Source organism: Schistocerca nitens, chromosome 5, assembly GCF_023898315.1.
Source record: "Schistocerca nitens isolate TAMUIC-IGC-003100 chromosome 5, iqSchNite1.1, whole genome shotgun sequence".
Taxonomy (NCBI): Eukaryota; Metazoa; Arthropoda; class Insecta; order Orthoptera; family Acrididae; genus Schistocerca; species Schistocerca nitens.
The window spans coordinates 302,817,301-303,105,658 of NC_064618.1; the positions used below are offsets into that span (position 1 = coordinate 302,817,301).

The window sequence follows — 288,358 nt, forward strand, 5'->3', positions numbered from 1 at the left end:
ATAGATTAAATACAGTTTGTGGTGGACTATTTATTGCTGTCAGAAGTAGTTTACCTTGTACTGAAATTGAATTAGATAGTTCCTACGAATTAGTATGAGTAGAGGTTATACTTGACAATCGGACTGAACTATTAATTGGATCGTTTTACCGACACACCGACTCACAATATATAATTGCTGAACAGTTCACAGAAAACGTGACTCTCATTTCATGTAGGTACCCCCTCATAGAATCTACCCTCGATATGCTGGAAAAATTATATTTTTAAAGCCGTCGGTAGGCATGAAACGCCATCAGAAATTGTACTGAAAGCTTTACCAGAAAATTATTTTGAACAACTGGTTCATGATCCCTCTCGAAGCGTGAATGGCTGCGAAAGCATATTTGACCTCTTAGCAACAAATAATTCTGGACAAATGGTTCAAATGGCTCTGAGCACTATGGGACTTAACTTCTGAGGTCATCAGTCCCCTAGAACTTAGCACTACTAAAACCTAACTAAACTAAGGACATCACACACATCCATGCCCGAGGCAGGACTCGAACCTGCGACCGTAGCGGTCGTGCGGTTCCAGACTATAGCGCCTAGAACCTCTCGGCCACTCCGGCCGGCTAATTCTGGACAAATAGTGAGGATTGTGAGGGATACAGGGATTAGCGACCACGAGGGAGCTGCTGCTAGACTGAGTACCGTAACACGTACAACTATAAAAAAAAACGCAACGTTTATCTATTTTAAAAAAGCCGATAAAAATGTTCTTAACGCCGTTTTAAGAGACAGTCTCCACTCTTTCAGATCTCATCATGTAGAAAAGTTGTGGAATGATTTGCGGACGGCAAAGAGAGCATTCAGTGCCCTCTGGGCATAAATTCTGCACAAGATCCTCCAATACTGCAGTCTCAGGTAGCACCTGATGAATGCAACGAGTTTCGTGGCCGAAATATTGTGCCAGAGCGACACAAACATCCAGCAGTGGAGCCGAATATACCACATGTCATCATTCATGTTATTTACCTATATTAAGTATGGATATAAAATGATGATAAAAATGCCGAGTGTAGCAGTAAACATTTTATATCGACAAGAAAATATATTTTTTAAAGAATATAATTTGTTTTTCCATTTTCTTGGTGAACATTTTCTTTATTATATAGTATATATATTGTTTGAACTGTTTTTGAATTGAAATTAAATAATTTCAACAGTGGAATAGCATAATTCATTACGGGATTTAAGTTTTTCCCTGAAATAAAAGTTTCGTGTGTATTACAAGCAAATGAACAAGTGATAGTTCTGTTAATGGTATGAACGATTTGTTCAAATTTTTTCACTGCGTCACCGAGCCTTAGGTACAGAGGTTGTACAAATATGGAAACACCACGAATTATACGTGCTTGAACATAAATGTAGATATTAGTCAAGCCTGCAGATTGTGCTGTTGTATTCGATTACGAACGCCACCTGTGCAATGTTCTCAGTATGTAGCAATGGTCAGTCGCTGTCAAAACAGCGTTCTGTGTAGCTGTGAGTACATTATGTCAGAGATAAGTCAATTCGAACGTGGGCAAATTGGTTGGTGGTCTGTAACCAAGGAAACCAAAGTGTTTTGTGTGTTTCAAGAGACACCGTGTCACAATGCGGGCGAAAATGTGTACTGAGTGATCGTGATAGACAGACATCGAACAGGATTGTGACGAAAAATAAGAGGAGGACGGCTGTAAAAGTCACTGCAGAACGAAATGTCGCACTCGCGAAACGAACCAGCACCAAAACAACACTAAGCGAGCTGTACAAGCGGAGAATTACAGGGCGAGCTGGAATTTCAAAACCACTTGTCAAGGATGCCACTGTCTGTAACAAGGAAACGTAGTACTGAACCCATAAAACCTGGACTATGGAGCAATAGAAAAATGTCATTTGTTTGCACGAGTCTTGTTATGTACTGTTTCCATCTTCTGGCTGAGTTTATGTTCGAAGGGTGGAACCTGGCCGGGGTTGGGGGTGATTTGGGCAGCCATGCCGCCGTATTCCGCGAGCTCCATGATTACTGTGCGAAGTTGCATTACTGCCAAGGATTAAGGGACCATTTTGGCTGATCGGGTCCATTCTATTCTGCAGTGTTTGTTCCCAATAGTGAAGCAGTGTTTCCAAACAGCAGGACCCCTGTTCCCACCGCTCGCATCGTCAAGGCTTTGCACGAGGATGAACTGTTGCATCTCCCCTGGCCGTCCCAGTTATTGAGCCTTTGTGGTTTGCTTTGGGAAGAAGGGTGCCCGACCTCTGTCCACGTGAATCGCCGTTACCCAAACTCGACATTATTTTGCAGGAAGAGTGGTAAAGGATTCCCTTGAAAAACATATAGGTCCTGTATTTATGCATTCCGAGACGACTGGAAGTTACACTCATGCTCATAAATTAAGGATAATTGCAGAATGTGGTGCGACGCAACGTGGCACTACACAAAACTGGCGCTAATAGCATAGGCATGTAGGGAACACACACATCTGTAAGTCCACAGTATTGGTACAAGTTGAGAAAATCGTCCCGAAACACATGTGCTACAAAACGCCACTGTTTCCATTGCATGTACCCTGACATCAATATGGGATATGATCACCATTCACACGGACACAGGCCGCACAACGGGTTGAACGGGTTGCCATACTCTGGATCAGGTGGTCGAGCAGCTGCCTCCCATTCTTGCACCAATGCCTGTCGGAGCTCCTGAAGTGTGGTAGGGGTTTGAAGACGTCCAGCGATACGTCGACCGAGAGCATATGGAGTTTAGGTCTGGAGAACAGGCAGGCCACCCCATTCGCCTGATATCTTCTGTTTCAAGGTACTCCTCCACGATGGCAGCTCGGTGGGGCCGTTCGTTATCACATCAGGAGGAAGGTGGGACCCACTGCACCCCTGAAAAGGCGGACATGGTGCAAAATGACGTCCCGATACACCTGACCTGTTACAGTTCCTCTGTCAAAGACATGCAGGGGTGTACGTGCACTAATCATAATCCCAAGCCAACCACGACCTCCATAGAGGTCCCTTACAAGGAGATTAAGGGGTTGGTATCTGGTTCCCGGTTCACGCCAGATGAAAATCAGGCGAGAATCACTGTTCAGACTATACCTGGGCTCGTCCGTGAACATAACCTGTGGCCACTGTTGCAATGACCATGTACTGTGTTCCTGACACCAGGCTTTACGGGCGGTCCTGTGGCCAGGGGTCAGTGGGTGCACCTTGCAGGTCTCCGGGCGAATAAACCATGTCTGTTCAGTCGTCTGTAGACTGTGTGTCCGGAGACAACTGTTCCAGTGGCTGCGGTAAGTTCCCGAGCAAGGCTACCCGCAGTACTCCGTGGCCGTCTGCGGGCACTGATGCTGAGATATCGGTCTTCTTGTGGTGTTGTACACTGTGGACGTCCCGTACTGTAGCGCCTGGACACGTTTCCTGTCTGCTGGAATCGTTGCCATTTGAGATAACACTTTGTGGCAAACGGAGGGCCCGTGCTACGACCTGCTGTGTTTGACCAGCCTCCAGTCGCCTCAGTATTCAACCCCTCATAACGTCATCAATATGTGTTTTTGAGCCATTTTCAACACACAGTCACCATTACCACGTCTTAAAACGTGTACACACTTACTCGCTGCACCGTACTCTGACATGCACCAACCTCTGCGTATGTGGACCGCTGCCAGCACGACCGTGCGACGACCGCAGGTCAAATGCACCGCATGGTCATACCCTGAGGTGATTTAAACCCGCAAACCGCCCACCAGAGCGTTGTTTCACCATGTATCAGCATTATCCTTAATTTATGAGCATGAGTGTATTTTGACCGCCAATGATTTTGCTCCACCTTATTAGGAATGGTCTTGATACTTTTGTCCACACGCTATAGTTGGTGCATTTAAATACTCTTCACTTTCTCTCCGGGGGTAGTATTCGGGAATCCCTCGTCAGTGCATGTGTTACAACCGGCGTTACGGAGGCTGCTGTAGGGAGGAGTCACCGCAACGCAGACGCGGGTGCCGAGATGGGGCTGCGAGCAACAGCCTGCCTTGGGCTGTTTCTGTTTTTTTGCGCCGGCAGCGCAAGTCCACATGTTTGCTCCCGCGCCGCCCGCCCGACATATGGCGCGCAGCCTTTAATCTCGCCGCTGATGACGCCGGGCGAGTCTGCACCGCCACACGTCACGTTGGCGCAGTAATTAAGGTGGCTCGGCCTGCCCTGCCCTCCCTCGCCGCCTAGAGGGCGCCTGTTTGCGGCCTGCGCAATTGTTTGCTGCCGGTGTTAGCGGCACGGCGCCCCTAATGCAGTAATTGTAGCGCAGCGACGGTGCCTTTAAAGGCGCTCCTCTCCCCCCTCACCCCACTGCCGTCCCGCTCTCTGAGGCAGCGAGAGGCCTGTGGAAGTCTTCCTTACTGAGGTCGAGTCTGTTGCTTCTAACCGCAAGCCCAGAGCAAACAATTTTGCGTTAACAGGTTTACGGGGGCCACCTCGGAAGGCAACTCGCGTGTCAACGCAGGTTTCCTTATTTGTGTGCCCACGTGTCCAAAAGGGACGCCTCTAGCATGCCATCGCCCCTCCCCCCCCCCCACAAAAAAAAGGGAAAAGCAATTTACAGTAGTGTGCGACAATTAGCAACGAAAGTAACTTTTCCTTTTATCCACGAATCGGCACGGTTTCAGAAAGCATCGATCCTGTGAAACTCAGCTTGCTGTTTTTCACACGATATACTGCGAAATATTGATGAAGGGCAACAAGAACATTCCATATTTGAAGATTACAGAAATTACTGGTCGTCTGGCAGGGAAATCACCCCGATGCAGTCGTGCTAGCGTGGAGAGCGAGACTGCGTGACGGGCAGTTCAGTTGAATTTGGCTGCAATTGCACCCGCTGTTCTGCGTGGGTCCATTCTTGGCGCTCATGCTGCCCTCACTACATGTGCCGTCCGAGTTTCTCTGCACGACTGGGAGACCTTTGGCAACATGTTCTCGCACTTTAATTCATTTCCACCAGACAGTTAATAAGTTATGTTACTTTATCTAATTCCATCCTTAAGTTTTGCAGAGCAGTGTAATAATATTATTTATACACTCAGGTTTCTCTTCAATACGAATAAATCTTGCGCATTTTACTAACGTAGTATATACATTTTTATCTGTATCACTTTCAAAATTGCACAGCTACCTTCCGCAGAAGAAAGTAGCATCAAAGCTAGGAGTCTTGAAAACGGTAGGAAAATCTGGAAGTTATAATCTAGTTCCCCTCTGTAGCTAAGTGGACAGCGTCTCTGCCTGCTTTGTGGGTTCAGTTCCCGGTATTGCCAGGAATTTTTCCTCGGTGGGAGGAATAGAATGTGGAGCACTCAGCCTCGTGATGACAACTGAGGAGCTGTTGATGCTGTGGTCTTAACACTAGTTTGACTGCTGATACCAATACTCCGCAATCTACCTTGCAGTTTGTGACGGAGGATACTTTCTGTACCACTGTCACTGGTGGTTTCTGCGATGCCAGCACTGAAGGAAAGAGGAAAGCGACCCACAGTTGTTCACAGATGTGTTTCCAGTAGAGGTTTATCTGGACCCCAACAAACAAAAAATCCCATATCTATACAACTGAGCGAAAGAAAATTTCCGCAGTCCACCGACAAAAGCAAGGATTGAAAATAGTGGTCGCTGACATCATCTTCCTCTTTCTCTTCCCTAAGGAGAAACTTAACTGCGTGTAGCTCATCCAGAAAGGATCGTCAGTGGTGATTGTTAACGGCAAATGATCGTTTGTGTCTGTGCTCAAGCAGAACAGAATAGTCTTTTCTCAAATTAAGAGATCATGCAGTGCTTATGCGAGATGGAGCAATAGCTCACACAGTCAAACAGACAAGGTACATCTAAAAGAACAGTCCCTGTTGTTTGGGGGTGACTGGTCTGGAAACAGTCCTGACATAAATCCTGTAGACACCTATGGGCCAGGCTACAGGATCCAGGGAACTTTTTCCACGCAACACAGGCTAGCTTGTTGCACGTTTTCAGGAGGAATGGAACTCAATAGGCTCTGAATACACAGCAGTGCTCACGGAAAGTCTTCATAAACAGGGACTGAAAAAGTGGACAGATGACTGACCAAATCATTCATTCAAATGTAGAAATGAGCTGCTTTTGTTAAAAAAAGAAAGGTCTCTGTAATAAATACTCTAGTGCAACATGTGGGAGAATTTTTTCATCCTTCCTGTATTATTATATGCCTGTCTCATTGCATAGCACTTTTTAGTAATACCTGACAGTCCCGCTGATCTCATCTGATAAACCGTACTGTGAAGCTAATCTGTAATTAACTGTGGCTTACAATATCAAAGCAAGTATCTGAAAGTGTACGTCACTGGTGGAAAGGAACACGCAGCAAAAACAGCAGCTGAGCGGACAGTGACATACCATGCATCGAAAAGAGAAAATGTTAGCCATTATGCAAGTTCATATGAAACTTAAACATGAAATACACAATAAATCTTCAGGCTCTATTCATTACGCAATAAAAACTCCACGAGTAACAACAACGCATTCTCAGCAACGACTCTTCACTGGCGTCACGGTATTTAGGTTCAGCTTTGTACAATGTAACATGTATTCTGAATCGTCACGTGACGATGATCTGATATTCTAAATGCGTGGTAATAATAAAAAACACATGGCATGTAGTAATGCTTGCTTTGTGTTCGTTGTAAAAACTTAACTTTCATTTAGGATCTCTTCTATTCCTCAACAATGTACATTATTTTGGTTTGGGGATAGTCCGTTCAGATTAGACAAACACAAATTCGTATTACTGTATAACTCTTACCAGTCGAGCTTTCAAATGGATGGAAATTGCCTGGAACGAAATGATTTTCATTCTTGATTCGCGTGTCGTTTACTTACAGAGTTTACTGTGAATGGTGGAGTAATTAAGTACGAAGGCACTGGCGACATTTCCCGAAGCTGAGTGATATTTCACTTTACTTGTCGCGTAACCTTGAGGAGGCTTGTAGATACTTCAGAACTTAAAAGAATATTAAAGCTACAAGGATGTAAAAGATCCGTGGAGTAAGTGACCATGAAGTCTTATGTGACGCATCCATCGTATGAAATACTGCAAGTATTCTCGTCAGCCAATTACATAAGTCGCGAGACCGCGCATATTGGACCAATGTTTGGCATGAACGCAGTTCAAATCCCGATTCCGTCTTTTAAACTTAGGTTTTTATGTGGTTTCTCCAGATATTATGAGGCAACAGGAAGGATTTCTTTCTGAAGGACAGGGCTGAATTTCTTTCCAAACTTTATCCCGTCGGAGCTTTTGTTCCGTCGCTAATGACCGTATCGCCGACCCGCTTTTGAATCTTGATCGTCCTTCCTTATTTTTGTCGCAGTAATAATATCCAATAATCTATTTTATTCCTGAATAGGGAAACGCGATATGTTCTCAAAATGGTAATCTTAAAAGAAGGCACTGTGTGAAAATGTTCCTAAAGTCATCACTTCCTCTACCGCTTTATCCACATACAATGACAAGAAATGCCAACTCAGTAAGATGAGTTACCATGCTGTCGCGTAAAGCTGCGAGAAACGAAGATTTGTAATTTCCAGATTGTTCTACTCTTATCTTGACGGATCGGCACATTGAGAATATTCAGTAATAAACCTTATAGAATCAGAATATTCCCTTGGTTCATCTGGATAACGATGTTTAACATGTTTAAGTGGAGATAAGAATTGTCCTTCTGGTGGTATGCGGTTATCAGCTATCTTACACAGATAAAGCAGAACTCGTAAACACATTTCCACTGGTGAGAACCAGCTTTGGAGTTTAATTGTGCTGATAAATCTTCCATTTACAAGTTCTTAGTCTGAAGGTGTGATACGAGATGTCATAGAGCCAGAGAAATTCTCCGTTACCACGATGGCCATCTGAACTAAATATCCCTTGTTAGCAATGGTGGTGTTCTCGCTTCCCATGCCCGGGTTCCCGGGTTCGATTCCCGGCGGGGTCAGGGATTTTCTCTGCCTCGTGATGACTGGGTGTTGTGTGATGTCCTTAGGTTAGTTAGGTTTAAGTAGTTCTAAGTTCTAGGGGACTGATGACCATAGATGTTAAGTCCCATAGTGCTCAGAGCCATTTGAACCATTTTGAGCAATGGTGGTGGTCTTAACATTCACATTCGTAAAAAGTGTTCTGAGAGTAAAATGCCTTTTTTATTAAAAATTGTTCGTACAAATAATTTGTTTCTTGCATCATCTATCTTAGACGTTTTCATCCGTTTGTATGAGTGACTGTTACACAGTTTCTCTAACATAATCGGGAAAGTGATTTGATGTATTAATTAACGTCCTTTCTTCTTTTACAGGTTGGTTGGCATGGGCTTTAGTGCAACTAGAAATCTTTCGCCATCAAATAAATATCATTAGCGGCCGTGGAGGTCACAGGATCCGGCATGGAAGAAATAACAAAGTAAGTTACTGCAGGAATCGTAAAAGCCTTACAGATCTTTCTTACGTCGTTCTTCCTTCAGACTGATTGTTTATCATGTTGTATTCCAAATACATGCAGTATTTTCAGTCATGTATGAATATGCAACAAGCCAGAGAGAGAGAGAGAGGGGCGCGGCGGAGGAGAGAAGGAGAGAGAGAGAGAGAGAGTGGTAGGAACTGAATACAAATGTTACAGAGAGAGATTATTATATTGCTTTTGTTTTCAAGCTATACAATGGCGATTAACATTATGTTAGTGAACCTACGCCTGAAGTTGATCATAAGACTCAGAACATGCAGTTCAAATTAATATTGGGGTAAATGTGACACCAATTTTGTGATGATTGCCTGCCTAGCCCGCAATTCATGTAAACCATGATCACTGTCTTTCTATCACCGTCTTCGTTAACATCCTCATATTCTGTTCTACAAAAAGAATTTTCCAGCTGTATCCGTCGATAACTTCCTTCCGCTCAGTGAAGGCAATGAATGAAATAAATCCTGGTACCGATAGTGTCTTTTTTTGCGAACAATGACATCACCAGCTGAGTCACTCAGACACGGCCTAAGATCCCACCTCAGAGTTTATAAAGCAGAAGAGTTACCGGAATACAGTGCCATGTTTCTTTGCGTGAGTGATTTCTACATACCGCAGCTGACAGTAGACGAAAGACAAGTGTGGGAATTTCGGATCCGATCCGGCACAAAGTTTCACTGTGTGAGCGAGTTTCGTAACAGCGCAGACTCCTCTGAAGAGAGAAAGATTTTTCAGAAAAAGTAGATGTTACTTAAGTAAACATGTGAAAATGTAGTTATGTAACGAATTTTAATGCGGCATGTTAGTCCAACGGAATACGCAAATCATCGACATTGAAACAGCGGTCGCAGTTAGTAGTTATAGCTCTTCAGCTTATTTGTATATGTCCATGACGCACTCAGTGTTATATGGATAAAAAAAGCACGAGGAAATTCAGCAACATGTCCGCCAGAGAAGAAAAGGTTTGACCGATATTGAGGAGAAGAAATGGAATCATTTAAAACGCTTCCTTCATTCAGCAGCAGCTTTCCCTGGTTGATCTAGGAGGCTATCGCGACATTTGACACCATGAAGACGTAAGAAACTGTGTAAACTGAACAAACAAAAAACAGCATATTTGAAAGCCATAAATAATAAAACGTTTGAGCATTTTGCAACCTTGTCAAAGAAGTTAGTTGGAGGATATCAATGTCAGAATGGGAGTTCTCCACCGCGGAACACCTACTCGTCAAAAAACTACTTGTACCCAATTTGCTACAATTAACTTTTTTATCAGCACCAAAAGAAACAAGGGGAAATCTTTGCATTAAAATACAACACAAAAATGCACCCAATGGCATGGAGTGACTATATCATGTTGCAAATAAAAAGTGGAGGATGAAGTACGTGTGAAGCACTGGATAGTGGAAAAACGCGTGGGTAAGCTATAATCAACAGCAGTGAAGGCCGAAAGCAAAGAGAAAACAACGAACAATGTGTCCTGACAGCACAGTTTTAATTTACGCGCACGAAAGGAATCAGCGCAAATGATTCGAGGTTTTTTGGGTCGCAGAGTTACAGCCTGCCCGGAGGGCGCTGTGTGGGAACACTTTCAGTTTTTATGCCTCGCGCTTCCGCGAGAACGGGTATGCTAATGTGGGCTGGAAGGCGCGTTTTTATCTTCTGCGAGAGCTCGAACTCCGACCTTTACCATTTGTTTATCAGCGATACTCAAGGTTAGCAGCTCGCGCTCACTTCTAACGCCGCGGGGGCCATGTGGTGTAGGAGCTGTCGTGAATACTTAATTTACCACAAATTAAGCTGTCCAAAAGAAGTGGAAAGGTTTCGGCGTTGGCGTCAACATGAAAGCGACAAAATGTTTCACCCAATTTCTTCTGAGAGGGAACAGATAATTACAGGAAACGTAAAGTGTGGCTTCTTGTCAGAACGACAAGGCACGTCAGTTCCTTACAACCAGACTTAAAAAATATATCTGACGTCATATAGTGGAACGCGTTATATACGTACTCACTTAACATTAATTTCGTTCGCGGTCTTAGGTCAGATTGTCATGCGACCTTTGTTGGAACAGCGAAAGTATCGCTTATGGTGTGTGGGTCGATCTCTTCCATCTTCAATGGCTTGCTACGATATTCTCTGTCCTCGTGATACTATCATCACGGATTGAAATCTGATGTACACTCAGGCACGTTCAGTCAATACGGAAATTTTTATTCGTAGTTGACAGTAATCAGGTAACAACAAATACATTATTTCAGTTACGAAGAAGGGATTGTATGTTAGTGACTATTAGGGTCATGAGTAGAATGAAATAGTGACCTTTTTTGGTTGGGAGAAGAAGCCTTTCTCGAGAAAGTTTTCATATATGATAGTGGATACAGTCTTCTTACAACCTTGGTCAAAAGTTATGGATTGTAATATGGTCCACAGCACGAACACTTTTTCTGTGTGAAGGGTTAGAGAAAGCGAAGCATGTGGTTGTTGAGAACCACATAGTTCCAGTTGTTCCCGGTCACTGGAACAAAGGAAGCATTCTTTTCTTCCACACCGGAGGAATGAGCTACAATGTCTCAATAATCATTTTGTATGGTCTGCATTCCAGTGAGCAATTGTTTTTGATCCGATATACGTTACCTGTGATTTCTTATCAGGATTAAGTTTAACGCCGGAGTGGTTTCCCTTAAAAAGACAGAGGCCATTTTCGTTCTTCATCTTCGTGTTACCTGAGTTTGCCCTCTCTTTCTATTGACCTTGCTGGCAACGGGGCATTGAACCCTTGAATCATTTCTGTCTTCCTCCCACACCGCCGGCATAGGTAGCATCCATGCATTTATAAAGACGCAAGACTTCATGTGCTTTCAAGTCATTCATATCCTGCCATAGGTGTGTACTAAGTTCACCATCACTCACCGACCCAGACGACTATTTCCACGCAGTGAAACTCGAATCGTATTCGGATTGGAGCTACGATGTATTTTCCCTCCCCCCTCACCCTCGCCCCTTCCCCCACCCAGACTTATCAGATTTATGTTTCCCCCTAAATTCCCTAAATCGATTCAATCGAATACCTTATGATTCTTTCGAAAAGGACACAGGCCAATTCCTTCACAACTCGAAACCCTAAAAACTTGGTAGTTGATGGTTGGAGACACTACATCATTGTTATAACCTACGGAAACCAGTTCATAGATGTTGGCCTCTGATGGAATCGTGTATACGATTTTAGTTAAACCCCTCAGCATCAGTTAAAACTTGAAGGTGGTGCACTGAATCACTAAAACTGGTAGCCATATAATAAATAACATCGAAAGGATGGCTGTAGATGTTTCATTTTATTACACAAGTGACCGGCCGAAGTCCCTCAAATCTGCAGTCAGATGGATGGACATACAAAATCTAAAAACTTGTGTCAACCAAAATGCTGTAGCCAGCACGTTATTTTGTTTGGTACGATAATTGCAGAGAAATTGCCTTACAGGCTGTCACATATAAAATTATATTGATTTGTCAATTAAACAGGCTGATCCCAATTACTGAAAAACTGATTAGTGATTACCAGCGCTGTTTCTGCAAAAATACATTCACATTAGATGACAAATAACTGAAAGGCGTGGGAATTTAGTGTAGATGTCCACATATTATTTATAATGGGGATTATAGAAATATTATTTATAATGACCCTCAAAGTTAATCAGAGATAACCGGATATAGATAATATGTGATTCTACGTGCAATACCTTCTGAAGAAGACAGTTTTAAAATAGTCGAAAACATGGTCAACGTTTAGTAAACCTGTCTTTTCCAACTGTCTGGCTGTTATTTCCAGTCCATTGAAGTTCGTAATACGATTAGTTAAAATATGATAGAAAAACTTAACGTCGTATAAAGACACCGGCAGGACAAACTGAAAATTTTAAGCTGTACAATCGACTAAGACAAGGGGACGCCGTTTCACACATTTTAGTTAATCTCATCTTAGGGAAGATCGATACAGAATTCTTTAAAACTAATCCAAAGGCATCCTACCGCAGGAGGCGCGTGAACATTACTAGACTTACTGACGCAGATGATGAAGCATTAATAAGTAATTCCAAATCAGTATTAATTAGTATGATGAAAAATTGTTAACAAGAAACGCTGAGAAAACAAAAGTGATGGACCTTGGGCTGTAGATGAATTCACTTTCTAGTTCGTTCATCGCTCCAAATTCTTTGGAAGTTTTTTTAGTAAAAGAAACAGAACGAATATAAAAATGGATGCCAATCTAGCAAGAGCGAAAAAAAAAACACTTCTTAAATACATCAAGATTTTTTCAAAAAGGTGGCTTAGCAATAACTGCAAATACGCTTGTATCAATCGATTATTATACCTTAAACATTATACGAATGTGAAGCATTAGTATTTAGTAATAAAAATGAAGAAAAACTGTTATTATTCGAAAGAAAAATACTGAGGAAAATTTTTGGACCCATGTATGATGACTATAACATGGAATGGTAGATAAGGAAAAAAAACGAAGTATTAAGAACACCGTACAAATATCATAACATCGTCGAAGGGCTAAAGAAGAGAAGATTGCACAGAGCGTCCATATAGTAAGAATGGTAGAGAACAGACTACCTAGAACAGCTTTCTGCAGAACAACAGACGGAAAAAAGGTAGACGAAGAGCCAGTAAACAATCAGGTGTATGTTCGGTAAGGTCCTTTCCACAAGTAAAGTATAGGTAAATTATAATTTTTTAATGCGCATTCGAATGTTATCGAAATCAAAAGTACAGCGAATGTTGACGTTGAAACTGTTCGCAAAAGTGTGCGAGAAATGTGGTAAAGTTGAAAGGCAAGGCGGATGGGATCAGCTATCGTGGTGCAAAGTCCGCCATTTAGGGCTCTCATGCCAGGCTCGGTGGTCATATGACTAAGAAAATAGATAGATCTACGGTACAGAGATGAAATCATTTCGAGGTGAGGTACGGATATAGCGGTCGGCCTGTGCACCGCCCAGTATGGATCGACACTTTTCAGAAAACTGAAAGCAATAGCTTGTAGTTGTCTCGAAGAAATCAGTGGCAAATTGATTCTCGAGTCCTAGATGTAAAGCAGTTAATGGAACGGCATCATAAAGTGTGCACAAGAGCCACAAAATCTGGAAAACTCACAAAGGAAACCTGTCATCAGTTTTTGGATAAGGTTTTGAAACCTTATGTAAAAATGGAGTCTTTTCTTTGCATTATTGCTCCGTAAGGTGAGTAAAAGCGTCCCGATTGGACTGTTTGTCAATGACATCGCAACACTAACACGTTCATTAAAAATAATTCCGTCAGAGTGAATGCCGTTATGTCGACCCACACGACATATTCCTTTACCGACAGGTGAATAATTGTATTCGCCGATTATAGAAGTGCCCAATTCTGCTCGGACAGCAAAGGGGAAAACACAAGGATAAGCACCGCAATTGAAATACACAATTTATTCCGTAATCAGTTGCAGACTCTAGCTTTCGAGGAAATGGTTCGATTTGTGTGATTGCTGGGAAATTGCCGCCAAGTTATGAGGTATTTAGGAACATTAACGAGGTTGCTTTAGCTATTGATATTCACGTTAAAAAAGTGATTCTGGCATATGTGATACAGTACGATGCTCATGGTGCTCTGAATTTTTATGCACTGAATGTTTCTTATGATAGATATCACCCTGAGGAATGAACTGGTTCTCTTGAAGTATAAATACAAAAATCAAAGCAGCTAGCGGTTGCGGGTCACGCTTTGATGTCGCTCAGTCTGGTTAAATGGAAAAGAAGCCAAAGAGAATGCCCACGTTTCTAATATTTATGGAAATTGGATATAAGTCCTAATCTCCTTCTCTCCCCTGTCCCTGTCCTTTTCCTACTCCTACTTTCTTTGTCCATTTCCTCCTCCTTCCCCCCTTCCACCACCTCCAACCCTCTTTCTCTGACCATCTTCCGTCCCTCCTCTCTCCCCAGCTCCTCCTGCTCCCTCTCTATTCCCCTCTGTCTGTCCATCACCTCCTCCTCACTTTCTATATCAATCTTTTCCTCCTCTTCTCTCTCCACCTCCTCCTGTTGCCTCTGTCCATCTGCTGCTTTCCACTGTCTATCTCCATTTCACCCATCCCTCTGTCCATCTCTTCTTTTTCCCTCTCCCTGAAATTCGGCCTTGTTTATTTTTATTGCTATTCTGTAGTAGTATTCTAATCACAAGCCGATAAGCCAAAAATACAACTTTCCTGTTTGCTAGCAACGTTTCACAATTATAGACTATGGCCTTCCGAACGCTCATTACAGTATTGTGTGAATATTTAAAGCAAGTCGGTCAAGAAATTTTTGAGACGTTTAGTAATAACGTTTCCCCTTTTGTTATTGTTGTAGTCTTCAGTCCTGAGACTGGTTTGATGCAGCTCTCCACGCTACTCTATCCTGTGCAAGCTTCTTCATCTCCTAGTACGTACTGCAGCCTACATCCTTCTGAATCTGCTTAGTGTATTCATCTCTTGGTCTCCCTCTACGGTTTTTACCTTCCACGCTGCTCTCCAATACTAAATTGGCGATCCCTTGATGCCTGAGAACATGTTCTACCAACCGATCCCTTCTTCTAGTCAAGTTGTGCCACAATCTCCTCTTCTTCCTAATTCTATTCAGTGCCTCCTCATTAGTTATGTGATCTATCCATCTAATCTTCAGCATTCTTCTGTAGCACCACATTTCGAAAGCTTCTATTCTCTTCTTGTCCAAATTATTTACCGCCCATGTTTCACTTCCATACATGGCTACACTCCATACAAATACTTTCAGAAACGACTTCCTGACACTTAAATCTATAGTTGAAGTTAACAAATTTCTCTTCTTCAGAAACGCTTTCCTTGCCATTGCCAGTCTACATTTTATATCGTCTCTACTTCGACCATCAGCAGTTATTTTGCTCCCCAAATAGCAAAACTCCTTTACTACTGTAAGTGTCTCATTTACTAATCTAATTCCTTCACCAACACCCGACTTAATTCGACTACATTCCATTATCCTCGTTTTTCTTTTGTTGATGTTCATTTTATATCCTCCTTTCAAGGCACTGTCCATTCCGTTCAACTGTTCTTCCAAGTCCTTTGTTGTCTCTGACAGAATTACAATGTCATCGGCGAACCTTAAAGTTTTTATTTCTTTTCCGTGGATTTTAACACCTACTCCGAATTTTTCTTTTGTTTCATTTACTGCTTGCTCAATATACAGATTGAACAACATCGGGGAGAGGCTACAACCCTGTCTCACTCCCTTCCCAACCACTGCTTATCTTTCACGTCCCTCGACTCTTATAACCGCCATCTGCTTTCTGTACAAATTGTAAATAGCATTTCGCTCCCTATATTTTACACCTGCCACTTTCAGAATGTGAAAGAGAGTATTCCAGTCAACATTGCCAAAAGCTTTCTCTAAGTCTACAAATGCTAGAAACGTAGGTTTGCCTTTTCTTAATCTAGCTTCTAAAATAAGTCGTAGGGTCAGTATTGCCTCACGTGTTCCCATATTTCTACGGAATCCAAACTGATCTTCCCCGAGGTCGGCTTCTACCAGTTTTTCCATTCGTCCGTAAAGAATTCGCGTTAGTATTTTGCAGCCGTGAGTTATTAAACTGATAGTTCGGTAATTTTCACATCTGTCAACGCCTACTTTCTTTGGGATTGGAATTATTATATTCTTCGTGAAGTCTGAGGGTATTTCTCCTGTCTCATACATTTTGCTCACCAGATAGTAGAGTTTTCTCAGGACTGGCTCTCCTAAGGCTGTCAGTAGTTCTAATGGAATGTTGCCTACTCCCGGGGCCTTGTTTCGACTTAGGTCTTTCAGTGCTCTATCAAACTCTTCACGCAGTATGATATCTCCCATTTCATCTTCATCTACATCCTCTTCCATTTCTATAATATTGCCCTCAAGTACATCACCCTTGTATAGACCCTCTATATACTCCTTCCACCTTTCTGCTTTCCCTTCTTTCCTTAGAACTGGGTTTCCATCTGAGCTCTTGATATTCATACAAGTGGTTCTCTTTTCTCCAAAGGTCTCTTTAATTTTCCTGTAGGCAGTATCTATTTTACCCCTAGTGAGATAAGCCTCTACATCCTTACATTTGTCCTCTAGCCATGCCTGCTTAGCCATTTTGCACTTCCTGTCGATCTCATTTTTGAGACGTTTGTATTCCTTTTTGCCTGCTTCATTGACTGCATTTTTATATTTTCTCCTTTCGTCAATTAAATTCAATATTTCTTCTGTCACCCAAGGATTTCTATTAGCCCTCGTCTTTTTACCTACTTGATCCTCTGCTACCTTCACTACTTCATCCCTCAAAGCTACCCATTCTTCTTCTACTGTATTTCTTTCCCCCATTCTTGTCAATTGTTACCTTATGCTCTCCCTGAAACTCTGTAAACCTCTGGTTTAGTCAGTTTATCCAGGTCCCATCTCGTTAGATTCCCACCTTTTTGCAGTTTCTTCAGTTTTAATCTACAGTTCATAACCAAGAGATTGTGGTCAGAGTCCACATCTGCCCCTGGAAATGTCTTACAATTTAAAACCTGGTTCCTAAATCTCTGTCTTACCATTATATAATCTGAAACCTGTCAGTATCTCCAGGCTTCTTCCATGTATACAACCCTCTTTTATGATTCTTGAACCAAGTGTTAGCTATGATTAAGTTATGCTCTGTGCAAAATTCCACCAGGCTGCTTCCTCTTTCATTTCTTAACCCCAATCCATATTCACCTACTATGTTTCCTTCTCTTCCTTTTCCTACTATCGAATTCTAGTCACCCATGACTATTAAATTTTCGTCTCCCTTCACTATCTGAATAATTTCTTTTATTTCATCATACATTTCTTCAATTTCTTCGTCACCTGCAGCGCTAGTAGGCATATAGACCTGTATTACTGTCGTAGGCGTGGGCTTCGTGTCTATCTTGGCCACAAGAATGCGTTCGCTGTGCTGTTTGTAGTAGCTTACCCGCACTCCTATTTTTTTATTCATTATTAAAACTACTCCTGCATTACCCCTATTTGATTTTGTATTTATAACCCTGTAATCACCTGACCAAAAGTCTTGTTCCTCCTGCCACCGAACTTCACTAATTCCCACTATATCTAACTTTAACCTATCCATTTCCCTTTTTAAATTTTCTAACCTACCTGCCCGATTAAGGGATCTGACGTTCCACGCTCCGATCCGTAGAACGCCAGTTTTCTTTCTCCTGATAACGACGTCCTCCTGAGTAGTCCCCACCCGGAGATACGAATGGGGGACTATTTTACCTACGGAATATTTTACCCAAGAGGACGCCATCATCATTTATCCATACAGTAAAGCTGCATGCTTTACTACGGCCGTAATTTCTCCTTGCTATCAGCTGTTCGCAGTACCAGCACAGAAAGGCCGTTTTGGTTAGCCAGATCAGTCAATCATCCAGACTGTTGCCCCCGCAACTACTGAAAAGGCTGCTGCCCCTCTTCAGGAACCATACGTTTGTCTGGCCTCTCAACAGATACCCCTCCGTTGTGGTTGCACCTACGGTACGGCTATCTGTATCGCTGAGGCACGCAAGCCTCCCCACCAACGGCAAGGTCTATGGTTCACGGGGGGGGGGGGGGGTTCCCCTTTATACATCACATATTTATTGTATATATTAAGAACAGGTATACAAAAACTCTTGCCTTTTCGAATGGAACTTAATGTCAAAATTTTAAAGCATTCGGTGAAGAATTTTCAGAGATTTACGTTTTTTTACAAACGAACCTTTACATTTTTATTAACGTCTACTATGATTATTTCATATGTTTGTTTAGTAAATAAAACCACTCTTTCTTGCTGCAAGTCGGCTGGAGTGGCCGAGCGGTTCTAGGCGCTAGTCTGGAACCTCGCGACCGCTTTGGTCGCAGGTTCGAATCCTGCCTCAGGCATGGATGTGTGTGATGTCCTTAGGTTAGTTAGGTTTAAGTAGTTCTAAGTTCTAGGGGACTGATGACCTCAGAAGTTAAGTCCCATAGTGCTCAGAGCCATTTGAACCACTTTTTCTTGCTGCAACTGTAATTTATTTTTCCCAGACGCGTTTCGCCTTTTTCTTACTCCGAGGCATCGTCAATGGAGTCTAGTTTGTTATTCTGAGATTATCAAACAGTTCACGTCACTTTTTTTATGTAAATAAGTAATTATTTACAGTTTTTTGGCATCTGCGTTTCCTCTCATCTTGCCTGGAGGTGGCATTACCACTTCATTTCCGAAACAAGCACAATTTTATATTCCGAACCTTTTATTTCATAATGTTCACCATGTTTATCCTTCTTCTTTGTGGTGCACTCTTACAGTTTTGCCAATAGTTACAGCTATTTGTTCGAAAAATGCACTTTTAAGGACGTAGACATTGTGAGTACATTGTGTGTTTCCTCCTATTTGGTTTGTTTACCTACAGGTTGCCAACCTAGCGAAGTATGTGTTCAAAACTAAGGTCTATTCATGATGTTTATATCTGTGTGTGTGTGTGTGTGTGTGTGTGTGTGTGTGTGTGTGTGTGTGTGAGCTGAAGTGATTTGTTTTAATTTTTGTAATTAGATGAGCCACAAACAAAAATCGAAACTGCCTACTGACATCAACAAGATACATAAAAATATAAAATTCACAACAGAAAAAGAACAGAATAACCCAAGTAACTTTCTGGATACAACAAATAAAGATACAATACAATAAGCATATGTTTGAAATTTACCGTAATCCCACAGCAACGGACATTATCATTCCCCAATCCTCGATCCACCCACACTCACAAAAGCACGCAGCACTTCGATACATGCTCCATAGACTCAACACAGTGCCACTCGGCAAAAGTACTTGACATAACAATGAAGATAGCACAAAACAATGGTTACGATAGCAACGTAGGCACAAAGCGAAACAACAAAATTAAAAGTAAAATAAAGCAGAAAGCACCAAACTACAGACAACAACACAACAGAACCAAACACAAACACTCAGTACCAAAACAGCTACACAGGATAATCAGAAAAATATGAAAGAAAACACAAGGTGGTACACAATGACATACAAATACAAACTCACAAGTAAAATCACCAACATTTTCTGAAGACAGGGAATAAACAAAAATACACAACATACACTTCTACACAAAAATAAACCCTAAAACTGACAATAAACAGAGAAGTATACCAGAAAGTAGGTATATATCAACTACAGTGTAACACTTGTGATGGAAGATACATAGACAAACAAGCAGAACATTTGATGTCAGATACAAAGAACACATGTGAGCCTGGAAATATGGGGAAAATCACTCCACATTTGTAGAACATCTAAGAGAACATAGCCACAAACCAACCACTAGAGCAGAAGACATGAAAAAATTAGAATCAGCAATAAAAAACACCTCCTAAACTTGCTAGAAAATTACCACACACAGAAAACCAAAGCAGAAAAGAAAATTTGCTGAATGATCGAGTACACATGCCAAATAATTCATTGTTTACACCAATAGATAAAATAATAGAATAACACTCCAAAATAGGATAATAACAATAGTACCACCCAACACTTTTTCACTCACTTGTCCATTAACCCCTCCACGGAACATTTAAACCAAAACTCAAATCAGCTGATCACCAAAGTTTTCAACCGTCCTCTCTCAGCTATTAAATTCACATTCAACACTCTACAACTCAAACCACCATACCCACGTCCCCCCCCCCCACATAAAAAAGGCATGTACACAGTCTTGAGCCCTCTCTCCCTCTCTCATACACACACAAACACACACAGACGCACACACGCACACACATACTGATATAAACACGCACACAGACAGATATAAGTATCATGAACAGATGCTAGTTTTCAATATATACTTCGTTAGGTTGGTAACAAGTAGGTTAATAAACCAAATGCGAGGAAACACACAATTAACTCACAATATTTACGTCTTTAAAAGCACAGTTTTGAAACAAATAACTGTAACTAGTGGCAAAAGGATAAGAGTGGACCGCAAAGAAGAAAGAGAAACATGGTGAACAGTGTGACATAAAAAGTTCTGCATATAAAATTGTGCTTATGTTTCGAAAATGAAGTGATGGTGCGACCTCAAGACCAGATGAGGGGAAACACAGATGACAACAAACTGTAAGTAATTACTTATTTACATAAAAAACGGGACGTGAACTGTTTGATAATCTAAAAATAACAAAACTGTATCGTTCTAGATCCCACTGAAGATGCCTTAGAGTAAGAAAAAGAAAAAAAACACGTCTGGGAAAAACAGATTACAGTTGCAGCAAGAAAAGGGGGTTTCATTTACGAAATAAATATTTCTGTACTTGCTGCGGAGGACAGCCACGCAAATAAACTTGTTATTACATATGTATTTATATATTATATTTGACGCCCTAGTACGTCTATAAAAACACGCATATACTCGGATGCAACATAGTGTCAAAATTTCAAAGCAGCCGGTGAAGAATTTTCGGAGATATGAGATTTTGAACCAACAAACATGAGCTCTTTGCTAACAATGTAACCCATTATGTATACGCACCATATGGCGCCCCTGTAGGTACATAAAAACGCACTCGTATTCGAGTGCAATACTGTGTTAAAATTTCAAAGCAGTGGGTAAAGAACATTCAGAAACGAAATGAAATGTCGGGTGACGAGGGCCTCCCGTCGGGTAGACCGTTCGCCTGGTGCAAGTCTTTCGATTTGACGCCACTTCGGCGACTTGCGCGTCGATGGGGATGAAATAATGATGATTAGGACAACACAACACCCAGTCCCTGAGCAGCGAAAATCTCCGACCCAGCCGGGAATCGAACCCGGGCCGTTTGGATTGACAGGCTGTCGCGCTGACCACTCAGCTACCGGGGGTGGACAGAACATTCAGAGACATATGATTTCAAACAAACGAACAATTAAATTTTCATTTTTTATATATTAGTTTTAGTTAAATAAGTATGTGTAAGATAAGCAATGATACTTTTAATGCGATTTGAAATGGTTATTTATTTTGTCAATAACTGCGTTTTACTTCGCGATGTCACAAAAGATATGGCTGTTACATACTTCCGCGATAACAAAAGAAAAAAAAAAGCCGTAGGTTTGGTTTGGAACTCGCGGCGGAAAAATTGGAAGGTGTGCTCGTAGCCTGTGCGCTATAGACTCATTTAGTTTTATGTCACGTGAGGTGACTGATGAAGTCGCATTGAAACGTTAACCTTCATTTTACTGGAAACCACTGTGTCGACATCTAACAAGCCATAATAGGCGTCCTTTTATTTTCACCCTTCTTTAATACTGTGGGGTTTCGGCGGTGTCAGAGTGACCTATGGTGGGTTGCGCCTGCAATTGAACAGCGTTTGTGGAAACAATCATCTGTCGAAAGGCTTGACGTACCGGCGTAGTCTGACATGAGAACGCCATTTGGCGCTGTTTATACCGCAGTGGCTTTCAATTTAAGCGCGTTTATCGACTTTCTTTTGCAAAAAGGTTCAACGCCAACATTAATAGGCCTTACATCGCTGTACTCGTGTTCTGAAGAGCTTTCAAATCCCTTTAAATATGCGTTCTATTAAAAAAAAAAGTATGTGTTTCAACATCTGGGTTGATACAAGAGTTAAGAGTAGTATCTATTAAAAATATATGTATATATATGTATGCGGAGCCCATATGCCTGGCGCCAATTGAAAAAATTTCATTTCGATATCCTGACCTGCTGACTAAGTAAAAAGAGTCCATATTTTAGATGATTCTCCCGGCACATGGTGCCTTAAATTCTACATAGGTCCAAAGCAAGACCTTTACAGTTGAATCTGTATGTACGTGTCTTGTACAGAATACTTGTAATGACCGCACCTGTAGTGAAGCAGCTTTTTACTTCGGCTTCGTGGAAGACTTGTTGTGAACCTGAGGCAGTTATCTTACAATCAGCCAGTTGTGACGGACGAGAGTATTCCTGGCACGGCTTGGAGTTGAGGGCATTTACCGAAGGTGGACGACCCGCTGGGAGCTGCCCAAAATAGAGCGAACGCTTTGCGCCCAGCGAGAAAGTGGCACGTGCTAAGTAAACTCGCACGCTCTCCGTCCGTACGGTACAGCTCCCAGTAATGCGGAATCCTCTGGCCACACGTGCTGGCAATTGAGGAAGTCGCCAACGTCATCATACTGCCTTGGGTGGACGTTACTTGCGTTTTCCCGTTTTAGGAAACCAGATTTTACTGTCACCTTCGCCGACTGCCTCAGAAACTTGTGCGAACCAATGTCTCCTTTAGTTACTAAACTAAGAAGTGTGTGTTGAAGTGTTGGAACAAGCTGTAGACTGTGCTGCTGTCCATAATAGACATTCTTTGCTGACCCCATTTGCGAGAGTCTGTTCTATACTGTGTGCGGATGTAGCACCAAACGGATCATAAGCGGGTGTGTCACAGGAAAACGTTCTTTATGGCTCTGCAAAGTTTTAAGCTGTAAACCACGAGACAGAAAAGCAGAGCTATCCATGCACGATTCCCCACATGCTCTCACAACTTCGCATCCTCTAGTACCTCTCTCGTACCTTTCAATCAGCACGGAAGTTCTGCTGCATATCTTACTAGACCGGTACTCCTGGAAGAAAGCGTAACTCAATCGGCAGACCAATTGCCCACCAAAGGAAAAGGTTCTGGGTTCGAGCCCCGATCCAGCCCACAGTTTGACTCTGCCAGGATGTTTTAGATCAGCGCACACTCCGCTAGAGAGTGAAAACTGATTCTCGGTGTTGTCGAAGACTATTACGTTTTCGTCACGGTAGTAATGATGGTCGCCGGCTGGTGTGGCCGAGTGGTTCTAGGCGCTACAGACTGGAACCGCGCGGCCTCTACGGTCGCAGGTTCGAATCCTGCCTCGGGCATTGATGTGTGTGATGTCCTTAGGTTAGTTAGGTTTAAGTAATTCTAAGTCCTAGGGGAATGATGAACTCAGACGTTAAGTCCCATAGTGCTCAAAGCCATTTGAACCATAATGATGGTGATGATACTGTAGTATTTTATTTTCATTTTACCTGCAAAGCTTCAAAAATGGTTCAAATGGCTCTAAGCACTATGGGACTTAACATCTGAGTTTATCACTCACCTAGACTTAGAACTACTTAAATGTAACTAACCTAAGGACGTCACACACATCCATGCCCGAGGCAGGATTCGAATCTGCAACCGTTGCAGCAGTGTGGTTCCAGAGTGAAGCCCCTAGAACCGCTCGGCTACAGCGGCTGCCCCTCCAAGTCTTCAAAGGAGGATATAAGATGAACACCAACGAAAGCGAAAAGAGGATAATGAAAATTAGTCGAATTAAGTCACGTGCTGCTGATGGAATTAGATTAGGAAGTGAGGCACATAAAGTAGGAGATGAGATTTGTTATATGGGCTGCAAAATAACTGATGATGGTTCAAGTAGAAAGGGTATAAAATGTAGGCTGACAACGGCAAGAAAGGCGTTTCTGAAGAAGAGAAATTTGTTAACATCGAGTATAGATTTAAATCTAAAGAAATTTTTTCTGAAAGTATTTGAATGGTGTGTAGCCATGTACGGAAGTGAAACAGGGACGATAAACAGTTTAGACAAGAAGATAGTATAAAATTGTTCAGATGACTCTGAGCACTATGGGATTTAACATCTGAGGTCATCAGTGCCCTAGACTTAGAACTACTTTACCGAGCGAGGTGGCGCTGTAGTTAGCACACTGGACTCGCATTCGGGAGGACGACGGTTCAATCCCGTCTCCGGCCATCCTGCTTTAGGTTTTCCGTGCTTTCCCTAAACCCTTTGAGGCAAATGCCGGGATGGTTCCTTTGAAAGGGCACGGCCGATTTCCTTCCCCGTCCTTCCCTAACGCGAACTTGCGCTCCGTCTCAAATGACCTCGTTGTCGATCGGACGTTAAACACTAATCTCCTCCTCGTTAGAACTAATTAAACCTAACTAACCTAAGGTCATCACACACATCCATGCCCGAGGCAGGATTCGAATCTGCAACCGTTGCAGCACGTATCTAATGAGCAGGTGCTGAATAGAACTGTGAAGAAAAGAAATTTGTGGCACAACCTGAATAGAAGAAGAGATCAAAGGATCTGTTGGTAGGATACATTCTGAAACATCAAGTGATCACCAGTTTAGTACTGGAGGTAATCGTGGGAAGGGGGGGGGGGGCGTAAAAATCGTAGAGGGAGACCAGATCCAGAAGCATAGAGCGTCTGTCCATATGAAGGTTTTTGCTTCAAATGATCATTCCTGTCACATCCTGAATACCGATCATAGCTCCTAGGAGTCAGCTGCTCGTGGTCTCGCGGTACCGTTCTCTCTTCCCGTGTTCGGGGTCCCGGGTTCGATTCCCGGCGGGGTCAGGGATTTTCCCTGCATCGAGATGATTGGGTGTTGTTGTGTCGTGTTCATCATTCATCCCCATTACGGTCGGAGGAAGGCAATGGCAAACAACCACCACTAGGACCTTGCCTAGTACGGCGGTGCGGATCTCCCGCATGGTCCTCTACGCTCTGTCACGGGGTATGGGACTTCATCATCATCAGCTCCAAGGAAACCCTGTAAGGAGAACAAGAGCGCTCCTATCACACTTGGCCGAACCACTGCTGACGAGACGTGTGTGGTACTTTGAGTTTTACGGTTGAGGAAGGCAGCGGCGGGTTGTGTGACGCAGGACGCCCGCCTGCCGCCGCGGCGCCTCCTGATTTAGCCTGGCGTGCGCCGTGGGCCACGTGACTCACCAGCCGCGGCGTCACGCACCGCCGACCTCAAATGGCGCGCCGCGTCCTCTGCCAGACTCATCTCACTTCACCTCACCTGCTCTGAGGTGACAAAAGTCGTGGAACAGTTATATTCACACACACAAATGGCGGTAGCATAGCCTACACAAGGTATAAAAGGGCGGCGCGTTGGCGTTGCTGTCATTTGTACACAGGTGATTCATGCGAAAAGGTTTTCTACGTGATTTGACCGCACGACGGCAATTGACAGACATTGAACGCGGTATGGTAGTTGGAGCTAGACGCATGGGACATTATACTTCGGAATTCGTTAGAGAATTCAGTATGCCGAGATCCACAGTGTAAGAGCGTGTCGAGAATGCCAAATTTCAGGCGCTACCTCTTACCACGGACAATGGAGTGGCAGAGGGCCTTCACTTAACGACCGAGAGCAGAAGTGTTTGCTAATAGACAAGCTAGACTGCCTGAAATAACCCCAGAAATTAGTGTGGGACATACGACGAACCTATACTTTCGACTGTACTGCGAAATTTGGTGTTTATGGGTTATGGCACCAGAGAAGCGACGGGAGTGCCTTTGCTAATAGCACGAAATCACCAGTAGTGCCTCTCTTGGGCTCATGACCATATCGGATGGACGCTAGACGAGTGGAAACACGTTTACTGGTCAGATGAGTCCCGATTTCAGTTGGTAAGAGCTGACGATAGGACCCGAGTGTGGCGCAGACGGCCGGACGGTGTGGCCGTGCGGTTCTAGGCGCTTCAGTCTGGAACCACGTGACCGCTACGGTCGCAGGTTCGAATCCTGCCTCGGGCATGGATGTGTGTGATGTCCTTAGGTTAGTTAGGTTTAAGTAGTTCTAAGTTCTAGGGGACTGATGACCACAGATGTTAAGTCCCATAGTGCTCAGAGCCATTTGATCCTTTTTTTTTTTTTTTTTTTTTTTGTGGCGCAGACGCCACGAAGCCCTAGAGCCAAGTTGTCAACAATGTACTGTGCAAGCTGGTGGTGGCTCTGTAATGGTGTGGGCCGTGTTTACCTGGAATGACTGCGTCCTCTGGTCCGGCTAAACCAACTGAGACCATTTTGTAGCCTTTCATGGACTTCATCTTTCCAAACAACCTCGGAATTTTTATGGATGGCTATGCCCCACGTCATTTGATAAATATTCTGGACAGTTCGAGCGAATCATTTGATCACTCGGATCGCTCGACATAAATCCCATCGCACACTTATGGGACTTATCTAGATATGTATACGAAGATCGTATCTGTTCTTTCGGACATGTACGAAAGAACAGATACCATCTTCATATATATACATAGTTGGGGCTCACCGGCCATTTGACCATCTTCTTCTGTGCGTATGCACAATCAGTGCCCGAACTCTTACGGGAATCGGCAAAAAGCCGCGAGTAATGAGTATAATGGGCAGGGGTACTATGAATATAGTGCGGGACAATAAGTTGGGAATGTGGGTGTCACGGGAGGCGTGCCAGTGATAAGTCCCTGCAGTCGCACTATACACTGCGACCTCGGTGGCTCAGATGGATAGAGCGTCTGCCATGCAAGCAGGAGATCCCGGGTTCGAGGCCCGGTCAGAGCACACATTCTGCACTATCCCCGTTGACTTTTATCAACGCTAGGGGTATTCATTTCATTGTAGTTACATAATCTAGAGGTCAGTCCGTGCACAAAAATCCTCCACTGCCATTACTTTCGCACTGGTGTGTGGCTAGAGACGCAATATGGCTCATTAATTCCGCAGGGGGCTTCCAACGACTTATTGAACCCAAGCCACGTCGAGCTGCTGCACTACGCCGGGCAAAAGGAGGTCAACCATGATATTAGGAGGGATTCCATGACTTCTGTCACCACAGTATACATGCGCACTTGTTCTACTGTGTCTACCTGTCAAAGGTCTCCAAGGTATCACAAGGTATGAGCTGAGTAATGTCGTCCCAAGTGTCAGTGTGCGGCAATAATTCGTACTTCATTAGAGCAGTAGTACGAGTCGCCATCACCATGTACTAGAAGTAAATACACTGACCAACCGAAACACGCTGACCAGCTGTTTCATAGCATGTTGGTCCAACTTTGGAAATCAATATAGCAGCGACTGGCGTGGAATGGATTCGACAAGTCCTTGGTAGGAGGGTCGATCAATAAGTAATGCAACACGTTTTTTTCTCGGCCAGCTTCTGTAGAAAAAATGTGGAATTTATTGAGGTATATCATGGAATATTCCCGCTTCAGGACCTACATTTCCATGAAGTTCCGATAGTTGTCGAAGCTATACGTAGCCTTCAAAATGGCGTCTGTAACGGAGCGTTCCAAGCAGAGAGCTGTAATTTATTTTACTTTGGCGGAAAGCCAGAACACCGCAGGTATTCAAAGGCGCTTGCGGAATGTCTACGGAGACCTGGCAGTGAACAAAAGCGCCGTGACTCGTTGGTCGAGACGTCTCTCATTATCTCAGTCTATTATTAATCAAATTGCGTACATATGGAGTATTGTCTCAGTTGTGTGACTGGATTCGTGATTTCCTCTCAGAGAGGTCACAGTTCGTAGTCATCGAGTAGAACAGAAGTGATATCTGCCGTTCCGCAAGGTAGTGTCATAGGCCCTCTGCTGTTCCTGATTTACATAAATGATCTAAGTGATAATCTGAGCAGCCCCCTTAGATTGTTTGCAGATGGCGCTGTAATTTACCGTCTAGTAAAATCATCAGACGATCAATTCCAATTACAATATGATCTAAAGAGAATTTCTGTATGGTGCGAAAAGTGGCAAGTGGCACTATACAAAGAAACGTGCGAGGTCATCTACATGGATACCAAAAGAAATCCGGTAAATTTTGGGTATACGGTAAATCGCACAAATCTAAAGGCTGTCAATTCGACTAAATACCTAGGAATTACAATTACGAGCAACTTAAATTGGAAAGACGACATAGATAATATTGTGGGGAAGGCGAAACAAAGACTGCGCTTTGTTGGCAGAACACATAGAAGATGCGACAAACCCACTAAAGAGACAGCCAACATTACACTTGTCCGTCCTCTGCTGGAATATTGCTGCGCGGTGTGGGATCCTTACCAGGTAGGATTGACGGAGGACATCGAAAAAGTGAAAAGAAGGGCAGCTCGTTTCGTATTACCGCGCAATAGGGGTGAGAGTGTCAGTGATATGATACGCGAGTTGGGGTGAGAGTCACTGAAACAAAGGCGGTTTTCTTTGCGGCGAGATCTATTTACGAAATTTCAATCGCCAACTTTCTCTTCCGAATGCGAAAATATTTTGTTGACACCCACCTAGGTAGGGAGATAAGATCATCATAATAAAACAAGAGAAATCATAGCTCAAACGGAAAGATTTGGGTGTTCCATTTTCACATACGCCATTCGAGAGTGGAATGGTAGAGAAGTAGTATGAAAATGGTTCGATGAACCCTATGGCAGGCACTTAAGTGTAAATTGCGGAGTAACCATGTAGGTGTAGATGTAGATCACAACAAGGTCGCGCAGACCAAACCGATCTCCCCCGTGCTGGCCGGCCGCACTGTTGGAACATGCGGGCACTCTCATTCGAGGTGGCTGACTCTTCACAATGAATAATGCTGACACATTCGTCTGACATTTCCGGTTCTAAAAGGTGTGCGTCCACTGTGTCCCTCGCCACCTGACAGAAGACCATAAAGAGCAACGAAGAACCAGTTTTTATGCGACCATCTATGGGTTCATCATTTCGAACATCGGTGAAATACGGGTTCATCACTTTGAACCGGAAACAAAACGGCAATCCAAGAAGTGGCGCCACATCACCTCTCGTCCCAGGAAAAATCTCAAAGCCGTACCATGAGCCGGCAAAGTCGTGGCGACGGTGTTCTGGGACTGTGAAGTAGTGGAACGATCAACTCTGAATTTTATTTTGCTACCCTCAGAACAATTAAGAAACTTCAGCGTTTTCGTCACCACAAAAATGCAAACGAACTTCTCTGTCACAGCACAAGGCGGCACAAGTTTGTGTAGCCGAGAGGAGCTCAGAACAGTTCATCGTTCTTCCTCATTTACCGTACAGCCCGGATCTGGCAACTTCCATCTGTTTGGCTCAATGAAGAATGCGCCGCTTGGAAAGCAGCACTTGAATGATGGGGAGGTTGTTGATGCAGCAAGACTTTGGCACCGACGGCGACCAGTAGAGTGGTACCATGTGGGCATACAGGTGGCGTAAGGCCGTCGCATTAAAGGGAGATCATGTTGGAAAATAGGCTTTTATAGCCAAGCGAGAGGGGAATAATATGGTGTATTGGAATCCTGAAAACCAACCTGCTTTCAGTGAATAATGTGTTGCATTACATGTTGAACCCCCCCCCCCCCCTCACACGAATACGGAGGTATAAGGACCTGATGTCTACTCACAGCTCAAGAAATTCCCGTAAATTACTGCCTGGTGGTGAGTGGACGCGGAGCCTGCATCGGATGCCATCCCAGATATATTCCATCGGACTCAGATCAGGCGGTTTTAGTGGTCACGCAACAGCGTGAGTTTACTGTTACGCTCCTGAAACTACTATAGTACGATTCTGACCTTGTGCCGCGGGCAGTTACCCGCTGCAAAGGCCATCGTCATAGGGGAATACATCCAATCATGGTCGTAAGCAGGTGTTTCACAGTAATGTCCACATAATCATGGCGTCTGCGATTACTACCACAGGTCCCATGGGAGCCAGTTGAATATCCCTACAGCGTAATACTGCCTTCACCAGTCTGCTCCCTTTTCGAGCAGCCGTTCACCTGGATTACAGCATATCTGGACGCGGCAGCCTCGGATTGATGTCGTCCTCAGCTCTTGGTCTCGCGGTCGCGTTCTCGCTTCCCGAGCACGGGGTTCGATTCCCGGCGGGGTCAGGGATTTTCACCTGCCTCCAGATGACTGGGTGTTTACGTTTCCATCATCATTTCATTATCATTCATAAAAGTGGCGAGTCTGGACTGAGCAAAAATTGGGAATTTGTACGGGCGCCGATAACCGCGCAGTTGAGCGCCCCACAAACCGAACATCATCACCATCATTGACCTGATGTAACAAGAAACGTGAATCATCCGACCAGCAACACATTTTGATGATGCCACGGTGCCCACTGCAAGCGTAATTGACGATGTCGTTGGGTCAACATCGGTTCACGTATGGATCTTCTGCAGCGGAGGCCCATATTCAACAACGTGCGCTGAACGGTTTCCTCAGAATTACTTGTGGCTGCATCAGCATTGCACTATGCTGCCAGATCGGCCACAGGTCGCCGCCTATCCTGCTTCTACTAAGCCCTCTACATTCTGTGGTGGTTCAACATCTCCAACATCTTGTCATCTGCTCACCACGCTTCAACCACATACCACAGATGCTCATGGAAGCAGCGTACTCGATGCCAGCCGACAGGCCATAACAATATGCACTGTGACACAACCACTCCTGTCAGCGGATTTTTTCGTTTGCAACACGTATCGCCGCTAGAACGATTCTTCATTCGTCTCTGCTCCGCTTATACACGCCCCTTAGGGCGTCAATTGCCTGCAACGCCACCAGCTGCATTCAGTCTGGTAATGGGCAGTAGTCATAATGTTTACGCTCGTCAGCGTAAGAAGCATTGCTGTGATCTGGAGAACATTGTTGGTTTAAACCAGACCGAGATTCACAATAGCTGCGGTACTTACCGTGTTGTCACGTGGTGCCATTAAAAGACCTTTCACATCATTAACGTTTCCGAGGTGTTGTGTCCGTATCTAAAGAAATGTTTTGTAATGTTGTGCGGAGGAGGTTTCGTGTCAACATATCCCTCTCGAGACACGTTTAGTATTATCAGACATTACATTATTACTGAGGTTTAACGACCTTTCTGTTGAGTCTCGTTAATTCCTTCAACACCTACGCAGAGAGGTCGGACATACATTACTGGAAATCAAAATTGCTATACCAAGAAGAAATGCACATGATAAACGGGTATTCATTGGATAAATATATTATACTAGAACTGAAATGTGATTACATTTTCACGCAATTTGGGTGCATAGATCCTGAGAAATCAGTAGCCAGAACAACCACCTCTGGCCGTAATAACGGCCTTGATACGCCTGGGCATTGAATCAAACAGAGCTTGGATGGCATGTACAGGTACAGCTGCCCATGCAGCTTCAACACGATACCTCAGTTCATCAAGAGTAGTGACTGGCGTATTGTGACCAGCCAGTTGCTCGCCCACCATTGACCAGACGTTTTCAATTGGTGAGAGATGTGGAGAATGTGCTGGCCAGGGCAGCAGTCGAACATTTTCTGCATCCAGAAAGGCACGTACAGGACCTGCAACATGCGGTCGTGCATTATCCTGCTGAAATGTAGGGTTTAGCAGAGATCGAATGAAGGGTAGAGCCACGGGTCATAACACCTCTGAAATGTGACTTTCACTGTTCAAAGTTCCGTCAATGCGAACAAGAGGTGACCGAGACGTGTAACCAATGGCACCCCATACCATCACACCGGGTGATACGCCAGAATGGCGATGACGAATACACGCTTCCAATGTTCATTCACCGCGATGTCGCCAAACACGGATGCGACCATCATGTTGCTGTAAACAGAACCTGGATGCATCCAAAAAAATGACTTTTAGCCATTCGTGCACCCAGGTTCGTCGTTGAGTATCCCATCGCAGGCGCTCCTGTCTGTGATGCAGCGTCAAGGCTAACCGCAGCCGTGGTCTCCGAGCTGATAGTCCATGCTGCTGCAAACGTCGTCGATCTGTTCGTGCAGATGGTTGTCGACTTGCAAACGTCCCCATCTGTTGACTCAGTGATCGAGACGTGGCTGCACGATCCGTTACAGCCATGCGGATAAGATGCCTGTCATCTCGACTGCTAGTGATACGAGGCCGTTGGGATCCAGCACGGCGTTCCGTATTACCCTCCTGAACCCATTGATTCCATATTCTGCTAACAGTCATTGGATCTCGACCAACGCGAGCAGCAATGTCGCGATACGATAAACCGTAATCGCGATAGGCTGCAATCCGACCTTTATCAAAGTCGGAAACGTGATGGTACGCATTTCCTCTCCTTAATCGAGGCATCACAACAACGTTTCACCAGGCAACGCTGGTCAACTGCTGCTTGTGTAAGAGAAATCGGTTGGATACTTTCCTCATGTCAGCACGTTGTAGGTGTCGCCACCGGTGCCAACCTTGTGTGAATGCTCTGCAAAGCTAATCATTTGCATATCACAGCATCTTCTTCCTGTCGGTTAAATTTCGCGTCTGTAGCACGTCAACTTCGTGGTGTAGCAATTTTAATGGCCAGTAGTGTATGTTAAGATTCACACTCGTGTGGAAGGTGTGTTCAAGAAAATGTTCAAATGTGTGTAAAATCTTATGGGACTTAACTGCTAAGGCCATCAGCCCCTAAGCTTACACACTACTTAACCTAAATTATCCTAAGGACAAACACGCACACCCATGCCCAAGGGAGGACTCGAACCTCCGTCGGGACCAGCCGCACAGTCGATGACTGCAGCGCCTTAGACCGCTGGGCTAATCACGCGCGGCTGGAAGGTGTGCTTCGAAACTGAAACCCTTTAGTTACCATGAAAATACTTCACAAGCCACGAACCCATAGTTGTTTAAATAGGTAGCGTCTTTCTTCGCTGTCCTTTCTTAGGCTATATATGCTCCGCCAACAGTAACGTGATGCTAAACCCCTATTTTCTTCCTTCTACCCCTGCGTGCATGTGATGAACAAGTACCTTCCTAGTTCTTGATTCATGTAGTAGTAATTTATTTTTCAAAACAGTCAGCAACTAATTCCACTTCTTATTATTTTTCGTCATCAGTGTGCTGGGTATCAGTAAAATAAAGGCCAACAACCCTTAAGGAGAAAGTAAGATTGAACATATTCTTTTACTTTATTCAGGATCGCACAGATCACAGCACATTGAAGATTTGTGGGACAACAAGAATGAACATAAAGGAACGAAGACTGTGTTTAACTCGGGAGGTAGGAACAATTCATTATGACGTGTTCAGAATACGGCCTGAAGTGATTTAAGTTAACCGCTGAAGCCTTAAGTCAGAGACCATCCAATGTGTGAGACCAGTTCCCTAGGCAGGAGCGTACCTGGACCCAGGTTACTACAGTTTTTGTTTATAGCTCGAAGCGAGGTTAAATGTGGAAGGAAGGCTGGACAGCACGATTGCTTGAGCAAGGGCAGACGTAAAGAAACTAAAAAACTGTACTTTCCCCAGAACACATATTTATCAACACGTAGCCTGATTCACCGGTTCTTGAAAGTTCCACTTGTTAGTGACTCGTTCACCTTGCTCTGAACCAGTTCGGGCTCATCCAACCATTGCCGAGCCGTGTTTTTAGAGCTTGCGAAGCACTAGACATGTGTATGAGGAGCAGAGGTCTTCTACTGTTTCTATCAGTATTTTTCGGCGAAAGGCCGTATGTCTTCTTCACTAAGGACACAGTCGTTTCCTGCTTCCATCCTTGACTAATGCAGCTCGCCCCGTCTCAATCGACCTTGTGTGAATGAGACTATCATGTGAGAGCCACGAATGGTTAAACACTCACCTAAAGTCTGTAATGTTATTCCAAAATGGTATTGCAATGAAACATATCAGTTAGTTAATTACATCATAGTAAACAATATTCTACTTGCGAATAGTTTACACTGGATGTCCTCCGCAGCTGATTGTCATGTGGAGGATCCTGATTCAATTCCCAATTCTGCCAGAGATATTTCCTTGGTGACAAGACTGGAACTGGGAGCGCTTAGCCAACTGAAATTTTTTAATGAACTACTTGATCGAAGGAGCGGCCCATGGCCTGAAAAACTTGACACACCGAGAGAGCATTGTGTGGACCCCATGACCCACCATACCGCGTCTAAAGGACTCCCATATGATGTAGGACGACGTGACGGCCAATATGCATCGAGTGATCCTGTGAGCTTGATCACAGAGCTAATTTTTTATATTTTTCATCATCATGATCAGCTCCCTGGTAACCCCCTTAACAACGGAGAAAACAGGTGCAAAGTATCCAACGAAAGCCTACTTACGGAGTTTCAAGAACTTGCATTTAGTGAGGAATCAAAGAACATATTACAGACTCCCACGTTTCGGTCCCTTAGGGAACGCGAAAATAAGACTGGACTTCTTACAGAACGCACAGATGAATTAACCAGTTATTCTTCTCACTTTTCAATATGTATGATACGACGGAAAGTGCCCTGTGTCATTTACTTCCCAATCATTTGCAGAGTATACATGCAGATGTGGATATCGGTGCACATACTAGTAAGTTTACATTGTTACACTGTATATCAAATAATTAGTTTACGTTCTTGTTCGCAGTATATTGTAATAACAGAAATGTAAAAAAAAAAAAAAAATGGTTCAAATGGCTCTGAGCACTATGGGACTTAACATCTATGGTCATCAGTCCCCTAGAACTTAGAACTACTTAAACCTAACTAACCTAAGGACAGCACACAACACCCAGCCATCACGAGGCAGAGAAAATCCCTGACGCCGCCGGGAATCGAACCCGGGAACCCGGGCGTGTGAAGCGAGAACGCTACCGCACGACCACGAGATGCGGGCTAACAGAAATGTACTTTAGATCCTGCGATAAGAGTAATTCTTTCCAACATTGCAAACCTGTGAAGCCATTTGAAAGTTTAGTATTATTACAGGCCGCGTCAAGGTGTACTTCTTTGCGCTTCGTGATAATTAATACAGATGGGGGTAAAAACTGTAGAGGGAGGCCAAGTCAAAATATAATAAGCAGCTTCAAATGGATATAGGTTACAAAATTTTTGCAGAGATGAGAGGTCTTACCGGCAATGGACTAACATAAGAGTTGTATCAAACATGCCTTTAGACTGAAGACCACAACAACAATACAAATGGCAAATGTATTCTTCTAATATCATAAGAACTAAGATATTGATGTGTATGAAACATTGGTCGTTGGTTGTACGAGCCTGTTTTAAATGTCATCTAGGTACTTCATATACATAACTGTAAACAGAATCATTGCTTGAGTACCTGTCGCTAGAAGCTTTTCGCATACAGCTTATTTAATCTTTGCGATGGCCTAATAAACGGAAATCAACTGTTTGTTTCTTCAAAATGTAGAGTGGGGTTGCGAAATCAAAGTAATGGTGGCGGTACATCAGTGTATGCAATAAGAGATTATGATAGCAGGTAGTACTGTACAAATGTTTCATCATCACATTCACTGTGAGCGTGAATCAAAACATTATATTCTCATTATATCTGTAGTATGTACCACATTTGCAGTAAGGTATGTGATGTATAATGGATTCAAACTGTTTAAGTTTCGTAACTGACTTCGATGATGACATTTTATCCAAAAATTTGTATGTCACATTTGCACAGTGGTATCTTGTGTAAGTACGTAAATGTCATCTCGTTATGCTTTCAGCCGGGTAATCGATGGTACCTTATGCATTTGTGTGTAGTTATAGTCGATGAGTCAGCTGTCCCTAGCGATTCGTTTTATGCAACCTGCACTATATCTGTATCAGGAACGATATCCATACAGACGACCGTTGTGTAATCTATACTAAGTTCCCTCTCAAAGGTTTGGGCGACAGTTAAGTGTAAAAGATACAAGTGAGGGTTGGCCATGAGCTGCACGGTACTTTTCAACCAAGATATACCATACTTCTGCCATAGTTATCCAAGTATCTCCAATATTTCGTTGTGTAATCAGGGGTGAACTTATACAAGTTTTGGATGCCTGTGTAAGTTTACTCAGTGTATAGTACTTAATGTTTTCCAAATGGTTCAGAAATATTGCCTGATAGAGCGTGTTTCACGATTGGAGACAACTAAAATAACAGGAGATATCAAAATAGGAAGTGCGAATGTAACAACTTTCTGGTGCATAACCTCTGAAGCTTTTCATAGGGATTAGGTACTATAACCGGAATAGACTTACTGTCACACACAAAAGCTGTGTGACTACAGTGCTAATATGCCGGCCGCGGTGGTCTCGCGGTTCTAGGCGCGCAGTCCGGAACCGTGCGGCTGCTACGGTCGCAGGTTCGAATCCTGCCTCGGGCATGGATGTGTGTGATGTCCTTAGGTTAGTTAGGTTTAAGTAGTTCTAAGTTTTAGGGGACTAATGACCACAGCAGTTGAGTCCCATAGTGCTCAGAGCCATTTTTTTTACAGTGCTAATAACGCAAAGAAAGATTGGGAACACGTCAATAAGTATGGCAGAAGTAAGGTGTATATTGGTCCAAAAATACCGTGTAACTCATGGCCAATCGTCATTTGTATTATTTACAGTATGAAACCCTTTGCTACCAATTCCCAAAGCTCTGACACGGAACTTAATCGCTTATATGGCTGTCACGTGTCTGGCTACTATTCCTGATACAGAAATAGTGCAGGTTGCATAAAACGAATCGGTAGGGGCAGCTGAATCACCCTGTATAGTTTATCAGGAAGAGGTCATGTAGTTTTAAATTATTAGCAGATCAAGTGTGATTGCTCCTTTATCAACATTCTTAGTAGATTTTGTAAAGCTTTGACAGTTTTTATAATCATTTATGGAAATGATTATGCAATAGTGACACAAAAATAGTTACAGAACTGAAAATTCCTGACAGATTAAAACTGTCTGCCGGATCGAGACTCGAACTCGGGACCTTTGCCTTTCGCGGGCAAGTGCTCTACCAACTGAGCTACCCAAGCGCGACTCACGGCCCCTCCTCACAGCTTCAATTCTGCCAGTACCTCGTCTCCTACCCTCCAAACTTCACCGAAGCTATTCTGTTGGTGGAGCACTTGCCCGCGAAAGGCAAAGGTCCCGAGTTCGACTCTCGGTCCGGCACACAGTTTTAATCTGTCAGGAAGTTTGATATCAGCGCACACTCCGCTGCAGAGTGAAAATCTCATTCTGGAAACATCCCCTAGGCTGTGGCTAAGCCATGTCTCCGCAATATCCTTTCTTTAAGGAGTGCTAGTTCTGCAGGTTCGCAGGAGAGCTTCTGTAAAGTCTGGAAGGAGACGAGGTACTGGCAGAATTGAACCTGTGAGGACAGGTCGTGAGTCGTGCTTGGGTAGCTCAGTTGAGCACTTGCCCGCGAAAGGCAAAGGTCCCGAGTTGGAGTCTCGGTCCGGCACACAGTTTTAATCTGTCAGGAAGTTTCATATCTGCGCACACTCCACTGCAGAGTAAAAATCCCATACTGGAGTTACAGAACTGATTTTCATTGTACTTGTGACTTGAACTGCATATGTATTTAGAGTGAGATGGTTCCAAGATGTACTTCATGCGTCATGTTAATGTAAACATTGGCATAAAAGTTCACTTTTACTATATATTGGGACTCTAAGAACTGACAAGCATCAAAGGAGTGTACATATTCAGACGTGCCATGTTCCACTAGGTGAACTTAAGCTGTGCATGTTTTTACTTCTGACAAACCTGTCTGTAATATAATTTTTGACAAACCTGCGTGGAACGTGCAATATGCTCGCCACTAAAGTGTTAACGAACGCACAATGGGAACACGAAGTACAACCAACAAACGTTTTTGAAGATCTGAAGGTGTCAGTCTTACCTGTCGACACAGGCCAATAACAACAGTTTTGAACGCGCTGTTGGCTACAGAAGATTTATTTAATGTATTTGCGGAGATCAAAGAATAATCTCGTAATCTACATAGGAAATCACAATGATGTGACCATTTGCTGCATACAATGACAGCTGAAGTTCTGTTAGAGTTTGCGTCGATCCAATCATATGAATAACGTCAGTTTCGAGTTTAAAGGCAACGAGGAGTAGTGAATCCACAAAGGAGGTAAGCGAGGCCAGCTCGTGCCGCAGTTGCGCCTGGAATCGTATGTATCTCTCCGCCGCATCGCCGCACTGGGCGCTACAAGCTACTCGCGGCAGACCGGGCCGCAAATCGTCGCCGTGTCGCTGCCACTCCCCTCCTCGCAGATAAACCGGAAAAATTTACAGCCGTGTCTGGCGTGGCGTCGGCCTTGGATAGCAGATGTCGCGACGCTGGCCGTGAACTTCGCTCGCGGGGCCACTAAACGGCACCTTGCGAAGCGTCTGCCCCCCCTCACCCTTCCCCCGTTCACCACTCCCCCCCCCCCCCCACTCCAGAAGGTCTTGTCTAGGAGCCCGTGACCGTCATCAAGGCCGCCGCTTTCGAGTCAAGGCCGAGGTCGGACGGGGCACAAACCCTGTGCCACAGCTTAACGGTTTGCGCGGCTGTAGTTCCACTGTCTCCTATTCCGATACTTCGCTGCGCGTTTATGGCTCATGTCATTTATGGTACTCACTATTTTCACATTTCTAGGTTTACTGTTAATCCACAATGTGTGGTCGTTCGACTCCATTCCATTGAATAGGTCCTGTAATTACTCCTCAGCAGTCTTCAGCTAATCTTATCGATGATATCCTTTCATCCCGAATTTTAATCCCATTCTTGAACCTTCCTTCTATTTTCATCATTGCTTATTCAATGTACACATTGAACAGTAGGGACGATATACTATATTTCTGTCCTACACCCTTTCAGATCCGATGACTTCATTCTTGGTCTTCTATTCTTATTTTCCCTTTCACTTCTGTTCCATAATGTTTAGTACCCCTCCTTTCCTATACATTATCCCTCTTTTCCTGAGAATTTCGAACGCCTTAAACCATTTTATAGGGCAACGGCCTTGCCGCAGTGGATACAACGGTTCCCGTCAGATCACCGAAGTTAAGCGCTGTTGGGCGTGGCCTGCACTTGGATGTGTGACCATCCGGCCGCCACGCGCTGTTGCCATTTTTCGGTGTGCACTCAGCCTCGTGATGCCAACTGAAGGGCTGCTCGACCGAATAATAGCGGCTTCGGTCAAGAATACCATCATAACGACCGGGAGAGCGGTGTGCTGACCCCACGTCCCTCCTATCCGCATATTCCTCGGAGGATGACACGGCGGTCGGATGGTTCCCGTAGGCCACTCGTGGCCTGACGACGGAGTGCTTTTTTTTCATACCATTTTATACTATTTCTTTTCTAGATCGACAGGTCCTATGATGGTGTTTCGATTCCTCTTGACTCTTGCTTCCATTATCAATCTCTAGGTCAGAATTGCGTCTCTGATGTCTTTCCGTTTCCTAATTCCAAAGTGATCGTCATCTGGCACATACTTTTATTTTCGTTCTGTGTAAACATCCCATAAAAATACTCCACCACTTGCATCTTGTTGGCAAGCGGAATGCATCACGTCATGGGATTTCGACGTACTGATATCCTAAGAGCGGCGAGTACCAACTTACACCGTTGCTCATCAATAATGGCGACCTTTTCCCATGTTTCATGTACCCAGTGGTGGAGACTTTGAATCGCAGCTGACCCCTCCGCCGATCATGCGTGGTGACTGATGCAACACGTGTGGTTCTGGATGGTATGAGTACTCACCATTTATTGTTCTCCAGTCAATTGGCGAGGGGTTTACCACAGTTACCCTCTTCCCAAATCCTAGTACAGGGAAGGTTCACTAATCTGGGCTTACCAATGCGGTATTCGCGATAATTTGGGCATGTTTGTCGCAAGGCGGAACACAGCCCTGCAGTATCTACCACACAGTAGTGAATAACTGATTCAACGGTTACCGATTTGAAGCCGTCATTGCCTGGGCGAATATGAATGGCTCAAATGGCTCTGAGCACTATGGGACTTAACTTCTGAGGTCATCAGTCCCCTAGAACTTAGAACTACTTAAACCTAACTAACCTAAGGACATCACACACATCCATGCCAGAGGCAGGATTCGAACCTGCGACCGTAGCGGTCGCGCGGTTCCAGACTGTAGCGCCTAGAACCGCACGGCCACTCCGGCCGGCAGTGGATAACTGATTCAACAGTTACCGATTTGAAGCCGTCATTGCATGGGCGAATATGAATGGCTCAAATGGCTCTGAGCACTATGGGACTTAACTTCTGAGGTCATCAGTCCCATAGAACTTAGAACTACTTAAACCTAATTAACCTAAGGACATCACATACATCCATGCCAGAGGCAGGATTCTAACCTGCGACCGTAGCGGTCGCCGGTTCCAGACTGTAGCGCCTAGAACCGCTCGGCCACTCCGGCCGGCTCGAATATGAATGCGCGCCTTGTGATTTGAAGGATATAAGAGACAACGAAAGGAACCGAGAGCAAAATAAAATGATGTTTACTTCACAGCTCGTGCTGAGTAATCAATTTACGTCATTGTGCGTACACAACTGGTGAAAAGACTTCTCTGCATAGTGATTGTTGTTCAAACTGCCAATGGAGTCGACATCGCAAGTTGCATCCAAAGGCGCATCCCTTGCGACACATGAGTTTGAAATTTACCTCAAAGGTGCCTACAACTTTCATGTATAATGGTGGACAAGCTTGGTGCCCTGTGCCATCACCCTGGGGCTCGGCGGCGCTTCAAAGAGCAATGTGTCGACACATACGGAAAAAAAAGCCATGTCATCTGTAAGGTGGGTTAGTTGTGTCACTTTGGCATCTGGTTTCATCCAGATTCTGCCCAACGCCACTGTGGATATGTCACACGATGAGATGGTCGTCCGCCTCTCTTACCCCTATTTCACCCTTCTTTTGACGCCTCTGTGATGAACGTCAGAAGCGCAACACCTAGCGTTGAAATCACCTTGTTTTCTTGTGGGTGGACGAGGAGAACCTTTCAGACACACCGCCGATCAGAATGGATACGAAAAGGCTTCAAGGGATGGCGTAGAGTGCGTCAATGAAACCACCCCTCTCCCTGGGGCGTTGACTGCCAGGATTTCGTGGTTGAAAAGGACAGTTCGTAATGCGATGAGCAACAGGAAGTTGTTCTTGATAACCTTTGACAATGCTGACACTCTCGGACGTTTCAACCGCTTTCTACGGAATACTGGGGCTGCATCCCCATTTAAAAGTTATCACGCCCCCTTCGGAGTGCAACGCGACGGCTGTTTTTGCTCTCGAGTACAGTTTGGAACTACTAGGGACCGTTCAAAACCATTCCTCAAAATCTGAACTTGATACGAAACATCAGAGGATACTTATGCTTCTCAATCCTCCTGGTTCCTACCCTCTTGTGTTGTGATTACGCTGGATGGTATCATTAATACGCGCTTGAATGAAACGATGTAGGGTCCCTCTTAAAACCTCCAGTTCGGCAACACCCTCAGTGCCACCCACAGAACCATGTTGAGCACGGTAGCCGTTAGAAACATCGACACAAAGTCATCGAGGAGCCTGCTCTAGCGCCTAAATGTAGGCAAACCGCAGGAAAGTGTTGTCGAAGTGGTTGCGTAACCTTTGAGCCCCAATGGGTGGCGACTACTAGGTTTGAGAAAGGGAATCTTTAATTCTGTTGCGCAGTATATTAGTAAAGTCCTATGACGTGGTAGGCTGGGAGACCAAGATTGGCACGTTCAGCCCCCTAATTGAAATTTTTCCTATCCTTGGTGTACTGTGACATTTTCTCAGCTGTGGCCGAACGATTCTAGGCGCTTTAGTCCGGAACCGCGCTGCTGCTACGGTCGCAGGTTCGAATCCAGCCTCGGGCATGGATGTGTGTGATGTCCTCAGATTAGTTAGGTTTAAGTACTTCTGAGTCTCGGGGACTGATAACCTCAGATGTTAAGTCCCATAGCGCTTAGAGCCTTTGAACCATTTTGAAAATTTTCTCCTTCACTGGGAACGAGATTTGTATGACCTAGTGTATCTACTAAGTCTAGGTGCCCGAAATCGGTGCATGTAGTGTGGTGTCATGTTTGTATTGATGGAGAGAACGGCACAAGGAGGCAGCGGGGCTTATCGTCCCTATCTGACAGACGGATCATCAGAAACAGTGTTACATAACTTCATGACACACTGCGGAGAGTTAATATATGTACTGTATATGTGGTGTCTGTTCTGTCGGACATGTCACGGTAATTTCAGTGCGGAGGCACACTGAGTCCGAACGCTTGCCGCTCTCAGCGAAAAGCTGCAAGCAAGGGTGTTCATGGACAGTAGAAGCTACTAGAGTGTGACAGGTTGAGAATTTGGGTCGGATAGGAAGCGTGTCTGAATGGCTGAGGCTGTCAAGGCGACCGCTCGTGTGAAGCTTGATATCCGGGAGCGAGTCTCAATTGGGCACAAATTTTCACTTGCCACCGTTAAATTTATTTGAGTGCCTGATTGCGGCGTATTTCTTCGTTTCTCTTAAAGCATTGCAGAAAGGTTTAGAATTTAATTCAGGACGTCGGCGCAAGGATTGGTGATCAAGAACTTGACGTCGCCACCATTCCTCCCCTTTGTCGTAAAGACAAAGGGCAGGCAGCCAACAGCACGGGCGGTTACCCATCCAAGTACTGACCACGCTTGGCGTTGCTTAACTTCGGTGATCGGACGAGAACTGGTGTATTCAACGAGGCAAAGCCGTTGGCATTTGCTAGATATGCTAGACAACTGTGCTAACCGCCAGATAACGTCACCACCGTACTGTAACACTGTTGAACGAGTTACACTAATAATACACTTTGCTATCCAGCATGTCAACACTGCAGTTCACGAGCTGATTGTTGTATGAGGCGTTTACGATTTCTAGACAATGGATACTGATACAATGACTTGTATGTCACCAGTACAGCCATCAGCGGGCGGCTCAAAAAATGGTTCAAATGGCTCTAAGCGCTGTGGGACTTAACGTCTGAGGTCATCAGTCCCCTAGACATAGAACTGCTTAAACGTAACTAACCTAAGGCCATCACACACATCCATGCCCGAGGCAGGATTCGAACCCGCGACCGTAGCAGCAGCGCGGTTCCAGACTGAAGCGCCTAGAACCGCTCGGTCACAGCGGCTGGCGCAGCAGACGGCGCCGAACAGTCAACGTAGTCAGGTGCAGACCCACTGCAGTACTCTTTCTGCGTCTTTCAGTTTTAAAATACGTTACTATACACCCACCATATGTAATTGCTGCTGCACATACTGAATGAATGAAACGTAATGCGAAATTTACAACGAAACCGAGGCCATTTCAAAACAGCTAATACACTCGCACACAAACTCACTCATTAGACGCGTACACTGTGCAGTGTTGCATCGAATATGGTCCATGAATTGGAGCACGACAATAACGGACAGCATAATTCTATGAATACCTTACGGAGGACAGCATTTCAGGTTTTTCGCATGTTGTACACTAGTCTGATTAGTGTAGAATTTAAGGGGTAATGTGATTATGTGTATGTTTTCGCTCTTGGCCTAGCTGATTTCAAGATATTTTGGGAACTAGCGCTCATGTCTGTAAATAAGCACCTTTAGCGGTGACGCCACGATATTGAAACAATCGCAACAATCAATGTTAAGTAAAAAGTGAACCTTTCATTCACAAACTGTGTGGTGCTATCTTCAGGTTGTCAGACGTATTACAGCGATGGAAAATACACTCGTTGTTAGAGTATGGTCTATCTGTGTGGAGAAGAGACTGTACTTCACTATTAAAATTAATCGTCTTCGCTAATGGACGTGTAGAAATGCGTTATAAGCTGTATCGTTCTGCTGGAGAACACAGTTGCTTCCACCTGGATGCAGCCTTTCACTTTACGAACGTTTATTGCGATTTAACAGCGCCCGGATTCACGACTGTAGCACGTCCGTTAAGTTTCTCGTTATTGAGTGGTTGCCGTCAGCTTGTATAGAGATAGCAGTCCATTCGCTGAGACTGCGAAGCTTGATATAACTTACGGGTTTACGACTCTCATCTCTTTTGTCATTAAATTACTGTAATGCGACACGCTCTGCCCTGAAAGAAGCCTTTTGACTCTAAAGCTTGAATGAATCATCTTAGTTATTATTATTTTTTTTAATTATTGAGTAGTGAACTGCTTAGCGGTGAACTGGGTTAACTTCTGAACATGCCCGTAGCGTGTTGCGCAGTGAGACAAGATGCCGTTGATAGAGCCACATCCGCTGGTTATGATGCTCACCTGTAGGTGTTCTTGGTGCATTGACAGAGGAGGTTACTATGGTCAGACGTCAGATATTAGGCCTTGCACCCGTAACACTGGAAACTGTACTTGCCAAACAACACCTGTAAGTCTGTAAATGCAGGGTGTCCCAGTAATGTTGCGACAAACTTCAAGGGGTTGTGGAGGGTGTCTCGAGAAAGAAATCGAATATAGCAACCTGGTCCAGAACCTTCATCCAATGACGCTACAGAGCGTCGAAGTTATAGGCGTCCGCCGCTAGAAAATGGTTCTGAGCACTATGGGACTCAACTGCTGTGGTCATCAGTCCCCTAGCACTTAGAACTACTTAAACCGAACTAACCTAAGGACATCACACACATCCATGCCCGAGGCAGGATTCGAACCTGCGACCGTAGCAATCGCACGTCCGCCGCTAGATCCCCCTTCAGTTGCAAACGTGACTTTGTAAGCTGACGGTCCATACGCGCAATGTCTCATAATGTTATCTGTTACTCAGTGATTGCGAGTGATTTCCACAGCCAACAGTGAAAAGGACGAAACTAGCTGCAGCGTAGCAAGGTCTTGTCTCGTAGGAATGCGATGCTCTGTTGCCTATGTGGATGTTGGTTTCGGATACTGGTTTCCATCCACAGTTTATTTTTCACCTTGAACCCTCTAAAATCTCCAACGTTTTTCGGTGTACAGGAGAAAAACACACTACATAAGGAAACCTGTGTCCAAAACCATCGTCCACTGAGGCAATACGGTATCATAATCACAGGTAACAAGGAGTTTCTACGCAGCAGCCAGCTCCATCTTCTTCACTGGCGATCGTAGCAATTAGTCGTGATCACTGAATAGACAAACATCATTGTGAGACATTCCGGCTACAGTTCGTCGGCGTACAAAGTCACGTTTCCTGCCGAAGGTTTGGTCTAGCGGCGGGCGCCAACGGCTATAACTTCGACTCTTTGTGGTGTCGTTAGATGACGTTTCACTACATGGGTTCCTCCTATCCTCGATCTGTTCCTCAAGACACCCTCTACAACCCCTCGAAGTTTGTCGCAACATTTCTGGGTCACCCTGTATATGGTAGTTATTTTTGTTGCTTTTAAATTGTCCAGTATCATTACAAAAAGTGATCTAAGTATGAAGAAAACTGAAACTTCCTGGCAGATTAAAACTGTGTGCCCGACCGAGACTCGAACTCGGGACCTTTGCCTTTCGCGGGCAGGTGCTCTACCACTGAGCTACCGAAGCACGACTCACGCCCGGTCCTCACAGCTTTACTTCTGCCAGTATCTCGTCTCCTACCTGCCCGCGAAAGGCAAAGGTCCCGAGTTCGAGTCTCGGTCGGGCACACAGTTTTAATCTGCCAGGAAGTTTCATATCAGCGCACACTCCGCTGCAGAGTGAAAATCTCATTCTGGATGAAGAAAACTACTACTACTGTTAATCATCTTCAGGTTGCAGCTCTTTTTCCCCGTGTTTGCTTTAACAATACATATGTTTTTGGATAGGGTCCTCCTTTAGCAAAAAACAATTTTGTTTTTTGACACAAACATGTTTCACTGCAGTTGCAGCATCTTCAGTGGATTTTATTTTATGGCTTTTTACTATGTTTCTACAGTGACTGTTTTGTTTCACAGTTAGTCGTCTGCAACCACTTACACTTTTCCTTTTTCCTCATCTTCCTCACATATTGAGCTGTCACTTTGAAACACGACAGTGACAGCTTAGTATATAATATTTCACAGTGAAGAAGATGGGGAAAAAGGAAGCGTTTAAGTGGTTGCAGATGACAAACTGAAACAAAACAGTCACTGTAGAAACATAGTACTTCAGGAAAACCACACCATGTGGTAAAAAGCCATAAAATAAAATCCACTGAAGATGCGGCAACTGCAATGAAACATATTTGGGTTAAAAAACAAAATTATGTTTTGTGAAAGGCGGATCCCTTCCCAAAACATATGTATTCCTACTACTGTTACTACTTCACAAGTTCTTAGCACCTGTCAGTCCAGGTTACAGACACATACACTTAGAGATGAGGGATGAAAACATTGTGAACCGTGTCAAACCACGAATCCAAAAGTCCTTGGCTCAATACTCTGACGGTAATACAGCTGTTTCTGTCACTTATCCCTTCTTTGCACCTCTGACACCGATTAATTAACGTAAAAAATTCCTAGTCGCACCGTGTACATTAAACGGCGGGTTCCCCTATAAATGGCTTGGTTCAGGGGTTTGAGGAAGGAAAGGATTTATCACCTCCAGTACAACCATACCTAATGAATCAAAAATGGCTCTGAGCACTATGGGACTCAACTGCTAAGGTCATTAGTCCCCTAGAACTTAGAACTAGTTAAACCTAACTAACCTAAGGACATCACAAACATCCATGCCCGAGGCAGGATTCGAACCTGCGACCGTAGCGGTCTTGCGGTTCCAGACTGCAGCGCCTTTAACCGCACGGCCACTTCGGCCGGCCTTAATGAATCACTGATATATTAAAAAGTGGCTTGAGGACAGCTTTACTTTACGCGTAAAATATTCAACCTATATACGTAATAAAAAGATAGGTATAGCAATATGCACATCTCACCATTCGGTTCTCAGTACATGATTAACTTTCTCAAGAATAAAGTGGCCTAGGTAGAAGAGTGTATGGTTTTTATCCTTTGCAAAATTGGTGCAGAACACAACAGAAAGAAAATACTTAAACTTTTTATGTTTCCGAAAACTCACATGTCTTCGAACTCGATAGAGAAGATGAAGAAATTACTGTTCAGTAGATATTGTGCATTTGCAGAAGCTTACGTTGAAACATTGGCGCCGCCCGGAGTGGCCGAGCGGTTCTAGGCGCTACAGTCTGGAACCGCGAGACCACTACGGTCGCAGGTTCGAATCCTGCCTCGGGCATGGATGTGTGTGATGTCCTTAGATTAGTTAGGTTTAAGTAATTCTAAGTCTAGGGGACTGATGACCTCCGATGCTAAGTTCCATAGTGCTCAGAGCCATTTTGCTTTTATAAATCCGCTTTCACCTCATGTACTTAGTATTCATCCCGCGGAATGAGATAGTCTCTTGTTTTTTTTTTTTTCTTTTTTGTGGCTGTGGGAGAGTATACAAACATTGAAGTGCCAAAAAACTGGTATAGGCATGCGTATTCAAATACAGAGATATGTAAACAGACAGTATACGGGGCTGCGGTCGGCAACGCCTATGTAAGGCAACAAGTGCCTGGCGCAATTGTTAGATCGGTTATTGCTGTTACAATGGCAGGTCATCAGAGTTTAAATGAGTTTTAACCTGGTGTTACAGTCGCCGCAGCAGCGTTGAGACATCTGAGGTCATCAGTCCCCTAGAACTTAGAACTACTTAAACCTAACTAACCTAAGGACATCAGGAGGCAGGATTCGAACCTGCGACCGTAGCGGTCGAGCGGTTCCCGACTGAAGCGCCTAGAACGGCCCGGCAACGGGACACAGCATCTCGTAGGGAACGATGAAGTGGGGATTTTTCCGTACGACCCTTTCACGAGTGTATCCTGAATATCAGGAATATGGTCAAACATCAAATCTCCGACATCGCTGTGGTCGGAAAAAGACCCTACGAGAACGGGACAAACGACAACTGAAGGGAATCGTTCAGCATGACAAAAGTGCAACCTTTCCGCATATTGCTGCAGCTTTCAATGCTGGGCCACCAACAAGTGTCAACGTGCCAACCATTCATCGAAACATCATCGATATGGGATATCGGAGCAGAAGGTCCAGTTGTGTACCCTTCACGACTGCACAACACGAAGCTTTACATCTCGCCTGGGGTTTTCAACACCGATATTGCCCTGTTGACGACTGGAGACATGTTGATTGGTCGGACGAGTCTCGTTTCAAATTGTATCGAGCTGATAGACTTTACGGGTTTGACACAACCTCATGAATCCCTGGATCCTACATTTCAGCAGAGGACTGCTCAAGCTGGCGGAGGCTGTTTAATGGTGTGCGGTGTGTACAGTTGGAATGATATGGACCACTGATGCGTTTAGATACGACTCTGACAGGTGAAACGTACGTAAACATCCTCTATGATCTCCTGCATCCGGCCCGCAGCTCGTGGTCTGCGGTAGCGTTCTCGCTTCCCACGCCCGAGTTCCCGGGTTCGATTCCCGGCGGGGTCAGGGATTTTTCTCTGTCTCGTGATGACTGCGTGTTGTGTGACGTCCTTAGGTTAGGTAGGTTTAAGTAGTTCTAAGTTCTAGGGGACTGATGACCACAGACGTTAAGTCCCTTAGTGCTCAGAGCCATTTTGACCCATCTCCTGCATCCATTCATGTCCATTGTGCATTCCGACGGAGTTGGGCAATTCCAAAAGGACAATGCGACACCCCAAGCGTCCAGAACTGCTACAGAGTGGCTTCAGGAACACTCTTCTGTCCTTAAACACTTCTGCTGGCCACCAAACTCCCCAGATATGAACATGATTAAGCATATCTGGGATGCCTTGCAACGTGCTGTTCAAAAGAGATCTCCACGCCCTCGAACTCTGACGGTTTTATGGACAGCCCTGCAGGATTCATGATGTCAGTTCCCTCCGGCACTGCTTCAGACATTATACACTCCTGGAAATGGAAAAAAGAACACATTGACTCTGGTGTGTCAGACCCACCATACTTGCTCCGGACACTGCGAGAGGGCTGTACAAGCAATGATCACACGCACGGCACAGCGGACACACCAGGAACCGCGGTGTTGGCCGTCGAATGGCGCTAGCTGCGCAGCATTTGTGCACCGCCGCCGTCAGTGTCAGCCAGTTTGCCGTGGCATACGGAGCTCCATCGCAGTCTTTAACACTGGTAGCATGCCGCGACAGCGTGGACGTGAACCGTATGTGCAGTTGACGGACTTTGAGCGAGGGCGTATAGTGGGCATGCGGGAGGCCGGGTGGACGTACCGCCGAATTGCTCAACACGTGGGGCGTGAGGTCTCCACAGTACATCGATGTTGTCGCCAGTGGTCGGCGGAAGGTGCACGTGCCCGTCGACCTGGGACCGGACCGCAGCGACACACGGATGCACGCCAAGACCGTAGGATCCTACGCAGTACCGTAGGGGACCGCACCGCCACTTCCCAGCAAATTAGGGACACTGTTGCTCCTGGGGTATCGGCGAGGACCATTCGCAACCGTCTCCATGAAGCTGGGCTACGGTCCCGCACACCGTTAGGCCTTCTTCCGCTCACGCCCCAACATCGTGCAGCCCGCCTCCAGTGGTGTCGCGACAGGCGTGAATGGAGGGGCGAATGGAGACGTGTCGTCTTCAGCGATGAGAGTCGCTTCTGCCTTGGTGCCAATGATGGTCGTATGCGTGTTTGGCGCCGTGCAGGTGAGCGCCACAATCAGGACTGCATACGACCGAGGCACACAGGGCCAACACCCGGCATCATGGTGTGGGGAGCGATCTCCTACACTGGCCGTACACCACTGGTGATCGTCGAGGGGACACTGAATAGTGCACGGTACATCCAAACCGTCATCGAACCCATCGTTCTACCATTCCTAGACCGGCAAGGGAACTTGCTGTTCCAACAGGACAATGCACGTCCGCATGTATCCCGTGCCACCCAACGTGCTCTAGAAGGTGTAAGTCAACTACCCTGGCCAGCAAGATCTCCGAATCTGTCCCCCATTGAGCATGTTTGGGACTGGATGAAGCGTCGTCTCACGCGGTCTGCACGTCCAGCACGAACGCTGGTCCAACTGAGGCGCCAGGTGGAAATGGCATGGCAAGCCGTTCCACAGGACTACATCCAGCATCTCTACGATCGTCTCCATGGGAGAATAGCAGCCTGCATTGCTGCGAAAGGTGGATATACACTGTACTAGTGCCGACATTGTGCATGCTCTGTTGCCTGTGTCTATGTGCCTGTGGTTCTGTCAGTGTGATCATGTGATGTATCTGACCCCAGGAATGTGTCAATAAAGTTTCCCCTTCCTGGGACAATGAATTCACGGTGTTCTTATTTCAATTTCCAGGAGTGTATATATCGATATAGTACTTACCCTGTTCACCGGACTTATGAGAGGGTGCACCGCCTCAGTCAAGTCCAAGCCACGTCGTGTTGCGGGACTTCCGCGTGCTCGCGGAGGCCCTACGCGATGTTAGGCAGGTGTAACAGTTCCTGTGGATCTTCAATGTTTTGAAAACACGGAAACGACAGAATATTGTGTATTTTAAAAATTGAACGCCTGTGTCCAAAAGAACGTAAGGAAATAATGTAGGATCCAAAAAGCATTAAATAAAAGTAAGTTAAAAGTGATATTGAACACGAAAACTGTTTAAGACGTTTATCGATTTTTAAGGATATACACTACTATTCCCAAAAGAGGGAATAACTCCCATGTTGCAGGTATTTGTTGTTGATTTTTTTTAAAAATGTTGTGCTAGCAGCCTTTGAGGAACACCACTTTAATTCAGTGGATTTTTGTGTTCTGAAGAAAGTATACATCAATGCTACAGGTTCCATTATATTTTCATTGCGATATGAGTAACCTAGAATCGAAAAAGGTACCAGGAAACGCTGTTCCATTCCACGGAAACAATTCCCACGATTCCTAGATGAATACTTCTCTCGGAGAAAAAAAAACTCAGCCAGCAGTTTGCGTTGCGCGCCGGACTCTCAAGCTGTAGGCCTACCGAACTTGTGACAAGCTTTTCCGTTCAAATATGAATAAGTGGAACGGAAGCACTGTTCAACAAACAGCGTGTTCAAAACTCAGCAGCCATGTATATGAAAAAGCAAGTTTGCAATCAGTTTGTATCATAATTTTGATTTGTGACAATGAGACATAGTGTTTCAATGTGAAAACCATTCTAAATATGAGCACTGGTTATCGAGCTATGGAGGAACGGATGATGGAAATTAGTCAGGCAGACAAATTAATAGGACAGTCAGGAAAACCAGCTACGTGATTACTCAGGGGACATACTGGAGTCTAAGAAGTAATTATGTAACGAAAATGAAATTTCAGTGGGCAAGAGCTATAGGCAGGTTTTCTTAATTAATGTCCTGAGGCTGATTTGTCTGGTGCCAGTCTTCGGCGAAATACCCAAGTTATTCAACCGAAGTGGGGAGCGGGGGGGGGGGGGGGGAGTGGGGGGGGAGGCAACCTACAGTTTAATGTGAATCGTGAATTCTGAACCATGAGTTGTTTCTGGGGACTTCTCTGTCGGCATGGCAGGGGATGGTAGATGAACTAACGAATTTCTTGGCTGAAATCCAAAACATACAAAAACAGTGGTCTCGGTAGGAGATTGGTAGATAACACTACACTCTATGACGGGGCAACGTAGATGCGAACAATCCATGGAGAAGTCTGGAGGAGGTCTTCATCCAGCAGTGCGTGTTGAGTGACTAATGATGATGATGCTGATGATGATGATAATGACGACGACAGGTACAACAATGTCGGGTAAATTTGTCAGTAACAGTAAACTGAAGTGAATGTTTCGGTAGATTTCAGCATACGCCGAAAACGAATGGAAACGTGAATTGCTATTGAAAATGATTGTAGAAGTAAAGTACGATGCAAAGAAATTTTCTCCACTGACTTACAGCTATATGTTTGGAATATTGAGGAATACAGCTATTGACGCTCGAGAGCGGTACGTAAATGATCTGTGCTACGAGGAGTCGGAAACGACGAATCGATCAGAGGTTTGCAAGTGGCGCGGTTCAGCCACCTAGTTCTTGGTGATACTCTTCCGACTAAAGTTCGTTTTTACAATGTTTCTTCAAGATCTCGGCTCTTGGACGAAGGTAACAGGCTCCAGACGTCGTGTAGATTGTCAGGAGACGTCCATGAACTCCGAGATGGAAAACCATAGCCTATAAGACGTCAAGTTTAGCGAAATTGTAAACCTGATAACTCAAGTACTCTGAGAGGGCTTTCTGTATGTAGTAATAGTATCAAGCCCTAGACATTACCGTTCGTACTGGCAGTAGGGCTGTTGATAAAATGTCGATGTACACTACTAGCCATTAAAATTGCTACACCACGAAAATGACGTGCTACAGACGCGAAATTTAACCGACAAGAAGAAGAAAAAAATGGTTCAAATGGCTCTGAGCACTATGCGACTTAACTTCTGAGGTCATCAGTCGCCTAGAACTTAGAACTAATTAAACCTAACTAACCTGAGGACATCACACACATCCATGCCCGAGGCAGGATTCGAACCTGCGACCGTAGCGGTCGCTCGGTTCCAGACTGTAGGTCCTAGAACCGCACGGCCACTCCGGTCGGCCAAGAAGAAGATGCTGTGATATGCAAATGATTAGCTTTTCAGAGCATTCACACAAGGTTGGTGCCGGTAGCGACACCTACAACGTGCTGACATGAGGAAAGCTTCCAACCGATTTCTCATACACAAACACCAGTTGACCGGCGTTGCCTGGTGAAACGTTGTTGTGATGTCCCGTGTAAGGAGGATAAATGCGTACCATCACGTTTCCAACATTGATAAAGGTCGGATTGTAGCCTATCGCGATTGCGGTTTATCGTATCGCGACATTGCTGCTCGCGTTGGTCGAGATCCAATGGCTGTTAGCAAAATATGGAATCGGTGGGTTCAGAAGGGTAATACGGAACGCCGTGCTGGATCCCAACGGCCTCGTATCACTAGCAGTCGAGATGATAGGCACCTTATCCGCATGGCTGTAACGGATCGTGTCGCCACGTCTCGATCCCTGAGTCAACAGATGGAGACGTTTGCAAGACAACAGCCATCTGCACGAATAGTTCGACGACGTTTGCAGCACCATGGACTATCAGCTCGGAGACCATGGCTGCGGTTACCCTTGACGCTGCATCACAGACAGGAGCGCCTGCCATGGTGGACTCAACGACGAACCTGGGTGCACGAATGGCAAAACGTCATTTTATTGGATGAATCCAGGTTCCGTTTACAGCATCATGAAGGTCGTATCCGTGTTTGGCAACATCGCGGTGAACGCACATTGGAAGCGTGTGTTCGTCATCTCCATGCTGGCGTATCACCCGGCGTGATGGTAGGGGTGCCATTGGTTACACGTCTCGTCACCTCTTGTTCGCACTGACGGAACTTTGAACACTGGACGTTACATTTCAAATGTGTTACGACCCGTGGCTCCATCCTTCATTCGATTCCTTCGAAACCCTACATTTTAGCAGGATAATGCACGACCGCATGTTGCACGTCCTGTACGGGCCTTTCTGGATACAGAAAATGTTCCACTATTGCCCTGCCAGCACGTTCTCCAGATCTCTCACCAACTGAAAACGTCTGGTCAATGGTGGCCGAGCAACTGACTTGTCACAATACGCCAGTCCCTACTCTTGATGAACTGTGGTATCGTATTGAAGCTGCATGGGCAGCTGTACCTGTACATGCACTGTTTGACTCAATCCCCAGGCGTATCAAGGCCGTTATTACGGCCAGAGGTGGTTGTTGTGGGTACTGATTTCTCAGGATCTATGCACCCAAATTGCGTTAAAATGTTATCACATGTTAGTTCTAGTATAATGTATTTGTCCAATGATTTCCCGTTTATCGTCTGTATTTCTTCTTGGTGTAGAAATTTTAATGGCCAGTAGTGTATATTTCCAACAATATTAATAAATATGTTTTTCACCGATATATAGTTGTCGAAATGGCAGTATCGAGTGGCGATATTTTTATTTTATATTATTTTTTTCGCAATTTTCGGTAAATGTTTGAAACTATTCTTTTGAAATTATAGTAGAATATAATTTTGTTGGCCGGCCGAAGTGACCGTGCGGTTCTAGGCGCTACAGTCTGGAACCTCGTGACCGCTGTGGTCGCAGGTTGGAGTCCTGCCTTGGGCATTGATGTGTCTGATGTCCTTAGGTTAGTTAGGTTTAAGTAGTTCTAAGTTCTAGGGGACTGATGACCTCAGATGTTAAGTCCACTAGTGCGCAGAGCCATTTTTTGTTATAATTTTATTTTCACTGTGTGTAGGAGTCTTACTAATTTTCGAGCTTTCGTCACGTTCAGTTCTTCTCTTTGACTGTATGAAACTAGTATAGACGGCACAAAGAGGAAGTCCAATTGCACTGGGAGGTGCCGATTGAATGGAATAGCAAAATGTCCGATATGAAGAAATAGCACACCACTTGCTTTAAAACTCTGCCAGTGTGCTATTTCTTCACCTCCCCATTCTTCAAAAACAGTTGCCAAAACTAATGAACAGAAATCCAAATGACGAGATTAGTCTTAGCCGTGCGGCGCTCGGTGCTACAAACAGAAACTGCAATGTTGAACTTGATCACGTAATTTTGACACTACCCCTGATAGGTTGCTCGCGTTTGCAGAAATGAAAACTACAGAGAAGTCGAAATGAAGTGTTCCACCCAAATACTATACGTGACGAAACCGAACCACGGACCCATCGGACACCTACTATGGTGTCATTTACACCCAGCTATCATTGTTAGCTCAAAAAATGTTCAAATGTGTGTGAAATCTTATGGGACTTAACTGCTAAGGTCATCAGTCCCTAAGCTTACAAACTACTTAACCTAAATTATCCTAAGGACAAACACACACACCCATGCCCGTGGGAGGACTCGAACCTCCGACGGGACCAGCCGCACAGTCCATGACTGCAGCGCCCTAGACCGCTCGGCTAATCCCGCGCGGCGATTGTTAGCAAAGTGCTTATTGCCAAGCACGAAAGTGCATCGTTTCCTTTCAATTCTTGCTCTAAGGGGTATAAGCAGGCTGCTAGTTTGTTGATGTACAGAGAATCTAATAATAAATCAATACTTAAATATACACTAGGTGATCAAAAGTATCCGGACACCCCCAAAAACATACGTTTTTCATATTAGGTGCATTGTGCTGGCCCCTACTGCCAGATACTCTATATTAGCGACCGCAGTAATCATCTTATATTGTGAGAGAGCAGAATGGGGTGCTCCAAGGAACTTCAAACGTGGTCAGGTGATTGGGTGTCACCTGTGTCATACTTCTGTAAACGAGATTTCCACACTCCTAAACATCCGTAGGTCCACTGTTTCCGATGTGATAGTGAAGTGGAAACGTGACGGGATGCGTACAGCACAAAAGTGTACAGGCTGACCTCGTCTGTTGACTGACAAAGACCGCCGACAGTTGAAGAGCGTCGTAATGTGTAATAGGCAGACATCTATCCAGACCATCTCACATCAATTCCAAACTGCATCAGGATCCACTGCAAGTCGAACGACTGCTCAAAAGCCACACATAACGCCGGTAAATGCCAAACGACATCTCATTTGGTGTAAGGCGTTTAAACATTGGACGATTGAACAGTGGAAAAACGTTGTGTGAAGTGACGAATCACGGTACACAATGTGGCGATCCAATGGCACGGTGTGGGTATGGCGAATGCCCGGTGAACGTCATTTGCCGGCGCGTGTAATGCCAACAGTGAAATTCGGAGGCGGTGGTGTTTCGATGTGGTCGTGTTTTTCATGGAGGTGGCTTGCACCACTTATTGTTTTGCGTGGCACTATCGCAGCACAGGCCTATATTGACGTTTTAAGCACCTTCTTGCTTCCCACTGTTAAAGAGCAATTCGGGGATGGCGATTGCATCTTTCAACGCGACCGAGCACCTGTTCATAATGCACGACCTGTTGCGAAGTGGTTACACAACAATAACATCCCTGTAATGGACTGGCCTGCACAGAGTCCTGATCTGAATCCTGTAGAACACCTTTGGGATGTTTTGGAACGCTGACTACGTGCCAGGCCTCGCCGACCGACATCAATACCTCTCCTCAGTGCAGCACTCCGTGAAGAATGGACTGCCAATCCCCAAGAAACCTTGCAGCACTTGACTGAACGTATGCCTGCGTAAGAGGAAGCCGTAATGAAGGCTATGGGTAGGCCAACACCATATTGAATTCCAGCATTACCGACGGAGCGCACCACGAACTTGTAAGTCAGTTTCATCCGGGTGTCCGAATACTTTTGATGACATAATGTACAGCTCTATATCTGGCAGTATATTTACAATGTGCCGGTATGTCCATATTGCTCCGTCATTATAAATCGATAACTTTTCTCGATATATCGACTAGTTCATGGTGTACTTTTAATATCGATATATCGGATACACGATGTTTTTAAAAAATATCTACAGTCCTGACTGGAAGTGTAGTCAGTGTCTCGTTGACGGGATCTGACAGCTCCCTGAACACTTTCATTCTCGTGCGGTGCCACGCGGCGCAGCTGTGTGCTGTGGGTAGCATGGTGCGCTTTGTGCAGGCGCTAGCTGAGTAGTCGCGGTTTTTGCCCTCCCAAGTAGCGCAGGCTACCCCCAGCTTTTGTTCTGACATCAGTCGGAAATTAACTTCAGCTCGGCGGAAGCACCTATATGGACCTAATAATGCTTTCATTTCCGCGCTATTTCTCACTCGTTCACGGTGAAATGATGTGATATTAAAAACTGGAAAATTATTTTTGCAGAAAGTGATTAACACTTCGTATACGAGTCCAACATACCGTACTGCGCATCAGTATTTTTGTAGAGAATCTTAATTTCTTTAAAACCACATCTTCATGGTCGGAATATATTCTGCGGCGTGTGTATGTTAGACGAATTACCCACAAAACGCAGCTACTGCTTCCTCGAAAAAATCATGAAATGCAGTGATACGACGACGACAGCGAGAACAAGCTTGGACACCGGATGGATGGGGATGGAAATCCGCCGTGTCCTCCTTGTCAAAGGAACCACACCGGCATTAGACCCGACCGATTTAGGGAACCCATGGGAAGTCTAAATGTGTGAGACTCGATGGACTTTTGAACCACCGTCTTACCGCAGTTCTACGTCGCTTGGCGGACATGACCGTCTTTTAATGATAGTTACAGGTAATTACTGTAGGAGCACGACTGAGATTATGTTGTATTTCATTGTTCGATATACAGGGTCGTCAGAAACTGAAAAGCTTGTAAAGGTTTTGCAGGGTAGTTTGTGCTGAGGAATAGTTTTCAAGAGAGAAATTCGATACGTTGCACCGCTTATCGAGTTAATTAGCACTGAAGTTAGCCAATCAGGCCGTACTTCGCGGAGCTTCAAGCTGCGCCAGAGACGGTTTCGCCAAACGCGTTTTTCGTTTGGTTTCCTAAAACCGAACAAGAGAGCTATACAAAAATAGGACATAGGACGGTAGTAAGAACCGAATCTAAGCCAAAGGGTGAGAAATCTGTGCGCTATCATCTACGCTATGAGAACAACTGACTAATTTTATCTAGCGGGTCACTTGAATCTTGGCGCGCAACGGCCTGCTTGGCTAACTTCAATGCTTCTTGGCTCGGATGTGGCGCAAAGTACTGCATTTTTTTCTTAAGAGTTATTTCTCCGCACAACTTATCCCGAAACACCCTTACAAACTTTTCAGGCTGTTTCTGAGCTCACTGTATGTACAATATTTAACTCTGGTCGCACCCAATTATTTTAAAATCGTTTTTCTACACTGGCCTGCAACTAAATGTGCAAGTACAGGATTAAAATTCGACTGAGGTCTTCTGGAGCGAAAACTATAAGGACAGAGCAAAATTTACCTTCCTCCAAAGAGAGTGACGAAGTCATTCGAGGATGCCGCATAATAGTTCATAGATGTTTTACTTCCCGTTTCAAAACATCTAGGAATCCGAGCCTTGCGTCATGCTCCAGGAAGAAATAAGAAAAGAGAGCAGACTGTTTGTGACTGACTTGGAACAGATACGCAACAGCTGAACAAACTGCTAGCTGCTTGACCTATTTACGAGGGTGACTAAATAAATAAATGACAAATTGGGATAGAGACATCAGAGCCGCGTGTACAACCTTGAAATTTATTTTCCTTTTGAACATATTTCCCTTCTAAACATAAACATTTATCCCAATCTTCGACAAGGTACTAAAAGCCTGCAGCATAGAATTCTTGTGGCAGCGTTCGCATCTAACGAATGGCATCTCGGAATATACAATGATAATCCAAAACATTATGACGACTGCCAACCCCGACGTTGGATGCCCGCTGGTGGCGTTGTGTGCATTTGACGTGGTAACGAGAGTATTTAAACGGAGCATACACGAACGTGATATCACTCAAGCGAAGATATGGGCTGCAGATTGGGAAATTCGTTGAGGTAACCAAGTTTGACAAAGAGCAGATTATTAACGCAGAGCCTGTGAACGAGTATCTCGAAAACGGCGAACCTGGTCGAATGTTCACATTCTACTGTTGTGAGCACCTAGAGAAAGAGATAGAAGGACAGTGAGAGCACCACTAGGTGCTAAATGCTTGGACGTCCACGACTCTTCACAGAACGTGGGGTGCGGAGGCTTGTCTGCTCTCTAATCTAGAACAGATGGTGACCTGTAGCATTTCTGCCGAAAGAGCACAACGCTGGTGCACGCACAACCGTTTCGGAACACGCCGTTCATTGTACGTTGTTGAACATGGGGCAACGCAGCAGACCACCAATTCCTATTCGCATGTTGACCCAACGACATCGCTAATTACGATTGCAGTTGGGACGGAACAATCGGGATTCGACCGTCGGTCAATGGAAACGTGTCAAATCTTCGGGTAAATCACATTTCTGCTACACTAGGTCGCTGGATGTCTCCACAAACGCCGTCATAGACATGTCGGGAAGCTCGAAACGTGCAGCGCGCCACGGACTCAGGCTGGTGGTAGGAGTATTATGCTATGGGAGACATTCTCCTGCGCTTTCGTGGGAGCTGTGGTAGTAATCGAAGACACACTGACAGACACACTGACATCTGCGAACCACCTACATCCCTTCATGGTGGGTGCTTCCGCGACGAGGATGTCATCTTTCAGTAGTATAATTGTCCGTGTCTCGGAGCCACAATCATGCAACAGTAATTTAAGGAGCACTGTAGTGAACTCACGTTTATATCTCGGCGACCAAATTCGCGTAATGTAAATCGTATGTAACCCATCTGCGTCGCTATCGCATGCCATCACCGAGTACGCAACTCTGCGACCCGTTATTTACGCGAAATACATGACCTGTGCGTAGACATCTAATGCGACATACCTCCAAAAACCTACTAACAAACTGTCGGATCCCTGATACGTAGAATCAGTGATTTATTTTGTCCCAAAGATGGACAAACAAGTTTTTAAGCAGATGGTCATAGTCTTTCGGCTCATCAATGTAACAAGTTAATTTGGCTCCTTAAATTGCTGCGACCCATAAGATTGATGAGTCCCGGATTAGCGAAGTACCAATAGATGTGGAAACAATGTTCCATTGCTGAATAACCAGGGTGCACAGGATCCTCCCTGTTTGTGACTCTTTCTTGTCTTTTACTGTATTAGACATAAATTTGCATGAAATACGGTTCTAATTATATAAGGGGCGAATTTCTGTACGGACGTGCTTTACTGAAAGTCTCGCGGCTCACAAAAAGCGTGTTCTAGCTTACACGCTGTCACCTTATAGATACATATAGCTGCGAAATTTGAAACGATATACCATATTAGGGCGTTTGCGACTTATTAATTGACTCACCCTACAGATCACGTAGTGGTAATTAATCGATTAAACTCTTCAAATGGTTCAAATGGCTCTAAGCACTATGGGACTCAACACCTGAGGTCATCAGTCCCCTCGACTTAGAACTATTTAAACCTAACTAACCTAAGGACATCACAGACATCCATGCCCGAGGCACGATTCGAGCCTGCGACCATAGCAGCAGCGCGGTTCCGGACTTACGCGCCTAAAACCGCTCGGCCACACGGCCGCCTTGAACTCTTCGTATTACACTTAACCCAACACGACTATTACCAACTGCGAGAGTGGATGCGACCTGGTGGCGAGAATATATATAAGCGGAGCAAAGACGAATAGGGAATCCTTCTAGCGCAGATGTGGAAATCCACTGACATAAACGACTTAAAGAAAGGACAGACGGTTATGGTCCTGCATTCCCGGCGGGGTCATGGATTTTCTCTGCCTCGTGATGACTGGGTGTTGTGTGATGTCCTTAGGTTAGTTAGGTTTAAGTAGTTCGAAGTTCTAGGGGACTGATGACCATAGATGTTAAGTCCCATAGTGCTCAGAGCCATTTGAACCATTTGTTACGGTCCTGCGCCTGCCAACGAGTATCTCGGAAAGAGTGAAGCTGTTGGCAGTTCACGTTCTACTGTTGTGAGCATGCATGGAAACTGGTTGAGGTCGGTGAAACCTGGAGCGGGCGACAAGGTTTTTAATGTCCACGCGTGATCACAGAACGTGGAAGTCTGATACCCTCTGTAAAGCAGGGTAGGCGGCCGTCTGTGAAAAAATGTGACGACAGGATACAACGCCGGTGCAGGCGCCAGCATTTCTGAAATCAGCGTTCAGCGGTCATTACTGAACATATGGCTCCACAGCAGACGACACATACATGTTCCCGCGTTTGATGAAGAACATTGTCAACTACGATTGTAGTGGGTACGGAATCGTCGAGGTTAATGGGTCAACGGAAACGGGTCCCCCGTCAGCGCAAACATTTACACGAACTTCCTTTTCTTCGATCACGGGAATTTTCTTCACGTGTTTCGTTCACACTTTTCTCATGTTAAATTGGTTACATAAAATTTGCCTTACAAAATCTTTGCCAATTCCTATAGCTTCAGCAATCGATCGAATACCAACCGACGATCAGATCAATTCAGACTACGTAGCTTCCGGATATTTTCATCCGTTTGTAATGTTGAAAGGAATCCCGGGTGTGAGTCATCTTCAACGTCTTCTCTGCCATCTTGGAAATATTGGAACCCCTCAGACCACATGATAAACAGTCTTCGCCATACATTTATTTTAGTAAAACATAGGTTACACTCGCAGTTTTTCCAAGTTTCCTATGAAACGTCAAAACAATTAGTTGCTCCGTTATTACATTTATCGTTTTTCCTGCAAAACAAAATACAAACTAAGGCCACTGCCAGCCTAGTTTGTCTACAGGCACCAGATATGCCGCATTCGACTGACAAGGCTTCACGTTTCATAGCTACTGGTCGTTCATCTTTGGCGCATGCGTACTTAAGCCGCCGGCACACGGGGGCGAGTTAGGTAATGTTGACGTGGCGCCCTAAGAGCTTTGTGGTGTCACTTCCTGCTTTTTCACGTTGATGAGCCATTTCGCCTCGTCAAACACAATATCATTCTGCAGTAGTTCGGCGAGGTGTCGCCTAAAGTATAACCAGTAGAAAGCAAGAACGGTCAGAAGCAGAAAGCTTGAATCCCGCAGAAACCAACAAGAAATATTATACCTGTCTTATTCAGTGGAAGCCCATATTCGTTGACTTTAATGTTACGCCTTACACCCCATGAAAATATGCTGTTTCTAAGCACCACCTCATTGAATGTCTCGAGAAAGGACAATCTGTTGTAATAAAACTACTACGGGAAACGTCATATTGGCGGTTAAAGAATTTTCGAATTTAGTTATTATCGCTTTATAATTCGCATGTCATCAGCGTAAACCGTTTTAAGGCAACGGCACATTAAAGATTAATGAAAAACGTGTCGTTCTTGTTAGGATTTGTTACAATTAAAAGTAAATTAATAACATTTCACCGATTGCAGCCTGTAAAAGACTGTAACATTAAATACAAAGTTAGTTATCGCTAGTGTACAGCTTAGAGTAGTGGCTAAAGGCACCGCGTTATAGCGCAGAGGTTAGGTCAGTAGAATGTTCGAGTACTGCTCTATCAAATTTTTTTCCACCTTCGCCTTTTGCAAGAAGCTGTAGGACTTCCTTACAGAATCAGTAGAAATAATCTCTCCAATATTTGCCGTTATTTTAGTATAAACACTTCCACTTTTAGGAGTGAGTTTGTTCGATTTGGTGAACTTTTACAAGCTGGTGTCTTATTACATGTTCACGGGCATTGCAGTTTATATTAATGTATACCTCAGACAGAGCAACATGACTAGCAAATGAACAAGGGACAAAAAGTGTGTTCCAGTAGAGCTAAAATAGGAATTTTACGCCCGTCTATTTTAGTGGACAAACTGTATGGTTTGCGAGCCAAATAAAGCCGACAACTGTCGCCGGAGAGCTCTGAGAGCGCAAAACCACGTTGACCAGATCGTCCCGTGACTCGAGACAGTGGATATACCGTCTGCGTGACAGACACCCGTCGGCTGCCTTATGCTATGTGCCGACAGTTTCAGGGGAAAGTAGGGTAGTGCCGGGTGCCTTAATTCTGAACAGTGACTGTTAAATTTCTAGCGGTATTTAAGAAGTATTGAACACTGTGCTTTGTTATAGAACTACAAATAACATTGCAAAGTATGAATGTTTAAACCTGCTTTTAAATATATTAAATTATGTCTTTTCTGAAACCACACAATTACTCGATTTCACCGCATACATGACGTAAAACTGGACGTAACACTGATATCAATGAAAAATAACACAGTAAAATAGTTGAATGAATTTAATTTTTATTCTGAAATTGAGTAATTACATTATGGTATGAAGTTTCGGTAGAATACCATTAGAAAAACATAATTTTAAATTAGTTACTGTTTACCTCCTTTACAAAAAAATAATAAAATAATGTTAACATCCAACTTTGTTTTCTTGAGAATTTATTCGAGCACTCATTTCGCATGCAGTAGTCACGCACCAAACTATCTTCTTCCTCTGCGCTGGAACATGTTTCACAGGTCCACACTTTGCACTTGCAGCACTGAATCCAGCCTTCCTTCGATGCTGAAAGAGCGTACATCTCGCTGCAGAAAATGCTCTTCCACAGAGGAATAATCTGCAGTGTTATCTATCTTAGGTGTCGAAATCTTCTTGCTTTTGTGTTCTATTGCCCTATTTTTTGTTTTATGCTCTTTGTTTCTTTTTTATCTCCAATTATCCCATTTTCTATTATACTTTTTGCTGATGTAGGACAACATTCTTTTCGCTCCTGTCTGTTCTTTTTCTCTCTTTTTCTATTCTTCTCCTTCCAGGGCTAACTTATACGAAGAGATGGTTAACATTGCGCTTTTCCTCTTCTATGATTCATCTGCTTTTCACTTCGTTCAAATACGTGTGGAGCAGACATCAGTAAATTTGGAGAAACTGCAAAACAAGATTCTTAAGAAGTTGACGCCTGTGGCTGCGTTAGTTGGTTTATCTAACTAGGGCTGTGGGTCTTTTGAACAGTGGACGTTACATTTCAGATTTTTTACGACCCGCGGCTCTACCCTTCATTCGATCCCTGCGAAACCCTACACTTCAGCAGGATAATGCACGACCGCATGTTGCAGGTCGTGTACGGGCCTTTCTGGATAATGAAAATGTTCGACTGCCGCCCTGGCTCGCACATTTCTCCAGATCTCTCACCAATTGAAAACGTCTGGTCAATGGTGGCTGAGAAACTGGCTCGTCACAATACGCCAGTCACTACTCTTGATGAAGTGTGGTATCGTGTTGAAGCTGCATAGGCAGCTGTACCTGTACACGCCACCCAAGCTCTGTTTGACTCAATGCCCAGGTGTATCAAGGCCGTTATTACGGCCAGAGGTGGTTGTTCTGGGTACACTGCGTGAAAATGTAATCACATGTCAGTTCTAGTATAATATATTTGTCCAATGAATAGCCGTTTATCATCTGCATTTTTTCTTGGTGTAGCAATTTTAATGGCCAGTAGTGTAAATCATTTTATGAACGTGCGTCCCTCGGCGGCCATGACACTGCTTCGAACAATGGGCTGTAGAAACAGTCGTAACGCACGGATTAAAAAGACATTCTACACACATATACCTTTCGAAAAATGCAGTAAAGAAATCGAATTTTCGACCATTTTGAATGAAAACCTGGTCTTAATTACCTGACGGTCATTAAGACGAGAAGGATATCCGGCAAAAGTTGAAATGAGAAAAAAGCTTGCCAAGTAATGAAAACAGCAGACTCAGAACGACTGGGTGAACGCTAGGAATAACCGAGCGTAAACACTCATGACTATGCCGGCCAAAGAATGACAGCCGGTCCTGCGTGATTACATATTACACTGCAGCAACAGGAAGAACCGGCGTCGGCAGAGACGAAACCAATTTGACGGACAGCGGGCAGGCGAACCAGCTGTTGTTTACTGTCGGTGGCGCGCGGCTATATTTGGAGCGCGCAACGGGACTCGACGCCAGGACCTGTGCCGTGGCGAGGCCGCTCTGAGCCGTGAGCGGGTGGGCGTCCTTGGCGGAGGCGGCGGCGGCGGTGGCGGTGGCGGCGGCAGCTGTCCGGCTGAGCGTCCAGCGCTGTGGCCTAGGCCGGCATCTGCTCCTACTCGCTGACGCACCAGACCCCAGCCCTCCAAGGGAACCAACTCTGGCCGCTTACGAGGGGAAGCACAGAAGGGTACAATGTCATTAAAGGTCTGCTCATAACCGAAACGCATTCGAGGTGTTGCTATAAAGGGACCAATGCTTTCACAGAGTAGAGGAGAGTTGTCCAAAACCGAGTAGGCGGGTCAAACCGGGTATGCACTTATTTCTGTGACCGCTGCTGCTATCTCGCGAATAAAATCAGAACTCTTAGAGAAGGCCATCTAGTGGTGTACGAGTTGAGTTTGGTGAGCGTAGCAAGTGTAGTTTCGTTGTGATGGTGTTTCGAAGATTTCGGTCTGAATTTCTTTAATTCTATGCTCGACTATGTTGTAAAAATAATCCTGTTGTATTTCAGTTTTTAATTCAGTAAGTATGCGTACTTGTTTAGTGTTATTGACACACACATTTTAATGTTAAAGCGAATCTCTCTCACTGTTTGTATTTGGCTTACAAATACCATCGTTCCTTTTCCTGGCGCCAAGGGACAAAACCGGGCATTGCGAAGAGAGATAAATTCGGGCAATACCCGGTTTTACCATACCATTTAAAATCTTTCTGAGTTAAAACGTCCGCAAACTGCATTTCTGTTGTGCTGTAAACTATGTACACGCGATCTCTGGCTGCATTTAGGTTATTGTAGAAGCTGTAAATACATAATTTCTATATATATTCCCGTATACCGAGGAGCTACCAGAAAAAACTGAAGCGAGTGCGGAATGACGAGTTCGTGTAACTGTAGAGATACTCATGAGCGCATTATGTGAATTTATGTCTTCCATGTATGTTTTCCCGCGGAAAAGAGAGAAACAATTAATTGTGGATGAATCTATTCGTTGTTCTTTTGCTTACTATCGTGAAAGTGTGTGGATCAACAAAGACAGTTTCTTTTATTGGTTCCAGAAGCTTATTGAGTTTTCGGAAACCAAGCCAGTATTTTTCATTTTAGATGGACAAAGGTCCCAAAAAATATTCGAAATTTGTGGTAAGGTCTTACGGGAGCAAACTACTGAGGTCATCGGTCCCTAAGCGTACACACTACTTAAGTAACTTAAACTAACCAACGCTAACGACGAACTCTGACACCCATGCCCCAGGAAGAACTCGAACCTCCGACGGGGGCGACATAGGTCCCACGCCAAAAGATTAAAACTTATCAACTTGGCTCGAGAACTACTCGTATGCTTACCTCCTATCCCGATTCATCGCCTTCAGCCATTGGACGTATCCTTCGTGAGTCCTTTAAGCAAATTTAATGAGAAAGAGGCGATAGGGTGGTTACTAGCACATCCTGGAAGCGGTGTTACAATTTACCAAGTCGGGAAGTTCTTCAGAGATGTATTTACCAGAGCCGGCCGCGGTGGTCTAGCGGTTCTAGGCGCTCAGTCCGGAACCGCGCGACTGCTACGGTCGCAGGTTCAAATCCTGCCTCGGGCATGGATGTGTGTGATGTCCTCAGGTTAGTTAGGTTTAAGTAGTTCTAAGTTCTAGGGGACTGATGACCATAGATGTTTAGTCCCATAGTGCTCAGAGCCATTTTTTTGTATTTACCAGAGCAGCTGTTGTGCAGACAGCCATAAAGGGTTGGAAAAGAGTGAAATCAACCCATTCAACAGGAAAATCTTTGCTGATCACCTTTATGCCCCGTCAGATGCCACCGATAGGCCTATGCCATCTCCTGAAGTTGCACTGAAGTAAATCGACAATCCGTCTCTTAATGAACCAGGTGGTCATAACGTGTTGTGTGAGAAAACGAAAACTCTGCAGTTCCTGAAACATCAAAAGACCCACAGCCCTAGTTAGATAAACCAACTAACGCAGCCACAGGCGTCAACTTCTTAAGAATCTTGTTTTGCAGTTTCTCCAAATTTACTGATGTCTGCTCCACACGTATTTGAACAAGAGGTGACCGAGACGTGTAACCAATGGCACCCCATACCACCAAGCCGGGTGATACGCCAGTATGGCGATGACGAATACACGCTTCCAATGTGCGTTCACCTCGATGTCGCCAAACACGTTTTGCCATCCGTGCACCCAGATTCGTCGCTGAGTACACCACCGCAGGCGCTCCTGTCTGTGATGCAGTGTCAAGGGTAACCGCAGCCATGGTCTCCGAGCTGATAGGCCATGCTGCTGCAAACGTCGTCGAACTGTTCGTGCAGATGGTTGTTGTCTTGCAAACGACCCCATCTGTTGACTCTGGGATCGAGACGTGGCTGCACGATCCGTTACAGTCATGCGGATAAGATGCCTGTCATCTCCACTGCAGTGATACGAGGCCGTTGGAATTCAGCACGGCGTTCCGTATTACCCACCTGAACCCACCGATTCCATATTCTGCTAACAGTCATTGGATCTCGATCAACGCGAGCAGCAGTGTCGCGATACGATAAACCGCAATCGCGATAGGCTACAATCCGACCTTTATCAAAGTCGGAAACTTGATGGTACGCATTTCTCCTCCTTACGCCAGGCATCACAACAACGTTTCACCAGGCAACGCCGGTCGACTGGTGTTTTGTGTATGAGAAATCGGTTGGAAACTTTCCTCATGTCAGCACGTTGTAGGTGTCGCCACCGGCGCCAACCTTGTGTGAATGCTCTGAAAAGCTAATCATTTGCATATCACAGCATGTTCTTCCTGTCGGTTAAATTTCGCGTCTGTAGCACCTCATCTTCGTGGTGTAGCAATTTTAAAGGCCAGTAGTGTATATTGCGGTATGCATGCAAATTTATTCGCCGGAAAAGCTGACGAACGATGTATGCAGGCTGCCAAACGCAGCATATCCAGCTCAGCCAAATCGGCCATTCTCGCCAAGAAGAACGAGGAAATTGCTCTCCAGGAACAATTCGAATTAGAGGAAGGGTTGATATACGGCCTGGAAATGCAGATAAAACGAAAGTAACAACAACAGTTTGTTTTGGTGCAATTTTGGCCGAAATCGGTGCAAAATTATTTTTGGTCCGCCAAATTGCATTAGCCATTTCGAGTTTTGAAAGCTTCAGATTCGTGTTTAGTGGCATCATAAGTTAATAATAACATGTAGTTTTTATGCAAATTGAACTAATAGTACGTTGAGAAGTTTTCGCTTAACTTTAAACAGGCTCTTCAAGGGAAACGATTTTTCAAAATGGTTCAAATGGCTCTGAGCACTATGGGACTTAACAGCTGTGGTCATCAGTCCCCTAGAACTTAGAACTACTTAAACCTAACTAACCTAAGGACATCACACAACACCCAGTCATCACGAGGCAGAGAAAATCCCTGACCCCGCCGGGAATCGAACCCGGGAACCCGGGCGCGGGAAGCGAGAACGCTACCGCACGACCACGAGCTGCGGACAATGATTCTTCAAAACTGCGTTGAGCATAAAATAAAAACAGTTCAACCTACTAACTGCTTTTGACCATAGAAAAGTAAAAACTTATCTTGGGAGCCTATACTTATAATATGGAAATTTGTTAATATTAACTGTTTTTTGTAAAGTCATAAAAAGTGAAAAAAACGAAAACAAAAATCGAACTCGGAGTTCAAGGAAGCACCATATCGTTAATTTTAAGATTATTTCATTGTGCTTGGGTACAAGCTCCCATAAATTTAAAGGTATCGACTGATGTTATCCACTTTTGATTTGAGATAACTCCTGAGGGGCTACACTGCACGCAGTCTGCGTTCTTAAGATACGCAGCCCCTTGATCAAACAATAATTACGAGTCCCATTTAGTTTTTTTTGTTTTTTTCTATTAAAAATCTAAAACAAAATTCAAAGTATGATTAATCATAATCTTCAAACAGGCCTTCGTATGTCTTTTCATTGGCTCAAAAAATTTCCAAACTTTGTCTATTGTTTGCTCATTTGAATGAGAATCTGGCGTTAAGGGAGGGAAGTTGAGTAAACTGTATGTCTGTCAGTCGTGCAAGCTTTTTTATGTGTTATCTTATTTTAACTGTTTGTATTTCTTATACTAGCTTTTTACTTGCCGCTTCGCCCGCATACGCAAACCCCCCAGCCATATGAATGCTAGGGATGTCTTACTGGCACTGTATGTTTTTCCAGAAAGGAAATGATAATGAAAGTTGCTACCTGGAAACTGTGTGCAGTCAAACCTCACGCTAGCATTGTGGGAGCATTCCGATAACAGTGACCGAGCCGTTCTAGATACTTCAGTCTGGAACCGCTACGGTCGCCGGTTCGAATCCTGCCTCTGGCATGGATGTGTGTGATGTCCTTAGGTTAGTTAGGTTTAAGTAGTTCTAAGTTCTAGGAGACTGATGACCTCAGATGTTTCGGTAGGTGGTCATAATGTTCTGGTTGGTCAGTGTATATCTAAATTAACAATGAAATGTTCTTTTTATATCCTGTAAGAATTGTTTGAATAGCTGCGGAGAGTGATTTGAATATTTGTGCGGGTCTATAAGTACCATCTAGACAGAACAGAACAGTATACAGGGTGAGTCACCTAACGTTACCGCTGGATATATTTCGTAAACCACAACAAACACTGACGAACCGATTCCACAGACCGAACGTGAGGAGAGGGGCTAGTGTAATTGGTTAATACAAACCATAAAAAAATGCACGAAAGTATGTTTTTTAACAGGAACCTACGTTTTTTTAAATGGAACCCCGTTAGTTTTGTTAGCACATCTGAACATATAAACAAATACGTAATCAGTGCCGTTTGTTGCATTGTAAAATGTTAATTACATCCGGAGATATTGTAACCTAAAGTTGATCCTTGAGTACCACTCCTCCGCTGTTCGATCGTGTGTATCGGAGAGCACCGAATTACGTAGGGATCCAAAGGGAACGGTGATGGACCTTAGGTACAGAAGAGACTGGAACAGCACATTACGTCCACATGCTGACACCTTTTTATTGGTCTTTTTCACTGACATACATGTACATTACCATGAGGGGTGAGGTACACGTACACACGTCGTTTCCGTTTTCAATTACGGAGTGGAATACAGTGTGTCCAGGCATGTCAGGCCAATAGATGTTCAATGTGGTGGCCATCATTTGCTGCACACAATTGCAATCTCTGGCGTAATGAATGTCTTACACGCCGCAGTACATCTGGTGTAATGTCGCCGCAGGCTGCCACAATACGTTGTTTCATATCCTCTGGGGTTGTAGGCACATCACGGTACACATTCTCCTTTAACGTACCCCACAGAAAGAAGTCCAGAGGTGTAAGATCAGGAGAACGGGCTGGCCAATTTATGCGTCCTCCACATTCTATGAAATGCCCGTCGAACATCCTGTCAAGGGTCAGCCTAGTGTTAATTGCGGAATGTGCAGGTGCACCATCATGCTGATACCACATACGTCGACGCGTTTCCAGTGGGACATTTTCGAGCAACGTTGGCAGATCATTCTGTAGAAACGCGATGTATATTGCAGCTGTCGGAGGTTTCAAGTGTCAACTTTAGGTTACAATATCTCCGGATGTAATTAACATTTTACAATGCAACAAACGGCACTGATTACGTATTTGTTTGTATGTTCAGATGTGCTAACAAAACTAACGGTGTTCCATTTAAAAAACGTAGGTTTGTGTTAAAAAACATACTTCCGTGCATTTTTGTATCGCTTGTATTAAACAATTACACTAGCCCCTCTCCTCACGTTCGGTCTGTGGAATCGGTTCGTCAGTATTTGATGTGGTTTACGAAATATATCCAGCGGTAACGTTAGGTGACTCACCCTGTATAAGAAGCACAGTTGGATATTACAAACCGTACCTATAGAAGGTAGACTAGTATTCAGACACATATGTGTAGAAGGTACATAGTGACATATATTTAGAGGGTGAGCGCTCCATATTCTTGAGAGCCGCACGTGGGGATAGTTAATTGAGCGTTTGTCGTCCCTGGCATTCTAAGTACCAAGATCATTAGATTAGAAACGCAGGGAGCTATATCTTGAAGTTGGGACTGCAGACGAACTGGTACAGTATTTTATATGTTGCTATATTGTTGGATGTTAACAAGGTTTGGAGAATGCTTGAGAACTGATGACCAAAGGCACGAAGATTACTTGCAAGGACGTCGTATTCCGCGGACACTGTAGGTATATGTGATTTGGGTCTTCTTCCTCTCCGCAAGCATGCAGGAGCTGTTTGTTGATGACGTCCAAGTTGCCGTGTTGCTTGATTTCCAGAAGGCGTTTGTCACAATTACGCACTGTTGTTTAATGATAAAATACTAGCATACTAAATATCAGACCAACTGTGAGACTGGAGAGTTTCTAGCAGACAGGACACATCGTGGCATTCGTATCTTCGCAAATTTCGCGAGACTTTTCTCCTAACGGGCGTGTGCTATGTATGTTGTTCGGTATCCTGGACGACATCATCCAAGTGTCCGGACCGTTAGCTGGATAGTTGCGTTATTTAAGGAAGCAGAAAGTGTTCAGCCACATGTGAAACGTCAACCACGACCTGCAACAAATGATGATACCCAAGTAGGTGTTTTAGCTGCTGTCGCGGCTAATCCGCACATCAGTAGCAGACAAATTGCGCGAGAATCGGGAATCTCAAAAACGTCGGTGTTGACAATGCTACATCAACATCGATTGCACCCGTGCCCTATGTCTATTCACCAGGAATTGCATGGCGACGATTTTGAACGTCGTGTACAGTTCTGCCACTGGGCACTAGAGAAATTACGGGACGATGACAGATTTTTTGCACGCGTTCTATTTAGCAACGAAACGTCATTCACCAACAACGGTAACGTAAACCGGCATAATATGCCCTATTGGGCAACGGAAAATCCACGATGGCTGCGACAATTGGAACATCAGCGACCTTGGCAGGTTAATGTATGGTGCGGGAATATGGGAGGAAGAATAATTGCCGGCCGGAGTGGCCGAGCGGTTTTAGGCGCTACAGTCTGGAACCGCGCGACCGCTACGGTCGCAGGTTCGAATCCTGCCTCGGGCATGGATGTGTGTGATGGCCTTAGGTTAGTTAGGTTTAAGTAGTTCTAAGTTCCAGGGGACTGATGACCTCAGAAGTTAAGTCCCATAGTGCTCAGAGCCATTTGAACCATTTGAAGGATAATTGGCCCCCATTTTATCGATGGCAATCTAAATGGTGCAGTGTATGCTGATTTCCTACGAAATATTCTACCGATGTTACTACAAGATGTTTCACTGCTTGAGAGAATGGCGATTTACTTCCAACATGATGGATGTCCGGCACATAGTTCGCGTGCGGTTGAAGCGGTATTGAATAGCATATTTCATGACGGGTGGATTGGTCGTCGAAGCACCATACCAATAGCCTGCACGTTCACCGGATCTGACGTCCCCGGATTTCTTTCTATGGGGAGAGTTGAAGGATATTTGCTATCGTGATCCACCGACAACGCCTGACAACATCCGTCAGCGCATTGTCAATGCATGTGCGAACATTACGGAAGGCGGACTACTCGCTGTTGAGAGGAATGTCGTTACACGTTTTGCTAAATGCATTGAAGTTGACGGACATCATTTTGAGCATTTATTGTATTAATGTGGTATTTACAGATAATCACGCTGTAACAGCATGCGTTCTCAGAAATGATAAGTTCACAAAGGTACATGTACGACATTGGAACAACCGAAATAAAATGTTCAAAAGTACCTACCTACTGTATTTTAATTTAAAAAATCTTCCTGTTACCAACTGTTCGTGTAAAATTGTGAGCCATATGTTTGTGACTATTCAAAAAATGGTTCAAATGGTTCTGAGCACTATGGGACTTAACATCTGCGGTCATCAGTCCCCTAGAACTTAGAACTACTTAAACCTAACTAACCTAAGGACATCACACACATCCATGCCCGAGGCAGGATTCGAACCTGCGACCGTAGCAGTCGCGCGGTTCTGGACTGCGCGCCTAGAACCGCTAGACCACCGCGGCCGGCTTGTGACTATTACAGCGCCACCTATCACAAAGCGAAAAAAGTGGTCCAACTAAAACATTCATATTTCTTTACGTACTACACGAATATGTAATAAAAATGGGGGTTCCTATTTTTAAAAAAACGCAGTTGATATCCGTTTGACCTATGGCAGCGCCATCTAGCGGGCCAACCATAGCGCCATCTGGTTTCCCCCTTTAAGCTAGAGGAGTTTCGTTCTTTGTAGTTTTTTCGTTTGATGCTTATTTCGTGAGATATTTGGCGTGGTCACTATCAATGGACCACCCTGCATACGGAGAAGTCAAATCGCTAGGGAATTATAGCGAAATGCAGAAAGATCTGCAGGGGTTCGAGGCTCGGAGGAGTGAATGGTAGCGCACTCTAAACTTTTTTTAAAAAATGGAGCGTGCTGTGCATAAATAGACAGGGAGACGTATTACTGTATGATTACACTACTTCAGCAAATTCATTGGAAGCAGTCACATCCATTAAATATATCAAACTAATTGCAAATAAGGCAGGTGCCAGCGTGAGGATTCTCTGGAACAACCCTCAGAAGCGTAGTTCATGCACTAAGGAGGTAGCTTACAAAACACAATAAAGAAATATCGCCCAACTCTCTGGGATCTGTATCAGACAGGGTTGATAGCAACAGGGACGACCCAGGGAAGAACGGACGTTTCTTCACACATGCATTTCGCAAGCTGAAAGCGTCGCGGAGCTCCAATTCCAGTGGTAGACGAGAGGCTCAGGGCATCAGGCCGTGGTCTAGTGTTAAAATTCCAGGAGCGTACGTTCCTAAAAGAACATTCTACGTATAAGTCAGAGAGATTCGAGATCACACGGAGGCATACCAACAATACTGTTCTTTCCGCGAGCCATTCGCGACTGGGACGGGGAAAGGGAATAGTGACGGTGGTACACAAAATACTCTCCGTGCGCGGAGTAAAGACGCAAGTCTAGAAGCAGAGGTTACTGTTTATGAAGGCGTGACGGGATGCCTCGCGTAGGAGGAAAAGCGAGAGATAGATGACCGCACTGCAGGAACACTGTGCGACTGATGTACTTGCGCCCATCGTTCTTGTGCTGTTGCTTGCTGGCAATAAATTTCGCCGAGCACTTTGCATTATCGGGTGGACAACGGTCCGGCAGTGTGCCGTGTAATTCGGGCGGCCAGGCGCAGTTAAGTGACCTAATGCCATTATGGCCGCCTCTGGTTTTTCTCCCGTCGCGGCCCAAGGCCAGCCGGATCCAGTTGAGAGTTCTAGTTTCTGCCACTAGGTGACTCTCACGCGGGGCACTCGATTTCTTGTGCGAAAGCGCGACGCGACGCCAACAGCGGAATCTGAGAGCAGTCACGATGTGACATGGGTGTTACGTCGCTTGCTGATTTTATACGCTGACAAGACAAACAATAGACAGATGTCGTGCGCTCTTCGTATTTGCATGTTAGTGTCATTCATTATGACATACATGTGCTGCATGAGTTCTTGCCGTTATCGTAACATTTAGAAAGAGTAATACAGAAATAGCCACAACTTAAATAAACAAAGGCAATTGTTTTTGAAGTGAATGGATACAGAGCTAATTATAAACGTAGGTAAGTTCATGCTGTGGGCTGGAGAAGCAATAATAGTGTGGGGGCCTGTGCAGTAAACAGGAGACCCTGCAACCCTAGGAGGCCTATTGCCCCCCTCCCCCCCCCCCCCCCCCAACCCCAATGTAAAATTACCTTTCTGCAATTTGTCCTACTTAGATTCAGAAAATTTTATAAACTCTCAAGTAGGTTGATTAGAAACAAAGCTCAGCGAAACCGTCTGCCCATTCAGATTTATTACAAGAACTGTGAAACAGATCGTCACTAAACGGAAAGGCTGGATAATAATATTAGCTGAGAAACTATTTTAAGAGCCATAAAATGTGATGTAGATGATAACACAGAAACCCATCCTTAACAAGAGACGGGGAACTAAAATTGTTTGTCATCAGCAATATTATGATGGGTTCAATAATATTAAAAATCTGCTGTAAAATCAGTAAAATAATTTATCTACATTTCTTAGGTTCGCAAAGTCCTTAAGTGGGTGTATCATCTAGGCCTAATAATCAAACAGAAGGTGGCATCGTATTTCTGCAAACATTTCCAGGCTAAACACAATCAACATCCTACAACTACTACGAAGTTATTAAAAATAATTATCTCTTAGAAGTCAACAAAGTCAGTGCCCTCTTCGGACTTTCGATACAAATATAGGTAAGTGTCTCTTGAGAAAAATAATTAACATTTCGCTGGAATCGAAATAATTTCGAGATTTATTTATTAATTAACATTACAGAGTGACCCACCGCCTTAGTAAATATTGCGGGTCGTTTCGTCTTAAAAACTAATAACAAGCAGCAGAGACAGACATTTTACCTTTTTCCACAGCTTCTCTCAGTGCTGTTATTTTTCTCGTCTGTCACATAATTACATTGTCAATCACAAAAACATGTAATACATAAAGTACATTTTGGAAAAGAATAAGAAATTTCACTATATTCTTAAGAAGAAAATAGTAGGCGAAAGAAAAGATTTAGACAACAAAAGAGGTCTCTTTATCTAGCTATTTCAAGTGTGTGTGGGGTGGGGGGGGGGGGGTGGGGGGCTTCGGTAAACACTTGGAGCCTGTCTCATCTGAATTAGCAAACTCTTTTCCACTATGGTTACTACTGCACGATGTCTACCGTGAGGTTATCTCTTCGCGGTTCTTTTGTATGAGGTATGCGGGAGAGGAGCCTCGGAAGGATGACCTCGAACCTCATCTCGCCGAAGTGCACTATTTATCCATGTTGTGCGTCCGTGTTTGTCTGGTTAGGTCTTGTTATACTGCATCTGTACTTTTACGTACGATATTATAAGGTCCACATATTTTACAATTTGCGTTTTACACAAAAAAATGGCTCTCAGCTGAGACCTAACATCTGAGGTCATTGGTCCCTAGAACTTAGAACTACTTAAACCTAACTAACCTAAGGACATCACACACATCCATGCCCGAGGTAGGATTCGAACCTGCGACCGTAGCGGTCGCGTGGTTCCAGACTGAAGCGCGTAGAACCGCTCGGCCACACCGGCCGGTCGTTTTACACAGTTTATGGTACTTGATACACAGTTACGTGTTTGAAAATACCTATCCAAAGAACTAAAGAATTACTTGTTTTATTTTGTGCAAACAAGAAAATTCGTTGTTTGTTTCTAAATACTAAATTATTTTAAAAAATCCATGTATGTATTACTTGCGGTATTGTTTTAGTTGTGTGAGCTGCTACTATATCGTATATGTATCTGGATTTGGTGATTTCGAGGTATAGTTAAAGTGCCAATACTTCAAAAACTTAAGTGCAATTTATGTATGTCATATTTGGCAGAGAGTGTCCTTTCGGGGAGTTCGGCTTTCTGGCGCGAGTCTTTCTTTTTGATGCCACATTCGGCGACTTGGGCGTTGATGATGATGAAATGACGATGACAAGACAACACCCAGTCCCCGTCGGGAATCGAATAGTGACTCTCGCTGAGAACTCTGCTACAGAGGCGGACAAAACTCCACGGCTGGCGGAAAGAAATTTTACGTCCGCAGGTGAAGCACACTTACGTGAGTGTTACGTAATTCTCCCAGGCGACACATGAAAACTTTTCCGGAAGCGACTCGTAATTTATTATGAAGTGCGTTACGGAAGATTTTGCAAGGCTTCTCCCCACCATCAACAACGATGTGATATCAGCGACCTGAGGTTATACGTAGAGAATAAACCAAGCGTCAGTTTTTATAACCGTCGCGCACGTCATCAATGAATTTACTGTCAGCTACTCCCGAAGACTTTCTGAGTACGTGTACACTATGTCACAGAAATAATACGTTTTTTCTTGCGGAACATGCACTGTTAAAGCGCTGGAACAGAGAGACTGAAATCCCCGACTATCGTAATTTCCTTAAATCACGAAATGCAAGTGCTGGCCGGTTCTGTTGAAAAACAAAAAAGCAACTTTGTAAGAGGTGAGCCATTGCTGCCTATTCATTGAACACATTCAAGGATTCAGCATTTACCTTATAGCACGTGTGCAGTTCTCTTTCTCGCAGTTGCGCAAGGAACATTGAGCAGCTTACATACGGCTTGGTTTCATATTTTTCAACACCACAGATCACAAATAAAACCAATTTTCAGTATTATTTCATTATTTTTGTCCCATTGAAGATAATATTTGACCGGTACAAACTATCGTTATACGGACAGCTGCAGGGAATTTCACGGATTTTCGTCCTCCATGTTGCCACGTAATCGTGACTTATTAATTTTATAATCGACAAAAGCCTTTCATTCACATATGTTGATCAAAATGTTGTATCACAAAATCTTCAACTTAACTGCGAAATAACAACTGTGCACATCTGAAGAGACTGAAGTATCAGCCAACCAGTCGCAAACAAAGGTTTATTAGCCCTTGGCCTAGGTTTCAATATTTGTAAAAATATCTTCTTCAGCAGTAGTGCGCCTTGTTACATCACGTGATGGTACATTAGATTAGATGAAGCCGAGCGACTCTTGTCATATACAAAATTGATAAAACAATAATTATCCCAAGCCATGGCTTTAGATAACAACCAGATTACATTTATCATACTTCAGAATGAATGCTCACTAGTAAATTCCACCAGGAAGAGGCTCTTGTCAACATAAATATGTAATATGCGTCACAGAATAAAATATTTGCCTACGTTGCGTTTACATCATGCCAGAGACTCAATATTGTATATGACAAGAGTCGCTCGGCTTCATCTAATGGAATGTACCATCATGTGATGTAACAAGTCCTACTACATCTGAAGAAGATATTTTTACGAGTGGCGAAACCTAGGTCAAGGGCTAGTAAACCTTTGTTTGCAATTGGTTGGCTGATTTTTCGACTTATTCATATTGTATCACGTTTGCAATCTTACTATGGAGACGTGGAAACTAATCAAGAGGAAAACCAAGATGTACTATTGGACTGTTTTTAGCTAAAAGAATTTGTCTTTTAAACGTGAAATACAATGCATATCGATCAGTTCCATCAACGAACAACTTAAATTGGGAGGAACTCGTAGAAAATGTTGTGGGGAAGGCTAATCAAAGACTGCATTTTATTGGCAGGACACTTACAAAATGTAACAGATCTACTAAGGAGACTGCCTACACTACGCTTGTCCGTCCTCTTTTAGAATACTGCTGCGCGGTGTGGGATCCATACCAGATAGGGCTGACGGAATACATCGAAAAAGTTCAAAGAAGGGCAGCACGTTCTATATTATCTCGAAATATGGGAGAGAGTGTCACAGAAATGATACAGGATTTGGGCTGGACATCATTAAAAGAAAGGCGTTTTTCGCTGCGACGGAATCTTCTCACGAAATTCCAGTCTCCAACTTTCTCCTCCGAATGCGAAAATATTTTGTTGAAACCGTCCTACATAGGGAGAAACGATCACCACGATAAAATAAGGGAAATCAGAGCTCGCACGGAAAGTTACAGGTGTTCGTTCTTTCCGCGCGCTATAAGAGATTGGAATAATAGATAATTGTGAAGGTGGTTCGATGAACCCTCTGCCAGGCTCTTAAATGTGATTTGCAGAGTATCCATGTAGATGTAGATGTAGATGCCACGTCGAACCCTGCACTATGTCGGGCAAAAGAAGGTCCGACAGGGTATTAGGAGGTACCCCATGACTTTTGTCTCCTCAGTGTACACGGGTATTATGTAAATACATTCTTCAACAGGACCAGCTAGATATCAACTATGCCAACGGCCTTGCCGCATGGCTAACACCGGCTCCCGTCACATCACCGAAGTTCAGCGCCGTCGGGCTAGGGTAGCACTTCTATGGGTGGACGTTCGGGTCTGCTGAGCACTATTGGCAAGCAAGATGCGCTCAACCTTTTTAAGATAAACTGAATGGCTACTTAACTTAGAAGCAGGGACTTCGACTACGAAAGCTAACGAAGTCCGTTGGGGCAGTGTGCTGACAACATGCCCCTACGTGTCTGCATCCATGTGACGCCTATCGTAAAGGATGACACGGCGGTCGGTCGGCCGGCACAGCTGGGCCTTCCGAGGCCTGTTATACATCAACTATGGCCTCATTCTCCTGGAGTAAACCGTGCAATGAAAGCACATGTAAATGAGCTTTACGGAGTTGATTTAAACGCCACTCCTCATTAGCTGAAGCTGAATTGGTTTCGCCGAGTCACTATACCAGATTATGTGTCAGCCAGTGTCGTAACAGCGACCCAGCGCCTCGGAGTGCTCCGTTGTTTACGGCGCCCCTTTTCAGCCTTGTAAACAGCACAGCAGATAATGACATATAACGGCGCTACCCCTGCGGTATGCACTGAAAAACCACTTCTTGCGTCATTCACGGAGGCACCCATTGAACTGTTTTTTCCCCTGGAGGTTCATTATTTGTTTTTACGTGACGGGCGTCGTCATGAATGGACACCATCAAGACTTCATTAAGCAACTATGTCGCCGACGTGTCTGTCTGGCCCTTTCTTTTCCTCGGCTGTTGAGAAACCGGCCACACGTCGACCAAATGTGGCGCCTTACTAATTAATCGAACCTTGCTTTGTACTTGTACCGTCGGAACAATAGAGAACCGGTTCTGAAGATGCAGAGAGTTCAATAGGCGTTTTTTGTTTCGATTATTACTGGGGACGCTTGATTTGCGCACCGCTGTCGTTTGAGATCCAGTAACGTCTTGGCTCAGGATCATATTTTCATATGAATTAAGGAAAATCCCTAAACGACCTGGAGAATTAACACTGGTTTTAGCTTCACAATAATAGCAGGCTCGAATTACGTATCGGGCAGCGACAACATCTGTTGCTTATCGCCGGCCGGAGTGGCTGAGCGGTTCTGTACATTAAATAACTGTATTTTCAGCAGATATTTTCAAAAGTATTCACCTCGGTGTAACTGATCAATTAAAACAAGTGGTTAACAGCGGGTATTATGATAGGTTAAAACATCCATAAATATCTCTGTTCCGTAATAAAGACATAGTCACAAAATGTTTTATGGAAAGGTGCTGCTCGATGCAAATTACAAATAGTATTTTATTCTGGCGATAAAAGGAAAAAACTTTGAAATCCATTTAAACAAGAAAACAGAGAAACACAGAGGGAGGGGACGGCGTTTACCAGTGAATAATCCTGAGAAATTAGTAGATATTATGAAGGAGAATTTTCCCACTAGTGGATAGAAACTGCAACAAAAATTTAATAAAAGTGATGTGGCAGCTGCGAAAAAAATTAAACCGTACATATAATGATATTACCCGTCACAATCTGAAGACATTAGGACAACAGACAACAAGCATAAATGCAGTGCAAGTCTGTGACCGTTTCAATACTCCGTACTCAGTATAGAAATCTCCTTAACCAGAAAGTGCGTCTTTCAGCTTAGGTAACTTTTCAGAATATCTAAAACACACAAGACTCGCACCTTTCTCAAAGAAGGACAATGGAGAAGAAAATATAAAATATCAAGCCTGCCTGTCGGGTGTCATAAAGCATAATAAAATTCTCAAAAATAATGTAACAGACAGACTAATGAATTATCTGAATAAATGTAATATCACCAGCAAAGTAGACATGGAAAATAGGGGATAGTAGAGTTTACAAAAGCACTATTTCATCTGCTAGACAATGTTGCCTCTACCGCATCTAATTTTGAGAATCATCCAAGGCAACTGGAACTGCTCGCCAGGAAATTATACTAAAGAAACTAGTATCATATACTGAGTTTCCAACGAATTTTTAGTTGTTGTTATTATTGTTGTGGTCTTCAGTTGGGACTTTGGTTTGATGCAACTCTCTACGCTAGTCTATCCTATGCAAGCCTCTTCACCTATGCACAGACGCTGCTACCTATATGTATCCCGCGTCCGACCATCCTGATTTAGGTTTTCCGTGATTTCCCTAAATCAGTCCAGGCAAATGCCGGGATGGTTCCTCTGAAAGGGCGCGGCCGACTTCCTTCCCCATCCTTCCCTAATCCGATGAGACCGATGACCACGCAGTCTGGTCTCCTTCCCCAAACCAACCAACCAACCTATATGTATTTTAAGTGTCATAAATTTCGTTTTTCCGCAGTTCGTCTTAGTGCCTCTTTATTCGATCTACCCGTGTAATCTTCAGCATTTTTCTATAGCACCTCATTTAAAAAATGATCAGTGTGCATCAAATGTAAAGAAAAGAAACAGCATATATTTCGGATGAAAGATAGAAAGTTTCTGTGAAATTAAAGGTAAATGATAATTCCATAGACTGGAATACGATTTTTGGGATTGAATATTACTGTCAGTTGAAGTGGAATGAGGACACGAAAAGTATTATCCAAGAGAATGTCGTCCGTATGTTATGACCTGGGAGTCCTGTCATCGGTGTGTAGGTATAAAAACAGTGTACACGATTTACATGGGTTGGATAAAAAAATAGTGGCAACACTGTTATGATTCATAAGAGACTTTGTTGAGAGATGTTCGCCGCGTTACATGCCCTCAACATTATCGCCCAGCATCTCGATTAGCTTCCCCCACACAGACGGAAGATGTTGTACACCGCTAGCGCACCCACCTCTGTCGATGTCTCGCAAGGACCACGGTTGATGTCTTCTCTTGTGTTGTAGCGCGTGCCACAAAGCGGTGTCTTCATTTTGGAGAACAGGTCTAATCGCACAGACTGGTATCGGGCGAAAACGATGGATGTTTCCGTGTCTCCCAGCCACACTTATGCAGAAACTCCTGCACGTGGTTGGCCATGTGGCATCGTGTATTGTCGTGAAGAATGATGGGATGCAGTGCCAGCAGGAAATATTGTTGTGCATTCCACCACGTGCCACTTCAATATTTATTGACGCACGTTGTTCATGTTTCCTAAACATAATGTTAGGGATCTTGAACTGGCCTCTTGCACATTCAGACAATAAACACTGCAACTGATTCAAACACGCCGTCGCCGCTCACTGTCCTACTTTAACTAACCTTCTGCTATCAGTTACAGACAGTGCGCATACCACTTGACGCACATCCTTCATGTTACGGCAATGTTGCCACTACTTTCTATCCTATCGTTGCATAAAGTCTTGCAAACTACACTCCTGGAAATTGAAATAAGAACACCGTGAATTCATTGTCCCAGGAAGGGGAAACTTTATTGACACATTCCTGGGGTCAGATACATCACATGATCACACTGACAGAACCACAGGCACATAGACACAGGCAACAGAGCATGCACAATGTCGGCACTAGTACAGTGTATATCCACCTTTCGCAGCAATGCAGGCTGCTATTCTCCCATGGAGACGATCGTAGAGATGCTGGATGTAGTCCTGTGGAACGGCTTGCCATGCCATTTCCACCTGGCGCCTCAGTTGGACCAGCGTTCGTGCTGGACGTGCAGACCGCGTGAGACGACGCTTCATCCAGTCCCAAACATGCTCAATGGGGGACAGATCCGGAGATCTTGCTGGCCAGGGTAGTTGACTTACACCTTCTAGAGCACGATGGGTGGCACGGGATACATGCGGACGTGCATTGTCCTGTTGGAACAGCAAGTTCCCTTGCCGGTCTAGGAATGGTAGAACGATGGGTTCGATGACGGTTTGGATGTACCGTGCACTATTCAGTGTCCCCTCGACGATCACCAGTGGTGTACGGCCAGTGTAGGAGATCGCTCCCCACACCATGATGCCGGGTGTTGGCCCTGTGTGTCTCGGTCGTATGCAGTCCTGATTGCGGCGCTCACCTGCACGGCGCCAAACACGCATACGACCATCATTGGCACCAAGGCAGAAGCGACTCTCATCGCTGAAGACGACACGTCTCCATTCGTCCCTCCATTCACGCCTGTCGCGACACCACTGGAGGCGGGCTGCACGATGTTGGGGCGTGAGCGGAAGACGGCCTAACGGTGTGCGGGACCGTAGCCCAGCTTCATGGAGACGGTTGCGAATGGTCCTCGCCGATACCCCAGGAGAAACAGTGTCCCTAATTTGCTGGGAAGTGCCGGTGCGGTCCCCTACGGCACTGCGTAGGATCCTACGGTCTTGGCGTGCATCCGTGCGTCGCTGCGGTCCGGTCCCAGGTCGACGGGCACGTGCACCTTCCGCCGACCACTGGCGACAACATCGATGTACTGTGGAGACCTCACGCCCCACGTGTTGAGCAATTCGGCGGTACGTCGACCCGGCCTCCCGCATGCCCACTATACGCCCTCGCTCAAAGTCCGTCAACTGCACATACGGTTCACGTCCACGCTGTCGCGGCATGCTACCAGTGTTAAAGACTGCGATGGAGCTCCGTATGCCACGGCAAACTGGCTGACACTGACGGCGGCGGTGCACAAATGCTGCGCAGCTAGCGCCATTTGACGGCCAACACCGCGGTTCCTGGTGTGTCCGCTGTGCCGTGCGTGTGATCATTGCTTGTACAGCCCTCTCGCAGTTTCGGGAGCAAGTATGGTGGGTCTGGCACACCGGTGTCAATGTGTTCTTTCTTCCATTTCCAGGAGTGTACATCTGTAAGTAATTAGATGAGAAACTGCCTATTGGCTTCTGTCTCGGGTTCTTCGGCCGACGTTCATCTAATGATTTTTCTGACGTTTCGCCAGCACGAGTGGCTGGCATTGTCAAAGCTTCACCCTCCATTGCCGGTGGTGAACTGGAGCCGAGCTCGCGGGCGCAGACTATATGTACCTGGCGCGCCAACGTCCGAGGGCTTCTCTGCGGTCATTTCCGGTGCGGTTCTCCTCTTGCTACCTGCGACGGTCGTTCGCTGCAGTACGGGAATCATTAGATGAACGTCGGCCGAAGAACCCGAGACAGAAGCCAATAGGCAGTTTGTCAACAAGTGGCCACGAAAGCCTCAACAATTTTGAATTAGATGAGAGTACACCAGTTATGAAGCTATGTAAGATAAGTTACTGGCGTTTGTATGGTGTGATATGGCGAAAAAGTCATACCTATATATCCGAACCACCGGACTACTTTGCATAACGCTTTATCAGTGGAGATGACAAGCTGTTGAGAAATGTGCTTGCGTAAGCTGGAATGATTAATTTGGCGGTGGGAAGAACAGCCAAGTGAAAAAAAATTGGAACACTAGTTTAACTAAAGCAGATAATTCAGAACTGTGTGTAATGGGTGTGTAGAAAAGGGGAAAAAGGGAATCATAGTTGCGAGGTGCTACCCGAAAGTTCCTAAAATTTGAGCCACGGTTACAAACAATAGTACAACCGAACGTCGCTGGAGCAGTGTAATAGACGTTTTGTGCGTCAGCGTGCGTAGCAGCTTCGGTCTAAGTGGGCGTGTTTATCGTTGGCGGCAGTTTCCCATTTTAACGTTTGCTCGTGTTTGCGATTTGTGCAATGACCAACCAGAGAGAACAGCGATACTGTATCAAGTTCTGTTTTAAACTTGGCAAAACAGCCGCAGAAACTCACAAAATTTTAGTGCGAGCATTCAGTAATGACGCTGCGGGCCAGACACAAACATATGACTGTTTTAAATGTTCCAAAAATGACCGGACAACTGCCGATGAAAGTTCGGGACGAACGTCTACGGACTTACACCAGAAAATTTCACCGCTCTTCGTAATGCTACTGTGATAGATGGTAGGCGGGCCAATCACGACGTCTGTGACAGCACTGGATTATTATATCGTACATTTTAGCGAATTTTGTCAGAAGAAGTTAACACGAGGAGGACTGCTGCCATGTTAGTGCCACGACTGCCAAGTGGCGATTAGAAAGAGCATCTCATGAATGATTGTAGGGAACTGAAAGAACTGCTTCGAACTAAGATTTTCTTGATAAGGTCGTTAGAGGTGATGAAAGTTGGGTTTATGGATACGAGTGCGGAACTAAATACAATCATCGCAGTGGGAAAGCCCATTTTTACCTTGGTCAAAGGAAGCCCATCATCCTTATTGATTTGTTTGTTCGATACTGTCCGGCCGCGGTGGTCTCGCGGTTCTAGGCGCGCAGTCCGGAACCGTGGGACTGCTACGGTCGCAGGTTCGAATCCTGCCTCGGGCATGGATGTGTGTGATGTCCTTAGGTTAGTTAGGTTTAAGTAGTTCTAAGTTCTAGGGGACTGATGACCTCAGAAGTTAAGTCCGATAGTGCTCAGAGCCATTTTTTGTTCGATACTGATGGGATTGTCCACAAGGCGTTCGTATTTCGTGGTCAGACGGTTAATGGAGTAATTTACCTTGACCTAATAAGGCGTCTAAGGGAGGACGTGAGAAGGAAACGTCCAGAGAAGTTGTGCGGGAATGACTGGGTCCTTCACCACGACATTTCGAGGGTACGTACAGCTTTAGTCGTGCAACATTTTTCTGGAAAAAAGCAATACCGCCGTTCTTCCTCATCCATCGTATTTGCCCGACATGACTTCGTGGGATTTCTTTCTCTTTCCCGAGTGGAAAATGACGCTGAAGCGACAAATATTTCACACGATACAGGGAATTCGAGCGGAATCGCAAGTAGCGCTGGACACACTGACTAAAAAAGACCTTCAGGTTGCATTCCGTTAGTGATAGAAGGACTGGGACCCGAGTCTTAGCTGCAGAGGGCACTACACTGAAGGTGACGGTGGCGAACAGAAATCTTGTATGACGTAACTGTTGATCCGAGGAACTTTCGGGTAGTAGCTCGTACTAAAACATGCAGCCTCTAACCAGACAGTCAAGAGTTCGAGTCTGTCCGTGGTAATACTTATGGGTTTAAAACTGTACATCGTTTATCTATGTCATGCATGCAAACTCCGACGTTGTCTCTCGACAGGAGCAATGCCTAATGGTGAGTACAAACAATAGTGACGTAGCGACGAGGTGACACAGTGAGCAAGCGAAGTGGCCCAGTGGTAAGAATGTGAACTCGCATTCGGGTCCGACCATCCTATCTTTCTGTGGTTCCTCTGAATTGCTTATAGTGAATTCCGGAACCGTTTCTTCGAAATTGTGCCCCATCTGCAATGATCTCATTGTCTGGGGAACACCAGTTTTCCGTCTGGGTTGTAATAGTTAGATTCGTGTTGGGGCGAAGAGGATTTCACACCCCGTCCAGCCATTCTGATATAGGTTTTGCTCCGTTTTCCTGTCATTAAAGGTGATTGTTGCCACGGTTCCTTCAGATGAATCGTGACCGATTTCCTTGTGCAGCTGAGCAGATGCCTCCACTCTGATGACATCAACATTGATCCAAATTTTCCTTATTTTCCGTATATTTTTTGCCAGTATCCAGTGATGTCATCAGACGTGGCTGAGGACACAAGACACACAAAGTGCGCACGGCCGGGTTCTCTTCCATGCACACCCCTAGGGGAGTACGGTTACATCGTCCAGTGCTCTCTTCTCCTCGAAATATCTCTTCATCGTTTTCATATATGGGCTCGGTACTCTGCGCTTTTCTTAATATGACGGGCAGTAAAAAGAAAACCGAATATCCGCCTCAAAAGGACCACGGAATTCTTCGTTTCAAAAGGAATCACCACACGTGTTAAGACGTGTATTCCACTGGGAGACGAGAAGATCAATTCTTGTTTCGTAGAACGCGGTCGCCCGCTGACGTATCCACAACTGCATCCACTCTTGAGCTTCCTCATCCGACTGAAACCGACGTACCCGATGTCTTTCTTCAGGTCGCCAAAGATACGAAAATCATACGGTGAAAGATCCACGCTCTACGAATGATGTTGCAAAGTTTCCCAACCAATTCCCTGAAGCGTACCCTTCGTCCTGTTGGCAGTGTGAGGGCAGGCGTTATCGTACACCCTGGTGATTCTATCAAGACACATTCAGACAGCCCGAAGGCAAGCGGCAAAGCCAGCGTTGGAAGCATCCCACATTCCCCCCGCCAAAGAAATCCAAAGCTTTTCGCACAAGTTCCGGTAAGGTCATGATGATCTTCTTCTTCCACTGCAGGGGTCCTCTGCTCGTCGAGTTCTTTGAGCGTGCAACCACAGTCAGTGCACAGCGTTATAAAGATACTTTACAGAACCTGCGTCGCGCAATAAAGTCAAAACGCCTAGGAGTGCTGTCGGACGAAATTATCCTTTTGCACGATAATGTCTGCCTCACACTGCCAATCTGACAAAGGCTACGTTTTAGTGATTTGGTTGGGAAGCACTGAATCAGCTTCCGCACAGCCCAGACCTTTTACCGTGTGATTTTTACGTATTTGGCGATCTGAAGAGGACATGCGGAGACGTCGATTTCAGTCGGACGATAAATGCAAGAGTGAGTGCGATACTGGATCCTTCAGCGGCCTACCGCTTTCTACGAAACAAGGAACTTATCGTCTCGTCACCCAGTAGAATCAACTTCCTAACGCGTAAGGTGACAACTTCTGAACGGAACCATCCTTGGTCCCGTTGGGGCGGATATTCGGCTTTCAATTGACTCTACATCTACATGGTTACCCTGCAATTGACACTTAAGTGCCTGGCAGAGGGTTCATCGAACCATTTTCATACTACTTCTCTACCATTCCACTCTCGAATGACGCGTGGGAAAAATGAACACCTAAATCTTTCCGTTCGAACTCTGATTTCTCTTATTTTATTATGATGATCATTTCTCCCTACGTAGGTGGGTGTCAACAAAATATTTTCGCATTCGGAAGAGAAAGTTGGTGATTGAAATTTCGTAAATAGATCTCGCCGCAAACAAAACCGCCTTTGTTTCAGTGACTGCCACTCCAACTCGCGTATCGTATCAGTGACTCATCCCTATTGCGCGATAACACGAAGCGAGCTGCCCTTCTTTGCACTTTTCCGATGTCCTCTGCCAATCCTACCTGGTAAGGAAACCACACCGCGCAGCAATATACCAGCAGAGGACGTACAAGTGTAATGTTGGCTGTCTCTTTAGTGGGTTTGTCGCATCTTCTAAGTGTTCTGCCAACAAAGCGCAGTCTTTGATTCACCTTTCCTACAATGGTCTGCCAATAAGAGTTTTGAAAAACATATGAAATAATCGACCTTGAAGATTTCCAACGGCTCTTAAATACAGAAAAAGTCGAATTATTCATCTGAGCCGTCCGTAGCTCCCTGACTTGCTGTTTCGGTTAGGGGTAGGTGCAACCTTTTCTTTAACTTTAATTTGTCTTCTGTGTTTATTATCAAATCGAAATATTATTGAAAGATATTGAATCATATTTTTCTCATAAAAGTTATATATTTTATTTTTGATTACTAATCGCTTGAAAATGAGAGTAATAATAAATTTATTTAGCATTTTTATACTAAATTTATTGTGAATTTTCGCATTTTCATGATTTTAGTTATTAAAAATGAAAAATGTTATTTTTATCAAAACTGTGATTGTGTATTAGTTAATTATCATTTCAATTTCATGATAAATGTATGAGAGGACTTTAAAAAATAAGTTACTTTTATTGAATGCAGCACTACAGTTCAAAGTGATATTGAGACATACACAATTTTTCAACATACCGTAGTCACCATGTCTGTAACCAACGATCAGAACGTTGTACCAGTCGTTCATTTCGGTGACGGTAGAAATTCACTCCTCGGTCGCAGAGCCATTCGAGAACCGCTTTGTCAATGTACTCATCGTTAGAAAATGTCCTTACCCCTGATGTTCTTTGACTTTGCTGAAAAGATGGAAATCGCATAGTGCAAGATGAGGACTGTACGGCGGACCAGTGTTATTCAGTCTGTGCGTTCGTTGGTCAAGTTACTGGTACCTTTTCCGTACTGCTGGATGTACCATTGCGTTTGGTCCACATACAGCCAGAATTTCACGGTGAAACTGTGTGCAATTTAAACATCTTGCCCGTAAGAATGATACTGTCAACATGCTTCAACTTCGTAACACGCTTCCAGTTGCCTATCCATTTCACTCGTACCCTGTGACGTACGTGATATCAGTATCGTAGCAGAGTTGTATCTGCAGCAAACTCGAACATTTTCTCTTTTCTGACAATGCGCCACTCTTTTTGGCAACGGTCTTAGGGTGGGATGACATGTGTACGTTTCACTCTGACGTAGAATGGAAATAAAACCACTCAAAGGTGCCTCTAGCGAGAATCGAAACTGCATTCATGAGATTACGAGAATAGTTTGCTATGCATGCACCTTCGGATAGAAAAAAAAAAAAACCTGTAATTCCAGGATAAAGAGAAAAAAAAGAGACAAAATTGACAGACTGCAGGTGAAGCAGGCCTGTACAGTTGAAGGGACTTGCTGTACCACCGACTCCCATCACAGAAGCTACTCTTTTTCTGCTCCCCGCCTTTCCCCGTCCGAATCCAGATTGTAACGTTACCAAGAAACGGCCACGTTAGCAGACACGCAATTAGTTAATGGAAGAAACTTTGGATTGCTTCAGGAAGGGTCGTGTGATACTCTGCAGTATTTTTTAGTCTCTAACATGCGAGGAGCAAGCTATTGGGGCATTGGAAACGGCTACATGGCGACAGTATTAGTCCCGCTGCTGTGCCCTGGGGAACTCCGCGCCGGTTCCGGCTGGCGCAGCACAGCAAAGCACGCATCCGGCTCGCCTGCCGCTGTTTGCCTTTGGTGGCGGAATGTCTTTGGTGCCTGCCGCCCTTAATCTCATCCCGGCGCACAACATGTTTTGCTGCCTGCTGTACTGTCGCGCGGCTTACCTCACTAACGCGCTTTTTCTGGTTTTATTTTTCAGGTGAGTCGAGTTACGCAGTCATGCGGCAATGACACTAACAACCTCTTCGGAGAAAGGTAGACATACTATTAACTACATTTATCAGCTAATTTCGCTTCTAAAACGACATTAGACCAGTAATTTCTTCAACGCTCATTAATCTTTAGTTCATTTTTAGTAAGAAGTGGATTCAGTTTCAAGCAGAAGCCGACATTCTCTGGGATCAAATGCCTTTTCCTTCTTTGAAAAATCACAAGAGCCAAGTAAAATGCCATATACTTCTCCTCGTCATCTGTAGTCGTCTACCATCCCAAACCAGCATCTTTTTGTAATTTCCCTTCTCCCATATTCGAATTTTATACACATCCCGCTATCTGGACATCAACGACCCTGTCGTTTCATCCCATGTTGTTAACTCTTGCACTCTGCCTGAATTACACCAATGCATCCTTCTTCCCCCACTCCTACTCCACAACCCCTCACCAAATCTCAAACACCTGAACGGAACTATAACGCGTCTCCCAACCTGACCATGAAAACTGTGCGGAGATCTGCCCGTCCTTCCTGCTTAGGAGGCCAACGGGCTTACCGCAACCGGCTCCCGTCAGATCACCAAAGCTAAGTGTCGTCGGATTGGCTAACACATGGCAGGGTCACCATCCAGGTCTGCCGAGCGCTGTTGGCAAGATGGGTGCACTCGGCCCTTATGAGGCCAACTCAGGAGCTACTTGATCGAAAAGTAGCGACACCGGTCACGAAAACTGACAACGGCCGGGAGAGCGTTGTGCTGAGCACATATCCCTTCGTAGTCGCATCCGGTGATGCCTAACAGCTGAGGATGACACGGGGGCCGGTCGGTACCGTTGGGCCTTCGAGGCCTGTTCGGTGTTTCTCTGTTTGTTCCTGCTTAGAAGAATACTCAATTTCTCCGCTGCGTTAGGTTCAAATGGTTCAAATGGCTCTGAACACTATGGGACTTAACATGTGACGTCATCAGTCCCCTAGAACTTAGAACTACTTAAACCTGACTAACCTAAGGACATCATACACACCCATGCCCGAGGCAGGATTCGAACCTGCGACCGTAGTGGTGGCACGGTTCCAGACTGAAGCGCCTAGAACCGCTCGGCCACAACGGCCGGCACTGCGTTAGGGCTCCCCCTCCCTCTCCCTCCCCCGCGCCCTCGTACTGTTTCCTAAGCCCTTTCCAAATGTTTGGTTCCTGGTCCCCCTCTCACTCTTAACACAACGAAACACTCTTAACGAACAACCTATACTGCTCATTTCTGTAACTTCAGTAAAGTGAAATGGTCTGTTTTTATAAAGACGTCTACGTCTTACTCCACAAACCACCTTATGGTGTGTGACAGAGAGTATTTTCTGCATCACTGTCACTTCCCCCTTTTCCTCTTGCAGTCACGAATGGTCCGCGGGATGAACGGTTGCTGGTAAGCCTCCTTGTGGACTCGAATCTATCTAACTTTGTCTTCATTGCTTTCTCGCGGCATATACGTAGGAAGAAACAACATAACGGTTTACATATTAAGTATCCCAAATTGAGGAACAGTACTCAAGTCGGACGAGTATTTTGTAAGCTACTTCCTTTGCTAATGGACCACATTTCCTGTGGATTTTTCCAGTGTATCTCATCCTGCGTCTGCATCGCCTGCGGTTAGTCTTATATGGTATTTCCACTATAAATCGTTCGTTACGCGTACTCCCAAGTGTCCGTTTTAATTATTCTATATATATACAGTATGGTTGTATATTCTTTACGGACTCGGCTGAGGAGCGGTAAAATACCACACCCTCCCTGATATATGAGTCAATCAAAAATAAAGGTAAAAAAAGCACTGTGGTCTCTCATCACAAACCTTTAGACAACTTCCTCTAATCTACAGACACTGCACCTCTTTTCTCAGGGCGATTGTAATCGAAGAGTATGAGGTAATTTGTGAGATCTGTCCAACTTCCCTACTGTGACCTACCCAAGCCGTTCCATCGGAAATCAAAAGTACAGCCCACCCAACTGCAGTAAGCCTTACCATTTCCTTGTTCCTGAATCACAACTTCCTAGTTCTTGCGATAAACAAGATGATTTTGCTACGTGGAGACAAACTGCAGGAAACTGTCACTGAGTGGATAAGGAGGTACACCCACATGACAGTGGAGATAAAAATTATTGGACAGGTACCCCACTACCAGCGCCAGAAAAGTGGCTACCTGCTTGAGATAAGCTAGAGGACAGTGTGGAGCATTCTCCATGACAACTGCCTCTATATTTTTCACTTATAACCACACGCTGGCCTTGTTATCTACGGACTTGTTTCCGCCGCGACGGTTGTGTCGCTAATTCGTCGCAGAGGTCTCCATGGTGCTGCGATTCCTGTTACCCTTCCTATTCACAAATGAGTCTACCTTTACCTTCAGAACACCCCCTTGTGGGCTGCGAAGAATCCCCATGGTTTCGTGGCAGCGAATCATGAGCACCGGTTCAGGCTCAGTGTATGGGCGGGGATTGTTGGCGACCGCCTCGTTGGACCAGTGATTCTTCTACAACTCCTCCCAGGCGAGGCATCTCTTCTCTTCCCGCCGGTGACCCTGCCTCTCCTGCTGGAAGACGTGACTTTGGTGGTACGAAGAGGGATGTGGCTACTACATGATAGTGCTCCACTTCACTGTCTTCCTGAGTGTGGAGCTGAAACACCAGTACACACAGAACATTCCCACTTACCTGGTGTGTTCTTGTGTGTGCTTAGAATCATTGAAACCTACACTGTCCTCCACCATGAAAAGAAAGGGCGGGAAGGTACTGATCTTCTCAAGTGAAATAAATTCGCAAATGAATAAATTAATTCCTTGCCATACAGTTACCAGAAAGACCCACAGTTACCATAGCCATCACTTAGCAATAAAGCGCACGTTGCCAACATCACGTTACGCTTGTCACCACTGATCTGTCGACATACAATTTATATTTTTATTTGTTTCATTTGTAAAGCAGCCGGTGGCAGTCTGGTCCCAACTGACGAAGCATTCATAACAAATAAATAAATCTAAAAATTGGTATAACCCTTTCTAACAGATATTGCTACTTCAATAGGAGTGCTGCATAATTACTGTATTGGTCATAAAATAAGAAGGCACCAGCTTATAAACCAGTGACTGTATTCGATGCGATTCGGGTAGAACCCATCCTCGAATTGTCATGATAATTTCTTTGTTATATACTGCTTTTATACACTCCTGGAAATTGAAATAAGAACACCGTGAATTCATTGTCCCAGGATGGGGAAACTTTATTGACACATTCCTGGGGTCAGATACATCACATGATCACACTGACAGAACCACAGGCACATAGACACAGGCAACAGAGCATGCACAATGTCGGCACTAGTACAGTGTATATCCACCTTTCGCAGCAATGCAGGCTGCTATTCTCCCATGGAGACGATCGTAGAGATGCTGGATGTAGTCCTGTGGAACGGCTTGCCATGCCATTTCCACCTGGCGCCTCAGTTGGACCAGCGTTCGTGCTGGACGTGCAGATCGCGTGAGACGACGCTTCATCCAGTCCCAAACATGCTCAATGGGGGACAGATCCGGAGATCTTGCTGGCCAGGGTAGTTGACGTACACCTTCTAGAGCACGTTGCGTGGCACGGGATACATGCGGACGTGCGTTGTCCTGTTGGAACAGCAAGTTCCCTTGCCGGTCTAGGAATGACAGAACGATGGGTTCGATGACGGTTTGGATGTACCGTGCACTATTCAGTGTCCCCTCGACGATCATCAGTGGTGTACGGCCAGTGTAGGAGATCGCTCCCCACACCATGATGCCGGGTGTTGGCCCTGTGTGCCTCGGTCGTATGCAGTCCTGATTGTGGCGCTCACCTGCACGGCGCCAAACACGCATACGACCATCATTGGCACCAAGGCAGAAGCGACTCTCATCGCTGAAGACGACACGTCTCCATTCGTCCCTCCATTCACGCCTGTCGCGACACCACTGGAGGCGGGCTGCACGATGTTGGGGCGTGAGCGGAAGACGGCCTAACGGTGTGCGGGACCGTAGCCCAGCTTCATGGAGACGGTTGCGAATGGTCCTCGCCGATACCCCAGGAGCAACAGTGTCCCTAATTTGCTGGGAAGTGGCGGTGCGGTCCCCTACGGTACTGCGTAGGATCCTACGGTCTTGGCGTGCATCCGTGCGTCGCTGCGGTCCGGTCCCAGGTTGACGGCCACGTGCACCTTCCGCCGACCACTGGCGACAACATCGATGTACTGTGGAGACCTCACGCCCCACGTGTTGAGCAATTCGGCGGTACGTCCACCCGGCCTCCCGCATGCCCACTATACGCCCTCGCTCAAAGTCCGTCAACTGCACATACGGTTCACGTCCACGCTGTCGCGGCATGCTACCAGTGTTAAAGACTGCGATGGAGCTCCGTATGCCATGGCAAACTGGCTGACACTGACGGCGGCGGTGCACAAATGCTGCGCAGCTAGCGCCATTCGACGGCCAACACCGCGGTTCCTGGTGTGTCCGCTGTGCCGTGCGTGTGATCATTGCTTGTACAGCCCTCTCGCAGTGTCCGGAGCAAGTATGGTGGGTCTGACACACCGGTGTCAATGTGTTCTTTTTTCCATTTCCAGGAGTGTATATCTACCCACCATGACGGTCATGAAAATCTGAGGATGGGTTCAAATAAAGTCATTGGTTTATCAGCTTGTAGCCTCGTATTTAGTGACCAATACAGCAAATGTGCAGTACCCCTATTGATTTGTGATATGCGTGACTTTGTGTCACAATTACAAGTGATCTTGAGATCCCTGTGCGCTACGTTCCTCATTCATATATCCATTTATGTCTTTTTGTGTAAGTAAGTTTCCTCTCATGTAACCATTGCCTCATATATCTCTCACCACGTAGGTCAGATAGCCTTGCATACTGCTTCCTATTATTTATTTAGCGTATGGCATTACATATCAACTGTTTCCTAATCATGTGCCATTAAACAACAGGTTAAGCGACGAAGGATATCACCTCAGTTATAATATGAAGTGAGGCTGAACTGTGTCTAACTGTATTATTTCAGGAAACTTAGAGGGGAGTCCGGTTTTTGACTTAATGTTTCCTATTTCGAAATCTCTGCCAGTGTTTCTCAGCGAAGAGTACAGCCAATGCCTTGTTCTTCACTATTGAGAGGCTAAAGGAAATGTACTCTATGTATGGTTTTTACCTCAGGCAGTACAGGAGAAAAAGAACTAACGAATATTTTAAACAGTAATTTTCAGTAAAGTTTTTGAGTAGAATGAAAAGATGCAATGTATGGTATTTTCCTCTTGGGGTGTTTGCAGATGTTACACACATAAAGTGATGAAGGACTGTATACGTGAGCGCGCGCGCGCGTGTGTGTGTGTGTGTGTATGTGTATGCGGGAGAGAGAGAGAGAAACTCCATCGTTGTGGGAGTGTTAAATAATGGTGCTTAGCTGACTATACAGAAGCCACGTTGTCATCAAAGGGATTGTGTTTCCATCCGAACGGCTAATCCACACATCATCCGGTTTCAGTAGCTGAGCGTCCGTCTCCTTAATTACAGCCGTAATTACTGTAATTACTGAACGTTGATTGGTTTATGCTGTGATCGGTGCCGCTCGCGAATGCAAAGGGGAGAAAAAAGTAGACAGTGGTAAAACTCTGATTGCAGCACGTACATATTTTCTCTGTTAAGGCCATCAGCATTAGCGAGTGCCGTGTATAAAGAGACTAGGTCTCACGAAGACACAACGGAGAAAATACGGAGAGCATATGTTTGCACCAGAGTGCTTTAATCTGGGGTGTCCAAGGACAAATTGCCTTCTGGCTGTTGTCGCGTAGTGGCTCTCGCGTGTTCAGTGAGCGAGACACCGAAGGCCCAGAAACTGTTCTCGAAGTGGCAAGGGCTCATTATTCGCTCACGATAAACGGCTTCTTAGACAAAGGAGATGGCGTGACAGTTAATAGAATAGACACGAATCTGAGGGGGCTGTAATTCGCCTCTCCATGTAAGATAGGCTAGTCATTTAGATTTTGCAATATCCACACGTCGTGTAAGAAACTTAATATGTCAATTCCCCGGGATGGGTAATGCAAAATTTGATGCCGTACTCGTGTTCAGCCTGAAGAACTAGTTTATTACCGTACAGTTGAAGGGAACTGAACAGTATTTGGGATGACACAAACATCTTGAAACGATAAATCACTTTACAGATTACACTAGCGTGCCAGCCACATTTTCGGTAATGTAGTATAGAAACTTTTGCGAGTCAGGGAACTAGTTACAGAGACCGCTATTAACCGGATCATTTCAACGGTGGGCCGGCCGAAGTGGCCGTGCGGTTAAAGGCGCTGCAGTCTGGAACCGCAGGACCGCTACGGTCGCAGGTTCGAATCCTGCCTCGGGCATGGATGTTTGTTCTGTCCTTAGGTTAGTTAGGTTTAACTAGTTCTAAGTTCTAGGGGACTAATGACCTCAGCAGTTGAGTCCCATAGTGCTCAGAGCCATTTGAACCATTTCAACGGTGGTTGTTCAGACTTACGTATCTGAGTTAACCGATGTTACCTTCATGCCACAAAAAATGTTCAAATGTGTGTGAAATCTTATGGGACTTAACTGCTAAGATCATCAGTCCCTAAGCTTAAACACTACTTAACCTAAATTATCCTAAGGACAAACACACACGCCCATGCCCGAGGGAGGACTCGAACCTCCGCCGGGACCAGCCGCACAGTCCATGACTGCAGCGCCCCAGACCGCTCGGCTAATCCCGCGCTGCGTCCTGCCACAAGATCGAATATTAGAACGCAGGTCACAAGGCCATGACACTTGGATAAAAAACTGTTTCCCCCTTATAAACCATGTTCATTTGGTTTATGTGCATAACACACACTAGCGCTGTTTCCTCTGTAAACGAAAATTAACCTATAGTAGTATTTTGTGAGCAATCACATATAAGCTTGACGAAATTTGCAATAAAAAATTTAAAAAAAAATCTTGCTGTTGAAGCTAGTCAGCAATACATTGTGCTAACCAATGGAGACTTATAGCAAAGTTATAATATGTGGAACCTTTCTTTACCTGAAGTAACCGGTGCAGTTTGTCATAGATAAGACATGGAAAATCTTAATATGATGGTAGCTTACAGAACCTTCGTTCGACCAGTTCTTGAGTCTGCGATCCTTGCTAAGTATGATTAACGTATGGGAGAGAGAGAATTGTTCTGGTACAATATTATTCTCCTTCATGGACCGACAGTTATTTTTGAGGCACAGACGTAGACGAAGCAACAAACTTTCTTAGGGCATTTGCTCTGTTTCGAAGGTTACCGCGATAGATGTTTATAAATGAATATTACCTTTGTCAAATCGCTTTATTTTGTCCTATGACTACATGCGGTACTATTTTTCAACAGATGACAATATACTTTCAGCATTCCGCAACAAGCGCTCAACGAAACACAATCAGTTTTAAATAGTTCAGAGCAAATATTTAAAACAGCCAACCTCAGTAGACAACTCTGTGGAGAACATATTGCGTCGTTTACCGTAGTGTATCGTCCGAACATTCAAATTTAGACTTTCCATGGTTTCACCAAATCAGGTTACGTGGATGCTAAACTGAGTCCTTCGAAAATGATATGGTGGAAATAAGGTCCTATCTTTGTCCAACCTGAGCTTCAACTCATTGTCTGTGTAGCCAAAGACCTCGTCGCGGCGAGACGTTAAAATGTAAACTTACTCCATTTCTACAAAATTTCGTGGCATTAGTGTGCTTCCTAGGTATTACTAACTGTTGTAATACAGGATGATTCAAAAAGAATACCACAACTTTAAAAATATGTATTTAATGAAAGAAACATAATATAACCTTCTGTTATACATCATTACAAAGAGTATTTAAAAAGGTTTTTTTCACTCAAAAACAAGTTCAGATATGTTCAATATGGCCCCATCCAGACACTCGAGCAATATCAACCCGATACTCCAACTCGTTCCACACTCTCTGTAGCATATCAGGCGTAACAGTTTGGATAGCTGCTGTTATTTCTCGTTTCAAATCATCAATGGTGGCTGGGAGAGGTGGCCGAAACACCATATCCTTAACATACCCCAAATGCACGCTGAACAACTGTCGTCGATTCACTTCTGCCGTACTCAATAACACAAAAAGCTTTCTGTTGAGCGGTCGCCATCTTAGCATCAACTGACGCTGACGCCTAGTCAACAGCGCCTCAAGCGAACAAATGTACAACTAAATGAAACTTTATAGCTCCCTTAATTCGCCGACAGATAGTGCTTAGCTCTGCCTTTTGTCGTTGCAGAGTTTTAAATTCCTAAAGTTGTGGTATTCTTTTTGAATCACCCTGTATATGCTAAAAGACATACAGGAAAGCCTGATGAGTCACACGATTGAAACATTATTGCGTATTTATGGGCTGCGTATCCGTATGGAGTCCGCACCAAAGTTTGGTGATGCGGCTTTGCTTCGGGCGTTCTCGCAGCTAGCGCGCTGCTTTGCACGAGGGTTTCTGGGAAGATGGATCACACTTGCCGATACGCTCCCCACAGCTAAAGCTCACTAATCGCCTGGCCTAACGGCTACAAACAGGTCGTTTGCGGCCGATTGGCGTGTCGTTACGAGAATATTGGGAAAACTTTCTCTGCGCCCCGTAATCGCATTCGTTCCGCCCCTCAGCTCTGAGAAGACAGCGAACTCTTTGCGCAGTCTCTGGTGACTTTTTTACGCAACCTCAACAGTCGCGTCCCATTTTGCCTACTTGTTGAAGTTATTACCTAATTTGTGAATTTAAGTAGTTTCTTCGAATGAGTGAACGTGGCAATTGATTGTATGTGGCAATTTGAATCTCTGTCCCGGATCGGGACTCAAACCAGGAGAGTCGCTTTTGGTGGCCATTGTTCTACTCTTTCATGATCATCATCACGATTAACATCAGCTCTAGCAGCATCATCTACGAAAGGGAACGCCTTGTCAATGTAGCCAAACTTCTCGGCCTGTTGCCAACTATACTTTTCGTTTGTATTACGATTCATTTCACTGAAAACTTTTTGATGAGATTTTTCTGGAGCTGTCTCTTAATTTCCTTCCCTAGAGTATCCCATCGAATATGTTCGTTACAAATGGGTTTTACGCAATATTTCTCGTAACTTTCGACGAATTTTAAGCAGCTTCAAGCGTTGTAGCTGGCATCACTCTCATCTGTTTCTAGATCGTTCAATATCCGTTCCGTCCACTTTCCTGTAGCACGAAACGTATTCGTTATCACGCTGTGTCACAAGTAAGTACTCCAACAGAACATGTCTCTCCGCTCAGTTTTGTCTCTGACAAGTTTTCCGGGAGAGGTCGTTGTATTTAGCCCAGTACGCTATTGAGCTTATGTAGTTTACGAGGGACGTTCAATAAGTAATGCAACACTTTTTTTATAAAAACAGTTTGTTTTTATTCAGGACTCCAATACACCATATGATCCCTCCTTTTGGCTACAAATCCCAATTTTTCAACATAATCTACGTTCTGTGTGACGGCCTTACAGCACGTTACTGTACTCTCGCATGGTGTCACTCTACTGGTCGGCGACGGAGCCAATGTCTTGATGCGTCAGTAAACTCCCCATCTTCCACTTACTGCTTCTCGCGGAGTGCGTCGTCCATTGGACCAAACGAATGGAAGTCGGAATGTGCGAGATCCAGGCTTTAGTGTGGATGATGAAGAACAGTCCAATGACGTTTTGTGACGATGTTTGACAAAAAATTGTCACAATTGCTTGACAACGCGCAAGCAGTTCCTCAGATAGTGCTTCTTTGCTCTTTAGGGTCTTCTGTTAGGTGGCAAGGAACACTGTGAGCACACAGCTCTGAGTACCCCAACTGGTGGACGAATGTGTCAGCACTCTCAATAGAGACGTCCAGTGCAGCAGAGAGGTGTTGTTCGGTTGTGATCCGTCGATCAGCTCGAATGAGAGTGTCCGCACGGTCCAACATTGCAGGAGTCACAGCTGCGTGAGGCCGGCCGAGACGCGGGAGATGACGCACGTCTGTGTGATATTGTTGCGATGGTGACAGGCTCTTCTCCTAGCGACGGGAGTTAAGCTAAAGGGAAAGGAGATGAGTGAGGCGTAGGAGAGAAGGAAGGTCTTAGGGAGGAGGTGGTGTTGGTGGAGGTGGTAATGGATTCACTGGGTAAGGATGGATTCCAAGAGCTTGCTGAACAACCAGGTGAGGCATATAGGGCGATAGGAAGAGGCATCAGGTGGAGGCTTGTTAGATTTGGAGAAAATCAGGATACGAGAGGTTTTCCACAGGACGGGGTAGAAGCCAGTGGCAAGGATTGCGTTGTAGAGGGCGGAAAGGACTGCAAGGAAGGAAGGAGGGCAGTGTTTGAGATGGCGGTAGGTAACACGGTCGTGGCAGGGAGCGGTGTTGCATTTAGTGTGGAGTGTGAAGCTGATGTCCTGTGTAGTGATGGAAACTTCAAGTTCAGATGGTGCTGTGTGGCCCAAGTACGAGAAGCTAGGATCAAGGGGAGGAGCAGAGGTATCCGTACGTTCATGATGTCGTGGAAGAGGGAATAATCAAACTGGGGATCATCGGGAATGGAAAAGGCATCGGATAGTTGGGAGGCTAAGTGGTTGGCCTTACTGAGGTTGTCAGGAAAGGGACGGTCATCAAGGAGGAGAGGGTACTGTGGGGTGGGGCGTTTCCCAGTATGACAGTGGAAAGCAGACCAGTACTTGGAAGAGTTTATTGGGAGCGTGGCGTTTAGTTGTGTGCATGCCTGTCGCCAGACACGGCGTTTCTTCACAGTAAGCAGGTTGCGGATGTGTCGTTGTAATTGCCGGTGGCGGGTGAGTGTGTTCCGATCAAGAGTGCAGAGGAAGGATCGGTAGAGGCGACGGGATTCACGAAGGAGGAGGATAGCCTTTGGGGGCAGGGCTGAGCGGTGAGGGTGGATGACTTTGGTACCGATATGGGTGCTATGGCGTCAGGCAAAGTCTGGTGGAGGAAGGCAGCGGTGCGGGAGATGCCATCGAGATATTGGAGGGTAGGGTCGTGGCATACCAGTTGGCGCAGGAGTAGTCGTGGACAAGTTTAGGAGGAATGTCAGGGCGAGGAATGGGGCGGGGATGGCGACCATCAGAGATAGTGAGGAGGACGAGGGCATGGTCACTGCCAGTTAGGTCCAGGACATCTGCGGTGACGCGCCCAAGGAGGTTGGGAGAGACTAGGATCACTTCGGGAGTGGTGTTGGATTCGGATCGGATGTGTTGGTGGAGGGGAACCAGGTCTCCCTGAAGGGTGGTGATAAACCGATGCCACCGCTGGAGTTCGGCAGAAGCACGGCTGTGGATATTGAGGTCTGCGGCAATCACTTTGGTGGAGAAGGTGTGGTCAGTGTGAGCCAGGAAATCGTATGAGATGGAGGTAAGAGGGCGGATGTAGATGGTGGCACATGTGAGGGTAAGGGTGGGAAGAAGAAGCTGAGGTTGAGATGCTTGGCAGGATTGTTGAGGAGAGGTTGGGGCCAAGGAGGGAGGTGCTTGAGGTGGCCCATAGCAAAACCGCCACACGCCAGGGGGTACGGGTTATTGGTGCGGTGGAGGGTGTAAGGAGCTGTGGAGATGGAGATACAGGGTTGAAGGAAGGTTTTATTTAGGATGAAGGGATCCACTCGGTGTCGATGGAGGGCCCGGTTTTACAGAGATAGCATTGAATATCTATGCCTGGACGACTTTCTGGCGTAGGGGCAACAAATTATATGCACAAACCTTCCTCGTGAATCGGTCTACCTATTATTGAAAACCATATCAAAATCATCACAACAGTACCTGAAATTAGCTTGACCCACAGACAGAAAACCGTGCGGTGGACTTCAATTTACAATATGTTTCGAAGATACATACAGATGTATAGATTCTCGTCCGTCATTCTGAAGTTGGTGCGGCTGTTTACTGTTTGTGCCGCCAGATAACGCCACTTCTGTAGCTGACCATCTCATAACTCCAAACATTGCCACGAGATGTCACTCAAGGTAACATATATTACAACTCATCATTGCTATGATTATAAATTATATAGACACAAACCTTGCTCACGAATCAGTCTATCGTTTGTCGGTTAGCGAAAACTGTATTAAAATCCCTACAATAGATCCTGAGATTAGCCGGTCATATAGACAAAAAAAAAATAAAAAAAAATAAAAATAAAAAAAAAACGCGGAGCGGTTCCTTAAATTACACGGGATGTTACTCCTAAGAGTCGGCAGGAGCATTGTCTATGGCGTTTCACAAGGTATTTGCAATTTAGTTCTTGTGTTTTGTATCTGGAGTCAGGTCAAACAAACAGTGGTCGTCACGTCTTTCATGCGACGCTAGTGTCGACAGAAAGTGTCTGTTTGCTTGCTTACAAAAAAAAAAAAGGACTTTTAAAATGGAATTTCACGAACTCATTAAGTAGAGCGGTCCCAGATTAGTCTAGTGCGTTATTTGTTTTTCGATATGTATTGACAGGGACAGTAAGAGACGGAGAATAATGAGTACTCCAGCAGTGACTCAGTAGCGCTGCATGCTTCGCGGTAACAGTCGGCACAGGCCAGGGTAGTTCAAATGGTTCAGATGGCTCTGAGCACTATGGGATTTAACTTCTGAGGTCATTAGTCCCCTAGAATTTACAACTACTTAAACCCATCTAACCTAACGACATCACACACATCCATGCCCGAGGCGGGATTCGAACCTGCGACCGTAGCGGTCACGCGGCTCCAGACTGTAGCGCCTAGAACCGCTCGGCCACTCCGGCCGGCGCCAGGGTAGTGCTGTCGCTATTGGAGTACTGGTTATTCTCCGAGTTTTACTGTCCCTGTTAATGCATATCGACGAAACAAGTATCGTACTACACTAATTTGGGACCGCTATACCGAATGATCGAGTGAAATTCCATTTTAAAAGTAATTTTGTTTGGGCGTAACGTGAAAGACGTAATGAGCACTGTTTGTCTGGCCTGATTGCAGGTACCCAATGTAAAAATGAAATTGCAAATATATGCTGAAAACCAGTGAAAATAGGGGTGACGGCTTGTAGGAGAGATGTCCTGTATACATGTATAGATTGTAACATACCAGTATATAACATTTGGTAGGTATTTCAGACGCTTGAAAATAGCTACACACCCCATATTGTGATGCAGTGCAAAAAAAAGTAGACTTGGAAGAGGACTTAGAAGAGCAGTTGAACGGAATGGACAGTGTCTTGAAAGGAGGATATAAGATGAACATCAACAAAAGCAAAACGAGGATAATGGAATGTAGTCAAATTAAATCGGGTGATGCTGAGGGGATTAGATTAGGAAATGAGACACTTAAAGTAGTAAAGGAGTTTTGCTATTTAGGGAGTAAAATAACTGATGATGGTCGAAGTAGAGAGGATATAAAATGTAGACTGGCAATGGCAAGGAAATCGTTTCTGAAGAAGAGAAATTTGTTAACATCTAGTATAGATTTTAGTGTCAGGAAGTCGTTTCTGAAAGTATTTGTATGGAGTGTAGCCATGTATGGAAGTGAAACATGGACGATAACCAGTTTGGACAAGAAGAGAATAGAAGCTTTCGAAATGTGGTGCTACAGAAGAATGCTGAAGATAAGGTGGGTAGATCACGTAAGTAATGAGGAGGTATTGAATAGGATTGGGGAGAAGAGAAGTTTGTGGCACAACTTGACAAGAAGAAGGGATCGGTTGGTAGGACATGTTTTGAGGCATCAAGGGATCACAAATTTAGCATTGGAGGGCAGCGTGGAGGGTAAAAATCGTAGAGGGAGACCAAGAGACGAATACACTAAGCAGATTCAGAAGGATGTAGGTTGCAGTAGGTACTGGGAGATGAAGAAGCTTGCACAGGATAGAGTAGCATGGAGAGCTGCATCAAACCAGTCTCAGGACTGAGGACCACAAGAACAACAACAACAACAACATTTTAATCCGAGTTAGGCAGCCAATGCCGGAGATCATTGCTATTCAAAAATGTGTTTCGGCTGTAGGCCCCGTTGTAACTAAGACGTTGTTAAAGTGAACGTTTATCGTGTTGTCAGCCAGGCTAATACGACTATAACGGTTTAACTTCAGAGGCTCTATAACATGTGTAGTGACTCACGCTGAACCGTTAGGCCAGGAAAGATCAGTTGGTGACAGTGTGTTGCTTTCTGGTGATATTCCACCAGTCGTCAGGTGAGCGCTCGTTAGCTCCTTGTCTTCACCTTATTTGCTTAGTGGCGGCGACAGCAAATAATTATCACACATTTACTCTGTCCTGTATTTCACTCGTAATTGTGTGGAGGGACACGGATCGAACGAAAAGTATGGATATTTCACAACAAAAAATGTAAGATAGTCATAAAAGTACCGGAAGTAAAGTAAGTATTGTTTCTTACATTTGATGAAAATATAGGTGTAGGTACAATTTATGAGCCCCAGTCTCTCTGTTTTTAAAATCTATCTGTAAGAGAGAGAGATAGTTTATTTTCACAAATACAAGCGTTAAATCAAACAGTTTTTTATTTTCATTTATATTGTATCCAAATATGAGATTACAGAGCAGATTATCAGGAAAACAGCTGAATATTATCCAAAAGTAAATAAATAAAATCATCTCCAAACTTCCCATTCTTTCTCCTTATTGTCACTCTAAAACAATATTTTGTCCAGTCATGTAACAGATAATCTGTTATTAGACTTTCACAACGTATTGCCTGACTCTAAAAATAAACGTTGGAGGGTACTGATATCGTTGGAACTGTCAAGTACCTACTGGCTAGCTCATGCGGCTAAATAACGCTTTCATTTCTTCCTTTTGCTCTAAAACATCATCCCACAGTCGTAACACAAGTGTTGCAAAGTTTCATTACTGACATTCCTTGTTGCTAATGTTGTTGCTGTTATAGTAGTCGTCGTCGTCGCCGTCGTTGTTGTTGTTGTTTTTGTTTGACTTTCCCTCTCGTTCTTGTGTTGTTTCTGATGTGACACTGCAATGTCAGACTCTCAAGACTCATCTCTTAGGGCCCTCATCAGATTGCTGTTTAAGAACACGTGAGTAGTACTCTTTGCATCAAAGCATTCAGCGACGATATAGGACTGCGTCAGTACATCTGTCGGTAGAGTTCGTACATCGCTAGATCAAGACGATGCCGATACTATCAAGATTGCCTTTTTTATTGTCGTTTACAGTACTAATACAAGAGAAAACCGATATCATCTACTCAAAGAATACGACCAGTACGATACTATAAAAAAATAACGTCAGTAAAAATTATCAAGAAACTGTATTAAAGACGTTATACATAATGTCTTCACTGGTCTGTTACACATTTCGTAGTCTTCTATTTTCTCTGCAATATTTCCCTCCGTTTGTCGCTCGAACACAAAACTAATTATTCCAAAACGCATCCAAAACACTATGACACATACGCAATGAAGTTGTCCTTCCTTTTCCATAGACTAACTTTGTCGTCTATTCTGTCAAGCACAACTTCATTCTGTATTTTATCTGTTAACATAATTTTTACCATCACTCAGTGCTACAACATATCAAACGCTTTTATTTCATTTTTGTGCGCTAATCCGCTTCCCACATCTCGCTTTGTTATAGCATTGTGCACCAAACATTAGTTTTCAATTCTGGCACAACATATTACACCAGTAGATTTTTTTCTGTTCTAGAAAGCATTCGGAGGGACAGGCTTGCTCTAGGATAGTTGCTTTCTTCGCTCGTCTTGTACAAGATTGCTCCCTAGGTATCGCAGTACATTCACCTGTACAACTATAAATTATTCATTTTTTTAATTTATACGCGTCGTTGTTCTGCTGGTGCCTACTCTCCCATCAGTTCGGCATATGAACTTAGTACAACTCAAGGGCGATTAGAACGCTGTACAGGATGTGAATGTCGGTAAGCAAACATTTGCGTATGAATTTTATACCAAGTTAGTTCCAATATGTAAGTCACAGGGGAGACATATTGTGGTTCGAAGAGGAATAAACGCAGGATGGTTCAGTACCTGTTAAAGTCTGTTAGCAGCTGCACTAAGAGGCTGGCTGGCTCTGAGCACTATGGGACTCAACTGCTAAGGTCATAAGTCCCCTAGAACTTAGAACTACTTAAACCTAACTAACCTAAGGACAACACACACATCCATGCCCGAGGCAGGATTCGAACCTGCGACCGTAGCGGTCGCGCGGTTCCAGACTGTAGAGCCAGAACCGCTCGGCCACCAGCGGCCGGCTGCACTAAGAGGAACGAATACGTGTTAAGTCTGAAATATTGTGACAATATGATTCATAGGCTTTTGGAGACATTCTCTCTCTCTCTGTCTCTCTCTCTCTTTCTCTCTCTCTCTTCTCTCTGTTTATCTTCTCTCGCTTTCCTCTCTATGTGTGTGTGCGTGTGCCTATGTGTTTTTGAGATGGGATGCTTCTTCGAGCAAACTTAATGTCACATTTCTTTTCACCTAGTCTTTGTAACTGTAGTGGATTAAGTTTGGGGAACCATTTCGTCAATAACTCGAAGCAGTTTTGAGAATTCGCTGCAAAGTTTCCCAAAGAACGAGCAGGTACTACTTGAACAGCCCCTGCAGAGGCCGCAATTTCCCCACTGTACCACCTCGCTGAGTTATATTAACATTTCGGTACATCTACAGTATGCATAAATCTTCCGTGATATTGCTCTTATCAATAACCTTCACACATTCCGTGAAAGACATCAGTGTTTAAAGTGATGTTACTCCTTTCCGCTGAGTATCGGCTTTATCTTACACACTATAGGTAACACGTAAACATAGCGCAGATCCCGCATACTAACGGGAAATGTAGCTCAGAATCCTTTACAGAGGGGCGATGTTCTCACATTTCGCTCTTTGGTTGCCGAGAGAGAATCCCCCTGCACCTTTTGTGTGGAGCGCGAAAGCCCCGGAAGGCAACATAAAAAGGAGCAAGGTCTTGGTTGAAGAGCAAAGGATGCTGCCGGAAGAAGACACTGTGTGCGAGTTACAAGAACAGCTGCTGTACCTTCCCGCAGCTTCTTGCAGTTTTGAGGGGGCAGCGTGCCCTCTGTGGTCACATGCTGTCAAGTCTTTTTATGGCCTATCTCTGTCCAGCGCATCTTGTCCTTGAGTGCTGCAGTTCGTCAAGTAATCTATAGTGGCAGTTTGATGTAAGTGTAGATAAACGCAAGGTACTGTGCGTAACAAGAGGAAAAGAACTCTACTTGCAATTCAGTATAGCTTGGGTGTCATGCTACCTCACTGTCACTGTCAAACTCGAATTATGGAGGGATGGGGAAGAAATCGGCCGTGCCTTTTCCAAGGATCCAATGCTTTAAGCGAATTAGGGATATAGTGGAAAACAAAAGAGGATGAAAGTAGGGATATCTGAACCACTATCCTCTCGAATGCGGGTCCAGCGATTCGCCACGGCACCACTTCTCTCGGTCGTGATTCTGTCTCCACGTTAAGCTGCAGGTCCTTTTATAACTGGGTGGGTTAGTCAGTTCAAAGATCTGCGAAGAGAACTGCATGCCATTTTCTGTAGGATCATGTTCAAACTAGCCTTCGGGGTGACAAGCTTTTCTTAACCACTAACACATGACGCTCGTAAGTGTTTTCATTCTCTCTTTTGTGCCGTATAGAGTGAAACAAAACACCTGAAATTCGCAGCAATGCATGGTCCTCAACGAGGATAAGTTTTGTTTTACTCTACTAAATGTAATTTAAATGTCATTTGTAAAATTTATAGAGTTATTTACTTAATTATTATTCGTTTTAGATCTAAAGCTGACAATTTAATATGGTTCAAAACTGTCAACAGAGACGTCCAGTCGAGCACAGAGATGTTTGATTCTGATTCATTGCATGAGTCACAGCTGTGTGCGGCTGGCCGGCATCCGAGAAATCGGACAGTTTTACGCGACCTTGTTCCTGTGATGAGGAGACACCAAGCCCAAAGACTCACTGTGCTTTTGTTCGGTGCCAGGCCTACTTACAGATTTTGCAAGCGCCTGTGAATATCTGCGATGCTCTGCTTTTCCTCCAAAAGAAACTCAATGACAGCTCTCTGAGTGCACCTCTGTTGAAAACGCTATTTTGAAGGCTGCGTAAAGTGTCACCACCTATCGGAACTTCATGGAACTTATATTATCCTTTCCCTTCTGTGATTATTAATTATTACTATTATTAAGTGAAACACAAGAAAGGGATAATATAAGAAATAATAATATATATTGATTTGTAGGTGGCCAAAGATAAATATCAAATTATGTTTCAAATGAGCGCCAGGCTCCCTACAAAATCTTTCAAATGCCTTCGGCGAAATGTAATGCAGACTAAGTTCACTGACCTAGAATAAATCGTATCTTTGAAAGTATGCATTTTTTAACGTAATAAAATTAGTGAAGCTTTGCACTTTAGTTAATTGAATAACTTGAAATGATTCTTTCTGCTCCGTCTGTGGTGATATGTTACACAAAAAAATGAATTTAATTACGCCGCGTAATGGCGGCCAATTGTTGTCAAAGATCACCGCTGCTCGCTTCGCAGAGACTGAAAAAATGCTAAATAACTTCTTGTAATTATTAATTCAGGAAGAACTCTCTGCATGGGTTCTTCAAGTAACACAATGCACTCACTTTTTTAAAAATATATTCCCTTTAAGCACAGAACACACACTTGAATTATTCGCTACGTACGAGAACAAGTAGAACAAAAGCTACCGCTTTACAACAGCAAGCGTACCTTACATGCAGCAGAAGAAATGATCTGTCTCTAAGTGATTTTAAATATCTTTTTTCTCCTATATATAATGACAAAGATAATAATGTTAGTTACGAGAACGTTATGCACTACGATCTCATCTAATATACATAATGTCTTTTTATTACATTGCAATCGATATAGTCTTTCTTTGAAGCTAATTTAATACATTTTCATAATTAATTTGTCGTTTATGTCCATATAATATTATTCAGAGTTCTTTTATTATTTACTTCAAATATATCAGCTTGAATATTTCTAAAGGGACACTATAAACTATAGGGGCTAAAGCGGGAATATTCCACGACGTCCGACAAAAAATTCCACATTTTTTTCAGCCGAGATTGACCGAATAAAAAATGTTTTGAATTACTTATTGAACGTCCGTTGCACATAGTGGCAAGAGGGACGTTACATTAAAATCGTTGTTCATTGGTTAGATGGAGACGTAAAGGTATTTTGTAGCAAGAAATTAAGAACATAAGTAATTATACCTTATTTTTATAATATAATCAACTGTGAAATAGATACTAAAGCATTAAGGATGGGTCTTAATGAGTAAGCTAGATATTGTTCATGTACTGAGCAAATCATAAACGTTGGAGGGAACTAATAGTGGACAGTGTTGAAATCATATTGTATTTGCATACTTACTCGTTGTTTTCGTATACGTCGGCCTATCTAAAGGAAAAAATGAAAATATGCCGAAGTGACTTCTAAAGCTATTTATTTTTCCGATCATGCCCATTCTGTACATATTTATACGGCTGCATAACTAATTGCGTCGTAAAAAAAAGTACGCCGTACCCACAGTCTTCTTCACGAAAATCCGAAAATCTCGTGATTGTAATTTGCCTTTTGCTGCTATGTACTAGGGGCTTTCAATAATAACAAAACACTTGTTTTTTGTCGGCCAATATCAGTTGAAAAAAAAATGCGGAATGTATTGTGGGACATTGCGGACAGTTTTCAATGTTTGTTAGTCATTAACATTGCGGAGTTTTTTTGAGTTGCTGATGTTCCGAATATAGTCTGCGAACCATAGTTTTTCAGACTGTATCATGCCATCCTCATATTTACCCCGCGAATGCTGCGTGCAGCAATAACCTGGTCGTATAGCGCTCTAGCTTGCGAGATCCTGACGGAATCCACGCGGCGGATTAACGACCGTGGCAGGTGCACTGGTCAGCTTTAGTGTGGTTTGTAGGCGGTTTCCCGCGCTCGGTTAAGCAAATGCTGGGCTGGCCTCCACTTTCCTATTTAAAAATATGATACACAAACAGTTAAAATACATAAAAGAGAACTAGTTTTAGTTTCAGTTCATGGACAGGTGTTGCGCACACCTTCCCTTCTTTAGGTAAGTGACGGCTGCGGCGACTCGAACGGCGTCCTACCCCAAGATAAATAAAATAAATTTGCTTAAACTTGAATGTAGCGGTGCCGGTAAAGAGACAGGACGAAGAAGAAGAAAATGCTATATGCAGCAATGGCTCGAAATTGGTATGTACTTCTGAAAAACAGTAAGTCATCGGTGAATTGCTTTAGTTAAGCCAAAAATATATTTAATTTTGCCGCTTTTTTCCCTAGTTATAAGAAACGTTTAAGGAATAACGTGTTTGCTGATACATAGTACAAACTGCGCAAAGGTGAAATTCTTAACTTGGAAGGAGAAGTCAGCCAGTGCATGTAAAGTGAAGGAACAAGTCGCTGTGCACGTATGTGCGGCATGGCGTACCTCATGATGTCGAAGAGTTGTATTGTTGAAATATTACGCCAACATGACATGAGAACTAAGTGATATACCAGAGAGGACATCCGAATCCACAGAGGTCGAGGATCATGATTTCATAGTGTACTAAAGCGTGTATAGTAGGTGACGTAAATAAGATTTGAAAAGGAAATTTTAGCCACTGGAAGACAGTGCATCGGTTTACCCAGAAGTTATACATGCAATACATTCTTGCCTTATTAACTGACATAAATTCACCTGATGATGTGGATACGCTATACCGCTCGAAACATGAAATGTGAAACCTAATACAGGGAGCGAAAGGCTATTTACAATTTGTACAGAAACCAGATGGCAGTTATAAGAGTCGAGGGACATGAAAGGGAAGCAGTGGTTGGGAAGGGAGTGAGACAGGGTTGTAGCCTGTCCCCGATGTTATTCAATCTGTATATTGAGCAAGCAGTAAAGGAAACAAAAGAAAAATTCGAAGTAGGTATTAAAATTCATGGAGAAGAAGTAAAAACTTTGAGGTTCGCCGATGACATTATAATTCTGTCAGAGACAGCAAAGGACTTGGAAGAGCAGTTGAACGGAATGGACAGTGTCTTGAAGGAAGGATATAAGATGAACATCAACACAAGCAAAACGAGGATAATGGAATGTAGTCGAATTAAATCGCGTGATGCTGAGGGAATTAGATTAGGAAATGAGACGCTTAAAGTAGTAAAGGAGTTTTGCTATGTGGGGAGCAAAATAACTGATGATGGTCGAAGTAGAGACGATATAAAATGTAGACTGGCAATGGCAAGGAAGGCGCTTCTGAAGAAGAGAAATTTGTTAACATCGAGTATAGATTTAAATGTCAGGAAGTCGTTTCTGAAAGTATTTGTGTGGTGTGTAGCCATGTATGGAAGTGAAACATGGGCGGTAAATAGTTTGGACAAGAAGAGAATAGAAGCTTTCGAAATGTGGTGCTACAGAAGAATGCTGAAAATTAGATGGATAGATCACGTAACTAATGAGGAGGTATTGAATAGGATTGGGGAGAAGAGAAGTTTGTGGCACAACTTGACTAGAAGAAGGGATCGGTTGGTAGAACATGTTCTGAGGTATCAAGGGATCACCAACTTAGTATTGGAGGGCAGCGTGGAGGCTAAAAATCGTAGAGGGAGACCAAGAGATGAATACACTAAGCAGATTCAGAAGGATGTAGGTTGCAGTAGGTACTGGGAGATGAAGAGGCTTGCACAGGATAGAGTAGCATGGAGAGCTGCATCAAACCAGTCTCAGGACTGAAGACCACAACAACAACAATATAATGTGAGAGACTTATTACGTCAGTCGTTATTAATAACTGTGACGATTAAGCCTCACTTAAAATGTTCGTATTTAAAGTGTAACGGTATACCTTTCATGTGTGACATGTTGATGAGATTTACGTTCCTCTTGTAACCCTAAGTTGGATTGCTAGTGTTATCAGCTAGACAGGGGCGCTCTAAGGCTTGAAGCAGACAACACGTGTTCTGGGTGGCCAGAGACACTCCAAGTTCGTTTCGAAGGAGAGCCTGTCGCAGCTAGCGTTGTGAACTCAGGTGAAACGTGTTTGTGGATCCGCAAGAGACAAGAGGCTGGTAATTCTGCTTCGCACAGACCACATCTGAATAAGGAGAATTACAAGCACCTGATGAGACACAGACGTTGTTATTGAGGCCACGAGCTAAATATTCGGCAGTATTCCTTGCAACGTAGTTGCGAATTCTGGATTCTTCTATGTAGCGACTACTTCCCCTTAAGACCGGATTCGAAATGTTAACCAATTAAGCTGTTACACCTCGTAGGAGAAGACCGCATGATGAGCAGATAGCATCCACATTTCCTAATTTTTCCACTAAGTATGCTTTTAAGTTTTATTATTATTATCTTTATTACTATTGCAATGCATGGCAGTTATTATCTGTCCATATGAAAAGTGAGGAACTGCTCCGTGGTTCGGAGTCCTCTTGAAATAACAGGCCTGCCTGTAATTGGTTGGGTAGGTCAAATTCTAAGTAGGCTGTTTAGGTTTTTACGTTGGTAACGCCACGCAGTGCTCGTGTATGAAAATCGCTGACTGCTCTGTGTGCAGTCTGTGGCTGGTTGGATTCATTGTTGGAATATTCGGTTGTGTAGTGTTGGGCAGTTGGATGGGAGGGATCTGGACGTGTGTCCATCAGAAAAAGGAAATTTGTTTAATTGGATGTCACAATATATATATATATATATATATATATATATATATATATATATATATATATATATATATATAATGACTTTTGAGCGCTATTAAGGTAAATACATTGTTTGTTCTGTATCAAAATCTTTCATTTGCTAACTATGCCTATCAGTAGTTAGTGCCTTCAGAAGTTAGAATCTTTTATTTGGCTGGCAGTACTGGCGCTCGCTGTGTTGCAGTAGTTAGAGTAACGAAGATTTTTGTGAGGTGAGTGATTCATGAAAGGTATAGGTTATTGTTAGTCAGGACCATTCTTTTGTAGGGATTATTGAAAGTCAGATTGCGCTGCGCAAAAAATATTGCGTGTCAGTTTAGTAATGATCAGAATAAGTAAAGAGAATAATGTCTGAGTACGCTCAGTTTTGCTCAGCTGTTTGAAAATCAAATAACGTAGAAGTTTACCTGCACAGTCATTCTTAATTTTCCGAGGGGGCGTTTCAAAATGTCAGAGGAAGACTACACTCTGCGGTCTTCAAACCAAACTTCACGCTCACGACTGTTTTATTTACTTTTATAATAATAAGACCATCACTTAGGAGAGTACCGAAGGCCACACTTCAGCTGCGTACAATTTAAGCGCTATCGCTTTATTATTTAATTTAAATGTGCTAATTCCTTAGATTTGTTTATAATTTTATCTGATCACTTATCTAAACATGAACATGTTTGCGAAGGCAGTTACTGATGGCGGCAGTGTCTTCTTTGTAATACAGTACAGTGAAGTCCAGGTGAAATTTCGTCCTCTACATCGCTGTCACTGAAGGAAATCTACAGAAGTGAGAAAAGAGATCGTGAAGGAACTGTATGGGGATTGGGAGTTTGAGGGAAAACATCCATACATCACAAATACAAAATGATATGATGTACGCCGAAATCTTTCTACAATGAAACAAGAACAAGTGCACACAATATATATGAAATCAAAACTCACCTGAACTGTGATATTTATAGGAGGTATGAGGTAACATAAAATTCACACAAAGTATTTGATTAGTTATTCTGTCTATTTCTTCTTGCAAAGTGGACAGGGGCAGGCTCTGATTGTCTTGTAGCTACGGAGCATTAAGCTGTGGGAGATTCAAAAATGAGAGAGGTAGATTTTCCAGACGGTTTTGGCTCAAATTTAGTAGACACCGTTTTGACGGACATCCAGTAAAAGAAACTTGTGTGAGGTAGGCCAAAGTCAGTTGAAAACAAGAGAATGCTTTACGTACTTTGTTCTAGTGGTGGCGAAGGAGGTAGCAAATAAGACGCAGACGAAGCAGTTATGAACTTGGTTGATGGGAAGAAGGAGGAAGGTTATTTGCAAGGGATATGCTTCAAAACCATATTACAATAAACAAAGTTTCGTGAAACAATATTGTTAATCAATTAATGGTTGTTCGAGTTGTATTCATATTCTTTATCGTGCGATTGTACGACCCGTACGTAATGAGACTTCGCTGGTCGTGGGACTGACACATTCTTCTGTAGGTGTACGACCTCCTTGAGGCCACGTTGGACTGCATAGGCACGCGAGGATAGGCAAACTCGTCAAGGTTCTGGTCGACCCCTTTTGACCACAACACGGGAGGGTTTCCGTACTGCGCACCAAGCACATCGTAACCCCTTCAAACCTGTGGCTGCCATCCGAGAACAATCAATGGACTGCCTGCAACGTTCTGTGTTATCCTGCACCATTGATCAGAGACCAGCAGCAGCAGCCACACTAGGAGATTACCGCCCCGTGTGTAGGCTGCCGCTAACACCATAACAAAAAAGCACTTTTAGTAGTGCCCTGACCGGGATGCGGGGGCTGCTGATGAATGGCGTCGCATCGTGTTCAGCGATGAATTGGGGTCCTGGAATATCACGTATGATCATCGACGGTGAATACGGCGGCGACTTGAGGAGAGGTTCGAGTCTTCCAAAGTTACGGAGAGGCATAGTGGGTTACTCCTGGTGCCATGGTCAAGTGTGGCATTGCATATGACTTCAGATTATGGCTGGAAGTGAGTAAAGGAACTTTGACAGCACAACGGTACGACACGGACGTCCTCCGTTCTCATGTGTTATCTCTCACGCGAGAGTATCGTGGTGCCATTTTTCAACAGGACAATGCTTCTCGACACATGGCATTGTGCCTCTATGAACTGTCTGCGGGATGTTGATGTACACCTGTAGCCAAAAACATCCCCAGATTTGTCCCCGATAGAACTTGTATGGGACCAGCTTGGACGTCCACTCCGTCCAAGGGCCATTATCCAGAGTACTGAGTACAAGTTATAATATTTCTGACCCAATCTACCTCAGAAGAGCGTACAACGGCTTTGTGAGAACCTTCTCAACCGAAGCAGTGCATGTTTGCATTCATGTGAGAGGGTCACACTGGTAAGCGGCGGCCGGCCTCTGTGGCCGAGCAGTTCTAAGCGCTTCAGTTCGGAACCGCACTGCTGCTACGGTCGCAGGTTCGAATCCTACCTCGGGCATGGATGTGTGTGATGTCCTTAAGTTAGTTAGGTTTAATTAGTTCTAAGTCTAAGGGGCTGATGACTTCAGATGTTAAATCCCATGGTGCTCAGCGACATTTGCACCATTTTTTCTAGGGGACTGATGACATCAGATGTTAAGTCCGATAGTGCTTAGAGCAGTTTGAACCGTTTGGTAAGTGGCCTCTTACTCTCAAGTCTATTGTAAATTCGACTCGATTTTGTACTCACTGAAATAGCATCACATATCCTCTCATAGTGCGAAGCTGCATTTCGCTTCTTTCTTACCTTCTGGGTGCTTCACTATTGTATCATAAAGGGCTTAGGATAACCACGAGGGCTCTTTGGAAAGTGAGGTCCGTTCGATCACAAAGTCGAAATCACAGTGAAGATGTTTTCTTTGTAATAGTTTGCTACACCTTCCAGATACTTCTCTACGTAATCGCCGTTCCAACTGAGACATTTGTCGCAGCATCCTAGGAGTTTTCCAATACCCTCGTGATAGACGGCAGCCGCCTGTGCTTTCTACCAATTCTCAACGCTGATCTGTAATGTGCTGTCTGCGCCAAAATGTTGTCTTCATAACCAGCTTTTCATGTGAGCAGCGATGAAAGGGGGGAGCCAATTACAGGCTGCATTGTGGGTGATCAAACACTTACTACCGGAAACGCTGCAGGAGCATCTTCATTGCTCCTGCAGAGTGTGGCCGAGAATTATTATGAAGAAGGAAACGCTTGACACTTATGTGGGCTGCACATCAGGCGAAATCTCTCTCTCATTTGGCGGTAGACACTGTTTTCTACGCATCTTTACGTGCTCACTGTGTGCTCAGAACTGAAGAGATCGACGTGACGCGACCGACGAGCGTGCCAAAGACACTGTCCAACACACCTATGGAAAGCTTCGTCAGATTTTCAGTGTGATTTCCATTCCGCGATCGATCAGAGCTTTCAAATGTGTCTACCTAGTCAAGTTCAAGTGAAGTGTTGTGGGAACGTAGCTTGATACAATGGCAGAGATGGGCATGATAACCCGACTGGGCGGTGTTCAGAACGCAGTAACCGATTTCGAGTGCTTTGCCTTTCAATCTTAGCAAATTTCAATGACAATTCTACGAAAAAGTTCAGCGCCATCTTTAACAAATTATTTACCATTGCGCTCGTGTTTTCAGGTGCTTTGCAATGCCGTTAAGAGAAGTACATAGCTCTATTAAAAAATCATAATAGCCGGCCGAAGTGGCCGTGCGGTTAAAGGCGCTGCGGTCTGGAACCGCAAGACCGCTACAGTCGCAGGTTCGAATCCTGCCTCGGGCATGGATGTTTGTGATCTCCTTAGGTTGGTAAGGTTTAACTAGTTCTAAGTTCTAGGGCACTAATGACCTCAGCAATTGAGTTCCATAGTGCTCAGAGCCATTTGAACCAAATCATAATAGCTTCAATATCTCAGTTGATAGAAGATTTAATAGAGCACCCAGTGAATAAACTTACACGTCCCTCTGCCTACTATCATTTACCAAAAGCTTCGTTCCGATATCGTTAACAGTTCACGAAAGAAATAGTATGCAAGTTTTGTAGGCGGTTCACCCTACATCCTTTGGAAAATTGGAAGCCATCTCTTATTTTCTGTGATTAACGCCTGCCCACTGTATTATTACCTTCAAAAAACTGAAAAGTATTAAGTTTTCTATGACGTCGCTGCTATGTATTTGATCAAAGTACCACCTTTGTGCCAGTGTAATTGTTGCACACCAGCCTGAACAGAATCCTTGGGTGACGAAGAGCGCCTGTTGGTGGGAGCTGGCCATAACGAGCGAAGCACAACTACCGCGCCTAATGACGCAGCAGAAAAAAATGTGTTTCGACAATCCGGGAAGCAGGAAGGGTTGTCCACGCGTGGAGATTGCGAAAGCGCGCTTGGGAGACGCCTCACGCGGTGACTAAGCGCTCGCCACCGTTTCGAATGCCAACTCCAGCCGCCAGCTATGAGGCGTGCTGTCCGGCGTGGCCCGCGCTTGTCCAGTGGGCCGTGTCTACACCCTAAAAAAAACACTGCATGCATGCGTCTTGTTATCCAGATATGGAGCGATTTTGTAATAGTGTGCAAAAGCTATACAAGAAATGGGTAACACGGCGCAAGTCGTTGTCAGATAATGCTTTGGGTAGAGATGGGAAGATTTTGCTGAAGGACTGGTGTATCGACTTCTCGATAAATCGCGTGAGTGATATCGATGCTGACGATGTATCGAATATAAAATACTGATATTCTCGAGAAATCAGATTTCTGATATTTCGTAACGAATGATTCCCGTTTGGAGCAAGAAGTTGTTACGTTCTAAATAGGAAACTTCTTTCTTATTGCTATGAATCATCTGTCAACCTGAATTTACACACAGGCTTTTTTAAGAAATTTGTTTAATTTTAATGAAACGTATGGTAATATTTCATTACTGTAGAACTTGTTAATTACACCAAAGGAATATTAATATGGATATAATAGGGAGAACAGTTGACATAACTTGGGTAAAACAAAGGATAGATTGGCACGAGACATCCTTAGGCATCAAGAAATACTTAGTTTGCTAACGTAAGGAAATTTGGGGGTAAAATTTACAGGGGGAGACCAAGGCTTAAACACAATAATTAGACTCAAATACATATATTTACCCAGAGATCACGAGACTTTTACAGCGTGAAGAGCAGCAACAAATCAGTTTTCAGACTGAAGAGCAGACCAACGTTATTTGACGAGAGATCTGGCAAACAGTGCTTACTTGATGTAACACCTAGTTGAGCATGTAGAAAACAGACCGGGGATCGACGATATGTCGCGGAAATGCTTCAATAGGGACGATATATCAACAGTAACGTGGATGGTGCGAAACCAGGTTAATTTAGTATGGAATCAAAACTTCTTAACGCCCACGAGGACTGGTCGGCATATTATTATTATCGGATTAGTTTTCATTTCAGTGGAGTCCTTTGATAATTTCTAACTTTTTTGAGTCGCACACAAGAACGATATATATATATATATATATATATATATATATATATATATATATATATATATATATATATCTTCTTGTATGCTAAATGTTAGAAAATATTTCCACCTAAAATAAAACAACAAGAGCTCTAGTCAATATCCCTGACCAATCCGTACTATTGTGCACGCTACGGCACAAACGGCGGTGAATTCAGGCGATTTGACATTGTCATGGATGACTGTATAACATATGTAGGTATAATTCGCTGATCATGAGGAGGGCCAACATGACGTATGAAGCGAATTTTACCCACATATGTTATACAGTCGTCCATGACTATGTCACATCGTTTTGATTTGATCCTTTACCATTGGAGCAATCGGATAAATTATACGACTCGCCTCTGTGATCCTTATCGATTTCTTAGTCATCGGACGCCTCAACATCTATCCTCGCGCTTCAGGTACTAACATAGCCCCAAAACTGAAGTTCTCTACCATCCATTACACCGAGCCTACAATCACCTTCTTTTCTTTTTGCGTCCGTTTAATAACATGCGTCTGACCCGAACAACCTCCATTCAAGATGAGACTAAAGCTCATACTGTTGTCACAGGTTCCCTCTCGGCGTATACTAGCTGTCTTCCACCTGTCCTGCAACAAATCAGATTTGTGCCATTTCCACCATACTCCCAGCTTTCCTGATCCCTATTTCTATCTCTTTTTTCCCTTCATTTCGATTTCCTTTGTTATCTCTTTACCGCACTTTCGGCCGCGCGGGATTAGCCGAACGGTCTCAGGCGCTGCAGTCATGGATTGTGCGGCTAGTCCCGGCGGAGGTTCGAGTCCTCCCTCGGGCATGGGTGTGTGTGTTTGTCCTTAGGATAATTTAGGTTAAGTGGTGTGTAAGCTTAGGGACTGATGACCTTAGCAGTTAAGTCCCATAAGATTTCACACACACACACACACCGCACTTTCCCTGTTCTTTCTTGTTCTTTTCCGGATAAGTTAACTTTTTTCTCCAAATGTGGTCTTTCTTCCAGAATGAGATTTTCACTCTGCAGCGGAGTGTGCGCTGATATGAAACTTCCTGGCAGATTAAAACTGTGTGCCCGACCGAGACTCGAACTCGGGACCTTTGCCTTTCGCGGGCAAGCGCTCTACCAACTGAGCTACCGAAGCACGACTCACGCCCGGTCTCACAGCCTTAGTTCTGCCAGTATCTCGTCTCCTACCTTCCAAACTTTACAGAAGCTCTCCTGCGAACCTTGCAGAACTAGCACTCCTGAAAGAAAGGATATAGCGGAGACATGGCTTAGCCACAGCCTGGGGGATGTTTCCAGAATGAGATTTTCACTCTGCAGCGGAGTGTGCGCTGATATCAGTCGTGAGTCGTGCTTCGGTAGCTCAGTTGGTAGAGCGCTTGCCCGAGAAAGGCAAAGGTACCGAGTTCGAGTCTCGGTCGGGCACACAGTTTTAATCTGCCAGGAAGTTTCGTGGTCTTTCTTATTTGCTGTTCTGTCTTACTGTTACTGTAGCTCCAATGACACGGGAGCATTATATTATTATTGTTGTTGTTATTTTCATTCTTATTCTTGTTATTATTATGTCTGATTCACTTTCTAAGAAAACTGCAACATCAGCTGAAGAGTATTTCTAAGTATTCTTGAAAATGTGTAAAATAGAAGCTAAAGACCCGTAAGGTGCTGTAGTAGAGTCGGCGAAAGAAGACCCTGACAGTTGCAATGAGCTCAGCGCCGCTGTTTCGCACGTCTACTTCAACCAGTCACTTAACACGGTTCTCTTCTTGTGTCTGTGGCACCGTGTTGCCACAGTTCTAGAGACGACTAATTTTTTCGCCTGCCACCCATTTCCGCTTTGCAGTTGAACGCTGGCAACAGCGCTGCCGGATGTCAGGGATCTTCTTTCGCCGGCTGTGATACATGAAATTAATGTGTATTCAACACCACTGATGAAGAAAGCTGTCTAGACCATGCTGTGTCCTCTCGAGTCGCTGTAATTACCTCTACCACTCCAGTCTCTTCTTTGATCCATTTATTTGTTCTTCTAGTTCTTCTAACAATTCTCATCACGCATTTCTCCATTGCTATCTTACACAACAGTTTCTGAACGGTATCCGCAGTTTGTGCGTGGCTCACTCACCAGATTCAAATCTTTCTGTTGGACGCCACTTCGGCGACGTGCGTGTCGTTAATTTAACCTAGTTATACAACCAAGATAAAGATACCCAAAGTTTAACGTGGAACCACGTGTCGTTCCCGGAGACTCATAGCATCGTTGAGAGAAGAAGGCTAGATTGAAGGCGTTCTGGTGTTTGACCTGGATTTGATCATCCCGCGATTTCTCGGTTTGCCACTGACACGCTTTACCGCTGGACCATCATGGCCGACGTTTTCACACTAAAAGCCCATGTCTCACTGATGTCGGTTGAAATTAGTAATACATAATGATTATAAGCGTTTCTTTTCGAATAAGTCGGAAGCTTAGTCTAGGTGTGAGAGTGCAACGTAGAACATTTTACCTTCATCAATGAGATTATTTCTTTCCATAATTTGCGTAAAATCGTTCGGTTTTGATTTTTATCTTTCTTTTGATTTTCTTTTTTAGCTTCTGACCCAATTTTCAGCTTTTTTCTGTAGCAAAACGTAATTATTTTACATTCCCTGTCAAAGATGATGAGGCTCTGGGAAGGAGGTTGGAAGGCAAGGGAGGGGATTAACACGTTTTCTTAAACACTCCCTTCGGAGAGCTGTTAGTCTTCACATTCACTCATTTGTCATATCCTGCGGTTCAAAGATGGCTCAAATGGCTCTGAGCACTACGGGACTTAACATCTGAGGTCATCAGTCCCCTAGAACTTAGAACTACTTAAACCTAACTAACCGAAGGACATCACACACATCTATCCCCGAGGAAGTATTCGAACCTGCGACCATAGCAGCAGCGCGGTTCCGGACTGAACCGCTCGGCCACCGAGACCTGCGGTCTACGATGTACTTTTATTCACAGACTAATCCTTTCTGAGACCAACTATCTGGTATAAAGTAATTTTTCTCAGGTAATCGCGAAGCTGTCAATTTTTTGGAATTCACTTTATACACAGCTCATTTTTTCCCCTATCACATCAGGAGACAACGACATTTAATTCGTAATTCCGTGGCTGTGTGAAAATACTCACGAATTCTTACTTAAAACAAGAATAACAATCAATTACTTATTCTGTTTGTACAAAACAAGTTTTCATTCGATCTCGAAAGCTGAAGTGATAATTTCCGTTTGAGGTACCACAGACCTTGCAGTCAATTTCGCTGATGTTGTTGTTGTGGCCTTCGGTACGAAGACTGATTTGTTGCCGCTCTCCTCGTTACACTATTCTGTGCAAGCCTCTTCATCTCTGCGTAGCTCTGCAACCTACATGATTCTGAATCTGTTTCCTGTATTCATTCATTGGTGTCCCTCTACAATTTTTACCCCGCGTACTTCTCTCCATTACCATACTCATCTTTCCTAGAAGCCTCAGAATGTGTCCTACCAACCGATCGCTTCTTTTAGTCGAGGTCTGCCGTAAACTTCTTTCTTTCCCAATTCGATTTCGCTACTACTACTGAAGTCACTGGGGAAGGACAGTGGTGTTACTAACCGGCAGCCTGTAGTGTTATGAACAAAACATTCGACGTGGGAGGAAAAAGGGTAGTAAACTTTGTGTATGAACTTTTACTTTCCTACTTATACTCCTTCCTTGACAGAGAAACATCAATTTCCTAGATTTTTATGTGAAGTGACGTTACTGATTGCCAAACCTACATGTGACAGGGAAACAGGAAGCTCATGACGATGTTACAGGGTACGAAGACTGAAAATATAACGAACACCTGACCGGATACTAAACTGGTGGTTCAAAACATGCTGCCATTGTTCATCTTAAAGTGAATTTACAGTAGCGAGACAGTGAATGGGACAGCTACGGACACAGATCACAGTTTCAAAATATAAGGTTCGAAGGCCCACTGGCGCCAAGCTGCGTCTCTCATTCTCGTTCAAAGCACGTGCTACTTGAAAACACAGGCAGCTTCTGAAAAGTCGCAGCTCGCAGCTTACAGCTCTGACACAGTCGACCTATGTTTTGCACACACAGCTGACCATCCTCCGCTGCTTGCAAGCCTGTACGTGCCCGTGCGCGGCAAAACATGCCACGGGTCTGGGTACTTCTGTCTGGGTCGGATGTCACAGTTCCACGGACGTGTTATGTATACTCCTGCACCAGCGTGTCTACTTGAGAGTGCGAATGACTCGCACTAAACAGTTTAATGCGCTCAGAAACTATATTTTGCGCTGTACGCTCTTTAGCTTTGTCTAACGAGAATGTGTTGTGTTTCCTGAAAGCTGCACCAGACACTGGTACACATGCTTAATAGCGAGTAGGGCCCCTGCGAGCACGCAGAGGTGCCGTAGCACGACGTGGCTTGTACTCGTCTAAGTCTGAAGTAGTGCTGAAGGGAAGTGACACCTTGAATCCTGCAGGGCTGTCTATAAATCCATAAAAGTACGAGGGGGTGCAGATCTCTTCTGAACAGCACGTTCCAAGGCATCCCAGATATGCTCAATAATGTCTGGGGTGTTTGGTGGCCAGCGGAAGTGTTTAAACTCAGAGTGCTCTTGAAGCAACTCTGTAGCAGTTCTGGACGTATGAGATGTCGCATTGTCCTGTTGGAATTGCACAAGTCCGTCGGATTGCACAGTGGACACGAATGGATTCATTCTCAGTGTCAATAAAATTCACCAACAGCCATGTAACTTAATATATTATTTTATTTTATTGTGAAGGCTACCATTTCATTGTGCCATCATCATGCCCATACACATCCACCCAAATAAACGAACGTGCCCTATAGAGCTATAAATCTTTGGATATCGTGAATTCTGTCGTTACCTTTTGCTTCATTCGAAGACCTGATAGCAATCATGTCAAGTCTTCGAATGAAGCAATAGGTAAGGATTGAATTAACGATATACAGTGATTTATGGCTCTATACGACATGTTCGTTTATTTGGATGGATGCGTATGGTCCTGCAGATAGCATAATGAAATGCTGACACTAGTAGTTCTTACAACAAAATAATACAATATCTTAATTTTCCATGGCTGTTGGCGAATTTTATTGACATTGACAATTACTTAACCAGCCGCTGTCCCCTGTCCATGGTGGATTAATAGAGATTGAGTGGATTCAGATGATCATAGAGGATGGTTACGTACGTGTCACCTGTCAGATTCGTATAGAGACGCAGCAGGGGTCCCATATCACTCCAACTGTACGCGCCCCACATCATTACAGAGCTCCACCAATTTAAGCAAAACCCTGCTGACTTGAATTCATGAGGCTGTTTCCATACCCGTACACGTCCATCCGCTCTACACAATTTGAAACGACATTCGTCCGACCAGGCAACATGTTTCCAGTCATCAACAGTCCACTGTCGGCCTTGACGGGCCCAGGCGAGGCGTAAAGCTTTGTGTTATGCAGTCATCAAGGGTACACGAGTGGGCCTTCGGCTCCGAAAGCCCATACCGATGATGTTTCGTTGAATACTTGGCACGCTGACACTTGTTGATGGCCCAGCAATGAAATCTGCAGCAATTTGCGGAAGTGTTGCACTTCTGTCACCTTGAACGATTCTCTTCAGTCGTGGTTGGTTCCGTTCTTGCAGGATATTTTCCCGGCCGCAGCGATGTCGCAGATTTGATGTTTTACCGGGTTCCTGATATTCACGGTACAGTCGTAGATGGTCGTACGGGAAAATCCACACTTCATCTCTACCTCGAAGGTGCTGTGTCCCATAGCTCGTGCGCCTACTATAACACCACGTTAGAACTCAATTATTGATAACGTGCTCTTGTAGCAGCAATCACCGATCTAGCAACGGCGCCAGACACTTGTTGTCTTATTTAGGCGTTGTCGACCGCTGCGCCGTATTCTGCCTTTTTACATATCTCTGTATTTGAATACGCATGCCTATACCAGTTTCTTTGGCGCTTCAGTGTAGATCCAACACAGTTCACCGCATTTTTCCTTTACCATTTAAATCACGTAGCCTCCCAAGCTCAAGCAGAGCATATCGTGACGTGCAGTTATACAAAGTCCCGAATTTTCATAGGAAAAATTATTTTGATGAGAGAACTACTACAGTGTAATTACAGTAGATGGCCGCGTAAATATACTCTCAGAGAAAATAAAAATAAAAGAAAGCCATGCAGCACGAAGTAATTATCCATATGGAACCGAAATCGGTAGATGTGATGTACAGACAAACAAACGATTACAAGTTACATAAAAAACAGATCATTTATTCAAAAGAAAGAGCTTTACGAACTGAGCAGTTCAATAATGCATTGGCCAGTCCTGGCGAGCAGTTATTCAACTTCGTAATGATTGACACAGTTGTTGGATGTCCTCCTAAGGGATATCGTACAAAATTTTGTCCAACAGGAACGTTAGATCGTCAAAATCCAAAGCTGTTTGGTGGGCCCTGCTCGTAATGTTCAAAATGATATCCTGCGATCTTGCTGGCAAGATAGGGTTGGTAGGCTCAGAGACAATTACTAGAAATTCTCACCGTATGTAGGCGGGCATTATCTTGGTGTAATGTGAAGATCGCGTGTCATGAAGGGCAACAAAACGGGGCGTAGAATAACGTGCGGCGGATGACGAACAAAGGGATCCTGTTGTGATAAAAAATGGTACCCCAGACCATGTTGTCGGCCCGTATGGCGGGCACCACTATGGTTGGTGTCCCAGCGCTGTCCGTGGTGTCTGCAGACACTTCTCCTCTGTTGATCGGGGCTCATTTGGAAGCACGTCTCGTCACTGAAGACAGTTCTATTTCAGGAAATGAGATTCCCGGTCGAAGACGAGTCTGGAGACGGAGGTAAGCTGCATGTCCCAAGCACGAAGTATGTTCTCGCCGTCCACCGAAGGCAGCAATACTTTGGTGTTCTGTCAAGGATGAATTGATGCTCCGCAAGGCTGCCCTTGCGAAAATTCAGATGACTCATGCAGACTATGAAATATGAATGGAACATCGCAGATACATACGGTTCTTACACTCCGCTAAATCGTCTGGCCCGGAGCACTCCATCGACATCGGTCACTCCGTGGTGCATGAAAATACCGAGCCGGCGGTAGTGGCCGAGCAGTTCTAGACGCTTCAGTCCGGAACCACGCGGCTGCTACGGTCGCAGGTTCGAATCCTGCCTTGAGCATGGGTGTGTGTGATGTCCTTTGGTTAGTTAGGTTTAAGTAGTTCTAAGTTTAGAGGACTGATAACCTCAGATTTTAAGTCCCATAGTGCTTAGAGCCATTTGAACCATTTTGAAAATATCGAAACTGTTTACTTCATCTTTTTGGGACTTCGTGGTGAAAGAAGCAGTTGAAATTGGATGGGTGAAAAATATAATAAACATAAGTTAGTGGTTTTAGCTTAGACAAGTGCTTCCTTCAATAAACTTGGAAAGACGTCGCTAAAGACAGTTCGTAATGATACGTCGATATCCCATCATGGATCGACCGCATAATCCCACATTCAATTTATGCATACCTATTCGCCGCCAATAAACGCCTCTGGCGCTTGTCTGTCTGTTGCTGCATGCACAGTGGCGCTTTCAGCGGATTTGAAACGACGGAGCGACTACTGCGCCTTCAGTCTGTCGGGCCACTCTGGAGATAGCCGAAATGAACACGGCCAAAATATTAGAAGAAAGAATAGAATTTATGGGGCAACATGCCCAAGGTAGTAGCGCCGTTTAATAAGTAATGCAACACATTTTTCTCTCGGCCAATTTCGGTTAAAAAAACGTGGAATTCGTTGTGGAATATCGTGGAATATTGCCATTTCAGCCCCTATAGTTTCATGAAGTTCCTATAGATGGCGGCGCTTTACGTAGCCATCAAAAGGCGTTTGAAACGGAGGTGCTGTCGAAGCAGAGAGGTGTCGCTGAGTTTGTATTCGCTGAAAACCAGAGCATCGCAGATATTCATAGACGCTTGTAGAATATCTATGACGACAGCAAACAAAAGCAAGGCGAGTCATTGGGCGAGGGTCTGTCACATCGCAACAAGGTCGCTGAAACCTGTCCGATCTCCCGCGTGTTCGTTACCCTGGCGAAATTTAAGAAGCGACTTCAACGTGTTCGTCGCTACAAAAATGCAAACGAACTTCTGCATGGCAACGCAAAACCTCACACAAGTCTGCGCACCGGAGAGGATTTCACAAATCTTAATTGGACTGTTCTTCCTCATCCATCCTACAGCTTGGACCTCGCCCCATCCGATTTCCATCTGTTCGGCTCGGAGAAAGATTCACTCCGCGGAATGGGGTGGTTATTGATGTAGCAAGACGTTGACCAGTAGTGGTACGATGGGGGCAAACAGGCCCTTCCAGTGAGATGGCGAAAGGCAGTTGCGTTGTAAGGAGATTATTTGGAAAAATAGGCTTTTGTAACCAAGTGAGTGGCGAATAATATGGTGTACTGGAATCGCGAATAAAAGTAACCTGCTTTCAGAGAAAAATGAGTTGCAGTACTTATAAAGCGCCCCTCGTGTAAGGTATCAGCTTATGGTAGTCTGTCTGAAGTTACGTAAATGCTTTGTTTGAATTATTGAATAAAATCAATAGTTGAGTAGTATGTGAGATAGAGCAGTGGCTTTCTTTCTCTTATGATAAAACGGCTCTGAGCACTATGGGACTTAACATCTATGGTCATCAGTCCCCTAGAACTTAGAACTACTTAAACCTAACTAACCTAAGGACAGCACACAACACCCAGTCATCACGAGGCAGAGAAAATCCCTGACCCCGCCGGGAATCGAACCCGGGAACCCGGGCGTGGGAAGCGAGATTCTCTTATGATAATATAAAGAGTAATACAGAAGTATGTACCATAATTATAGTTCGGTTAGGTTACCGCTAGTCATAATTTGTTGTAGTAGACCTATTCTTTAAAAAAGTAGCAGTCACTCGTTATTTCTGCGTGGTACCGTGTAACTTGACACGATTTACATCCCCTTCATGATGCTGTTTACGGAACACTATTTGCGAAGGTATGCGGACTACTACCGTAACATACCTGTAAGTAATTGCGACGACGATAGGTTAACTTCAGATACTACCCGACGACTACATCGTTCGTCAGTGCCAAAACTGTCGAGCCATTCCGTTGACAATTGGTGAGAATGTCGGTTTCAATACAGCGTAGAAACTTTAAAAGTTTGTTTTTAAAATTAACTGTCGTTTATTTCAATTATTTCTGTTACAATGTTTCAAATAAGCACACGTCACGTCCGCACCCGATAGGCGAATTGTATTGTTTTCGTGACGGCAATGTAAGCCACTGGGCTAGCTAGGCACACATGGAAAACGCTGGAATATTTTATTTTATTTTTGACTTGAGCATAGCTACCCGAAATTCTGACTGTTGCTTTTCCGCTATGTTCAAATGGCTCTGAGCACTATGGGACTCAACTGCTGAGGTTATTAGTCCCCTAGAACTTAGAACTAGTTAAACCTAACTAACCTAAGGACATCACAAACATCCATGCCCGTGGCAGGATTCGAACCTGCGACCGTAGCGGTCTTGCGGTTCCAGACTGCAGCGCCTTTAACCGCACGGCCATTTCCGCTATGTAATTTTATTCAAGTAACCTTTGTACGTCGTGACAATTGTCATCCCGGTTAATCTGTTGTTTGGTAGTACTTAATTTCCTATCTATTATTTAGGTACGATAGGCAATAATGTCTCTCGTATTTGCATTCTCGAGACCGTGAATTACATTAATATCTGTGGCACGAATTAAGCCAACCATTGCCCTGGGTTCTGTCAGCATTATTCTCTATACTATAATTTAGAACAGCACCAACAAAAATAGATGAACCAAATAGAAGATTCTGTGGGCGCATGGCTTGGCATTAATCTTATTGCTATCCACAGATTTGTAGATCGTGAATGCAGGACGTCTTTTACTGAATTCTCATTCCGATAAAGATACCCTTAGCAGGTGTCGAAACTTACGTCAGTGTTCCAAACAGTTATTTGCAACCGGTTGGCTGTAACTAGTACAGGGGATAGGCAAAACAATGTGGACAGTAGTAGTAATGAGATGGTTGTCTTTGACTGTCAACAACCCAGGTAAGGTAGGTGTCGCGCTGGACTGTGCGTCTTCAGTACGGACTAGGCGTCACTGCAGGTTGTTTACGAGTAATTCACACTTCGTATTTGCATTCAGAGACCGAGGTCGACGTGCAAGAGTTCCAAAGAGGACAGATTGTGGGGCGGGGAGGGGGGGGGGGGGGGGTAGCTGGAGCATCAGTAACCAAGACAACCAAATTATTGAATTATTGCAACAGTCATGATAGCCTGCACAAAACATGGAAAGACATCATCGTGTAAACGTAATAGTGGGTGCAAATCAAAACTAAATGACAGTAATCGTCGTATACTAACACGAACTGTGACAAAACAACACAAACTACGGCGGCTAAAGTGACTGTAGAGCTCAAAAGCTATCTTCGAGATCCCGTATCTGTCGACTCTGTCTTCTGAGGACTGCATAAAGCGTATATTCATGGACGAGCTGCTGTACCGAAATCATTAGTGCCGACAACCAACGCAAAGAAGCGTAAAACATGGTGTCAGGAGCATAAATACTGGACAGCTGATCAGTGGAAACACGTCATATGGTTCGGCGAGTCAACATTTTCGTTATTTCCAACATTGTGTCAGGTTTGCGTCTGGAGAACACCAAAAGAAGCCTAGAATCCTGATTGCTTGATTTCAACGCTTAAGCATGAAGGTGGAAGTGTGATGGTGAGGGCAGGCATATCATGGTATTCTGCTGGTCCCATCTTTACTCTCAAAGCCCGTGTTACAGACAACGATCATGCGAACATTTTAGGTGATCAGGTGCACCCTGTGATTTAAATGTTGTCCCCCAACAATGACGCCATATTTCAGGACGACAATGCACCCATTCACACAGCCAGGACAGTACAATCGTGGTATGAGAAGCATGCAGGTGAATTGCAGCTTCTTCCCTGGCCAGCACAGTCCCCGGACGCGAACGTTATCGAACTCTTGTGGGCAGTATTGGAGCGCAGACTCCGGAGTAGATTTCCGGCTCCCTCATCACTACAGAAGTTAGAAGAGGCATGACATTCCACTAGAGACTACACAATAATTATATGCCAGTATTCCAAGAACAATCGCAGCTGTTTTACGGGCAAATGGGGGTGCAACCCATTATTAATAAACCATTCCCAAGTAAGTACAGGTGTTAACATTATTTTGCCCATCTCCTGTATATGGTTGCTGAGTAACAGTCATGTGTAAAACTGTGACTTTAAAAGTACTGTTCCGTGACGTGTTATGACATTACGTGTCTTTGCAAAAACAGACATAATGTCTGATGGGATAGCAGCAATCAGTGATTGTATAATGTTACTTATAATCCGTCTTGATTGCAATTTTTTTTTTATTCATACGACCGGCTTCGGTTCATCCAGAACCATCTTCAGATCTGTAACGATAATGATACTAATTTACTATTTCACGAAAGCAAATCTTTTTCATCCTGTCTAATGAACATCAAATGTACCAGAACGTACCAGATATTTCAGTTACAGGAGTAACCCGTCCAACTCCAGCAACTTTCACATGCTGCGTCACATAAAATTCTGCATAGAGCTCATAAGGGACGGTTTCTTAACATTTTGGAAGAAATTGAAATATACACCCACAAAAATAACGATCCGGATTTAACGCTCAACGAGCAAAGCGAGTTCAATCATAACGCCTATTTTAGCATTTATGACGACTTACTAAGATGACAACTGTTGCGCGTGGAGGTCCAGGCCTAGGGATGACAGATGGTGCGTGATGAAGCTGGAAGATGCGTGCAGCGCCTGGCGTCGTTGACGGGGCCCACCTGCGCGGTGCTCTTGCCCACGGCGATGGACCTCGGAAAACTGAGCGGATCGCGGCAGCAACACCGAAATAGCGGGAACCACGGAAGCAGACGGTAGAGGAAAACAAGTCTACACCAGTGCCATAGATATAGAAATCCCCGTATGCTTTTTAGATCGTATGAAAATGATAATTTTACTGTTTTTTTAATTTTGATCTACAGATGTTAATTAAGTATTTTTGGAGATAAAAGTTAATAAAAAAATCTACTGAATACAATATGTGCAAATGGAATGTAACAAATGTACCAGACGCCACCTGTCGGTAATAGTGTTATAATTAATATAAATGACGTGCATTCTGCCAACCAATTTTATGTGACGCAGCATGTGAAAGTTCCTGGATTTGGACGGGTTACTCCTGTAACTGAAATATCAGGTACGTTCTGGTACATTTGATGTTCATTAGACAGGATGAAAAATATTTGCTTTCGTGAAATAGTAAATTAGTAACATTATCGTTACAGATCTGAAGCTGCTTCTGGTTGAACCGAAACCGGTCATATGAATTAAAAAAAAAATTGCAATCAAGACGGATTTTAAGTAACATTATACATTACGTGTCGTCCAGTGGGAATTGGCCATTAACCTGCCCTTTCTTGGCCGGGGCAAATGAATGGACGCTCAATCGAAATACGACGTCAGAGGAAGACAATGCAAGGTCGTTTCCAGGGACTCTCCGGAGACGTCCAGTCAGGCTGTAGGTGACGCCGAGAAACCGCTGTACTCGAACTTGCAGAATTTGCGGACCCCGCGCCGGCAGTGGAGCGTAATCAGGGCCGCGCCCGCACTGCACCGCTTTGCGAGTTGCGCCAAGCCGTTTCATTATTCAGGGCCGGTCGTTGGCTTAGCGCAGCCCGGCGCTCGCGTCGTCTTGCGCCACGCGCCCACCGCCTCGCCTCGCCTCGCCGCGCCTCGCCACGGCTGACATTTCACCGGCCCGCGCCGACGCCGCCGCCGCACCTGCGCCGCGCCGATACAAATGCCAGCCTCGTTAGCTCCTAATTGCTGGCAGCCTCTCTACTGGTCAGCCCGGTGCCGCGTGCCGCACTGGGGTGACAGCTCTCCTCCACACTCACACTTCACTCGCCTCTAACGTAAACTAGTTAGCAGCCTACTTTCTGTACGCTTGCTGCCGCGGCTTTTGCTAGGGACGTAGCTCACCCTTCAAGTACACTACCGGTCATCGAAATTGCTACACCAAGAAGAAATGCAGATGATAAACGAGTATTCATTGGACAAATATATTATACTAGAACTGACATAGGATTACATTTTCACGCAATTTGGGTGCATAGATCCTGAGAAATCAGTACCCAGAACAACCACCTCTGGCCGTAATAACGGCCTTGATACGCTTGCGCATTGAGCCAAACAGAGCTTGGATGGCGTGTACAGGTACAGCTGCCCATGCAGCTTCAACACGATACCACAGTTCATCAAGAGTATTGTGACAAGCCAGTTGCTCGGCCACCATTGACCAGACGTTTTCAATTTGTGAGAGATCTGGAGAATGTGCTGACCAGTGCAGCAGTCGAACATTTTCTGTATCCAGAAAGGCCCGTACAGGACCTGCAACATGCGGTCGTGCATTATCCTCCTGAAATGTAGGGTTTAGCAGGGATCGAGTGAAGGGTAGAGCCACGGGTCGTAACACATCTGAAATGTAACGTTCACTGTTCAAAGTGCCGTCAATGCGAACAAGAGCTGACCGAGACGTGTAACCAATGGCACCCCATACCGTCACGCCGAGTGATACGCCAGTATGGCGATGACGAATACACGCTTCCAATGTGCGATCACCGCGATGTCGCCAAACACGGATCCGACCATCATGATGCTATAAACAGAACCTGGATTCATCCGAAAAAATGACGTCTTGCCATTCGCCATTCGTGCTCCCAGGTTCGTCGTTGAGTACACCACCGCAGGCGCTCCTGTCTGTGATGCAGCGTCAAGGGAAATGCAGGCATGGTCTCCGAGCTGATAGTCCATGCTGCTGCAAACGTCGTGGAACTGTTCGTGCAGACGGTTGTTGTCTTGCAAATGTCCCCATCTGTTGACTTAGGGATCGATTCGTGGCTGCACGATCCGTTACACCCATGGGCATAAGATGCCTGTCATCTCGACTGCTAGTGATACGAGGCCGTTGGGATCCAGCACGGCGTTCCGTATTACCCTCCTGAACACACCGATTCCATATTCTGCTAACAGTCATAGGATCTCGAACAACGCGAGCAGGTATGTGGCGACACGATAAACCGCAATCCGACATTTATCAAAGTCGGAAACGTGATGGTTCGGATTTCTCCTCCTTGCACGAGGCATCACAACAATGTTTCACCAGGCAACGCCGGTCAACTGCTTTTTGTGTATGAGAAATCGGTTGGAAACTTTCCTCATGTCAGCTCGTAGTAGGTGTTGCCACCGGCGCCAACCTTGTGTGAATGCTCTGAAAAGCTAATCATTTGCATATCACATCATATTAGTCCTGTCGGTTAAATTTCTTGTCTGTAGCACGTCATCTTCGTGTTGTAGCAATTCTGATGGCCAATAGTGTAGTTTTTACCAATAGCGTTTCGCCGGCAAACGGAAGGGAAGTACAGTGTGGGGTTTGCTGGTGCTGGCACTGAAAACTAAGGTGATAAAAGTAATGGGGGAGCGATATGCACATATATAGATAGCGGTAGTATCGTATAGAAAAGGTACGAAAGGGCAGTACGTAAGTGGAGCTGTCATTTGTACTGAGATGATTCGTGTGAAGAGGTTTCCAGCGTGATTATGACTGGGTGGTGGGAATCGACAGGTCAAGAGTGTGCGGAGAATACCAAATACAGTGAAGCGCCAAAGTTACTGGTATAGGCATGCGAATCAAATACAGAATATGTAAACAGACAGGACACGTTACTGCGGTCGCAAAGCCTATATAAGACAAGTGTCTGACGCAGTTCTTAGATCGGTTACTGCTGCTTATGATGGCAGGTTTTCAAGATTTAAGTGAGTACGAACGTGGTGTTATAGTCGGCACACGAGCTACGGGACACAGCATCTCCGAGGTAGTGATGAAGTGAGGATTTTCCCGTACGACCATTTCATGTGTGAATATCAGGATTCCGGTAAAACATCAAATCTCCGACATCGCTGCTGCTGGAAAAAAAATCCTGCAACAATGGGACCAACGACGACTGCAGCAGAAGTGCAACCCTTTCGCAAATTGCTGCAGATTTCAGTGCTGGCCCATCAACAGGTGTGAACGTGCGAACGATTCAACGAAACATCATCGATATGGGCTTTCGGAGCTGAAGAACCACTCGCGTACTCTTGGCGACTGCACGAGACAAAGGGTGGCTCCAGGAACACTCTTCAGAGTTTAAAATTTCTGCTGACCGCCAAACGCCACAGATATGAACATTATTGAACATATCTGGGAGGCTCGTAACGTTCTGTTCAGAAAAGATCCCTGCGCAGTCTTTTTTTTTTTTTTGTCATCAGTCTACTGACTGGTTTGATGCGGCCCGCCACGAATTCCTTTCCTGTGCTAACCTCTTCATCTCAGAGTAGCACTTGCAACCTACGTCCTCAATTATTTGCTTGACGTATTCCAATCTCTGTCTTCCTCTACAGTTTTTGCCCTCTACAGCTCCCTCTAGTACCATGGAAGTCATTCCCTCATGTCTTAGCAGATGTTCTATCATCCTGTCCCTTCTCCTTATCAGTGTTTTCCACATATTCCATTCCTCTCCGATTCTGCATAGAACCTCCTCATTCCTTACCTTATCAGTCCACCTAATTTTCAACATTCGTCTATAGCACCACATCTCAAACGCTTCGATTCTCTTCTGTTCCGGTTTTCCCACAGTCCATGTTTCACTACCATACAATGCTGTGCTCCAGACGTACATCATCCGACATTTCTTCCTCAAATTAAGGCCGGTATTTGATATTAGTAGACTTCTCTTGGCCAGAAATGCCTTTTTTGCCATAGCGAGTCTGCTTTTGATGTCCTCCTTGCTCCGTCCGTCATTGGTTATTTTACTGCCTAGGTAGCAGAATTCCTTAACTTCATTGACTTCGTGACCATCAATCCTGATGTTAAGTTTCTCGCTGTTCTCATTTCTACTACTTCTCATTACCTTCGTCTTTCTCCGATTTACTCTCAAACCATACTGTGTACTCGTTAGACTGTTCATTCCGTTCAGCAGATCATTTAATTCTTCTTCACTTTCACTCAGGATAGCAATGTCATCAGCGAATCGTATCATTGATATCCTTTCACCTTGTATTTTAATTCCACTCCTGTACCTTTCTTTTATTTCCATCATTGCTTCCTCGATGTACAGATTGAAGAGTAGGGGCGAAAGGCTACAGCCTTGTCTTACACCCTTCTTAATACGAGCACTTCGTTCTTGATCGTCCACTCTTATTATTCCCTCTTGGTTGTTGTACATATTGTATATGACCCGTCTCTCCCTATAGCTTACCCCTATTTTTTTCAGAATCTCGAACAGCTTGCACCATTTTATATTGTCGAACGCATTTTACAGGTCGACAAATCCTATGAAAGTGTCTTGATTTTTCTTTAGCCCTGCTTCCATTACTAGCCGTAACGTCAGAATTGCCTCTCTCGTCCCTTTACTTTTCGTAAAGCCAAACTGATCGTCACGTAGCGCATTCTCAATTTTCTTTTCCATTCTTCTGTATATTATTCTTGTAAGCAGCTTCGATGCATGAGCTGTTAAGCTGATTGTGCGATAATTCGGGCACTTGTCAGCTCTTGCCGTCTTCGGAATTGTGTGGATGATGCTTTTCCGAAAGTCAGATGGTATGTCGCCAGACTCATATATTCTACACACCAACGTGAATAGTCGTTTTGTTGCCACTTCCCCCAATGATTTTAAAAATTCTGATGGAATGTTATCTATCCCTTCTGCCTTATTTGACCGTAAGTCCTCCAATGCTCTTTTAAATTCCGATTCTAATACTGGATCCCCTATCTCTTCTAAATCGACTCCTGTTTCTTCTTCTATCACATCAGACAAATCTTCGCCCTCATAGAGGCTTTCAGTGTATTCTTTCCACTTATCTGCTCTCTCCTCTGCATTTAACAGTGGAATTCCCGTTGCACTCTTAATGTTACCACCGTTGCTTTTAATGTCACCAAAGGTTGTTTTGACTTTCCTGTATGCTGAGTCTGTTCTTCCGACAATCATATCTTTTCCGATGTCTTCACATTTTTCCTGCAGCCATTTCGTCTTAGCTTCTCTGCACTTCCTATTTATTTCATTCCTCAGCGACTTGTATTTCTGTATTCCTGATTTTCCCGGAACATGTTTGTACTTTCTCCTTTCATCAATCAACTGAAGTATTTCTTCTGTTACCCATGGTTTCTTCACAGCTACCTTCTTTGTACCTATGTTTTCCTTCCCAACTTCTGTGATGGCCCTTTTTAGAGATGTCCATTCCTCTTACCAATTTATGGACAGCCGTGCAAGATTCATGGCGTAAATTCCCTCCAGCACTACTTCAGACATTAGTCGAGTCCATGCCATGTCGTCTGGCGGGGGCCCTACTCGATATTAGGAAGGTGTACCAGTTTCCTTGGCTCTTCAGTGTAACAGGCATTACCTGTCACAACGCGGTGGCCGATGGCCTTCACATAACGAGCAACAGCAGCGGCTTTTGCGTAGAGGTATCAGTTCTAACAGACAAGCAGCACTGTGAGATCACCGCCGAAATCAGTGTGGGACGTACGATGAATGTATCCGTTAGGACAGTGCAGCGAAATCTGGCGTTAATGGGCTCTGCAAGTAAACAACCGACGCGAGTGCCTTGATAACAGCACGACGTCACCTACACCACCTTTCCTGAGCTCGTGATTATATCGGTTGGACCCTAGACGACTGGAAAACCTTGGCCTGGTCAGATAAGTCCCGATTTCATTTAGTAAGAGCTGATGGTAGGCTCGAGTGTGACGCAGACCCCACGAAACCTTGGATCCAAGTTGTCAACAAGGCACTGTGCAAACTGGCGGTGGCTCCATAATGGTGTGGCCCGTGTTTACATGGAACGGACTTGGTCCTCCGGTCCAACTGAACCGACCATTGACTGGAAATGGTTGTGTTCGGCTACTTGCAGCCATTCATGAACTTCATGTTTCCAGACACCGAGGGAATTTTAGTGGGTGACAGCGCGCCTGCGTATGGTATTTTCCCAAGCATTAGGAATAGGGTCAGTATGCACGACATATCCCAAAGATCTACATCGAGTAGGATGTAGGAACACACCAATCTGTGAATGTGGAGAGGAAGATTCGGCTGAATGTGTCGTTTTCAGTTGTCTCCGTTACCAGGTAGAAATAGAATACAGACAATTAGACTGTCATCTGCACTTCACTTCACTTCACGCGATCAGGCCCAGAGGACCGCGCGCCACCACAGTTAGAGCTCTCCATCCGTCTCTGTCTTCTGCTATCTGTCTCCAGTTTTCCGTGACTCCCAGCTGCAACAGGTCTTCTCTCACTCCATCGATCCACCTCTTTCTAGGTCTTCCCACTGGTCTGCTGCCTGACGGGATCCAGTCCATTGTAATTTTGGGCCATCTTGTTGCCTCCATTCTAACAACATGTCCAGCCCATTGCAGTCTTTTGCTTCTCATCACTCGCAAGATGTTAGGCTCCTTGTACAGCTCTTCTAATTCAGTGTTATGGCGTCTTCTCCATTCTCCAGTAGTCTGATCTCTGACTGGTCCAAATATTTTCCTGAGGACTTTCCTTTCAAATGTTAGCAGTCGCTTAAGGTCTTGTTTTTGAGTGCTCCAGGTTTGAGAACCATAAAGTACTACTGGCGTTATTAATGTCTTATACAACCGTAGCTTTAGTTGTTGCGAGACACTTCTACATTTTAATATAGGGTCTAGAGAGTGATAGTATCTGTTTCCCGCCTGCAGTCGTGCTTTTATCTCTGCCTCAGTTGATGTTACTTCTGTAAAAAATGATCCAAGGTATTTGAACTCTTTCACATGTTTATACCTGGTGTTGTTCACAATTAAATCTTGAGAGTTCTGGATCGTTCTTCCTATGGGCATATACTCTGTCTTTTCAGAGCTAATTTGTAGGCCGATCCTAGCTGCCAATAACTCCAAGGTCTGGATACTGTCATCTGCAATCAACTATACATGACCAAAGCGTTGACTACATACATTTAATATGATTGCACATCGAATATCTGAGAAGGAACAGCGCTCCACTATGTGTAAACTCGAGGCTTACCGAGGTGCTCTCATACTGGTGTGGGAAATGTAGGATAGTGTAGTGGGAATACATCAGACGTCAGTACTGCCCTCAGTCGGCAAACTTTCTTGGGACCTTCTGAGGGAGCCAGTAACAGACCTAGCAGTATAAGGTGGAAGTCATTAACTTAGAATTGTAAATGCCCTTTATTTTATGTTGTTTCTGTTTGTCTGTATTACCAATATCCCGTTTTATTCCTACGTTTAATTTTTATAACAGCTGATATGTGTGACAGGTGTAAGTACGGATATTTCTATACGTGACGGAGGACAGACCGAGCGAGGCGGCGCAGTGGTTAGCACACTCGACTCGCATTCGGGTGGACGACGGTTCAATCCCGCGTCCGGCCATCCTGACTTAGGTTTTCCGTGATTTCCCTAAATCGCTCTTGGCCAATGCCGGGATGGTTCCTTTGAAAGGGCACGGCCGACTTCCTTCCCCGTCCTCCCCCAATCCGATGAGACTGATGACCTCGCAGTCTGGTCTCCTCCCTCAAAACAACCCACTGAGGCCAGTGTACTGAATAACATTACATCAGTATTTACGTCTTTCGCTGACTTATAATTATTGCTATTACTAGTAGTAGGTTTTAGGTTGGTTAGTGGCTCGAAGTTCATGTGGCAAGAGCAAGCCTTAATGCTTATATTTCCCTGGGCGCCAGGTCAGGTGTGGAAGTGTGGACACATGGATGCCAAGGGGTAGTCTATACTGACTGGCGTAGTCCACATAATGTTGCAGTTACGATTGTGCAGAAAGCATCAAGTCGTAAAGTTTGTGACCACTTTGTGGGAAGACTGTTCGACACGCAGAAAAAAAAGAAAAAGCAAATCAACAGACTGATATGTGTGTCTCTTAAGGTACCACATTTAAAAATAGCTGCACTTACAGGAATTACACCCTCTCTCTCTTTCGCTATGGATGCTGAATGTGTATGACAGGTTTAGAATTTCAACACAACAGGATAAAATTCATGGCAAGAAATTAAATTGAACTGAGTTCCTAATTATCAGATCAACTGCCAGTGTCCTGTCTAAAACCCCAAACACATCTGTAATCTCTCATGATCTGCAAGGGGAAGTCATAAACCTTTTACTTATCACTTGGAAAACAAAATATCAAGCTTTGACTACTAAGCTTGGTGATAGTATTAATCTGCACTTCATATTCACCTGCCAGTCCAGCACAATCTTCCCAATGATAGATGGCTTAGTGGAGATCTTGGATTTAGAAGTTGGCATGATGAATATTTAGGAAACGCTCCAGCTCCTCGTAATTCTGGAATTACCTGTCACGCAATGCTTTCGTCATCCGAGGCAAGAGGAAGTAGTCGCTGGGTGCCTTGTCAAGAGGCAAAATGTCATAGCCTAATAAAATGACATGTGTGAAAAAGTCCTGTGCAGAATGAACGAGATCATTGCCGTGTAAGAAAACCATCACTTTGGACTGCTTTCCGAGACTCTTCTGCTTATGAGGCTTCCTTAATCTCACCAGGGGACTTCGGTAGGGTTCTCTCCTCACGGTTGGCCCCATATGAGCATAATCTGTTAGTACCACACCGTAACGATCGCAAAAAACACTCGGCATCACCTTGCCCGACGATAGTTGGGTGTTCGCCTTTTTCGACGCTGGTGGATCCACGTGTTTCCACTGATTACCCTTCTCCTTTATGTCTGGATCGTAGCATGCACCCAGCTCTCCTCCATATTACTTTGATGCTCAAGACCTCCGTACTGGTCTGACACAGCCGCAACATTTCCTCTGCTGCCTGGATCGGGGGACGTTTTGATACTGTGTGAGAAGTCGTGGAGCCCAAAACGAGGCGCGGGAGGGGTGGCGGGTGGGAGGCTGTCATGTTCAAAATGTCGCGCAAGTTGTTGTGATTCGTGGGTGATATTTTTCTTCCACTAATGCCTCGATTTTGGTACGCTGTTCTTAGGCCATCTCATCTCTTGTGATTCGCAGTTCTTCTCAAAGCAGTGGTCTACTACTTCGTTCTTCGTCATTCCGACTTGTTTGATCTTATTTGAAGGGGATGCGAGACCTAATCATTGTGGCACATGATGATGTATCGTTCCCGTACACTTCCACGAACTCCCAGTGGACTATTCTAGAGTTGTTCTCCTTCAAATGCGGGAAACGAATTACCGAACGATGTCCCTTTTACCAGTGAGGTACAGCATATTGTTTCGGTTACCCAAAGAGGTGTGCTACAGGACTGTAATCCGGTGATTCAAATGTCTACTTCAAAAATTAATTAGCTTATTTTATTTTTTGGAGTTGGACTACTGAAGATTTTAAAAATATCAGGAATCCGATACATCGATATTTAAAAAGTATCCTTGTACTCCTTCGATATATCGAAGAAAGTATCGGTACATCTACGGAAGAAATATCGGCGTAGCGGCGTTTTAATATCAGCAGCAAATTGTAAACATACAGCCAGTTTTAAAGCTGCATATTTAAATATTGATTTGTTATTAGGTATTATGTACATAAACATGCTAGCAGCCTGCCTACACGCCCTAGAAGCAAGAACTGAAAGGAAAACGATGCACGTTCGCGCTTGGCGATAACCACTTTGCTAACAATGATAACTGCATATATGTGGCACAATAAAAGATGTCCGATGGGTCAGTCGTTCCATTTCGTCGCATACCGGATTCTTCCGTAAGAGTTCATGACGACCTCCCTATTTTATCAATTCCTCCAACGTCAGCGACCAAGCAGCTGTAGTGTCAAAATTATGTGCTGATTACGTCAACATTTCCCCTCAACGTCTCTTGCCACCGCAAAGATCAATCTTATAATTTAGATTTTCATTAATCATTTTCAGCAACTATTTCTAAAGAATGTCGATGTGAAGAAACAGCATTTTTTTAAAATTGTTTTTAGCGCAACGTGTGCGCCATTTCTTCACCATGGAACTTTTGTTGTTCCATTAACCCCCCCCCCCCCCCCCCCACTGTAATCGGACTCCTACTTTTGTGCCTCATATACTTGATTCACACAGTCAAAGAGAGGGGTTGGACGTGATGAAAGCTCAAAAATTAGTAAGACTCCTACACATAGTGAAAGTAAAATTATGTTCAACTACAATTTCAAAAGAACAAGTTCAAACGTGTATACAAAATTGCGAAAAAATAATATAAAATAAAAGTATCGGCACTCGATATTGCCATTTTGATATCGATATATCGCTCAGGAAAATGTCGGCGACATATATCAATATGTTTGGAAAAAATATGGATGTTTTACAAACGTCCCTACTTTGTACTGGTATAAGAACGTTTCTGTCGCATTCCACGCCCTTTATTGACCGAGCAAAAATAGCTTATATGCCTCTGTACGCGCCGCATTCTATCTTTGATTAGCTACAGATCCCTACGCGAGATATACGATGGTGGCCGCGTAATGCTGCTGAATTAGAAGCGGGCAAGTAGAGCTCCGCGTTCTGACTCACATCGGCCATTCGGGACCGATCGCCCGCCGTGTCATCCTCTGCCAATGGCGTCATTTGGACGCTGTATGGAAGGGCACAGGGTCACCACACCGTCCTACCGGATGTTGTCGGCTTTCTAGACTTTGGAGCCACTACTTCTCAATCAAATAGCTCCTCGGTTACCATCACGAGGCTGTTAGCACCCTGTTCTAGTCCTCCCACCAAGGACAAGTCCGTGGCAGTGCTGGGAATCGAATCTGGGCCTTCCGCATAGCAGTCAGACATGGCGGCCACTACATCTACATGACCACATTTCACATATAAGATCGTGGCAGAGAGTTAATGGGTTCCCTTTCATATTATTTCTCTGCCTTTACACTCTCTAAAAAAGGCGCTAAAAAGGCGTGGGAAATACGAACACTTCAAACTTCCCGTATGAGCTGTGATGTTTCTTATTTTATTATGATGCTCGTAGGATGGTGTCTGTAAAATGTATTCACATTCGGAGGAGCAATATGATGATCGAAATTTCGTGCAAACATCTCGCCGCAACGTCTTTAGCGAGCGCAGGAGAACAGTGATTGCGGTTTATCGTATCGTGACATTGCTGCTCGCGTTGGTCGAGATCCAGTGACTGTTAGCAGAATATGGAATCGGTGGGTTCAGGAGGGTATACGGAACGCCGTGCTGGATCCCAACGGCCTCGTATCACTAGCAGTCGAGATGACAGGTATCTTATCGGCATGGCTGTAGCGGATCGTGCAGCCCCGTCTCGATCCCTGAGTCAATTGATGGGGACGTTTCCCAGACAACAACCATCTGCACGAACAGTTCTATGACCTTTGCAGCAGCACGGACTATCATCTCGGAGACCATGGCTGCGGTTACCCTTGACGCTGCATCACAGACAGGAGCGCCTGCGATGGTGTACTCAACGACGAACCTGGGTGCAAGAATGACTAAACGTCATTTTTTCGGATGCATCAAGGTTCTGTTTACAGCATCATGATGGTGACATCCGTGTTTGGTGACATCGCGGTGAACGCACATTGGAAGCGTTTATTCGTCATCGCCATACTGGCGTATCACCCGACGTGATGGTATGGGGTGCCATTGGTTACACGTCTCGGTCACCTCTTGTTCGCATTGACGGCACTTTGAACAGTGGACGTTACATTTCAGATGTCTTACTACCCGTGGCTGTACCCTTCATTAGATCCCTGCGAAACACTACATTTCAGCGGGATAAAGCCCGACTGCATGTTGCAGGTCCTGTACGGGCCTTTCTGGATTCAGAAAAATGTTTGACCGCTGCCCCGGCCAGCATATTCTCCAGATCTCTCACCAATTGAAAACGTCTGGTCAATGGTGGCCTAGCAACTGGCTCGTCACAATACGCAAGTCAGCACTCTTGATGAACTGTGGTATCGTGTTGAAGCTGCTTGGGCAGCTGTACTTGTACACGTCATCCAAGCTCTGTTTGACTCGATTCCCAGGCGTATCAAGGCTGTTATTTCGGCCTGAGATGGTTGTTCTGGGTACTGATTTCTCATGATCTATGCATCCAAATTGCGTGAAAATGTAACCACGTGTCAGTCCCAGTACAATATATTTGTCCAATGAATACTCGTTTATCATCTGCATTTCTTCTTGGTGTAGCAATTTTAATGGCCAGTAGTGTAGTTGCTGAGAACGTCTCCGTTCGTCTGTCTCCAGATAGCGTAATTAAGTTCACTCTACACGCCCGAAGATTATGATTCACGATGTTCTGTGAGGAGCGCGACTGAAAATGAATGAGTGTATTAAGACGATGCGTGGTCTGACCGGCGTGATACGTTATAAACAGGAAAGAGCTGGCCTGGGCGCTCGCCTTGGGTTACCAGCCCAGCGCAGTGCGTCCTCATTACCATGATGTGATTAAACTTACCCCATTTGCATTTAAATTATGTTCCGTCACAGGGTAACTGTTATAAGTCTTAATTAATACATTTCGTTAGCGGTGACTATCAGAAAATTTCCAGGATTTCACCGGCAACGTATATAGATTTCGTCACCTCCCTCAGTACACTGGTCGGAAAGCAGGCTCTTCTCTAGAGAATAGTTACGCTTTTGTCATTTCGTAGACGTTATAATCGTAAGACAGAGTTCATTAAAGAGCAGGAAAGGAATTGACTTCAGTCCCACCTCCTGTAGCGTCAAGCACTATACCATGATGACCTAAACAATAAAATAATACATCACTTACGTTTCTTCGTCCTTAGCACGACAATTTTCAGGAATGTATACCCATTTTCATCTACTACTATTTACATGAGTATGGTACGTGATTTCTCTCTCTGTCTTCTTCAATTCGGAAAATATGAATGTTGGAGTTTTAGATGCTGAGGTGAATCTACATACAGATATTGTGTCTCCTTCATAAATTCACACACAAGCAAACCATCGTTTACGCTGTACACGGTACAAAGATATTGTAACAGTATTGTTTCACAAAGAGTCTGAATATAGCCAGACGTCTTACCAATCAGTTTGATACTGTGTGACTGAATCCAAACTCTTTGGAATCAGTCCAGCTTCAATACCTTTGCGCTATATACAGAGTGGTTGATGACTTGAATGTTTGTGAATCTATGCACAATGAGGGAGGCGGAATATCTCTGAGGTGATGCACAAGAAAGACTGTCCTGGAACATAACTGTCTAAAAAAAATTCCATGATTTATATTCTCCGATTTTTTGCCTGGAATAAAACCCTAAACATATGAATGCAGAGCGAGAGGAGACAGAAGAACACAAATACAGACGTCACATTACCTGCGCCACTGAAATTTCATTCATTGTAATCGATGCTTTTCGAAAGTCTCCAAGTGTGTCATTGATGATTTAAATAATAAAACATTGCAACAGCTATGTTTGTCATGCATTGCACAACACGTTCCGGGAATTTATTTCAATTTTTAAGTGCACAATATTTTAACGTGAACAATTCTCATTACACACAGTATAAAAATATAGCCAGTGTAGTGAAGTGTTGGTGTTTTCAATGAGAATATACAGACCGACACATTTTTCAAACTCTTAAGGAGCTTGCAGAAAGACCGCTCACTCTGCACAGAGTGAGTCAGCTGTCCATACCTATGGGTTTTATGCAGCCTGCAACACCTTCAAATATCACACCTAAGATTGTCATATTCCCTCACTTGGTATGTGCAAACTGTTAGTCCTATAGAAAAAAATCTTTGGGATCTTTTTGTAGGAAATTTAATGGAGTTAAATTTGTACTGGGTTACGTTTTCAATAGAGGCCATAGTTTACGAATAATTGAAGAGAAACATACAGTGACCTTCAAACGCGTTTTTCTTGAATAACCTGGAAATTATGGCTTCCAGCGAAAGCGTACCTTAGTTCAGAATTTAAGTAAAATTTCCCACGAAAAGATCATTTTCATTTTTATCTGTCGAACTGATAGTTTACTTGTAGCGAACGAGGGAATGTGAAAATCTCACATGTAGTTTTTGAAGGAATTGTGGGTTGCCCGTAGGTAGGGGAAGCTGAGTCACCCTGTATAGAGCCGGCCGGAGTGGCCGTGTGGTTCTAGGCGCTACAGTCTGGAACCGAGCGACCGCTACGGTCGCAGGTTCGAATCCTGCCTCGGGCATGGATGTGTGTGATGTGCTTAGGTTAGTTAGGTTTAATTAGTTCTAAGTTCTAGGCGACTGATGACCTCAGAAGTTAAGTCGCATAGTGCTCAGAACCATTTGAACCGTTTGAACCACCCTGTATAGACTTTTACTGATAGGTCGGGCTCATGCACGTATTACGATTACTCGCTCCTTTCGAACCTTGAATACAAAGCATAGTGTAAGAAAACGACAAGGACAGACTTGGAGGGGTTGTGTAGAGTATGGCGAGGAACAAGTTGAGGAGAGCTAGCCCTGTCCACAAACGTAATCCAATGACAGTACGGAGCGTGTAAGTGAAAAGGGTAACAGCTTCAGCTACGCCGTATGTACAGTGTTGTTGTGACTGGGGTGAGCGCGTTCGACATCGTCAAATCGGCTGAATGCTGGCAGGCCAATTGCTAGGACACAAAGGAATTAATGACATTAACTGTGAGTGGCCACTGATTTAAACCAACAGGGAAAGTTGAAAATTTTTGCCCGGCTGGTATTCGAAGCCAAGTCTCCTTTCTTAGTAGGCAGATGCGATGACCACTGCGTCCTCTGGACACACTGGCCATCGCCACTACACGGACTATTCCAGGACGCATCCCGGCAGCCCCATGTTCTCAGCTTCTTCCACACACTACTGATGTAGTGCTCCTTATCCATTAACCTGATTACTTTCAGCATTTCGCCAATTCCTGTAAGAGTTTGAGGATGGTGAGCATCAGCACTGGCGGATAGGGGAAAGCTTCCTAGATATAGGTGGTACTGGGGAAATGAAATACCCAGGGCGGACCAAAAACCAATAAACCCAGTGGTGTCTGTTCAGCATCTGGCGGCCAGTGGTCAGCGTCTGTTCCTCTAGTTGAGGCGGCTGCACAAAATCTTCTCGAACTCAAAAATCGAGTCGTATACCTGTGGTCTCAACAGAGATCACCACAAAAACTAAAATTGAACTTGAACGCATGATGGAAAAGACGACCACAGAGTCACTACCCCAGGCACCAGTCGATAGACTGGATTCACCTGATCATCGGATTCTGGGGATCAGGGACACCATGAGGAGAAGAATCGGAGCTTCTCAAAAACTCGTCACACTCTCAAACCGAAACGTAAAAATTTTATTGGTACAATTAATGTGAACACCCTCACTAAAACAGGCAAATTAAAGCAACTCACCAACGCAATGGGAAAATTTAACCTGAAAATCACTGCACTGCAAGAGACAAGATTTACAGATGAAGGACACTTTAACACAGAGAATTACAGGATCTACAAGGGCAAACCTGCCATAAAAGTAAGAAACAAACTACCACTTTTCGGAACAGGATTCGCCGTACACACTTCCGTACTCGACTCAGTTATTGACTTCACGTCTCCCAATGAAAGAGTCTCCCTGTTATCAGTAAAATCAGCTAATAAAGCATACACTCTGATCAATGTGCACGCCCCCACAAATCACCACAATAAAATCTACCCTGAAACAGTGGACAATTTCTGGGAAACACTAGAAGAAACAACAAATAAAGTACCTAAGCACCATGTGAAAATCTTAGTAGGCGATTTTAATGCACAATTAGAGAAGGAAAAAAAATTCAGGGATACCACTGGACCCCACACCAAACACAAACGTACCAACAAGAATGGTGAAAAACTAATCGACTTCTGCAGAAACTTTGGACTTAAAATAATGAGTACCCAGTTTCAAAAACCTGCACATAAATTAACCACATGGAGATCACCCAGTCTTAGACAGGGTGAATACCAAATAGACCATGTCGCAATTTCCAAAGAAAACATAAAAGAAATTCAAAACATCAGAACCCGCAAAGGTGTCTTTGAATCAGATCATCATCTTCTCCAAATAAAAACAAAATTCCAACCCAACAGAATGCTAAAAAGGCCACCCAAAAGTACCAAACCAGAACAGGAATATCTGCAACTGAACAAAGAAAAAATCATCATGCAAATTAATCGGGAAAAATCAACAGACTGGAAGAAACTAACAGAGAAAATTCAGGAAGCCCTCAAATTAGGACAACCCCCTCGCAACAGGAAACATCGCTGGTGGAATGCAACCTGTGATGAGGCAGTTGACAACCGAATAACTGCATGGAAAAAATTTATCAGTCACAAAACTGAAGAAAACTGGGAGAACTTTCTTAAAACCCAAAAACAGACCTCAAAAATAATTAGGAAAGAAAAACGGGGATATGACAACAACAGACTCTCTGAAATCCAGCAGGATTTCATCAAAAATAATACAAGAAATTTTTATAAGACTTTCAGAAAAAAGTTACAGGGATACCAAGCGCCTAGCTTGTGCTTCAAGAAACCCGATGGGTCTTTGGAAACCAACACGAAAAATAACTGCAAAATCTTAGCCCAATATTTCAGTTCCCTTCTCAACTGCGAACCACCCCAAGAAAAACTTGTCTTCTCTTCTCCAGTATTCACACACACAGACTCACATGCCCCGGATCTTGAAGAAATTATGGAGATAGTCAAGCAGTTGAAAAACAACAAAGCACCAGGAGAAGATGGGATCATTGCTGAGTTCTGGAAACTAAACGATCCTATACTTATGCAGAAATTACACCGTATAATATCAGACATATGGATAACGGAGCAGATACCAGAGGACTGTAAATGCGCTCTAATTCACCCGCTACACAAAAAGGGCGACAAGACAGACATGAACAATGACAGAGGAATTTCCCTGCTCCCAGTCGCTTACAAAATCCTTTCCAAAGCGCTTTTAAACAGGATAGAATCCCAATCAGATACACTAATTGGTGAATACCAGGCCGGATTCAGAAAAGGACGGTCATGTGCGGAACAGATCTGGTGCTTAAAGACAATATTACAAATGAGGAAATGCAGAAACACAGTAGTTACATTCATCGACTTCAGGAAAGCATATGATTCAGTGGACCGTGGTACCCTGTTTAAAATCATGGAAGAATTTGGGATCGACCGAAAGACACGAAAAATCACAGAACAGACACTTACAGGAACAACGGCCAAAGTGAAATTCATGGGCGAAGTATCAGAACCCTTCGAAATCAAATTTGGAGTCCGACAGGGGGACAGACTATCCCCAATCCTTTTCAATATTGTTCTAGAAGAGATAATCAGGGAATGGGAACCTCACGTAAAGGGTATCCAAATTGGTATCAAGAAAGAGAACCGAATTAAAGTCAAGTGCCTTGCTTTCGCTGACGATATTGCAATTATCACCAATAACAGAACAGAAGCGATTCACGCAGTGGAAAAACTACATGAAATCTCACAAAAAACCGGACTACAGATATCTTATGAAAAAACCCAATATATGGAAAGGCAGCCAGAAAATAAATCCCCTTTAATAACAAAATATGGTAAAATTGAACAAGTCTGCCATTTTAAATATCTCAGTGAAACTATACAGTCCTCAGGATTAAACCGAATTGCCAATGAACAAAGAATCACCAAGCTCCAGAAAGCCTACAAGCTAACATGGACGCATTACAACAAGAAGTGCATTTCGACAGACGCAAAATTAAGGCACTATGCAACAGTGATTCTTCCAGAAGCAATCTATGCAGCTGAAACAATGGTGATTGATGGTCATTCTAAAATTAAGGAAATAGAAGAGCAGGAAAGAAAAATTCTCAGGAAGATTTACGGTCCAATCAACAAAAATGGCATTTGGATGAAGAGACCACAAAACGAGCTCTATAGAAATATCAACATAGTAACAGATGAAATCAGAAAGCGCCGAGCCAAATTTTATACACACATCTACAGGATGGAAGACTCCAGAACAGCAAAGAAATTATTCAATATTATAACAAGGAGTAAATGTGGCACGGAATGGCTGAAAGAAGTCCAGAGAGATCTACAGCAGATCAACATAAAAAATAAGATCGCACCGAGTGCCGGCATAAAATCACAAGTGTGCAGTTTGGGGAAAGAACATCGCGTCAGCCTGGTAAAAAATGGACAGAGGAACGGAAGAAGGAGCATTCTGAGAGGATGAGGAGGTTTTGGGAAGCAAAGAAGAAAAACATCCGAAGATGAAATTATGAATTCAAGTTCAATCGCTCTCCTAAAGGGGAACAATCGTTATAATAATATATATATATATATATATATATATATTCTTTTTGAATCACCTTATATATATATATATATATATATATATATATATATATATATATATATATATATATATATATATATAAGGTGATTCAAAAAGAATACCACAACTTTAAAAATGTGTATTTAATGAAAGAAACATAATATAACCTTCTGTTATACATCATTACAAAGAGTATTTAAAAAGGTTTTTTTTCACTCAAAAACAAGTTCAGAGATGTTCAATATGGCCCCCTCTAGACACTCGAGCAATATCAACCCGATACTCCAACTCGTTCCACACTCTCTGTAGCATATCAGGCGTAACAGTTTGGATAGCTGCTGTTATTTCTCGTTTCAAATCATCAATGGTGGCTGGGAGAGGTGGCCGAAACACCATATCCTTAACATACCCCCATAAGAAAAAATCGCGGGGGGTAAGATCAGGGCTTCTTGGAGGCCAGTGATGAAGTGCTCTGTCACAGGCTGCCTGGCGGCCGATCCATCGCCTCGGGTAGTTGACGTTCAGGTAGTTACGGACAGATAAGTGCCAATGTGGTGGCGCTCCATCCTGCTGAAATATGAATTGTTGTGCTTCTTGTTCGAGCTGAGGGAACAGCCAATTCTCTAACATCTCCAGATACTGTAGTTCAGTTACAGTAGCACCTTCGAAGAAAAAGGGACCAAAAACTTTATTGGCTGAAATGGCACTGAAAACGTTCACCTTAGGCGAGTCACGTTCATACTGAGTTGTTTCCCGCGGATTCTCAGTGCCCCATATACAGACATTATGACGGTTGGCTTTCCCGTTAGTGTGGAAAGTTGCTTCATCACTAAACACAATCTTTGAAACGAAAGATTCATCTGTTTTCATTTGAGCAAGGATAAAATCACAGAAATCGATTCTTTTAATCTTATCAGCTGCAGACAGTGCTTGAACCAATTTCAGACGATAAGGTTTCATAACTAACCTTTTTCGTAGGACTCTCCATACAGTTGATTGTGGAATTTGCAGCTCTCTGTTAGCTCTGCGAGTCGATTTTCCTAGGCTGCGAACAAATGCTTGCTGGATGCGTGCTACATTTTCATCACTCGTTCTCGGCCGTCCAGAACTTTTCCCTTTGCACAAACACCCATCCTCTGTAAACTGTTTATGCCAACGTTTAATACACCACCTATCAGGAGGTTTAACACCATACTTCGTTCGAAATGCACGCTGAACAACTGTCGTCGATTCACTTCTGCCGTACTCAATAACACAAAAAGCTTTCTGTTGAGCGGTCGCCATCTTAGCATCAACTGACGCTGACGCCTAGTCAACAGCGCCTCAAGCGAACAAATGTACAACTAAATGAAACTTTATAGCTCCCTTAATTCGCCGACAGATAGTGCTTAGCTCTGCCTTTTGTCGTTGCAGAGTTTTAAATTCCTAAAGTTGTGGTATTCTTTTTGAATCACCCTGTATATATGGTGTGTGTGGTGTCTGTTCTTTTGGACATGCCTGAACTATTGAATTTGTGCACTGCATAATCTTCCTATAACTGAGGATTAGATTTTCATTTTCACAAACTGCGTAGTCTTTTTGTAATTGCATAAATGGAGCTACTATAGTAGTATTAGTGTAACCTGTACCTTATATATTCATGGATGGGCAATAGCAGTGCTCTAAGATGGATAGGTGAGAGGTTTAAAATGTACTTCTGGTTCAGGCGAGATTATTTAGTGTTCTAACTCTTATTTCATATAATGTGGAAATGACTCATCATTCACTCTGCTAAACAAAAGTGGAAAGATGTAGAAATAAACGGACAGCATGACGGACTTAATAAATGGAGTGCCTACACTGGTGGTGTTGTGGTCATGAGACAAGGACGGCACACGGCAAGATACAGACTGCTGCGAACGTGGGTGTAAGTATTGACGAAAGTTATACCAAGGACGAAGCGAACTCGCGCTATCTGCAGTAGGATTAAGCTGAAGATGAGTAGAGAAATTCAGATAACTGTGAGCCTGGTTAACAGCACACAATGAATTAGACTTTACTGAGAAAATGCAATCAGGAGAGATACGCCATTCCAGTCTGCGAAAAATCCTGAGATCCAAGCCTCTGTAATAAAGATTAAAAAGCAAGATTTACTACTTTATAATTCGCCCGACTATAAACACGATTCGGAGACAGCGAAAGTAGGGAAGATGAATAGAAAGAGCATTTTCGTCAGAAAACTGACGAGGAGGATGTTTGACACTGGGAGGAGATGATTGGAGACGACTGGAAAGCAGAGAAAGTCGTGGAAAACACGTCCTCATAATGTACGAAGACTACTTTGGTGGCGTACTTGCTGTGCCATTGCATGTTCTTTAGAGCTAATTCTCTTTGAGTATTGATGATGCCATTGTTACGTCCGTAATTTTGTAATAAATAATTAAATCATATTTAACAAATATAGTAGGTTTCTACATAATTTTTCACAAACCAGTTCTTCCAGCTTGACCGAAGGCAATATTATCCCACTACCGTCGCATTGGTGACGATGTCGTTAGAGACAGAGTCTCACGTACTGGACAACGATTGGAGAATTAAATCGGTCGTGTTCGTTTCAAATGAACCACCCAAGAAATTTCCTGAATCTATTTGGGGAAAACACCGAAAATCTGCCTCCTTCCTGATGCATATCCGATTTCTTTTTATTATACTACTTTGCTCGGTGACTTTGAACAAATAATTACAAAAATGGTTCAAATGGCTCTGAGCACTATGGGACTCAACTGCTGAGGTCATTAGTCCCCTAGAACTTAGAACTAGTTAAACCTAACTAACCTAAGGACATCACAAACATCCATGCCCGAGGCAGGATTCGAACCTGCGACCGTAGCGGTCTTGCGGTTCCAGACTGCAGCGCCTTTAACCGCACGGCCTCTTCGGCCGGCAAATAATTACAGTTCTTTCCAAAGGTAAATCCACACTAAAATTGTAAATGCGAAAGTAACGCTGTCTGTTATTCTTTTTAAGTCCCATAGTGCTCAGAGCCATTTTGTTATTCTTTCACGACTGAAACACTCAACCGATTTTGATGAAATTTGGTATAGAGATATATTGCTCGCTGAAAAAGAACATAGGCTGCTTAAGAAAGTACATACTACAACACATTCATTAATTTGAAGAATATAAAGCAAAATATGCAACAAAAATTGCTTTTAGAATAAAGCTGTATTCTCTTGACTTTTGAACTTTATTATATTTGTGAACATGATATTAATGTTTGATATGATCTATACACACTGAAGCGCCAAAGAAACTGGTATACGCATGCGTATTCAAATAGAGAGATATGTAAACAGCCAGAATACGGCGCTGCCCTCGGCAACGCCTATATAAGATGGCTGGTTCAAATGGCTCTGAGCACTATGGGACTCAACTGCTGAGGTCATAAGTCCCCTAGAACTTAGAACTACTTAAACCTAACTAAGGACAACACATACATCCATGCCCGAGGCAGGATTCGAACCTGCGACCGTAGCGGTCGCGCGGTTCCAGACGGTAGCGCCAGAACCGCTCGGCCACCAGCGGCCGGCGCCTATATAAGACAACAGATGTCTGGCGCAGTTGTTAGATCGGTTACTGCTGTTACAATGGCAAGTTATCAAGATTTAAATGAGTTTTAACGTGGTGTTATAGTCGGCGCACGAGCGACGGGACACAGCATCTCCGACGCTGTGATCAAGTGGGGATTTTCCCGTACGACCATTCCACGAGTGTACCGTGAATATCAGGAATCCGGCAAAACATCAAATCTTCGACATCGTTGCGGCCGGAAAAAGAGCCTGCAAGAACGGGACCAATGAAAACTTAAGAGAATCGTTCAACGTGACATAAGTGCAACTCTTCCGCAGATTGCTGTTGATTTCAATACTGGGCCATCAACAAGTGTCATCGTGCAAACCAATCAACGAAACATCAACGATATGGGCTTTCGGAGACGAAGCCCCACTCTTTTACCCTTGATGACGGCACGACATAAAGCTTTACGCCTCGCCTGGGCCCGTGAACACCGACATTGGACTGTTGGTGACTAGAAACACGTTGCCTGGTCGGACGAGTCTCATTTCAAATTGTATCGAGCAGATGGACGTGTACGCGTATGGAGACAACCTCATTAATCTATGCACCCTGTATGTAAGCAGAGGACTGTGCAAGATGGGAAGGCTCTGTAATGGTGTGGAACGTGTGCAGTTGGTGTGAGGGTCCCTTGATTCGCCTACATATGAATGTGACAGGTGACACGTACGTAATAATCCTGTCTAAACACCTGCATCCATTCATGTCCATTGTGCATTCCGATGAACTTGGGCAATTCCAGCAGGACAATGAGACACCACACACGTTCATAATTGCTACAGAGTGGCTCCAGAAACGCTCTTCTGAGTTTAAACACCTTCGCTGGCCACCAAACTTCCCAGACATGAGCATTATTGAGCATGTCTGAAATGCCTTGCAACGTGCTGTTCAGAAGAGATCTCCACCTCCTCGTACTCTTACGAATTAACAGAAAGCCCTGTAGGATTCGTGATGTCAATTCTCTCCAGTACTACTTCAGTCATTAGTGGGGTCCATGCCTCGTCCTGTTGCGGCACATCTGCGTGCACGCGAAGGCCCCACATGATATTAGGCAGGTGTACCAGTTTCTTTGGCTCTTCGGTGTAGTACAATTCATTGCACTCAATACAATGGTTGTACAATTGTCTACGTGTTTAATCCGCACTTCCATACTAATATCTGCCGCACACCAATTGTATTTTAGCCGCTGAGCGTCACGCGTATCTTACAGCTTATAAGACACGTACTAATCTGCTTGAGAAATTGATGGTCGTGTTGTTAGCGTTTTTGACCTTCTTCCGTTAGGTCCCGGATTCTACTTCCGGCCGGATGGAATTTTCTCCGCTCGCACCTGAGTGTATCTGTCGTCCTCGTCATAATGTTACACATTATCGACGTGCAAGTCGCAGAAGTGGCGTTAATGAAAAAGACTTGCACCAAGTGCCCGATCTTTCCGGACGTGGTCTGCGGCCAATAAAGCCATATACACATTTCATTTCATTTTGCTGATATGCGAGCGCAGACGCTGGTAACAGTTTCGTATAAGAAGCAATTAAGAGCAACAATTTATCTTTACAAACGACTTCAGTACACTGCTTAGAGAAGTGTAAACTAGGACCACGGTGGTTGGTATGTTTTGATTAAATATTTTGAACAGATTTGCCAAGCTCGGACGGAAATATTCTATTTCCAAAAAGGTTGAATCATTGCGAACCTCTGTTTGCAACACACGGCATTCCAGTAACATATGTGCTTCGTAGTTGTTCCTGTTCAGTAAAGGTCATCAGATGTTCGAGGCCTTGCGGCTATGTTCGGTAAAAATATCTTCTAATAGTCCATTATTACCTAGAAGCAATTCACGTAGAATATCATTGTTGCCAAACGTTTACATACAATCTTAAACGTTATTTTTACTGCCTTATGGAGGACTTTTTCTTTACTGTTATGCACTGCAGTTACAGCGATTGCAAACTGCTACAACTATTTAATCCAAATACGATAAGAATTACAGAGAATGTAGAAAAAAACTGAAAACTTTTATTGTTATGCAATCGCAGTGAATCAGATGGCAAATTTAAATATCGTACTACGCCAGTGCTGCGAGCCATGGAAGAAGAAACATCTGCTGTGCGACTCATTTTTAGCGATATGGCAACCTTTCACACAAGCGACAAGTTTAACCGCCACAATATTCGAATATGGGATACACGAAAGCCTTCGCCTGTAAATGATCATCAGAATGACTCACCTATAGTAAATGTGTTCTGTGCGATATCAGTCCACGTATTTCATCAAACATTTACGTGGAGATGCTTGATCACTTGCTGATGCCACAGGGGGTAATACACATTCCACGGATTACATCCGTCGGGAAGGAGGAGCACAGTCAAATTGGTGTATGGAGATTCGCACGTTTTTTGAATCAAGATCATCCAACCGGTTAAATAGACGCTGTATTCTGCTCTTGGCCACCAAGATCACCGGACCTGACTCCAATGGATTTCTTTTCGTGAGGTTCCAATAAAGACCTTTTTTATGTGCCTATTTTACGAAAAACTATTCCAGACTTCGTAGTGCTCATTTCTAATGCGCTTGTGTCGATGACACTGGGTATACTTCTTACAAGATTCGAAGAACATGAGAAGGAAACCGTTGTATCCTATCCCTGGTGATACTTAATCTATAGATTGAATAAGCTTGAAACCAAGGAAAAATTTGGCAAGGAAATTACAGTCCAGGGAGAAGAAAAAAAACTTCATGATTTCCCGATAGTATGTTAATTCTGTCAAACACGGTAAAGTGCTTGGAAGAGTAGTTGAATGGAATAGATTGGGTCGTGAAAAGGGATTGTAAGGTGAGTATCAACAAAAGGAAAACAAGAGTAATAGAATGTAGTGAAGTTAAACCAGGTGTTGCTGAGGGAATCAGATTATGTAATGAAATACTGAGAACAGTGGTTTTGTTGTTTACGCACCAAAATAACAGGTGATGGCTAAAGTAGAGAGTATATGTACCGGAGACTGGCAATAGAAAGAAAAGTACTTCTGAAACAAATTAATTTTTAACGTCTAATAATATCAATGTAACTGTCAGGAAGTCTTTTCTGGAGATGTTTGTCTGTTGTGCAGCCTTTGTGTAAGTGAAACGTGTACGATAAGCAGTTCTTACAAGAAGAGAATACCAGCTTTTGAAACTTCCTGCTGTAGAAGAATGCCCAAAATTCCATGGATAGGTCGAATAACAAGGGAGAAGGTTCTGAATCGAATTCGGATAAAAGATATTTATGGTAGAACTTTACTTTAAAAAGGGACTGATTAACCGGACACGTCCTGAAACATCAAGCAATTGTTAATTTGTTAATTCCTGGAAGTGTAGGTAATAAAAACTGTGGAAAGAGACCAGAGTTCGAATACAACAAACAGGTTCAGAGGGACATAACTTGCGAATTTTAAGCAAAGGTGAAGAGGCTTGCACAGTACAGACTAGCATGGGGTGCTGCATCAGAGTAGTCCTCCGAATGAAGACTGCAACAACAACAATAAGATATGTAAAAAGTGAACTTTCTTTGTAATTCTTATGGTTGTATCGCTAAGGATTAAACAGTGATAGCCGTTTGTAATCACTGTGTTAATTTTGAATTTTCCTGTATATTAAATGACAGTTCGCAACGTTGGCTCGATCCATTTCGGACAGTGCGCGCGACCACGATCCTGTGCAGTTTGCAGCGCTTGGTGTTTCGGCTGGAGGTACCGGCAGAACAACAGGAGCTGGAACAGGGGAAGCTACTCAGACTAACCACACCGGCTACTGCTCCTCCGTCGCTACTGGAGTGCAGCCTTCTGGAAGCGAGAAGCTTCGCTGTTTCTCGTACACTACGTGGAAAATGCGTGTGCTATGCGAGTCTAATGGTGTTGCGGTATACGATATTGAGCTGCGTCAACTTCGCAGCCGCCGCCTTCGGGCAGGTACTTTCAGTCCTACTCGGCTGATCAACGTGCGCTAAGTCTAGCTTTTCTGTGTGAAATGCTCTTCTAGAGCTTCAGTCCGTGCTGTCTTATTATTCTCTAACTTACTGACAGCAATTCCACAGATTTTCATCTACTTCCTTTCCGTACCTTATACGTTCCTCCACTGCCATCTAGGAGATGGCAGTGGAGAGTCATGCTGTAAACTAACAACATTACTGTTATACTATAACCGCCTTGTTAGTCACTGTCCTCAGGGAGACCTCTCATTTGTTGCTTCTTACAAGGGAACCTCGCCATCGCACCCCCCTCAGATTTAGTTATAAGTTGGCACAGTGGATAGGCCTTGAAAAACTGAACACAGATCAATCGAGAAAACAGGAAGAAGTTGTGTGGAACTATGAAAAAATAAGCAAAATATACAAACTGAGTAGTCCATGCGAAAGATAAGCAACAACAAGGACAGAGCAAGCCCAGGGGTGCCGTGGTCCCGTGGTTAGCGTGAGCAGCTACGGAACGAGAGGTCCTTGGTTCAAGCCTTCCCTCGGATGAAAAGTTTAACTTTTTATTTTCAGTTTATGTGACAAACGCTTATGTTTTCATCACTTTCTTGGGAGTGATTATCACATCCACAAGAAAACCTAAATCGGGCAAGGTGGAAGAATCTTTTTACCCATTCGCCCAGTGTACAAGTTAGGTGGGTCGACAACGTATTCCTGTCATGTGACGCACATGCCGTCACCAGTGTCGTATAGAATATATCAGACATGTTTTCGTGTGGAGGAATCGGTTGACCTATGACCTTGCGATCAAATGTTTTCGGTTCCCATTGGAGAGGCAGGTCCTTTCATCTACTAATCGCACGGTTTTGCGGTGCGGTCGCAAAACACAGTGAACAGAGACGTCAATGAACGAACGGATAGATCATAACTTTGCGAAAATAAAAAATTAAAATATTCACTCGAAGGAAGACTTGAACCAAGGACCTTTCGTTCCGCAGCTGCTCACGTTACCACGAGAGCACGGCGCTCCTGCACCCCCACTGTCCTTGATGTTGCCTATCTTGCACATGGACTACTCAGTTTGTATATTTTGCTTATTTTTTTCATAGTTCCACACAACTTCTTCCTGTTTTCTCGACTGATCTGTGTTCAGTTTTTCAAGGCCTATCCACTGTGCCAACTTATAACTAAATCTGAGGGGGATGCGATGGGGAGATTCCCTTGTTAGATCAGGAAAAAGCAGTTAATTATACATTTCTTTTTATTTTAATCACTGCTATATAATATGATAGCAATCACAATTCGATAACGCCACATGTTGGTCATCTCCAAATCTATAAATTATCGGTTGTATTTGGTGAACAACAAATGCTTTGTTTACCAGCACGTAAACTATCCTCCAAACAGCACTTTCTGAACGAGGACTCGAAAAAACATCCTCCATAAGCTGTTTGGAATTACTTGGGGATCTTCAGCAAGCGCCGTATTATCTTCAGCCTTCGGGTTGGTGTACTCAAGTGCCGAGTGTTGTGCACCTATTTGGATGAACAATCATCATACAAGGCTTGTTGACACCCAGCCGAATACTACAGTGCGCATACTATTTGGCGCAATCAGGTCTACTCCATTTCACCGGTTTCCACTACTAATCTATATAATGCCTCCTGATCTATGCAAATATACTGCTCTTATGAGGAAATTCCACAAGATCTCCAAGAATCCTAGTCTACCCATGCATAGTGACCTGCCACTGAAGACTACAATCCCGCCATCCAACCCTGCGTGATGCTGTTGACATGGATGCCGAGGATTTTAAACATCTTGATGAATGAAAAAGTCGGTGGGAAGCAGTAACAGACGTACGCCTGCGTAACACCTTTACAGGTGCTAGACTTCCAAATGTATCCCACCTAACACTCAAGACCTGGACTGCTCTGAACAGAATCAGAAAGGGCCTTGGCCGCTGCAGAGACGCTCTCCACAAATAGAAGAAGCTGCCTAATCCAGACTGTGACTGCGGAGCTAGATTATTCATCATATTGTCAGTGACTGAAAGATTCCATCCCATCACGGTTATGAAGAGAACTTCTACTGGCAACTCCACATGCTGTGCGCTGTACTGAAGGACTGGCTATACAGTTCTGAAGAACAAACATTAGTAAGTTTCTCATATATATGTTGTTGTTGTTGTTGTGCTCTTCAGTCCTGAGACTGGTTTGATGCAGCTCTCCATGCTACTCTATCCTGTGCAAGCTTCTTCATCTCCCAGTACCTACTGCAACCTACATCCTTCTGAATCTGCTTAGTGTATTCATCTCTTGGTCTCCCTCTACGATTTTTACCCTCCAGGCTACCCTCCAATGCTAAATTTGTGATCCCTTGATGCCTCAAAACATGTCCTACCAACCGATCCCTTCTTCTAGTCAAGTTGTGCCACAAACTTCTCTTCTCCCCAATCCTATTCAATACCTCCTCATTAGTTACGTGATCTACCCACCTTATCTTCAGCATTCTTCTGTAGCACCACATTTCGAAAGCTTCTATTCTCTTCTTGTCCAAACTATTTATCGTCCATGTTTCACTTCCATACATGGCCACACTCCATACAAATACTTTCAGAAACGACTTCCTGACACTTAAATCTATACTCGATGTTAACAAATTTCTCTTCTTCAGACACGATTTCCTTGCCATTGCCAGTCTACATTTTATATCCTCTCTACTTCGACCATCATCAGTTATTTTACTCACTAAATAGCAAAACTCCTTTACTACTTTAAGTGTCTCATTTCCTAATCTAATCCCCTCAGCATCACCCGATTTAATTTGACTACATTCCATTATCCTCGTTTTGCTTTTGTTGATGTTCATCTTATATCCTCCTTTCAAGACACTGTCCATTCCGTTCAACTGCTCTTCCAAGTCCTTTGCTGTCTCTAACAGAATTACAATGTCATCGGCGAACCTCAAAGTTTTTACTTCTTCTCCATGAATTTTAATACCTACTCCGAATTTTTCTTTTGTTTCCTTTACTGCTTGCTCAATATACAGATTGAATAACATCGGGGAGAGGCTACAACCCTGTCTCACTCCTTTCCCAACCACTGCTTCCGTTTCATGCCCCTCGACTCTTATAACTGCCATCTGGTTTCTGTACAAATTCATATATATGAGAAACTCGCATTAGCACACACAGAAAAGGTAGACTTAGCGCACGTTGATCAGCCCAGTAGGACTGAAAGTACCTGCCCGAAGGCGGCGGCTGCGAAGTAGACGCAGCTCAATATCGTATACCGCAACACCATTAGACTCGCATTAGCACACGCATATATATATATAATCACTGATATATATATATATATATATATATATATATATATATATATATATATATATATGTACTTGCCATACTCTAAGCATATAACTTGCAAGACAACCTAAGTATGGCCGAATCTGGTGTTGTTTTTTCTCATAATGCTTGAATGTATCTAAAACAAAAAGACATCTGTAATATGTCGGTCAGTCTTCTGCATAGAACGAATGCAATTTTCCCAAAACATCTGTCAAGATGCTGTTCAGAAATGATTGAGCAGCTAGATGAAGAGGTTAGCGCTTCAGAAAAATGCTATAAATGTACTTTCCTCCCGTCAGGTACAAATTTTCGTGTGGAGTTCTTACAGGTCGCTACCACAGTTTGTCCCAATGACATAACTGTGTGGAAGGGCCGGCCGGGGTGGCCGATCGGTTCTAGGCGCTACAGTCTGGAACCGCGCGACCGCAACGTTCGCAGGTTCGAATCCTGGATGTGTGTGATGTCCTTAGGTTAGTGATGTCCTTAGGTTAGTTAGGTTTAAGTAGTTCTAAGTTCTAGGGGACTAAGTCCCACAGTGCTCAGAGCCATTTGAACCATTTTTTTGTGTGGAAGGGTACTGTTTTGATTTTATAGTACTTTTCATTGAAATGCGTTATGGTAATTAGTTTTCCAGATGTAATGAGGGTCATGCCGGTCACAAATTTTCCATTTATGATAAGGTCACAGACTGAAAGTTCGCGGCTTGAAACCCATTTCAGACATCCACCTTTAGTTTTTCAGTGATTTACCAAAATCAGTTCTGGTTCTTTTAGAAGTAACACGGCCAATTCCATGTCCTATCATTGTTTACTGCGAGTTTCTGTTCCATTTGTAATGGTCCCGTCGTGGTGGCACATTAAATCCTAAATTAATGTAACGTATTATTTCATTACTTTGATTTCGCTTTATAATTAACGCAAAAATCGTACCACGCAATGACACTGGACACTAATACCTTGAAAGGAAGCACCTCTGAGACCTGATAACATTTTGTTCAAGTAAACTTCGAGCTCTCGTTATCTGCAGAGCCTTGAATCCTAGACGCTTCCAGAGGAATTTATCGTCGCTATTAGATAGGTATTCTCTGATGTAGGGTCAAAAGGATACATAGCATATCTGGCGTAACAGCCTCGTAAGCGGTTGTTCCCATTGCTCTCACTCGTCTTGCTAACTTTATACATCTGCGATGTCGGCAGTTCTGCGACGCAATATTGCTGCATCACTCATCACGTCACCGAACTCGCGACATGCGTTTATCAGTACACTGCCCAAACGAGATGGCACTCATCCTCTCTTGGCTTCCGACTAGTAGACTGAAGTACAGTCGTCACAGTGCGATGGCAGAGGATTTTTTTTTTCATCATCGGTCTTCTGACTGGTTTGATGCGGCCCACCACGAATGCCTCTCATGTGCCAACCTCTTCATCTCTGAGTAGCACTTGCAATCTACGTCCTCAAATATGTGCTAGACGTATTCCAATCTCTGTCTTCTCCGACAATTTTTGCCCTCTACGGCTCCCTCTAGTATCATGGAAGTCATTCCCTGATGTCTTAATAGATGTCCTATCATCCTGCCTCTTCTTCTGATCACTGTTTTCCACATTTTCCTTTCCTCTCCGATTCTGCGCAGAACCTCTTCCTTCTTATCTTATCAGTCCACCTAATTTTCAGTATCAGCCCGTAGCACCATGTCTCAGACGTTTCATTTCTTTTCTGTTCTTGTTTTTCCACAATCCATGTTTCACTACCATACAATGCTGTGCTCTGAACGTACATTCCCAGAAATGTCTTCCTCTGATTAAGGCCTTTGTTTGATAATGGGCCAGGAATGCTCTTCCGGCCAGTGCTAGTCTACTTTTGACGTCCTTCTTACTCCGTCCGTCATTGGTTATTTTGCTGCCTAGGTAGCAGAATTCCTTAGTTTCATCTAATTCGTGTCCACCAATTCTGATGTTAACTTTCTGGCTGTTCTCGTTTCTGCTACTTCTCGTTACTTTCGCCTTCCTTCGATTTACTCTCAGTCAATACTCATTAGACTGTTCATTCCTTTCAGCAGATCCCGTAGTTCTTCTCTTTCACTGAGGATAACAATGTCATCAGCGAATCTTATCACTGATATCCTTTCACCTTGGATTTTCTGTCCACTCTTGAACCTTTCTTTTTTTTCCATCATTGTTTCTTCGATACGTAGATTGAGCAGTAGAGGCGAAGGATTACATCCCTGCATCACACCCATTTTAATCCGAGCACTTCGTTCTTGGTCTTCCACTCTTGTTACTCCCTCTTTGCTCTTGTTGTACGGTTCTCTTCTTTTCCTACAGATTACTCCTGTTTTTCTCAGAGTTTCGAACATCTTGCGCCATTTGACGTTGTCGAACGCTTTTACCAGGTCAATAAATCCTATGAACGTGTATTGATTTTTGTTTAGTCTTACTTCCATTATCAGCCACAATGTGAGACCTTCCTCTCTGATGCCTTAACTTTTCCTAAAGCCAAACTGATCGTCATTTAACACATCCTCGATTTTCTTTTGTTTCGTATATGGTCGGTCAAAAATCTGCGTATCTATTAAGCTGCTTCCACCATCCAGTTCTTTAACTAAGCTGAGTGGAGCTGAGCCGGCCGCTGTGGCCGAGCGGTTCTAGGTGCTTCAGTCCGGAACCGTGCTGCTGCTACGGTCGCAGGTTTGAATCCTGCCTCGGGCATGGATGTGTGTGATGTCCTTAGGTTAGTTAGGTTTAAGTACATCTAAGTCTAGGGGACTGATTACCTATGATGTTAAGTCCTATAGTGCTTAGAGCCATTTTTGAGTAAAGCTGTTTTGCTTTCTTCGCGATGTAATCATAGCCACTGTCATGAATTTTGCATACATAGAATGCAGTAAGCCGAATATTTGTCGATCTTTAACTGCAGAGTCTTTCAAATTTAATCTAAAGTTACAAGTTTAAATTGAATATCGTTAACGATACACGCTGTATGCGACGCTGTTCAAGTGTAAAGAAGAGCTCGAGGGACTATATTGTCTGTCCGTTATCATATTTAGGGTATGACTTATGTAAATACGTATCCAATTATCGAGTCCCTCTGAGAGTAAAGATAAAGTAAGCAGCGACTCTTCCTTGTTACGAAACCGAAGTAACGTACATGAGACTGAAGTGTGAATAGCCTTCAGGGCCCTGCGGTGTTCTCGTATCTAAGTTGTGGCGATATTTAAGTAGAATTCATACTGCTTTTCAGTAATATGACTGGCTTTTGGACATCTCCCAGTCAGCTAGCGTCAAATCACCTTTTAAAAATTAAATGTGTAACAGGCCGAAACCGGTAAAAATGGTATTAATCTGTTACATTCATTTAGCAGGAAGTTAAGTCCATGATCTAAGAAAATTGCAATACATTCCTTAACACGAAAGGTATGCTGATAACAAAAAAATCAAATGGCTCTGAGCACTATGGGACTCAACTGCTGAGGTCATTAGTCCCCTAGAACTTAGACCTAGTTAAACCTAACTAACCTAAGGACATCACAAACATCCATGCCCGAGGCAGGATTCGAACCTGCGACCGTAGCGGTCTTGCGGTTCCAGACTGCAGCGCCTTTAACCGCACGGCCACTTCGGCCGGCTGCTGATAACAAAAGCATACTTATTTATTTACTATACTATAACGAAAAAAATAAAAATAAAATCCTTTTCCTATATTCTTATTTGTGGTTATGGTACAAAATCGTGTTGGAGTTTATACACTTTTCTTGATACTGATATTTAATTATTAGCTACACTGTAGCGACGCCTTGCGAGTTTATTGAAGAAAATGCCAGGTTCCATGGTTTGTTCAGTTTGAAACCGATGTCTCTGTTAATTTAATTCTCCGCCTGCATGGATCGACGTCGTAACCACAGATTCAATTTATAAATACTGTCTGCCGCCGATCAACGTCTCTGGCACTTGTGTATCTGTCGCTTTAGTCTATTGGCTTACGCTGAAGATGGTCGAGAGCTATATGGTCGGTATACTACAAGCAGGAGAAAAAAATGGTTCAGATGGCTCTGAACACTATGGGACTTAATTTCTGAGGTCATCAGTCCCCTAGAACTTAGAACTACTTAAACCTAACTAACCTAAGGACATCACACACAAATCCCTGCCCGAGGCAGAATTCGAACCTGCGACCGTAGCGGTCGCGCAGTTCCAGACTGTAGCGCCTAGAGCCGCTCGGCCACTCCGGCCGGCCAAGAAGGAGAAAGAGAGTTTATATGCTGCACTCCAGAAATTTAATGTATCAGCTACTGCACCGCGAAAACATGAAGATGCACAAGAATTTCAGTGTTTCTTTACTGTAAAATGAAGTGCACTTAAATACGAAGTGTGTGTGTGTGTGTGTGTGTGTGTGTGTGTGTGTGTGTGTCACGCATACCAAGATGCAATTTAATCACCACTAACCTACTGTCTAGCAACACATGGTCCCGAAAATAACATTCCTGTAATACCTCCATCCTACGACGAGTCTACAGTAGCTGTAAAAGTAGCAGACTTACGACGAGCTCGCCACTGTTTTATCAAAGCGGCTCCTGATTTCTGAGACAGTGAGACGTAACTTCTCGAACACAGAGTCAGCAAGGTGAACACGTGCGTGCGTACCGACAGGCCGACTTGTGAGTCCTTTATCTTGCCTTTGTGTGCCGGCACCTGGCAACTAGGTGGCGCGACGTGACGCAGGCGCCTGATAGCACAGCTGCAGGCATTGGCTGCCGACGTCTCGAACGCCGTCTGAGAGCTGCGATCATGCGAGGCGCGCCCGGGCGTGCGCCATCGGGGCAGCCAATCAGCGGCACGGGTGTCCTACCTCGCACGCTCTCCTGTTGCTACCTGTTGCCCCATGACAGCGGACTACCTACCGGAAGGCAGGGGCCAGTTTCCGGGCTTCCTGAGTTGTGCAACTGTGCGGGCGTATCCGGAATTTTGACTGACAGTGAGATAGTCTAGTGGACGCCTGTCGCTGTTGCTGCGGTCTTCAGTCCGAAGGCGAGACGGGCTAAACTGCGACTTTTCGATAGCAGTCGTTTCTGTGCATGCTATTTTTAGTAACAGTTTAAAATCGTATTTCACGAATTCACAAATTGTATCCCCATGAAACCTTAAAATGCGATTTCTGAGATTTATCAACGTAGTTGTTACACTGTGGTTAGTGACAAGTAGCAAGCAACAAGCACTGGTTAATACATCTGCTAACTGGTAATTCTGGAAGGGTGAATTGTGTCAATACTACGGAAGCGATATGTTCTCGACAAACCGCCTGTTACCAGTCACTGTTTATTTAGCTACACGACGCGTTTCGAAGGTTTATACCTCCATCATCAAGTGAATTTACACTACAGGTCATTAAAATTGCTACACCAAGAAGAAATTCAGATGATAAAAGCGTATTCGTTGGACAAATATATTATACTAGAACTGACATGTGATTACATCTTCACGCAATTTGGGTTCATAGATCCTGAGAAGTCAGTAACCAGAACAATCACCTCTGGCCGTAATAACGGCCTTGATACGCCTGGGCATTGAGTCAAACAGAGCTTGGATGGCGTGTACAGGTACAGCTGCCCATGCAGCTTCAACACGATACCACAGTTCATCAAGAGTAGTGACTGGCGTATTGCAAACGTCGTCGAATTGTTCGTGCAGATGGTTGTTGTCTTGCAAACGACCCCATCTGTTGACTCAAGGATCGAGAGGCGGCTGCACGATCCGCTACAGCCATGCGGATAAGATATCTGTCATCTCGACTGCTAGTGATACGAGGCCGTTGGGATCCAGCACGGCGTTCCGTATTACCCTCCTGAACCCACCGATTCGATATTTGCTAACAGTCATTGGATCTCGACCAATGCGAGCAGCAATGTCGCGATACGATAAACCGCAATCGTGATAGGCTACAGTCCGACGTTTATCAAAGTCGTGATGGTACGCATTTCTCTTCCTTACACGAGGCATCACGACAACGTTTCACCAGGCAACGCCGGTCAACTGCTGTTTGTGTATGAGAAATCGGTTGGAAACTTTCCTCATGTCAGCACGTTGTAGGTGTCGCCACCGGCACCAACCTTGTGTGAATGCACTGAGGAGCTAATCATTTGCATATGACAGCATCTTCTTCCTGTCGGTTAAATTTCGCGTCTGTAGCATGTCATCTTCATGGTGTAGCAATTTTAATAGCCAGTAGTGTAGATTACACACTGGAAGTTTTTGCTATCTCAGATTGTTGTACATCGTTATGCTCTGTTTCTCTACCAGCAACTCGTTGTTGGAGCCATCAACTAGTCCAGATTCTTCTTCGCTACTTTCTACGCTCTTCTTCGACAGTCGCCAACGGAGATAACCCAACTACTTTACAGTGGTTCATTTTCGTAAAGAAAGTGTGAGATCAGTGCCCCAGATGCAGCCAAGAACTGCCGCAGGAAAGCAGGTGCGGTCACAGATCACAATGAGGAGCACGTTCCGTGAGATGTAGCAGGTCGTTTCAGAGATTGCAGCGACGACGATGGGCACAACGTTTGGCGTGCTTCGCGATGAGAAAATGTCTCAGGTGGGGACGGCTTAAGCTGCTGGTGAGTACCGTTAATGCACGTCGGTTGTAATTCCTAGGCATCATTCGACACTCCGTAACAACCGCGAAGGTACGGGCGATATATTATCTGCTTGTCAGATAATCTGTGTCATTGCTGCTGTCTCTTCTTTGCTTGGAATATACCTCCACGATCGAAGTGGCCAGCAGACGGCAGAATAGTGCTGCCCAATCAGGGGCTTTCAACATCTACATCTATACTCCGCGAACAGCCTTAAAGTGGATGGCGGAGAATACTTTGTGCGCAACTGCTACTTCGCCATTAATTCTTCCAGTTGAGAATGTTGCACGGAAAGAATGATTAATGGTAAGGTTCCGCGTGAGCTTGAATATATGTAATTTTAACTTCAAGGTGTTACGCGAGCAATATTCTCGTTGACTCTTCTAGGGACGTTTCCTTTCCGAATTTTAAAAGTAAACCGCACTGACGCAGAAAGCCCATCATGTCGCGTGTGCTACTGGAGTTTGATGAACATTTCCGCGACGGTCTTCCGCTTACTAGACGAATCTGAGGCGAAACGCGCTGCTCTTCTTTGGATCTCCTCTATTTCCTCCATCAACCTTACTTTTACACACCCTTCTGGCGAGAAATATTCAAAATCGGTGTCTGAAGGTTTTGTAAGCAATCTATTGTTCAGGTGAAGTACACGTCTTGAAGATTCCTCCAATGAATCAGACCGGCATGAGCCTTTCCCGGCTTTAGTTTTATGTGGCCACTCTACTTTAATGCGATCCGTACACTTAGTCCGAGATATTTCAATGGATGTGACTACTTCCAGTGATTGTTCAGCCACCGTATAACCATATAATAACTCGTCACTCCACCTATTTATGGGCAATGCGTCGTGTTTGCTTAAGCTTCTGGTGAATTTTCGGTCCCAGCCCCTAGCGTCGAACCTGTGCAGATCTTTCTGTATACAGGAATACATCTTTTACATACAACCTTGTTGTACTTGCCACAAGTTTAGGGTAAAAATTTTTGTTTTCCTTTCACAATGTTCAGTATACTTTCCGCCTTAATCGTAACAAACAACCAGACGATCGCTCTATACTTCCGCGTGGCGTGTATGGCTGCTACGCGGCGCAGCAGTTCAGTCAAACTTGTTAAAATGGGAGCCAGTAGGAGATAGGGCGATCTTGGAATCAATGGTGCAGCGCGAGTTCAATTAGCCTCTTACGCTGTAGGAGGTACAGGCCGTATATACAACGAAAGACACGTCGCCCAATTGTAAATAAGTTGCGTCTGTTGAAACGGAGAAACGTCTTTCGTTACTGTGTTATCGGCATTCCGCCTCGATACACATTGGGTAATGAACGAATGAGCTTGCTGCGCCATGGTGGCCGCTACCGGCAAGCACAAGAAACAGCTACTTAAGTGCTTGACAATAGCTAAGGAACAGAGACATTATTGGACAGGAATAATCATAGGCAATAATGGATGACATGAAGCACAGCACATACGTAATAGAAGTGGAGTGGTATATTTATAACGAAAAATGGTACAGATTTCACCACATGGGAAACTGGATGACAGACATAAAGACACAGGTGGGACTCAGAAAATAAACGTCGATATCGGACTCTCAGTAAGGAATATACCTTCCTCGGGATCGAAGCACATTTTGCGCCTGTTATTCATGCTGGTTTCCAAACTGTTGAGTGCCTTCTCTCAAGACAGTTTCCAGTTCAAATGTGTGTGAAATCTTATAGGACTTGACTGCTAAGGTCATCAGTCCCTAAGCTTACACACTACTTAACCTAAATTATCCTAAGGACAAACACACACACCCATGCCCGAGGGAGGACTCGAACCTCCGCCGGGACCAGCCACACAGTCCATGACTGCAGCGCCTTAGACTACTCGGCTAATCCCGCGCAGCACGGTTTCCAGTCCTTGCACTGTCTGGGGAGGGGATGCTCGTTAAGAAACATACCTGCCATAGCATCCCAGGCACGATATATAGGGCTCAGGTCTGTGGAGTACGCAGGATATACCACACGTTCAGTATCTTCACATTCCAATGTGTCCGAAACCTCGGCGGTCTTGTATGTGCGGGCAGTGTCGTCCGTAAGCAGACAGTCACAACCTATGGTACCCTGAACAGACGAACACGACCCAGAATAATCTTCCTGCAATACCGCATAGCATGTTCGGCCTTCCGCATGCGCCCTGCACTAACGAACTATTTCTCGATGATGGTGCGGTTGAAGTGGGGTCCAATTAACAGGCTTCCGAGTAAACATGCCAGCCTGATTTAATACACATGTGTATTACTACACATGTGTATCGGCAGTGGTTGCAAGGTCTCCTGCAGTCTGCCTTGGCGTAAGTGTATGTTCCTTTTCGCCACTAGGGCTGCTTATCGATCGTCTCGCAGTATGGTAGCCCGTCTACGACCACCACGATACGTGATTTTGCATAGCATTTCCACGACCGAGCGAGGTAGCGCGGTGGTTAGCACACTGGATTCGCATTCGGGAGGACGACGGTTCAAACCCGCGTCCGCCGATACAGAATTACGTTTTCCGTGGTTTCCCTAAATCGCTTGAGGCAAGTGCCTTCCCTACCTCGTGCTTATGCTCTGTCTCTAATGACCTACACTCCTGGAAATGGAAAAAAGAACACATTGACACCGGTGTGTCAGACCCACCATACTTGCTCCGGACACTGCGAGAGGGCTGTACAAGCAATGATCACACGCACGGCACAGCGGACACACCAGGAACCGCGGTGTTGGCCGTCGAATGGCGCTAGCTGCGCAGCATTTGTGCACCGCCGCCGTCAGTGTCAGCCAGTTTGCCGTGGCATACGGAGCTCCATCGCAGTCTTTAACACTGTTAGCATGCCGCGACAGCGTGGACGTGAACCGTATGTGCAGTTGACGGACTTTGAGCGAGGGCGTATAGTGGGCATGCGGGAGGCCGGGTGGACGTACCGCCGAATTGCTCAACACGTGGGGCGTGAGGTCTCCACAGTACATCGATGTTGTCGCCAGTGGTCGGCGGAAGGTGCACGTGCCCGTCGACCTGGGACCGGACCGCAGCGACGCACGGATGCACGCCAAGACCGTAGGATCCTACGCAGTGCCGTAGGGGACCGCACCGCCACTTCCCAGCAAATTAGGGACACTGTTGCTCCTGGGGTATCGGCGAGGACCATTCGCAACCGTCTCCATGAAGCTGGGCTACGGTCCCGCACACCGTTAGGCCGTCTTCCGCTCACGCCCCAACATCGTGCAGCCCGCCTCCAGTGGTGTCGCGACAGGCGTGAATGGAGGGACGAATGGAGACGTGTCGTCTTCAGCGATGAGAGTCGCTTCTGCCTTGGTGCCAATGATGGTCGTATGCGTGTTTGGCGCCGTGCAGGTGAGCGCCACAATCAGGACTGCATACGACCGAGGCACACAGGGCCAACACCCGGCTTCATGGTGTGGGGAGCGATCTCCTACACTGGCCGTACACCACTGGTGATCGTCGAGGGGACACTGAATAGTGCACGGTACATCCAAACCGTCATCGAACCCATCGTTCTACCATTCCTAGACCGGCAAGGGAACTTGCTGTTCCAACAGGACAATGCACGTCCGCATGTATCCCGTGCCACCCAACGTGCTCTAGAAGGTGTAAGTCAACTACCCTGGCCAGCAAGATCTCCGGATCTGTCCCCCATTGAGCATGTTTGGGACTGGATGAAGCGTCGTCTCACGCGGTCTGCACGTCCAGCACGAACGCTGGTCCAACTGAGGCGCCAGGTGGAAATGGCATGGCAAGCCGTTCCACAGGACTACATCCAGCATCTCTACGATCGTCTCCATGGGAGAATAGCAGCCTGCATTGCTGCGAAAGGTGGATATACACTGTACTAGTGCCGACATTGTGCATGCTCTGTTGCCTGTGTCTATGTGCCTGTGGTTCTGTCAGTGTGATCATGTGATGTATCTGACCCCAGGAATGTGTCAATAAGGTTTCCCCTTCCTGGGACAATGAATTCACGGTGTTCTTATTTCAATTTCCAGGAGTGTAGAAGTGATTTTGGCAACAGCAGTGATGTTAGCTATTTTTTCTATGTAAGCGGCAGTAAAAAGGTTTCCGTTTGAGGGCGTTGCTGCAGTGTATATGCAACGTAACGTTATTCGGTTGCGGGTTTATAAGCACCGATATGTAAGCAAGAGATTAGTATGGTTTTCGTGTCTTTCCCACGTGCGTGTGATAAATACGGAAACGTGAACTATCGGCGACGTTATTACCAAATGCGCCCAAACAGGCCCAACGTGCTGTTGTTTATTTCTTGGTTGGCGGAGGACAAACACCGGTAGGCATCCATCACAGAATGAAGAATGTGTATGGGGCAGCATGGCTGTCGAAAAGCACGATTGTGGAATGGTGTATCAAGTTCTGTGATGGTCGCGATTCGACACAAGACGCCGGTCAATCTGGGAGGCCATCAGATGTTGCGCCAACTCAAGTGGGACATACTCGAGGACCCGCCGTAAGTCATCACCTCTCCCCATGCGATTATCACACAGCTGTCCCTTGAAAAAGGCCTTGTAGAGTCGATGATTCGTGTCGGACGAGGACTGCAGCAGGCAGTTGTGGACTTCTTCACGCAGCAGGACATGGTGTTTCACCAAATCGGCACCTTCAATCTGATGCGTCGGTGGGATGCTTGCCTGAATGCTCACGACAATTTTGATTGATTGGAATACCAATTCTGTCTGTACGGCATTCGAACAGAAATAAAAAGCATAACTTCAGAGTTAATAGTTTTCACTCCGTTCGCAGCCCCGTTTTGTTATCGGCACGAAAATATCGCTTATCAAATGATGAGTGAACGTCATTATCAAATAATAGGCTAGAGTTTGATGTTGGACCCCCTGAAATCTTGGTTGTGATGACGGACTGATAATTGACGTATGTCTAGATTAGGTTGGAAGGTAAAGAAAAGAGGGACCATTAAGGTTTAATGTCCCGTCGACATCGAGGTCATTATAGGCAGAGCACAAGCTCGGATTGTTTGAAGGATAGGGATGGAAACGGATCACGCCGTTTCGATGTAGCCCTCCCGGCAATCACCTCGGGCGATTTGGGGGAAATCACGGAAATCCTAAATCTGGATGGGCGGTCGCGTGTTTGAACTGACGACCTCCCGAATGCGAGTTCAATGTGCTAACCACCTTGCCACCTCACTAGGCAGGGCTGAAAGGTTGTAAATCGATTGTGAGTTGGCAAATGCAACAACTGTGAGCAATAAACAAAGGATTTAACTACAGAGTAGCCTATTGTTTACATTCTTGTGATATTTAATCGCACAAGGCCATACTTAACTCATTCTTCACCATAATAACTAAAACTAGAGGATTAATTCAGAAAAGATAAATTAGACAATGGAGAAATCTCTGATCAGTATTCTGATGCATATTACGCTTATGTACGTACCCCGCAAACAAACTACGAAAAATGAAGGGGGGGGGGGGTGGGAGGGGTGCTCCACTGCGTAACTGCTACTAAGAATGTTCAGAATGTATACTTTGCGAGTTGTAGGTCACGTCTTATCTTTCGCGAGCAGTTTTCCGGGTAGGCGCATCTCTGGAAAATTCCTTGTTAGTCTCTCAGTGTGTTGCTGGGGCAAGGTCGGAGTCACAAACAAACGGTATCTCTCCAAATGGACCATGACTGGTGACATCAGAGATCCTTAATCCTGAGAAAAGTGAGGCTGCCTACCGTAAGAATATTTGGTAGACATGATTGCTTTTCTTGGCTAACGCTGAAATAGTCTGACTTGGTAAAGTCCATTTCTTATAGAGCAGACTAATGTTTAATACTAGCAGCTTAGGAGCACAGTACATTTACAAACCGGCATTGATTTTATGGCGATACTTTCACGTTGCAGAAATACCTTCTGGTTTGTAAATATAATGTCGGCTCCATAATGAATGGGATGATGAAGATTCCTGTATGGCAAAATTAATATATAACATCACGAGCCGTATTTTATTTGCATGTGTGTCGTCTTTTGCCCAACCGCCGGCCGCTGTGACCTAGCGGTTCTAGGCGCTTCAGTCTGGAACCGCGCGACCGCTACGGTCGCAGGTTCGAATCCTGCCTCGGGTATGGACGTGTGTGAAGTCCTTAGGTTAGTTAGGTTTAAGTAGTTCTAAGTTCTAGGGGACTGATGACCTCAGATGTTAAGTCCCATAGTGCTCAGAGCCATTTGAACCATTTCAATTTTGCCCAACCAAATTTCACAAAAACCACCGTGCACTGCACGTACCTCTAGGCAGGGCACTTGTAGAGTACAACGTACGGATACGTACAGGATGTTGGAGTATTATAGGGGCAAATAGTCCTAATAAACATAGATGTCAAAACTAATGGTTTCCTCGATAAGACGTACGCACAGTTGCAGTCATGGCTATGTTAAAACACCGTTTGTCTATGGCTGTGTTTATTTCGAAACGCTGCAAGTGAGATGTAAATTACAAAGTGACAAACTGCCTACGTTGTATTTTATCACTATAGGATAACTAAGCACTGGTGTTTCAACAGGTGTATCGGTCGTGGCTCGTATATACTACTCTCTTCTGGTTCGCCGACTTGAACCCATTGCATCTTTTGTGTGGAGTTATTTAAAAGCTTCGATGCATTCCAGCTCTGCTGGATTTTCGAACGAGTACAGACATTGATGATAAGACATGCTGAAGTCTGCCTTCACCTGACGCCGACCATGCCCAACACTTGTTGTAAGGTGTTTGTCCTGAGGTGCATATCTGCATTTCGGATCAAACGGTTCAAATGGCTCTGAGCATTATGGGACTTAACTTCTGAGGTCATCAGTCCCCTAGAAGTTAGAACTACTTAAACCTAACTGACCTAAGGACATCACAAACATCCATGCCCGAGGCAGGATTCGAACCTACGACCGTAGCGGTCGCGCGGTTCCAGGCTGTAGCGCCTAGAACCGCTCGGCCACACCGGCCGGCCATTTCGGATCCTCAGGGACTCTGTTATGAGATGTTTACGTACTTAATCGTAATAAGTCGTATCAGGGAAACCATTTGTTACCAGGCCTATGTTTATTAGGATTATTCGCTTATTTCATTCTCCTCTACTCCCCCCTTTCTTTTGTACATTTAATAGTCACACCTGTCCCATGGGCCCTACCAAGAGCCACTGAGCTACACATCTCGTCAATGAAAATGCGAGGTAGACACTCCCCAATCTGGTGCGGCAGGCCGGCGATAGCCAGAAGATAGCTGGTTTCCACCCCAGCGTAGAGGTACGTACAGGGTGTTAGAAAAAGGTACGGCCAAACTTTCAGGAAACATTCCTCACACAAAGAAAGAAAATATGTTATGTGGAAATTTGTCCGGAAACGCTTACTTTCCATGTTAGAGCTCATTTTATTACTTCTCTTCAAATCACATTAATCATGGAATGGAAACACACAGCAACAGAATGTACCAGCGTGACTTCAAACAATTTATTACAGGTAATGTTCAAAATGTCATCCGTTAGCGAGGATACATGCATCCACCCTCAGTCGCATAGAATCCCTGATGCGCTGATGCAGCCCTGGAGAATGGCATATTGTATCACAGCCGTCCACAATACGAGCACGAAGATGGTGGTGGTGGTGGTTAGTGTTTAACGTCCCGTCGACGACGAGGTCATTAGAGACGGAGCTCATGCTCGGGTTAGGGAAGGATTGGGAAGGAAATCGGCCGTGCCCTTTCAAAGGAACCATCCCGGCATTTGCCTGAAGCGATTTAGGGAAATCACGGAAAACCTAAATCAGGATGGTTGGAGACGGGATTGAACCGTCGTCCTCCCGAATGCGAGTCCAGTGTGCTAACCACTGCGCCACCTCGCTCGGTCGAGCACGAAGAGTCTCTACATTTGGTACCGGGGTTGCGTAGACAAGAGCTTTCAAATGCCCCCATAAATGAAAGTCAAGAGGGTTGAGTTCAGGAGAGCGTGGAGGCCATGGAATTGGTCCGCCTCTACCAATCCATCGGTCACCGTATCTGTTGTTAAGCGTACGAACACTTCGACTGAAATGTGCAGGAGCTCCATCGCGCATATACCACATGTTATGTCGTATTTGTAAAGGCACATGTTATAGCAGCGCAGGTAGAGTATCTCGTACGAAATCATGATAACGTGATCCATTGAGCGTAGGTGGAAGAACATTGGGCCCAATCAAGACATCACCAACAATGCCAGCCCAAACGTTCACAGAAAATCTGTGTTGATGACGTGATTGCACAATTGCGTGGGGATTCTCGTCAGCCCACACATGTTGATTGTGAAAATTTACGATTTGATCACGTTGGAATGAAGCCTCATCCGTAAAGAGAACATTTGCACTGAAATGAGGATTGACACATTGTTGGATGAACCATTCGCAGAAGTGTACCCGTGGAGGCCCATCAGCTGCTGATTGTGCCTGCACACGCTGTACATGGTACGGAAACAATTGGTTCTTCCGTAGCACTCTCCATACAGTGACGTGGTCAGCGTTACCTTGTACAGCAGCAACTTCTCTGACGCTGACATTAGGGTTATCGTCAACTGCACGAAGAATTGCCTCGTCCATTGCAGGTGTACCCGTCGTTCTAGGTCTTCCCCAGTCGCGAGTCATAAGCTGGAATGTTCCGTGCTCCCTAAGACGCCGATCAATTGCTTCGAACGTCTTCCTGTCGGGACACCTTCGTTCTGGAAATCTGTCTCGATATAAACTTACCGCGCCACGGCTATTGCCCCGTGCTAATCCATACATCAAAAGGGCATCTGCCAACTCCGCATTTGTAAACATTGCACTGACTGCAAAACCACGTTCGTGACGAACACTAACCTGTTGATGCTACGTACTGATGTGCTTGATGCTAGTACTGTAGAGCAACGAGTCGCATGTCAACACAAGCACCGAAGTCAACATTACCTTCCTTCAATTGGGCCAACTGGCGGTGAATCGAGGAAGTACATACTGACGAAACTAAAATGAGCTCTAACATGGAAATTAAGCGATATCCACATCACATCTTTTCTTTATTTGTGTGTGAGGAATGTTTCCTGAAAGTTTGGCCGTACCTTTTTGTAACACCCTGCATATCAGTACCTTGCGATGCAAACGTCAGGTCGGCAGAAGTCCTACGGCTCAACAGTCGGGCAAAGCCCTGTCGTCAGCACTGCTCTCCTTCTTGTGCTGCACTTGCATTGCGCTGCACAACTCCCGCACCCAGGCGGCTCATGCCCGGCTCGCGTCCACAGCGCTGACGAGAGGACTGCTGTGAACGGACTGCGACCTGCTGCCTCCTGGCGGGAGTCCGGCGTTGGTAGGCGTGGACGGCAGGTCGGCGGACCTGCGACACCAAGTGTCACAGAGTGGACTTCATGTGGAAGACGGCTGCCCTGACCTGGATTCGAACCCATAGCGTGGACTGGCGGAGGCCAGTCTTCTCGTCTTCTGGCCTTGCATCGTGGTGGACTGCACATGGCTCAAAATCCAAGGTTTCTTATACGGATCTAAGGTGCATTTGTTGCGCTATTGCACAGTCCGAGCTCATAAAATGGTTCTTGCCTTCTGTGGCGGCACCATCCTGCACGCTCCGGCTTTTACCGCTATGCGGTGCAGCACATCTCGCAATCGTTTTGCCTACATGTTGCTATAATCTGTATGGGTACGTCTCACCACTGCACTTACCGTCCAGTAGTAGCTAACACATTGCTCCACAACACCTTTCTCACAAATTCTTACAGATTTTACTTAAAACTAGGTAGCAAAACTGCACAACTAATTCGCAGAAATAGTGTTTTCGAATTAGAAGCCTGTAACACAGTACTGCAAGTTTAATATTAAATGATAGAATTTTACTATACAGTTTGTAATTTCATGAACTGACGAGATTAAAATGTTGATAGAATTGAGATAATAAAGATATTCAACATGATTTGTAAATAACACTGTGAAGAACTATTTTTTAAGAGAGAACAAAAAGCGAAGATTCATGTAGATGCAAAAATAAGTATTCCGGTTTTAAAAATATTGTTTTCGAGGTATAAGCAAACATATTTGCTAAAGTCAAGACAGCACAGCTAGCAGCGCTATCGCCAGCTTCTAATTGCGAAGCACAAACAAGCTGCAGCGAAAATAATAGCCTCTATGAGCTGTGATAACACTGAGATGTTTACAAAGTCGCGTTTTGTGATCACTTCAACTGTTCACGGATCAGCTTACGCCGACTCAACTATAGGCTAATGCAACATAACCAATGGAATGTTAGAACCAAGCAAAATTTACTTATATTTAAATACACTACTGGAAATGGAAAAAAGAACACATTGACACCGGTGTGTCAGACCCACCATACTTGCTCCGGACACTGCGAGAGGGCTGTACAAGCAATGATCACACGCACGGCACAGCGGACACACCAGGAACCGCGGTGTTGGCCGTCGAATGGCGCTAGCTGCGCAGCATTTGTGCACCGCCGCCGTCAGTGTCAGCCAGTTTGCCGTGGCATACGGAGCTCCATCGCAGTCTTTAACACTGGTAGCATGCCGCGACAGCGTGGACGTGAACCGTATGTGCAGTTGACGGACTTTGAGCGAGGGCGTATAGTGGGCATGCGGGAGGCCGGGTGGACGTACCGCCGAATTGCTCAACACGTGGGGCGTGAGGTCTCCACAGTACATCGATGATGTCGCCAGTGGTCGGCGGAAGGTGCACGTGCCCGTCGACCTGGGACCGAACCGCAGCGACGCACGGATGCACGCCAAGACCGCAGGATCCTACGCAGTGCCGTAGGGGACCGCACCGCCACTTCCCAGCAAATTAGGGACACTGTTGCTCCTGGGGTATCGGCGAGGACCATTCGCAACCGTCTCCATGAAGCTGGGCTACGGTCCCGCACACCGTTAGGCCGTCTTCCGCTCACGCTCCAACATCGTGCAGCCCGCCTCCAGCGGTGTCGCGACAGGCGTGAATGGAGGGACGAATGGAGACGTGTCGTCTTCAGCGATGAGAGTCGCTTCTGCCTTGGTGCCAATGATGGTCGTATGCGTGTTTGGCGCCGTGCAGGTGAGCGCCACAATCAGGACTGCATAAGACCGAGGCACACAGGGCCAACACCCGGCATCATGGTGTGGGAGGCGATCTCCTACACTGGCCGTACACCACTGGTGATCGTCGAGGGGACACTGAATAGTGCACGGTACATCCAAACCGTCATCGAACCCATCGTTCTACCATTCCTAGACCGGCAAGGGAACTTGCTGTTCCAACAGGACAATGCACGTCCGCATGTATCCCGTGCCACCCAACGTGCTCTAGAAGGTGTAAGTCAACTACCCTGGCCAGCAAGATCTCCGGATCTGTCCCCCATTGAGCATGTTTGGGACTGGATGAAGCGTCGTCTCACGCGGTCTGCACGTCCAGCACGAACGCTGGTCCAACTGAGGCGCCAGGTGGAAATGGCATGGCAAGCCGTTCCACAGGACTACATCCAGCATCTCTACGATCGTCTCCATGGGAGAATAGCAGCCTGCATTGCTGCGAAAGGTGGATATACACTGTACTAGTGCCGACATTGTGCATGCTCTGTTGCCTGTGTCTATGTGCCTGTGGTTCTGTCAGTGTGATCATGTGATGTATCTGACCCCAGGAATGTGTCAATAAAGTTTCCCCTTCCTGGGACAATGAATTCACGGTGTTCTTATTTCAATTTCCAGGAGTGTACAATAGTTTCCCAAACAGCCTGCATCAAAATGAGTCTCAAATAATCTTACTGTCTAACTGATCTGCATCTGCGTTTCATACCATTAGAAGTACTTATCAAGTACCATCCAACTGCTGGAGTTTCGTTAACCGTTGTTTTGAAAGTCTTTGCGATTTTGCCAACTCATGTGCCATACGTCTGACCAAGTTTGTGACAGTTCCGCTGAGTCACATTTGGCCGGCCGCTGTGGACGAGCGGAAGCCGGCACGGTAGCTCAGCGTGTTCCGTCAGAGGGTTAGCTGCCCTCTGTAATCAAAAAAATCCCGAGCAGATGCAACGAACAAAACCGAACAATATGAGATTAAAAAAAAGCGGTTCTAGGCGCTTCAGTCGGGAACGGCGCTGCTGCTACGGTCTCAGGTTCGAATCTCTCTCTCTCTCTTTTTTTGCAGGTAAATCAACCAGGTCTTCTGCCTACACGTTCGTTGGCTTCGCCGTCTCAAACCACACTCTAACGTGGCTTAGACTTTGGACTTCGGGCTAAGCTACAGATCAGTCTGCCACCACAATCAGATTTTTCTGCTTTCACACTCGTTGGCTTCGCCATCTCAAAACCAAACAGTTACAGACCAACTTAACTCTGAACTTCTGCTACGATACAGATCAGTCTGTCAGCGTATCCATGTGTTTTGCTTTCACATTCGTTGGATTCGTCTGTTCATAAACAAACTGTCACATTCCAGTCTTACCTAGAACTCGTCTGAAGATGGGAAAACCCGGCCTCAAACTGGTAAAGCAAAATAAGTTGCAAACATGTGACTAGTCACAATTTTTCCTACTCGTCAATATATATTAAAATTGACGCCTAGTAACTTGTGTTGTAGACTACAGCACATTGTGCTACAGTCCCAGGCAGGAAACATACTTTTAGTGTGTCTGTATGCTACCTGCAAGAGGCTGCTTGTCCTAGCAAGAGCCCCAGGCTCCGCAGAAATATCTCACAACAGAAGTCTGAGCCAACACAAGTGTTTCAACCCCGTTTGACCAGGCGCCACTGGTAATCTGAGGCGAGGAAGCCCAGGATTTTCTTTCGTTTTTTTTTCTTTTTTAAGGGCGGTGTGGATGGGTGGGGAATGTTCTGGCTTCATTCACATGTCTGCTGAAAACTTCAGCCGATTAATCCATAAAATAATTATGTCTACATCTTTTATGATTGCAAGGGGGCTCTCACCATGCTACTAAAACAACGATTTTTTTTATTTCAGACTTTAGGCTGCAGCCTAGATAGCTTACGTATAAACGCGGCTGTCACGAGGTATGACTAAACTTTGCGCGCTGAAATTCTGACTCCGACACCGACAAGTGACTTCATTATTGCAGTGTGATTCTCTCCTTTTCTGTTCAAATACTAAACGAACCATCAGAATAACATTTCTCCGCCTCTACTCAGCACCACGGCTCCCACAAGCAGTGTGTACGCTCGCAGCTGCTACTCTCAACCCATTGTTGTCGGTCAGGGTTTACGTTTCTTACTGCTTCGACAGCTAGATACAGTGTGGATAAGTAAAACCGGCCCAGAAAAATTTGATGCACCTCAAGATAGGCAACCCAACATATCATCTTCCCCAGGAGAGAATGGTGTAAGTCGGTTTGTCTATCTCCAAGTGCTTGAAATAGGCCAATTTATTTTGCCCACACTGCAATATTTCACATACTGTCACATACCTAGCAAGGAAGCTAACCAGACTCCACATTGAAGGACAAGAAATACAAAAATATATAATATTTAAAAAAAATATATGCAAGGATATACAACCCTTACCAGCTTTCACTGCACATACTGTTAACCTTTGTACATTATTTTAAATTGCTCGCCAATTCTTGTGTGGAGTACATTCGGGGTCTTAAGATGGACCGCAGTTTACCCAAACGCATCCCACAAGGTGGAAATAAAGTTTAAATATTCGTTTAAAACTGTGAGACGTAAGTTTCCTGGACTTTCTTGTTGATTGGTAAGCTAATTTTATGTAATATTCTACAGGGTGTTCCAAGAAAGTTGCGACAGACTTCGAGGGTATCTTGGGGAACAAATCGAAGATAGGACTCCTTATCCAGAAATGTCATCCAACGACACTGCAGAGCGTCCAAGTTACAGGCACCTGCGCCTGGCACTAGGCCACCCCTTGCGCAGCAAACGTGACTTCGTACACTGAGGACCGTCGGCGGAATGTCTCGCAATGTTGTCTGCTACTCTGTGATGGTGACTGATTGCCACGATCACAAGTGGAGAAGATGGAGGTAGCTGCTGCACAGAAATGCTTTGTCTCCTATTGCCTTGGTAGTTGACGGTATCAGACACAGGTTTGCACACGTCCGCAGTTTATTTTTCTGCTCTATACTGAAAAACATTGGTGATTTTTAGAGGGTTCCAGGAGAAAAGTAAGTTGCGGTTGGAAACCCGTGTCTGAAACCGTCACCAAGGCAACACAGCTTCGCATTCATTGGAGATAAAGCCGTTCTGTGCAAAGGCTACCTCCATTTCCTCCACTGGCGATCGTGGTAATCAATCGCGATCACCGACTAGCAAATAACATGGCGAGACACTTGACCAACAGTTTATCAGCACACTAAAGCCACGTTTGCAGCCCAAAGGGTTGCCTAGCGGCGGGCGCCGGTGCCTATAGCTTCGACGCTCTGTAGCGTCGTTGGATCACGTTTCCAGACACAGGTTTCTATCTTCGATTTGTTCCTCAAGACCCCCTCTATAACCGCTTGAAATTTGTCGCAACGTTTCTGGGACTCCCTGTATGTTATGCACGATGAGAACGCTCTCTCTCAAGAGTGAGTTTGTTCAATTTTGTGAAAATGCCAGGGTACACAGACAACGAATTGCAAGATTTCTTTCTACGCCATTGCCCGATTTGATCAGTATTCAGTTTTCATTTATTTATTCAGAAATATATCTTCCCCAAAATTTATTGTTCCAGATTTTGGGATACACACTTCTCTTTTATAAATACTGTGTATGACTGTACAAGACTGCTTGCACTTCTAATATTAGGATATTTTGCAATATGTTCTTCAAAGTCTTGATTCCAAATGTTCTAAAACTTCTCTTGCTGAGTAGAAGCAGTGATCTAGTAAGAATAAAGATTTTACTACAAAGCGAGAATGTGAATTTGCATCGCGCTGTTATTAATGAAAATGTTAAGGTGGTGTCACAACTGATTGAACACGGGATTTTCCTCTTAGGCTTATTCCATGTTGATGGCTATTGAAGCTTTATTTATGTATACCACAGACAGAATAACATGGTAAGTCTATGAACAAGGGAGGAAATGTGCGTTTTTATAGGGATAAAATAGCAGTTTTACACTCGTCCATTTTCGTAAACAAACTGTGTGATTTACGAGGCAGATACAGCCACAGCTGTCGTTGGAGACCGCTACGATCGCAAATCACGATATGGAGCATATTCCGCATGATGGGGCAGCTCTTTTCCAAGCGTGCACCAATCACGTCTGTTGTGCTTCACAATGATAAATAAGTTTATATGAGGACTCCATAAGGATCTTGATGTTTATTTTTTAATACGACATAGTCGCGCTGAAGCTATCACTGAACGTTGGCAATATTATGTGCACATGGGAAATGTGTGTTGTTCTAAGACACTTTTTAGTGATGGTGAAGTAAGTGTGAATGTAGGAAGACAATGACGCGGCCTGCCTCGTGACTGGGGCAGGAGAAAGCTACCGGTACACAATAATGTTCGCGGTATGAGAAGAACCTGTAAGAGCTCACGACCGAGCTGATGGGGGGAATGTGTAATAGGAACGTATCTCCGTTATATCGACATTCACTTCTCCAAGCAGGAACTAATTTCCTTGTGTAATAGATAACACGAGATCCAATTTTCTCTTTTGTAATAACCTTTCAGATCCCCTGCTCCCCCCCTGAGAACATTCTGTATACTGATTGGTTTCTATACGATTCCTCTTGCACTTTATAATAAAGATTAGCGGCGATATGTTAATATAGACAGAGTTAAATGAGCGTATTACGCAGTCTTGTTCCTTGTTATTGGAGTTAAGTTAATTTTACCAGAGTCGCCTCGAGTTTCACTTGATCATGTTACTGGCTTAACATTTATGAACTCTGCAACATCATGGAAGATGCTTCACAAAAGCATATACTTACTCCAGTTGTGAATCATTTTTGTTTTCCACAATGGCCGGTGTTGTTTACAGCGACTACACCGCAGCGTTTATGCAGTGGTGTATTGTACTGATAACAAGAGATGGGTAACTGAGACTTATTAAAACCAATGTGTCGCTCTGAGCATCGAACTAGCAAAATGAACAGTCTCAGCCAGTTGAGTAATCCAAGCACGCTTCACAGGTACACTCAATTCTGCAGTCCTCGAGGACATCTTTTATACATTCGTGAATGTGCTAGCATAGCTCATGTGGTAACAGCGTAACTGGTAATAGTTAAGGCTCAGGATTAGTTTCAGTCTGTTGTTACAGACCTTGTTGTACTAAATACTAAATTATTCATTATTGACCGAAAAAGTATCATCACTGGAACGTCCTTGAGAAAGAGAAGAGACAACTTTATCAATTTGGGCGCCAGTATAATAGATTATATAATTTCCAAACAGTGTGGTTTTATCACAAGCGTTTATCTTATATCTTCCTGTCCTGCCAGCATTCGTTGACTGGCATCACAAAACGAAAAGGAAAAGAGATTAGGTCTTAAGGTTCAGTAACTAGAGATACAATAAAGCTCTGATTGGACAGTTTAATACAAAGCAAATCGGCTGTGCTCTTTCCAGAGGAACCATCGCGGTATTCGCCTTATTCCAGAAACCGTGTAAAATCAAAGTCTGGATGGCCGTAAGACGGTTTTAACCCTACTCCTTCAAAATATGAAGCTGTTACAGTGTATGTGCATTTGAATTTTGTCATCGTCAGAAAACTGACAGTAACTGTGAAGTTTTATCATTTGCGCTTGTAACTTACGATTCAGCCGTTCCCGCACAGGCGTTCCGTATCTCAGATTGATGTATTTGCCATTTCAGTTCAACAAGGGATCCGAATAACTGTGCTTGAAAGTTTTCCAGTTACACTAGGCACTATAGGAGGTAAAAATCAAAGTGTTGTCCGGAGCAGAAGTCCTAGGACTAGTTCGGAATCTAACCACGAACCCTTAAACTTGAAGTCTGTCATATTCTTTGAGGCACCATTTCACAAAAAAGAATACGAATTTCAAAGGTGAGGATGGATACGACTTTCTAAGGGGATTTGGGGGAGGGGGGGGGAAGAGGAAGCTAGGAAATGGAGGGGAAGAGTAATTCTGTTTTATTATAATCGTAACGCAGGTCCGGTCGTGCTAGAAAATGCTTCAGCTAATTCTTGAAATACTGCGTTTTGTTGGCTCTTACGTAACCGCCAGGATACTTAGTTCCAGAGAAAGGTACTGACAAAGAAAAGAGAGAATTCTAGAGCATTTTCCTTTAATGGGTAGTGCGGTAAAACCACATCACTGTGGATAAATGTCATCAAAAGAAAATAATTCATTGTACGTCTTTACGAAATATTAATTTTGTCGGTAGTACATGAAATAAATGTTCTTAAAGTTGAGTGGGTGTAGCTCAGTTTGTTCAAAATAACAAACGCTAATCAGAATTTATTTTCATTTCGATGCTTCGCTTCAGATGGCTTTTGCCGTAACTTTCTTTTGAAGTCGGTCAAAAGACGTGAAAAGCCAGTTAAGCCACTTATTGTCTCAGATGTATGATTTGTTATGTCACACAGGGAACTTAGGATCTTACATCGTACTGGACCCTCCACAAGATTTCTCAGGGGTCTTATATACCCCCCTTTAAAAAAAAATCGCTCTGAACACTATGGGACTTAACATCTGAGGTCATCAGTCCCCAGAACTTAGAACCACTTAAACCTAACTAACCTAAGGACATCACACACATCCATGCCCGAGGCAGGATTCGAACCTGCGACCGTAGCAGTCTCGCGGTTCCCGACTGAAGCGCCTAGAACCGCACGGCCACCGCGGCCGGCCCCTTCCTAACAATTGATATATTGTTACGTATAGTAAACTTGCTAACTGCAATCACAGAAGTTTCTGACAAATACAAAAAAAATTTGAAAAGAAGCAGAAAGATGACCCTGCTGGAAATAACGGAAATCAGCAAACACATGACATAGAATGCCACCTAGTATTAAATGATCAGACTCAGTTTCCATTTTCCTCCTTGCTGAACAAAGTTTTGTTACGAATACTAGGTACAAACTGGAAATTTATTTTATTTCTCATCAATTTTTTACATGTATCTCCACATCAAGTTTTGTTCACCACCTTTTTTATTTAATTTAATTATTGTAATATGTTCCTATGGAAACACTTTATCACTTCTGTATCTTCTGTGCAGATAATATCTGTGCAAGTAGCACTACGTGTTTATCTGTGTTTGTGACACTCAGTTCTCACCTGAAGATGGCATGGGAAGCCGAAAACCGGTTCCTGACTAAATAAATATTTTTTGCAGAACATTAAGGAATGTTTTCCTTTTTAATATTGTTATCATGATCTGCCACGTAACGACGAAAAATTCAGTTAACGTGACAAAAATTTTATCATCCGGTAGTTACAAATGAAATGCGTGGAATAAGATACAAAGACAATTTCATATCACTTTTTTTTGAAGAATAATTGAAACAATACAAATAAACAATGGTGATTATATTAATGTTAATTACAGTGAAACTAAATTATCCCAAATATTCGTACAATGTTTTCTGTTTCAGATATGAGTACATTATTTTTTAGTATGAAGAGTATTTCAATATATAATACTGCGGCTCAAGTAAACACATTGTTTACATTGTTAATCTGGTTTCGTTTCATGAACTATGATAAATACAAGATAATTAATGTTGTTATGTTAGCCAATTGCTCAGTAAGCTCACAGTATGATAAACAGAGTTATTATAGGTTTTAAAAATTATAATTACAGTATATATTGTACCTCTTTTGTTATTCGATTGCTTGTAAGCGAAAAGACCTAATTGTAACTAAACAAATTGACAATACATGTTTGACCAATGGATGGTATAAATATTATTGGTTACTTTGACATGTCGTTATAGAAAATTACTTTACAGAGCTCAAAAGGTGAAATTACGTATATGAGTCCTGCCTAATGACATAACAGTTGATCAAGCAATCCAAATTAGCTTCTAAACTGTAACGAAAATGAATTGTTACGTTTCAATAGGTAGGTTATGTGCGAGTATAAGTGAAGTTGCGCACTTGTTGGGAAATGTCGGAACTGAAATTCTTACCTCTGAAAATCGACATTCATACTGAAGTAAAAATGGATACCATCTCGAACAGGAACGTGTATAGCAAAGCACTGCTTTCTTCGAACTAGTCTTTGAGATGATGGCAATTTTATTTTATTACAGCCAGTGTAGCGTGCAACAGACTGCGGAGGGTCTCCTGGAATCCTGTGTGGTCCACTTATGTGTTTCCGTTCGGTACCAGGAGATGGCTGGCAGCAGTTCACATAAAAAAAAGGTCAAGACTGTAACGCAGTCTCCGAAAAATTTTACAGTAGACCAGGGGTCTCCAAACTTTTTAGTCCGCGGGCCACACTGACTCCTCCACGAAGTCATAAGGGGCAAGATCTACCTAGTGGGATTAAAGCACCCTAGCACTCCATGGTTCAAATGGCTCTGAGCACTATGGGACTCAACTGCTGAGGTCATTAGTCCCCTAGAACTTAGAACTAGTTAAACCTAACTAACCTAAGGACATCACAAACATCCATGCCCGAGGCAGGATTCGAACCTGCGACCGTAGCGGTCTTGCGGTTCCAGACTGCAGCGCCTTTAACCGCACGGCCACTTCGGCCGGCCTAGCACTCCATGATCACCATAATGTAAGGCTAAAGGAAAGATGAAATCGCAAAAATCTAAGGTTGTGGGAATAGCTAGCACTGAAACGAACTACGATTTTTATTTAATTACATAGTTTTGATTGGTGGACGTACCTGCCCGAAATTCTGGCGTATTTTATTCCGGCGAATTTCACCGACAAAAAGGATATCACTGCACATTCTTCACGAAAGCGTCCTGCAAAATTAACGAAATCTCAAAATCATTGTTAGCAACACTATTACTGCAATACGTAACAGAGGTAGCGTATGTCAACGCATTGTTATTTCAAGCGGCGCAACAATAAGTTAAGTTTTGTAGTCTTGTAGCGAATAGCAGAGCCAGAGCATATATTTGATAGTTCTGTTGTGTGATTGTGTCTATGTTGGGAGTGTCTCACGAGATTTTTAGTGTTTTATGCGCTGTTCTAGTAGGTCAGACGACGAAGTGTGGAACAATTCAAAGTTTGAATTCGAAGAGACAAGGAAAATCTGAAAATCGAAATACTTATAGCACGACTTGAGTATTTTTTCACTGTATTTTTTAGTGGAACTACAGTGTAGTTGTGAGTATTTAATTTAGTAATTAAAGTACCTTAAAATAAATTCATTGCATTTTGTTTAGGCAGACGACTCCCTAGTTTTATTAGTATTAAATAGCACAATTTTATTTTCAGGTTACAGTCTTTTGTGAACTTCTGTACAAATACGGAAAAGAAACGAAAGGTTAACAGTGAATGTAGAATTTTTAAAGAGCAATGGGGATGTCAATATTTCGTGGTGGAGTCAAGCATCAAACCAATGTGTATTATTTGCAATGAGTCAATATCAGTCTTCAAAGAATACAATAAAAAACGTCATTAAGAGACTAAGCACTCTCAGAATTACTCCATGTTTACAGGATGCAAACGATTAGAAATGTATGAGTCTCTGAAGCGCCAGCTAAAAACCCTATTGCTGTCAGTATAGGTACCACCTCAAATATTTGGCGGGCCGGATACCGGGGGTGTCCGACCAGCTAACGCGGGCCTGTTTGCCGGCCCTCGCGGGCCGTAGTTTGGAGACCCCTGCAGTAGACGATATGCTCACAGTCATGCATTTCCTTCCAGGCGTTCACAGTAAAGTCACACTCACACGGAAGTGAAATCGCCCATCTAGGACGTTTATAAATTTTTGGATTCTGTCGATATCTCCATGTAAGCTTCGCTAATCATTTACGGTAAAAGTTACTGCTGTATAAAACGCTCAGCCTGAGATTTACAACTTTTAAAACGAATACTTCTGACATGGATAGTTACATCACACCCTGCGTGACGACTTCGACGAATCGACTTCAATGACTGAGAGCCCATATCTTTCGCCACATGTCGGCCCACATCGTCAGTTTGTTAATGGTGCGCATTGGCTGCTCACGTGGGCAACAAGAGGGGAATCGAAATCTCCCTTACATGTCACTGATGGGCAGTGATGTCAGGCACGGGCTCTGTTTGCCGTCGTTTATCAAGAGAAAACCGCGACGCCCTCTTCCGCCAAGAATGGAGGACGTGTAACATGTAAATATCGGTTGCGTATTACTGATTATCGTTCAAGTACATCTGATTGATACGTATGAAATGGTATCCGTCTGTTTTCCTCCTCTGGTCTGTCTATGGCATAGGCAAGTTCTGGAGTAGCTGATTGGTGAGGGAAATGAAAGTTTCTGGGTAAAGATAAGATTTTGACAGTACACAGTTATTCACCGTATCGCCCCCATTCTATTCCCCTCCCAGAATTGATGCATCATTGATACTACTTGTGATAGATGGTCAGACCATCTTCCAACAGCATGTATGACATCATTGACTAAGTAAGTAAACACCGCCGTTCTGACCACCGACGGGCCACACCGATCCGACTGACCACCGTGTCATCCGTCAGCCAATGACGTCATATGGATGTAATATGGAGGGGTGGGGGTCAGCGCACAGTACTCCCGGCCGTTGGTGTAGAGAGCGTGGCGCCGCTACTGTTTGGTCAATTAGCTCTTCGATTGGCATAATGAGGCTGACTGCACCCTGTTCCAGTCCTAACACCAAGTAGAAATCCCTGGCAGTATTGGAAACCGAATCGGGGTCCACCGCATGGCAGTCGGCTGCGCTGACCACTCAGCTGTGCCTGTTTGACATTTTTACTGTCATCAAACTGGCGACCGTTAAGGCTCTTACTCAGGTGAGGAAACAGATGGTAGTTCGAAGGGAATGATCAGTTAAACAAGACCAGCAGTAAACCCCCATGGTGTCCAATTTGACAGATTCAAGTTGCGACGTGTGCCAAGGTTCATTGTCCTGCAACAAAAGCATCTACGGCTCTTCGTCTTATCGTCTCCTCAAACAGGACAACGAGACTGGCGTGATACATTTTAGTTATGCCATAGTCCTGAGGCAGGCAGCCAACCTTGACATTTTTGGCCTTTTTCTAGGGGTGGTACTTCTTCGGTCGCGGGGACCTACCTCGGAACCATTACCCTAGCTGTTCCTAGGGTTAGAGATCATAAATGAGAAGTTTCATCCTCAGGCAGTAACCTAGGGAAAAAATCCTGGGCCAAAACATCTATATGTCTCAACTCGTGCCTTCTTCTGTTGACTGTTCAGTCGTTTAGGCACCCACTTCCACGAAAGCTCTTCATTTTTGGGATACTGTTGTAAGGTGTATGCTTCGCCGGCGATGGGCGAGGCATGACAGAATCTCTGACCAGAGAGTAGTTTATTGTTAGTTGTTGCTTGTCGCGAGTCTGCGCTTGTCTGCGCGAGTCTGCAGTAGTAGTCAGTCGGATACAGGAGTAGTCGGTCGGCTTTAGTAGCGAGTGGACGGTAGTAGTCTGCGGGAGTCGGCATGCGTCGGCTGTGTGCTCTGCTCGCGACTCTGGTCAGGACTCTGGAGGATGATTATTGGTGTAGAAGGTAAAGAAGCAGCCTTGCGCATATTTAGTAATGTATGCTAATTGTAATTAATTTTTGTTAAAAAAATGCCCCAATAATAATTTTTACAATATAAAGTAACCTTTTTTTTAAAGAAAAGTATTCATTTCAATTTAAAGAATTTTTCCAATGCATTATCATTGCTTCCAAGAATCCAAAAAATATATATGCCAGCACTGCACGAAGCTGTGTCGAAGAATGTATACATAAGAGCAGATATATAATTGCAGTTTTATTGAGGTAAGAATTTTTGCTTGTTTTATTCAGAATACAGGGCCGAAGGTCAGCGCTGCTGTCCTTATAAAATTTACCAGATGTTATTATTTCTGTTAGGAGGCTACATTTCGTTCATGGTTCATTATTTAATTAATATTATTGTTGGTTTATGGTCAATTTTCATTCCTTAATTTTTGTGGGGAGGTTACGCTTGGCTCCATTTTGCATTATTATTAAACATTATTTTTGTTGGGAGGTTACATTTGGTTCATGGTTCCATTTTCCATTTCCATTTATCAATTTTGTGGGTTCCATTTCACAATTTTCATTTAACATATTTTGCTGGGACGTTACACTGTGAGTAATGTAATCCAACAGACAGCCTGTAGATGCCCAGTATCTCGGTTACTGTCTTGGCCTATACTCGCCACTCCCGAAGAACCAGCTCATGAGCAGTCCGGCCTGATAGCTATGTGGCCTGGGTTCGATTCCCGACTGGGTCGGAGATTTTCTCCGCTCAGAGACTGGGTCTTGTGTTGTCCTCATCATCATCATCTCGCCCCCATTGACACGCATGTCACCGAAGTGGCGTTATCTAAAAAGACTTGCACCAGGCGACCAGTCTACCCGACGGAGGCCCTAGCCTCACGACATTTCATTTCATTTCAGCTCTTGAGGACCGTGGCTGTTGCCCTAACTGTTGATGTTGCAGGTTGCCTACCGCAGGGTTCACGCTCAACGGTGAAATACCCGGTCTTGAAACAAGACATCCTCGTTTTGATAGTGCTGCAGGGAGGACACTTCGCCCGTTGCCTTTCTGACATCTCTATGTGAACGTCCTTCGTAGACTTCCGCTGGAGAAACAAAAACTTCACGACGACCCGAAACTTTGCAGACGTTCAATCTGAAATTAAAAGTAGTTATAAGAGCAGGGAACATACGATATGTGACCAGACTGGCATAAACACATGTAGCTTTCATACGGGAGCAGCCAAAGCGATACTCGTTTTATTTATTACCTGTGGCTGGCTAGCACATAGCCGCGCAAATACACATAATTTTAAGGAATTGTTAAATTGCCGTGTTCAACCGCACAACTTTTATAACCATGATTTATGGAGTACATAGGTAATCAAATAAGGAAGTTAACAAGTAAGTAATAGCATATGGCGACAGTATCAAGTGTTGTGGAATGTGCAGCACCGCCTAGCAGTTCACACATTTCGAAATACAGGTCAACGTAAATTACTTTGAGGCTAATGAAGAAAACATGAGAACCGCAGAGAGAGCGTAAATTATCATTTACGCTCCAAGAGAAAATATTTCGTTTTTAGTTAATGTGAAATAAGGGAGCAGTATTATAACGATATTTTCGAAACAGCATACCTAAGAGGAGCACAATTCACGTCCTGTCACGGCAGAGTGGTTGTAAATAGTAGATATCCGCAGAACTTATTGTTAGTTGACAAAAAAAGAAGTTGTTGACAATGGCAGTGTCGTGATGCTGCTGTTATAAGGCAAGACATTTCAGCGTGACATCACTTCGCCACCTTGCGTGTCAGTTTCGCTGTTTAATTATTCAACTAGTTTAAGAAATAGTGGGCATAGCGTTTTCGGGAGCAGCTAAGTGATACACGTGAAGAGGTAATATAACGACCATTGACTGTTATGGTAGCGACTAAAACTTTACAAGAAATGTTACACAGCTTTTTTTCAGCGTGGGTTGTTAGGCAGCATGCCACACAAACTGCTTCTGACCAAGCGTGCGATAATGGTACAAGTTCCGTATACAACTGTAAGAAAAGTGTGCGGGTTATCAGCTGATTTACATGGAAATGACAGACGACAAAAGCAAATGTTTCATCCACGTGATATGTTGACTGACCGGCGTTTCATGCCTTGTCACAGCCACTTACGTAAGAGGACGATCAGGTCACCTGGTGGAGGAGATATGAGTGTAAGTCGTACGCTGAACGCCATGAGGTACATTTTTTCTTTCGCTTTGACGTTTTCCTCTCTGTATGGCGTTGGTAGATGATCGGGGTAACTTACGTAGCGTATCACACCATGCTACGAAGCCTGCCTGCAAAGGACACACACACACACACACACCACTAAAGGTAGTACGCAGTTTATCTCACATACCGGTCTGGTGCTGCCACCTAACGAGAAGATTTCGCAACTTGGAAAAACGTAGTAGTTACCATTAGGTGGGTATAAAGAAGGCTGTGAGCGATTTAATAGGGCGTCATTTATTTACTGCTAGCAGAGTGTGTCTGTTTTACGAAAAACAAATCATGTCACCGTCTTCTCCGTTCCAAGAGTTTCTCAAGTTAGTAATTGTGTTCCTTTATGCTCCATACAGATTGTTTTGAAACATTTCTACACTTCTCTGTAAATCTGCTGGTTTGCACATCATTCGTAGTTAGTGCGGAGCATACGACGTAACAAACTTCACAGAACGTAAACACCGTTGGTATGTAATACGTTTTAGCAATCTTCACTATTTATGTTGCAAAATCTGTGTGCAGTAGTTCACGTTTTTCATTGCCAGGAGAATAAATGTCTTTTGGTACTGACTTGTACTTTTTCTATATTGACTATCTTGAAAGGATGATAAAGGGAGTCTTATGCTTACACTCGTCAACCCAAGAAGTCGAAGTGAGATCAAGGTGTCCAGTGCCGGAATCTGGTGACGAACCTGATACATGATAACTTTAATTCCAGAATCCGTGGACGGTTTTATCTTTTATGGATTGGTGAGAGAGTTTTAACGTGTGGGTTCTCTATTAATCAGGATAATAACTTACCGTTGCCCGAAGATAGGATCTTATGATTGCGAAATGTATCTATTTATTTGGATTTTCAAACTATAAATAGTTTGAAAATCGAAATAAATAACGCAGGTGAGTAAAAGTATATTCTTCATGTGAATAAGTGGCCAGCTGACTGTTGCAGTTCTTTATCTACATTATTAGACTCAACAACTTTGAGTATCCAGCCAACCCAGGAACATGTCTGTGTTATTTTCGCTGAGTGAGTATTTTTGTACTATGGCTACTAAGCGGAAGCGTGTTGTAAGAACTCTCGCTGATAAATTAGCAATGAAGTTCAGTTAGGAAGTTTACTGTAAACTGTTGGGGCTAATTACAAAAGTGGTTCAAATGACTCTGGGCACTATGGGACTTAGCATGTAAGGTGATCAGTCCCCTAGAACTTAGAACTACTTAAACCTAACTAACCTAAGGACATCACACATATACATGCCCGAGGCAGGATTCGAACCTGTGACCCAGCGGTCGCACAGTTCCAGACTGGAGCGCCTAGAACCGCTCGGCCACAGAGGCCAGCTGACTAATTACTGAGTTGGTGTTTGTACTGTTACAGAATGTGTGAATCTTTAAAAAAACAAAAAGATAATTCTAGAGCAACCTGTGAAAAACGCTCGTAGAAAAACACTAAAAACATCCGACTTCGAAAAGGTAGGCGAACTCTTTATCTTTGGTTCATCCAAAAACGAGGTAAAGGCATGCCTTTGACTCACGTAATAGTGGAAGGAAAAGCTAAAATGTCAGCTGCATTGTTAGGTGAGGAAGTAAAAGATTTTTTTTCAATTTGTGGGTGATTAGACACGGCATTCGTCAATGCGCCCGATGGCCAACAAACTGCAGCAGAGGCTGAAGCATCAGATTAGTACAAGCGAGAGCTGAATGGGGAAAGAGGGAGTTTATCAAATAAAGTGTCGCGATTGTGCAATTAAGTACGTGGGACAAATGGGTAGAAACTTTAAAGTAAAATCTAAAGAGCATAATAATAAAGAAAATGGCTCGTTGACGACAGTGAAGCTCCTCAAAAATGTGCGGCATTTGTTGGCTGACATCGCAGATAGCATGAGGGCGTTGCATTAAGAGGATATAGGACAGCTGCTGCCAAATTTAAAGGAAGTCAACTTGCTAAAGAGTAGATAAAAGTATCCAAGGAGCATTTCTGGGCACACTTTAGCGGTGTCCTCCTTGGGAAACAGCCACCAAGCTATTTGAATTAGTGGCGTTAGCTTTTCTGTTGTACATTCTATATGTATGCACACGTTGCAACATAGGTGTTGTATTAGTTTCTAGTATTTACTAGGATTTGACATATAAGGCTCAACGATTTTATGATGGACAGTAGAATGGCTCTGAGCACTATGGGACTCAACTTCTGAGCTCATCATTCCCCTAGAACTTAGAACTACTTACACCTAACTAACCTAAGGACATCACAAATATCCATGCCCGAGGCAGGATTCGAACTTGCGACCGTAGAGGGTGCGCGGTTCCAGACTGTAGCGCCTAGAACCCCTCGGCCACCACGGCCGGCTGATGGACAGTAGAATCTTAGGGGTTGTGCCATATGTGTTGGAGGAACGTGCTATCTATGGCAGGTGTAAGCGGTCGCCTTTAGTTTACAACGCCAACGTGAGATGTTCTAGGAAGAGTTTCATGTCTCACAATGCATATTTGCTGTGGGATTTTTACTTTTGACGCTGCCTAATGGCGGAGAAACTTTAAGGTATGTTATTCTACAGGTCGATATAAATATTTTTATGTGGGTGTAGTGCGATATATTGATTAGATTCCTTGCACTTGATAAGGGGATAACAAAATCCCGAAACATGTTGTGGTAAAAACATCACACGTTTGATAACTGATACGTAAAATTTTCAGTGCCGAACGAGATTTTTGAGTTCGTTATACCTTCAAAAGCTTTCAAAAATACGTAATGCAATTAAAACAGAAAAATACTGCAGTACATATTCGATGTTCGTGGCTTAACCGAGTTATTTGTTATTCGAAACGGCTCCGCTGCTCGCCCTCCCCTCCTCAACTGCACCTTGCCTCCCCCCATTCCCCCCCCCTCCCCCCTCCCCACCACACGAAAACACACGTTCTTTAGTTCTGTTATTTCGTATATTAGGTACATTTCCACTCAGCTATGTTTTGTTTAATATAGAACTGTTCATCGTACATTGAATTTAGGATTATACAATTCCATCTTCAGATGTCCGTATATTTATTGTGATTAATCGAAACTGTCGTATGTCGTCCAATGGTATTTACAGATTTCAGTAACGGTGGACGCTTAAGCCTATTATGGGCGATTAATATATCCGCTACTAAGAGTTCCGCACCGTCTGGTTGAAACTAAATTAACTAAATTGTTTGAATGTAAACTTTCCCCGCGTATACTACTGATGTAAAGCTCTCGGGATATCTCACCCTTCCTACACTGCTTGTGGTACAATTAATCTAGTAACACCGCCGTCCCCGTTCCCCCAATAAACTCTGTTTTTAAAAAAGCTAATTTTCACACTTTTCAATGTTTATGTCGTCATTTTCGAACTTGGTGTCGTATAATGGTATAATACTGCAGGTACACTCAGTGGTACATTTAGATACTGTTTGAATAATTTGCTGCAAGTGAAGTTAGTTGTGAAGAGGTATGCTGGATTTTTTACTGAATAAATATCGAAAATGAAGTAAGCGGAAAACTGTTTTCTTTTAATTTTTGCCGGCCAGAGTGGCCGAGCGGTTCTAGGAGCTACAGTCCGTAACCGCGCGCTCGCTACGGTCGCAGGTTCGAATCCTGCCTCGGGCATGGATGTGTGTGATGTCCTTAGGTTAGTGAGGTTTAAGTAGTTCTAAGTTCTAGGGGACTGCTGACCTCAGAAATTAAGTCCCATGGTGCTCAGAGACATTTGAACCATTTTTTAAATTTTTTGTGAGTGGGACGGGAGACAAGAGCGATTTTTCGATAGGTTGGAAATTATATGTAACATTAATTTGAAGTCTCTCAAGTGCTCTCATTCTCAGATAGTTGATGAATATGGTGAGCGGAATTTGCGCGCCTTGAGTTACGATGCCTCAAGAGATATATACTCTTTCTGACATTAGTATTTGATTTATTGCGTTAGCCCTTCAATGTCGGATTGTTGTTGTTGTTGTTGTTGTTGTGGTCTTCAGTCCAGAGACTGGTTTGATGCAGCTCTCCATGCTACTCTATCCTGTGCAAGCTTCTTCATCTCCCAGTACCTACTGCAACCCACATCCTTCTCAATTTGCTTAGTGTATTCATCTCTTGGTCTCCCTCTACGATTTTTACCCTCCACGCTGCCCTCCAATGCTAAATTTGTGATCTCTTGATGCCTCAGAACATGTCCTACCAACCGGTCCCTTCTTCTTGTCAAGTTGTGCCACAAACTCCTCTTCTCCCCAATCCTATTCAATACCTCCTCATTAGTTATGTGATCTACCCATCTAGTCTTCGGCATTCTTCTATAGCACCACATTTCGAAAGCTTCTATTCTCTTCTTGTCCAAACTATTTATCGTCCATGTTTCACTTCCATACATGACTACACTCCATACAAATACTTTCAGAAACGACTTCCTGACACTTAAATCTATACTCGATGTTAACAAATTTCTCTCCTTCAGAAACACTTTCCTTGCCATTGCCAGTCTACATTTTATTTCCTCTCTACTTCGACCATAATTGTTTTGCTCCCCAAACAGCAAAACTCATTTACTACTTTAAGCGTTTCATTTCCTAATCTAATTCCCGCAGCATCACCCGATTCAACTACATTCCATTATCGTCGTTTTGCTTTTATTGATGTTCATCTTATATCCTCCTTTCAAGACACAGTCCATTCAGTTCAGCTGCTCTTCCAGGTCCTTTGCTGTCTCTGACAGAATTACAATGTCATCGTCGAACCTCAAAGTTTTTATTTCTTCTCCTTGGATTTTAATTCCTACTCCGAATTTTTCTTTTGTTTCCTTTACTGCTTGCTCAATATGTCGGATTGTGCCACTTAATAAACAGATTATGACGGCAATTAAAACTTAAATTCGGTCAAGTATTATATGATATACCAAAAATCTAATTATGATTGTTGCCGAATGCCGCTAGTTAGGCAACGTGCAACTGAGGTTGGGTGATAGTGACTGCTCAGTCGGTAGGTGATGGTTGAAGTGATGAGTGTAGCAAACATCCTCAAATACCTGTATTCTAATACCAGTGTTGCTGGCCCCTGTTTTGATCACAACCGATGTCGGTTCTTTGTACACGTCGGTCAGGGGCCTGAAGATGGCGTAGTAAAACGCTGAGACTGGTTGCCAAATAAAAAAAAGTTAAAAATTGACGGCTGTAAGGTGTTTAATTTGTCTTCCTCAAGCACAAACGTACACTACTGGCCATTAAAATTACTACACCAAGAAGAAATGCAAATGATAAATGGGTACTCATTGGACAAACATGTTATACTGGAACTGACATGTGATTCCATTTTCACGCAATTTGGGTGCATAGATCCTGAGAAATCAGTACCCACATCAACGACCTCTGGCCGTAATAACGGCCTTGATTCGCCTGTGCATTGCGTCAAACAGAGCTTGTCTGGCGTGTACAGGTGCAGCTACCCATGCAGCTTCAACACGATACCACAGTTGATCAGGAGTAGTGACTGGCGTACTGTGAGGAGCCAGTTGCTCAGCCACCATTGAGCAGACGTTTTCAATTGGTGAGAGGTCTGGAGAATGTGCTGGCCAGGGCTGCAGTCGAACATTTTCTGTATCCAGAAAAAGCTCGTAAGGGACCAGCAACATGCGGTCGTGCATTATCCTACTGAAATGTAGTGTTTCGCAGGGATCGAATGAAGGGTAGAGCCACGGGTCGTAACACATCTGAAATGTAACGTCCATTGTTCAAAGTGCCGTCAATGCGAACAACAGGTGACCGAGACGTGTAACCAATGGCATCCCATACTACCACGCCGGGAGATACGTCAATATGGCGATGACGAATACACGCTTCCAATGTGCGTTCACCGCGATGTCGCCAAACACGGATGCGACCATCATGATGCTGGAAACAGAACCTGGATTCATCCGAAAAAATAACGTTTTGCCATTTGTGCACCCAGGTTCGTCGTTGAGTGTCTGTGATGCAGCGTCAAGGGTAACCGCAGCCATGGCCTCCGAGCTGATAGTCCATGCTGCTGCAAACGTCGTCGAACTGTTCGTGCAGATGGTTGTTGTCTTGCAAACGTCCCCATCTGTTGCCTCAGGGATCGAGACGTGGCTGCACCATCCGTTACAGCCATGCGGACAAGATGCCTGTCATCTCGACTGTTAGTGATACGAGGCCGTTGGGATCCAGCACGTCGTTCCGTATTACCCTCCTGAACCCACCGATTCCATATTCTGCTAACAGTCATTGGATCTCGACCAACGCGAGCAGCAATGTCGCGATACGATAAACCGCAATCGCGATAGGCTACAATCCGACCTTTATCAAAGTTGGAAACGTAATGGTGCGCATTTCTCCTCCTTACATGAGGCGTCAGAACAACGTTTCACCAGGCAACGCCTGTCAACTGCTGTTTGTGTATGAGAAATCGGTTGGAAACTTTGCTCACGTCAGCACGTTGTAGGTGTCGCCACCGGCGCCAACCTTTTTGTGAATGCTCTGAAAAGCTAATCATTTGCATATCCCAGCATCTTCTTCCTGTCGATTAAATTTCGCGTCTGTAGCACGTCATCTTCGTGGTGTAGCAATTTTAAAGGCCAGTAGTGTATTAAGCATTCTACCCTAGAGCTTTTCAGCAACTAACTAAATTGTCAGTCGATGTGGATTTATAGGGTGTAGTGGTCCGTCTCCTAGCATCACTGTGCTAGTCGGAACGGTGACTCACAAGACGGGTGGAAGGAGGCCTGGCGGCGATAGCTGGCCAGCGGGCGAGAGCGGCGGCGCGCGCTCGCTGTGGGCGTGGAAGAGCCCCGCTGATGGACGCTCCCCGCCTCTGCTGATACGGATCTGCTTTCGCGGCGGCCGCTGTCGGCGTCGGTGCTCCATTGTCCAGCGCCGCCTGCCTAGAGAAAGCCATCGGCGACGCGCATTTGGATGTCCGAACACTGGCTTTTGGCCGAAACTCACCAGGAAGCGGCCGTAACAATAGAAAGCGAGGCGCGGTTGTGTCACGCCGTCGCCGTCGCCGCCGTTGCCGCCTGGCCTCCAACCCGGGCGACGCCCTCTGCGGCCGACGGCTTACAGCGTCCACTGCACGATGGCTGGCGGTAATTGCTGCCAGAAGCGTGGGCAGGCACTGAAGGCACTGCTCGCGGTGTGAGCTAGCGACGGAAACCGCGGCACCACATCCTGACGGGCGGGGCTAAGGGTGTACCTGAACACGGCACTAAATACCGTTTCTCCTTTCGTGTGGTCGGATGCCAGAAGGACTGAATATGAGGAGAGCTGCACACAATTTTGTAGATGAATGACTTACACTTACGAGCCAAAACATTCTGACCAACCTGTTAATACACTGAAGAGCCAAAGCAACTGATACACTCCTCGAGCACGCAGAAATGCAGCAACACGACATGGCATGGACTCGACTGATGTATGAAGTAGTGCTGGAAGGAACTGACACCATGAATCAGGCAGAGCTGTCCATAAATCCGTAAGACTACGAGAGGTGGGCATCTCTTATGAACAGCACGTTGCAAGGCATCCCAGATATGCTCAACAGTTTTCATGTCTGGGTAGTTTGGTGGTCAGCGGACGTTTTTGAATTCAGAAGATTGTTCCTGGAGCCACCGTGTAGCAATGCTGGACGTGTGGTGTGTCGCATTGTCCTGCTGGAATTACCCAAGGTCTTCGGAAGCGGCCGGCCGGTGTGGCCGAGCGGTTCTAGGCGCTTCAGTCTGGAACCGCGCGACCGCTACAGTCGCAGGTTCGAATCCTGCCTCGGACATGGATTCGTGTGATGTCCTTAGGTTAGTTAGGTTTAAGTAGGGGACTGATGACCTCAGATGTTAAGTCCCATAGTCCTCAGAGCCATTTTGAGCCGTCGGAATGAACAGTGGACATAAGAATGCAGCTGATCAGCCAGGGTGCTTATGTACGTGTCACCTGTCGGAGTGGTATCTAGCCATATCAAGGGTTTCATATCACGCCACGTGCACACGCCCCACACCATTACAGAATGTCCAGCAACTTGGACAGTCCCCTGATGACATGCAGGCCCCATGGATTTATGCGGTTGTCTCCATAACCGTACCACGTACATCCGCTCCATACAACTTGAAACCAGGCTCCTCCGACCAGGCAACAGGTTTCCAGTCATCAACAGTCCAATGTCTGTGTTGGCGGTCCCAGGCGAGGCATAGAGCTTTGTGTTGTGCAGTCATCAAGGGTACATGAGTGGGCCCACATCGATGATGTTTCGTTGAATGGTTCGCACGCTGACACATGTTGGTGGCCTATAAATTTGCGGAGGGGTTGCACTTCTGTCACGTTAAACGATTCTCTTCAGTTCTCGTTGGTCCTGTTGTTGCAGGATCTTGATATTTGACGTTTTACCGAATTCCTGACAATCACGGTACACTCGTGAAATGGTCGTGCGGGAAAATCTCCACTTCATCGCGATCTTGGAGATGCTGCGTCGCATCGCTCGTGCGCCGACTATAACGTCACGTTCAGACTCGCTTAAATCTTGATAACCTGCCATTGTAGCAGCAGTAACCGATCCGACAACTGCGACGGACCCTTGTTGTCTTATATAGGCGTTGCGGAGCGCAGCGCCGTATTCTGCCTGTTTACATATCTCTGTATGTGAATACGCATTCCTATATGAGTTTGTTCAAATAGTTCAAATGGTTCTGAGCACTATGGGACTTAATTTCTGAGGTCATCAGTTCCCTAGAACTTAGAACTACTTAAACGCAACTAATCTAAGGACATCACACACATCCATGCCCGAGGCAGGATTCGAACCTGTATGAGTTTCTTTGGCGCATCGGTGTAATGTGTTGGAACGCATTACGGCAGCGATTCTTCATGCGTGGATTCAGTCGTGCGAGCTGTGCATAAAGCGCAACAGGCAGATTCTCTATTCATAGGTCTGCGGAAAGCGATTGATATGGTGTCCCACAACAGACCGTTAACGAACATACCAGCATGCGTTTGCAGATAGGTGAGTGATTCAAAGACTTCTTAAATAATAGGAGTATCCATTAGAGACAAGGTGTCGTCAGGAGCGCCCCAGGGATGCGTGATAGAACCGGTCTTATTCCCCATATCGAGGGTAGGCAGTACAAAACATTGTAACTCCATTCTGCTAAAATTTGTAGGAAAAGTAAAAACGGTTTCTTAAAAAAATGTATAAAGTGATACAGAAAATGCTGCTACATGTGCAACTATATACCAGAAATGTAGTTATTGACAGATTAGGGATATCTGTCCACTTTCAAATCTACCTTTCATAATGGAATTATTGCTTACTGGAATAATGAGGTGTTCGCAGACCGATGGAGTTACGAAGTTTTCATTGCCTACCATCGATATACATAAATGACCTGTCTGACAGGGTGAGCAGCAGTCTGCGATTATTAGCTGTGATGCTGTGGTGTACGGGCAGGTGTCGTCGTTGAACGGATGCAGGAGGGTTCAATATCACTTATAACATTTCTAGTTGCTGTGATGAATGGCAGGCAGCTCTAACTAAAAATGTAAGTGAATGCGGTGAGTAGGGAAAACAAATAGGTAATCTTCGAATGCAGCAGTAGTAGTGCGTTGCTTGACACAGTCAGGTTGATTAAATATCTGAGCGTAACATCGCAAAGCGATATGAAATAGAAGGAGCACATGAGGATTGTAGAAGTGAAGGCAAATGCTCGACTTCAGTTTATTGAGAGGACGTTTCGAAAGTGTAGGAGACAGCATATACGGGGTGTTACAAAAAGGTACGGCCAAACTTTCAGGAAACATTCCTCACACACAAATAAAGAAAAGATGTTATGTGTACATGTGTCCGGAAACGCTTAATTTCCATGTTAGAGCTCATTTTAGTTTCGTCAGTATGTACTGTACTTCCTCGACTCATCGCCATGATTTCATACGGAATACTCTACCTGTGCTGCTAGAACATGTGCCTTTACAAGTACGACACAACATGTGGTTCATGCACGATGGAGCTCCTGCACATTTCAGTCGAAGTGTTCGTACGCTTCTCAACAACAGATTCGGTGACCGATGGATTGGTAGAGGCGGACCAATTCCATGGCCTCCACGCTCTCCTGACCTCAACCCTCTTGACTTTCATTTATGGGGGCATTTGAAAGCTCTTGTCTACGCAACCCCGGTAGCAAATGTAGAGACTCTTCGTGCTCGTATTGTGGACGGCTGTGATACAATACGCCATTCTCCAGGGCTGCATCAACGCATCAGGGATTCCATGCGACGGAGGGTGGATGCATGTATCCTCGCTAACGGAGGACATTTTGAACATTTCCTGTAACAAAGTGTTTGAAGTCACGCTGGTACGTTCTGTTGCTGTAACACCGTGTATAACGATAGTGCGACCATTCTCGAATAGTGCTCGAGCGTTTGGTATCTGTGCCACGCCGGATTAAAGGAAGACAAGGAAGCATTTCAATGGCGATCTGCTAGATTTGATATCGGTAGGTTGGATCAGCACGCAGGTGCTACGGAGATGATTCGCAAACTCAAATGATAATGCTTGGAGGGAAGACGGCTTTCTTATCGACGAACAATATTCAGGAAGTTTGAAAAACCAGCATTTTAAGCTGATTGTGGAACACTTCTAACACTGCCAAGTGTGTGGCCTAGGTTCAATTCCTGGCAGATGTAAATTATCAAACAAATGTGCATATTGTACCAGAATTCTCATAAAGCTTAAAATACATACAAATGAAAAAAAAATCGGTAGCACTCAACACTGGTGATCGCTGCATGCAGATTCCTATCTCGGTTCGGCCATTGCCTTTCTCGGGTTTCTTTTGAATCCTTACATCTTTTAGATAATTAACACATATTTAGTTGTCATTTTTACGAGAATGCATATCTTCTTATTTAAATTATATATCATACGCAAGAAACCAATTTTAATACAAATATTAATTCTTAATTATAGTTCTTGTACAAAAGATTTTTATGAACTTTGTTTAAATTAGGAAATAGCACAAATTAATTATTTTTATCTTATGTATTTTATGCTTCTTGGAAATGCTCGTAGAACATTGTTTAAAAATTTGTATCTACTGGGAACCGAACCCAGATCGCTTGCGTGGGAAGTGAGCATTCTGTGACAGCTCCACAATTCTTGTTGAAGAAAAATCGTGTATTTTCCGTACTAAAAGAGCTTGGAAAAAATCCATTTTCTCGAAAAGATTTGAAAGTAGTATAGAACTGCTTTGGTTGATGTATGTTTGAGATCTGAGCTTCATGTAATATATATATATATATATATATATATATATATATATATATATATATATATATATATATATGAAGTTCAGAAGGCAAATGTCATTTCACGAAAGCAGTTCTATGCTACTTTCAAATCCTTCTGAGAAAATCTATTTTGTATATATATGATCAATAATGTATTCTTTTAAGATTTGACAGTTGGTTCCATGCTGACAGATTTATAATTTGATTCAGAAATACTGTTTGTTTACTTTTCTCTATTTACACCATAGATACTGTCCTTTGAATTGCTGTATGTGTAAGCTTTGGAGTATGTTTTACTTTGGTTTATCACTTCAAAATGCTAATTCCATAAGGAATCAGCATGACTATTTTAGAAGAAATAGAAATTTAGTTACACATGAGAAACAGCTCGCAAGATATTCTAAACGAACAAATAGACATAAAACATTAATACCATTTTGAAGCGATAAGCCAAACTGAAACATGGTTCAAAGATTACACAAACAACAACTCAAACCACAATATGACATAACTAAAGAAATGTAAACATACAGCTTCTCTGGATCGACCCATGAAGTTGTCAATATAGAACTAACTGTAAAATCGTACGAAAAATACGCAATTATTCATAATATAAGACAGCAAGAAAATTACGCCCATTTATAAATCCAGTACGTAAATACGTTATCGCCGCTTAAGGTAAATCGACCTGGATCAATTTAATAAGCTATCAAAATAGAACCAACCGTCATAGCTTAGGAAAAACACATAGTTGTTCGAAATATAAGGCAACGAGAAAATAGCGATCAGATACCGAAGCATTATGTACATACTTTTTGAATAATTTAACGTAAGTATCCATTTGTACATATTCTATGTAAACTGCCATCTAATTGACGACGTGTACTATGTATAATAATTGAATAATTGCATGTTGTACTAGAAAATTGCAATAACACCGTAAGAAACTTACAATACGAAAGAATAATGAGCTCTAAGCAGCTAGCAGGGATTAACTATTCATTAAAATGTAGTGCAATTGTTTAGTATCAGGGACTGTTAACAGAGCTAAACGTAATGTCATGAATGGGTTTTTGAGAACGACGGGCGATGGAGGTGGAATCCCTCGGACAATCCCAAGACAATTTGCACTCATCCGACGAACACGTGACCATCGGCAGTGTTACATGGCCTCAGTCCATGAGTTTCGATATAAGGTCTACGAACTAAACGGTAGAAATGCAATTTTAATGTTTTACCTCGTTGACAGTATTATTGTTGTTAGCACAACACCTCAGCCGTTATACAATTTGCAGCTAAAAATCTTGCAATCACTTCAGTCTGAGTACATTTGTTTATACGTGTTTCTTTAATAAACTGACGATGAAACTGATAAAAGCGTTTCGGTTAGTTCCCACAATTCTTTGTATTAAAACACGTACTATGATCAAAGCATTAGCAATGTTGTTGGAAGACTGTTTACACTATCAAAAGGAACTAAAAATCGTTTCCTTCTACTTCTTCAATTTTAGACAGGAAATCGACGTTTCATGTTCGGCAAACAACGATAACAGTAGTATCGCATTACTTTTATCGTTGTTTGCTGAACATCTTATCGTTCGACAGACTATCACAGATTCATCCCCAAACTACTTTACAATTGGATAAAGTACTTCGAGAGAAGTTTTTTCGCAGTTTTCTTTCTTTTTAGTGTAATTTGAATGTATGTGCTTCATAGCCCAGGGAAATGAAGACTTCTCCTCACTGCCACCGGTTACTCGTAAAAAAAAAAAAAATTCCAGGCGTACAAAATAGCCTTGTATCGATGTAAATTCTTCTGTGGTTACTTCCACACTTACAGGGTTATTACAAATGATTGAAGCGATTTCAGAGCTCTACAATAACTTTAATATTTGAGATATTTTCAGAATGCTTTGCACACACATACAAAAACTCAAAAAGTTTTTTTAGGCATTCACAAATGTTCGATATGTGCCCCTTTAGTGATTCGGCAGACATCAAGCCGATAATCAAGTTCCTCCCACACTCGGCGCAGCATGTCCCCATCAATGAGTTCGAAAGCATTCTTGATGCGAGCTCGCAGTTCTGGCACGTTTCTCGGTAGAGGAGGTTTAAACACTGAATCTTTCACATCACTATGCGTGAAACTTGCCCGCACGCGTTCAACCGTTTCTTCGCTCGCTGCAGGCCGACCGGTTGATTTCCCCTTACAGAGGCATCCAGAAGCCTTAAACTGCGCATACCATCGCCGAATGGAGTTTAGCAGTTGGTGGATCTTTGTTGAACTTCGTCCTGATGTGTCGTTGCACTGTTATGACTGACTGATGTGAGTGCGTTTCAAGTACGACATACGCTTTCTTGGCTCCTGTCGCCATTTTGTCTCACTGCGCTCTCGAGCGCTCTGGCGGCAGAAACCTGAAGTGCGGCTCCAGCCGAACAAAACTTTATGAGTTTTTCTACGTATCTGTTGTGTGTCGTGACCATATGTCAATGAATGGAGCTACAGTGAATTTATGAAATCGCTTCAATCATTTGTTATAGCCCTGTACTTCTTCTTCTTCTTCTTCCTTTTTTTATGTCCAGTGCACCTGTCGCGAGAACCAAATGCCAAAATGTCAGATGCCAACCACAGCTTTCACGTAGTTTCGATGCCTCTGCCCGGCAGTACGCCATCCCTTCTCACGAAACAACATAAACCTTTCACCCACCCACACACACACATACACAGAGCACACAGCTGCGAACTCTCACATTCATGTAAAGCAGGTGGCAGTCCGTGTTGCGCGATCGATACTCGAAATGTTGGTCCCACATACGACGGCAACGAAATGTCAGTCCCTGGCCACGGGCCATGAGATCCAACGAAGCCACCAGCTGAGTCACGGCGCTGCTTCTCTTTGATTCGCCAGGTGCGTCTCTTCCTCGTGCGTGATTCGACAAAGTGAGAAGGTGGGAGACTCGTTGACTATAAATTTAGTAAATACTGTTAGTGATCTTATAACGAGGCGGCGAACGACGTAGGTATGGAATGCAGAACGCGGGGCAAGCAGAAAGACATAAATTCATATATCAATAATTTTTACGTACTGTTTGTGTGAACGTCTGTGACGACTGCCAATCGAGAACGTGCTGATGAAGCGATTCGAACAGGCAGAAGCATTAGAATTCATAATCAATAGATTTGAATCAGTTTGAAAAAAGACCAATAAAGAAAGCCCTAACGGGTTTTGATGTCTGGTTTCAACAATGGCGCAAATATGTACACATGCATGCTGACTATGTTGAACGGTAATGTCATATAGAGGACAGTTCAGGCTATGATCTATACTAACTACGCTGTTGTAGTGTCATTATTAATTTTTTATGACTAAGGAGACATTACTGTTCGATCTACCTTCGTACGTTTCAAGGACTGGATCAGCGCCATATTTGGAAGAATTCATAGGTCGCTGCAGAGACGAGTCACGAATTTATTTTTGCGTCGAAATGAAAGGCCAAAAAACAAATGTACGTTCGTAACACGTTGTAACATGTAACGTAGCCCATGGGGAAAATTTTAATCCAATTAGATGGGGATTTAATCGAAAAGTTTACTTTTCAAATATATTTGTGCTAAACGTGGAAGCGGCAGTAAGTAGTCAAATATTTTCAGTTTTCTCACAAACGGCTCGTTCACGGACTCATGTTTATTTCGACATTTTCGCTTCTATTGTATAAATCTTGTCAGTATTAGCACTTTGTCAATGATGGAAGCGATTTACTTCGTACCCTATCTTCATTTATGCGTCAGGGACACACTTTTTTTTACAAAAATGTTGTTACAATACGTTAGTTTTCTTTTGACACTCGAAAGGCATATTCGACTTTATAGGCAATTCTATCTTATTCTGTCTAGCACAAAATAACGCACCATTGTCGTAACAGTTAATCCAGGGTACCTCGTGCAAAACGGTTTTTAATTACAGATAACAGGCGGTTTTTGTTGCGTTTAGGACTAAGATGAAAGATTCGACGCGAGAGGAAACCGGAATTTGTGATCTACTTAAGCCGAGAAGGAAAAACGTCAGTAAGTTTAAATCTGAAATGCAGAGAAATACAGGGTGATTCAAAAAGAATACCACAACTTTAGGAATTTAAAACTCTGCAACGACAAAAGGCAGAGCTAAGTACTATCTGTCGGCGAATTAAGGGAGCTATAAAGTTTCATTTAGTTGTACATTTGTTCGCTTGAGGCGCTGTTGACTAGGCGTCAGCGTCAGTTGATGCTAAGATGGCGACCGGTCAACAGAAAGCTTTTTGTGTTATTGAGTACGGCAGAAGTGAATCGACGACAGTTGTTCAGCGTGCATTTCGAACGAAGTATGGTGTTAAACCTCCTGATAGGTGGTGTATTAAACGTTGGTATAAACAGTTTACAGAGAATGGGTGTTTGTGCAAAGGGAAAAGTTCTGGACGGCCGAGAACGAGTGATGAAAATGTAGCACGCATCCAGCAAGCATTTGTTCGCAGCCCAGGAAAATCGACTCGCGGAGCTAGCAGAGAGCTGCAAATTCCACAATCAACTGTATGGAGAGTCCTACGAAAAAGGTTAGTTATGAAACCTTATCGTCTGAAATTGGTTCAAGCACTGTCTGCAGCTGATAAAATTAAAAGAATCGATTTCTGTGATTTTATCCTTGCTCAAATGGAAACAGATGAATCTTTCGTTTCAAAGATTGTGTTTAGTGATGAAGCAACTTTCCACACTAACGGGAAAGTCAACCGTCACAATGTCTGTATATGGGGCACTGAGAATCCGCGGGAAACAACTCAGTATGAACGTGACTCGCCTAAGGTGAACGTTTTCTGTGCCATTTCAGCCAATAAAGTTTTTGGTCCCTTTTTCTTCGTAGGTGCTACTGTAACTGGACTACAGTATCTGGAGATGTTAGAGAATTGGCTGTTCCCTCAGCTCGAACAAGAAGCACAACAATGCATATTTCAGCAGGATGGAGCGCCACCACATTGGCACTTATCTGTCCGTAACTACCTGAACGTCAACTACCCGAGGCGATGGATCGGCCGCCAGGCAGCCCGTGACAGAGCACTTCATCACTGGCCTCCAAGAAGCCCTGATCTTATCCCCAGCGATTTTTTCTTATGGGGGTGTGTTAAGGATATGGTGTTTCGGCCACCTCTCCCAGCCACCATTGATGATTTGAAACGAGAAATAACAGCAGCTATCCAAACTGTTACGCCTGATATGCTACAGAGAGTGTGGAACGAGTTGGAGTATCGGGTTGATATTGCTCGTGTGTCTGGAGGGGGCCATATTGAACATCTCTGAACTTATTTTTGAGTGAAAAAAAACCTTTTTAAATACTCTTCGTAATGATGTATAACAGAAGGTTATATTATGTTTCTTTCATTAAATACACATTTTTTAAGTTGTGGTATTCTTTTTGAATCACCCTGTATTACATTCGTGTCCGCCTCCGGTAGTTGAGTGGTCAGCGCGACAGAATGTCTTTCCTAAAGGACCGGTACGATTCCCGGCTGGGTCGGAGATTTTCTCCGCTCAGGGAGTGGGTGTTGTGTTGCCCTAATCATCATCATTTGATCCCCATCGACGCCCAAGTCGCCGAAGTGGCGTCAAATCGAAAGACTTGCACCCGGCGAACGGTCTACCCGACGTTAGCCCCTAGCCACATGACATCATTACTACATTCGTGAAACATTTTTAGGGCACATTACGGGAAACAGTTAATTGTATTACAGAACATGGCAACAGGAGCTATCCAGAATGACTCAGAACTTGATAATAAAATTTGGTTCCCCCTGCTCACACGCTAGACGCATTGCTAAGATGCAAAGTGTGGCAGAAAACGTGAATTAGCGACAGAGATGACGTGATGGCAAAGCAATGCGCTTCCTGTTTGTATACGTACTATGCACCAACGATGTCGTGGTCCAACGCCCGTAACTTATGCCGGCATAATTTTCATGCATCATACTCCAGCGAAGCCACAACGACGTATTCTCCGCAACCCAAGACAATGGAACCAGATATTATCGTTTGAAAAAGCGCAGAAGTTGTGCGCTCTATAGCACTCCATTTGTTTCATTACGCTTGTAACACGCCTTCACTTTAAATAAATCTCTTTGGCGCGTTGGAAGATGTGTGCCACCTTAGCAACTTATGAATAAAATATACAGATTATTATAATTAAACTTTATTCTCAGTAGGAAACAAATATGATTATTAAAACGTTTGACCCTAATAATAATCAAAGAGGATCAATCTTCTTCATATGGACTGTGCGGCTGGTCCCGGCGGAGGTTCGAGTCCTCCCTCGGGCATGGGTGTTTGTGTATGTCCTTAGGATAACTTAGGTTAAGTGGTGTTAAGGTTAGGGACTGACGACTTTAGCAGATAAGTCCCATAAGATTTCACACAAATTTGAACATTTTTTTTCTTCTTCATATAGGATCTAGTGTACAATAAAACAAGTTAAGAACTTTGTCTTGTGTTAAAATACCTGCTCCCTGGAAAACATATATAGAGTGAAGTACACTGAAATGAATGTATGTATAAATATTTCAGTTACTAAAAATAACTTAATATTTTTTCATCAGACTACCTTCCATTCGGAAAGCGGTTGCAATCAGCGCATGTTGTATTGACTTGTACATTACAGATTGCAGCAACCAGTCGTCCTTTTTAAATTTTATAACGCAGATCTAGATTTCGGCTAGAAGCTAGCCATTCTTAATGCACTATTATTTTCGCTCAAAGCATGTAAGTCCCTGTTGATCGGGTTTCACCCGCAGTTCATTGAACTGTGGGTGAAAGGAGTGCAAGGAGCTGTATCTTGATGGTGGCACCACGACGAACTCGTACAATAGTTGATACACTACTGGCCATTAAATTGCTACTCCAAGAAGAAATGGAGATGATAAACGGGTATTCATTGGACAAATATATTATACTAGAACTGACATGTGACTGGATTTTCACGCAATTTGGGCGCATAGATCCTGACAAATCAGTGCCCACAACAACCCCCTCTGACCGTAATAACGGCCTTGATACGCCTGGGCATTGAGTCAAACAGAGCTTGGATGGCCTGTACAGGTACATCTGCCCATGCAGCTTCAACACGATACCACAGTTCATCAAGAGTAGTGACTGGCGTATTGTGACGAGCCAGTTGCTCGGTCACCATTGACCAGACGTTTTCAATTCGTGAGAGATGTGGAGAATGTGTTGGCCAGGGCAGCAGTCGAACATTTTCTGTATCCAGAAAGGCCCGTACAGGATCTGCAACATGCGGTCGTGCATTATCCTGCTGAAATGTAGAGTTTCGCAGGGATCGAGTGAAGGGTAGAGCCACGGGTCGTAACACATCTGAAATGTAACGTCCACTGTTCAACGTACTGTCAATGCGAACAAGAAGTGACCGAGACGTGTAACCAATGGCACCCCATCACGCCGGGTGATGACCAATACACGCATCCAATGTGCGTTCAACGCGATGTCACCAAACACGGATGCGACTATCATGATGCTGTAAACAGAACCTGGATTCATCCGAAAAAATGACGTTTTGCCATTAGTGCACCCAGATTCGTCGTTGAGTACACCATCGCAGGCGCTCCTGTCTGTGATGCAGCGTCAAGGGTAACCGCAACCATGGTCTCCGAGCTGAAGGTCCATGCTGATGCAAACGTCGTCGAACTGTTCGTGGAGATGGTTGTTGTCTTGCAAACGTCCCCATCTGTTGACTCAGGGATCGAGACGTGGCTGCACCATCCGTTACAGTCATGCGGGTAAGATGCCCTTCATCTTGACTGCTAGTGATACGAGGCCATTGGGATCCAGCACGGCGTTCTGTATTACCCTCCTGAACCCACCGATTCCATATTCTGCTAACAGTCATTGGATCTCGACCAACGCGAGCAGCAATGTCGCGATACGATAAACCGCAATCGCGATAGGCTACAATCCGACCTTTATCAAAATGGAAACGTGATGGTACGCATTTCTCTTCCTTACACGACGCATCACAACAACGTTTCACCATGCAACGCCGGTCAACTGCTGTTTGTGTATGAGAAATCGGTTGGAAACTTTCCTTAGGTCAGCACGTAGTAGGTGTCACCACCGGCGTCAACCGTGTATGAATGCTCTGAAAAGCTAATCATTTGCATATCACAGCATCTTCTTCCTGTCGGTTAAATTTCGCGTCTGTAGGACGTCACCTTCGTGGTGTAGCAATTTTTATGGCCAGTAGTGTAGTAGCGTTGGATGCTAACGAGGTTTGGAGGCTGCTTGGTAGATTATTTGCAAGGACGTGTACCGAGTACATTGTAAGAATATACGGTTTGGATCTTCTTCCTGTACGCAAACGCGTAGAGAGCTGATGCTGACGTTGAATCGATAGAGGTGTTTTTCTAACTTCCAGTGATTAAATTTCAGCTGTCGTGAAGCTCCTTGATGTTTGTGTCTTATTACACCACGGTACTCTTGGATTCGACCGGCGATGGACGGCTGGTTAAATTAGCGTTGACAGGGGACGCTGGACTCTGCCTTCCTGGAGGTTTGGCGGTACCTCCTCTTTCTACTGGCGTGTGGGTCAGCGCCTTCTTGATGCCGTTTCTCGACGCTGTGCTGGTCACTTTGCAGTCGATGCTTTAGGATTGCACAGATAATATTTTTAGGTCCTTGAATGGTGGGCAACAGGATGTTCATGGAGGGGAAGTTCATATTTTTCTATCAACTATTTTTTGAAGTAGCAGGATTTGTGACATGTGGCTTGAATTCCCCACAAAAACTGAAGTAATTGTGGTACACCACATTTCCTGCTGTTTATGTCTTTTACACCAGATAGCATGTCCATTGCAAAAGCAAGGCTGTTTAATTTAGTAACTAAATAACCTATATGTGCTTGCCTGTTTGGATTTTTGTCCACAAATTGATTTTTATGTTCGATGCTAATGTCACTGATTTTTGATCCTTTGGTTTTAAACTGAGTACACATGGTCTTTGAAATATTGAGTGTAAGGCCATTTTGTCGAAGCCATATATCTCGGTTGTTAGGCGGGTTTATTACAGCATCCGAAATCTCCTTCAAAATTCCTTTTTCAATAAGGAATTCTCTTTTCAGTGAATACTTCTTAAGTAATAGAACCCAGTACGTTGTCCTCGATGGTGAGTGTTGATCAGAGGTGAGGGTATCGTCTGGAGTGCCCCAGGGAAGTGTGGTAGGTCCGCTGTTGTTTTTTATAAACATAAATGATCTTTTGGATACGGTGGATAGCAATGTGCGACTGTTTGCTGTTGATGTTGTGGTGTACGGGAAGGTGTCGTCGTTGAGTGACTGTAGCAGGATACAAGATGACTTGGACAGGATTTGTGATTGGTGTAAAGAATGGCATCTAACTCTAAATATACACTCCTGGAAATGGAAAAAAGAACACATTGACACCGGTGTGTCAGACCCATCATACTTGCTCCGGACACTGCGAGAGGGCTGTACAAGCAATGATCACACGCACGGCACAGCGGACACACCAGGAACCGCGGTGTTGGCCGTCGAATGGCGCTAGCTGCGCAGCATTTGTGCACCGCCGCCGTCAGTGTCAGCCACTTTGCCGTGGCATACGGAGCTCCATCGCAGTCTTTAACACTGGTAGCATGCCGCGACAGCGTGGACGTGAACCGTATGTGCAGTTGACGGACTTTGAGCGAGGGCGAATAGTGGGCATGCGGGAGGCCGGGTGGACGTACCGCCGAATTGCTCAACACGTGGGGCGTGAGGTCTCCACAGTACATCGATGTTGTCGCCAGTGGTCGGCGGAAGGTGCACGTGCCCGTCGACCTGGGACCGGACCGCAGCGACGCACGGATGCACGCCAAGACCGTAGGATCCTACGCAGTGCCGTAGGGGACCGCACCGCCACTTCCCAGCAAATTAGGGACACTGTTGCTCCTGGGGTATCGGCGAGGACCATTCGCAACCGTCTCCATGAAGCTGGGCTACGGTCCCGCACACCGTTAGGCCGTCTTCCGCTCACGTCCCAACATCGTGCAGCCCGCCTCCAGTGGTGTCGCGACAGGCGCGAATGGAGGGACGAATGGAGACGTGTCGTCTTCAGCGATGAGAGTCGCTTCTGCCTTGGTGCCAATGATGGTCGTATGCGTGTTTGGCGCCTTGCAGGTGAGCGCCACAATCAGGACTGCATACGACCGAGGCACACAGGGCCAACACCCGGCATCATGGTGTGGGGAGCGATCTCCTACACTGGCCGTACACCACTGGTGATCGTCGAGGGGACACTGAATAGTGCACGGTACATCCAAACCGTCATCGAACCCATCGTTCTACCATTCCTTGACCGGCAAGGGAACTTGCTGTTCCAACAGGACAATGCACGTCCGCATGTATCCCGTGCCACCCAACGTGCTCTAGAAGGTGTAAGTCAACTACCCTGGCCAGCAAGATCTCCGGATCTGTCCCCCATTGAGCATGTTTGGGACTGGATGAAGCGTCGTCTAACGCGGTCTGCACGTCCAGCACGAACGCTGGTCCAACTGAGGCGCCAGGTGGAAATGGCATGACAAGCCGTTCCACAGGACTACATCCAGCATCTCTACGATCGTCTCCATGGGAGAATAGCAGCCTGCATTGCTGCGAAAGGTGGATATACACTGTACTAGTGCCGACATTGTGCATGCTCTGTTGCCTGTGTCTATGTGCCTGTGGTTCTGTCAGTGTGATCATGTGATGTATCTGACCCCAGGAATGTGTCAATAAAGTTTCCCCTTCCTGGGACAATGAATTCACGGTGTTCTTATTTCAATTTCCAGGAGTGTAGATAAATATAAATTAATACAGATGAATAGGAAAAAGAATCCCGTAATGTTTGAATACTCCATTAGTAGTGTAGCGCTTGACAAACTCACGTCAGTTAAATATTTGGGCGAAACATTGCAGAGCGATATGAAGTGGGACAAGCATGTAATGGCAGTTGTGGGGAAGGCGGATAGTCGTCTTCGGTTCATTGGTAGAATTTTGGGAAGATGTGGTTCATCTGTAAAGGAGACAGCTTCTAAAACACTAATACGACCTGTTCTTGAGTACTACTCGAGCGTTTGGGATCCCTATCAGGTCGGATTGAGGGAGGACATAGAAGCAGTTCAGAGATGGGCTGCTAGATTTGTTACCGGTAGGTTTGATCATCACGCGAGTGTTACGGAAATGTTTCAGGAACTCGGGTGGGAGTCTCTGGAGGAAAGGAGGCGTTCTTTTCGTGAATCGCTACTGAGGTAATTTAGAGAACCAGCATTTGAGGCTGACTGCAGTGCAATTTTACTGCCGCTAACTTATATTTCGTGGAAAGACTACAATGATAAGATAAGAGAGATTAGGGCTTGTACAGAGACATACAGGCAGTCATTTTTCCCTCGTTCTGTTTGGGAGTGGAACAGGGAGAGAGGATGCTAGTTGTGGTACGAGGTACCCTCCGCCACGCACCGTATGGTAGATTGCGGAGTATGTATGTAGATGTAGACAGCATTGGCAAACATGACTACTTGGGCACTGATACTGAGAGGTGCATCATTTAGGTAAAAGAGAAACAAGACTGGCCCTCAAACTGAGCCTTGAGGGATTCCTTGTGAAATTTTATCGCACTGAGAGGGGAAACGGGAGATGGTCAGTGACGAGGGGGGAAGGAGGATATTGAAAGGGGGGAGGAGATGTATAGAAAGAGGGGGGAGAGGTAGGTGGAGAGAGAGGAATCGACAGAGAGGGGGTAGGAGGTGTTGGATATGGGACAGAAAGGGGGAGGAGGATGATATAGATGGAGGGAGAGGAGGAAATGGACAGAGATAGGAGGGTAGAAGGAGATTAGAACATATATCCAGTTCCCACTTACATTTAGCAGTTCTGAAGCATTTCCGGTTTCGTTAGTTTCACACCAAAAAAAGCTTATCATAACCTGTAAATGAAGTCAGCTGTACTCCACTTCTGGCGACCGCGACAGGACGAGCGCGCTGACAGAATCTGGCGGCCCGGAGCCCAAACGCCGCAGTTTCTGCGACCTCGCGAGCTAACGGGAGGTTTTCATTGAACAGCCGGTTGCATCACTGAGGAAAAATGCTGAGAAGGCTCGCAAACCAAGGATACGGTCGATCGGGCGGCCGCGCGGGGAACCGCAGCGCTACTAATGAAGCCTGCCTGTCTGGGCGGCTGGGCCGTGCAGTGGAGCAGACAGCCGTTAGCCTGGAAAGCGGCCTCGCGGAGCCGTTGGGCAACGAGGGCGGCGACCGTGTAGCATGACTTTATTCCGGCGCGGCTCGGAGCGTTACAGCAGCGAGCAGAGGCGCCCATCGCTCGGATCTGCAGGAAGTGTGCCAACCGCATTCCTTCAAAGGTTAACCAACAGCCGGCCCCCCACCCACGCTACCGGCTTCCTTTCCGTGTCGCTGCTTCACGCCGAGTAACTGCTGACAATGTGGGCTTTCGCCGGTTACTCGTCTCCGTGTTTTTATATAATACGAGAGTTCTAAAGGCCCGTGTGTTACGCCTCTCCTACCAAGGAAATACCTTCCCTCCCGCTCTTTCGAGAAATCGCTCCTTACCCCAGCGTTATTGAAACTGGTTGTGATGCAAGGTCAGTTCGTAGATACTCCGAGATAATCGCCAAGAGCCACTTTATGGTATGTGGCGGAGGATATTTTTAATAACACTGTTACTTCAATTCTTTCCTTTTCCGCTCGCGAATTTTGTTGGTAGCCCAGCGGATGAGCTCGAATCTCTCCTATTTTACCTTCATAGTCTTTTCGCGAGATATACGTAAGGGGAACTCAAGCTCTCGTGATTTTAACGGTAAACCACAACGTGGTGCACAACGCCTCTCTTGCAGCGTGTGACTTTTATAGTTGGATAAGCATTTTCGAGAATATCTTTACTATGAGTCTATGAACGAAGATTGTATCTAAAAGAATCTAAAAAAAAGACCATCACTCCCTACACTCACGTAAGAAAATACAGGGTGCATCAAAAAAATGTATACACACTTTGAAGCGTCATAGAAAATATATTTCCAGTTCTACAATGTTAAATTTCTGGAAATGGAAAGCTTAAAGTCCAATTTGAAAAATAAATGTACTTTCCAAATGTGATTAATGTTCAAACTGGTGGCCTTCAGCATCAATACATTTCTGAGTACGAGTCACCACTGATTCCGTACATCATACCAAAGTGTCCAATGAGATTTCTGCGCACACCGCCTGAATGTCATTCCAAAGTGTGTCCAGGTTACCTGGTTTACGTTTGTACACCTCATCTTTTACTGTGCCCCATAAGAAGAAATCCAGCAGCGTGAGGTCTGGAGAGCGTGCAGGAAACTCCTGCTTCCTATCCACTGGCCTGGCACATTGTGTTCCAGGTATGCTCGTACGTCCCTATGATAGTGCGGCGGGGCGCCATCTTGTTGGAAATAAAACTCATCATTACCGTATAATGCACGAATGGCAGGGGATATGGAGTCAGCAAGCATTGTTAGGTACGTTTCTCCAGTAACAGAACCTTTAAAGCGGAAAGGCCCAATGATTCCCCTTGCAGACAAACCACACCACACATTTACACCAGGCAAATTCACAGCCTTTTCAACTGTAATGTGAGGATTATCTTCAATCCAGTACACACAATTGTGCCTATTGACAGTTCCATTGAGTTTGAATTGGGCTTCATCCGACCAAATTATGCTACCCATAAATCCCGGTTCACGTCTCACCATCTCCTGAACCCATTCACAAAATTCTAACCTTCGATCTGGATCGTCGTCACTTAGCTGTTGCACCAGCCTTGGAATGTACACACGAAACTTGCCTTTCTTCAGAATGCGTAGCACACTACTGGCACTTACATTACTCTCATGTACCGCTTGCCTTGAAGATTTTTGAGGCGAACGCTGAAAAAGTTCCAAGACTGCAGTTGTGGAATCATCACTTGTAGCTGTACGAGGTCGCCCTGATCGACCTTTATGCACATCACACACTGTTCCATGAATTTCGAATTTGTCTCGTAGACGTGTAATTGTTAACCTTGAAGGTGGTTCTGTACCATACTCACTTCTCCATTGTCTTCGAACCGCAGCTACATTCTCAAACTTCCAGTACCACTTAATTATCTGCTTCCGCGCTTCAAACGTCCGCCATGTTGCAGTTACTTCCTTGCCACTGGTGCCACCTGTTGAAGAAACATAACATTACTTTCTCACAGATATTTAACCTTGTAGAACTGGAAATAAATTGTCAATGACAGTTCAAAGTGTGTATACATTTTTTGACGCACCCTGTATTGCTCTGTTTGTTTTATTTTCTTTTTACAACGATTCATTTGTATCTTCGTTGTATGGCAGACATAGCGAGATCACTGGACGCTAGCGAGTAAGTATCCCACGCAAGATTCACGCCCATACCTTCTTCGAACTTATTTCATACTCCATCTGTATTCAAAATGTGGCCGTTCAAGATTCCATGTGTCAAATGGCATCAGTTGTGCGCACCGTCAAGATCCTATGTGAATCCTCTCTATCTTTTGGACGCGGTACATTTTCGACAGTTCAGGAGAGTACCAGAATCCACCTGAACACCATATAGTCATAAACAGTCTTCAGCTGGGAGACTTTACTGGAAATTATGTACATTAACTGAGTTTAGCGACTATGCGGAATGACCAGATGTAAGGAAAGTTAGATTTTAATATTCGGCGAAACTGAGGTTCCTGAGATGACATATCAACTCAGAAGTTCTCCCAGGGTGGTTGACTCATCTAGGAACATATCTAGGAACGAACGCTGCCGGAACTTTAATAGTAGACTATTCCATGTGCTGAAAGTCTCCCTTGTAGCGTCTGCCAGCAGATCAGCAGTTCCTTGGCGCTTAAATATGAACCTTACGAAATGAGCCTATGACGAAACGCGCCGCTCTTCTTTGATATTCAGTATTTCCACTCATCTATCCTACCCAGTGCGTGTCCCAATCTGGCTAGCAATATTCAGGTATATTCAGTGTTTCGTACGCTACCTCCTACGTGTGCGAACTAAACGTCCTGACGATTCTTCCAGTGAATCTCAGTCTGGCATATGTCTACGATTAGTTTATTATGTCGTTCTTCTTGAAATCGTTCTGTAAGCGTACTTCCAGACATATTGTGGATGTAACTGCTTCCGGTGATTGTTCTGAAATCGTGTTATCATGCATACTTACATCTGTGTATGTTGAGGACTAACAAGAAAGGCATTTACCCGACCGTACATGCACAATTAGTACTCCATATTTAAAAAATTATTATAGTAATTTTAATCGAATGTCATATACCGTTTCTGTTGACGGTACAATTAATATATGAGGTTGTCGGGCAGGGAATCAGCATTGGTCTAGAATTACGAGTCTGAAGAGCATCTTCGAAGCCTGGAGAGCAGAATGTTTTCAACAAGAGCCATACGAGTCCGATAACAATTAGAGTATCAACTTTAAACATTACGTTGCATTTAATGAAATTGTTTATGAAAGATTTACCGAAAAATGGAGAATGTTTCAGATACCTCTGCGAGAATATTCCTCATCTACCAGAAGCTAAATTTTTAAAAAATCTTAGTTTTTCGACGTGACGTTCTATAAACAATGTTAAACTCCAACCCTGAATGGAGAATGTTTGAGGTACCTCTGATAGAAAGTATCTCATCTACTGGGAACGAACTTGAAAGACGGCTTGTATGTTCTACCTGATATTTGATAACCGATATTCGAGTCCAAGTCTGAATCATAAATGAGTGTGGGCGAGAGGGAGTCCTCGGTATCATTCAAGGAGCTTGTCACTATGTTCTTAAGTAACAAAAAGGACCTATATCATATTCCTATTGCAGCCAACATGCTGCATAATCCAAGAACATACGTTGATAATGAGCTCCAAGGTTCACGTTTTGAAGAGTCACCTTGGTTTCTTTGGCTGAAACTTTGGTTGATGTCGGTAAGTGCTAGAAGGTGGGCGACGTCATTAAAACATACAAATTCTGAAAGACGGTATCAGGGCCACTGGAGCACCGATAACATGCGAAACTACTGTGGGTCCCTTCACGGAGATGGACAATAGGCAATTAATCGGGGAAGAAACTTTATATATCTAAGAAGAAGAGAGAAAGGAAATATAAGCCAATGGACCCAAAATTCCTAAGTATTTTCATGTTTGTACTTATTGAGAAATAAAATTATGTTTCACTCCAGTTAGATGTGTTTTGCTGGTTTTCTAGTTAGAAACGAAGCCATCCATGCCCAAACTATTCCATCTGGTTTGCAAGATATACGATAAAGACGAAATACCTTCAGACTTCCAAAATAATGTAATAATTCCAATGCCACAAAAGGTAGGTGCTGGCAGGTGTGAATGTTATAGAACTATCACTTAAAGAAGCCATGCTTGCAAAATACTTACACGAATTATTTACAGAACAACGGAAAAGCTGGTGTATGCTCATCTTGTGGAAGTGGAAATAAAGAAAAACACGAGGCAAGACTGACACTACAGCTTACCTACGCTGAAGAAAGGCAAACCTGTGCTTACAGCATTTTTAGATTTAAACAAAGGTTTTGACAGTACTAACTAGACTAAAATCTTTGAAATTCTGAATGTAGCAGGGATAAAATACATAGAGCGAAAGATTATTTACAACTTGTACAGAAAACAGATTGCAGTTACGAGAGTCGAAAGGCACGAAAGGGCAGAGGTGATTGAGAAGGGGGAGCAAATACATTTTATGTCCTTTGCTAGAAGAAATGAGATATATTCACATTACGTAAAATGTGAAGATAAACTATTAAACGAAAAACTTGAATCAGTGAATTTCTCCAGATCTTTCGATAGTATACGTAAAATAAATAGTAATACATAGAAATAAGCACATTTGTAAAATCGATATAAATAAGTTATGATCCAAATTGTTGACCTAAATAACCTCTGTACAATAGTATATCGTACTTTGTGGAAGACCTATAATGCTTTCTCTGTTCACTACTTGGAGGAACAGCTTTGTAACTGTTTTGTTTATATACAATATTTTCGATGTTTAAAGTATACCTCAAGCTGTGTGTGATGTTTAATGTGTGTGAGATTCTGCACAAATGGATCGTAAGAAAACTGTAAGTACAAATTCTTCTAAATTTCTTCACTAACTTCGCAAAAAGATCGATAACCAACTAAAAATTGCGTTTCTTATATATTGCATTAAAGTCGACGAAATGAGGCAGACTCTCACACACTGACAACATCACGTAGAAATGGCATAATGCACGCAAAAAATCGCACTTCAAAATGGGAATCATTTCCCGAAAAACGTCGTGTGAAAAGCAAATAAAGAAAATCGTGACTGGTAGCAGAAAAAATATTACAAACAAATCTATTGTTTTCATAGTCGCAGACTTTCGAAAACCATTTATAATGGATCAAATCAGATTCCGAATATGAGGTTCGTGCCTTAGCAATTGCACTGCCTTGTACAACGTTCAATTTGCATGAGATGATTTGTGAGATAAAACAGTTTTGCACTGCTTGTTTGCATACAATAACGACACCTGCAGATGCTCCTGGAACACAAACATCCCCGCTGCACTAACTCCAGTCAGTTCGTAAAACTGCCTCCAGGCCTGTAAACTTGTAGCTACACCTCATGCACGTCATCCTATCTGTCTGAAAGACTAAGTCAGCATCCCTGCATGATGAGTGAGATGCTGAGCTGGGGAGCATGACGAGACATTACTGTCACGTACGATAATATAAGTCTTGGCACATGACTTTCTTGTAAAAGCATTAAGCTGTAATCATGTATTGTAACGTGACAGGATGTTTTATTTTTCCACTCTGATTATTAATCAGGGCTCTGAGTCCTCTAAGTAATCTTTAATTTTATATATGCGTTATTTATGAAAAATGTTTTAGCTGAATTTTTAAACAGGTGCCGGCCGGAGTGGCCGAGCGGTTCTAGGCGCTACAGTCTGGAACCGCGCGACCGCTACGGTCGCAGGTTCGAATCCTGCCTCGGGCAGGGATGTGTGTGATGTCCTTAGGTTAGTTAGGTTTAATTAGTTCTAAGTTCTAGGGGGCTGATGACCTCAGAAGTGAAGTCCCATAGTGCTCAGAGCCGTTTGAACCATTTTTAAACAGGTGTATTTTAGTAATGTCTTTCAGAGGGGGTTGTTATTCAGTCTGTACATTTAAGAAGCAATAAGGGAAACCAAGGGGGTGCTTGGAATAAAGTTCAGAGAGAAGAAATAAAAAACTATACGGTTTGCCGATGATACTGTGTCAGAGACGGCAAAGGACTTGGAAGAGCAGTTGAGTGGAATGGACAATGCCTTGAAAGAAGATTATATGACGAGCAAAAACAAAATTGAAACGTAGGTAATGGAATACAGTCGAATTAAATGAGGCGATGCACTGGGATTTAGATTAGGAAATGAAACGCTGAAAGTAGTAGATGAGTTTCGCTATTTGACAAGCAAAATAACTGATGGTGGCCGAAGTAGAGACGATGTGTTATGGAGAATGGCGGTAGCTAGAGAAGTATTTAAGAAAAAAGGCATTTGTAAATCTGAGTGTTACGAAGTCTTTTTCACAAGTGTTTGATGGCGTGTAGCTTTTTATGGAAGTGAAACGAGGGCTATGAACATTTCCGGGAGAATAGAAGCTTATGAAGAGTGGCGCTACAGAAGAATGCTGAAGATTATATGGGTAGATCGAGTAACTATTGAGGAGGTACTAAATCGAATAAAGGGAAAAGTAATTATAGAACAACTTTAGTAAGAAAAGGGATCGTTTGAGAGTACACGTCCTCAGGCATCAACATCTAGTCAGTTTGATAATGGAAGGAAACGGACAGGGCAAAAATTGCAGACAAAGGCATAACTACAGTAAACAGGTTCAAATGAATGTAGATGGCAGCAGTTATGCAGAAATTAAGAGGCTTTCACGGGATAGATTAGCGCGGAGAGATGCACGGGACCAATCTTTGGACCGAACAACAAAACAGCAAACCGAGTGACTTTGTGACAGAGCTGTACACTATAGAAAAAGAAAACTGAGACCCCACGTGCCTACGGGAGCAAGCTGAAGGAACGTAAATTCAAGAGAGATTTCGTCAGGCAGCGCACGTTCCTTCGACAAGGTCGTATATAAAGAGCGCCAGGTGATTCGCCTGTTGTAGCGGAGGACAAACTGAGCTTTAAAAGACCCTGACAAGAGGGTCGCGTGATACGAGAGTATACCAGCAGTTGATCTCACGTTGTTACCGCATTTCCTTTATCTAGTCTTGAAAGCTATAATACTAGAATACGAACAAAATAAAAAATAAATAAAAATCTGCTTTTCGGTAAGGTAAACTATAGTATTAAACACGTCGCGTAAAAAGGATTGCCAGTATTAAATGTGTTATTCACCATGATAAAAACGTGAGACGAGATTTATCGGGCTACGCTATACTATAGAAGTTCGTTTCAAACCAAAATACTGTAAAAAACTTGGAAATGAGGAAGAGTAGGTTTAACGTGTAGTCGTCGACGGTGTCTTAGAGACGGAATACAATCTCGGATTGGTCGAAGTGCAGGAAAGAAATCCTGGCGATTAATGGGAACGACGGGAAACCTAAATCAGGATTCCCGGGTGGGTATTTGAATTATCGTCCTCCCGCATACGAATGCAGTTTACCAATCACCCTGCCACTTCGCTCGATTAAGACGTGTGTATGAATGTGTGTGTGTGTGTGTTTGTGTACGTGCGCGCGCGCTCGAGCCTACCGCTGCACTTACAGTTCTGCTTTGTCTGAACCATGTAATCATCCCAGTTACGAAGCGCCCGAAACGTCTATGCAGTTTACAGGAAATTATCATATTAACCATGGCATTTTGTCAGCAGACGATTTAAGCCACAGAAATTATCATAATTTTCCATAAATGTTATAGCAGCTATTAGAGCTCAAATTTACAACACGTAAGACTTATGTACAGGGATTTCAGAAATATTTTTACAAACTTTGAGGACATGTAGGTATTTTACACCAAAACAAGGATAAAACGTAATACAAATATATGTCCCAATATACTTCGTTTTCGAGTTATTAATGACAGTTCATAGCTTAGGTGATGAGATTTTTCTTCTTTAGGGCCAGCAGCATAATTCAGGGTGAACATTTATAAATCCGACAAACAGCAGGGGAGGGCTCCTGGTTGGAATTGGAGGAACGTGTGTCCAAAAACGAATCGTTGCCGCAGTAGGTGGCGCCGACGGATGAAAGTTGCTCTGACCACGTGCCGTGTGTTCCTTATTTGATGGCCGTGAGTGGCCGTGCGGTTCTAGGCGCTACAGTCTGGAACCGCGAGACCGCTACGGTCGCAGGTTCGAATCCTGACTCGGGCATGGATGTGTGTGATGTCCTTAGGTTAGTTAGGTTTAAGTAGTCCTAAGTTCTAGGGGACTGATGACCACAGATGTTAAGTCCCATAGTGCTCAGAGCCATTTGAACCATTTGAGCCTTATTTGATGCAGGCTGATTGACGAAGCGCACTCTAAGCAGCAGAATGGTCCTGTATTCATCTCTGGAAGAAGCCGAGTGGTGTTTGTGTGCGGCCAAGCAGATGGAAACGGTCGAGAGACAGCACGACTATACCGAAACAAGTACCTTAACAGACACCCACCAAATCAGACAACATTTCAAGCCCTTTCTGGGCGTTTGTGTGGTCATGGGTCTTTCAGACAGACGAACGTGCTGGGAGGCGGCGGGCTTTGCGTACACCAGATTTGTAGGACCGGGTTCTACAGGAAATTGAGAGAAGCTCTTGTACAAACTCCAGGCAAGTGGCCCGACAACACGATGTAAGCCAAACTGCGATCATATGTATCCTGCATGACAATCGCTACTATCCCCATCACCTACAAGTGCAAGGATTGTCAGCGGCGGATTTTTCTCTTTGTGAGGGATTTAGTCGATGGTTTTTGCATCAGATCGTCACAAAAAATGGGTTTTCTGTCATCAATCCACCTTTACCAGAACTAGTATCAACAATCTGCATAACTGTCATCTGTAGACTACAGACACGGCTCGTGGTTAAAGGAATTTTCATTCGTCAGCGCCATCGACTGTGGAAATAATGTCTCTCCCGACACATGTTCGAAGGACCTTTTCTCCTCCATTTGCAGTCAGGAATCCATCCCCTCAGTGTGTCGGTTTTGTTAATGTTCACCTTTTATATGTCAGATAACGACGTAAAAATTTCTTCCAAGTTATTACAGTTATTAAATACGATTTTATATACGCCTGTGTTATCATAATCGGTTGTTCTAGTTGGGGCGTTACGTGTTTTAGTGAAAGCATGTTACTGGTTCGAAATTATTGGAGATTGTACCAAGGTAGACTTTGGTACGCATGCTATTTTTTGTTTAGACGATGTTTCTGTACTTAGGCGCATCTCGTTATGCATTGTGATGTGATTTGGTGTTTTACATTTGGACCACAATTTTGTAACTATAAAATTGTAGTCCAAATGTAAATGTGTGGGTCATAAATAGAAGGGTAGACCGAAAATGGTATATGCAACAACCAAAGATAATTGTGACAAAATTTAAGTTAGTAAAATGATATCGCTGTTCATCTATAATCTTTGTAAAAATATAACATCGTAAGATTAGAACCATCAAATTACTATCAAACCATAATTGACGTATTAATGAGATTTGCATTTATATGCGGCATTCGCGGGAATTTGACATTGACAATAAATGCCGAAACAGTCTGTCGTTAATAAAGATTAATAAGGCGCTTTTCTGGTGCATCTTTTTAATAATAGGTAACAGGAGGTCATTAATATATCATAGATTATGATGATGCGGTCTGGTTCGTGGGGCGCCCAACTGCGCGGTCATCAGCACCCGTATAAAGTCCCAGTTTTCACACATTCCAATTTTTTTCACATTCCAATCTAACTACTGCCACGAAGGATGATGATGATGATATGATGAGGACAACTCAAAGACCCAGTCCCCGGGCAGAGAAAATCCCCAACCCGGCCGGGATTCGAACCCGGGACTCCGTGATCCAGAGCTCCATTGCTCGAAGTGTCCTCCTCTTTCTTCTAAACATGCATGCACTGATTGAATCATAGAGTGTAGCACGCTTCCAAATACTTCCTGACTATTTCGAATGGTTTCGCTAGCTTCCATGATACGTCGCATCTGGGTGCTCTGCCGCAGAAGCAATTGGTTAAGGTGCCACCAGAGATGATAATCCGAAGGACTGAGGTCGGGGAACCGTGCAGGCCAAGGAACAGTAGATCCTTTACCTATCCATTTATCATGATAGATATCAGCAAGTGCATCTCGAATGTTGTGTTGTGGTCTTCAGTCCAGAGACTGCTTTGATGCAGCTCTCCATGCTGTTCTATCCCGTGCCAGCTTCTTCATCTCCGAGTAACTACTGCAATCTACATTCTTCTGAATCTGCTTAGTGTATTCATCTGTTGGTCTCCCTCTTCGATTTTTACCCTCCAAGCTTCCAATACTAAATTGGTGATCCCTTGATGCCTCAGAACGTGTCCTACCACCGGCCCCTTCTTCTAGTCTAATTGTGCCACAAATTCCTCTTCTCCTCAATTCTGTTCAGTACCTTCTCACTTGTTACGTGATCTACCCATATCATCATCTCGAATTCTGAGACTGAAATGTGCTGGAGCTCCGTCAGCCATAAACCACATTTTTATTTGCTGGGGCATATCTTCCAGTAGGTTTCGGAAGGTGTTCTGAATAAAGTCCCTGTAGACAGCATTTGTATGACGTGCTGGGAGAACGTGTGATCCTACCAGACAGGCACCTACAACTCCAGCGTACACGTTAATCTTAAACCGATGCTGACGTATAGCTTGTACTGTAGCATGAGGATCGCGATAGGCCCCTATGTGTTGGTTGAAGAAATACGTTATTCTTCCAAACATTGAATCATCTGTAAACAGAACAGAAGAAACAAACAACGGATTGGCAGTTTATACTACAAAACATCGACAAAAGTTCTCCCGTGGTGGGTGATCGGTGCAGTTGGAGATGGTACTGGCACATGAGTTGCTCGTGAACTATCCTCAAACCTGAACCTGGACATGTACCATATGCGAGGGCCACTTGTCTTGCTCTGGTACCTGGCACTTCTTCAACAGTCAGTCTTTCTTTTTTTCTTCTGGTCAGGCGTACGAGCAGCACGTCAGTAGTCTGTGGTGCTTCGGATCTTGTCTCGGTAAAACAACGATACACAGCATCACAGGTTGGATGAATTGGGTATCTTCGGTTTGGGAACGCCGTCTGACACAGCCGTGCAGCCTCGTCTCCATTGCCATTCGCGCCGCTGTACATAAAAATCATGTCAGTTGCTCTCAAAACGAATTTGCTGTCATGTCTGAACGGAGCACTTTCAGTCAACTCCCCACCTATACAGGGTGTTACAAAAAGGTACGGCCAAACTTTCAGGAAACATTCCTCACACACAAATAAAGAAAAAATGTTATGTGGACATGTGTCCGGAAACGCTTAATTTCCATGTTAGAGATCATTTTAGCTTCGTCAGTATGTACTGTACTTCCTCGATTCACCGCCAGTTGGCCCAATTGAAGGAAGGTAATGTTGACTTCGGTGCTTGTGTTGACATGCGACTCGTTGCTCTACAGTACTAGCATTAAGCACATCAGTACGTAGCATCAACAGATTAGTGTTCATCACGAACGTGGTTTTGCAGTCAGTGCAATGTTTACAAATGCGGAGTTGGCAGATGCCCAATTGATGTACGGATTAGCACGGGGCAATAGCCGTGGCGCGGTACATTTGTATCGAGACAGATTTCCAGAACGAAGGTGACCCGACAGGAAGACGTTCGAAGCAACTGACCGGCGTCTTAGGGAGCACGGAATATTCCAGCCTATGACTCGCGACTGGGGAAGACCTAGAACGACGAGGACCCCTGCAATGGACGAGGAAATTCTTCGTGCAGTTGACGATAACCCTAATGTCAACGTCAGAGAAGTTGCTGCTGTACAAGGTAACGTTGACCACGTCACTGTGTGGAGAGTGCTACGGAAGAACCAGTTGTTTCCGTACCATGTACAGCGTGTGCAGGCACTATCAGCAGCTGATTTGCCTCCACAGGTACAATTCTACGAATGGTTCATCCAACAATGTGTCAATCCTCATTTCAGTGCAAATGTTCTCTTTACGGATGAGGCTTCATTCCAACGTGATCAAATTGTAAATTTTCACAATCAACATGCGTGGGCTGACGAGAATCCGCACGCAATTGTGCAATCACGTCATCAACACAGATTTTCTGTGAACGTTTGGGCAGGCATTGTTGGTGATATCTTGATTGGGCCCCATGTTCTTCCACCTACGCTCAATGTAGGACGTTATCATGATTTCATACGGGATACTCTACCTGTGCTGCTAGAACATGTGCCTTTACAAGTACGACAAAACATGTGGTTCATGCACGATGGAGCTCCTGCACATTTCAGTCGAAGTGTTCGTACGCTTCTCAACAACAGATTCGGTGACCGATGGATTGGTAGAGGCGGACCAATTCCATGGCCTCCACGCTCTCCTGACCTCAACCCTCTTGACTTTCATTTATGGGGGTATTTGAAAGCTCTTGTCTACGCAACCCCGGTACCAAATGTAGAGACTCTTCGTGCTCGTATTGTGGACGGCTGTGATACAATACGCCATCTTCAGGGCTGCATCAGCGCATCAGGGACTCCATGCGACGGAGGGTGGATGGATGTATCCTCGCTAACGTAGGACATTTTGAACATTTCCTGTAACAAAGTGTTTGAAGTCACGCTGGTACGTTCTGTTGCTGCGTGTTTCCATTCCATGATTAATGTGATTTGAAGAGAAGTAATAAAATGAGCTCTAACATGGAAAGTAAGCGTTTCCGGACATATGTCCGCATAACATATTTTCTTTCTTTGTGTGTAAGGAACGTTTCCTGAAAGTTGGGCCGTACCTTTTTGTAACACCCTGTATACAACACGTACGCAGTGATACCTTGAAGACGCCGGCCTGGTGGCCGAGCGGTTCTAGGTGCTTCAGTCCGGAACCGCGCGACTGCTACGGTCGCAGGTTCGAATCCTGCCTCGGGCATGGATGTGTGTGATGTCCTTAGGTTAGTTAGGTTTAAGTAGTTCTAAGTTCTAGGGGACTGATGACCTCAGATGTTAAGTCCCATAGTGCTCAGAGCCCATTTGAGCCATACCTTGAAGACGGACGAATGACAACTGTAAACAAGTCTCCCTGGCAACACAACGCCATGTATGATACAATGAGTCAAACGGATGCACAGACAATTAAAATTTTAGATTGTATCTGTAAACTCGTTGCGCGTCAACTTTCGAAAACTACAGAGTTTCTGACATATGTTTATGTGAATTTTTTGTGGTTTTGTTTTTGGGAACCTGTGGCCACGGCCTGTAAAAGTTTTTTTAAACACCCTGTACACGGCTCGAAATTTGTTGTGAAATAGGTCACTACAACAATAACATCCTGTTGTTTTAACATTTAATAATTGAAGATCGGTTCACAGCCAGAGATACACACTAACAGGGAATCAGGTTTGAGATTTTCTAGTGGAACTGCGTTTTTGTATGTCGCTTTTCGTATCCCAATGTCCTCGAGCTGAGGAAGAGAGTTAGAGCGCGTTTGGTGAAGCACAGGAGGCTAGGGAAAGGCAGGCTCCTGTTTAGTAGTTCACAAGAAACGCGGCACATCGGAGATGCGTCAAGAGAAATGATAGCAGGATCCGCACTCGCGAACTGACTTCATAGTTCAGTCACTGTGCTCTTAATTGCTTGAGACAATAGCGTTCTCTAAAAACCTCTTATAATAACTCGCACGCGCAACACTTGATGCTGCGACAATATAGCGCCAACACATTTTCCCTCCTTTTATAGCTTGCAATAGAAACCTTAGAAATTACAGATAATAAGCATCACGTTCCTACAACAGAGATTAGCAGCAGCAGGGGTACTTCGATTAAACAAAATTGTAACACTTCAGCAAGCACTTTGCTGCCCTCAGTAATCGCTACAAGAAGGTGAGCGAGCGTTTCGCAAAACTTTCTGCGAGCTATGCAATTTTCTTCCATCAGCAAAGACCATTTCCAGTTTATAAAGTTGCTGTGCCGTGCGTACGCGTGATTTTAACACTGTGGGAGGATGTGATTCTGTAGGCATAAATGAAAATGATACTGCGGCTACACTAACAAGGGTGCTAGTAAAACGTTCGTCAAATATGAGGTTTATCGCACTGTGCTACTACCCATGGTAGTACTGGAGGTGCTATGCCCTTGCCTTGCTGCAACCAGCAAGACGACTTATCCAGTCAGTTACATGGGTATCTACATTAAAAAATAGGAGTAGAGGTGTAGAACATTTAAATGATTAGAAAGTTACTTTTAAAATTGGGCTCTTGCTGCGAAAGCGATTTGTCGACACTCATGGCGTTTTTGAGATAAACACAAATCTCACAAAAAAAAGTTCCTCAAAATTGTGCCCTCTGGAACTGTATGACAGCTATATGTGCTTTAACGCTACAGCTAAAATTTGCTATGTGCTTCGTCGTACGTCATTCAGTATCGTAAATATATTTCTGTTTTGCTTGTGGAGAAAAATGATAACGGCGTGATAAATGATGTCTAATAGCAGTCTGATTTTCTGTTCAAGGCTGGAAGGCTAAACTATGTACACTAAGAACATTCCTCCCCCACCTAGACTAAGAACATTTCTCTTAGGACGTTGAGGATTTGAAATCAGTCTTCTAGATGAACAGCTTTACTTTTAAACTAGATAGATGAAATACGTAACCATTTTTTGACGCCCTCTGCTATTTGCCATATACGCTGAAGACAAAACTAACAACTACCTGCTTTGCAACCTATTCAACCAAATTTGGAACACACTACAGCATTCATTCTGCATAACAGGCATTCGACAAATCCTTGGTATGTTTCCGGAAATGTGTGGCATTAGATGTTTTCGCACAGCTCACGCAGTCCCCGTAAACTAACGGCCAGTAGTTTGTCAGCAAGGTGCTGGTGCCCAATAGCATCCCATCGGGTTCAGATTAGGCGAATTTGATGGCCAAAAGATTAACGTTAGTTTATCTACGATAATGATGTAGGCCAAATAATTAATTAAAATTTGTAGCAGTTATGGGATTCGAACCCCGGCCTCGTGCTTACTTTTTTTTATTATTATTTTTATTAGGGAATCGAACCCGGGATCTCCTGCTTACATGGCAGACGCTCTATCCATCTTTTTTTTCTTTTTTTTCCCGCTAGGTTTTTTCGAGATTCGAAACCTGGTTTTCCGATTCACAGCCAGTTACCTTGGCCTTTTTTTTACTTTTATTTTTTTTAAGGAAGGTAGGAGAAACAGAAACCTTTATTATTGCAAAATCAACTTAGTACGTCCTGACACTTGATAACTGTCCTTGAAGGAACCTTGCTGCCGTCCTACCATGCAGCACGAAAGAACAACAAATCAAAGTGAGGCCACCTCCGGCACCGTGGCACTGTGAGTCCCACACCTGGATATATTACATTTCGTACACCTCCCGCCCCGTTACAAATTCCAACTGATACCTCATGCCAGTGTTGCATAACGGCTAGTGTATCTGCCCACAAAGGCTGAGTCCCACGTTCGAATCCTGGCTGGTACAAATTTTAATTCATTCATCATTATCGTAGATAAAGGTGAGACTCGTTATATCTCAGGAACATCAATTGTGTATGCTTGTCGTGAGTATACTATCTTTATACAAAAACCACTGTAGCACGATTGTGGCAGTTATTCCGCTGGAACGTCCCGTCAACGTCATAAAGACATCAATGAAGAGATGAAAGTAGGTCGCTATGACGTTCGTCTAGTCCACATCTGATATGGTGTCTTCGATTACTACTACAGATCCCACGAAATCCCAGATGAATGTTCCATTTTGTTAGCATAATACTGACTCCATCTCATGCTTTCGTGCCTCGATGCATGTTTGGAGCAGTCGTTCGGCTGGATTATAATGTAATGCAGACACGACAGTCGAACTGGTGTAACAAGAAACGCGTTTCATCTTACGAGGCGACACGTTTCCACTGATGAGCAGACCAGTCTCGATGTTATTGTCCCCACTGTAAACGTAATTGCTGATGTTGTCGGATCAGTATGGGAACACGTAAGGGCAGTCTGCGGCGAAGTCCAGTGTTCAACAGTGTGTGCTGAGCGTTGCACTCTGAAGTAGTGGTGCATGCACTGGTATTCCACCCTCACGTCAGATCTGTCACAGGTCACTAGCTGTCGTGGTTATAGAGGGAGCAAGTTGCCGAGATTCAGGTTCTGTGATGAGGCGTGGACTTCAACACCTGGTTGCCCTCTCGTTCACCAGCTCTTCAGCCGTTTTTCATAGATCCTGACGACAGTAGCACGCGAACAATCGACCACCTCGTTTCCGAAGTGCTGTTTCCTCGACACTACCAACAATCTGCCTTTTGCCAAAGTCGCTTATATTAGTAGGTTAGCCCATTTGCGGGATGTAGGACGCTAGTACTGGTCGATATTTGGGAGCCGGCCGGAGTGGCCGAGCGGTTCTAGGCACTTCAGTCTGGAACCGCGCACCCGCGACGGTCGCAGGTTCGAATCCTGCCTCGGGCATGGATGTGTGTGATATCCTTAGGTTAGTTAGGTTTAAGTAGTTCTAAGTTCTAGGGGACTGTTGACCTCAGAAGTTAAGTCCCATAGTGCTCAGAGCCATTTGAACCATTATTTTGATATTTGGGATCCGTACCAGGTCGGATTCAAAGAAGACATCGAAGCAATTCAGAGTCGAGCTGCTAGATTTATCACTGTTAGGTTCGATCAGCATACAAGTGTAAAGGATATGCTTCGGGAGCTCAAGTGGGAATGCCTGGAGAGAAGAACACATTCATTTCGAAGAGCTCTATGGAGAAAGTTTAGAGAACCGGCATTTGAAGCTGTCTGCAGACGGATGCTACTACCGCTAACATACATTTCGCATAGGACCACGAAGATAAGGGACGAGAAATTAGGACTCATATAGAGGCATGCAGAGAGTCGATTTTCCCTAGTTCTGCTTGGGACTGGAACAGGAAAGGAAACGACTAGTTGTGTTGAAAGGTACCCTCCGCCAAGCACAGTACAGTGGCTTGCGGAGCATGTATTATGTAGACGTAGATGTGCCTGCAACGTTACCAGGCGGCATTCTGTCTCGGGACGGGCAGTGGTCATAACGTTTTTGCTCATCAATGTCTGTTTTTGTCGTTGTTACGATTTTAAATTAATTTTTGAGAATATTGAATCACTGGCGACACAAGTGACTGAAATGAGTCACAGATTAGGTACATGTTAATATACAAATAATTTAAGTTACACAATAATCCGGAAACTGAGTTCTGTACTGCCTGAAGCTTCTATACGGTGCAATCAGAGCTAGAAGCATAGAAAAGGCTCCAGCGGAATGTCTTCCCACTCTGTACGTATACGAGTCCACACTCAGTGTTTGCTACAAGTCTGTGATGACCCAGTTGTCAACCAACCAAGTACCAGACATGTTCGGTGAGACACGTCAGGTGAACGTGCAGGCCGGAGAACTACTGGTAGCCGTCATTTCTCGAAGAGTGACGGCCCATTACTCGCCTCATTTAGCCATCATTCCGCTCAAATATGGCATGTTGAGGGCAATTAACCAATGGCAGCAGCATTGGCTCTAAATCCTCCCTGAGGTAGCGGTTGCTCGTCGGAATCAGAATCGAAGCAAGGAAACAATGTGACGGTTGAACGTCCTAGCGAAGACTTTTTCGGTAGAGACGGAATAAACACTGTCACTGGGGGAGGATGAGGAATGAAATCGACTGCCCTTTCAAAGAACCATTCCCAGTATTTCGTCTGAAGTCGTTTAAGGAGATAACCTAGATCCGCACGGCCGTACATGGCTTTCAACCACTTCCTTCCGAATACGAGTCCAGCTTCTTAACGCTTCGCCACATCGCTCTGTCCTCAGAATACGAGGTGCATTCAAGTTCTAAGGCCTCCGATTTTTTTTCTCCGGACTGGAAAGAGATAGAAACATGCGCATTGTTTTAAAATGAGGCCGTGTTCATTGTCAATACGTCCCAGAGATGGCAGCACCGTACGGCAGATGGAATTTTATCGCCAGCGGAGAGAATGAGAACTGTTTTAAATACTTAAAATGGCGACGTTTTCCTTACTTGAACAGCGTGCAATCATTCGTTTTCTGAATTTGCGTGGTGTGAAACCAATTGAAATTCATCGACAGTTGAAGGAGACATGTGGTGATGCAGTTATGGATGTGTCGAAAGTGTGTTCGTGGGTGCGACAGTTTAATGAAGGCAGAACATCGTGTGACAACAAACCGAAACAACCTCGGGCTCGCACAAGCTGGTCTGACGACATGATCGAGAAAGTGGAGAGAATTGTTTTGGGGGATCGCCGAATGACTGTTGAACAGATCGCCTCCAGAGTTGGCATTTCTGTGGGTTCTGTGCACACAATCCTGCATGACGACCTGAAAATGCATCTACATCTACATCTACATTTATACTCCGCAAGCCACCCAACGGTGTGTGGCGGAGGGCACTTTACGTGCCACTGTCATTACCTCCCTTTCCTGTTCCAGTCGTGTACGGTTCGCGGGAAGAACGACTGTCTGAAAGCCTCCGTGCGCGCTCGAATCTCTCTAATTTTACATTCGTGATCTCCTCGGGAGGTATAAATAGGGGGAAGCAATATATTTGATACCTCATCCAGAAACGCACCCTCTCGAAACCTGGCGAGCAAGCTACACCGCGATGCAGAGCGCCTCTCTTGCAGAGTCTGCCACTTGAGTTTATTAAACATCTCCGTAACGCTATCACGGTTACCAAATAACCCTGTGACGAAATGCGCCGCTCTTCTTTGGATCTTCTCAACCTCCTCCGTCAACCCGATCTGGTACGATTCCCACACTGATGAGCAATACTCAAGTATAGGTCGAACGAGTGTTTTGTAAGCCACCTCCTTTGTTGATGGCCTACATTTTCTAAGCAGGTGGGTGCCACGAATGCTGACGGACAACCACATGGCTGCCCGTGTGGCATGTTGCCAAGCAATGTTGACGCGCAACGACAGCATGAATGGGACTTACTTTTCGTCGGTTGTGACAATGGATGAGACGTGGATGCCATTTTTCAATCCAGAAACAAAGCGCCAGTCAGCTCAATGGAAGCACACAGATTCACCGCCACCAAAAAAATTTCGGGTAACCGCCAGTGCTGAAAAAATGTTGGTGTCCATGTTCTGGGACAGCGAGGGCGTAATCCTTACCCATTGCATTCCAAAGGGCACTATGGTAACAGCTGTATCCTACGAAAATGTTTTGAAGAACAAATTCCTTCCTGCACTACAACAAAAAAGTCCAGGAAGGGCTGCGCGTGTGCTGTTTCACCAAGACAACGCACCCGCACATCGAGCTAACGTTACGCAACAGTTTCTTCGTGATAACAACTTAGAAGTGATTCCTCATGCTCCCTACTCACCTGACCTGGCTCCTAGTGACTTTTGGCTTTTTCCAACAATGAAAGACACTCTCCGTGGCCGCACATTCACCAGCTGTGCTGCTATTGCCTCAGCGATTTTCCAGTGGTCAAAACAGACTCCTAAAGAAGCCCTCGCCGCTGCCATGGAATCATGGCGTCAGCGTTGTGAAAAATGTGTACGTCTGCAGGGCGATTACGTCGAGAAGTAACGCCAGTTTCGTCGATTTCGGGTGAGTAGTTAATTAGAAAAAAATCGGAGGCCTTAGAACTTGAATGCACCTCGTAGCACCGAATCGAAATATAATCGACAGCACCTGCATCGACAGCACTTGTGCCAAACGGCAATGACTGTTCCTTCGTTGTTCTCCTCAACAGTGCAACCTGCATATATAAGGCCAACACTGAATGACAGATATGCGATGGACATGTTAGAAACTTTGTACTGGAAACAGTCGATTCTGCACCGTTTTTTTCTCAGACGCGATATTGTACCATCGAAAATCAACGATCCTTGCTTGTAGCTTGGTTCCACCCCTGCAGCTTGTTTGCAGTCTCTTCTGTGGCAGTGTAGCCTATTATTTACCACACAGAAAACAGCGCTATCGTGATTGCGCATGCAACATTTTCCTCGCGTCTTAATCATTTATTGCTACTACACAGTTCTGCACATCCTCTGAGTCTGAGATAGTTAAAAACCATTCCTTACGGATACAGCAGTTTTTCCAAACGTTAGTCGGCGTGCAATCTGTAACTCGCTACTCACGGTTCTTTTCCAGTATCCATATTGCTATAAGAAATCACTTATTTTTTCGAGTAACTAGTTATCTGTTACTATCGAGTGCGAATTAGTGGTGTTAACGATATTGGCCGATACTGTGACTTGTTCTATCTCGCTGACTAGCCGTAGCGTGATTCAGAATATCCCGCAGACCATTTTCCTAAAGCGCCTCATCTCTCAGTGAGGTGTAATAGAGCTTAGAAGAGTAGCAGTGTGTGTGTGTGTGTGTGTGTGTGTGTGTGTGTGTGTGTGTGTGTGTAGGACTTTTGTTTTACTTTCACTGGGAGGTTTTTTATGTTTCGCTGCCTGCAGATAACAGACGCAACCAAAAACGCGTGTGTTCCACATTTGTAAGAGGTTCAAGAGGCATAATAGTTAGCGTATTATTTTGTATGATTTTTTGTGTGTTTCTATTTTGTCCTGATGGCGGCAGATAACAGATTTCACAGCAAATTTATTATTTCACAATGATGGCTTATTCAAATTAATGTGTGTGCGTAATAATAAACATTATAATAACTTAAAAAAATACTATGCAGAAATGAGAGATGTGCTCGTTGGTGGACGACCTCGTTCGCTCTTACAGAGTTCGGTTAAGTTAATTGTCTTGTTTCAGTAACATTATGTAAATGCGTGAATATTTGCTTATGACGCGTGTGTCTTGGACTATAGAAGACGGGTGTAATATTGATACTTTATCGTTTCACTTTACAACATATGTTTGTGGCAGTGATTTTGTGTTCAGTACTGGTAAGGAGGAGAGTAACGATATTCATATTTACAGCGGTTACATTTGGACTGTGGTCTGGAGATTCGTTTGATGTAGCTTTCAACGCTTGTTCATCTTGCACAATCCACTTCATCTTTTCATAGCTGCTGCAACCTCCATCCAGGCGTGGAGTAAAAAATTTACAACGAATTTGAGAAATATTAAATGTCTACAAACAACAGTTGAGTTCTTAAAATTTCTAGCAATTTGTGTTTAACATCTCACGTAATTGTACTTAAATTCTTCACTCACGTGGTTCTCCAACCCAACTCATAGTGTAAATAGGATATTGTAAACAGGATGGGAGATCAAAATACTAGAATTGTTATGTATTAATGTCTGCATTATGAGATATGCTTGTAGTTTACACGTAATTGTATACATTGTGTTTTATTATTTCACATGTTGAATGTAACTGAAGACGACAACTCCCTACATGTGAATTTTGTTTTGTTTTTACAGGTTTGTGGTTTTGCTGCTTCCTGGTAATGGGCTTTCTTGGTACCATCTCTCCTCCACTTGCGTCATTATCTGCTTACCGCATTTTCCAATAATGCTGCATCGAGTTACTTCACTGAAGGACATGACAGCCCTGTTGGTATGTTACGTATTAGTCGTGCATGTGAGGGCCAGTTTTCACATTTACTTATACAATGACAACTTAGCTGTGTATCTGAATCCATTTGGGACGGATGAAGTGAGTCGGCAGATATTGAGCAACTCTCCAGATGTTTCGCTGTAGCAGCGTGTAAAATGAATAAACACTGGGAATCCTATTACTAAGGAAACACAGTTGTGCTTACGAGTAAAAATAATATGTTAACTGAATCCGTTATCGACACAAACACACAAAGATAATTAAAACAGTGTAAGGAGATACTCTAGAAAGCGCTAAATCTGAAAATACTAGTGACACCATGAAATTCAAGATAGTGAATTAAGACTCCTGACTTATTTGGAACTATGGCTGTCTTATTACCCATGAAATGTTCTGAAACACCTGTCAGTGCCGATGTTCCTGTGGAAGGTGCTACAACGTCTGTTACTGGAAATTCCTGTTTTGTCTGAGCTGTATTCCACCGCATCTACGTATTTTTCTCAAAAAAGTTATTGTATTTAGCTAAAAGGAGCTGCACTGCGTTATTTATTTGTCGAAATCAATATCAGTTACATGGTCATCCTCAGGTGACCTACACAAACATCGAATACATACATATACACCAAATGCATAAATATTTACACAAACAGAAGGTTTTACCAAACAGCTTGTCATTATCATAAATGCTCAGCGAAGCTCAAATTTGTGGCGAAGCTCAGAAGGCGAAATCCTTCGAACCAAAATAGAATAAAAATTTTATTATGGTGGTCAAGCCTTGTAATGTCACACGTACAAACTGTCTGCGCCTGAACATGACTGCTTGATTCATATTAGGTGAGCAATAACCTGGAGATTGGATCTCTTAATATCTGCTTGCATACGGATTCAGCGGTCGGCCGTAGTGAGTCTGCGATGTGGGAGGTTTCAACTGACGCGAGTCAATGGACAAAAAATTGACCTACCTGACTTAATGTAATATTAGTATAATATTCCGGCTGCGAGTACCAGCGATGATGTGCTACCTTAATTGAGACGACAACGCACTTTGCTGTGAAAAAAGAGCATCTATGTTTATTGTAATAGTTGGAAATAAGAAATGACTATTGGAGTGCAGAGGAGATACAACCTGTAATTGCGATTATCAAGAATAAAAAATTTAATTTGTGAAAAAGAAGGCAAATATCGTCTACGAACTTATATTCGATGTTGTATTCCCGGACCTTCATAAAACGATTAGTGTGTTTAGCAATCCAGTGCAGAGTGATTTCTTTGCAAATTAACAATACTGGGCGAATCTGCTAATATCATGGTCAGAACGACGTGAAATATTTCGCCGTCAGCTTGTGTGTTGAAGACGTTCCCCAAGCGACCAGTTTGTTAGTAAGAAGATATCATGATGTATTCTCTTTCAGAAAGTGTTTCCAGAAAATCTTACTGCGACTGTGAGTACTTTAGCTGCCCACGAGAGACTGAGTTTTCATCGCTAGTTGTAGCAGTTTTCTGCGACTTTGCCTGGCATTCTCGGAGAACTGGAGAAACGGAAACCTCCGACCGCCAAGTCATTCTGTACCTAACCCATTCTCTCCTTACAGCAGTCACGAAGAAAACATATTTTATCTATAGTCAAATTTTTTCACAGATTTTCTATTAGACAGGTAAAAAATTTTAAAATCTATGCATCTAGGGGAAAAAAATCAAAAGAGAGTTTGAACGCAATGTGTCTTATCTGTGTCAAAGTCAAAGGTCAAGTTAATTAATTTTTTCTTTGCCTTCATTTCAGTTCATTATACTGTGTGACGGAATATCCTAAGGTTCGAATATCGCAGAATCACTGTCACTGGTTCTGTATGTAGACAGACATCAGCAGATCTAACCTCAAGGTCCGCTGCAACTGGCCAATGTCAATGCCCACTTGGTAGAAGTAATGTCGGATTCGAGCAGAGATTTTAAACCATAGACAGCTTGCTAGAAACCGTTGTTGATAAATAAAATAGACCATACAGCAGCTTGGGGCAGGATGCAACGATGTTTTTGAAGACGTTCCTATTGTTACACACTGCGCCTGCTGTGCCAGAAAAACGTAGCTCTTCATCATGCCAGTAGTCAAATAAAACATACGGTAAATCTGACATTGACGCAACAATTGATCCGTCGCCGCGAACATTTTCATTGCCCTCGGAGGAATGTCATCTTGCTTCACCGGATTTGGCGTGTGGAGGCTCACGATGCCCAGTTTAATAGGACGAAGATTTTAATGGGTTTTTGAGTGGCTGGTTCGTGCTATTAGTTCCGTCGTCAACCATCCAAATTCATGGCATCTGCTATTTCATTAATACTGTTAACGTATAACAACGATATGAACAGATATACAGTAGAATATAGGCCTAACCGAAATTTTTTATGAGTTTGACTGTAGTTATACGTAGTTTTCTGTTGAATAAAACCACAAGTTGAAGTAATCCATGTTTCTGAAAGAAACTTTTACAGGAACGCGACCAGTTTCGTGATTTCAAATCACACCTTCTGCATATATGAAACGTACAATCGATGTTATTATAAAAAGACATACACCTATCCCAATAGTCTATGATCTATGACAACCGATATGAAATAGTCACACGTGACGTGTGAGTACGTTTCCTGTCTTGTAGATGTACACCTGAAGGTGTGATCTGGAATCATGAAACCGGTCGTCTTCCTTTAAAAGTTGATATGCAGCTGCAGAAGATTTATTTCAGAAACATGTAGTTATATGGCGTTTTTTTTCTCGTTTTAAGAAGAGTCGCTACCTATACTAGACTATCGCGACCTTGAGATAGGGTGCTGATGACTCCGCTGTTTAACTTCCAGTAATTTAAAATCCATCCATCCATGTTAGGTTTGGGGAGCAAACTAGAGCATACAAACCGGATCACTCGGTTCAAATGGTTCAAATGGCGCTGAGCACTATGGGACTTAACATCTGAGGTCATCAATCCCCTAGAACTTAGAACTACTTAAACCTAACTAACCTAAGGACATCACACACATCCATGCCCGAGGCAGGATTCGAACCTGCGACCGTAGCGGTCGCGGTTCCAGACTGAAGCGCCTAGAACCGCTCGGCCACACCGGCCGGCCCGGATCACTCGTATTGTCCACATTGCTATCTATTCGTTTTTAATGGAGAATACTGTGGCAGCTACACCAGTAATCCCACGAAAAAGTGAAACCTGCTTGAATTTTTACGCTTTCTCTTACAGAATGCTGTGAACTGACACCGTATTTCATAAAAGAAGTTAAGCCGTAGGGCATGATTAGCTGGGAGACCCAGAGGGATAGGTTCAGCCTTCTAGTTGGAGTTTTTCCTATACTACACGCACATTGGCTCGTTTTCTTCGTGAAGTGTGAGATTTATATGGTAAGTGTATATGATACGTTTAGATGACTGTATTGAGGGAGACGTTTTCGTTGTGTTACGATGAAAGAAGGGAGAGAGTGACACCTGGTGCCATTACATAGCCTACTCCTCACGAATAGCACCAAAGGGGCCGACGAACTTAACGTCTCCATTCGACGGATGGATCTCTACTATCGAGTCGCATGTCCTGGCCCCATGAGACGCTGCTGAGAGGTTTGGAATTTAATCCGAGACATTGGCGTTAAGTCTGGTGACCAGGGACGATACGCCATCGCCCCTCCTCCCCTTTTCCGGAAACGCAGAGGGAAAATTTCCATCTGCACGTGACGTACGCAGGTGGTTTCCCACCCAGTACCGGCCATGCTCGACGTTGCGTAACTCTGGTGATCTGTCGGAAACCGGTGTATTCAACGAGGCAAAGCCGTTATTTCACGAAAGATATAAACGAAACGTTAAATCAGGCGCATAAACTACCCGAAACTAGAAGCGTAAAACCAAATACCACTCTGTTGCGAAACATTTTAAGTAGTTCAACCTGGTGCCGATGTATAAAATCGTTAAAGAACCTCAGAGCTCGTGGGACCCCTGCCCCTGCCCCCCCCCCCCACTCCCCCTTCACACACACAGACATTCGCCTCTGCTGCCCCTCTCCTACGCGCACACCTACCTACGAATCCTTTTTTCCCACCAGTCAAGGGAAACGCCAGCCTCGTAATCAGAAGTGCACACACGATTTCACGACTGTTACCACGCCACGCACCGCAGTCTGCTAAATACCGTCCTGTCTAATATTTTGGCAGCCGAGAGCATTTAAAGTGGCTGTTAAAAGCCCTCGTGACAAGAGGCTCAACAGCTTGTGCGTGAACCAGAAAGCTTGTCTCGTCAACACAAGAAAACATCTGTGCCGTTTTGTTTGGCTGGCAGTTTCCTTACCGCGGAAGATACTTTAAGCAAATCACTCACAGCGTAACTATGCGAAATACGTTTTAAATGTTAACAGATTCTTCCTTCGCTTTTTGGTAGAACAATTTCATAATTGTATTGTCTATGGACACCATATATTCTGTTAACAGGTTTGTTTATAAATAAATAAATCTTCTGGTACCAGTCACGATTTTTCTTTATTTTACTATTCGCACGACGCGTTTCGAGAAATAATTCCCATTTTCAAGTGCGTTTTTTTGATGTGTGTTAAGCCATTTCTTTTGATGTTGTCAGTGTGTGTGAGTCTGCTTCATTTTGTTGACTTTTAAGTTTTCTAATGGTCCATTTGTGTAGAGTCTCGCACACACTTAACATCACACACAACTTGTACACTTTACACATCGAAAATACCTTATATAAACAAAACAGTTACAAAACTGTTTTGTTTATATAAGATATTTTCTTACTGCGTTACCCTCCATATGTAATACTCACTTAAAATGTTATATAGGCTAATAGGTGGCTATACTATACGGATATCTGCTCTTGTTTTGACTAGTTCTTTGCCAATGTTTTTTTTCCCTTAGACACACACACATACATACACACGCACACACACACACAGCGGGCCGGTGTGGCCGTGCGGTTCTAAGCGCTTCAGTCTGGAACCGCGTGACCGCTACGGTCGCAGGTTCGAATCCTGCCTCGGGAATGGTTGTGTGTGATGTCCTTAGGTTAGTTAGGTTTAAGTAGTTCTAAGTTCTAGGGAACTGATGACCACAGATGTCAAGTCCCATAGTGCTCAGAGCCACACACACACACACACACACACAAACCCTCGCACGCCCACACACACACACACACACACACACACACACACACACGGTTTTCTTGGTGTTAATAGTGTTCATGTTTTCTGGTTTGTTCCCTTTATATTTTTTACTGTTTAGCTTTAACATTTTCAGTTATCCTACCAGTACACACTTTTTCAGTGTTTTTCAGTAGTATTATACACTCTTTCACGACGGTCACAATAGTCACGCGATAGCGATTTGCACATATACGGATGGCGTTAGTATCGCGTACACAGGGTATAAAAGGACAGTGCATTGGTGAAGCTGTCATTTGTGATTCATGTGAAAAGGAATCCGACGTGATTATGGCCGCACGAGAGGAACTAACAGACTCTGAACTTGAATGGTAGTGAGAGATACGTCCGTGGGTGATTCCATTTCGGAGTCGGTTAAGGAATTCAGTATTCCGAAATCCACAGTGTCAATAGGGTACCGAGAATACGAAATTTCGTGCATTACCTCTCACCACGGACGACGCAGTGGTCGGCTGCCTTCACTTAACGTCTGAGAGCAGCTGCGTTCGCATCAAGTTATCAGTGCTAATATAGAAGCAACACTGCGTGAAATTACCGCAGAAATCAATGTGGGACGTGGACGATCTTGTTCAAATTCAGTAAGGTGCTGATAATGGCATCTTTGTTGCCATAAAGACATTCTTGACTAACATCAACTCGCCACACCCAAAGGTAACTAAAGCTCACAATCGTTACAGAAGGTATTTAAAGGAAACGTCATTTGCATTCTGATAGCGGCGATATTAGTGCCACACTAATGCGAACGCCGTGAAATGTGAACAGACATCATCTTCCGGACGTATAAACACGCCTAACAGCTGTTTCTTAATGGCACACAACTCCTCTTTGGTGTTGCGATTTTTTTTCGTCAGCGTATTTGTAATGACGTCACACCTAATCGAACATTCACCGGGTCCTCACGAAACGAAGAAATTATGGAGTAAATTTAAGTTGAATGTAAGTATTTTTGTGCTGTTGTTGCGGCCATTTAAATCAAGTGCCATCCGGACGTTTACTCTACCCTCCACCGAAACGCGTCGCCGAAACTAGCGATACGTGATTTTTAGTGTACTCTCGACGGAAGTTTGCACCTGCGAGGCGATAAATACTTCATTAAGCCATAAATCATGCTGAGTGACTTGTCTTTCGTAAAAAAAAGTGTAAAAATCTTTGTGAAGTCTAACACTCAAGTACGAATTTGCAACTTTCTCGTCAGAACGACTAGACCTACGATAAGAGGGAAGTGCCCTGTATACATGCGCGACACGAATTTTGAAGTATAGGCGCTAAACGTCAGCCGTTTGATTGTTAGGTCGTAAGCTGGTTCAGGCTGTAGTTACGACGCCAGCTGTTATGTCTTCAAGGTGCTTCGTCGTCTCTCGACACGTGGGTATTACAAAGGTTTCAACTTTGTGTCATATACATAAGTTATTCGGGCACAAAAATAACATTGTTCCGTAAAAAAGAAGTTGTTATATTCAAATCGCTGGTTAATGAAGTTGCGAAAACACATTGGGTTTTGTTTCATGAGCTTCTGATCACTATTAGTCTAGGTGAAACGATATTGTAAATGCCTTCCTCAAGTCAAAGCTTATTATAAAGTAAGGGAAAGATAGGCGCCTTATCCTTTATGTGGTATCGTCAGCTACGATGCCACAACCTAGGTGCGCTCTGCTAGGTTGGCACTAGTACGAGACATCGACGACAGCGCCCTCTAGCCCGCGCGTGCAGCTCTACGAGCGCCGCTCCGGATTCAGTCCATTCGATGAAGAGGACACGGCCGGGACACTTCGCTCCATATACTTTGCTCTCCATAACGACGGGTTTAAGGCTTGCTCATCATTACAATGTTATGTATGCCCTGTATATATTCACGCACCAGTAAACCACTTTTACTTTTTTGCAGTGCCGACGTGTATTACCTTTTCCTGCTCCTACTCACTGCCTTCATTCGGCCAACCTTTCAGTTTTCAGGAGCAGAACCACGCGCCGCCTTCCAGCCGGGATACAAAACTTTACATGTAAATGTGGACAGAGGAACTCGATCCTTACTCTTCTGCCCCTTAAAAATTTTTAGTCTGATTTACGGTTGTACACCATGAGCTGCACTTCAAAAGCGTTTATTTGCCAGGGTGGTATACGAGCATATAGCCTATCACTAGTGATACCAACTTCAGAGGATCAATAAGTGCGTATCCGCAATGTGACGGCGGCGAATAGCAGCAAACGGCACATCGTATGACATCTGAATAATCCCTCACAGTAATCAAACGGATAGTGGAAGTCTTTCACAATTTCACTTCAAAAGCTTCTGACTGGATTTCAAACCCGGACGGCTGTGAACCCATTCCGAACTTGACATTATGCATCTGTGTAGAAATGCTTATATTTATTGTAAATACGAGGGCAGTTCAATAAGTAATGCAACACATTTTTTTCTGAAACAGGGGTTGTTTTATTCAGCATTGAAATACACCAGGTTATTCCCCAATCTTTTAGCTACACAACACTATTTTTCAACGTAATCTCCATTCAATGCTACGGCCTTACGCCACCTTGAAATGAGGGCCTGTATGCCTGCACGGTACCATTCCACTGGTCGATGTCGGAGCCAACGTCGTACTCCATCAATAACTTCTTCATCATCCGCGTAGTGCGTCCCACGGATTGCGTCCTTCATTGGGCCAAACATATGGAAATCCGACGGTGCGAGATCGGGGCTGTAGGGTGCATGAAGAAGAACAGTCCACTGAAGTTTTGTGAGCTCCTCTCGGGTGCGAAGACTTGTGTGAGGTCTTGCGTTGTCATGAAGAAGGAGAAGTTCGTTCTGATTTTTGTGCCTACGAACACGCTGAAGTCGTTTCTTCAATTTCTGAAGAGTAGCACAATACACTTCAGAGTTGATCGTTTGACCATGGGGAAGGACATCGAACAGAATAACCCCTTCAGCGTCCCAGAAGACTGTAACCATGACTTTACCGGCTGAGGGTATCGCTTTAAACTTTTTCTTGGTAGGGGAGTGGGTGTGGCGCCACTCCATTGATTGCCGTTTTGTTTCAGGTTCGAAGTGATGAACCCATGTTTCATCGCCTGTAACAATCTTTGACAAGAAATTGTCACCCTCAGCCACATGACGAGCAAGCAATTCCGCACAGATAGTTCTCCTTTGCTCTTTATGGTGTTCGGTTAGACAACGAGGGATTCCAGCGGGAACAAACCTTTGAATATCCCAACTGGTGAACAATTGTGACAGCACTACCAACAGATATGTCAAGTTGAGCACTGAGTTGTTTGATGGTGATCCGTCGATCATCTCGAACGAGTGTGTTCGCACGCTCCGCCATTGCAGGAGTCACAGCTGTGCACGGCCGGCCCGCACGCGGGAGATCAGACAGTCTTGCTTGACCTTGCGGCGATGATGACACACGCTTTGCCCAACGACTCACCGTGCTTTTGTCCACTGCCAGATCACCGTAGACATTCTGCAAGCGCCTATGAATATCTGAGATGCCCTGGTTTTCCGCCAAAAGAAACTCGATCACTGCCCGTTGTTTGCAACGCACATCCGTTACAGACGCCATTTTAACAGCTCCGTACAGCGCTGCCACCTGTCGGAAGTCAATGAAACTATACGAGACGAAGCGGGAATGTTTGAAAATATTCCACAAGAAATTTCCGGTTTTTTCAACCAAAATTGGCCGAGAAAAAAAAATGTGTTGCATTACTTATTGAACTGCCCTCGTATTAAGCAGGAACGTTTTGTCAGTGAGTCTGCACGTTCAGGAAGACTGTTTGACGAAGATCGTTTAAATCTATTAATCCACAATGATCCACGTGATTGCGCTCGAGGATTGGCAAATGTGATGAACTGTGATCCAATTGGGTGTATTGGTACCGCACGCTCTAAGCCAAAATCACAAAAATCAGCGGGTGGCTAAATGTGCATCAACGCTTGCTCGTCATGAATTGGATCGTGAACAACACCGACCATCCTGCACAGTTACCGCAGACGAGAAATTGCGTCTTTATGCTAACAGAAGGAAAAGAAAGGAATGGTTGAGCCCAGACAAAGCAGCAATGACGTGTGGGCATCCACGACAGACAATGTCATGCATCTAGTGGGACAGCGACAATGTGGTGTGTTACGAATTGCTTCCCCGAGGTGTAGCCATCACTGCTGACACAGTCAAGTGAGACTAGTTGCAGGTGCCATCCAAGAACAACGACGAGGAAGACAGCGTGAAGTGATGCTACTCCACGAGTTCGATTGGGGAGTCATTCTGGACTCGCCTTATTCACCTTGTCCTGTGCTCTCAAAATTCCCCTTTTTCCGTTCTCTATCGAGCAACCTTCAAATGGTTAAAATGGCACTGAGCACTATGGGACTTATCACCTGAGGTCATCAGTCCCCTAGACTTAGAACTAATTAAACCTAACTAACCTAAGGACATCACACACATCCATGCCCGAGGGAGGATTCGAACCTGCGACCGTAGCAGCAGGGCGGTTCCGGACGGAAGCGCCTAGAACCCCTTGGTCTCAGCGGCCGGCGAGCACCCTTCAATGCACTTCCTTTCCGGATGAAAATGAGGAGCGAGATCTTCGCCTCAAAATCACGTGATTTCTACAGTTGAGAATTCGAAAGGTTACCCCCGTGTTGGCAGACCGTTGTAAATAGTGAAGCAGAGTGTATTGGATTGGATTGGTTTGTTTGGGGAAAGAGACCAAACAGCGAGGTCATCGGTCTCATCGGTTTAGGGAAGGACGGGGAAAGAAGTCGGCCGTGCCTTTTCAGAGGAACCATCCCGGCATTTGCCTGGAGCGATTTAGGGAAATCACGGAAAACCTAAATCAGGATGGCCGGACGCAGGATTGAACCGCCGTCCTCCCGAAAGCGAGTCCAGTGTGCAAGGTGTATTATTTTTTATGACTAAAGTCTATTTATATGCATCTGCTGTGTTTATCAATCTTATGGAAGAACGCTACAAACTTAAGCACAAGTCCACTAGAAAGCAATAAAATTCAATTTTGTAATGTATTACCTTTTCATTGTCATAATCAGCTGGTGTTTCCAAACTTATGGAGGGAAGTGTATGAAGAGATAAAATTAAGGCTGTCTGTTCTGAACGACACACTGAGCAAAATGAACCTAAATGTAATAAACCCTATGTCCAATATACACTGAAGAGCCAAAGAAACTGGTATACCTGCCTAATATCGAGTACGCCCGTGCGAGCACGCAGAAGTGCCGCAATACGACATGACATGAACTCGACTAATGTCTAAGTAGTGCTGCAGGGAAATACACCATGGATCTCGCAGGACTGTCCATAAATCCACAAGAGTACGATGTGATAGAGATGTCTTCTGAATAGCACTTTGCAAGGTATCCTAGATATACTTAATAACGTTCATCTCTGGGGCGTTTGGTGGCCAGCGAAAGTGTCTAAAGTTAGTACAGTGTTCCTGGAGTCACTGTAGCAGATTTGGACGTGTGAGGTGTCACATTGTCGTGCTGGAAATGCCCAAGTCTGTCGAAATGCAAGCCGGCCGTAGTGGCCGAGCGGTTCTAGGCCCTACAGTCTGGAACCGCGGGACCGCTACGGTCGCAGGTTCGAATCCTGCCTCGGGCATGGATGTGTGTTAGGTTTAAGTAGTTCTAAGTTCTAAGGGACTGATGACCTCAGAAGTTAAGTCGCATAGTGGTCAGAGCCATTTTGTCGAAATGCACAATGGACATGAATGGATGCAGGTGGTCAGACAAAATGCTTACGTAGTGTCACCTGTCAGAGTCGTATCTAGACGTATCAGCGGTCCCATATCATTCCAACTGCACACACGACCCACACCTTTACAGAACCTCCACCATCGTGAACAGTCTCCTTCTAACATGGATTCATGATGATGTCTCCATACCCGTACCTGTCCAACTGCTTAATATAGTCTGAAACGAGACTCGTCCGACCAGGCAACATGTCTCCAGTCATCAACAGTCCAATGTCGGTACTGACGGGCCCAGGCGAGGCGTAAAGCATTGTGTCGTGCAGCCATCAAGAGTGCACGAGTGGACCTTCGGCTCTGGAAGGCAATATCGATGACGTTTCGTTGAATGATTCGCACGCCGACACTTACTGATGGTCCAGCACTGAAATCTGCAGCAATTTGCGGAAGGGTAGCACTTCTGTCACGTTGAACGATTGTCTTCAGTCGTCGTTGGTGCCGTTCTTGCAGGATATTTTTCCGGCCGCAGCGATTTGACGTTTTATCAGATTCCTGATATTCACGGTTCACTCGTGAAATGATCTTATGGGAAAATCCGCGCTTCATCGCTACCTCGGAGATGCTGTGTCCCGTTGCTCGTACGCCGACTGTAACTCGAACGTTCAAACTGACTTAAATCCGGATAGCCTGCCATTGTAGCAGCCGTAACCGATATAACACCCTTGTCTTATAAAGGTGTCGTCGTGCGGTAGCGTTCTCGCTTCCCACGCCCGGGTTCCCGGGTTCGATTCCCGGCGGGGTCAGGGATTTTCTCTGCCTCGTGATGACTGGGTGTTGTGTGATGTCCTTAGGTTAGTTAGGTTTAAGTAATTCTAAGTTCTAGGGGACTGATGACTATAGCTGTTAAGTCCCATAGTGCTCAGAGCCATTTGAACCATTTATAAAGGTGTTGCCGATCGCAGCGCCGTGTTCTGCCTATTCTGTAGTTGAATACGCATGCCTATAGGTTTCTTTGGCGCTTCAGTGTATGAGTGCAGCGTATGGTGTACCACAAATTGTACTTTACCAAATACGTACAAGCTACGGAGCACGAGCCATACGGGATTTTCAAATTGTTGGAACTGTTCTTCTGTCTGAGGTAGCAAGAAACCCAAATCGTTACACAAAACGAGTGGTAATCGCACGATCTGAGAAGATGTAATGTATGATGGAGCTCGCATCGCTGTTACACGCCGGGGTCCTTGTTGAGCAGCAGAATTAATTAACGGCGGCTGAGAAAGTTGAGAGCAATTTGTAAGTGGCAGAGATAAGCGCTTTTCATTTAGAAGGGAATGCCGCGGCGGCGGTACCAGCCGGCGCCGCTCCCGGTCGGCTGATAGAGGCGCGACCGTAAACATGTGGGCCCAGCCGGCCAGGGCAGCCGCTCTTATCTGGCTGCTTGCACTGTTAGAGGGCCGAGTCTCAGGCCTCAGAGGGGACCGTGTCACGCCCGTGGCGCGTGGCCCGCTGCTTTACGCGACTGCCTGTAAACAACCTAACGCCCTCTGCTCCCACGTATGCGACTGCCGCAAGCCGCACTATCTCCAGCCGATAAAGGCGCGGATATCGGAGATTTCTTGAAAACGTGCGTGCTGATCATTTATCTCTGAGCGACTCTTATGCATCTCTGTATTACGTAAGCTATCGCGAACTGCAATTTCGCTTAACAGATGTAAATTCCATACGATCCCAACAGAACATTAATCGTTCCCCCGGTATATTTATCACGGTAAATGATAACAGCCAAACAGTTGCAGGATAAAGATTTATTAAAATTCTTGACCACGGTTTCGGTATATCTAAATATACCTTCATCACAAGTATTACTCTAAAATCACACCCTGCAGTGGAGATACATGAAACAATTGTGCCAAAGGCGTCGTCAGTAGTTAAAACATCATCTCCATTTATACGACACAATTATGGACAGAGGGTTAATGCGAACACGTGTATAAATGGAGATGATCTTTTAATTACTGACGACGCCTTTGGCACAAAAAAACGGTTCAAATGGCTCTGAGCACTATGGGACTTAACTTCTGAGGTCATGAGTCCCCTAGAACTTATAACTACTTAAACCTAACTAACCTAAGGACATCACACACATCCATGCCCGAGGCAGGATTCGAACGTGCGACCGTAGTGGTCGCGCGGTTCCAGACTGCAGCGCCTAGAATCGCTCGGCCACCCCGGCCGGCCCTTTGGCACAATTGTTTTATGTGTCTCCACTGCAGGATGTGATTTTAGTGTATTTTCTGATGAAGGTATATTTAGATATACCGAAACTGTGGTCAAGAATTTTAATAAATCTTTATCCTGCAACTGTTTGGCTGCTATCATTTACCGTGAAGAATTTCAACAGTTGCTGTTTCAGCCATGTTTAAAACCTTGAAGTATATTTAACTTTACACGGCCAAGCTGTGCTGTGGCTGTCTGCTGAAGTAGAAAAGAAAGAAAAGGGAAAGGACGCGTTTCTAATATGTATGGGAATTGGATACACATCCCAATCTCCTTCTCTCCCCTGTCTATGTCCTCTCAAGCCCTCCCCCTTCCTTTGCCCATCTCATCCTCCTCCCCTCTGTATTTGTCCATCATCTCGTCCCCTTCTTTCTACCCATACATTCCTCCCGCGTCTCTCTCCAGCTCTTACTACCCCTCTCTATCTCTTCCTTCCCGTTTTCCATGTCCATTTCCTCCCAGCCCTCTGCCTGTATCCTCTCCCACCCTGATCCCTATTTACTATTACTGAAAATTCTGATTCTGTAGTAATAGTTTAATCATTAACCAATAAGACATAAATAGAACTTCGAGTCTCGGTCGGGCACACAGTTTTAATCTGCCAGGAAGTTTCATATCAGCGCACACTCCGCTGCAGAGTGAAAATCTCATTCGGGACAACTTTCCCCTTTGCTAACAACGTTTCACTGCTGTATATGTTATACACATAGATGTGTATATTAAAAGTGTATACTCTATACGTGTCTAAACGTTTAGTACAGTAATATAAAAAATTTGAAGTGAATGGGAAAGCATTTTGAGATTTTTGGTAACAATTTTCTCCCTATGTGTTACATATGTATATACTGTATACTAAAGAATTAGGTACCAAAACAGGCGCCCGTATTAGAACTCAACGATGTGTCAAAATTTCTAATCGATGAAGAAGTTCCTAAGATTTTAGATTCTGAAGAAACGAACATCTATGTTTGTACTTATATAGACACTCTGATGTTCCTGGACTCACATTCGAGAGGACGACGGTTCAATCCCGCGTCCGGTCATTCTGATTTTGGTTTTACGTGATATTCCTAAATCGCTTCAGGCAAATGCCGGGATGGTTCCTTTGAAAGGGCACGGCCGGCTTCCTTCCCCATCCTTCCCTAATCCGATGAGACCGATATGACCTCGTAGTCTGGTCTCCTCCACAAATCAACCCAACCCAACTCTAATGTTCCTAATCACAATCTCCGAAAGTTTTTGACCGAAGGCTTTGAAATTTTGACACAACGTTGCATTTCAGTACGCAAGTGTTCTTAAACACCTATCTTTTAATATATATATATATATATATATATATATATATATATATATATATATATATATATATATTAAAAGATAGGTGTTTAAGAACACTTGCGTACTGAAATATATATATATATATATATATATATATATATATATATATAATACGGAAACGTTGTTACAAAGAATCTCAAAAGGTTACCATTGTACATATTATGTATCATACACTAATGAAATAGGTGCTGAAAGCAACGTCTGCATTAGCACGCACAGTTGTTACACAATTTAAAAGCAATCGGTGAAGAACTTTCGGAGATACACGATCTTGAACAATCGAACATTTACATTTTTATTCATATAGTATAGGAGCCCGATGGAGTTTTAATTTCCAGTGGTGAGTAGCGTACAGTCGGCTGAATTGGGTTAAACTTTGTTAAAGTTTAAGTAGAACATGTAATTCTGTATGGGCAGATTTTAATAGTAAATAGATGAGATCTACGTAGTTTTGCCTACAAATTCTAAAACATCAGTAACCCCCCTCCCTATTTTTTAAACAATAGAACTCCTGTATATAAAACAGCTTCAGACGTCTGATCATGAGACACTAGTGATCGAATCTCTCTGTTTATGACAGTGTATCCCCTGAACTATGTGTCGTACAATGAAATAATTTCGCGGGCATCTTCTGCGGTTTTTGTGGATGTCGCCTGCAAAAACTGTTCTATTTTCCATTCATTACTTCGTGGAGGATGTCAGCAAGAGAAGCTTTGAAAAGGTTTGAAATTAAGTATAAAATTTTTTGCGAGTCACTATGTCATTCTCAAATACATGATGAATATAGCCTGGGTAATTTGCGCGCCTTGAGATATGCTGTCTGAAGATAAAAACACAGTTTATAATTGTTGTACTTGTCTTATTACGTTAAACCTTCAACACAAGATTATAGCTATAAATAAGTAGATTATTCCAGCATGTTGAATTCGGTCAGTAATTACATGCGGTACTGAAAATCAAATTTTTGTTGGACCTGGGAGCCACTGGTTATGCAACCTTCAAGTGGATCCCTGCGACAGTTTAGTAACTGAAATAACACTAGTTACATGTTATTCATATAACCACAAAATTACTGTTCTGTTCAAATGCGCGTCCTCTCGTAAGTCCGGTGAACAGGGTAACTACTATATATAAAGAATGTCTGAAGTAGTGCTCGAGGGAATTGACGCCTTGAATCCTGCAGGGCTGTACATAAATCCGTAAGAGTGCGAGGGGATGGAGATCTCTTCCGAACAGCACGTTGCAAGACATCCCAGGTATGTTCAATAATGTTCATGCCTGGAGAGTTTTGTGGCTAGCGGAAGTGTATAAGCACAGAAGAGTTTTCTTGGAGCCACTCTGTAGCAATTCTGGACATGTGGAATGTCGCATTGTCCTGCTGGAATTGCCCAAGTCCGTCGGAATGCACAATGGACATGAATAGATGCAAGTGATCAAACAGGATGCTTACGTTCGCATCATCTGTCAGAGTTGTATCTAGACGTATCAGGGGTCCCATATCACTCCAACTGCACATGCCCCTCACCATTACAGAGCCTCCATCAGCTTGAACAGTCCCCAGCTCACTTGCAGTGCCCATGGATTCATGAGGTTGCGGGCATGGTTGTTTGTGATGTCCTTAGGTTAGTTAGGTTTAACTAGTTCTAAGTTCTAGGGGACTAATGACCTCAGCAGTTGAGTCCCATAGTGCTCAGAGCCATTTTTTTCATGAGGTTGTCTGTATATCCGTACAAGTCGATCCGCTCGATACAATTAGAAACGAGGCTCGTCCGACCTGGCAACATGTTTCCAGTCATCAGTAGTCCAATGTCGGTCAGCCTGGGACCATGTCGAGATACACTGTTCACGGGCGATAAATATAGTGTCCGGGTGGTTAACGCGGCTGCCTAGTAAACAGGGAGTCCCGAGTTCGAGGCGTGTTCCAGAACATTTTTTTGTTCACTCGTCGCATGAAGTCCAGATGCAGCTAATATCATTAGTTTCGTCCACTTTCTTCCTTTCTCCCCCTCCTCCTTCAGTTTGTATAATCTACTTTCCAACACTTTTGTTACCTTATCGCATATGTAGATCAGGAGGACATTTCTATAACTGACCCGATTCACCTCCCAAACCATCCGGCCGACTTTGCGATAGTTGATTGAATTTGGAAACACAGGACAAGGAGATTGTGAAAGAATGAGGTAACGCGCCAAATGACCGAGGTATTGACGATTGGCTTATCATATGAAATTTAGGTAGATAGACTAAAAAAGTAGTGGTCATTACGTATAGCTAAAGGCTTAGTGCAGCGTGCTAACTTCTGACTTGGGAGGTCAGCCAGTCCCGGATAGAATCGGCAGCAGATCAGCTGTCATTGGTCTGGTGTACCGGCCAGAGTGTGGTTTTGGGTGGTTTCCCGCGTTCTTTTAGGCAAAGGCTGGGTTCGGTTGGTCCCCAGAAAATATGGTGCACACACGAATAAAATACAATGACACACAAACGAACTTCATAACATGCACAGATAGACGGCGCGTGTAAATTATCCATCTCAGGCCTAGGTCAAATGACGACGGTGACGAAAGTTGGCTATCAGACTACAAAGTTAACAAGTAAATTAAATTTACCAGGGGACCCCATAAATACTAGGAAAGAGACAGTGGTAAAGGAATGGAATGTATCTAACAAGAAAATTATTAAAGCTGGTTAAGGCAAAGACAGCGAAGAAGGAGCTTAACGCTACAGGGAGGCTATGAAATAAAATGAGAGATAGAAAACCAATGAGAAAGGACCTGTGTATTACATTACCCAAAGGCGCGATGTTTGTGATACATTCACTCGGTAACGCAAGATTTGTGAATCCGGCACTAGCACAGGCAGCAGACGGGAAGAATTGTGGAAGAGAATTTATTGCGACACTTAGCATACATTATCGAGAACGTTCAGCGTAGGAGGTATGCTGAGATGAAAAGAGTGGCGCAAGATAAGAAGATACGGAGGATGATTCAGAACTAGTCGAGAGTGTGATGTTTGTATATAAATAGGTAGGTGATGAAACTAACGTTTGTGAACGGGTTATGCTAATTCCGTGCCACCTGCACTGCGAAGACGCGTATTTCTTATTAGTGTCTGCGACAATGTGTAGAGCTTGTTGACACTGATAGTCGTTTTTGCAGCAGTCTAGTGTTGTTAGCGGAGAGGCATGGTTTGAAAGAAACTGTCTAGTAGCATCACATTTAGTCTGAGGAGGGCAAGAATGTAATCTGTGCAATGGGCTCCTAGTTTCCCATGTTTTAAATCAGTGCTTTTAGTATTGCCAGTGTGACCTGGACGTTAGGAAGTGAACATCACGTGGTGTACGCGCTACTGGGCAGAAAATAATGTTTGTGATTGTTATCGAGACCGGACAGTGAGTATTACTGATTAACCAGGACATTACGGACAGTCGACTTATGAAACACTATTTCACGTTTGGCGTCCGAAACTCAGCAGACTGTCGCTGCATGAATTCTACGAGCCTTGGTTACGTGCCACGAAGTGTATGACCCTGCCCCCATATGAAATACATCACCACAGTCCCTTAATAGCTGTTGCGCAATTTTTTGCTCGTGGCGTAGGCAGTTATAACGCTAGAAAAGCATGTCTGTTGGGGAAGACATCAAGTCATACAGGAACCCAAGTGCTCCGCAATAATGTTTACGTAGACCAACGGTTAGATGATGTCTTCTGGCAGACAGGTTCCAGACGCTCTTACTCAATAATAATGCTGCTACGTAACGTCTTAACAGGACCTAGCGGATTTGCCGTTGGCAGTACTGTACCACCTAAGTAACCTCACTGGCAATTTTTGAAATTTGTGTGTTCCGTCGAGCGAGAAGTTTGCCCAAAAGTTAGGAAAAGATTTAATATAGGTTTAATCATTCAGTACCTTTCGTAGATGATGCTCTATGTCAGTGGCTGTTTCATAAATAGTTTTCCCTATTCAAGAGAGGTCATTCAGACTGTACCTCCTCCCAAAAGACTGAGGTAAACAATAATGTGTGACCGCCTTTTAATAGTCGATGTATTGAGTGATATGCCGGCCGGTGTGGCCGTCCGGTTCTAGGCGCTCCAGTATAGAACCGCGTGACCGCTACGGTCGCAGGTTCGAATCCTGCCTCGGGCATGGATGTGTGTGATGTCCTTAGGTTGGTTGGGTTTAAGTAGTTCTAACTTCTAGGGGACTGATGACCACAGATGTAAAGTCTCATAGTGCTCAGAGCCATTTGAACCGTTTTTTATTGAGTGATGTGTAAAGGAGCGGCTACAAACCAGATACTTTGTCAAATATACGTTCAGTTACTACTGGAAATCAGGTTAATTGTAGGCATTGTAAGTACAGTGAAAAGTCTAACTGTTATCGACACAGTGTGTTTAAAATTTCTGAAATAAAATTGTTTATTCCATAGCGTATGATTTGTTAGTCTGACGCTGTCGTCGCGTCGGCTAGTCTTTCTGATTATAAAACTGTTCACTGCACAAGTTCAAGGTACGTTAATGTTGTAAAATAAATAAATATTGGAACCACTCGTATTATACCACAGAACAGTTAATCAGTATATCAGATAGCGGAAAGTATGCTATGTCTCCGAAATCACGCGAAAATTTCCTATGTCCTGAAGGCGTGCAACGCTCCATAAAATTTCTCCACGTCGGGAGCAACACTCAGGAGTTCATAATTAGATTCCGTGGAATCTAATGCGAAAATATTTCAAACTGTCGAGGGAAAATACAAAATTTCTAAACCCCAGACTTTGCATCTCTCGAAAATATTCATTCACTTTTTGAAAGCTACTCCTATGCAATACATAGGTAGTCTCTTGTCAAACTCCCAAGACCGACTGCATCCTTAACCAATGGTATGGCTGCAGCCCTCTTTTGCCTCCAATCTGCTGCTTTCAAGAATTAGAGATCCGCTTTTATTTTCATTCTTCTGAATCAAATGTCAACGGAAAAATCTGACGTGGATCAAACAGCAACAAAGCATCTTCCTCGTTTGGTGACTGAAGAGAAGCAAGAACACCGAGTGAACACTTCAAGCCTACTCCTTGAACAAGTTGATGACTGAGAAATACACTCCTGGAAATGGAAAAAAGAACACATTGACACCGGTGTGTCAGACCCACCATACTTGCTCCGGACACTGCGAGAGGGCTGTACAAGCAATGATCACACGCACGGCGCAGCGGACACACCAGGAACCGCGGTGTTGGCCGTCGAATGGCGCTAGCTGCGCAGCATTTGTGCACCGCCGCCGTCAGTGTCAGCCAGTTTGCAGTGGCATACGGAGCTCCATCGCAGTCTTTAACACTGGTAGCATGCCGCGACAGCGTGGACGTGAACCGTATGTGCAGTTGACGGACTTTGAGCGAGGGCGTATAGTGGGCATGCGGGAGGCCGGGTGGACGTACCGCCGAATTGCTCAACACGTGGGGCGTGAGGTCTCCACAGTACATCGATGTTGTCGCCAGTGGTCGGCGGAAGGTGCACGTGTCCGTCGACCTGGGACCGGACCGTAGCGACGCACGGATGCACGCCAAGACCGTAGGATCCTACGCAGTGCCGTAGGGGACCGCACCGCCACTTCCCAGCAAATTAGGGACACTGTTGCTCCTGGGGTATCGGCGAGAACCATTCGCAACCGTCTCCATGAAGCTGGGCTACGGTCCCGCACACCGTTAGGCCGTCTTCCGCTCACGCCCAAACATCGTGCAGCCCGCCTCCAGTGGTGTCGCGACAGGCGTGAATGGAGGGACGAATGGAGACGTGTCGTCTTCAGCGATGAGAGTCGCTTCTGCCTTGGTGCCAATGATGGTCGTATGCGTGTTTGGCGCCGTGCAGGTGAGCGCCACAATCAGGACTGCATACGACCGAGGCACACAGGGCCAACACCCGGCATCATGGTGTGGGGAGCGATCTCCTACACTGGCCGTACACCACTGGTGATCATCGAGGGGACACTGAATAGTGCACGGTACATCCAAACCGTCATCGAACCCATCGTTCTACCATTCCTAGACCGGCAAGGGAACTTGCTGTTCCAACAGGACAATGCACGTCCGCATGTATCCCGTGCCACCCAACGTGCTCTAGAAGGTGTAAGTCAACTACCCTGGCCAGCAAGATCTCCGAATCTGTCCCCCATTGAGCATGTTTGGGACTGGATGAAGCGTCGTCTCACGCGGTCTGCACGTCCAGCACGAACGCTGGTCCAACTGAGGCGCCAGGTGGAAATGGCATGGCAAGCCGTTCCACAGGACTACATCCAGCATCTCTACGATCGTCTCCATGGGAGAATAGCAGCCTGCATTGCTGCGAAAGGTGGATATACACTGTACTAGTGCCGACATTGTGCATGCTCTGTTGCCTGTGTCTATGTGCCTGTGGTTCTGTCAGTGTGATCATGTGATGTATCTGACCCCAGGAATGTGTCAATAAAGTTTTCCCTTCCTGGGACAATGAATTCACGGTGTTCTTATTTCAATTTCCAGGAGTGTATTTCATAAAAGGAGAGCCACAGTAGACAAATGCTGGTTTACGACTAGCACGTTGAGACGAAAGGGCCGGCCGCGGTGGTCTCGCGGTTCTAGGCGCGCAGTCCGGAACCGTGCGACTGCTACGGTCGCAGGTTCGAATCCTGCCTCGGGCATGGCTGTGTGTGATGTCCTTAGGTTAGTTAGGTTTAAGTAGTTCTAAGTTCTAGGGGACTGATGACCACAGCAGTTGAGTCCCATAGTGCTCCGAGCCATTTGAACCATTTTTTTGAGACGAAAGTACAATCATTACAATGCGCTGCCAATGGACAGCGTGTAAAAATAACGTAGTGGTATCGATTCAACATCAAATGATACAGATTTTTTTCGGTGCTATTGGAATTCTTTATTGCATATTATTAGCATAAAGAAAGATGAAGCACTCAACCAGACTTTACTACGAGGGGACTTGCAAGAGTATGTTACACATTATTATGACAGCCCAGTTACTTTTACTGAATATGGCACTACGAAGTGACAGAGATAGATGACACTATTTATCAACACATTAGATATGATGTACATGTACACACGAAAAAATTATAACAGTTTCATAAACTTTTTATGATTTTTTCAAGAGAAAGAGCTTCACAAATTGAGGAAGTCAGTAACGCAATGGTCCACCTCTAGACGCTATGCAAGCAGTTATTAGGCTTGGTGTTGATTGGCAGAATTCCTTGATGTCCTCCTGAGGGACATCGTACCAAATTTTATCCAACTGGCGTGTTAGATCGTCAACGAAACGATAACATTCTACGAGTCGGGGCGTGGAATGTCAGAAGCTTGAACGCAGTAGGGAAGCTAGATATACATGCGAAGTCGGCATGTATACTTTAACTGTCGTTTTCGGTGTTGCTTTGCTCTCTGTTCTGGTAAGAACAACTCTAAAACTGAACTGTTCACAGTAACACGAAATAGATGAAGTTAAGGTTCAAATGGTTCAAATGGCTCTAAGCACTAAGGGACTTAGCATCTGAGGTCATCAGTCCCCTAGACTTAGAACTACTTAAACCTAACTAACCTAAGGACATCACACACACCCATGCCCGAGACAGGATTCGAACCTGCGACCGTAGCACCAGCGCGGTTCCAGACTGAGGCGCCTAGAACCGCTCGACCACAACGGCCGGCTGAAGTTAAGTAATTATGCTATCTAGGCTGCAAAATAATTCTCTGACAAAAAGGGCATTCTAGGCCAAGAGTATTCCACTGGTATCAAAGATAGGTTTCAATTTGGGGAAGAACTTCCTGAGAACGTACGTTTGAAGCACAGCATTGTATGGTAGTGAAACATGGACTATGGGAAAACCGGAAGAGGAGGGAATCGAAGCATCTGACATTTGGTGCTATAGACGAACATTGAGAAATAGGTGGAGTGAGGGATAAGGAAGTTCTGCGCAGAATCGGAGAGGAAAGGAATATGTGGAAAACATTGACAAGGAGAAAGGACAGGATGATAGGACATCTGTTGAGAAATCAGGGAATAACTTCCATGGTACTAGAGGGTGCTGTAGAGGGTAAAAACTGTAGAAGAAGACGGAGATTGGAAGTGCTACTCTAGGATGAACCCTGCCTCGACCTTCACTTTTCGAGTGTGCGGGCGGGCATTATCTTCTTAAAATGTAAGCCCAGGGCCAACGGCGTTGCCGCAGTGGTAGCACCGGTTCCCGTCAGATCACTGAAGTTAAGTTCTGTCGGGCTGGGCTAGCACTTGGATGGGTGACCATCCGGTCTGCCGAACGCTGTTGGCAAGCGGGGTGCACTTAGCTCTTGTGAGGCGAACTGAGGAGCTACTTGATTGAGAAATAGCGGCTCCGGTCTCGGAAACTGACCTACGACCGGGAGAGCGGTATGCTGACTATTTGCCCCTCCGTGTCCACTTCGAATGAGCCCCGATGAGCAACGAAGACGTATTTGGAAACGCCTCGTACAGTGGCGGCGTAACAACCTTATTGCTGCCCGTCATATGACCCGACCACCATGAGTGATGGTGAGGGATGCGACAACATTTCACAGGATGACGCCTTTGGTTGCCAAACTTTACTGCACAGCGTTACGTCGACGATATTCTACGCCCTTTTCGTTGCCCTTCACGGCAAACCATCCTGGGTTATATTTCAGCAAGATAATAAATGTCCGCAAATGGCTAGAGTTTCTATTACTTGCCTTCTTCGAGCTTGCCGAACCCTACCTTGACTAGCAAGGTCGCCAGATCTCTCACCACCTTAGAATCTTTCGAGGAGTATGGGCAGGACCCTCCAGCCACCTCGAGATAATGAAGATATAACGGGCCGACTGGACAGAATTTGGCATGATATGCCTCAGGAAGGCGTCCAGTACCAGTATGCCAAGCCAAACAAGGTGAGGGCCAAAAGTGGACCAAAACGTTACTGGTCTGCTCATTTTGTGAAGCTCTTACTCTTGAAGAATGAAATTGGGATTATGTGTTTGTGTCTACATGTACTGGGTGAATTTGAAAACTGAATAAATCACGGAATAATGTAGATAGAGAGGTACAAATTGACACACATGCTTGGAATGACATGGGATTTTATTAGAACCAAAAAAAAAAAAAATACAAAAGTTCAAAAAATGTCCGACAGATGGCGCTTCATCTGATCAGGATAGCAATATTTAGTGTAACAAAGTAAGACAAAGCAAAGATGATGTTCTTTACAGGAAATGCTCAATATGTCCACCACCAACAATAGCTGTAGTCGAGGAATAATGTTGTGAACAGCACTGTAAAGCGTGTCCGGAGTTATGGTGAGGCATTGGTGTTGGATGTTGTCTTTCAGCATCCCTAGAGATGTCGGTCGATCACGATACACTTGCGACTTCAGGTAACCCCAAAGCCAATAATCGCACGGACTGAGGTCTGGGGACCTGGGAGGCCAAGTATGACGAAAGTGGCGGCTGAGCACACGATCATCACGAAACGACGCGCGCAAGAGATCTTTCATGCGTCTAGCAATATGGGGTGGAGCGCCATCCTGCATAAACATCGTACGTTCCAGCAGGCTGGGGATGATGCGATTCTGTAACATATCGGCGTACCTCTCACCCGTCACGGTAGCAGTTACAAAACCAGAATCACGCATTTCCTCGAAGAAAAAAGACCCGATAACGGTAGATGTGGTAAATCCAACCCATACCTTGACTTTCTCGTCGTGCAATGGAGTTTCCACGTCAGTTCTAGGATTTTCGGTAGCCCAAATTCTACAGTTGTGGGCGTTGACAGACCCTCGGAGCGTGAAATGAGCTTCGTCGGTCCACAACACGTTACTCAAACAATCGTCATCTTCCGCCATCTTTTGAAACGCCAACACCGCAAATGCCCTCCGCTTCTCTGAATCGCCAGGTAACAGTTCATGATGCCGATGGATTTTGTACGGACAGCATCGGAGGGTACGCCTAAGTGCCAACCAAACAGTAGTGTTATGGAATGCCGGTGCGAAATGCGAGTGCACGAGCGCTGACTTCCCCGTGCATAGACGAACCCGCTACAGTCTCCGTTTCTTCCTGAACTGTCTCAGCAGCATTACGCCTTGTGCTCGGTCGGCCACTACGGGGTGTATCGTCTAAACAACCCGTGGCTTCGAACTTCGAAATCATTCTCGCCACAGCTGTATTTGTCGACGGACCTTTACCAGTTCGAATCCCCTTCCTATGGCGATAGGATCGTAACGCTGAACTAGCACATTCCCCATTCTGATAATACAGCTTCACTAAAAGCGCCTTTTCAGGTAACGTCAACATGCTGGGACAGCTGGCGCATCTGATTCTCTCTCACATTACAGCTCCTTCTATACACGATTATCATGCGCAGTCACTTACGTTTTGCTGTCCAGCGCCATCTGTCGAACATTTTGTGAACTTTGTTTTTTTTTGGTTATAATAAAACCCCACGTCATTCCAAGCATGCGTGTCAATTTTAACCTCTCTATCTACATTATTCCGTGGTTTATTAAGTTTTCAAATTTATACTGACTTTTTGATCACCCGGTACATCGCATCTGCCGAGTTTCACCGCATTCAGGTAATTCATTCGTGATGCATCGTCTTATACAGGGTGTTACAAAAAGGTACGGCCAAACTTTCAGGAAACATTCCTCACACACAAAGAAAGAAAATATGTTATGTGGACATGTGTCCGGTAACACTTACTTTCCATGTTGGAGCTCATTTTATTACTTCTCTTCAAATCACATTAATCATGGAATGGAAACACACAGCAACAGAACGTATCAGCGTGACTTCAAACACTTTGTTACAGGAAATGTTCAAAATTTCCTCCGTTAGCGAGGATACATGCATCCATTCTCCGTCGCATGGAATCCCTGATGCGCTGATGCAGCCCTGAAGAATGGCGTATTATTGTATCACAGCCGTCCACAATACGAGCACGAAGAGTCTCTACATTTGGTACCGGGGTTGCGTAGACAAGAGCTTTCAAATGCCCCCATAAATGAAAGTCAAGAGGGTTGAGGTCAGGAGAGCGTGGAGGCCATGGAACTGGTCCGCCTCTACCAATCCATCGGTCACCGAATCTGTTGTTGAGAAGCGTACGAACACTTCGACTGAAATGTGCAGGAGCTCCATCGTGCCATGAACCACATGTTGTGTCGTACTTGTAAAGGCACATGTTCTAGCAGCACAGGTAGAGTATCCCGTATGAAATCATGGCCGTGAATCGAGGAAGTACAGTACATACTGACGAAACTAAAATGAGCTCTAACATGGAAATTAAGCGTTTCCGGACACATGTCCACATAACATCTTTTCTTTATTTGTGTGTGAGGAATGTTTTCTGAAAGTTTGACCGTACCTTTTTGTAACACCCTGTAGTGGTCTTATCCTAAGAGGAATATCGTTTGCGCGTCATCGATGACATTAGAGTGAAATCTTCGCGGACTCTGTAGGACTTTCTACAAGATGCTTTTGAGGACTGCGTGGCGAAATGGAGAACTTACAGGGACAGGTGCATAGGACAGAAGAGTGGATTACTATGAAGGGGACAAGGGCTGAACATTCGCTAGTTTTTCTAATAAAATTCGGTTATTTCTGGAGGAGAGCTCGCTGGTGCGCGCAGTTCAGACGACATGCGTGGGAGTTACGGTACGGGAGGCAGCCTGACAGTTTCGCAGCAGCAGCGGCAGCGATGACAGTCGCGGGCACGCCGCCTGCCCTGGCGGCAAACGGTGGAGGCGGGGCGGCAGAAGTGGCCCAAGGCGGCGGCAAGGTCGCGCCGCGCGCCCGCGGCATGATGGGTAACCGGGACAAGGCGTCCCGGCTGCCAGAAGCCGCCACCTCTCCACTGGACCCGTGCGAGTTGCCTGGGCGTGGCCTCTGCTGCTGCCACAGCCCGGCCAAGTGCACAGGCCAGCCGCAAGGCCGGCCGCTGGTCGCAAACAGGTCCCTTCAGAGCACAGCGTCCTGTTGGCCGACTCATTTTCTTGTCGTTCGCGTGATTGCTTTGGGTGACCTTCTGCATTTACAAATTACACAGCTTTACAAAGCCTCGTTATTAACTCGACGTGTCTTCGTTGTTATTATCGTGTGCATCAATTAGAACAACAAAATTGTTATTGGCTGTAAACCAGATATTAAAACAAGGATGTGGTCTCTCATCATTACCCATCATCTTCTTCCAAGGATTAGGTGTTGTACTCACCAGTTCCGGTTTCTGTCGTCCATCCATCTCTTGCGAGGTCTACTTAGTTCTCTCTTTTCAGTCAGCCTATAATTCATTGCCTTTTTGTCAGCCTGTTTTCTGTAGTTCTGTCATGACCTTTCCATTTCATTCTGTTCTCTTCTGTCTTGTCAGTAATTGAAAAGATTTTTAAATCTGGTCGTATTGTTTCATTCCTCATTTTATCCATTTTATTACAGCCCCTGACATATCTCATGAACCGCTTCTCTGCTCCCGTATGTGTTTTTTTTAATATTTTAGAGAAAATTTATAGAATTCCTTTTGTATTTCATTCCCTATTCTTCTTTCCGAAGTCTTCCAGTTGTTCCGCAAATAGCATAATGTTCATTAAACTCCTTCTCTATGTCTTTGTCGTAGTTAAAACTTATATCACATCCTAGATAACTGAAGTGGGATACTTGTTATAAAATGTTCTCAATTATTATTATTTTCGAGTATCTTTGTCTTATTTGCAGATAAAGTTAAGTTGCAATACATCGGGTTTTGGCTCAGTATATACTGCTACTTGTAAATTATCTTCTGTTTTCTTTATAATTATGTGCTCATCAGCCTATAAAAGATTAGTTAGAGGTATGCTAGATCATATTTTAATTTCTAGCTACATTTCACGTTTCCACTTTATAACTAGGTTGTCAGTATATAAATTAAATATAGGTGATAGACTGCACCCTTGTCGAACACCTTCATTTGTTAAAATTTCGTCTGACGTTTCGGATCTAAACTTCCTACTTTTGTATTTACATTCGGACTGTTCAAATGTGCGTGAAATCTTATGGGACTTAACTGCTAAGGTCATCGGTCCCGAAACTTACACACTACTTAACCTAACATTCGGACTGTTCAAATGTGCGCGAAATCTTATGGGACTTAACTGCTAAGGTCATCGGTCCCGAAGCTTACACACTACTTAACCTAAATTATCCTAATGAAAAACACACACACCCATGCCCGAGGGAGGACTCGAACCTCTGCCGGGACCAGCCGCACAGTCCATTACTGCAGCACCCAAGACCGCTCGGCTAATCCCGCGCGGCACATTCGGACTCTATATGTTATTAATAAGATGTCTAGGAAAACCTTTTATTTCCTATATTTTCAACAATTGAGGTCTTTTTACCCTATCAAAGGCTTTCTCGTAATCAATAAACACTAAATGCGTTTCTATACCAAATTCAGGATGTTTTTTTCAATAATTTATCTTATTATAAATGTATTAACACTTCAGGAACATCCTATTCCGAAGCCTGATTGTTCGTACGAGATTATTGCATCAGCAATAGTTTATAATCATTAATTAAGAATTTTCCCATAAATTTTACATCCTGCGTTTAGTAAACTTATTCTTCTATAATCTTAGCTGTGTTCCATTCTTCAGGTATGGAACAGTGCCTTCCATTTATGCGTATATATCTGTGTGTGTGTTTTTATTAAAACTATTTTATTTTCGGACGACCAGGTTCTCATAGCAGACAGTGAAAGTGCTTTGCAAGAGAATGTGGTAAAACTGAAAAATGTTTTACTAAATTATCGAATGACTATAATTGTAAATTTAACTAAAGTAACGGCAGTGGAAGCTAAGCATGTAGCAAGTACAAAAATAGTGATAAGCATTAAGGCAAGAAAACAGGTCAATTCGTTTAAATATCTGCGAGCAAATATATTAATATACAAAACTAACTCAGATGTGGTCCAAAATACGTAGAAATTTTTATTGTAATGATTTCTCACCACAACAGCTTTTTATGTCTTGTTTTATTTATTGGTACTGGTATCGAGCATGGCTCATTTTCAAGTGATACTTAAATATAATCCAGCTATTATCAGAGTATATATATATATATATGTGTGTGTGTGTGTGTGCGTGTGTGTGGGTGTGTTTTGCTGTAATAATTTTTTTTCTTACCAATATGATTGTAAATGCTGTTATAGAAATAGGATGTACTGTTGTTTCGTTATATGAGTACAATGTTGTTATTTTATCGACCTATGTGTCAGAGATATGGTTTGTTTTTTAAATTTTATCTTTGATCAAAATTCGATTGATATTTGTATGTAAAATTTAGGATTGTCTTTTGCTCTGAATTATCTGGCACAAATAATAATTTCGGCCCAGTTTTTAATATATTTCTTATTTCTGACAAGGGAACCTCCCCATCGCACCCCCCTCAGATTTAGTTAAAATAAGTTGGCACAGTAGATAGGCCTTGAAAAACTGAACACAGATCAATCGAGAAAACAGGAAGAAGTTGTGTAAAACCATGAAAAAAATAAGCAAAAATGCAAACTGAGTAGTCCATGTGCAAGATAGGCAACATCAAGGAGAATGTGAGTTCATGAGCGCCGTGGTCTCGTGGTTAGCGTGAGCAGCTGCAGAACGGAAGGTCCTTGGTTCAAATGTTCCCTGCAGTGAAAATTTTAATTTTTTATTTTCAAACAATTATGTAACGGACATGCCGTCACCAGTGTCGTATAGAATATATCATACGTGTTTTCCTGTGGAGGAATCGGTTGACTTATGACCTTGCTATGAAATGTTATCGGTTCCCATTGGAGAGGCACGTCCTTTCGTCTACTAATCGCACGGTTTTGCGGTGCGGTCGCAAAACACAGACACTAAACTTATTACAGTGAACAGAGACGTCAATGAACGAACGGACAGATCATAACTTTGCGAAAAAATAGAAGTAAGTTTTTCTGTCGAGGGAAGACTTGAACCTAGGACCTCTCGTTTCGCAGCTGCTCACGCTAACCACGGGACCACGGCGCTCCTGAGGCTACGCTCTCCATGAAGTTGCTTATCATGCACATGGATTACTCAGTTTGTATATTTTGCTTATTTTTTTCATAGTTCCACACAACTTCTTCCTGTTTTCTCGATTGATCTGTGTTCAGTTTTTCAAGGCCTATCCACTGTGCCAACTTATAACTAAATCTGAGGGGGGTGCGATGGGGAGGTTCCCTTGTGAGCTGTTTTTGTTCATTTAGGATGTTACTTGCCAAATAGATAATATAGTGGGACTGTACATATACGAGGTGCGGCTAGAAAAAAAACGGACTGATGCTGGAAAAAACATTTATTTACAATTATTTACAATTTCATGTTATCTCCTTCAATGTACTCTCCTCCTCGGTCTCTACACCGCTCCATACGAATTTTCCACTGTTCATAGCAATGCTGCAGATCATTTTCGGTAAGTCGATACATTACTTCCGTCGCTTTTTCTTTTACTGCTTCAACAGTCTCAAATCTAGTTCCTTTCAAAGCTGACTTGACTTTAGGGAAAAGACAAAAGTCACAGGGGGCCAAATCAGGTGAGTAGGGTGGATGATCTAAGATGGGAATGTTGTGTTTTGCCAAAAACGTCTTCACTGACAACGCACTGTGAGCTGGGGCATTGTCTTGGTGAAGAATCCATGACTTTTTTCTCCACAAATCGTTCCGTTTTCTCCGTACTCGCTCATGTAGGGTAGCCAGGACACTAATGTAGTAATGCTGATTCACTGTTTATCCCTCTGGTACCCAACCAATGTGCACAATCCCTTTGATGTAAAAAAAAAAACAATCATCATTGCCTTGAATTTCGATTTTGACATTCGTGCTTTTTTTTGTCGTGGAGAACCATGAGTTTTCCAATGCATCGATTGGCGTTTAGTTTCGGGATCGTAAGTAAAAAATCACGATTCATCGCAAGTAATAACATTTTGTAAGAAGGTGGGATCACTTTCAATGTTTTCCAGGATGTCAGAACAAATCATTCTTCGGCGTTCCTTCTGTTCAATTGTGAGACACTTTGGAACCATTTTTGAACACACTTTGTTCATGTTGAAACTTTCATGAAGAATCTGCCTAACACATTCCTTGTCAACTCCTGTTAACTCAGACACTGCTCTGATTGTTAAACGGCGATCTTGTCGAACAAGTTTACCGATTTTTTCAATGTTTGCATCAGTTTTTGCTGACAATGGTCTGCCAGTGCGAGTGTCATCACTGGTGTCTTCGCGGCCATCTTTAAATCGTTTAAACCACTCAAACACTTGTGTTCGCGATAAACAATCATCGCCGTACACTTGTTGTAACATTACAAACGTTTCACTTGCAGATTTTCCTAGTTTGAAACAAAATTTGATGTTAACACGCTGTTCTTTCTGTACACTCAACATTTTCCGACGCACAGACAAAACGTCAACTACTTAAAACAGACGCCACGGGCAGACTGAGTGCAGGAGGCAGATGAAACTCGAGCAGTAGGCGGAGCGAGAGTCACGTGACAGGCTTCGCGACTTTCAGCCTTACTGCATTCGTTTTATTGTTTCACCAGTACTAGTCCGGTTTTTTTCTAGCCACACCTCGTATAAAAACAACAGTACATTCTATTTGTAAAATAGCATTTACTATCTTATTCCATAAGTAGAAAATTATATTACAGCTATATTTTACCACCCCCCCCCCCCCACACACACACATACGCACAGTGTGTGGTACACACACTGGACCTGGAGTTGTGATCTAGGGTGCGATTTCGTATGACAGCAGAAGCACTCTCGTGGCTATCCCACGCCCCCTAACTGCGTAATTGTGCGTCAGTCCAGTGGTTTGACGTGTTGTGCTGCCATTCATGAACAGTATTCCATGGAGTGTTTTCCGACAGGATAACGGTCGCCCACGTAACGCCGCTGGGACCCAACTTGCTCTACAGAGTGTCACCGTGTTGCCTTGGCCTGCTCGATCACAAGATCTGTCGCCAGTCGAGCACATCAGCGGTCGACTACTCCAGTGTCAACCTGCATTAACGTCTTGACCGATCAAGTGCAACAGGCATGGAACTCCATCCCACAAACTGAAATCTGGCACCCGTACAGCACAATGCATGCACGTTTCCGTCTTGCATTTAACACCGTCTGTTAATGTACCAACATATCACATTTCCAACTGGTTATCTTGCGCTTACATTAACCTGTGATTCTGCAATATTAATTAGTTAAATACGTTATCTAGACAAATGTATTCCCGAAATTTCATTGCTCTACATTATTTTTCAGTGTTGCGATTTTGTCCGTCGTGTATTATCGATACGTAGACAAGTCGTCTTGGGTGCTACCTGTGCTTAACTGGTGCCAGTCGCTAGCTTGGTGTAAAGGCGACATTATTCTCGCGCAATTATGTTGAATAAATTTAGAGTGCTGGTATTCGAGGAAGATTGCGGGACCGTTCTGTTGCTTTCGTCGTATATCTCACTTATACATGATGAGAGTACAAGAACTTAGGAAGTATACCGAGTCTTTTTCTCCTCGCTGGAATGCGAGTGCAGTAGGAAAGAGAACTGCCACTGTAGGTATGAAATACACTCCACCAAGTACTGTACAGTGTCTTGCGGATTATGTATGTAGGTGTAGGTAAAATGAGAATAAATAAATAATACTACACAGTTTTCTTAAAGAGGCAACAGTAAACACCAGCCTCTTCCGAACACGTGTCTTTTTACGCGTATGTTTCTCAGGTCCTAATCACGACGAGACGACAGGTGAAGCCTACTTGTTGAGGAGTGTTCCTAGAGCACCATCAGCGTCCCCTCGTCCGTCTAACTCATTTTGCCGCTGCAGGCACTGGCTGGCAGCTTTTCATTCCAGACGTTACGCATGCAGCCGCTGTCAGCCTCGTGACGTACTGGGCGGCTTAACGAGGACAAGAGCGGTTCGGCGCCGCGACCTACGGCAAGGCAGGCTACTTGACAGGACACGCCCTGCGCAACTGTGCGTCTGGCATGCAGTATGAACGAGCAAGGTGCAACCCACTGCTCGCTGCTCCTGCTAGCGTGCTACTTTTGCACCAGGGTGGTTTAGGCTGCAGGTTCCCCTCAAGCTGCAGGTTCCCCAAAATGACAAGCTCGAACCGACTTGGCACTGTGGCTGGAGATACTGATCGCTTAGAATTCCAGATGTGTACCTCAGGATCGCTTTCCGTATCCCACTACTTCGTCCCACTCGTATTATACAGGGTGGTCCATTGATAGTGACCGGGCCAAATGTCTCACCAAATAAGCATCAAACGAAAAAACTACAAAGAACGGAACTCGTCTAGCTTTAAGGGGGAAACGAGATGGCTCTATGGTTGACCCGCAAGATAGCGCTGCCATAGGTCAAACGGATATCAACTGCGTTTTTTTTTTAATAGGAACCCCCATTATTTATTACATATTCGTGTAGAACGTAAACAAATATGATAGTTATAGTTGGACCACTTTTTTCTCTTTGTGATAGATGGCGCTGTAATAGTCACAAACGTGGTATCCCGTAACATTCCGCCAGTGCGGACGGTATTTGCTTCGTGATACATTACCCGTGTTAAAATGGACCGTTTACCAATTGCGGAAAACGTCGATATCGTGTTGATGTATGGCTATTGTGATCAAAATGCACAACGGGCGTGTGCTATGTATGCTGTTCGGTATCCTGGACGACATCTTCCAAGTGTACGCACCGTTCGCCGGATAGTTACGTTATTTAAGCAAACAGGAAGTGCTCAGCTACATGCGAAACGTCAACCACAACCTGCAACAAATGATGTTGCCCAAGTAGGTGTGTTAGCTGCTGTCGGGGCTAATCCGCACATCAGTAGCAGACAAACTGCGCGAGATTCGGGAATCTCAAAGACGTCGGTGTTGAGAATGCTACATCGACATCGATTGCACCAGTACCATATTTCTATGCACTAGGAATTGCATGGTGACGACTTTGAACGTCGTGTACTGTTCTGCCACTGGGCACAAGACAAATTACGGGACGATGACAGATTTTTTGCACGCGTTCTATTTAGCGACGAAGCGTCATTCACCAACAGCGGTAACGTAAACCGGCATGATATGCACCATTGGGCAACGGAAAATCCACGGTGGCTGCGACAAGTGGAACATCTACGACCTTGGCGGGTTAATGTATGGTGCGGCATTATGGGAGGAAGGATAATTGGCCCCCATTTTATCGATGGCAATCTAAATGGTGCAATGTATGCTCATTTCCTACGTAATGTTCTACCGATGTTACTACAAGATGTTTCAATGCATGACACAACGGCGATTTACTTCCAACATGATGGATGTCCGGCACATAGATCGTGTGCGGTTGAAGCGGTATTGAATAGCATATTTCATGACAGGTGGATTGGTCGTCGAAGCACCACACCATGGCCCGCACGTTCACCGAATCTGACGTCCCCGGATTTCTTTCTGTAGGGAAAGTTGAAGGATATTTGCCATCGTGACCCACCGACAACGCCTTGACAACATGCGTCAGAGCATTGTCAATGCATGTGCGAACATTACGGAAGACGAACTACTCGCTGTTGAGAAGAATGTCGTTACACGTATTGTCAAATGCATTAGGATTGACGGACATCATTTTGAGCATTTATTGCATTAATGTGATGTGTACAGGTAATCACGCTGTTACAGCATGCGTTCTCAGAAACGGTAAGTTCACAAAGGTACATGTATCACATTGGAACAACCGAAATAAAATTTTCAAAGGTACCTACGTTTTGTATTTTAATTTAAAAAACGTAATTGTTACCAACTGTTCGTCTAAAATTGTGAGCCATATGTTTGTGACTATTACAGTGCCATCCATCACAAGGCGAAAAAATGGGGGTTCCTATTTAAAAAAAACACAGTTGATATCCGTTTGACCTATGGCAGTGCCATCTAGCGGGCCAACCATAGCGCCATCTGGTTTTCCCCCTTCAAGCTAGACAAGTTTCGTCTTTGTAGTTTTTTCGTTTGACGCTTATTTCGTGAGATATTTGGCCCGGTCACAATCAATGGACCACCCTGTATACCAGCTCACAATGTTCTCACATCTCCTCACCTACACCACATTCTCCTCCCTCTCCTACGCCTCCGGTAAACTGGAATCCCAAAACCTTGAGAGCCCCGATCTGCTGTTGCTCCTCTACCAGCGTATCCCACCTTTTCCTCGTCTCCAAACTCCCAACCCTTCCTTCCATCCATAACTACCTTATCCATTTCACCCCATCCCAAATGAAGGCTCCAATCCATCCTTTACTTGCCCAACTAAAGTCCTATTTATCTCCTAATTCGCGCATCATACATATCAGTTCCTTCACATAAAGACATCCCACATACACTATCTGATCAAAAGTACCCGGACACCATCAGTGGACATTTGCACACTTCATCTTTATAAGGCTTAAACTCTGCTGGGGACACTTTCAATGAGGTGTCTCAAGGTCAGAGGGGGAATCATAGTCTGTGGGTCCTAAAATGGCTTCATCAAAGAAGGTAATCATGTGGGACGCTGGGGTCCAGGGCCAAGTCGACAGTCTCGTTCCAAAAAGTGTTTGGTTGGGTTCTGAACGGGACTCTGGACAGGTCAGTACATTTCAGGAAAGTTATTGTTCACTAACGATTGCTTCATAGACGCTGCTTTGTGACAGGGTGCATTCTCATACTGATGCAATCATGGTCTCCCAACTGTACCTCTTCAGTAAGTAGCACACAATGTTGTAAAATGTGTTGATATCCTTCCGTATTTATCGTTTTATTAGTCACAAAAACAACCCGACACCATAACAACAACTCTTCCGTGCTTCACCACTGGCACTACACATCACGACAAGTAAAGTTCTCTAGGTATTTGTCAAACGCAAACCCTTCCACTAGACTGCTACAGGATATGGCGTGAAGCACCACTTCAAATCACTCGTTTTCAATCTTCCAGTGTCCAGCAGTGTTGCTCTTTTCACTGCCTCGAGTCTCACTTAGCACTGACTACCAGACTGCGTGGTTTATGAGAAGTTGTGGGACCAATCTACCTAATTATTTTTAGCTCTCTACACACAGTCATTGTGCTAACTGTACTGCTGACAGCGCTTTGAAACTCACGAGTTACTCTGTCCGCTGATTTCAACCGATGCTGACAACAACCCTCTGCAATGCTCCCTGCCCGTCAGTATATGAATTCTGACCGGCCCTTGTGTTTAGCTGTTGCACCTACGCGTTCCAACTTCAAAGTCACACCACTAACAGACAACTTGTGCAACTGTACAAGCATTGAAACGTCTCCTAACGACTTGTTACTGAGGTTACATACAATGACTAGTCCAAGTTGCAAGTCACTGAGCTCCCCTGGAGATCGACCCAGTCTGCTGTTACTGTTTCTCTTCTGAGACCACCAAGCTCCCCGACCCCTTTTATACTAGCAGGTTAGCCTCCCTGACATCTAGTGGTTAACCGCGCATTACATAGTGCTGTTCCGATACTTTTGTCAAGATAGCGTACATCCTCTGCAACCCAAATCCCAACCTCTAAGCACTATTACTAGGAGCCGCCATCATATCATGCTCATAACGAACAGAATATAAATCACATCAGAATGTCAGTATCATCTTCTCGTGAACATCACATTTACTTAACCTTCAAAAATATTTTGAGTCAAATTATATATTTTTATGTACAAATATTGAATGAAGACGAGAATTGGGTCGCTGCCAGTGCACCCCCAAACCCCCACCCTTACCGCCACAAGTAGGGGAAACCAAATAATATTTAAATTTATAAAATCTATCAATGAGTTCACAGACATAATTTTACTATTAGGACGTATAGATCTGGAACTTAAATTTAGCGAAATGCGCTTATATGAATGGAAGTAAGATTGTCTTGAAAGGAGGATATAAGATGAACATCAACAAAAGCAAAACTAGGATAATGGAAAGTAGCGAAATTAAGTCGGGTGATGCTGACGGAATTAGATTAGGAAATGAGACACTCAAAGTAGTAAAGGAGTTTTGCTGTTTGGGGAGCAAAATAACTGATGATGGTCGAAGTAGAGAGGATATGAAATGTAGACTGGCAATGGCGAGGAAAGCGTTTCTGAAGAAGAGAAATTTGTTAACATCGAGTATAGATTTAAGTGTCAGGAAGTCGTTTCTGAAAGTATTTGTATGGAGTGTAGCCATGTATGGAAGTGAAACGTGGACGATAAATAGTTTGGACAAGAAGAGAACAGAAGCTTTCGAAATGTGGTGCTACAGAAGAATGCTGAAGATTAGATGGGTAGATCGCATAACTAATGAGGAGGTATTGTATAGAATTGGGGAGAAGAGGAATTTGTGGCACAACTTGCCTGGAAGAAGGGATCGGTCGGTAGGGCATATTCTGAGGCATCAAGGGATCACAAATTTAGCATTGGAGGGCAAGGTGGAGGGTAAAAATCGTAGAGGGAGACCAAGATATGAATACACTAAGCAGATTCAGAAGAATGTAGGTTGCAGTAGGTACTGGGGGATGAAGAAGCTTGCACAGGATATAGTAGGATGGAGAGCTGCATCAAACCAGTCTTAGGACTGAAGACCACAACAAAAACAACAAGATTTTGTTTCACGATTTTGGAGCCAACCTTCTCAGAATTTTAACAGCAAAGGTACTAAATGAAACCGTGACGAAACACTTTACATCTGTCTTCCCTACAACTAATTTTGCGTGACTGTCCTACTATAGATCGTTCTATATGCATATCCCTACAGCGTTTATGGTTGTTACAGTTTCTACTGATTGATCACCAATTCTGTATTCGAACGGTAATTGATTTTTCAGTATTGTTCCAGAAATATGTGAAGCAGTACACAAATCACTGAAAGGACGAGTTTATAAAGAATACCTCAACATGATTCTGATGATGAAGCTGTTGTGAAGAAAGAATTATTTATAATCAGGTCTTGATGGTCGAAACACGGCGTATTTTAAACAACTTACTAAGCCTATGAAGAGTAGTTCTCAAGAATTATTCAGACGAGGGTTTTGTAAACGATATCGTTCGTTTTCGAACAACAGAAACCTTCCAGTACGTTCGAACTGCCTGAACGACAGTTTGAAGTACAGTGTCGTTCCACCTTAAATCAACGTGTGCAGATTTTCCTAGACATTTTACGTATATGTTTCATTCCAGTGACTGACAGGCGATCTCTTTTACAAATTACAAGGGTTATTTTCTTGTAGTTATGTATATAACATTATATTTATGTTCACAGTCAAAAATGGTTCAAATAGCTCTGAGCACTATGGGACTTAACATCTGAGGTCATAAGTCCCCTAGAACTTAGAACTGCTTAAACCTAACCAACCTAAGGACTTCACATACATCCATGCCCGAGGCAGGATTCGAACCCGCGACCGTAGCGGCCCCGCGGTTTCTAGACTGAAGCGCCTAGAACCGCTCTGTTGACAGTCGGCTGCCAATCTTTACATTAGGTGTTGGTCTTTTCGCGTCTTGCAACAATTTCCACAACAATTTCCAGATGATGTCTTCTATGCACAAGTGTCCATTTTGTGAACTGCCTTGGTAAGCATTTACGAAGCTATTACCGAAAGGTTTTTCAAAGTAATACGCTACTTTCAAGTTGACGGGCTTCTCATAGATGCTCAGTATTTGAATAATGGCGTGAAGCCGGAATAGACATCATTTTTCAGCTGTATAAACAAGCCTACCAACATTCGTTTATATCGCACAACTCGTTCTTGCTGTTGCGAATTTTTTTCCGTCAGTGTGAATCACATAGACGAACCTTTCTCGTGTCGCAATCTATTCGTTAGTGAAAACTGCATCAAAGCCGCCACAGTAATTCTTGAGATTAGCCATCACGTACAGATAGAAAAACGCTTTCGGTTTATAATCTTATTCTTTCTGTTTTGCCTTTATCCCGTACCTGCTCGGCATCGGCACGTTAACTGTCGAATGTGGCATTGTTTGTCGTAGAGGGTGGCCAGATGCTCTACCTGTCACCGTCACTTTACTGCCCAGGACGGAATTTGCTTACCCGAACTGACTGCTTCTGCTGTTATCCACGTCAAAGTGTGCGAAGGTTTTATAAACGTTTTGCGAGACGTAAAACTAAAGTGGTAAGTGGGTGCTGTTGAATCCTGCCTAGTCGTCACTTGTGGGGTGTCTAGGAAGGCTACTTTTTCGCATCGCTAGACAACAGTTCAAACCAATCGTTTTAATGAGTTTTATTACGAAATGAACAATGGCAGTACTTAGCTCGACAACAACACAGAAGAGTTGCAAGCAAAGGGCGACATGCAAATAAAAAATTCTTTTCAGTGAATACAATTCGTAAGTCACTGCTCTTGAAGTGCCTAATCTTGATGCTGTTTTAGAAATGGCCTCGACTGGTCGGCGCGTCGTTTACGTTCTCTTCGCACAGAAGTCGCTGCTGCTGCCTCTTTGTCGTCCTGGAGAGGGGACGGTCAGCGTGCAGTTGGCTGACGTCTTCTTCACACCCCTGTCTGCTCTCTCGTTTCCGACTGGCGTGCCGCTGTTTGTCTCTACGCAGTAACAGATACCAGTCCGGTATTTATCTAGTTGGCTGTGGGAAACTGCCTGAAAATCACATCTAGGCTGGCAGCACACTGACCCTCGTTGTTAACCCGCCGGGCGGATTCTAACCAGGGCTGGAGCGCCTGCCCTAATCCCATAGGTGTTGTGCTAACGCTTTCCGCTGCCTAGTCGGTCGGACTTTAATTTATGATATGAAGGTATACAGGGTGAATCACCTAACATTACCGCTGGATATATTTCGTAAACCACATCAAATACTGACGAATCGATTCCACAGACCGAACGTGAGGAGAGGGGCTAGTGTAATTGGTTAATACAAACCATAAAAAAATGCACGGAAGTATGTTTTTTAACACAAACCTACGTTTTTTTAAATGGAACCACGTTAGTTTTGCTAGCGCATCTGAACATATAAACAAATACGTAATCAGTGCCATTTGTTGCATTGTAAAATGTTAATTAAATCCGGAGATATTGTAACCTAAATTTGACGCTTGAGTACCACTCCTCCGCTGTTCGATTGAGTGTATCGGAGAGCACCGAATTACGTAGGGATCCAAAGGGAACGGTGATGGACCTTAGATACAGAAGAGACTGCAACAGCACATTACGTCCACATGATAACACTTTTCTATTGGTCTTTTTCACTGACACACATGTACATTACCATGAGGGGTGAGGTACACGTACACACGTGGTTTCCGTTTGTTTCCGCATTTGTTTATATGTTCAGATGTGCTAACAAAACTAACGGGGTTCCATTTAAAAAAACGTAGGTTTGTGTTAAAAAACATACTTCCGTGCATTTTTTTATGGTTTGTATTAACCAATTACACTAGTCCCTCTCCTCACGTTCGGTCTGTGGAATCGATTCGTCAGTATTTGATGTGGTTTACGAAATATATCCAGCGGTAACGTTAGGTGACTCACCCTGTATATTAGCAAATAAGTTCCACGTGTATCTCTTTTGCACTTTCATATGGTCTATACCAATGAGTTACCGGCACTAGAAGTGCGTCTCTGAATGCAGTCCATGTCTGACATCGTACTTGCCTAAAAGGGTCCCGAACGTCGGAATAGTACGAAAAATACTGGTCGCTTTTCCATCTTGTATACTATTTCCAGTAAAACGCCTTCGCTGTTACTGATTTTACGGGTTTGCACCATTTCATAGCTCTTAATGTATCACCAAGAAATAATATTTTGCATCAACTCGTAAACAGCAAGTGAGAACGAAAGCCTACTCTTATGAGAACCACCGACCAAGCAATATGCTTCTCTACAGCTGAATATGCCTGCCCAGTACGGACCAGACCAACCCACGGAAGAAGATCAACAGAACAACAGGGTGTATGAAACCCAAGCCTCTACCAAAGCTTTTGCAGAGCTATTGGTGTTATTCGCAGCTGCAGTCAAGTCATCGAAGGACATCCAGAAACACATGGCCCCAGTATGCCAATGTTAATAGTTTTTGAGAGGTGCATAAGGGGCCTGGAGATGGGGCATGATAAAGTGCCGAAACTGGTAGCGAAACTAACTACTAAATTGCACGACTGTTTGGCAGACTTCTTTGTTATGTACTCGTATTAGGTACGCATACTGTCGCATGTTCCGTAGAAATATTGGAACACGTGAGGCAATACTGACCTTACGACTCACCTTAGAAGAAAGATTAAGGAAAGGCAAACCTACGTTCCTGGCATTTGTAGACTTAGGGAAAGCTTTTGAAAATGTTGACTGGAATACTCTGTTTCCAATGCTAAAGGTGGCAGGGGTAAAATACAGGGAGCGAAAGGCTTTTTACAAGATGGCAGTTATAAGAGTCGAGGGGTATGAAAGGAAAGAAGTGTTTGGGAAGGGAGTGAGACAGGGTTGTAGCCTCTTCCCCATCTTATTCATTCTATATCTTGAGCAAGCAGTAAAGGAAACAAAAGAAAAATTCGCAGTAGGTTTTAAAAACCATGGAGAAGAAATAAAAACTTTGAGATTCGCCGATGACATAGTAATTCTGTCAGAGACAGCAAAGGACTTGGAAGAGCAGTGGAACGGAATGGACAGTGTCTTGAAAGGAGGATATAAGATGAACATCAACAAAAGCAAAACGAGGATAATGGAATGTAGTCGAATTAAGTCGGGTGATGCTGAGGAAATTAGATTAGGAAATGAGACGCTTAAAGTAGTAAAGGAGTTTTGCTATGTGGGGAGCAAAATAACTGATGATGGTCGAAGTAGAGAAGATATGAAATGTAGACTGGCAATGGCAAGGAAAGCGTTTCTGAAGAAGTGAAATTTGTTAACATCGAGTATAGATTTAAGTGTCAGGAAGTCGTTTCTGAAAGTATTTGTATGGAGTGTAGCCATGTATGGAAGTGAAACGTGGACGATAACTAGTTTGGACAAGAAGAGAATAGAAGCTTTCGAAATGTGGTGCTACAGAAGAATGCTGAAGATTAGATGGGTAGATCACATAACTAATGAGGAGGTATTGAAGCCGGACGAAGTGGCCGAGGGTTGTAGGCGCTACAGTCTGGAGCCGCGCGACCGCTACGCTCGCAGGTTCGAATCCTGCCTCGGGCATGGATGTGTGTGATGTCAGTAGGTTAGTTAGGTTTCAGTAGTTCTAAGTTCTAGGGGGCTGATGACCTCAGCAGTTAAGTCCCGTAGTGCTCAGAGCAATTTGAACCATTTTTTGAGGTATTGAATAGGATTGGGGAGAAGAAGAGTTTGTGGCATAATTTGACTAGAAGAAGGGATCGGTTGGTAGGACATGTTCTGAGGCATCAAGGGATCACAAATTTAGCATTGGAGTGCGTGGAGGGTAAAAATTGTAGAGGGAGACCAAGAGATGAATACACTAAGCAGATTCGGAAGGATGTAGGTTGCAGTAGGTACTGGGAGATGAAGAAGCTTGCATAGGACAGAGCAGCATGGAGAGCTGCATCAAACCAGTCTCAGTACTGAAGACCACAACAACTGTCGCATGTATACCGATAACAAGACTTGTATACGTAAGCCTTTCTCTGGGGGCGCGAGTCACGAAAGTAGTGAAAGAATGCGAGTCAAAGAATAAGACTGAGGAGAACACGATGGAGTTAAGCGAAAACCGGTGTGTGCGGCAGAGGAAGCTCGTCCTCGCAGCGGCGGGCCGGGCCATTAGGCGGCGGGTGACAGGGCCGGATGGGACCCTGCAGCGGCGTCCCGGGCGTGGCCGGCCGGCCACCGGGCAGGCAGGCTTCGGGTTGCGAAGGTCGCGGCCGTGAACTTGGCGCGGGATCCGGTCCGGCGAGCCGCTGGCCCCGCCTAGCTCCGGGACAGGACGGGTCCGCCTGCTCTGCTCTGGTTGCAGCTACAACTGCCGGCGGCCGGAGCGACGCGGAAAATGCAGCTGTGTACTCCAAAGTGTCGCTGGACTGCAGAAAGACTTCGGCAAAATTTCGACTTACACAAATGAAATGATACCGTTTCACAGACCTTACTGTTCCCATGCAGATATGGTTTTATATGTATCGACTGAAGTGGTGTGTGAAAATGTGTACTTATGCCTCGAACCGAAACCGTGTCTCCTACTTGCTAGGCATTTGTGTTAGCCACTAAGCCACCCTTTTTTTCATTTTGTTCGTTACTGTTGGTTCTATTTGGTCGTGGCGGACGACACATGACTTCCGTTGATGTTCATTGTTGATCCTTTCAATAAGTTTTTTTATTACAGAGGCCAGCCAGACCTCTGACCGAACGCGCTGAGCTACCATGCTGGCTCCACCTAGGTACAGCGGTTCACATGGCTGTACGGATTACCCTGACACGCCTCCCTCCTCCATCCAACTTCTCACTGCCCCCAAGTCTACTTTAAATTCCCCCTCACACACGGGAAATACTGAGGCTCTCCCATGTTCTGGACTAGTTCCTCAGCATCGAGCATCGGATGGAGGCGTGCCAGGGTAATCCGTGCTCTTGGCTGAACTGCTACGCCAAGATGACTTAGTGGCTAACGCACCTGCGTAGTAAGCAGGAGACCCGGGCTCGATTCCCGGCCTTGGTACAAATATCCACTCGTCGCTGCAGTCTATACAGGGTGGTCCATTGACCGTGACCGGGCCAAATATCTCACGAAAGAACGAAACTTGTCTAGATTGAAGGGGGAAAACCAGATGGCGCTATGGCTGGCCCGCTAGATGGCGCTGCCATAGGTCAAACGGATATCAACTGCGTTTTAAAAAAATAGAAACCCCCATTTTTATAGCATATTCGTCTAGTACCTAAAGAAATACGAATGGTTTAGTTGGACCACTTTTTCCGCTTTGTAAATAGATGGCGCTGTAATAGTCACAGACATATGGCTCACAATTGTAGACGAACAGTTGGTAACAGTTAGGTTTTATTAAATTAAAATACAGAACGTAGGTACGTTTGAACATTTTATTTCGGTTGTTCTAATCTGATTCATGTACCTTTGTGAACTTATCATTTCTGAGAACGCATGCAGTTACAGCGTGATTACCTGTAAATACCACATTAATGCAATAAATGCTCAACATGATGTCCGCCAACCTTAATGGATTTGGTAATACGTGTAACGATATTCCTCTCAACAGCGAGTAGTTCGCCTTCCGTAATGTTCACACATGCATCGACAATGCGCTGACGTATGGTGTCAGGCGTTGTGGGTGGATCATGATAGCAAATATCCTTCAAATTTCCCCACAGAAAGAAATCCGGGGACGTCAGATCCGGTGAACGTGCGGGCCATGCTACGGTGCTTCGACGACCAATCCACCTTTCGTGAAACATGCTATTCAATACCGCTTCAACCGCACACGATCTAGGTGCCGGACATCCATCATGTTGGAAGTAAATTGCCATTCTCTGATGCAGTGAAACATCTTGTAGTAACAACCGTAGAACATAACGTAGGAAATCAGCATACATAGCACCATTTAGATTGCCATCGATAAAATGGCGGCCAATTGTCCTCCCTCCCATAATGCATCACCATACATTCACCCGCGAAGGTCGCTGATGTACCACTTGTCGCAGCCATCGTGGATTTTACGTAGCCCAGTTGTGCATATTATGCCGGTTTACGTTACCGCTTTTGGTGAGTGACGCTTCGTCGCTAAATTGAACGCGTGCAAAAAATCTGTCATCGTCCCGTAATTTGTCTTGTGCCCAGTGGCATAGCTGTACACGACGTTCAAAGTCGTCGCCATGCAATTCCTGGTGCATAGAAATATGGTACTGGTGCAATCGATGTTGATGTAGCATTCTCAACACCGACGTTTTTGAGATTCCCGACTCTTGCGCAATTTGTCTGCTACTGATGTGCGGATTAGCCCCGACAGCAGCTAACACACTTACTTTGGCATCATCATTTGTTGCAGGTTGTGGTTGACGTTTCGCATGTGGCTGAGCACTTCCTGTTTGCTTAAATAACGTAACTATCCGGCGAACGGTCCGGACACTTGGAAGACGTTGTTCAGGATGCCGCGCAGCATACATAGCAGACGCCCGTTGGGCATTTTGATCACAATAGCCATACATCAACACGATATCGACGTTTTCCGCAATTGGTAAACGGTCCATTTTAACACGGGTAATGTATCATTGTGACTATTACAGCGCCATCTATCACAAAGCGAAAAAAGTGGTCCAACTAAAACATTCATTGTTCTTTACGTACTACACGAATATGTAATAAAAAATGGGAGATTCCTATTTAAAAAACGCATTTGATATCCGTTTGACCTTTGGCAGCGCCATCTAGCGGGCCAACCACAGCGCCATCTGGTTTCCCCCTTCAAGCTAGACGAGTTTTGTTCTGTGTAGTTTTTTCGTTTGATAGTTATTTCGTGACATGTTTGGCCCGGTCACTATCAATGGACCACCCTGTATACATAAAATCGTATCTGTGTGAGACCAGTAAAGTCTCTGAAACCGCGTCATTCCATTCGTATAACTACCTGCACCTGGGTTTCAGGCTGGACCCATCTTTTACGTTCGATACTCAGGTGCTGTTTTAGAACATGGAGAGCATCGACAGTTTTGTCCGTGTTTAAGGGGGGAATTTAAAGCAGAGTGGGGCGACAGAGAAGATTTGGGTCGAAGTGGGAGGAGTGCCAGGGTAGTCCGCGCAATTCTGTGAACTGCTGTGCCAGGGTGGCTTAGTGGCTAGCGCACCTGTGTAGTACGCAGGAGAGGTGGGTACGATTTCAGGTCTTGATACAGATTCTCACATGCTGTAATAAAAGCCAGCTCTCAATAAATGCAGAAAAATGTATTATTGACATACAAAGTAAATAAATACACATATCAAAAAAACTTTTGCGTCTCCTCGATTCCGAGAGTCCGGAACCTGTACAGAAAACTGAAATGGAGATCAACATAAACATCATTTCCGCCATTCGGTGCTCATGAAAACCAAGTAAATAAATACACATATCAAAAAAACTTTTGCGTCTCCTCGATTCCGAGAGTCCGGAACCTGTACAGAAAACTGAAATGGAGATCAACATAAACATCATTTCCGCCATTCGGTGCTCATGAAAACCACACCTTGCATGTTGTACCATCATACAGCGAGACCTTCAGAGGTGGTGGTCCAGATTGCTGTACACACCGGTACCTCTAATACCCAGTAGCACGTCCTCTTGTACTTATGCATGCCTGTATTCGTCTTAGCATACTATCCACTAGTTCATCAAGACTCTGTTGGTCCCGATTGTCCCACTCCTCAACGGCGATTCGGCGTAGATCCCTCAGAGTGGTTGGTGGGTCACGTCGTCCATAAACAGCCCTTTTCAACCTATCACAGGCATTTTCTATAGGGTTCATGTCTGGAGAACATGCTGGCAACTCTAGCCGAGCGATGTCGTTATCCTGAAGGAAGTCATTCACAAGATGTGCATGATGGGGGCGCGAATTGTCGTCCATGAAGACGAATGCCTCGCCAATATGCTGCCGAAATGTTTGCACTCACGTATCGTACAGCCATTACGACGCCTTCCATGACCACAGCGCTGAACTCGCTCAACAGTGTGTCTGGCAAAGATGGTCCTCGCCATGAATGTCGGGAGTGAAGTCGCGCATCATGCAGCAAATTGCGCACAGTTTGAGTCTTAACACGACGTGCTGTGGCTGAACGAAAAACCTTATTCAACATGGTGGTGTTGCTGTCAGGGTTCCTCCGAAGCACAATCCGTAGGTAGCGGTCGTCCACTGTAGCCCATGGGCGGCCCGAGTAAGGCATGTCATCGACAGTTTCTGCCTCTCTGTATCTCCTCCATGTCCGAACAACATCACTTTGGTTTACTCCGAGACGCCTGGAGACTTCCCTTGTTGAGAGAGCCCTTCCTGGCACAAAGTAACAATGGGGACGAGATGGAACCGCTGTACTGACCACGTAGTCACGGTTGAACTATAGACAACACGACCTGTATACCTCCTTCCTGGTGGAATGATTGGAACTGATCGGCTGTCGGAGCCCCTTCGTCTAATAGGCGCTGCTCATGCATGGTTGTTTACATCTTTGGGCGGTTTTAGTGACATCTCTGGTCAAAGGGACTGTGTCTGTGATACAATATCGAGAGTCAAGGTCTATCTTCATGAGTTCTGGGAACCGGGGTGATGCAAAACTTGTTTTGATGTGTGTATTAGCAGCGCTTTGCCTTGAATCGTTTTGTACAATGTTCGACGAATCAGATAACATGGAAGTGGACATGCTTGTAGACAGAACTCTGCTGTGGAGAAACACGCAGCAAGGGGTGCGCCGTAGGTCTCGCAGAAATTATTGGTGACGCTCACTTTAACCTTCGTGTCAACGCACTACGTTTCAAAGGTGACGCTAAGGTCAGGCTTTACTACCAGCTACACTCGAGCTTTCCTCTCCATGCTGCAGTGTACCAGGTGCGGGTTGTAATTATAGTATGGCAGTGAAACTTGGTAGGTATGTTAATACGGAATCGATTTACACAGGAAGAAAACATTAGTTCCAATTTCGGCGACCAGGTTCAAATCTGGCGAATGCAGCATCTCGTCGACGTTTCCGCTGATCATACTGAACAAATTGTGTAAGTAATGGCCGGCCGCTGTGGCCGAGCGGTTCAACGGCTTCAGTCCGGAACCGCGCTGCTGCTACGCTCACAGGTTCGAATCCTGCCTCGGACATGGATGTGTGTGCTGTCCTTAGGTTAGGTTTACGTAGTCTAGGGGACTGATGGGCTCAGATGTTAAGTCCCGCCGCACGGGATTAGACGAACGGTGTAAGGCGCTGCAGTCGTGGTCTGTGCGGCTGGTCCCGGCGGAGGTTCGAGTCCTCCCTCGGGCATGGGTGTATGTGTTTGTCCTTAGGATAATTTAGGTTAAGTAGTGTGTAAGCTTAGGGACTGATGACCTTAGCAGTTAAGTCCCATAACATTTCACACACATTTGAACATTTTTTGTTAAGTCCCATAGTGCTTACAGCCATTTGAACGAGTTTTGTAAGTGGTGGTTAATATCAAAATTAAAATTATGCCTTTCTAGCTTGTCTGACCTCTTCCGCCCACGTCCCGTTCCTAATCCATTACGTAAGGAAACATTCCTATAGGTTTCTTAGTGCCAGATTTGCATCTGGTGGCCAAAACTGGAACTAATTTTTTCCTGCATAAATTGGTTTCGCTGCCATAACCAAATTACAACCCATGCTGGCCTCTGTGTGTAGCTGCGCCCGGTATCTCCTGTTGCTGCTGATGGTATAGCTTGAAATGAAAGCAACAGCCTTCATAAATGAAGGTTCGAATGGCTGTGAGCACTATGGGACCTACGTTCTGAGGTCTTCAGTCGCCTTGAACTTAGAACTACGTAGACCTAACTAACCTAAGGACATCACACACATCCATGCCGGAGGCTGGATTCAAATCTGCGACCGTAGCAGCAGCGCAGTTCCGGACTGAAGCGCCTAGAACTGCTCGGCCACAACGGCCGGCTCATAAATGAAGAATTCTTGTTTTTGGTCGAGTGCACCACGCTGCTTGGCGGTCGTTTGACGTTCGAGTTTTGTCTTCACTCTTGCCGCAGAGTAAAAGAAAGTGGTTCAGAAGTCTGCGGAGAGGGGCAGTGGCAGACGGAAGCAGGCGGGCAACGCCAGACGAGGCACGACCTCGGACAGCTACGCTTTGCAGCCAGCGGCCCAAGTGCAACCTTGCCGGCTGGACGTAAACACATTATCACACAGCCGGCTCCGCGCTTTCTCATTGTCTGCCACGCCCTCCACTTATTTGCAAGCTGGCACGCGTTGCCCTCACCAACACACTGCTGGCATCCTGTTGCGAGAAGGAAGCGCTCGCCGATATTACGACGCCCACAGTCACGAGTAGAGTTGCTTTCTAAAATTATCTCATACTTGACATTGTAAATTGTAGAGTTACCTGTGGTATTGTTAGGCAAAGAAACATAAATTAGTGTATAAGAGAGAAACTGGGAGTCGACGATGTCACTGTGTTTTTGTTTGCTTGGTTGTTTGTATTGCGCATAATTAGAACCGCACATCTTCCATTATACTAAAATTGTTAGTCCATTGTTTATTTTATATCCTCACAGAATATAAAATTGTTGACCCTCCAGGATAGCCGAGAGCGTTAACGCGCTGCTCCCTAGACTCGGGTAGGCGCGCTGGCCCCGGATTAACGACGAGGCCCGGTGTGCCGGCCAGCCTGGATGTGGTTTTTAGGCGGTTTTCCACATCCCACTAGGTGAATACCGCCTCAGTTACACGACTCGCCGTCATCTGAACACGTTCGCACTATTCCATGAATTACGCTAGACGCAGACAGCTGGGGTACACTAATTCCATTCGGGGGAAGGGGGGGGGGGGTACGGGGTGGCGGCAGGAAGGGCATCCGGCCACCCCTTTCCACTAACCTTGCCAAATCCGTTCCTAAGAATGCCGACCCTGCGTCAGTGCGGGACATGGCATCAGTGAAAGAAAGAAAGAAACAGAATATAAAATTGTTAAAATGGTTTGGCACTAACCACTATGGGACTTAACAGCTGAGGTCATCAGTCCCCTAGAAGTTAGAACTACTTAAACCTAACTAACCTAAGGACATCATACACATCCATGCCCGAGGCAGGAGTCGAACCGGCCACCAGACTGAAGCGCCTAGAACCGATCGGATACTGTGGCTGACCTATTCCAACTCGCTTGCTACGTTTCTTAAACGAGTGCAAAAACGGAGAATGTGCACAACCACTTGTTATAAAATAGACATTTTTTTATCGCCTGTCAAAACTCTTTCAAATTTTTTAAATTGGCTTCGGTTTACATGAACCATCGTCAGATCTTGTACCCGAAACAACCAGATCTGAGGGACGGATCATACGAGCAGAGAGCAGTTATTTGAAATAAATAAATAAATAAATAAATAAAGCCAGCTAGATACAATAAAAGCCCTGATGAATGAATGTTTGCCAACGATTTCCATTAAGAGCACCAGTTACTGGTTTCTGTTCCACGTCGTCGATTGAGATGGGTTGTAACGAAATGGAGGAAGAAGATAATTTTAACAGACAGTTTTGTAAGGGGAGGTAGTTCGTTAGCCACTAACCGCCGTCCCATCTGAGGTTTAGAAGAATAATGTTGACATTTCCTCTTTGAGGACGGGAAGCCATCATTCCGATATAATTCTGTAACGAAGAATAGCTGCCAGCTTTAGCCGTGGTGAGTCGGGCAGATCTTCCGGAACAGTTGTAGTTGTAGAACGTACGCTTGCCGACAGGTACTATAATTCGTACAGGTGAACAACCTTACCGTTCCTTCGAATGTCTGCAGTTGCACTGTGACACGTCAGAGGGACGACGTCATATGCGGACAACGGCAGAGGGAAGCGGGCTAGCGGGAATCGATAGGGGAGTCGGCGCCGGCTAAGCCGCGAACCGTGACGTAAGCGCTCGCACTGCGCCGCTCGACCCTCTGAAGACCGACACGCCTGCGTTCCTTGACCACTGCCACGGCCTGCTCGGTGGCAGCAGCGTAAGGTTCAATGGTTCAGCGTGCGAGGACAACAACGCATTCGCTGGACTACTGGAGTAGCACCTGTACGGAAAGAATACAAACTTAGCTACCACAGTGATCCCGTTCCTAATTACAGAGACAGTGAATGAGGGAGTGGATTCGTATTCAAGAGGAATAAGGTACAAATTACCGTCCATCCATCCAGTTTTATCTTGGTATCCCTAAATTACCTGAAAATAATGCACAGATGGTACCTTATCACAGTAACTGCCCGTGTTTTCCGCCATCTGTTCCAACTTGTTATCCGTCTAACAACACCTATGTTGACGAGCCATTACATTTTAACGTACTAGAGGCGTTCGATAAGTAATGAAACAGATATTTTTCTCAAAGTAAGTTGTTTTTATTCAGGATTCCAATACACCTCATTATTCCCCACTCTTTTGGCTACAAAACACTATTTTTCAACATAATATCCGTTAAATGTGACAGCCTTACGCCGGCCCTTGTGGCCGAGCGGTTCTAGGCGCTTCAGTCTGGAACCGCGCGACCGCTACGGTCGCAGGTTCGAATCCTGCCTCGGGCATGGGTGTGTGTGATGTCCTTAGGTTAGTTAGGTTTCAGTAGTTCTAAGTTCTAGGGGACTGATGACCACAGATGTTAAGTCCCATAGTGCTCAGAGCCATTTGAAGCCATTTTGACAGCCTTACGCCACCTTACTGGGAGGGCCTTTGTGCCCGCATAGTACCAGTCCACTGGGTGACGTCACAGCCAGTGTCTCGCTGCATGATTAAGTTCCGCATCATCCACCTACTGCTTCCCTCGGAGTGCATTCTTTATTGGACCAAATAGATCAAAGTCGGAAAGAGCGAGATCCGGGCTGTAAGTGTTAAACGAAAGAACTGAGAAGGCGGTAAGGAAACGTCAGCCAGTAGCCCGCTGACAAGGACCGAAGTGAATTTAAGCGTCACTCCTGCACGGCCGCTCAGATCGTCACAGTACCGCGGGCGTTAGTTATCAGTGACGTGTGTCAACTTGCAGGAACTTTGTGTACAGCGAAGAATACAGGGCGAGTCAAAAGCCCTTGGACACTTTCATAAGTTGGAAGATTAAAGGGAAAATTGAAATGTCATGACGGGAACATAGGTTTGATGTAATTCCGCAACTTATGGAGTGAATGTCATTCATGGCCACCATCATGAAATTTGCCATTTTGGATTCAAGTCATTTTTTTTATGGTAAGGTGGGTGTATGACGCATCAAATAACACTCGCTTGAGCTCTGGTATTGAGTGGTGTAATTTGTTTTTGTCTATTTTGTACAGTTTAGAAATTCTTAATGTGGTTGCGGCGACTACAGTTGTGCATTGCATGGGAAGGACAACACGTAGAACATGTGTTGTAGCAGTCGGAATGAAGGTAATTTCCTAACTTTGAACATTAATGACCTCTAAACTGTACAAGATAGACAAAAACAAATTATACCAATAAATTCCAGATCTCAAACGAGCTTTATTTGATGTGTCATACACCACCCTTCCCATTTAAAAAAAATGACTTGAATCCAAAATGGCGGATTTCAAGATGGCGGCCATGAATGACATTCACTCCAAAAGTTGCAGCCCAACATCAAACCTATGTTCCCATCATCACATTTCAATTTTCCCTTTAATCTTCCAACTTATGAAGGTGACCAAGGACTTTTGACTCGCCCTGTGTTACTGTTTGCATGTTACTTGCGACACCTTTGTAAATACAAGTTAACTATTGTCAATTTTCTTTATAGAAATTATACTACAAATGTTATTTGTTTGAATTGTTGTGTAGCATTCCGAGAGTGCAGCATCCTCTAGGAACCCTATAAGCGACGTTTGGGCAAGATCCTACAGTAGGGTGGAGATCGGAGAGGTTTTTGCGATCTCGTTGCGATGATGACAGGCACTTCGCCCAACGATTCACCGTGCTTCTGTTCATTGCCAGGTCTCCGTAGACATACTGCAAGCACCTATGGATGTCTGCTATGCTCTGGTTTACGGCCAAAAGAAACTAAATGACAACTCTCTGCTTGGAACTCTTCCCCGTTATAAATGCCATTGTGAAGGCTACGTACAGCGCCGCCAGCTGTCGGAACTTCATGAAACTATAGCGGCTGAAGCGGGAATATCTCACGATTTCCCACAACATATTAGACATTTTCGAGCCGAAATTAGCTGAGAAAAAAGTGTTGCGTTACTTATTGAATGCGAGAAAATAAGCGAATAAAAAACTCTGAGAAAATTTGTAAATAAAGAATCCGGTTAGTTTAAGACTTGGTAAATACTGAGACACTCACTACTTCGGAAAGTAAACTGAAAAGAGAAAAGATCGGATGGGTTGGGTTGTTTTTGGGGAAGGAGACCAGACAGCGAAGTCATCGGTCTCATCGGATTAGGGAAGGGCGGGGAAGGAAGTCGGCCGTGCCCTTTGAAAGGA

General features: G+C 44.3%; 1 protein-coding gene and 1 pseudogene across 1 annotated transcript; one reads left to right on the forward strand and one right to left on the reverse strand.

The window, feature by feature from the left end:
• Positions 1–39,108: 39,108 nt before the first annotated feature.
• On the forward strand, positions 39,109–39,225 carry LOC126261527 (5S ribosomal RNA; annotated as a pseudogene).
• Positions 39,226–64,461: 25,236 nt separating this feature from the next.
• LOC126260418 (uncharacterized) lies at positions 64,462–197,577 on the reverse strand. Its single transcript, XM_049957747.1, has 3 exons — positions 197,386–197,577; positions 167,740–167,902; positions 64,462–64,787 (listed from the first exon to the last, which is right to left on the reverse strand). The coding sequence occupies exons 1-3, from the start codon at positions 197,575–197,577 to the stop codon at positions 64,462–64,464; spliced, it is 681 nt and encodes a 226-aa protein (XP_049813704.1).
• Between the last annotated feature and the right edge of the window lie 90,781 nt (positions 197,578–288,358).

Excerpts from the sequence above, each read along its gene's own strand:
- LOC126260418 (XM_049957747.1), bottom strand. The coding sequence starts at position 197,577 with ATGGCTTTCTCTAGGCAGGCGGCGCTGGACAATGGAGCACCGACGCCG. Across the intron at positions 167,903-197,385 it reads GGCCTCCTTCCACCCGTCTT|GGTACCATAGGTTGTGACTG; the intron begins GTGAGTCACCGT and ends TCGTCTGTTCAG. Across the intron at positions 64,788-167,739 it reads TGCCTGGGATGCTATGGCAG|CGGCCAGAGTTGGTTCCCTT; the intron begins GTATGTTTCTTA and ends TCCCCTCGTAAG.